Source organism: Chiloscyllium plagiosum, unplaced genomic scaffold (genome assembly GCF_037043375.1).
Source record: "Chiloscyllium plagiosum isolate Xiang-an unplaced genomic scaffold, Cpla_swu_hap1 HiC_scaffold_28, whole genome shotgun sequence".
NCBI classification, from domain to species: Eukaryota; Metazoa; Chordata; class Chondrichthyes; order Orectolobiformes; family Hemiscylliidae; genus Chiloscyllium; species Chiloscyllium plagiosum.
Window position 1 is genome coordinate 43,066,579 of NW_028270166.1, and position 288,358 is coordinate 43,354,936.

Consider the following 288,358-nt stretch of genomic DNA (forward strand, 5'->3'; position numbering starts at 1 on the left):
AAGAGGAAAACACACACACACACACACGCGCACGCACACACGCGCGCGCGCGCACGCACGTGCACACACTCTCACACACACACACACTTGCACGCACACACACACGCTCACACATGCACACACACATTCCTCATGCATTCACACAGTCCTGATTGGCACACATGCACACATTGACACATCCCATATACACAGACACACACACAGGTATACACATCTCTCACACACACGTACACACTTTCTTCATACAGATAAACACACACACACATCCCTCATTATCACGCACACATATACACATCCCCCATACACAAACACACACGTACACGTATCCCTTACACACATACACATAAACATGTACAGAAATAGCGAGCAGTATTAAGGAGAATCCCAAAGCCTTTTATTCTTATATAAGAAGCAAGCAAGTAATTAGAGAAAGGATTGGTCCACTAAAGGATAAGGAAGGAAGGCTATGTGTCTAACCTGAGAGAATGGGTGAGATTCTGAATGATTACTTTGCATCAGTGTTCACTGAGGAGAGGAACATGATGAATCTTGAGATTAGAGATAGAAGTTTGATTGGTCTGGATCATGTTGATATAAATGGGAAAGATGTGTTGGGTAGGCTAGAGGTTATTAAGGTGGACAAATCCCCAGGACCGGATGTGATCTATCCCAGGTTGCTGAGGGAGGCGAGAGAGGAAATAGCTGGGGCCCTGACAGATATCTTTGTGGCATCCTTAAATACAGGTGAGGTGCCGGAGGACTGGAAGGTTGCTCATGTTGTCCCCCTGTACAAGAAGGGTAGTAGGGATATTCTGGATAACTACAGACCAGTTAACCCAACGTCGGTGGTGGGGAAGTTGCTGGAGAAGGTACTGAGGGATAAAATCTATTTATATTTGGAAAAGAATAGGCTTATCAGTGACAGGCAACATGGTTTTGTGTGGGGAAGATTGTGCCTTACCAACTTAGTAGAGTTCTTTGAGGAAGTGACCAAGTTGATAGATGAAGGAAGGACTGTAGATGTCATATGCATGGACTTTAGTAAGGTGTTTGATAAGGTTTGGAGAAAGTGAAGTCTCATGTTGTGCAGGATGTTCTAGCTAGGTGGGTAAGGAACTGGTTGAGCAACAGGAGACAGAGAGTAGTAGTTGAAGGGAGTTTCTCGAAATGGAGAAATGTGACCAGTGGTGTTCCACAGGGCTCAGTGCTGGGGCCACTGTTGTTTGTAATATACATAAATGATCTGGAAGAGGGCACTGTTGGTATGATCAACAAGTTTGCAGATGACACGAAGATTGGTGGAGTGGTGGAAAGCACAGGGGACTGTCAAAGAATACAGGAGAACATAGATAGACTGGAGAGCTGGGCGGAGAAGTGGCAGATGGAGTTCAATCCAGACAAATGTGAGGTGATGCATTTTGAGAAGTCTAATTCTAGAGCATATTATACAGTTCAAAGTTATACAAACAAAGTTATACAAACAAAGAACAGCCAGGGAATTCCTAGAAGCATGGCACTCATCCACAAACTCCATCAACAAACACATCGACCTGGACCCAATATACCGGCCACTACAGCGGACAGCTGAAACTGACAACCGGAAGTGGCAGGGACAGGCCGGAGGAAACACCACAGAAGCGCTTCAGAGGAGGCTCCCAAGCACTGAGGATGTCACCTAGACAGGGGATGAAACGTTTGCAACAAAAACTTCCAGCTCGGTGAACAGAACCACAGCATATTATACAGTAAATGGAGGAGCCTTGGGTAAAGTTGATGAGCAGCGAGATCTGAGAGTTCAGGTCCATTGTACCTTGAGGGTTGCTGCGCAGGTGGATAGAGTGGTCAAGTAGGTATGCTTGCCTTCATCGGACGGGTTATTGAGTATAAGGGCTGGCAGATCCTGGTAAAATTGTGTAAGACATTGGTTCGGCTGCGTTTAGAATACTGTGTACAGTTCTGGTTGCTACATTACCAGAAGGATGTGGACGTTTTGGAGAGGGTGCAGAGAAGGTTTATGAGGATGTTGCCTGGTATGGAAGGTGCTAGCTATGAAGAGAGGTTGAGTAGGTTATGATTGTTTTCATTAGAAAAAAGGAGATTGGTGGGGGGGGTGGGGAAACCTGATTAAGGTCTACAAGATCATGAAGGGTATAGACAGGGTAGATAGATAGATAGAGATAAGCTTTTTCCCAGGGTGAAGGATTCAATAATGAGAGGTCACGTTTTCAAGGTGAGAGGTAAAAAGTTTAAGGCGGTTACACACAGCAAGTACTTTACACAGAAAGTGGTAGGTGCCTAGAATGGGTTGCCAGCAGGAGTGGTAGAGGCAGGCACAGTAGATTCATTTAAGATATAACTGGACAGATGCATGAGTAAGTGGGAGCAGAGGGATGCAGATGCTTAGGAATTGGGCGACAGGTTTAGACAGTGGATTTGGATCAGCTCAGGCTTGGAGGGCTGAAGGGCCTGTTCCTAGGCTGTAAATTTTCTTTGTTCTTTGTTCTCTTTGAAATCCCTCATTCACGCACCCGTACACACATCCTTCATACACAGATGCACAAACACACATACACGTCTCTCATACATGAATACACATGTACAAACATCCCTCATATACACACACACACACAAACATAAACACATCCCTCAGGCACATACACATGTACACACATCTCTCATACACACCATGCATGTATACAAATCCCTCATGCATGCACACATGTACACACATCCCTCATACACGCATGCACACATACAAGTACACTAATCCCTGATACACACGTACAAATGTCCCTCATATAAACACATACAAGTACACATATTCCTCCTACACACACATACTCATATCCCTCATACGCACACATGCACCCGCACACATACTCACATCGTTCATTCACACAATGCATATACACACATCCATCGTGCACACACACATATACATATTCCTCATACACACACATCCCGCACACACACATGCACGTACACACATCCTTCATACGCACACAGGTGTACACACATCCCTCATACACATCCAGACACAGGTGTACACACAGTCCTCACACACAAACACATCTACACATGCATGCATATCCTTCATACACTTCCAGACACAGGTGTACACACAATCCTCACACACAAACACATCTACACACACACACATCCCTCATACATGCAGTTACACACATTCCTCACACACACATACACACGTCTCTCATACAAAAACACACAAATACATACACATATCTTTCCTACATGCACACACCAGCATACATCACTCATACAATATACACACATACTCACATCTGTCATGCACACACATACGTACAAACATCCCTCGTACATACCACGAATGTTCACACATCCCTCATGCACACGTTCCTTATACACACACATGAATACATCCCTCACACACATGTACACGCGTACACACTCCCCTCATACACATACACTCACTTGTATACACATCCCTTATACACATATACATACCCGTCATACACACTCAGACACACACACGTCATAATCATAGGGTCAAAGAGATGTACAGCACAGAAACAGATCCTCCGGTCCAACACATCCATGCCGACCAGATAGTCTAACCTAACGTAGTCCCACCTGCCAGCACTTGGCCCATATCGCTCCAAACACTTCCTATTCATATACCCATCCAGATGCCTTTTAAATGCTGTAATTGTACCAGCCTCCACCACTTCCTCTGGCAGGTCATTCCATACTCACACCACCCTCTAAGTTGCCCCTTAGGTCTCTTTTATATCTTTCCCCTCTCACCCTAAACCTATGCCCTCTAGTTCTGGACTCCCCGACCCCAGGGAAAAGACTTTGTCTATTTATCCTATCCATGCCCCTCATAATTTTGTAAACCTCTATAAGGTCATCCCTCAGCCCCCAACGCTCCAGGGAAAACAGCCCTAGCCTGTTCAGCCTCTCCCTGTAGCTCAAATCCTCCAACCCTGGCAACATCCTTGTAAATCTTTTCTGAACCATTTCAAGTTTCATAACATCTTTCCTACAGGAAGGAGACCAGAATTGCACGCAATATTCCAACAGTGGCCTAACCAACATCCTGTACAACCATAACGTGACCTCCCAACTCCTGTACTCAATACTCTGACCAATAAAGGAAAGCATACCAAATGCCTTCTTCACTACCCTATCTACCTGTGACTCCACTTTCAAGGAGCTATGAACCTGCACTCCAAGGTCTCTTTGTTCAGCAATACTCCTAGGACCTTACCAGTAAGTGTATAAGTCCTGCTAAGATTTGCTTTCCCAAAATGCAGCACCTCGCATTTATCTGAATTAAACTCCATCTGCCACTTCTCAGCCCATTGGCCCATCTGGTCAAGATCCTGTTGTAATCTGAGGTAACCCTCTTCACTGTCCACTACACCTCCAATTTTAGTGTCATCTGCAAACTTACTAACTGTACCTCTTATGCTCGCATCCAAATCATTTATGCAAATATACAAAAAGTAGAGGACCCAGCACCGATCCTTGTGGCACTCCACTGGTCACAGGCCTCCAGTCTGAAAAACAACCCTCCACCACCACCCTCTGTCTTCTACCTTTGAGCCAGTTCTGTATCCAAATGGCTAGTTCTCCCTGTATTCCGTGAGATCTAACCTTGCTAATCAGTCTCACATGGGGAACCTTGTCGAACGCCTTACTGAAGTCCATATAGATCACATCTACCGCTCTGCCCTCATCAATCCTCTTTGTTACTTCTTCAAAAAACTTAATCAAGTTTGTGAGACACGATTTCCCATGCAAAAAGCCATGGTGACTATCCCTAATCAGTCCTTACCTTTCCAAATACAAGCACATCCTGTCCCTCAGGATTCCCTCCAACAGCTTGCCCACCCTGGCTTGTCCTTACCACCTTTCTTAAACAGTGGCAGCACGTTTGCCAATCTCCAGTCTTCCAGCACCTCACCTGTGACTATCGATGATACAAATATCTCAGCAAGAGGCCCAGCAATCACTTCTCTAGCTTCCCACAGAGTTCTCATGTACACCTGATCAGGTCCTGGGGATTTATCCATCTTTACCCATTTCAAGACATCCAGCACTTCCTCCTCTGTAATCTGGACATTTTGCAAGATGTCACCATCTATTTCCGTACAGTCTATATTTTCCATATCCTTCTCCACAGTAAATACTGATGCAAAATACTCATTTAATATCTCCCCCATTTTCTGCGGCTCCACACAAAGGCCGCCTTGCTGATCTTTGAGGGGCCCTATTTCCTCCCTAGTTACCCTTTTGTCCTTAATGTACTTTCTCCTCTGTAATATGGACATTTTCAAGATGTTACCATCTATTTTCCTACATTCTATATCTTCCATGTCCTTTCCCACAGCAAACACTGATGCAAAATACTTGTTTATTATCTCCCCAATCTCCTGCGGCTTCACACAAAGGCCACCTTGCTGATCTCTGAGGGGCCCTGTTCTCTCCATAGTTACCCTTTTGTCCTTAATGTATTTGTAAAAGCCTGTAGGATTCTCCTTAACTCTATTTGCCAAAGCTATCTCTTGTCCCCGTTTTGCTTTCCTGATTTCCCTCTTAAGTATACTCCTACTTCCTTCATACTCTTCTCAGGATTCACTCGATCTATCCTGTCTACACCTGACATATGTCTTCTTCTTTTTCTTAATCAAACCCTCAATTTCTTTAGTCATCCAGCATTCCCTTTACCTACCAGCCTTTCCTTTCACCCGAACAGGAATATACTTTCTCTGGATTCTTGTTATCTCATTTCTGAAGGCTTCCCATTTTCCAGCCGTCCCCTTTCCTGCGAACAACTGCCTCCCCAATCAGCTTTCGAACGTTCAAATGCACTAATCCTGGGGAATCTTTATGCAAGCGATTTCCTGACTCCGTGATCCCTCAAGACAATGTAGGTGTGATATGTCTTAACTCTGGGGCAGTCCTGTAAAAGAGTTCGGGCTCTGCTACTTCCCCACACAATGTAGGTGTGAAATACTTCAGTATTGGGGGATGATTACAAAAATGAACATGATTGGCTGGGGATGGCTGTGAAAGCATTTCTGAATGGAAGGGACTGAATGAGAGTTTAATCTGATAATAGCAGGAGAGTAGTAGTAAATGGCTGTCCGAATGAAGTGTGAATTACAATGGAGAGTCATCCACATTCCTGCATGCTGTCTGTGAGACAGAATGTTGGCTCCCCCCCCCGCCAAGCCACTTCCAGGGTTTTCACCTTCTGGAGAAAGACAGTACAGTTTAACCCTTTAACATTATATTAATGTCCAGAGAAAGAGTATAATTTAATCTTTTAACATTACATTCTGCCCTTTTATCATTCCATGGTAACTCCCGTGGATGGGGGCTGAATAGGTCCTCAGCAGCTTATTCATAAGGATCCCACAGCCAGTGTTTCATTGAGATGCAGCATACAGCAAGTAGAACAGCAAAAATTACCAGCCCGTGAAGCAGATAGGATCCCCAGGATCCCCCAAATACCACCCGAGCCAATCCTGTACATTCTGAGAGCCCTGTCTGAAATCCTCTAACTGGTGCTGAGTGGACTAAATGGCATGTATTATGTTGTATGATTCACCTGTAATGTGGGTAATGCATTTATTTTCCCATAATTGTACAGACACCTCCTTGCTGGGCCAGTAAATAGCAAACAGCATATCTGCTCTGTTGTGCGTACAGCCTTAGTTCTGTCAATTCGCGATCAACTACATTTCGTCCCCTTGGGGTACTGTTTCCAAGAATGGTCAACTCACAAGTGAGGTAATTTCCATTTTTTGCTGTGATCATCCCCTGGATCCCCTCAGGATAGCGTCCCCAGGAACTCCTAGGCCATGGATGATCCCAGATTTACTGGGTCCCTCCAGTCCACACAGAATCTCTCATTAACCAATTGGTTGCTATCCTGCAGCGGGTAAGGGCCTGCTGTGGGCATGGGACAGTGAGTGGTCATACTGTCCCTACAGTGAATAGGATGAGGAAAGCCAGAGTGGCCGTTGTGAAGGTCTCGTTGAGAAGGAATACAAACCCTCTGTTAGCCCAGTAGAACTGAATTGTTTTGTGGCTGTCAGCCATGAACTGCATGTACCACCCACTGCTGTCCTGGCTGGAGGTTCCCCCAATCCGATCAGCTGGTAATCAGAAAGAGGGTATGACCAAAAGGCCAAGCTGACATGGGTACCGTTGTGATGCCCGCAAAGGAACTGCCTTCCTGCAGTAACATTTCAGCAGCTCCGTTCATCATAGGTGCAGGTGAACATTCTATGGCTAACCTGGCAAAGCCTGCGGGTACATTGCTTCTGGGCACAAAAGGCATTCATGGGGACCAAGGCATAGGCACAACCAATTCCCACCCCCATCCCCACCCCGAGAAGCAAAGCGGATAACTTGTGGGCTCGGGGGAAGCCATACCTTCTCATCCCTGGGCTCCCATATGATTGGGGGACTGAGTGTTACCTGAATTTATCAGCTCTACACACCGACCTGAAGCCATCCTTCTAAACCTCCCACTCTGGCCTAGACAGGGGTGTCTGAGATATCTAGCATGTATAGGTTAAGGGGATGCCACCTGGAAATGGCAACAAACAATGCATCTACTGACTGGGGAGTGGGTAACATACAGTCCGATTACCGTGCAAACCCATGTGAGCCTTATAAAACAAACGGTCCTTTAGGGCCGAATGCCGCAATGGCGGCTATGGTGCCATGGACTGCGAATACAGTTGTCAGGCTGTTTGAGGGGGGCCATCATTCACAGTCACTTAAATGGACCCCTCTGCTTTGTCCTGGGACTTTGACTGCACTCGGGTACGGTCCTTTCCACCTCAGTCTGACCTTGAGGGCGGTGCCAGTTTTTGGTCAGCATGAGTTCTCCTGCCTGCCGGTTGGGAAGATCATTCGGGTCATTCGAGTCCTGGGTCACTGTTTGGGGTGGTGATCCGAAGGCATTCCTGACCTGTAAGTGAAGGAACATTAGAGACCAGGTTAGCTGCCGAAAGTACGCCTGCATTTCCTCTCCCAAAATATTCAGGTCTTATGTTGGTGGGTGGGTTTGAGTCTACATCCCAAAGGGTCCTACTAGGTCAGCCGTAGATTATCTCTGCTGCCGACAGCCCGGTGGTTGAGTGTGGGGTAATCTTCATGTGATACAGGTCCAAAGGCAAGACCTTCAACCAGTTCAGGCCCGTTTCACATGTCTGCTTAGTCCATTTGGTTTTAAGGGTCCGTTTGCCCTCTCCGCTATGCCCGCCTGGGGGTTGTAGGTGCAATGGAATTGCTGCTGAATATGTAGCACTTCACACAGCTCAGTGTTAACTTTCCCGACAAAGTGCGGGCCATTGTCTGAACTAAGCTGTCGGGGCACCCCAAACCTCGATGTGATCTCTGTTAGGAGTAATCGTTCCACTGTTGAGGCCGTGTTATTATCGTGGGAAAAGTCTCAATCCATCTACTAAATACCAATAACAACAACGCAATACTTACAGCAATGTACACTTGGAAGTTCAATAAAATCAAGCTCAATACATTCAAATGTTACACACTGCACCCTCGACCTGCATTATTTTGCTGACATAATGGTAAGGTCCCAGGGAGTGTTGCCTATGGTGACAAGGTCAAGGCGAGTTGAGTGATAGACCACTGGCCTCCTGCGATCTCCGTGGGGCTGAGTTAAAACAGCGGTCACACAGTCCTCTAGGATACTGGCATACAGCTGGAAGGGTCTGTCATACAGTGGTCTCCCAAGGGCTAGGGCACTGGCAAGGGCTGCTTTTAATTCCTTGAAAGCTGATTTCTGGTCTTCCGCTAGGGTGAAAGTCCCTCAGGCCTTATTGGAGATTAAAGGGGTTAGCTGTTTGGTAAGTAACATTACATTGGGGGAGCCACTGTCACCAGGAGTTGACCAAGCCTAAAATGGCATGCTCCTGCTTAGCGCGCATGGGCAGAGGGGTTGCCAGGATGGCCGTGATGCGGTTCGGGGTTAACTGCTGGTCTGAAGCGCTGAGCAATGTCCCCAGGAATGTAACTTGGCGCTGGGTGCGCTGAACCTTGTTGGATGGCATCGCGTAGCACCAAAAGTGGAGGGCGTTTAGGAGACATTTGGTCTCTGCAATGTGAGCAGATTCCAAGGGGCTAGCTAGGAGTAGGTCATCCACATACCGGACAACTGTAGAGCTGTCCGAGAGGTGAAGCTCAGAGTACTGCGGTGTAATAGATTGGGCATATGGACACATCCCTGCGGGAGCCATGTTCAAATGCACCACTGACCCTTAAAGGTGAAAGCAAACAAATATCGAGACCCCAATGCCAGGGGGAGAGCAGAGAAAGCATTCTGTAGGTCAATGATGGTGAAAACCCAGGCGCTGGCAGCGATGTTACTGAGAACACGACCAGGTGTAGTGACTGCTGTACTCTGTTGATCTGTCGGAGATCCTGTACTAACCTCCACTCTGGCTGTCCTGGCTTCAGGACTAGTGGAATGGGGGTGTTAAAGGGTGATTGGCAGGGAACTAGAACTCCCTGTTGGAGGAACGAGTCTATCAAAGCTGATATCCCCTCTTTGGCTTCTGGGAGTATTGAGGTATCGAAGGCAGTTATATTCCTGGTGTAATTTGGATCTTGATGGGCTCCATGGGCGTGCACCCCACTTCATGGTTAGAGGCCAACCAGAGGTCAGGAAAAGGTTTTTGCTGAGGGGTCATGTTGGAGCTGATAGTGGTGAAGTAAACCTGCAACAGTGAAAGGGCTAGAGGAATAAGTTAGCTTCCCATTGGTCAGCAGTTGGATCTTGTCGGTGATACCGGGGTCTGACTGGTGTGATAAAAATCCCAGGGCCTTTACTTTGTATCCCTTGTTCATAGACAAGGTAATGTGGGGAGAAACTAACCCTGGTTGGTTCCACAGGTGGACAGGAATGTCCACCAAGAGGGCAGATCCCTGTTTACCGTCAGTGTGCCCCGTTACAGTAGCAGCGACAGTGGGCTCGAGGAAAGGGGAAAGGTGGCTGCCAGCTCAGTGGAGGCTCAGGGGGATCCGTAACAAAGGATTAGGTAACGTGACAGCCCACCATTGGCGGGGGGGGGGGGGACAAAATAGATCCAGGATTATTTCTAATTGTAATGGTCTCATCAAGTCAGAAACTCCAAACCTGAAGGCCACACAACAAATCCCTCTCTGCGAGGTTAATGCCTAAATTAGGGGTTTCAATGAATTGGACAGTACAGGTTTGGGGGCCAAACTGAACTGTGAGTGGTTCTGTTAGGGGATACTGCCTTTCCTACCCAGTTAGACCAATCAGGTGTACAGTATAGAGCTGGGTGAGAGTCCAAATCCATGTTGGCACACAGGAGGGCGCAAGTGTTGAGGCAGTGGCACTGGTATCAATCATGAAGGGGGTTTCTTTACCCAGAGCTGTCAAACAGACTACCAGTTCATTCTCAGGGTCTTTAGTCAGGACAGGGTGAAGTGGACAGGAGGTTAGTCAGGCTGGGAAGGGGTCTCCAGTGTAGCGAGCATCGCCACCCACCCCCCTGCCTGGGGCTCTGTATCACAGGTGCAACAGTGGGCAATCCCACTGCCAATGACCATCCACAGCAGAGAGAAATAGGTCTGCATTGGCCGTGCCATTGTCCATGGGGGTGCGGACCACCATGAGGCCGAGGGCGACTGGGTGGAGGGGTGTGAGGGGAGTGATGAAAAGGTGCACTGAGGCCATTCGGGTGAGTGGCGTATCCATGGTCACATCCATTGACCCACCCCTGGGGACAATGCTGGGTTCCATTGGGTGGTTCCTGAGGGCATCCGGGCCTGCAACAGGGACATCAGAATCTTTGTGAGGGGGCGACCAGGGGAAGGGGGGATGCTGTATCATTTCATGCTTGACCGTAGCCTGTTTAGGGTCCCTAATACTACGCCAGTATTAAGTGTGTGCTGTCCTCATTTGTGAACGGGTGTTATCCGGCCAATCTGTATGCAGTAGCTAACCCTGGGATACATTGTAATAGGAGGGCATTAACCAGGGGCGAGGGATTCCCTGCATTATAAGTGGTGTCTCCTGCATGGGTGGGGTATGTGGAGCAATAGCGATCCCAGTAGTCTGAACCAGCCCCCTCCTTCTTTGAGTGGCACTCCAAGACCCTGGTTATACCTACCTGCTGCTGTACGGTTCCCTGGAGAGCATCCTCTAATCACCTGGATTTGGTCCCCGGGCTGGGGAACGGCTCTGGAAAAGGCCTCCCGATCAATATAACCCCCAACTGGGTTTTCCACCTAGAAACCTCGCTTGGGGTCAAAGCACAGACCGAACAGGTCCTGAGGTGTGGCCGGATCCATTTGGATTGTGCCTATAACATAATCAGTGAAATCCTCTGGACTCATCTTTCGGTTGGGGGCGAGGGACATGATCAAGCACATCTCTTGGGGTTTCCAGTGGGTGTAAACATGTATAGTGGACTCTCCGCTACCCCAAGGTTTGGGTTAGGGACTGTCCGGGTAGGGAACAAACTGTCTCTGTTCGTGTTTTGCCTTTTCTATTTTGGTGAGAAGGGCCGGGGTTAACTGAATCATTTGCTACCTCTCTGGGCCAGTCCTTGCTCCTGAGGGCATAATAGTGAGACCCGTCACGCTTGCTACCACTACCTGTGGTGGAGTTATAGGACAATGTGCCCTGTTCTCTGTGCATCTCAAAAGGGGCCTGTCTCTTTGTCTTTCTGAGAATTTGATCGCATCCTGAAAGCAACTGGGTCAGCGAAGATTTCAGAGGCCTGGTTCTGGGCAGGACACGGGATCGGTACTTCCCTGGGGCTGAGGGATAGAGCGCGGGTGGACAGGCAGCAGTGAAGGGTACGGTAGGGGTGGTAGCAGCGGGCTGGTGGAGTGAAGTTGGGGTGTCACAGGGGAGTAGGGTGTAGCAGCCGATATGGGGGCGGCCGGCAAGGGCACTAGCCGGGATTTGCCAATCCTCCTCCTACTCAAGACTGCCATCAACTTGCAACATTGGCAGATCAGACATGTCCAGAGGTAGCTCTGTTTTGCTCTCAGCCGGTGGCTGGGTTTGGTTCGTTATTAATCCTGGTTAATCCTGGTTCGTTATTCTGTCTGCTGCCTCTCAGCTTTCCTTGGTCTCTCTCATTTTGATCATAGTCCTCGCACTGACTCTTCTTCGCTGCCCAAGGCTTCGGGTTTCTCCCTTTATCACACAATCGAATCCCTCTCTGGTACGCACTGCTCTCCCAGCTGCTCTGCTTAGATTTGTCTTTCAATTCCTCAGCCTCTTTTAGCGATGTGGTTATTAAAGTTTTCCACTGAGTGCCCGCATTGCGCTTCCAGAATGCCTCTTTGGCCTTTACAAATTTCTCCTTGTCCCACGTCCCTCCTAGTGGCCAGATTTCATTGCCCAATTTAAACATCCTGAGAGACGCCTGAGCATTACCTCGTTTTGGGGGTCATCCCACCATAATCGATACAAAGGGGTTCCAGCCCCTGACACATTTAATGTTTGCCCCATGTTATTATTATATCTATTTTCTCTTCCTCTAACTGATTTCTATCAATCCATACTGGCAGTGTCTGCACCCACTTCAGAGTCCTGACATTCGTGTGGGGGATTTCCCCTCTTAACAACCGGTCGAACGCAGGCTTCTGAGACAGACACAATGACTCCATTTCACTTGGTATACTGTATCGCTGGGCTCCAACCTCCCAGCTTCCTTGGGGATTCTAACCCCGATCAAAACCCTGGGGACTCTAACCCCGGTCAAATCCCTGGGGACTCTATATCCCCAATTAAAACCCTGGGGACTGTAACCCCAATTAAAACTCTGGGGACTCTAACCCCAATTAAAACCCTGGTTCATGGAGAGCAAATCATTGGTGTGCAAGTGTGTGAGTTACCTCAAAGATTCCATCAACGCCGAGTCCCAGGAGGTGAGACGAGGGGTCAACTGAGTTTAGAGAGAGAGAGAGATATCAAGGTGAAGCTTACCTTGTGGGCCCATCCATCTCGTGCGGCCAACACTCAGACGATCACTCATTTAGTCCATCTGGAAGCTCCATGTACGTTGAAATCCCACTGTTGCCACTATATATTAGGCTATTTTCCTGAGGTTTCACACACTCGCGATGCAACTAGCACACACCAACTTCTGCAAATAGTTCAAGTTTATTAAAGCTTGTATAAGCTCGATGACCCCCATTGACCCTCCTCACAGGTATGCGAAGTCGGGTCAGAGGCCCCGAACAAAGGAAACACAACCCCTTTTTACAGGTCAGTTGGTAATGCTCACAGGTACTCTGGCCACAACCCCCCAATAACCACATGTTACCCCGGTACAATGGTAGGATGAGGTCATCCTCGGAGATAATGTAAATATAAATGACCTAATCCTGGGGAAATGTTATGCAAATGATTGCCTGACTCCATGGTTCCCCACACAATGAAGGTGTGATATACTTCAGTACTGGGGGATGATCACGAAAATGAACTTGATTGGCTGGGGATGGCTATGAAAGCATTTCTGAATGGAAGGCACTGGATGAGAGTTTAATTTGATAGTAGCAGGAGAGTAGGAGTGAATGAAGTGTGGATTACAATGGAGAGTCATCCACATTCCTGCATGCTGTCTGTGAGACAAAATGTCCCCCACCCACCTCCAGAATGTTCAGCTTCTTGGAGAAAGACAGTACAGTTTAACCCTTTAACATTATATTAATGCCCAGAGAGAGAATACAATTTAACCTTTTAACATTACACAAGAACACCCAAGTCCCTCTGCATAGCAGCATGCTGCAACTTTTTACAATAAGGTAATAATCCTTTTTACTGTTACTCTGACCAAAATGGATGATTTCACATTTATTAACATTGTATTCCATTTGCCAGACCTTTGCCCGCTCAAAGTATGCATATCCCTCTGCAAAGTTTCACAGTCTCTGCACACTTTGCTCTTATACTCATCGTAATGTCATCTGCAAACTTTGACACACTACACGTGGTCCCCAACTCCAAATCATCTATGTAAATTGTGAATAATTGCAGTTCCAATACCGATCCCTGAGATACACCATGAGTCACTGATTGCCAACCAGAATACCGCTCATTTATCCCCACTCTTTGCTTCCTGTTAGTCAACCAATCCTCTATCCATGCTATTACTTTACCTATAATGCCATGCAACCTTATCTTATGCAACAGCCTCTTGTCGAAAGGCTTTTGGAAATCTGGGTACACCACATCATCCACTGGGTCCCCGTGTCCACTGTGCTCGTAATATCTTCATAGAATTCCAAAAGATTTGTTAAGCATGACCTGCTTTTCATGAATCCGTGCTGCACCTGCCCAACAGGGCAATTTCTATCTAACATGAAGTGAAAAACCAACACTCCTGGCTTAGGACGCCCCCAAGCTTTTCATAAAACATTACAACATGCATGTTACAATTATTAGGAGCAAGTGAGGACTGCAGATGCTGGAGATCAGTGTTAAAAAGTGTGGTGCTGGAAAAGCATCCAAGGAGCAGGAGAATCGACGTTTTAGGCATAAGCCCTTCATCAGGAATGTTACTGATTGTTTTAACAGGCATGGTCTGCATTTCATCCAAGGCCAATGGTATCCAGCTGATAGTGCAGCTTCTACACCTTCTAGCCTTTGTACATCTCTGACCCCCATTTGCTTTTGCAATATGACTGCACATTTATCCTTTAACTCACTGAACTGAAACTGATTCAATCCCTTCAGCACCATAGGTCAGGAAATGTCTTCCAGCCCAAATAAAGCAGGACACCCAACATTTCAGCATGAAAGAAAGTTGTTGTACTCGCACCAAAATTAATAATCAGCCCACATTTCAACACGCTCATTTCCACTTTAATAGTAAACTGCAGCACTTTGTAGAATGAGGGAAAAACAAAATTGTGAAGCTGTCAGATTGTCATAAAAATCCATCTGGCGTCCTTCAAGGAAGGAAATTTGACATCTTTACTTGCTAGGGTCAACACTTGATTGAGTCCCACAAAACAAGAGTTCAACTTCTCCGCAAGTGGCCCAAAAGCCTCTTGCTTTAAGAAGAAGGCTTACACAACCTTCTCAGGCCAATGAGGCAGAGACAATAAATATTTGTTCATTAGTTAAAATAAATACACTCCCTTTCTGAATGTTGTGCTGTTTGGTTTCTTACAGATAAAGATTTTCATGGCGAGTTGTCACTCAAATTATTTTTGCGCTGCTCCGAATTGATCTCACTTTCACAAAACTGTAACAAATAAGCCACAGTAGATTTAGGGAAGCACTCAATGTGCTCTCCTGAGGGGAGTATTTAAACACTGCTTCCCTACCCATTGAATTGGATAATTTATATAGTGAACAGGTTAGGTACAGCCCAACTCTGATGCCACCGCAGTTGATGAGATCTTGCCACACAGTTAAAGCCGAATCACGGGAGAAGCAAAAGGGTTTGGGTTTGGTGGCGGGTTCTTGCCTGGACCTTGGGACCTTCCCGAAGCTGCAGCATTGAGGCGAATCCGGGATCAAGTTCCGGCCGGCGCCGCTGATAGGGTGCAATGCCAGCAGCAGCCACCGGGTGGCAGTGGGTAGTTCAGGGATGGAACAATATCGGCGGCTGTTACAATGTTACTGTTTAATGAAACATCAGGCGCCGCGATCCCACTCCCAGTGAATGAGACAAAACATCTATCACGTACAAATCTGCTTTCGTTAAAAATACTTGCGATGGCCGGGAATCGAACCCGGGTCAACTGCTTGGAAGGCAGCTATGCTCACCACTATACCACCATCGCAACGCTGAATGAAGCGGTAAGTATAGTCGTCATATCGATACGTTTACATCTGTTTTCATTCATGGTGTAAATTGAATGTTGTCATAGTGGTTTGCTTATGATTATTTCAATTTTGTAAAGATGGCACGTGGGTAAGGGAACCCAAAATGTGAACTGCATCGAATAATTCCCTCCAATCTCTATCACACCCCCTCTCCCAATATTCTCTTTTTCTCACTCTTTCATCTTTCTCTTTTGCCCTCCATTGAACCTCTTTATCTGCCACTCCAGCTCTCACTCCACTGTCTCCAAATTGCATCCCATTTCTCTTTCCATCTTATTGACATCCGTCTTTTATTCCATCTCTCACTTCTTCCCAACATGCCCCATCTCTCCTTTCCCAAGTTCACTCACTCACTCTTACTCCATTCCTTTCCTTACACTCCATCCCTCCCAAACTCTATCTCTCCCCTGACCATTTTTCAGTTAACTCTCTCATAGTCTGCCTAAGGCTCCTCACTTCACCACCCCCTCATCCAGCCACCCCACCAAGTCTAACAACATTTATTTTTACCACTCCCAATATTTTTTACAATCAATAGGAAGACAGCTTGTTTTGTTGGTTCCTGGGATTTTACAGTGAAGGAACCATGACTTGGTTTCAAATCAGTGTGGTGTGAGAGGAGAATTTGCAGATGGTGGTGTTCCAATATGTCTGCGTTTTTTCTTTGTTCTTCTAAATGTGTGGTCAACAACCTTTAACTCCTTCCTTCAGGGTATTGAGGGTGTACCTACACCATATCAACAATTGAGAAGGTGGGTGTGTCTGGACGATATCAAGTTTCTTGAGTATTGTTGGAGCTGCACCCATCCAGGCAGTGGGGAGTATTCCATCACACTCCTGACTTGTCCCTTGTAGATGATGATAAAACATTGGGGAGGCGGGAGATGAGTTACTTGCTCTTACAGCCACATTTTTAATCCTGCACTCGTCATATTGCTTCACCTTGTAGTTCACGATTTCACTCTGCCACTGTTCCAATTCAGTTTTTGGTCCCTCCCTCCCCAACCAAAGTGCAGATGTTTTTATTGTTGCATGTCAAGGTAACATGATTAGATTCTCTCTTATCAGCGGTAGGTATTGCCTGACATTTCTGTGGCGTGACTGTTACTTGCCACTTGCCAGCCCAACCTGGATATTGACCAGGTCTTGTTATATTTGAACACGGACTGTTTTCAGTATTTGAGGAGTTGCTGAACACTGTTCAATCATCGGCCACTTATGGTGGAAGGAAGGTCATTAATGAGGCTGCTGAAGGTGGTTGGGCCCAGGACACATCCCTGAGGATTGAAATCGTCCATCACTCCTTTTATTTCACCATTCTGTCTCCCATACACATCCATGACTTCCCTTTGCAAATCGATGCTCGTGTAGCTAATAACAGAATTGGTGCTTTTGATTTTATAGCGTTATAATTTTTTTTTTCTTTATTATATCAATTCTGAGACATTGGAGTAACATTGAGTTCATCCCACTGCAGTTAGTGAATCATTGAATGGTTACAGCATTCAAGATGGCAGTTCAGCCCGTCAGCTCCAAATGCTGTCTGCAAGAACAGTTTAGATAGTGCAAATCTCTGCCCTAACCCTGTAACCCTGCAGTTTCTTTATATCTTCAATTTACTTTTGAAAAACGTCAATGGTATCTGTGCCCACTCGACTCGTGGGCAGTTCATTCTGGCCACATTCTACTTCAAAAGAATTCTGGCTTTGGTTCTTCGGACAGTGACCAAACTATTATCCTCCTGTTCTTGATCCAGCTGCCAATCGGAATAGTTTCTCTCTGTTGTATCTGTGTAGACTCCTCACAATCTTGAACAGCTTTATCCAATCTCCTCTGAACCTTCTGTTCTCCAAGATGAATAACCCCTGCTTCCCCAATCTGAATTTTCCCATGTCTGGAACCAAAGATTCATGTAGTGTGGAAAAGGCCCATCAAATCGCAATGACATAAATACCACTAAAAGTGTGCTAATCCCAATTTCCCGCACTTGTCCCATATCCTTGAACGTTATGATATTTGAAGTGCACATCCGAATATTTTTTAAAGGCTTCCGGCCTCCAGCATCTTCCCAGGCAGTGTGTTCCAGATTCCCACCACCCATTGAGTGAAAAGGTTTTATCCCAAATCCGCCCTGAATCATTGTGGAACTAGATCTGTAACCAGTCTCAGATCTTTTCTGTAACTTTCATTTCATAAATCCTCTTCACTTCTTCACTTTTATATCTTACACCTTTATTTCTAAAACCCCAAGATTCCATTTGCCTTATTAACCAGATTCTCAAAATTACCCCATTTTCTTTAATGATTTGTTCTCATGCGAGCAAGCCTCTCTGTTCTCCCAATCTCTGTTGAATGTTTGATTTAACTTAGATTTCCTCTCCACCTTCTGAATTAAATTTCATGCTTCAAGGCTCTTGTATAAATGGCATCTGCCACATCTCCACCTATTCAAGCTGCTTTCTTGCAGTCTATTATTATCGTCCTCACAATTCAGTGTAAATACAAATTTTGTGCCAATTGCAAATTCTGAAATAATGCCATATACACCCAAGTCTAAGTTAATAATGCACATGTCAATTAAAGTATCAGGTTAGTACCACACTCTAGGGAACATGACGGTAAAATATAGACCACTAAATTTCAACTTGAATCACGATTTTTGAAACTTTATTATTAATTCATGGGATGTGGATTTTGTTGGTTGGACCAGTATTTATTGCCTAGATCCTCGTTACCCTTGAGCAACTAGGTGGTATTGAGCTGCCTGTTTTGGCATGCGGTAGTGCATTTGGTGTAGTACAGGTGTCCCCCACTATTCGAAAGTAGTGCATTCCTATGAAACCGTTCGTAAGCCAAAGTGGCATAAAGTGAAAAAGCAATTACCATTAATTTATATGAGGAAAATATTTGATCGTTCCCAGACCCAAAACATAACCTCCCAAATCAAACCAAATAACACACAAAGCCTAAACTAACACTAACATATAGTAAAGGCTGTCAGATGTTGGGGTGGTGGGAGGTACAGAATACCTTAGGGTATATCTTGCTAACAGATGCACAAAAAATCGAGATAAAGCACAGCTGCTCACAGACACAGTTCAAAACTATGGCAGCTTGATGCTAAGATGCTGAGTGTAGTTCCTGGGGAAGACACTTGGTGCCGCCACTCTCACTGCGTGCACTTTTTCGTAAAAGCAAAAATCCTCTTTCAGTCAGTGAAAACAGGTACTAAAGTAAGTCTTTCATAAAAGCGAGTTGGCGTAAAGCGACCATGTAAAAAGCAGGGGATACCTGTAAACCCACAATGCTCTGAAACAGGAAGTTCCAGGACTTTGACCCAGTGACACAAGAAGGAACAGTGATATATTTCCAATTCAGAATGTTGAGTGGTTTGAAGGAGAACTTAGAGTTTTTGAAATAACTGAAACCTTTAAGGACTAAGGCTGTTTTAAAAAGGAAGCAATATGGATCTCAGTTTGTTCAGTTGCACTGATTGAACCATGAAAGGTTGCCCACAACTATCCAGCTTGAAAAGACAATGAAGCCAGATTCACAAATGCACAAATGAATCATATTTTAGTAGCTGCTTGGCAGAAGAGCAGACAGATAAAAATCAAATAGATTGGTGACATTAAGGACTAAGAGACTCGCAAATTCCTTCTCATCATCTCAAAAACCAGTAATGATTAAACAAATCAGAGAAACATCCATTCACCAAGAACTCAAGGGCTGGATATAATTTGCTAGTTCCAAGAATGAAAGACATTGCTAAATAGCCATTGTCTCAGGTTCAGATTATACCAACACAAGAAGCTGAATGTTTACTAGAAATCGACTGTCAATTTTGGTGAGTTTCATGGAGGGTTTCTCTCTTGGTGAACCCTGGAGGGATTTTTCACGTTATACACCGAAACCCGCCTCATAATTATGCACCTTTTTTTTTGTTTTTCTCTGTCATCAAGATGATGGCCCAAAAAGATATCCCCTCCTCCCCCTGTGAGGACAGGAGGTTGGACCACTCAGACAATGCCCCTTGACAAAGCTGCCTTATGCAACGGCCACCAGCTTGGGTACTGAGACCTCAGTGGGTATTTTATCTGGATTAGAGTCGGGAACACTTACTGGTGAGAACATCACTGCCACGTCTCTGCAGCCGGCACTCAGACTCCCACAGATCAGGCACTTGCTCAGTGCCAGGCAGGAGAGGACCCTGCGGTGTCAGCTTTGAGCAATGTCATTGAAATACACAAGCAGACACGTGAACATTGAACAGTACAGTGCAATAACATTCCCTACCGCCCACTATGTCCGCACCAACCATGATGTGATTCTAAACTAATCTCATGTACTTGCATATGGTCCTCTATCCTCTGCCTGTTCATGCGCCTGATTAAGTGCCTCTTAAATGTTGCTATTGTATCTGCTTCTCCCATCTTGCCTGGCAGTGTGTTCCAGGTACCTACCTCGCTGTGTTAAAAAAAAACTTCTCCTCCTTCACCTTAAACCTATACCCCTTAGTATTTGACGATTCCACCCTGGGAAAAACACTCTTGATTATACACCCGAGCAATGCCTCAATTTTACGTACCTCTGTCTGGTTGCCCCCTTCAGCCTCTCCATGCTCTTGCGAAAACAGTGCAAGTTTGTCCAGCCTCTCCTTGTAACTAATACGCTCCAATCCAGGCAACATTGTGGTGAACCTCTTTTGCATCCACTCCAAAGCCTCTACATCCTTCCTATAGTGTGGCAACCAGAACTGCACACAGTTCTCCAAAAGTGGCCTTAGTAAAGCTTTATACAGCTGCCATATGACTTGCCAACTTTTATACTCAGTGCCCCAATTGAGGAAGGCAAACACATTGTACACCTTCTTTACCACCTCATCCACTTGCGTTGCCACTTTAAGGAAACTGTGGAGTTTCACCTCAAAATCCCTCTGTATATCAATGTTCCGAAGGGTCCTGCCATTTACTGTATACTCATCTTGTGCATTTGACCTCCCAAAATGCAGCACCTCCCATTTGTGGGCAGCACAGTGGCACAGTGGTTAGCACGGCTGCCTCACAGCACCAGAGACCTGGGTTCAATTCCTGCCTCAGGTGACTGACTATGTGGAGTTTGCACATTCTCCCAGTGTCTGTGTGGGTTTTCTCCGGGTGCTCTGGTTTCCTCCCACAGTCCAAAGATATGCAGGTCAGGTGAATTGGCAGGTCAGTGTGTGGACTTGTTGGGCTGAAGGGCCTGTTTCCACACTGTAAGCAATCTAATCTAAACCTCTCATTTGTCCAGATTAAAGTCCACCTGCCATTTGTCTTCCCAACTGATCTATATCCTGATGTATCGTTTGACAATCTTCCTCAGCATCCACAACTCCACCACGTTGCCTACAGTCTTACTAATCAGAATCACAAACAATCAATGTCTCAGCACTGATCCTTGCAAAAACACCATTGGTCACAGACCTCAGGTCAGGAAAAACATCCCTCCACAACTACTTTCCATCTTATATGACTAATAGTTCTGTATCCAACTTACCAACTCACTGTGGATCCCATGTGACTTAATCTTCTGGACCAGCCTACCATGCAGGATCATGTGAAATGCTTTTGTAAAGTCAGTGTAGACAATATCTTCTGCCCTACCCTGGAATATTGCGTGCAATTCTGATCTCCTTCCTATTGCAAGGATGTTGTGAAACTTGAAAGGGTTCAGAAAAAATTTACCAGGATGCTGCCGGGGTTGAGGATTTGAGCTATAGGGATAGGCTGAATAGGCTGGAGCTGCTTTCCCTGGAGCGTTGGAGGCTGAAGGGTGATCTTATAGGGGTTTATAAAATCATGAAGGACATGGAGAGGGTAAATAAAGAAAGTCTTTTCCCTGGGGTGGGTGAGTCCAGAACTAGAGGGCATAGGTTTAGGGTGAGAGGGCAAGATATAAAAAGGACCCAAGGGGCAACTTTTTCACACGGAGGGTGGTACATGTATGGAATGAGCTGCCAGGGGAAGTGGTGGAGGCTGGAACAATTACAGCATTTAAAAGGCAGCTGAATAGGTATATGAATAGGAAGGATTTAAGAGCAATGTAGGCTATGTGCTGGCAAAAGGGAGTATATTAGGTTAGAGTATCTGGTTGGCATGGATGAGTTGGACTGAAGGGTCTATTTCCATGCTGTGCATCTTTATGATTCCACCCTCATGAATACTTTAGTACTTTCTCAAAAAGCTCAATAAAATTTGAGGGACAGGACCTCCACATACAAACCCATGCTACCGATCCCTAATTAGTCATTTTTTTTCCCCAAATGCGAATAAATTCTGTCCCAAAGTCTCTTTTCTAATAATTTCGCTATCACTCAGGTAAGGCTCCAGCAACCTATAATTTCCTGTTGCCCTTCTTAAACAAAGGAGCAACTCTGGACTTTCTCCAGTCCTCTGGGACCTCACTTGTAGCTAAAGAGGATACAAAGATCTCTGTCAAGGTCCCAGGAATCTTCTTCCTTGCTGCCTCCCTCAGTATCCTGGGATAGATCCCATCAGGCCCCAGGGGGGGCTGATCGATGTTAGTGTTTTTCAAGACAAAGCAGCAGGCAGGTTTGTGGGACACACTAGACAAAGTGACTTGAAAGCTGGAAGACTTCACCAATGCTATTGGTAGCTAGTTGCCTGTGCCACGTGTCATCTGCTTTCATGGACAGTTGGCAGCTGCCACGGACAGCAAGGTACTGCAGTCTCAGTCTGTTGGATATATACACAAACCTGTCCTTCCATCGCTCAAGCCATTGGTACTCATCACCAACAGTAACAGTGGAATAAGGAATACTTTCTTCATGAGGAGACAGGGAAGTGCTTGGAGCTACCTATCCAGAATCACAAACAGCCTCTTCTCCCAACACCAGCAGGACATTCCAGAGGTGGTCGTGCCCTCCACCTCCACCCTACCTGTCACCCTCAAACTGAAAGAGTGTACACCGCCCTCTGGGTTGGCCACCTGCAGCTCTGAGACACAAACATCCCTGGGTCACATGAGCAAAAGACCTAGGCCAATAGGTTCCACTGTACAGCAGGCCTTATGGAAGACAAAAGCAGCATACCAGAACTTCAAGAGAGTCAGGGGCAGAGGGGATTGCTGGGCCATCACTAAGGTGCTGGAGAAGCTGAAAGGTCTGAAGGTGGATAAGTCACCTGGACCAGATGGGCCACATCCAGGGTTGTGAAGGAGATTGTCGAGGCATTAATGGCAATCTCTCAGGAATCACTAGTCAGGGAGGGTCCCAGAGATCTGTAAAATGGCTAATGTAACCCCACCCACCTCTGAGAAGGGAGGGAGGCAGAAAGCAGGAAACTATAGTCTGGTTAGCCTGACCTTAGTCGTTGTTAAGATTTGAGGGCCCATTATTAAGGATGAGATTATGGAGTACAGTATTTGGAAGTGCACAGTAAAATAGGATGAGGTCAGCATAGCTTAGTCAAGGGAAGTCATGCCTGACAAATGTGTTTGCGGAGGTAGAGGAGGCATGGTGGCTCATCCCATTTTTACTGTGCACTTCCAAGTACGCCAATATCTCATCTTTAATAATGGACTCTCAAATCTTACCAATGACTGAGGTCAGGTTAACCATTTTTGCAGGGGTTCATGTTGGGACTCACAACTATTCATATTATACATTAACTATCTGGATGAAGGAATTGGAGGCAATGTTGCTAAATTTGCAGATGATACAAAGATAGGTGGAGGGATGGCTCGTGTTCAGGAAGCAGGGAGACTGCAGAGAGTGGGCAAAGAAATGGCAGATGGAACATAATGTGTGAAAGTGTGAGGTTATGCATTTTGGTACAAAGAGGCCTAGACTATTTTCTAAATGGGAAAAAGGTTCAGAAATCTGAAGCCTAAAGAGATTTAGGAGTCCTAATTCAAGATTCTCTTAAGGTTGACACACCGGTTCAGTTGGCAATTAGAAAGGCAAATGCAATGTTAACATTCACATCGAGAGGCCAAGAGTATAAGAGCAGGGATGTAAGTACTGACACGATATAAGGCTCTGGTCAAATTGCATTTGTAATAGAGTAGTTTGGGGCCCATATCTAAGGAAGGGTGTGCTGGCCTTGTAGAGGGTGCAGAGGAGAGTCACAAGGATGGTCTCAAGAACATAGGGCTTGTTGTATAAGCAGCAGTTAATGACTCTGGGTCTGCACCCAATGGAGTTTGGAAGGACGACGAGGGGATCTGATTGAAACTTAAAGAATATGGAGAAGCCTGGTTAGAGTGGACATGGAGAAGATGTTCCCACTAGTAGGAGAGGCTAGGACCTGAGGGCACAGCCTCAGGGTGAAGGAACAACCCTTTAGAAGAGAGAGAAGGAGTTTCTTCAACCAGAGGGTGGTCAATCTGTGGAACTCATTGCCTCAGAGGGGGGTGAAGGCCGAGTCATTGAGTGGATTTAAGACAAAGGTAGATAGGAGCTTAATTTTTAAGCAGATCAAAGGTTATGGGGAAAATGCAGGAGAATGGGTTTGAGAAACATATCCGTCAAACTGCTTAATTCTTCTCCTACATCTTATGGTCTATAGGGTGGACCAGAAGAACGCACAAAGACATAATGAGGGAAAGAAAGACAATCGTGAGGACCCATATATGGTACAGGCAATACGCCACAAATACATTCCCAAATTTGTTCACCTCTTCAGTGAATGCTATTCTAACTGCAACCACAGAAATGAAGGTAGAAAGCCGAACCATCCTTAACACATGATGTTTTATGGCCCAGGGGGTGAAGGGAGCAGCTCCTAAAACCATAAGCAGACTGTGGGACCTTCGAAGATGTTTGTTATTTTGCCAACTAGATGAATCTTTCCACGTCAATACATTGCTTGTGGGTCACAGCATTATTGGCATGGGTTCCTCAATGGCCAGAGTTTGTATTCCACACAGTAAGTCAATGCTGAACAGAATATTTTGTGATCATCGGTCTTTCACCTGCACCATGTGGGGGCCTGTTTAATGTTATCCCCTTTTGAAAGGCATTACTTCACATGAAAATGGAGCCATTCTTTTAGATGACAAAAGATGTAGCAGCCTCCTCCATCTCCATTGCATACTTGCTACCTGGATGAGGATCGAAGGGAACACTTCAGAGCAAATGAGATACCACTTGTCTGACTCAGTGAACCACCCCCTTCTCCCCTACTCTTCCCTCCTTGGCTTCCCTCCCCATTAATCCTATCAGCTTTGATCTTCCCAATACTCCTATTTATTTAACTACTCATCACCCCATTTTACCCGACGCTCAAGGCATGTCACATCACCAAGCCAGACATCAGACTGCACTGACCCCTATTGAAGCCAGGCTGCTGCTGAGTCAATGGCCCCACCTCCTGCATTACCTGTTCTCCTCCCATTCTCTATTATCTCTCCCATTTATAGAATAAGTTGGCCATTTTACAAAGATCGATCCCCCCCGCAGCACCCTGTTCCAATTCCCTAATTGAGTTCCCAGCTTTCATAGTGCAGCAGTAGCTTCTGATATTCATCCACAACCACAACTGGTTAGCTCAGTTCACTGGACAACTGGTTTGTCATACAGACTGATAGTAACAGTGTGGGTTCAATTCCTGCACTGGCTGAGGTTCAGTGAAGGATTCTCTGCGACCTCTCACCTTTCCTGAGGCATGATGGTCCTCACCCATCATCTCTCTTGTCTGAGACAGCAACTCTATGGTCTGGCAGAACAACTTTACCTTTATACATCCAATAAAGGAAAAAGAACATTTTATTTTAAAAGGTTTATTATAAATGTTAAATGTCCAAGTATCAAACAGATCTTAATGATCACCTTCAACGTGGTTATAAAATGTCAATATTTCTCAGATAATAACATATTAGTGAATGAAGACAGGTAACTGCTCTGTAATGAAGACAATCAAAAAGCAAGAAAAACATACATGGGAAAATATCTTTAATACATGCACCTTATATATAAAGGTGTGGTAGCACAGTAAACATTCACAAAATGTGCAGGCAAATTGGAGCTGAATCACAGCGATGTTCAGTTCAAAACTAAATACCTTATAAAATCAAGCTGGACCCCAAACCATCATGTACTTGTTCATGCACCACTCCCACCACCAGAGAAAACAGTTGGCATCTTTCATTTATTGTACAGTATTAATGAGTGCTCGATGTGTTTAAATCTGAAATACTTATTAAAAATAATTGCTCCTACAGAACTTGGGTTCCTTTTTCAACAGTATGCTGGTGAATTTCACTAATTTATTTTCTTTCATGGGATGCGGTTTCATTAGCAAAACTATTGTTGCCCAAATTTCCCTTGAACTGCACAGCCAGTTAAAAAGGGTAGTTCAGAGTAAACTACAGCACTGCAGATCTAGAGTCACATGTAGGACAGACCAGGTGGGGCCAATTGATTTTTATTAATTGGATTTAAACACTTTGATGATTTGCCTGTCTCCCATCACGGGGACAACACACACACTTATGAAGCATTAATAAGAAGCTTATTTCTAAGTTGAGCAAATGGAACTCACTACCACATGGAGAGGTTCAGGCAGATGTGATAGATGGCCAGATGAAGTACATGAGGGAGAAATAAATACAGGGTACACTGACAGAATTAGATAAAGTTGGGATGCGGCTTGTGTTGTATAAACAGAGATCCAATAGGTCAAACAACTTGTTTCAATGTTGATAAATACCACTGAATTAAATAAATGCCTGTTACTTTGTTAACAAAATTACATTGAACTTGGTTACTATTTTTCCAAATAAAAATTATCCAAAATAAGCTTGTGCAATCATTTAAGCAATCAATACAATTCAAATATTAAATCTGATTGTTTTCATAAAACAAAGATATGAACATCGACTGAGGTTGTTTAGCCCAGATTTTACAGGTAATGGGGGAGTCACAGGGAGAAGCCAAACAGTGGAAGAACAGACTGTGTTAAGTTTAGTCGTTAACAGAAATTTACGCAGTGGCCTTCACTGCCTGAAGTGAACCCTGTGGTAAATGACAGTCATAGCAGTGTTCAGGGTCTGTTTACTGACAGCAAGGAAATGCTAATTCAGTTCCTTACAATAAAACATTAGCTTAGTTATCGAGTTCTGTGGAAAGCCATCACAATCTTTGCAAGTGGAGTCTGATCACTCATCTAGTAAAGAGAAAATCAGCACTCCCTGAATATACATTTTTAGCTGGGGTAGGAGAAGTCTTCTAAATGAAGCTCAGGCCAATTACATAGAGGGACAAACATTGGGTTCTCAGCCAGTCACATTGTAGTTACATCCTGAAGAGCCAGTGGTGGCCTTACTTATCTCCCGCTGCTTTTGCCAACTTCTGGCAAGATTTCAAGGAATAGGTCCAGCTCCAATTGAACCCAACATGTCACTTCATCGATGGAGAATTACAAGAGCTGAAGTTCAAAAATTTATTGGGGCTTCTGTCTGACCCACTGAAGATCTGAGCTATCAGGAACAGATGATTTAACTGAGTTAAACTTATCTAGCGGGCTTAAAATCAAAAAGTAATTACAGGAAACCATTGCAGGTCTTTCATAGGAGATATTGAATCAGATTTAGTAATTTGTAAACTGTTCATTAAAGAGATAAATGTTTCATTCTCAAATGGAGGTACCCATTCTATTCTGATGTGTGTTTGAGATACTATGGCGAGGGCCGGTTTCCGAAAGCACAATATCACATACATTTGTGCCAATTCTGTCATATGTAACTGCTACTAGTATAACAGGAGTTGGATTTGCAATTCTTATCTGATATTTGATTATATTTCAGATCCACTAACTACACTTTCAGTTTTAACAGCTGATAAGGTGGAGTTTGTATTTAAAAATTTATTGGTGAAATTTCATTATTTTTCACAACTCCGTAAATAGAATATTCTCTTAACTATTCAATAACAAATTTGCTTTAAGTGAGAGGAACATATTTAGTTACTCTTCAACCCCGATTTTTTTCATCTTCAGTACCCCCTCGGGATTGAAGGTGACTGTAGGTTGTTAGGGATGGAGATATTTAAAGTTTAATGTGTGCTCCCAGGGTCTGACAGACACACCAGGGAGTGCCTGAAGATTGGGTAAATGGGATTTAGTAGATTGTTGCACTCCCTCTCGCACTTCAACTTTGCCTCTGCAGACTTCCTGACAAAGTTACATGATCTATCTGCTTGCTTCCAAATGAACCTTCTCCTTTGGTCAGCCAAAGATCAGGGTTTCCTATGAACCAATAGGAATCCCAATGGATAAATGATAAGGTGAAAGAGGTGCTAGTGAATGTGAGGGATGGGAGCTGTCCAGAGTATAGCAACTGACTACCCCCTCCTCTCCATCCACCTGTTCCCAAATACTGAGGTGCCCACATTAAGTGTGGCTATGTCCCCTGGAATCACAGTGGTCTCCAATGAATGGGAATAAGCAAAGCTCACCAGAGAAACACAACAGTAGCAGGGACAAGGCCAACAGCAGCATGCAGAGCTTGTGGTATCGATGAGCCTTTGGAAGAACTATGTTTGTGTGATGTTTTCAGACTGGAATGTCATTGAGATTTGGCAATGAGCCCAAACTTAAATATGGGACTGGAACAAAACAAAGTTGGCTCCAAAGACTGATGTTCATGACAATAACTGAAGTAGTTCTGAAGCTATCTTGTTCAATTTGGCTGGCTTCAAATGGATGAACTGGTTTGTAGGCGATTTCTTAGAATTAAGAAAATTGTTAGCTAACGCATTCCTCCAAGATGACCATCATCACCAACCCCTCCTTGCATTCGCTCCTGTTCAACAGACATCAGGAGTTCCTCAACCCACTTCAGTTCTGCAGCCAGTGCATCATAGCGGTTTTCCAGCTTCGTGTACTTCCGTTTCAGGATGTTGGTGGACAGCATCGTCGATTTGACGTCATCTTGTGCCTGTTTCCTCATTGTTTCTGTTTTCCGCATTTCATTCTTAATGTGCCCAAGATCTTGGCTGATGCTGTCATTCTCTTCCTTGTACCAGGATTCCTTCTCATCATAAATGGAAACAAGTGCATCAATGTCCTCTTTGAAAGACTTTTTGTTTTTCACCAGCTCCTGAATGCTTTCATCTACTGCATTGATTTCTTCCAGAACTTTTGAGAATCTCTCAAAGTTGACATAGGTATTATTTGGAGGCATGCTCGAGTGGGACTTAATTGTGTATTCCTTGAGGCGGGTTGTCTTCAGTCTACGACGCTCTGGCTTCTTGCCATTATCCTCACGTCTCACATTTCTTCGCTTAATAACCTATAGAGGGTGAAGATAAAACAAATAGACTGTATTAAGTTCACTTCTGAACCAAAAACGACTGAAGGAAATGTACTGAACCGCACTCAACCGATACATGATACATGCCACAAACTGTTGACTACTTCAATACAAGATTTACAAGGATGTTGCCAGGGTTTCTGCTTTGGGAGAGGGTGAACAGGCTGGGGCTATTTTCCCTGGAGCATTGGAGGCTGAAGGGATACATTACAAAGGTTGATAAAATCATGAGGATGGACAGGGTGAATAGCCAAGGTCTGTTCTCCAGGGTCGGGGAGTCCAAAACTAGAGGACATTGGTTTCAGGTGAGGGGGAGGATTTAATAGGGACCCAAGGAGCACCTTTTTCATGCAGAGGGTGGTGCGTGTATGGAATGACCTGCCAGAGGAAGTGATGGAGGCTTATACCATTTACAACATTTTGATCCAGTTTGGTATATAAATAGGAAAGGTTTAAAGTGACATGGGCAAAATGCTGGCAAATGGGATTACACCTGTTTAGGCTATCTGGTTGGCATGGACGAGTTGGACCAAAGAGTCTACTTCCATGCTGCACATCTGACTGTCCTGGCCGGTCTACAGTCTTCTACCCTACACAAACCTAAGCTGCCAATTCCAATTTATCCGTTAGCCTACATTTAAGTTCATCCTCACCCCTCCTCAACTCTGTCTATCCCTTGTGTACAGGGAACATTTCAAAATTAGCAGACGACAAACTTGGAAGCATAAGGAGCTGTGAGGAAGATAGTATTGCAATTCAAGAGGACTTAGATAGGCTGGGAAACAAATGTCAGCTGACATTTAATGCAGAGGAGTGTGAAGTAATTTATTTGAGTAGGATGAACAAGGAGAGGCATTATAAAATAAAGATAGTTTAAAAGGAACTGCCAAAAGCTGCGGGACCTGCGAGTATATTTGCACAAATCACTGAAGTTGGCAGGATAGGTCGTGAAAAGTGAGGAAAGCAGCACAGGAATTCAGGGTTTTTATACATTGGGATGTAGGGTACAAAAGGTGAAGACATGATGATAAACTGGGATAAAACACCAGTTTGGCCTCACCTGGAGTCTGCGTCCAGTTTTGGACACTGCATGTTAGGATGGATGTAAAAGGCATAAGGGGGGCTGCAGAAAAGGTGCAACAGAATGGTTCCAAGAGTGAAAGACTCAGTTATCTGAATAGATTAGAGAACATTCTCAGAGACCTCATGGAAGTGTTCAAAGTCAGGAGGGACTGAGCAGAGAAAATAGGGACAAACTGTTCTTCACATTGCAAGGGCACCAATTTACGAGAATTAGTAAAAGAAATAATGGTGACAAGGAATTTTTTTTTTTTTAAAAACAGTGATTGGGATCTAGAAGACTTTGTCTATAAAATAAGGTTACCTTAATCCACGGATGTTCTAGACTGTCACCAATTGTCATTCTCTTCCTAAAAGTGAAAAAATATGAAATTTCAGAGCAAGCATTGGATTGTGATATGCCCACACATTTGTTGATTTTCCTTCACTCAGACCATTTCCATGTCAGGATTTCTCTGTCTGCCAGGTATAAAAATAGCTCCCCCTCTTTTACTAGGCAGAACAATACTTGATACAAATTAAATGCAAGGTCTGTCAAGTTTTGCCAGAACTCTAACTACTGGTGCGATGTGTAACTGTGGTGTAAAATTCCAAGCAGTGGAATGTGGTGAAACGGTTAAAAATTATGTCCCAATACATGTGTGAATCTAACCGGAATGGAGGTGTTGCTTAGTCCCGTGTGAATCTTCTTATCTGTATGTAACCAGAATGGAATGTGTTTTTCTGCTGTTCACATGAATGTTTATATCTGTATGAGTATATCAGCTGAAAAAGTCTCCAGTTCGGTGAGTCTGCTCCGGGGTTACGTTTAACCGCCGAGCGTGGGTTGTTGGCAACCGCTCTACGAGAACTGACGGCTCCCAGTTTTGGTAACATGTAGAGTGAGTATAAGCCAGACCCGTTGTTTGGACCTGGTTGTGGCGACGATGCGGGGAATAAAATGCCCATATTCTAGCAGACTCGCCTCTTGGTCGTTTGTTCTGTGTCAGACTACTCTCCTACGAACCTGACCTTGAGAATTTTTTTTTAAAACATTTGGCGTAGTCGAGCAGGGTCAATCGCAATTGAGGAGAGATTTTGATACAGAACAATGTTTTGGAAAAAGACTAAGAAACCAGAAGAACAAACTGTGGAGGTCCCGACCGTCCCGGGATGGCATGGATGTGGGCATGTACGTGGCAGTTTGTTTGAGAAAGGATCCCAGTCCTGCCGAAGAACCCCTTGCCTGGGGTACAGCGGAGGATGTGGGCATGTCCAAAAAGCTGAAGCGGAGTTAACAGAATTGAATGGGATTGAACTGAACTGAACTGAGTGGAACTGAAGTGAATCAAATTGAACGGAACAAAATGGAACTGAGCTAAATTGAATTGAAATGGACGGAACTGAATTGAATTACACTGAATTGACTGAACTGAAATTAACTGAAACGAATTGAACTGAATTAAGCATAATGTAACACATGTATTGGGCCAAGCAGTGGAATGTGGTGTAAAATTCCAAGCAGTGGAATGTGGTGAAACGGTTAAAAATTATGTCCCAATACATGTGTGAATCTAACCGGAATGGAGGTGTTGCTTAGTCCCGTGTGAATCTTCTTATCTGTATGTAACCAGAATGGAATGTGTTTTTCTGCTGTTCACATGAATGTTTATATCTGTATGAGTATATCAGCTGAAAAAGTCTCCAGTTCGGTGAGTCTGCTCCGGGGTTACGTTTAACCGCCGAGCGTGGGTTGTTGGCAACCGCTCTACGAGAACTGACGGCTCCCAGTTTTGGTAACATGTAGAGTGAGTATAAGCCAGACCCGTTGTTTGGACCTGGTTGTGGCGACGATGCGGGGAATAAAATGCCCATATTCTAGCAGACTCGCCTCTTGGTCGTTTGTTCTGTGTCAGACTACTCTCCTACGAACCTGACCTTGAGAATTTTTTTTTAAAACAGTAACCAACCAGAGTCATGCAATGGAGATGACCTTAAGCAACCAGCATCTCTGGATTGAAATTAAGCTAATTGTTCAACTGCAAGAGCACAATACATAGAATGCAGAACAGATCAAGTTTGGAAGGTGGAAACAAGGTAACAATACTACAAATAGAATATAGCCAATTGGGAATAATCTTTTTAGAGTTTAAGGATTTACTTACTTAAGTAACATTTGAATGTTAAAAATAGTTCCTTGTAACTCTATACATTTAATGCTTAGGCCATCCTACTGCTATTACTTTAACAGAAGTAATTCTTACTTGGGGTCTTTCACCAGAAGCCTGCGAATGAAGTCCTTTGCCAATTCACTGGTGTTACTGAAGTACTCCTCATCAAAGTCATAATTCACAGCAGAAATGTTTGTTAAGGTTTCTTGTTTCGTTTCACCAAGGAATGGGGAAGCACCGCTTAAACTGATAGTGGGAAGAAAAGATAGCAACATACATGATTCAACAGGCTAGTTGTTCAGCTCAAAATGAAGGTTAACTTTGGACCACAATGAACAATGTTCTGTTACAAATACAGCAATCAATAATTACATCAGTTGAAACTTTAGCAATGGTGGAATCACCCATATGTAGGTCACAATTATAGTCAGAAATGTTCACCTAGAAACAGATCATTTGGTCCAACTCACCCATGCTGACCAGACATCTGCCCAGTATTTGGCCCATATCCCTCCAAACCTTTCCTATTCATATGCTCATCCAGATGCCTTTTAAATACTGCAATTGTACCAGCCTCCACTACTTCCTCTGGCATTCATACCATAAACACACCACCCTCTGTGCAAACATTTTGTCCCTTGGATGCCTTTTAAATCATTCCCCTCTCAACTTAAACTTATTCTCTCCAGTTTTGGACTCCACTACCCTGGGGAAAAGACCTTGACTGTTCACCTTATCCATGTCCCTTATGATTTTATAAACTCCTAGAAGGTCACCCTTCAGCCTCCAATGCTCCAGCGAAAATGGCCCCAGCCTATTCACCCTCTCCCTATCGCTCAAACCCTTGAACTCTGGCAACATCCTTGTCAATCTTTTCTGTACCCTTTCATGTTTAACAACATCTTTCTTATAATAGGGAGACCAGAATTGTACTCAGTATTCCAAAAGTGGCTTAACCGATGACCTGTACGACTGCAACAAGACCCTCAAATTCTTATAATCAATGCACTGAGCAATAAAGGAAAGTGTACCAAACATATTCTTCACTATTCTGTCTACCTAAAACTCCACTTTCAAGGAACTATGAACCTGCATTCCCAGGTCTCTTTGCTTGGCAACACTCCCCAGGATTTTACCATTAAATGTATAAGTCCTGTCCTGATTTGCCTTTCCAAAACGTAGTACCTTAGTTCAAGAAACAAATAATGAAGTACAGCAAAGAATGAGTATTTAACAACAAGCTCACCTCAGACATCAAGGACTGAAGAAAACAACAAGATACATCACTATTTTATTCTACACAGGCAAACATAATACAGTTGATAATTGATCATCACATGCAGTCTGTTAAACCATTGTCAATACTGTTAAACCATTGTCTGTATTCATCCTGTTATGGCATAGATTCAGAATTGCATCTTTATTTTTATTTAGCATACCCCACAGTCCATATCTGGTGCTCAGATTTGAGAATTATAGGACATAGGTTAGCAAATGCAAATCAACAAGTAGCACCATGGCCCTTCCTTTAAGTACATCCTTAAAGAGTGAAAGCCTTCCAGGTTCAACAATCAAGTTCAACTCCTTCAGAGAATCAAAACAGAAATTGCCAGAGAAACTCAACAGGTCTGGCACCAACTGTAGAGGGAAAAATAGAGTTAATATTTCCAATACAATGACCTTTGGAAGAACAGCTACTGTCAGAGAAACTATACTGTAATCCAATCAGTGCCTTCTTCCCTTTGTTATTTCTTGCTCAGACCCATATAGATTCTGCATCACTTCCTGCTATTATTTCCTTTTATTACTAGAAGTTATGCCATCATACTTCTCTTCCCAGCTATCCTTTCCAAAATCACATTCCCAAATATTTAGTTCAGCTTTAATCCCCTTGTAACAATGGCTTCATAATGATGATAGCCATTGACCGTATTTTGCCATTAATTCATTTACCATATATACTCATGTAAAAGTCAAACCTTTTAGATATTTTTAAAAGTTCAATTTATAGGGTCGACTAATAGTTTTATGGGGCTGAAATTATGCTGCAGTTCAAAATACTGTATTACATTACTGGCAAAAATCGATTTGAACGCACAACTAATCCCGGCTGAAGGAGGAAAACACAATGAACTATGGTAAAAGTAATTACTGGATAAAAGAAAGAGAATTAAGAATAAACTACTGGTAGGAAATTTTATTTATACATACCAGTACAAAAATTTAACATGTCAACGATTCATTGAAATTCAGTAAAATCACACTGTTCAACATTGTCATGGCCTGGTATAATGGCACACTTAAAATAAACCATTTCCTAAATTTTGAATGTGTAAGCGTCTTGAAGTTTCCTGCCAAATTCTTCCATTTCTCTCCCATTTTCTCTCATGTTGTGAATCTCAGCAACATTCATAAACTACTTAAAGAATTAAAGATATATGTAGCTGACATATCTCACTTTCATTCAGAAGCGATGGCACATTTAAAATGATTAAGTTTTTAATGATATTAATGACGTATACTGAACATAGTCTATCGAGACTTACTGCTCTGAGGCCCCGGTCTGAATGAATGAATCAAAACATGCCATAGTAAACTACGTGGAAAGGGAGGAAAGAAAGGAAGGGGGGGGGAAAGAGGGCGAAGGAAGGGGGGTGGGGGGGCGCAAAGGAAGGGGGGTGGGGGGGCGCAAAGGAAGGGTGGTGGGCGCAAAGGAAGGGGGGTGGGCGCAAAGGAAGGGGGGTGGGCGCAAAGGAAGGGGGGGGCGCAAAGGAAGGGGGGGGCGCAAAGGAAGGGGGGGGGCGCAAAGGAGGGGGGGGCGCAAAGGAAGGGGGGGGCGCAAAGGAAGGGGGGGGCGCAAAGGAAGGGGGGGCGCAAAGGAAGGGGGGGGCGCAAAGGAAGGGGGGGGCGCAAAGGAAGGGGGGGGCGCAAAGGAAGGGGGGGCGCAAAGGAAGGGGGGGGCGCAAAGGAAGGGGGGGGCGCAAAGGAAGGGGGGGGCGCAAAGGAAGGGGGGGGCGCAAAGGAAGGGGGGGGCGCAAAGGAAGGGGGGGGCGCAAAGGAAGGGGGGGGCGCAAAGGAAGGGGGGGGCGCAAAGGAAGGGGGGGGCGCAAAGGAAGGGGGGGGCGCAAAGGAAGGGGGGGGCGCAAAGGAAGGGGGGGGCGCAAAGGAAGGGGGGGGCGCAAAGGAAGGGGGGGGCGCAAAGGAAGGGGGGGCGCAAAGGAAGGGGGGGACGCAAAGGAAGGGGGGCGCAAAGGAAGGGGGGGGCGCAAAGGATGGGGGGGCGCAAAGGATGGGGGGGCGCAAAGGATGGGGGGGCGCAAAGGAAGGGGGGGCGCAAAGGAAGGGGGGGCGCAAAGGAAGGGGGGGCGCAAAGGAAGGGGGGGCGCAAAGGAAGGGGGGGCGCAAAGGAAGGGGGGCGCAAAGGAAGGGGGGCGCAAAGGAAGGGGGGCGCAAAGGAAGGGGGGGCGCAAAGGAAGGGGGGGCGCAAAGGAAGGGGGGTCAAAAGGAAGGGGGGTCAAAAGGAAGGGGGGTCAAAAGGAAGGGGGGTCAAAAGGAAGGGGGGTCAAAAGGAAGGGGGGTCAAAAGGAAGGGGGGTCAAAGGAAGGGGGGGCAAAGGAAGGGGGGGCAAAGGAAGGGGGGGCAAAGGAAGGGGGGGCAAAGGAAGGGGGGGCAAAGGAAGGGGGGGGCAAAGGAAGGGGGGGCAAAGGAAGGGGGGGGCAAAGGAAGGGGGGGGCAAAGGAAGGGGGGGCAAAGGAAGGGGGGGGGCAAAGGAAGGGGGGGGCAAAGGAAGGGGGGGGCAAAGGAAGGGGGGGGGCAAAGGAAGGGGGGGGCAAAGGAAGGGGGGGGGGGGCAAAGGAAGGGGGGGGGGCAAAGGAAGGGAAAGAGAGAGTGAAGAACCATTAACTTTACAATGTCTCCCTCTCCGAACCTAGCAGCTGCTTTCTTAAAAATAAAAGTTTGTGCACTCTGTCCCTTCCTGCTTTGCTCTGGGTATCAACAAAACAATTGCCCTGCAATGTGTCATATCCTTTTGTTTGTAAGCCTACATAACCCCCATCAAACTCTCCCCCTTCCAATTTGTTTAAAGCCCTCAGTCACAATCTATAGCTCCTAAAACACTGAATTCAGCTATGAATATAAAATCATTTCAATTGCCAATGAAGAATGTGCTTTGACAAGCTCCAACTAGATCACCTGAACTATGGATTCAATTAGGCAATACAGTTTAGGAGTTCAGACATGAAAAAGCATCACCAGCATACTTACAGAATATAGGTGATGACACCAATACTCCTGTAATTGAAAGAAAAATAAATTGTTTAGTCTGGAACATTTTGCAAACCATAACACTCAATAGTCTGGCAAATTCAGCACGAGGTTAGTGTGGAACTCAAAGTTAAATCAATAAAAACATGAACTTGAACGAAAGTTAAAGATCTTACAAAAAGCAATAAAATAAAATGACTGTACACACCTCTTTCCAAACAGAGCAGAAAAATTGGAGCATTAGGTAAATCAATTTACTTTATTTTAACCAAGAAAAGCAATATTGAGATTACAGACAGACTTCCAGAAATCATGGACTAAACATACATTCTGGATACAGTTGAACCCATTTCCAAAAGTCTTATACCTATTGTAAGGTTTGTAAGCTCAGGTTGAGGTTTAGGGTGTAGGTTTGCTCGCTGAGCTGTAGGTTTGATATCCAGACGTTTCATTACCTGGCTAGGTAACATCATCAGTGGCGACCTCCAAGTGAAGCGAAGTTGTTGTCTCCTGCTTTCTATTTATATCTTTCTCCTGGATGGGGTTCCTGGGGTTTGTGGTGATGTCATTTCCTGTTCATTTTCTGAGGGGTTGATAGATGGTATCTAGATCTATGTATTTATGGCGTGCCAGGCCTCTAGGAATTCTCTGGCATGTCTTTGCTTAGCCAGTCCCAGGATAGATGTGTTGCCCCAGTCGAAATGGTGGTTTTTCTCATCCATGTGTAGGGCTACGAGGGAGAGAGGGTTGTGTCTTTTTGTGGCTAGCTGGTGTTCGTGTATCCTGGTGGCTAACTTTTTTCCTGTTTGTCCTACGTAGTGTTTGTGGCAGTCCTTGCATGGAATTTTGTAGATGACGTTAGTTTTGTCCATGGGTTGTACTGGGTCTTTTAAGTTTGTTAGTTTTTGTTTGAGTGTGTTGGTGGGTTTGTGTGCTACTAGGATTCCGAGGGGTCTTGGTAGTCTAGCTGTCATTTCTGAAACTTCTTTGATGTATGGTAAAGTGGTTAGGGTTTCTGGCTGTGTTTGGTCTGCTTGTCGTGGTTTGTTCTTGAGGAATCTGCGGATTGTATTTTTTGAGTATGCGTTCTTTTTGAATACATTGTACAGGTGGTTCCCCTCTGTTTTCCGAAGTTCGTCTGTGCTGCAGTGTGAGGTGGCTCGTTGGAATAATGTTCTGATACAGCTTCATTTGCGTGTGTTGGGATGGTTGCTGGTGTAGTTAAGTATTTGGTCAGTGTTTGTCGGTTTTTTTGTATACGGAGGTTTGTAGTTCTCTGTTGTCCTTTCTTTCGACAGTGACGTCCAGGAATGCGAGTTTGTTGTCGGTTTCTTCCTCCTTGGTGAACTTTATGCTTGTGAGGGTGTTGTTGATGTTAAATGTCTCTTCCATCTTGTTTCGTTTTGTGATGACAAAGGTGTCATCTACGTAGTGGACCCAGATTTTTGGTCTGATGATTGATAAGGCTGTTTGTTCTAGACTTTGCATTACCACTTCTGCTATGAATCCTGATAGCGGAGATTCCATGGGTGTGCTGTTGGTTTGTTTGCAGATTGTGTTGTTGAAGGTGAAGTGGGTGGTGAGGCACAGATTCCTCAAGAACAAACCACGACAAGCAGACCAAACACAGCCAGAAACCCTAACCACTTTACCATACATCAAAGAAGTTTCAGAAATGACAGCTAGACTACCAAGACCCCTCGGAATCCTAGTAGCACACAAACCCACCAACACACACAAACAAAAACTAACAAACTTTAAAAGACCCAGTACAACCCATGGACAAAACCAATGTCATCTATAAAATTCCATGCAAGGACTGCCACAAACACTATGTAGGACAAACAGGAAGAAAGTTAGCCACCAGGATACACGAACACCAACTAGCCACAAATAAGACAACCCTCTCTCCCTCGTAGCCCTACACACCAATGAAAAAAAACACCATTTCGACTGGGACAGGTTAACCAAAGACATGCCAGAGAATTCCTAGAGGCCTGGCACTCCAACCACAATGCCACAAACAAACACAGAGATCTACATACCATCTATCAACCCCTCAGAAAATGAACAGGAAATGACATCACCACAAACTCCAGGAACACCTTCCAGGAGAAAGATATAAATAGAAAGCAGGAGACAACAGCTTCGCTTCACTTGGAGGTCGCCACTGATGATGTTACCTAGCCAGGTAATGAAATGTCTGGATATCAAACCTACAGCTCAGCGAGCAAACCTACACCCCACCCCTCTTACACCTATTCAAAAACAAATTAGTGCAGTGTAATATGGAATGTACTCCTTATCTTAATGCTAATCTGCAATTAGGCCGCAAGGTCAAGTAAGTGAGCAGCTTCAGTTGTTAAAGCCCTTGTTTAGCCTGCTGAGATACATGCTCAATCATTAATTGTTAACAATCATCCCGTTTCTTTTGCAAACAAGAACTGTACTGTAAAGCCAAATTACTATCTCCAAGAGGTGAGAAAGTCAAGGAAAGGGAAGAAAGTGAAAAAGCAGGTATCCTTTAAGATAGAGTGAGTTGAACGTACCACATGTCTGCTTCTAAAGCCAAAGGCTCATAATTTACTATTTCAGGAGCTGAAAAACAAAGAGGAGAAAGGTTTTTAGTGTGCGACTATCACGAAGAACAACCCACAATAACTCTGTCCTAAGCCTGTACAGAGAGATAAGAAAGAAAGGAGAGCAAATAATAATGATTGATAACTGCAGTTCTTTTTCCTAAGACAACTATCTTGGATAGAGTCATTGGGATCCGTGTAAAGTACGGTTTTATTTCTCACGCCTCCTGACAAGCAGCAAGCAAAAATGCTTTAATTAATCAGTGAAATGTTGAAATGCCCCAGTAATTTTAGTCAGTTCAATGGGAGTTGAGAGCCACAGTCATTTACAGCACAGGAGTGGCCATTCAGTCCGGAGTCTGTGCTGGCTGGTCCACAGAGCGACCTATCCATTCAAATCTCCATAGCCCTGTACATTTAATTCCTTCAAGAGCGCATCTAATTTTCTTTTGAAATGGTGATTGTTTGTGCTTTCAGAAAGCTCATGGGCAGAGAATTTGGTTATTACCACGCAGTATCATTTTTCTTCATATTCCCCTGGCTTCTCTTGCTTGAGGCTTCAATGTCACCCAGTCCTTGCACTGTCAGCTAATGGGAGCAGCTTTTTCCAGTGGCTACTTTTATTTCAACAACACCATCTCATTTAATCTAATCTTGTAACTGAAATCTCCCAGACCTGGGAGCATTCTGGCAAATCTCCCTTGCACTATCAAGAACCTGCACATTCTTCTGAAACTGTTCGAACTGAAAACAATACCCTAGTTGGGGCCTAACCAATCTTTTAGCATAATCACAACTCTGATCAGCAAATGAAGGCAGGAAGACTACATTGAGGGTTAAGAGATAGAGAAGGAAAGAAATTGAAACTATTGTGCCTTGATGTTTAGTTTGATTTCAAAAGCAGCAAAGCGATGCAGGTTCAAGGATAAGATCAAAGCTGCTCATAGACATTCTGCCCACTTAACTGTGATCAAAATCTAAAACTCTTACCAAGGGGTTGGCGTGAATGCGCATAGGGCAAAATATAATATACGGAAGGAGAACTTAAAGGCTATAAGAGAGAGTAGTGAACTCAGGACAGACATCATACAGTCAGTCAGTCATAAAAAAAATGGAAACAGGCCCTTTGGCCCAACTTGCCCATGCTGACTAGATTTCCTAAATTGTGGAATATTTTATTTTGCTCAAAAAATGCATGACCTACAGTCAATCCATCCAAGATTCTATAAACCCCACTTTAGAATCAGTCTGACTCAAGATGGGGACACAGACAGACTTTAACCTCACGCCTTTAATGCATTGTCTGAGCTGAGATGACACATTTGGTGAGAAAACCTGAAGTTATCTTGAGAATATGACTTAAAAAGAGTTCTGGGATTTACATAGTTACTAACCGAAACTGGCAAAACCATTCTAAAAGGATTAAAGACTAGTTGTTTAATGTATTTCAACCACATCACCTTTTGATATAAATTCTGTCATATGGTCCTGCTCCATAACCAACTGATGAAGGAGCAGCGCTCCGAAAGCTAGTGCCTCCAAATAAACCTGATGTTGAGAGATTTTTTAAAAACTTTGTCCACCCCAGTCCAACACGGGCTCCTCCAAATCATGTTTGTGCAGAAGTCAGTTTCAGAATTTGCAGAGATCACAAAACTTTGAAGTGCTGCAAACTGAAGATGATAGAGTCAAACTTCAAAAGAACACAGATTGGTGGAATGGATGAATAAATGTACCGCAGTGTGAAGTAATTAATTTTAGGAGGAAAAATACAAAGATTAGATTAGATTTTCTGCAGTATGAAAACAGACCCTTCAGCCCATAATTTCACACTGACCCTCCAAAGTGTAACCCACCCAGACCCATTCCCATACTCTATATTTACCCCTGACTAATGCACCTAACATAATGAGCAATTTAGCATGATCAATTCACCTGGCCTGCACATAGAGTCATAGAGATGTGTAGCACAGAAACAGACCCTTCGATCCAACTTGTCCATGCCGACCAGATATCCCAATCCAATTTAGTCCCACTTGCCAGCATCCGGCCCATATCCCTCCAAACCCTTCCTATTCATATACCCATTAACATCATATGCCTCTTAAAATGTTGCAACTGTACCAGCCTCTACCAATCCTCTGCAGCTCATTCCATACACGTACCACCCTCTGCGTGAAAAAGTTGCCCTTTAGGTCTCTCTTATATCTTTCCCACCCTAGACTTTGTCTATTCGTCCTATCCATGCCCTTCATGATTTTATAAACCTCTATAAAGGTCACCCCTTAGCCTCGGACACTCCAGGGAAAACAGTCCTAGCCTATTCAACCTCTCCCTATAGCTCAAATCTTCCAAATCTAACACCATCCGTGTAAATTTTTTCTGAACCCTTTCAAGTTTCACAACATCCTTCCAAGAGGAAGGAGACTAGAACTGCATGAAATATTCCAACAGTTGCCCAACCAATGTCCTGTAGAGCCGCAATATGACCTCCCAACTCCTGTACTCAAAAATCTGACCAATAAAGGAAAGCATAACAAATGCCTTCTTCACTATCCTATCGACTTGCGACTCCACTTTCAAGGAGCTATGAACCTGCACTCCAAGGTCTCTTTGTTCAGCAACACTCCCTAGGACCTTACCATTAAGTGTATAAGTCCTGCTAAGATTTGCTTTCCCAAAATGCAGCACCTCGCATTTATCTGAATTAATCTCCATCTGCCACTTCTCAGCCCATTAGCCCATCTGGTCAAGATCCTGTTGTAATCTGAAGTAACCTTCTTCACTGTCCACTGTATCTCCAATTTTGGTGTCATCTGCAAACTTACTAACTATACCTTTTATGCTCGCATCCAAATCATTGTGGGATGAAACCAGAGCACCCGGAGGAAACCCACGCAGACACGGGGAGAATGTACAAACTCCACACAGACAATCGCCTGAGGCAGGAATCGAACCTGGGTCCCTGGTGCTGTGAGCCACCATGCCGACCGGATAAATTAAAGGATACAATTCTAAATGAGATGCAGGAGCACAGGGAGTTGGGACATATGTGCACAACTCATTGAAGATAGATTGAGAAATGGTTAATAAAGCAAACCAGATACCAAACTTTACAAAAGGAGTACAAGAACAAGAAAGTTACAATAAAACCGATACAGAATGCTGGTTTTGCTTCAACTGGAGTGTCGGGTTCAGTTTTGGTTATCAACTTTAGGGAGGATGCAAAAACACTGGAGAGGGTGCAGAAAAGATTGATAAGAATAGCTCCAAAGAAGAATTTCTGTTATGTAGATAAATTGCTTAAACTGGGAGTGCCCTCCCTGGAGAAATTCAAGAGGAGATTTGATTGATATATTAACCTAGTCCTACTACATGGAGACAGGCCATTTAGCCCAAACTAGTTCATGCCAAACAAATGTTCATCCATGCTAAACCTGAAGTAGTCATGAAGAGTCTGGACAAAGTAGATAGGGAGAAACTGCTTCCGTTGGTGGAAGAGTTGAACCACAGGTCACAGACTTAAAGATGATTGGTAAAAGAAGCATTTATAAGGAAAAACATATAGTGATTTGTTAAGATCCAGAATGCACTGCCCGAGTGTGGTGTAGTGGCTTTCATAAGAGAATTAGATTATCTAAAGAAGCAAAAACTATAAGGCTAAGGGAAGGGTAGCAGAGGAGGACAAGATAAGTGGGCACAGATACAAAAGGCTAAATTACCTTCTCCTCTTCGGTAACCATTCTATGATTGTATATACACTGATAACATCCAACTTCACTTCACCAACAACATTCTCAACTGACATTTGTCAAATGGCTTGCCTGACAGCCACAGTTGACAAATTGAAATATTCTGCTACAAAATATTGCCAATGGCTCTGCTTTGTCTTTCAGTTTCCTCACCACCTGCCCCTTCCCTGGCAACTAACTTTTAGCCAGATGGCTCACAAACCTGACATCATATTTCACCTGAGGTAAACTGCCAACCACACATCCCTGCCATTATTATGACTGCCCCAGCTCATCTGTTGTGGAGACCCTCATCCATGCCAAAGTTACTCCACAATTGACCAGTCCAGTCCAACAATCCAACTACCATTTTGTTGCCCATATCCTAATTCACGTCTAGTCTCAATTATCCATCAGCCCTCTGCTTTACTGACCTCTGCTGGTTTCCAATGAACAATACCTTGGATTTTTAAATTAATTTTAAAGCCCTCTTCACCTCAATGCCCATAATATCTAAATTCCTCCAGTCCTAAAATCCACCGAGATATCTGTTCCTCCAATTCTAACCTCTTGCACACCTCAAATATGAATCACTTGGTAGCCGTGGCTCCAGCTGTTGAAGCCCTAAGCTCTGGAATTCTCTTCCTAAACTCTCAGCTTCATTTCCTCATTTACCTCCTTTTAGATTCTCCGTAAAACTAAGATTATAATCAGATTCCCGAATACCTTCTTTTGTAGGTCAGTGTCAAACATAACTTTATCATATTTTGAAGCATCTGAACACATTTTATTACATTAAAGACACTATCTAATTATATTTTTGTTGTGTTATTGAACAGGACATGTAGAAATTAAGGAGCAGTAGTTCATTCTGCGCTTGGAGCCTATTTCCCCATTCGTTTAAATTAGGAATGAAATATATCTTACGAAACAAATTCCCCGTCTGAGAACAAGGATTGCTGAATTACGTAACAGCTTTCATAATAAAACAAAATTAAAACAATTTACTGACAGCTAAAAAAATTAGAAAGAATGCAGAGTAGTGTGCTCACCAACAAATTCAGGAGTTCCAAAGATGTTTTTGAACTCGTTACCATCCTCAATCTTGTGTGCAATACCAAAATCAATCAGCTTGATGCGAGGATTGGGGACATTTTTATCCAGAAGCATAATATTTTCAGGCTAAATAAAAGGAAGATTAAAGGCATTAGAAAAATTAATGTGGTGTGTAAAACATGGAAGCAAGTTCCTGCACAATAACACTAGTTAACTTCAGCTCAACCTTCTATAAAAGATAGGTAAGATGAAGACATTCAAACAACATTGCTTTCCTTCATTTATCTGAAACTCTTCTTGAAGTACTGATGCTTTAGATGATTGCCAAACCTCAAAAATCATTAAATCAGGGTCTGGATGTAAGGCATAGTAAAACACTGGCTAATTAAACTTTTTAAAATAAAAATGAAACATTTCCATATAACTCAGACGTGATATGAATATCATGAACACAGTATTAAAACATCTGAGAGAGGCAAATATATCTAGAAATGGATTGTTGTAGTATGTTTTTGGAGGGGTGGAAGGGGTTGTAAACATTTGCTTGCAGTTTGGTTTCTCTTGAGGGAGAGGAAAAGAGAGATATACACAAGGTAAAGGGCATATTTTTAAGATTTAGATGGGGGCTAAGGGGCAACATTTTCACACAAACTGTGGTTTGTATGTGGAGTGAACTGCCAGAGGAAGTGGTAGATGCAAGTTATAATATTTAAAAGGCATCTGGACAGCTTTATGAATAGGAAAGGTTTACAGGGATATGGGCAGACAAATGGGACTAATTTAGTTTGGGAAACTTGATCGGCATGGAAAAGTTGGACCGAAGGGTCTGTTTCCATGCTGTATGACAGTACACTATTTATATTATAAAGCCAGAAAGCAGAATCCTCACATCTTCTATTAATACAGCTAATCATGTGAGTTTACATATTCATAATAGATGTGTATCGATTCAAAGAGAGCAAAAAGGACAATCGAGAGCATGAGATTACCCTTGAGCATTAAAAAAAATGTAAATGATACAAGAGATCCAATAGTCAGATATCTGTTAAAGAGTATGTTTTTCATTTAAACTTGTACAAAAGTTTAGTTGAGATAGTTTGTATATTGAGGGGTACTGAAATCACATCTGGGCCAGTGGGTCTTATGGAAGCAGATTTTGGATTGACCAGATGTACATTACATTCTGGTAAGGCAGGTGTAAATGGCAGTTTTCAATTGCAACATTTTGTCAAACAAAGATGGCAACTGATTGGAATTTTTTTAAACTGTTGCTCACAAGGGATGGGTAATATTAGCTAGGCCAGCATTTATGGCAATTCCTAGTTTTTCTGAAGGTTTTGGTGAGTTATGTTCTTGAACTGCTTCAGTTTACATGGTGTACACAAAGCGGTTAAGGAGGAAGTTCCAGAATTTAGATTCAGCAGAGAAGTAAAAGTGATATCGCTCCAAGTCATGGTACAGCATGGTTTGGAGAAGAATTTGCATGTGGTAGAGTTGCCCTTATTCTTCGAGAAGGTAGAGACCTCTAGTTTAAATGGGGTTGTCCAAGGTACCTTGGAGTGCTGCTGCAGTGCATCTTGTAGAGAATATACATTGTTACCAATTATGATATGATGTAAAATGTCATATCTTCAAATGTCAAGATCTTAAAGATGATAAATAATGGACCAAGGTACTCAAATGAGCCAATATAGCTTTATACTGTAACTGAAAGATAGAATGGATGCATAGATAAATGACACTGAGATTAAGAAGGTGGTTGATGGTCAGTCAGTTCTGCTATAATGCAGTAGTTCTGTTCTCATGCAATCCTATGTTATAAGAAAACTGCGTAATAGCAGCACCATTTAAACTAATGGGGCTAGAATCATGTTATAGCCAATACGTGTTTTAAAACTTCACGCTTTAGAAAGTGTCCCCAGTTCAATGTTATAATGAATTTGTGTTAACGAAACACACGTAGCAGAACGATCTGTACAGGAAACCTTTCTAGTGAGGCAGTGAGATCTCCACACATTATAAACATATCGGAAAGCAGGCCCTCTCTGATGTAATTCACTGTTAACCCTGTTTCTTTACTTACTTTTTGCGTTGTAGCCAGAGACAGCATAAAGAGAAAAGTCAAAACAAACTATATTCTCTACTATATTTTCCAGTTTAAAGCCTGTTCGTTTAAAAATGGACAACCTAGCTGGACTCAATCTGACCACATGACTATATCTGCATTGTATAGACATTGCAGCCAAAATCGAGAGAGGACTTGGAAATTAGTCAGAGTTATACAGCACAGAAACAGACCCTTCAGTCCAACTAATCCATCCCAACCATAATTCCAAACTAAACTAACCCTACTTGCCTGCATTTGGCCCATATCCCTCCAAACGTTTCTTATTCACGTAATAATCTAAATGTCTTAAATGTTGTAACTATACCTGCAACCACCACTTTCTCTGGAAGTTCATTCAACACAAATTACTGTGTTAAAAAAATGCTGCACGTGTCTTTTTAAACACTCTCATCTCGCCTCAAAGTTGCCCTTAGTACTGAAATCCCCCACCCTCAGGAAAATACATTTGCTATTCACCTTATCGATGCCCCTCATGATCTCATAAACCCAGATAGGATCACCTCTCAACCTCTTATGCACTTGTGAAAACATCCCAGCCAATTCAACCTCTCCTTATAAATCAAACATTCTATTCCCAGTAACATGCTGGACAGTCTCTTCTGAACTCCCTCCAGCTTAATAATATCCTTCCTACAGCAGGGAGACCAGAACTAGTCAAAGTACTCCAGAAGAGACCTCATCAACATCTTGCACAAGCTCAACATAACATCCCAACTGCTATACTCAAAGATTTGAGCAATGAAGGCAAGTGTGCTAAACACCTGCTTCCATCCAGCTCTGGATAGAGACCTTTGATGATAAAAAGGATGTTAATGCTTTTACAGTTACCACCACCTCCCAATGGAAACTGATGGGACAGGTATAGCTACATTATTAGGTGAAAGACAAGACGCCAATTAGCTCACTGAAATACACCCCAGCACCTGAAATGCATGTGCTTGTCACATGACAAAAAACTGAGCTTGTTGAATAGCTTAAATCCACAATTCTGGGATTTAGGTCAGTTGCTGTTTGACTTCCAGTGGGAAAGCAGAACTTCAGGCTGAGTTGCCACCCTGTCTTAGACACTCCATGGTCTCTAAGTTGCTGGTTGTAAAGCCTACGCTTTGCTTGGAAAAAAAAGAACAAGTACTGGGGCAAACTTACCAAGGAAACTTATTTTACACTGTATTCCAGGAATCCACAAACTGATTTATTTTTCAGTATTTATGGATTTACACAATCCCAATTATATCAGATTTCCTCTCCTTCCTGTCTTGCTTAATTTGAGTCCTTTAGAGTATGGATAGAGTAGTGAAGTAGTTCCTCTATGTTTTGAAGACTTTGTTTATATATCTTATTTTTGGTTTCATTTTAAAGGATTTTGCTGTGGGTTTATTTCAAAAATTGGAATTCAAAGACCAGAGTTTGGGGAAACACCTATTGGCCTACCTCACAATGATGGGGAGGAAAAGTAATCAGAATTTAAATTGAAATAAAAGCAAAATATTGTGGATTCTGGAGATCTGAAAAAAAACACACCCCACAAAAAACTTTTTAAATTCACACAGGGGACATGGTCATCATGGCTGGCCAACATTTAGTGCCAGTTTTGGTTTCTCTTGAGAAGGTGGTGGTGAGCTGCCTCCTTAAACTGCTGCAGTCCACCTGCTGAAGGTTGACCCACAATGACCTTTGGGAGGGAACTTCAGGGCAGAGATGGTTCTTGGAGATGCTAATTGCCTGGCATTGTATGGCACGAATGTTACTTGCCACTCATTAGCCTAAGCTGACAAACACTTACAAATTGGAGTTTCCCCAGACTTATTTTTATTTCAAAATAAATTCACCTCATTCCATGGATATCAATGACATTCCCTATTTTCCTCTGTTACAATTGTAATGAAAATAGACTATAAATATTCAGCTTTCATCATTTGACTTTAATAGCCAAGACTTCCATGTCCGAAAGAGTTTCTAAAAGGATAATACTGACTTAAAACAACAGCTGTGATAATCTGACAGGCCAGGCAACCACGTGGAAAATACAAAAACCTGCTGCAGCACAATGACTATTTTAATCAAGGGGCACTAAAACTCAATAGGGTGTCAGAAAACTCACCTCTTGTTCAATTCCCACTTGCATGATAAATTTATATACAAAGATGCAATTTCCGACTTGAAATTAGATAATAACAGACACCAGAATCCACAAAGGAGTGGCACTGCAACATCAGCCTTTGAACACACACAGAGAGAGAGAAAAGCAACTGAGACTAACACCAATGATACCTTCTCTCTGTCTCTGGGATCAGTGCCTTGAAAAAGTAACTTGACAAAACTACGTGCAAAGAGAAATCAAGGTTACCTGCATGCCTCGTCAACCCGAGGAAACAGAACAGCAGCTACACAGTTGGGACTCTGGTTTAATTTTTGTAACTCCAGGACTAGAAACTTTAAACAGCAACTAGCTGTACCTTCCTGTCTCCATAGCCACATTACTTTCTCAGTGTGGCTCAGGTTTAATACATCTCTTTCACTCAAGAAAAATCACAGAATTGGCTCTGATTCATTTTTGATCTGGTTAACGAAGTTTGGTTGAGTGTGATATCTATGTGTAAATGAGAATTTATTATTAATCCATTTAACAAGGTAATGATTAAGCTGTGAGTGCCTTTTAAGAAACCCGATTAGAGAAAATGTGTTAAAGACAGAGGAAGTCTTTTGTGTAGAGTCACCAGGGAAGATGATAAAGATGGAAGAGTATAGTTTGCAGGATAATTGAGACATTGGGACTATTTTTACTATAGCAGAGAAACTATGATTTTTGATTAATAGAGGTCTTTAATATTATGAAGCTTTGATGGTGAATATGGGAATACTGTTTCATCTGGGTGGCGGTGATTGCAAGTGAAGAGACTAATTCAGGTAAATAGGTGAAAACAATGACTGCAGATGCTGGAAATCAGATTCTGGATCAGTGGTGCTGGAAGAGCACAGCAGTTAAGGCAGCATCCGAGGAGCAGTAAAATCGACGTTTCAGGCAACATCGATTTTACTGCTCCTCGGACGCTGCCTGAACTGCTGTGCTCTTCCAGCACCACTGATCCAGAATAATTCAGGTAAATACCTATACATAAGTGAGTAGTGAATGGAGTATTTTTCTACATAGTAGCTAAGACAGGCACTGCTGTATCTTTTAAAGGGATAAGTAAATATTTAAAAGGGGAAATAAATTCATGGGTGAGGAAAAATCAGTCTGCAACTGTTTTAGTGAAGATTTAATATGCATACATTGGGTTAAGTGGAATGCTTTTATGCTGTAAACTTCAGGGGTTTACTGGACTGCACATCCTAGAAGTTAACATTTGTTATTCCTCAGAACTGTTAAAAATTCAAATACTTCTACAGCCTCAGGTACCTCAGCATTACTTATGAAAGCTGGGCTGCAAATCTCTTCCCTCAGTTAGTGATTACTGTGTAATATAATAGCACCTGAGAGGACTTTCAACCATGTCAATGCTTCATAAACCTTTTCTTTAAGGCTTGAAAACTGTCATGATCCCTCATCAGCAGTTTGAGCAGCAGCACTGCTGTTCAAACTTGATTGGAACTCCAATGAGCCAATACTAACTTGGATCTCATGACCCCAGAAGTTTTAGCTCGTGACTCCAATTGGAGTTCCAAGCCCCTCTTTTGGGGAGCCCTGAACTACATATTGGACAATGCAGAGCAAAGTATGAAGTAAATGTGGAGCCAATTTGACACGAGACAAAATACAACGCAACACTTCAAACAGTGTTACCAGAGAGTTGTGGGAAGGAACCCATCCGGAACAGAGTCACATGATCCTCAATCCATTCACAGGAAGTTATTGGCAGAGATTCTCCTCACATTCCTCGGAATTAAATCACAAAGGACTAAACATGACAGAAAATAAAACGTACCATCCTTAAGATAGCCACTGACAGACTTTAATCTTCAGTCTCAAACTCGTCACAACACCACCCTGCAACAAAAGATGTCTGCACACCTACTTAATATGACAGAGAGTGAGCCTCAGGTTGTGTCTGGGGATGTCTTTCCCCATGTGTGTTACTCTCATGGCTCAGAATTTGTCTAGAAGACAGCCATACCTGAGGCCACAAAAGGTCACAATTCAAAAGACATCTGGGCAATTTGCTATCTTAGCCAGGATGGGAATAACAGCATAACTAGCCTGCTAATAGGACAGAAAATCCCTTTTGTGGCCTGGCACACTTTAGGGTGAAAAGGCAAATGCCTCAAGAGGAAAGAGATGGAGTGAATGAGCTGCAAAATTTCCATTGCCCGTTGCAATGATGCACTTTCCAGACCAATAATTGCAAATACCAGGTGGAGCTTAGGGGCCAGTCCAAAATAAACTAAAAATATAAAAAATATTCAGATCTGGCAGCATCTACAGAGGCAGAAACAGAGTTAACATTTTAGATCAATGACCTTTCTGAATACATGGAATGTTAACTCTTTCGCCCTTCACAGAGTCATGCTGACCTTAGGGGAATTTCAACATGTTTTTATTCCAACACATTTCTTTTATACTGTAAGGTACAGAACTTGATTAACTGCACATCGACTGGGTTAATTATTATTAGAAAGCAGTGCTTGGCTAAATGGAAATAAATCTATCCAGAAGGACAGAAACTGCAGATGAGGTCAAGGAACAATCAATACCTGCTTGTATATTTGAACACTTTATGAAATTTCCTCAGCTAAGCTTTAGCGTGATGCCCAAAATAACTAAATACCAACTATTTAATGCAAAGATATCTATATGAAGAACCAAGGTCAGTATGCAGGTCACAACTGACTGTCTTTATAGATTTGATTAAGAAGTAGTGAATAGTGATTGCAACTTTGATTTTAAAAGTATATTGATTATATGGTTAAATTATTGTGTTTTCTTTCAAAAGTGCTGAGGCAATGAAACAATACCTTGAGGTCAAAATGAGCAATCTTCTTCGAATGCAAGTAGTGTACACCATCCAAAATCTGTTTGAGAAATTCAGTCGCCTCCTCCTCTGTCAACGATTCTTTCTCTGCAAGAAAATCAAAAAGCTCCCCGCCCGACACCAGCTCGAGGATGAGAATAACATCAGTCTTATTTTCAAAGATATCGTGCAAAGTAATGATGTTCGGATGCTGGATCTCCCTCAAAATGTTCACCTCCCGTTCAATCTCCTCAAGGCTCACCCCTCGACGGCTGGAAGACAAGCGCCGCTTCTTGATGAACTTCGCTGCATACTCAACGTTGGTGCTTTTCTCACGGCATTTCCTCACAATAGCAAACTGGCCACTGGGGGAACAAACAGGGCGAGGCTGATACGTAACTGAAATGAACATAGGAGGGTAGCAATTCATCACAGCACCATCAGTTTCTGGTAGCCAGCAGAAAACATGAGAAACACACACAGCATGTTAGTCTGTATTTGATAACAAAGAACAGTTTACTTATTCAAATTGGAATCAGCAAGCAAAGATTAGTAGAAACCTAAAATTCTATCCCCTAAAATCTATTTGAGATTAAGTCAATTCAAAATTTCAAAAGGGTTCGATAACATACCTAACAAATGTCTTAGGCTTATGGAGCCAAGGGATATGGATCTAAATGAGTAGCAAAAACGGCACAAGGGACAGAATGATCTCTTAGCCTTTGGCTACTACACTTGAATCTCAACCTGAAATATTAATTTGTCTGCTCTGTTTTCCATTAAAATGGCACCTCCACCTTCCAATGAGAAACATTTACACACCCATCCAAGTTCAATCACACTTGTATAGTTTGCATCTTCTATACTAATAAAAAACACCTTGTATTTACAAATTGACTAAACAATCATGGTTGAATTCAACTTACTTTATTTGTCCATATCTCTCAAATACACAAAATGGCCCGGGACCATTCAACCCTAATAACTTTAATCACCAAAAAGGTACCTGTGGTATTATTTATTGGTCGACTAAGGCACCAGACCATACTTTTGTGAAATTCTTCTGAGTGCAACATTGCATAGGAGCACGGGGACCAGAGACAGCCATTTCATTCCTATGAGCTTTCACACCTATTTTAACAGCAATCTATTCATCTCAGTTAAAATTAACAAATAACCCATCAACAGTCCTTAAAATAACCAAAATTTTGAATTACTTTTAACTTTGAAAGTGTTTTCTTAATTCACTCCTTCAAGGCCTGCCTCTAATTTGTAGACTATATTCTAGATTCTCCAGTTGACAGAAATAGTTGCAAAAGCAAAGTTTTTGGAGAAACTCAGTAGGTGTGCCAGCATCTGTAGAGGAAGAAACAGAGGTAATGTTTTGAGATCAGTGACTCATCAGATTAAGCACTTCCTCAGCTGTGTTTTGGTTTCAAATCCACACCCTCTACAGTTCTTTGTTTTATTTTACGATAGAAATAGTTGCTCTGTATCTATCCCGTGCATCTCCTAATAGCTTGAAAAACATCTAGTTAAGTTCTAGGAAATGGAACATTAGTTCATGTAATCTCCTTGTAATTTAACCCTTGAAGACCAGAATTTGTTCCAATAAACCTATGCTGTATTACCTGCATGACCAATGTATCCTTCCTGTGACAAAGTGCCTCGACATAAAACAGCATCACAAGTTGGTTTAACCAAGGTTTTGCATTAATATACTGACTTCTAACCCTTTATTATGTGGCCCTCTAGATAAAGGCTAATATTCTAATGATCCCTTTTGATATTTTATTTTACCCATCCATGACATTTAAGTGACCTACGTATCTAGACTGCCCCAAATATCGTTCAGTCTCATCTATTTATAGCCTTACACCATTGAGAAAGTGTGTTGTATTATCCTTTTTAGAGCCAAGTGAATGACCTTACAATTGTCTGTATTGAAATCCATTTGCCACAGTCTTTCCCCATTCACTTAATCTATTAACATATTTTCTCTTTCCAATTTTATGTGCACATCTACTGTTTCTAAATACCTATTCAAAGAATAAACAGTTAAAACGACTCATTAGGCTTCACACTATTATTTAAAATGCAGCAGCAGAGAATCTTAAACTTTCCACATCACTCAGCAACAACCATAGCATCCCTACAGAGTGGAAACAGGCCCTTTGGCCCAACAAGTCCATATCGATCCTCCAAAGAGTAACCCACTCGAATCCATTCACCTGACCTATTATCCTACATTTAGCCTACTAATGCACCTAACTTACACATCCCTGAACATTGTGGTCATATTAGCATGGCCAATTCATCTAAACCAGTGTTTCTCAACCTTTCTGTATTCAACGCCCCCTTCTTACACTTGAAATCATGCAACACCCCCAAATCACCAAAGTCTGTTTTTGCACATATAACTGAGATACACTGCAGTGCTGAAAATGGAAAACTTTTGTGAAATAACAGATTTTATATACAACAAAAAAAAAATCACTTATTACAGTTCTTACTGTCCACCTACTTTTGGCTCACTGTATAAAATTTAGTCTGTGACAGCAACATAGTCAATGCGATCCTTGTGGTTCATGTTATCTTGCTAAATCATATACATCTGGTTCAATTTTTGTCAAAAGCAATCTCAGGTCACCACGCTGAACAACATCCATGTGATTGCGGGTCTTATCTTGTATTCTGGCGATGGCACCGAATCCTTTCTAACCAAATAAGAGGTAGGAAATGGTCGTGCAAACCGCTTTGCCTCTTCACTTAATAGTGGGAAACGACATTGGGTGGCATCTTGAATCTAAAAAAAGGGGCTCCCCATTTGCGAAAACCAAATTTTCATTGTAGTGTCATTTTGGAGCTCTATCATTTCTTCCTGAAGGCGAATGTCCATTTCTTCTGCACATGAGAAAAAGGGGTCAGCCAGCCATGTAGGGATCTCCATCTCGATAAGGTCAGCAAATCGTATTTTCATATCATCCTGCAGTGCACGAATGTGAGCTGAGTAGATAAGTAATTGATCATCAGTAACATCCTCCACGATATTGTTTAAACTCGGAAACTGGTAAAACTCGCGACAACTGATATTCCGAAGAAAGAGATCAAGTTTCTCAATAAAAGATGTAACAGCATTCCTTGCTTTTATGAAACTCACATTATCTCCTTGTATCTGCATGATCAGCGAATTGCACTTGTCAAATATATCCACAAGATATGCACATTCATACAAAAGGTTTTCATTATTTCTTTGTAGGAATTAGATGATAGAATCGAACATTTCACGGAAACGATTGAGGCGTTTTCCTTTCTCGAGCCATCTCACTTCTGTATGTAGCAGCAATTGCAGAAATTCATCTTATCTTTACAGAGTTGGCGGAGAAGTCGTTCATTCAGAGCATGTCTCTTTATATAATTTTCCACATCTATCACCACTTGTAGATAATGGTTGAGGATTTCACGAAGTTTCTTTGCAGCCAGATGCTGCCGATGATTAATGCAGTGTACTGTGAAAACATGTGGCACTTCTCTCTTTAATAATGCGACAAATCCCTGATGTCGGCCAGCTATAGCACACGCGCCATCCGTAGCACTAGCAACAATGTTTTTGAGGGGAACAGACTTTTTATCAAAATAATCCTTGACGCAGTTGAAGATAGTCTTACCTTTGGTATCTGTTGGTAGATCCAGAGCAAAAAGTAGTTCTTCTCGTATTTCATTTTTGTCAATGAAACGTACGTACCCCAAAAAGTAAAGCTTGATTTCCGCATATAGTACTTTCATCAATTTGTAAGGCGATTTCTTTTGATAACAAAAGGGAACATAATTTATCCTCAACATTTGAGGCCATTTCATCGATTTGCCTTCTCACAGAATCGTTGCTAAGAGGAATACACTTGATAGTCATTGATGGTTTCTGATGTAGCATGGTTGATAATACTCTGGCAATAGCTGGAAGCACCAACGATTCACCACGGAATTGAAGTTTTCCACAGTTTGCAATTAGCTTCGCTATATTGTATGATGCCACAAGGCCATCCACATTTGTGGCTCCCATCTTTGAAAAAGCAGTGGAAATCGTTGGTTGCTGATTGAATTTATTCTTTAATGTTTGAAAATATGCCAAATCTTTGTCCTTTTTGTCACTGTGTTTCTTTTCCAAATGTTTAATAGGACAGGAAGGCTTCATGGCCTCGTTGGAAAAACTTTGTTCACAGAGCAAGCACAGTGGTAAATGCTTTAGATGGAGATTGAATAAAGCCATATCACAAATAGTCCATGCTATACCGCTTGCACTTTTTCTTACTCAATGAGGCCACTTTTACACTGTCGCTCGAATACCCTGATAGAATCATGGGTATTACTATATCACGATAATTTTAAGATGCTCAGTGGCAAAATTTGATTGGCTAATTAGCTTTAACGTGCATTCATTCTGCCACCCAATAGAACAGTTGAAAAGCTGCATTTCATCTTCCTAGAAGCGACATAAGTTAGTTGATATTGATCTCGGCAGTAGAATCAGTGCCAACTGCGAACGAGTTCAATTGGTTTGCCATTCGCAGAGAAGACCATCAATAATAGCGCAGCAACCAGAGCCCACGTCTCCATGGGTGCAGGGAAAATAACACACTTGTGTTATGCGACTATCCATCTGCACACAGCAATGTCCTTCAAGGACACGGCAATCTTCCAAGTGATTGGTAAGCTCTCTACAAAGTCGTTCAGTGCCCCCTTGCCGCCCCTTTTGACTTCAACGCCCACTGAAGGTGGGCAAACGCCCCTCAGGGGGCGCTTCCACCCCTGTTGAGAAACACCGATCTAAACTACACATCTTTGGATTGCGGACGGAAACCGGAGCACCCAGAGGAAACCCACGTAGACTTGGGGAGAATGTGCAAACTCCACACAGGCAGGCACCCGAGGCTGGAATCAAACCAGAGTCTCTGGTGCTGTGAGGCAGCAATGCTAACTGCTGAGTCACTGTGCCACCAGGGCAATGAGATCGGTGATCTGAGTTTGATAGGAACCATAATTGGCCATCATTGGAACCAACTCCATTCTCCATAGTGTTACCCAATATTCCAAATGATATCAATCCTTCTGACTTGGCAGTACACTTATTACTCAAGAGTTATGGGAAGTGGAGAATAAAATAAAATATTTCACTTTAGAGGGAGAAATCAGATATCCTTTATTTACAGCAGCTCACTTGATCTACAAGTCCCAAGGACTTTTTAAAAAAAAGTCAAGAAAAAAAAATCAAAATTGAAAGTCTGTGTCACAGACTCTGCAGCTACTTGACAGAACACAAAACGAGACTATGTAGCTAAAAAGTAAATTAGAGGGACACAAGGCTTAAAATCAAACTTTCAATTCTTCTAATCACAGAACAAAAAAAAAGTGTGAAAAGATACACAGCAACCTCTGTTGACACGTTAACATGCTATGCTACAAAGTGATCAATTTAATGGATAGGTTTGAATTAGAGGAGCAGGGCAACCTGAAGTAAAAAAATCTGCAGTATTGGTTTGTGGTTCAAAAATGTTACAATCTTTCAGAAAATTCATCTCATACAAAAGATTTGAGATATTGGTCTGCAATGCAAATACTGAAGTGATGAGCTAATTGTAACAAATAGTGCTACATGACATACTTATCCTTATAAAGACACTGGTCTGCCATTCTGTCTATAGGACAATAATGAGTCACTGACTAAGAATGATTCAAACCCTTCAATTATCTGGTCTGCATAAGAGTAAGCCAGATGTTGGTGATTGGGCTCTGGTTGTGCTTAAAGGCTAAATACCAGAATTGAACTGATATAAATTTCTTAGATAAAACTCAGGGATTCTACTTAAAGTCACAGCCTTCTTAAAAGATCTTTGAACACTAGTCTTTAACTTATTGCTAATTCACAGCCGATGTATTAGGATATACAGTAATCCGGTTGCTATCTACACTCTAGATATTTATTCCCAATATCTGGGGCATACTGTTCTAATGAGTGGGAAGATAATATCTCTCATCAGATAAGTGTTATGTAGTCAGATGAACAGAACAATACCAACCAAAATGAAACATAGCAGTACTGCACAAGTGGGGGTGGTGGTGAAATGGAGAGAGTGACAGCGAGAGAGCGAGCACAGGACAAGTAAATTCCCACATTTGTGAAATACAAACTGAAACTTCAAAAGTGCACACTTGAAGAAAATGTTTTCCAACAGAACTTCTCATCTGGAAGACAGCACTTCCTCAGTACAATATTGATTTGTCAGCTGGGATTATGTACTCATGTCAATGCAGCATATGTGGAAGAAAAACAGTTAGTATCTAGAATCCAATACAGAGTCAGAGTCAGAGAAATGTACTACATAGAAACAGACCCTTCTGTCCAACTCGTGCATGCCGACCAGATATTCTAACCTAATCTAGTCCCATTTGCCAGCACTTGGCCCATATCCCTCTAAACCCTATTTATTCATGAACCCATCCAGATGCTTTTTAAATGTTGTAATTGTACCAGCCTCTACCACTTCCTCTGGAAGCACATTCCATACACGCAACACCCTCTGTGTGAAAAAGTTACCACTTAGGTTCATTGCAAATCTTTCTCTCGCACCCATGTCTACACCAGCTCATTCTGGACTCCCCCACCCCAGGGAAAATAGCTTGTCTATTTACCCCTCATCATTTTATAAACCTCTAAGTACACCACTTCAACTACGACAACATGCCCTAGGACAAGCCAAACAGAGACACGCACGAGAATTCCTAGAAGCATGGCATTCCAACCGGAACTTTATCAACAAACGCGTCGATTTGGATCCCCCATTTACTGCCCCCTGAGAAAGAACTGGAAATGACATCACCAGCCCAAGGAAACTTAAAAATATAGTAGAAAGCGGGCTACACCACAGGCTCACTAAAGGTGTTTCCTAGTATGGTGACAAAACGTCCAAAAACAAACGTTCCAGCTCAGTGAGCAAACCTACATCCAGAACATCAACCTGAGCTACAAATCTTTTCAAAACTCGCCACTCTACTGATGTTGGGTGAAGGAAAACTGCTCACCTGTTCTTCAAATACTTTTTAAAAAATTCACTGAATGAGAGAGCTACTGGCTAGGCCAACATTTATTGCTGGAGAAAGTGAGGTCTGCAGATGCTGGAGATCAAAGTTGAAACTTTATTGCTGGAACAGCACAGCAGGTCAGGCAGCATCCAGGGAACATTTATTGCTCCCCACTAATTGCCCAGAGGGCAGTTAAGAGTCAACCACATTGCTGCAGTTCTGGAATCACATGTAGACCAGACCAGGTAAGGATGGCAGTTTCCTTCCCTAAAAAGAGTAGATGGGATTTTTCCGACAATCAACAATGGGTTCATGGTCACTAATAGAATCATATTTCCAGATATTTATTGAATTCAAATTCCACCATCTGCCATAGTGGGATTGGAACCTGAGTCTCCAGAACATTATCTGGGTTTCTGGATTAACAGTCCTGTGGTAATGCCACTAGGCTACTGCCTCCCCTGTCATCGCTCTTTTGACTCCATCTGACAGATGTGGACCAGCCTTAAAGCTTTATCTGAAAAGCAGCAGCACTCCCAATATCATCCTGGATTGACAATCCAGATCATATGCTCAAATTTCATGGAAGAGGATTTGAACAGACTTTCTCTTACTCAGATTAAAGCTACCACCAAGCTGACACCTTTTGGTAGAGTCAAAACATTAGTATACAAATAATGACAAGTCATAACTCATGTCCTAAACATTTAAGCAATAAAATACAAAAAGACAAGCAAATCAAAGCAGGAGAACACCAGTCAAATGCCAATGACCATTCACCAAACTTAGTTATGCTTAAATATCCTACTTAGGAACCATTTAATGTTATTTTGAGCTTCAATTGAGTACAACTGAAGTATTTTTGGGATTACACATCCACACTCATTACATAGAGGCTGATGTAGAATTCTGACAGGAAGAACAAGAATATCAGCTGAAATGGATCCTAGTGGATGTTTCTGATTTCATGAATTGCACACAATTTCTTCCAATTTTATTCAGCACATGACTTTTCTAAACTTAAGAGTCAGAGTCATAGAGATATACAGCATGGAAACAGACCCTTCGGTCCAACCCGTCCATGCCGACCAGATATCCCAACCCAATCTCGTCCCACCTGCCAGCACCCGGCCCATATCCCTTCAAACCCTTCCTATTCATATACCCATCCAAATGCCTCTTAAATGTTGCAATTGTACCAGCCTCCACCACATCCTCTGGCAGCTCATTCCATACACGTACTACCCTCTGCGTGAAAAAGTTGCCCCTTAGGTCTCCTTTATATCTTTCCCCTCTCACCCTAAACCTATGCCCTCTAGTTCTGGACTCCCCAACCCCAGGGAAAAGACTTTGCCTATTTATCCTACCCACGCCCCTCATAATTTTGTAAATCTCTGTAAGGTCACCCCTCAGCCTCAGACGCTCCAGGGAAAACAGCCCCAGCCTGTTCAGCCTCTCCCTGTAGCTCAGATCCTCCAACCCTGGCGACATCCTTGTAAATCTTTTCTGAATCCTTTCAAGTTTCACAACATCTTTCCAATAGGAAGGAGACCAGAATTGCACGCAATAATATTCCAACTTGAGTACTAAAAAGGAATACAATACTTCAGGAAGAAATCAAACCACAGATTCTAAGCTTGTAAAAATAACAAAGTGCTCATAAATCAGACAGCCTGTTAACTCACCTCCCCAACTCTTCTCCCATCTCATAGTACTTCTCCACATTATCTTGCTTGAAAACTGCCATCGTGCAGGTCAGATCCAATGTCATTATCTACTTCAAGTATTAATTGGAGATGCTGGAATTCAGGAAAATTTCTTCAATTTCAACAGCAGGTCTAGAACATAGACATACCATTATTTAAACTGAATATTTCAAGAAACATTCAAAACAGCCTAATTTTTATTTATTAGGAATTTTAAAAATTACATTTCTCACACACAAAACACTAACATTTTAGGGATTAATCATTCATCAGAGAAGCCAATGTTAGCTTGAAGCACTTCCACTGAAATGCAAGTCTGAGAGGAGGACATTAAACTAACTTTTCACAGCAATGTTCATGTTTCTAAACAAAAAACAGGAATGAATGAGACAGAGTTAATGTTTTGGAGTCCAATATGACTCTTAAGTTCTGTTTTTATTTCAGATTTCCAATAACTGCTTTTATTTTCACATCCTGAACAGAGAAATAGGACAAGCATGATTGTGTTCTGCTACTTGTCCTCTAATCGCTTCCACAACATATGGTCATGTCCAGAGCAAGTGGCTCCACTTAAACAGAGTGCTTTCTTTATCTTTAACACACTTTCACTATGACGTAAAGTAAAAATACACAGTCTTATCTCAAACTTTCACTGTCAATCTTCCAGCCATTTTATAAATGCAAGTATTTAAAATCATTTACATCATAAGTAGCTGTTAAAATTGTATTGTTTTGATGAAGAATTATCTAGTTTTAAGAAAAGTCAGTAAAAGGGTTTGCACAGTATATGGGTACGGTAAAAGTAAAGTTGCCATAATCTCAGGATTATACACTGCTCTCTCATTACAAAGAGACAACTGATGGTGATTTCAACATTATGGTCACCACACTGCAGGTGAGGTATGAGGTTGAGAAGGTGGGATCTTCATGGTGGCCTCAGCTGGTTTGCAGTTAGTGTGAAACCATTCAACTGAAACAATATACAGTACTTCCCAAGCATACGACTGGAGTTAAAGTCATAGCATCTGGTCCCTATTGAAAATAAGATACTACAGATATAGTTCTGATTTATAGGCACTGGTACACTGTATTTCTATTACTCCAATTTAGGCTGAGATTAATGAACAATCTTACAAATACAAAACACAAAGAGGTCATGAGAACAGTGTACAATGTCACTCCTGCACTGCACAAATAAACATCATACAGTTGTTATGGTCTAGACCAGACTCCCTTAAAAAGGTAGTAAGAGAGACTAAACCCTATTGTTTTCTTGTTTTAAAGTGGGTGCTGCGTTCCAGACACAATTTGATTGGTCAAATTACCAGATTTGAAGTAAAACACCCTAGTTAAAATACAAGACCAAAAAAAGAAAATAATCGGTTTAGCTGTAACTCTACATTGGAAAACTGAACAGAATAACAGCTTAGTGAGCTACTAAACAGTAACTGTACCAATATAGTAACAATATAGGAAAAAAAAACTAAAACTAAAAATTCTGGTTCTGAGAGAGCTTAACCACACCCCTTCAGGCCGCTTTTACTGGTTCAACTTTTAAAAAAACCCCAAGATCTCACTAGCTGTTTGTTTAATTGGCTTTCCAAAGAGACAGCTCATCACCTCTGCCTTAAAGTCTTTCAAAGAAAACAAAAGGATAAAATAACCACTTAAAGCTATCGTATTGCCATACAGTTAAAAGATCGCATGCCAGGAGCACATCACTGCAAAACTTGTAGAATAGATCCATCGGAAGATTAGGTCATCCAGCCCCTTGTTAACTGTCTTGTCATTGAATTAAATCACGGCTGGATTGCATCTGAAAACTTACCCATATTAGTTGCATATTCCTTTTTACCTTTATCCAACAACAATCCATTAATCACAATTTACAATAGATTGATAATCTATTGCTTTTTGTACAGAAAAGTTCCAAATCCTGACTACTCTACATGAAGTAGTATTTTCTAACTACCCTCATCATTTACCTTGTTCTGATTTTAAGGGAACATTTCCAAGTAGGAGACTTCTATAACTGTAGAAATAGTTTTTATCTACCCTACAATGATTTTAAAACCCAAAAACCTCAGTTAAAACCCATCTTAACCTGCTTAAACCCAAGACATGAACCTAATCTGTGTAATCTTCCCCCAAAATTTAACCATTGGATCTCTGATAACATTCTGATGAATCTGTGCTCTGCTTCTTTCAAGGTAAAACAATACTTCTTATGGCACGGTGCCCAGAAGTGAACACAGTATACCAGGTGGGGCTTTATCCTTAATTATGCAGGTTTATAGAAACCTAGAAGATGGGAACAGGTGGTCGTCATTTGGCCTTTCAAATCTGCTCCACCACTCATCACGATTATGGCTGATTGTCCAACTCAATAGCCTAATCCTGCTTTCTCCCTCATAACCTTTGATCTCATTCGCCCCAAGTGATGTAACTAGCCACCTCTTGAGTACATTCAATGTTTTGGTAGTGAATTCCACAGGCCCACCACTCTTTGGTTGAAGAAATGTTTCCTCATCTCCATCCTAAATGGCCCACCCTGAATCTCCAGAATGTGACCCCTGGTTCTGGATGCACCCACCACTGGGAAAGTCCTTCCTGGATCTACCCTGTCTGATCCTGTTAGAGTTTTATAAAGTGTCTATGTGCTCCCCCAATCACTTGTCTGGATTCCAGCAAAAACAATCCTAATCTAGTCAGTCAATCTCTTCTCATAAATCAGTCCCACCATTCCCGGAATCAGCCTGGTAAACCTTCACTGTACTCCCTCGAGAGCAAGAGCATGAGCATCCTTCTTCAGAAAAGGAGACCAAAACTACACACAATATTCTAGGTGTGGCCTCACCAAAGTCCTGTACAAATGCAAGAACACATCACTGCTCCTGTACTTGAAACCTCTCATAATGAAGGCCAACATGCCAACTGCCTTCTCTACCGCCTGCTGCACCTGCATGCTTACCTTCAGCAACTGGTGCACAAGGGCACCCAGGGCCTGCTGCACACTCCCCTCTCCCAATATACAGCTATTCAGGTAGTAATCTGCCTTGTTGTTTTTGCTTCCAAAGTGAATAACCTTACACTTATCTAAATTATACTCCATATGCCATTGATTTACCCGCTCACCCAACCTGTCCATATCATGCTCAAGCATTTCTGCATCCTCATCACATTTCACCCTCCCATCCTATTTTGTATCATCTGCAAACATTTTGGTCCCTCACCCAAATCACGACTATATATTGTGAATAGCACAGGTGCTAGCACCGATCCCTGTGGCACCCCACAAGTTACTGCCTGCCAGTTTGAAAAGGACCCATTAGTTCCTACTCTTTGTTTCCTCTCTATGAAACAAAGTTTTCTATCCATTTCAATACACTTGCCCCAATCCCATGTGCTTTAATCTTGCACAATAATCTCTTATGCGGACCACTGTCAAACGCTTTCTTAAAGCCCAAATATACCATATCGACTAGCTCCCCCTGGTCAACTCTACAAGTTACATCTTCATAGAATTCGAACAGATTTGTCAAGCATGAATCCGCTTTCATAAATCCACACTGACACTGCTTTCTAAGTGCACCGCTATAAAGTCCATGATAATGGAATTGAGAATTTTCCACATACTGATGTTTATATTTATGTTCTTATTTAGGTCCAGTGTACAGAAAAAGCCATAAGGCCCAGAACATTCGAGAAATGCTTCCTGTCCTAAGTCATCTTCCAGGTTAGCAATTACTCAAATTTAGAACGGTGTCCAATGACTTCACCCACTCACATCTGTAAACTCCTCTAGCCCTACAATGCTCTCTACGTTAATGGCAGCCTCTCATGTGCATCCCTGTTTTTCTTTGACATTCACATATTTAGTCATCCAGGACCCAAAATCTAGAATACTCCCATCTACATTTTTGACTAAGCTGCTGATCACCTCTTAAGTGCTTTATATGATACAATATCAACCATTTTCCAATTATGCTGTTAGGTACCTTAACACCCTGTACCACATTAAAAGCTGTAAAACAGAATCATATTAGTTACAGCATAGGTGGTGACTATTTGGCCCATCATATCCAATCTGGTTCCCAACTGAGCCAGTCTGAATCTCATACCTTTTACCCATAGCCCTGCAAATGTTATTTCTTCAGGTTTTTATTCAATTCTGTTTTGAAAGCTATGATTAATTCTGCTTCCACTGCACTTTCAGGCAGTGAATTCTACAAATTAACTGCTTATTGTGGAGTGAAAAAGGTTTTCCTCATGTTTCCTCTCAATCTTGATACTAGTAATCAATGAGAACAGTTATTCCCTATCAGCTCTGTGTATTCTCCTGGAGGTTTTCAACACTTCGATCTAATCATCCCTCCAAGAACAGGAGCATCAACTTCAACACATATTGAAGTCTCTCATACCTGGAACCATGCTCTTAAATCTTTTCCATACCCTCTTCAATCATCATCCTTATTAAAGTGTGGTGCCCAGAAATAGGCAGCACTCTGGAATGGTATCCTTTATCTACAACTATACGAATCGTCTAACCTCTGGAGATGGTCTTCATGATGAATCTTGAAAATTAGATTTAAATTCTGAATAAATTTGTTTTCTGAAAAGTTGCAAATGAGCGCTGTTCCTTGGGTTTGATCTGAGCAGCAACACATTTGGTAAAGAGTACAGCTATAACAGGAATCCAGCAGAGCAGGCTTATCAGATGTAAATTCACAGGCAACTGGACTCTTTTGTAAACAACTAAAAGCTTCAGCAGGCTTTTGGATTAAAGTATGAATTATGATGTAATTCAGAAAACTGGGGACACATTGAAATTACAGGGAAATAACAATAGATTTACACTTGGAAGTACATAGACACATGATGCAATGAAAGCAAAACATTAGGGCTATTCTAAATGCAGTTGCATGCTATGAGAGTAATAGGCTTCATAGGCCTAACTGCTGCTTTCTCACATTCTGAAGCAAAGTCTTTCCATCACATCTCATTGTTACACACTGAGTGATTCAAGTATTGACTGTTGTTACTGCAATTTGAATGCTTACAATAGTCAGGGAAACTCACAACATGATGTTATCAGAAAATCTACTCGTCTACTGCTCTCAAGTTGCAAGGAACTGTAATTTACTTCAAACTAGAACAGTAAGACATTTCAGTCACTCTCTGTACTAACTGGCACCCAAATATGCCCCATTAACACAAGAATCGTTATATACTCTCAATCACAAACCTCCTAACAGTCTTGGAACAGAGTTTAAAATCTGTGTGTTATTTGCTCAAAACTTACAGAAAAAGATTCTAACTATTGTAGATTCTATGAACTAAACAATTTTCCAGTGCCAATGTTATTACCTACCTCTAAGTTAGAGTGATGTCTTACAGCTGTTCTCACTCAGTCTATCGCTCTGCATTCATGTTTACCAGCAACCTAATCTTCAACACCACACAGTGAACAACACTCATACCTGTGCCATCTACAGCAAATATATTCATTAGACATTCCCCATAATTCGCAATACTGACACCACATTATCATCACATTCCAACCTCAGTCCAGGAATTATTTTTTCCTTTGATAACTCCTTTGCAGAGAATGTTCAAACATTCCAAAGCAAGATCACACATTACCACATCACAGTCACAAGTCAAGCCATAAATGAACACCACGCACCCTTAAAAACTAACATTCCTTTTTCATTTAACCCAAACAACTTAACTAATTAACTGCATTTCATAACCTCTTCAAGCTCTGACAGTGGCAAATATGTGAATACCAGTTGTGTCTCTGTTCAGTAAAGCTGTGACAACATTGGTGTCATATTGGAGTTTCCATTCACATATTCGGTCTATCACTAACACTTCTATCTCTGATTTAGAGAAGCCGACGTTGGACTGGGATGGACAAAGTTTTTTAAAAAATCACAACACCAGATTCTCGTCCAACAGGTTTATTTGGAGGCACTAGCTTTCGGAGCGTTGTTTCTTGCTCCTGCTCCTGCTCCACAACCACCTGACGAAGAAACAGTGCTTCAAAAGCTAGTGCCTCCAAATAAACCTGCTGGACTATAAACTGGCATTGTGCAATTTTTAACTTATGTCTCCACCTCTGTAACATTGCCAGACTTCAACTTCAACTTCAGCTCTGAGGAGAAAGTGAGGTCTGCAGATGCTGGAGATCAGAGCTGAAAATGTGTTGCTGGAAAAGCGCAGCAGGTCAGGCAGCATCCAAGGAACAGGAGAGTCAACGTTTTGGGCATAAGCCCGATTCCTGAAGAAGGGCTTATGCCCGAAACGTCGATTCTCCTGTTCCCTGGATGCTGCCTGACCTGCTGCGCTTTTCCAGCAACACATTTTCAGCTTCAACTTCAGCTCATTTGGCACTGAAACCCCTCATCCATGTCTTTGTTAGCTTTAGAATTAACTGTTCCGATGCACTCCTGGTCAGCCTTTCAGTCTATCTCCTGTAAACTAGGGGCCACCCAACACTCTGCAGGCTGGGACCTAACTCCCATTCACCTATGTACATTCATACTGTCCTCACTAACCTACATGGATCTCCACATGACATCGTGGTTTTAAAATCCTCATCTTGCTTCTTTTCACTTTTGTATCCTGTCAGTACAATACAATGTCTGCTCTCATCTAATTCTGGCCTCTCAAGCATCTCAATTACATCACTGTTGGTGGCTGTGACCTCAGCTGCCCAAGCTCAAAGTTTCAGAGATCCAATCCTAAACCTCTCTGTCCCTCGAACTCCCTGTTCTCCTGTAAGATTTTCCCTAAAAACTTATCCCTTTGATGAGAGAAGCAATGGCCTAGTTGTATTATCACTGGACAGTTAATCCAGAGACTCAAGTAATGCTCTGGAGAATCAGAGTTCAAATCCTGCTACAGCAGATGGTAGAATTTAAATTCAGTTTAAAAATCTGGAATTTAGAGTCTAATATTGATCATGAATCCATTGTTGATTGTCAGAAAACCCCCTCTGGTTCACTCAAGTCCTTTTGGAAGGGAAACTATCATCCTCGTCAGGCCTACGTGTGACTCCAGGTCCACAGCAGTGTGGTCGAGTTGTAACTGCTCTCTGGACAATTAAGGATAGGCAATAAATCCTGGTCGAGCCAGCAATGCCCACATGCCATTACTAAATTAAAAGTAAAAAGTTTTAGGTCGTCTGCCATCTACAGCTCAGTATCAAACTTCTGCTTTCTAACACTTCTGTGACACGGCTTATGATGTTTCGTTCCATATTTAAGTTGCATCTTTATCAATTTTTTGTTCAAGTGCATAATGCCACTGGTTCTGCATGTGTTTTTGTTATATATTCACATACAACCTATTGTTAAAACTGTAGCGTGGGATCTTAACATCAACCCAAAGCAAAACAGGTAGGTTTGCAATTTCTGTTTTTTATGTTTTGAGGCAGAATAATGCTGGGTTTAATCAGCTCACAGTGTCTGGCTAACAAATATTTTGAGGATTGAGATACTTCCTCTAATTATGAAATAAGTATTTTCGCTTTTCATCAACCTACACAGATCCAGCTCACAACAGTAGTACTGCAAGGTCAGAGCTGAATTAAACTGTCATTGCATTCCTAGAATATGTTCATTGAAAAAGTATTACCTGTAATTGTTCAACATTATCTTATTGTTGAAAGGAAAGGTAATTGTATATGTACATGTTCAGAAGATAAATGTAGGAGAAAGTGAGGACTGGAGATGCTGGAGACCAGAGTTGAAAAACGTGGTGCTGGAAAAACACAGCAGGCCACGCAGCATCCGAGGAGCAGGAGAATCGACGTTTCGGGCATAAGCCCTTCTTCAGGAATTCCTGAAGGGCTTATGCCCGAAACGTCGATTCTCCTGCTCATCGGATGCTGCCTGGCCTGTTGTTTTTCTAGCACCACATTTTTCAACAGAAGATAAATGTACACTTACTGGTGCCTTTTAGGCATATCAAACTGAGAATTACAGCCATTTTAGGCTAAAGGTAGAGACCACTATTGCAAGTTCCATCACTCTCAGCATCTTCACTGCTTCTGAATTGTTCGACTACTTCTCTCACATCCTGTACTGTCTGGGCAGAGACTTCAACTCAAACACTAGGCAAACCAATGTAATTGTATCATTGGTCATTGATTATAATTCTGCTCCCGGATATCTGATCCCTAAAGTGAGAATCCAAACATGCATGCAACTCCTGACCAAACCCTTCTACCTCCACTTAAGTATTGTATACCATTTCTCTTCTGCTTCAGAAATCCTCATCCATATCTTTGTTACCTCAGGACTTGACCAGTTCAGTGCACCCCTAGTCAACCTGGCCTTTTCCCAAAAGATGAATTTGTGTAAACCTCTGAGCCTGTCTTTTAACTCACACCAAGTACTGGTCACCTGTCACTCCCATATGCACTGTATTCACTGATTTACACTGGCTCCCAGTTGAGCACACCCAGTTCCAAAGTTCTCACCATTACTGTTGAATTCCTCCATAACTTTGCTCTTTGCTATCTCAGTAACCTGCTCTAAGTCTATGACCTACAAGTTTGTCATATTTCTTTAATTCTGGTATCTAATACCTCCCCCCCCACCACCCCCCACTGGCATGGCACCACTAACAAAACATGGCCTCAGCTATATGGCTTTAAGTTCTGAACTCCTTCCCAAAACTTTGGTCTTTTTACTTCTTTAACAAACCTTTTGCCCTGATCTTTGAATTAAATGAATACCACAAATGTTTTGCTCAAGAGGTGGTTTTTTAAGAACCAATTTAGAAGGATAGTGGGGTGTTGGGTAGGAGTTCCAGAAAAAGCAGAAATATTGAGCCTAGCGATTATAGAAGCCAAAGACTGTGGGAAACTTGACTGTGTTGCCCTCAGACTGAACACAACTATGCCAAACTCCAGTTTGGTTTCAGAATTGGAAGAAGATTGACAACTGACATGATGATCTCAGTCTAGAAACTGCAAGAGAAATACTGTGAATAGAGGTATCCACCTTAAAGCAACAATCACAGCAAAGCATGCAAAGATATGAACAGAGCTGAAAATGTGTTGCTGAAAAAGCACAGCAGGTCAGGCAGCATCCAAGGAACAGGAGAGTCGACGTTTCGGGCATGAGCCATGCCCAAAACGTCGATTCTCCTGCTCCTTGGATGCTGCCTGACCTGCTGTGCTTTTTCAGCAACACATTTTCAGCTCTGATCTCCAGCATCTGCAGTCCTCACTTTCTCCTCAAAGATGTGAACAGAAGTGGTATATTCAAAATGCTCACTGAAGCTGCTGAATACAATCTTTCCACAATGACAGGATAGGCATGGACAGGGCAATATCAGAAATCTTTGGAATCAAACAATATTGCATTCTGAAACCAACACTTTTTGGGATATTTCTCATTTTGCTGCTCTCAAATGACTTCATCATTGATATTTTTGGTGTGTATGTGGACAAAAGTATTTATCTTGCTCACCTGAGATCCTGAGACAATGTGGCACTAAGTGCTCAGAAGGTTGCTCTACATCGATGATGCTGCATACTGAGGAATACGCGGATAAACTCTCACATCTGAAAAGTATTCAGTTTATCCATTAGCATCACAAAGGCAAATGTCTTGGTCCACAATGTTGCCATATTGTCATCTATCAGCACTGACCAATATGAGGTATTGGCAGCTTTGCCATCACCAATCTGACACTTGGTGCTAAAGACAACACTCATCACAGAAGGTTCCATTGTTCTGTCCAAGGTCAGCAGTCAGATGACACACAGGTTATAGTCCAATGTGTTTATTTGAAATCATAAGCTTTCAAAGCATTGCCCCTCCCTCAGGTGAAGTGATAGAGAAGCACACAGGCACAGAATGTATAGGCAGATTAATCAAAAGATCATACAATTGGTGTGGTGAATGGAGTGTTGACAGGCCAAATAATAGGTCTCTGCAGGTGATCAAGAGTGTCAGACAGTGTGAATAAAATGTTATCAGCTGAATAACAAGCGAAGAGATACCTTGCCTCCAGCACCTCACTGTTTACTGCAACTTCTTATCTGATCCAAGTCATGCTAGCTGAGCCTTTGTCTGACACAACCCAAAACTTAACTCTTACCCTTCCTGCTCATACCGTATACACTTTCTCATTAGCTCAGAGAAAAGGCTGAACAATTTCCACATTCACTGTCTCAGAAGCATCCTTGACATTTCTTGAAAGGACAGGGTAGCCAACTCTTCAGCTTCAACTCAGTGCTAATTTAATGACATCTGTGCTGATTTGGCCAATCCATTGAATTTATCTGTCGAAAATGTGTCAGACAGTACAATCTCCAGAGCCCCATCAGGCAAGGTTAGCATAGTTCACCATAACAATCACACAAATCAGTATCTCTCATGATAGATGTCTGCCATTACCTTGTGTCCTAATCTGTCTTAGCATCAGTTCAAGTCGTTTTGTCTCAAATGTTGTTTGGTAGCATTTAGAGTCGGAGGCACAGAAATATACAGCACAGAAACTGACCCTTCAGTTCCATTTTCTGGCATTTAACCCACATCCCTTGAAACCCTTCCTAATTATGTACCATCCAGATGCCTTTAAAATGTTGTAATTGTACCAGCCTCCACCACTTCCTCTGGCAATTCATTCCATACATGCACCAGCCGGCTTGCAAAAGTCACCCCTTAGGTGCTTTTTAAATCTTTTCCCTCACACCCTAAATCTATACTTTTTAAGCTTTGGACTTCCCACCCCAGAGTAAAGACCTTAGCTATTTACCCTATCCATATCTCTTATGATTTTATAAACTTCTATGAGGTCATCGCTCAGCTTCTAATGCTCCAGTGAAAAATGCCCCAGTCTTTTCAGTCTTTCCCCATAGCTCAAACACTCCAACCCCTGGTAAATCCTTGAAAATCTTTTCTGAACCTTTTCAAGTTTAACATCTTTCCTAATGCAAGGAGATCAGAATTGAAGGATATATTCCAAATGTGGCTAACCAATGTCCTGTATGATCACAACATGACCTTCCAACTATAGTCAATGCACCACCCAATAAAGGCAAGTGTACCAAACACCTTCACTATCCTATCAATCTGTGACACCACGTTCACGGAATTATGAACCTGCACTTGAAGGTCTCTTTTCAACAATACTCCCCAGGATCCTCCCCATTAAGTAGGTAACTTCTGCCCTGATTTGTCCGACAAAAATGTAGCACCTCACATTTAGCTAGATTAAACTTCACCTGCTACTCATTGCCCCATCTGATCATGGTCCTCTTTGAAATGAGTTGCTTGCAGTACAGAATCTGAACATTGCCAATGTTTCAACTGAATAACTATTGCAATTGGTATACCCCATTATCTTCCCCACATTGCAATCACATAAAAGCTAACAGTATTTTTGCAGTACTCGCAGATGAAATCAATTAGTTGTGCCTGCAAATTTCAACCCGGGTGCAATTCCAGTTTCAGATGCATCAGCAATTCACTATTTGGGAGCTAAATGTTTAAACAGATTTTTCAATAATGGCTGTGATGAGAGGTGATTCATATTATATCCTTGAATAATGTCCACTTCTGTGCACTCTCTAGGAAAAGTCACCAGATAAACAGCAGAAACCCCGTGTAATTTTCTCTTATTAGTCTGGGGACAGTGCAGTCCAATAGTAGCAAACCCTACCACAATGTTTCAAACGATGAATTGACTGACTTCGATAACAGTAAACATAATATCCAGTCACAAGAGGATGTACACCATACAATATAACATACAGGCAAAGTTCATGAGAACAATTTTTACCCATTAAGTAGTATCTTCACAAGTATTAATAAATTTTGAAATTAAAAATGAATCAGTAAACAAAACCTAATCAGTTACAACAACAACAAAAGGGTATAGCTGCATTTTTGCCATGAGTTTGCAATAGTCATTCACAATAAGTCATTTCATGAAAAGCTTATTTTGATCTATTTTGACAATGGTAGCTAAGATCTCTAAAGACAAGCAGGAGGCTGGAAGAATACAGCAAAACAGGAGGTGGAGAAGCCAACGTTTCTAGTGAAAGGAGGGTTATACTCGAAAGGTCGATTTCTCCAGCTCCTGATGCTGCCTGGCTTGCTTTGATCTTCCAGCCTCCTGCCGGTCTACCTTGGACTCCAGCATCTGCAGGGGGTTTTTTTTTGTCTCTTAACTACAAAATATCCAGAATTTGAACACCCTGCACCATTTCGCGAATCATGCCCAGCCTGAGTGCGCAACACATCACCAAATCCGCGAGTATTTTGGATCCTCAAACAAGACAAGGCACAAATTCGTGTGGTCATTAAAACCATACTCTCCAGCCTTTTGTCTCCCCTTTCACTTCAAATGAAGCAAGCCCAGGTTGGGACTGCCCACATCCCAGTTCTGGGCAGAGTCCAGAAGGTGGCATGATTCAAGTTTTAAATGAACAATAACCAAGAGTGAAGTTATATTGGTGAAGCCGGTAGAGTTGTGCTGGTTCAGGAGGTCGGAGTGCCCAGGCTCCTCCTCACACCACCCTCTCTCTGATCCACACTCATTGTTCCGCCGAAGAAGGACGCAAACCATTAATTTACCAAAGATGGCCCGAGTCACTCAGACTTTCCCAGAGACATGATTCACGGCCTTACCCGCCGCCGCCGACGGATCGACTGGACTCTCCCTCACCACAGTCCCCCGCTCTCTCCGGCCCCGCCACGGCAACCGGGCCAGAACTGACGTCACAGCCCGCCCATCCGCCACTCCGATTGGCTGCGAAAGCTGTCATTCACCCACCAGAACATCCGGTGACGTGCCATAAGGTGATGAGCGATATCCCGCCTTTCCATCACTCTGGTTGGCCAGTTCGCCTGTCCATCACCATCCCTACCGGTGGCATGGCGTGAGGCGGTTTGAAGGGCCACTTCCTGCCCTCTGTTCTTGATTAAACAATTGTCCTGTCCATCATTGAGTGTTGGGCATTAACCGTTTCCTCTTCGTTCTCATTGGCCGCAGCTGGGAGACAGCTCTGTGATTGGCCGGGTGCGCCGTTATGGTGTGGTAGATGCAGCGGCCTCGCTGCTCAATTGTTAACAGTGCATCAGACGGTGAGAGCCGTAGGCGGCCAGGCAGAGGTGGGGGCGGGGAATATATCCTCAACACTAATTTTGTTCCAAATCGTTACTTTTACTCTTTTATTTGTTATGTCGCTTAAGCAACTTATCAGATTGAAGATAATGTTATTACAACGTCTTTGGAGGTTGCCTACCGAACACCTCCTGAGGTAACCCTGCTCAATCTTCACGTATTTTCTGAAGTCCTTCCCTGCATTGATTTGGGAAGAATATTCTAGATTTGGCATGCAGGCGAATATTTTAGAGTCAGGAACAAAAAGAAATTGCTAAAGAAACTCAGCAGGTGTGGCTGCATTTATTAGATGAAAGTGGAGTTAAATGTCTGTTCAGGGGCATCTTACAGTAAGGCACAGCCAGCACCGGTCTATCTTATTCTATCACTGGCTGAGCGGGCATCTGTAACTTATTTCACGGCTCCCATTTGAGTCAAGATTTTTAAAAACCTAGATGTTTTACCTCACGTTTCTCCTGCGGCAACAAATATGATAGGGTATCCCATAGCACCATATAGTACCTTGGCTTCTACTTGTGAAGCCATATCGTTGAAGTTATCATTTCATAGAAGTGCACTTTTTCTAAGTGTCCACGTATTTCATTACTATAGTAAATTATCCCTTGTGGAATTTTATGTTACCAAACTTTGGTAACATCTGCAAATTTCAAGTTGGTAACAACAATACGCAAGTCTGGGTCAAAAAACCTGAAGAAGGGCTTATGCCCGAAACGTCGATTCTCCTGTTCCCTGGATGCTGCCTGACCTGCTGTGCTTTTCCAGCAACACATTTCCAGCTCTGATCTCCAGCATCTGCAGACCTCACTTTCTCCTCCTGGGTCAAAAAACCACCTAGGGGAAACACTGAATATTATCTCCATTCTAATACTGTCTTCTAGTGCACTTGGTTTTGAAAACACTGGATACTGCAAAGCTTATGGTATTTAACAACATACTAGCAATACGCTTGAAGACTCAACAGGCACGCCACTAATCAAAGCTCCAGTACAGCTCCAAACACCTTACAGAGTGCCCAGGAATGTCTTGGCAAACTAAACAAGACACACCCAGTGCACTGTTAAGTAGGACTTGCGAAGTAATGCACAGTGGCAGTAGTATACTGTAGACCATAAAGAATCACTGCAGTTGACTTCCCATGTGTCCTTCAACAGCACCTTCTTAATCCCATAACTTCTACCATCTAGAAACAAAGGCAGGAGATCCATAGGTACACACCAACTGCAGGTTCTCCAAGCTACATCTTCAGTGGCACTGGGTCAAAATCTTAGAACTCCATCTTAACACTGAATATCCCCCCCAACCAAGGTCTGCAGGGGAGTCCAAGATGACAGCTGACCACCACCTTCAAGAACAACTAGGGATGGGCAATAAATTGTAACCCAGTCAGCAACCCCACATCCCATTATTTTGTTTAAAATTAAAGTTTTGCTCAGTCACCTGTTGCATGCATTTTAAATCCTGTTCAGACATGACAAATCTGTGGGACTCGTGGGGCATTAACTTTCAAGCTAACACTCACTGGGCTACTAAATAACAATCATTTAAACATTGACATGATCTCTGCTTCAACTACAGACATTAAGACCACATTCACAGCTCAATGGGAAAGCTGTTCCCTTGCATGGTCCTGTTTTTAAGTCCAGAATTTATTTTGTCACATCACTGAGCTACCCATATGTAAAGGATTGCATTTAATTCTTTTAATAAATTGCTTTGAACAATATGTACATATCACTCCAGCAGTAATCCCGAACAATTTCCTTTGGTTGATAAATAATGTAAATAGAGTACCCATGGTACTCCCTTCATCCAAAAAGGTATTTGGTTGCAAAAAAACACCAGTCTTGAGATTCTATTACCACTTAAACACTGAAAAACTCTATACTGCTTTCTTTCTAAAGATTGAAAGCATTTCCTTTTCTTTCCCAAAATCCACAACCCTCAAAAGTACGTCACTGTGCCCTTCAAGCCTGCTCTACCAAATCAATCAATAATTTTAGCCTCAACTCCACACTACTGAATGTTTCAAATAAACCATATTTCGTAATCCAGCTATCTTCCTCAGGTCTTCAAAATATTTTAGATCCACTGCTTTGATGTAGTGAATTCATTGGAGAACCCTCAAAATGTTTCCTATATTAACAAGGTAAGCCTCATTCTTAAACTGACACAGTTCTAATAGTCTCCAAGTTTCCTCCATCTTTCAGAATTTCAAAACAGATCAACCATTCTTTTCACCTATAATATTCAGAGCTTCTTCCTATTGAAGTTAGAGCATAAAACTACACCTGTGTAAACTCGCCTGAAAATATGGGAATGCGAAATTCCACATTTCACCTGCAGTTTAACTACATTTGGTACAGGATAGAGCAAAATTCATAACCACCTAAAAGCAACATGAAATACAGAGGAACCCCCATTACCCAAAAGGAGGCAGGCAGGGAGTAGTTCATTCAGTTAATCGAATGCCAGATTACAGTTTAGCCAAGCATTGATACTGTGCGATCTTGCCAGATAATCCGAAATTTGGATTTCTAGAGGTTCCCCTGCAGATGCATTTTATTACTCAAAGTGTATTATTTTTCAACCCAAGGTTTTGTAATTCCCAACTGCTTTTATAAGAATACTACATTCAGACATTAAACACTTCCTTCTGCAACTGTTCTCAAGTTGATAGAAGGATCAAAGACAGAATGCACAGCTAAAGACAACAGGGAATGCATTTGCAGGATGCTGAGCTGAGAATTTCTGTCAACAAGTACATGGTGCAGGTGGTAAGATTAGACAAGATAGTTAACTCAAAACAAGAGGGCTGGGAGAAGAAAAAAGCAAAATTTTCCAAGACCAATGTTTCCCAAACTAAACCACAAATTTGGAGCTAGGAAGAGGAGGACAGAGGGCCATTATTTGTAGTTTTGTAAACACAAATGTTGCAGAACTAAAAATTAATCCTAATACCAGATTTCTGAAAATTCTGAACAATCTACTAACAAATGAGCTTTGTTCTAACACATTGAAAGAATCTTTGGGCACATCAGTCAGATGTTTTTGAATTATTCCATAATCCCAAACAGCAAATCATAACAATCACCGCCAAAGCAGACAAGAAGGTGCAGGCAAAACCAACAAGGAGCACAACTGCAATTATATCAAAGTTTATTGTTTATATACCACCAATACAATCTATTGCATTTTCATCGTTCACAATGTTAAATGACGATCAAACTCATTTCCAAGGTGCTCAAACTCCCATTAGCCTCCAGTCTGTAGACTGGAGGTAATTCTCACCAACTTTCTGCAAAGTCCACTGCTGTACAACTTGCTGTGCATCAAGTTTTGTTTTCAGAAATGAAAACCCAGAATTGGAAAACCCCAACTTCAAAAGCACAATATGCCTAATCTTTTAAGTACTGGCAATGGCAATAAATATCAGGCCAGGCGACAAGAGTTACTAATTAAAAGTAAGTGAATGAATGTGTATAAAGCTAGCATGGCACAAGATGGTTTCTGACGCAGCAACGCAATAAAGAAGAATCCAAATAAGAGGTAAACATTCTTTTTAATTTATGCCACTACGATGTCCATTCTTTTTGCAGTGAACCTCATTGCAAGAATACAATACAATACACCACCATGTCTAATCTGGCAATGTTATAATTCACTAATTAGTTCGAAGAGCCAGCCAATGGTGTGTTGATCAGATTTCCAATGATGTGCTGTTAAACATTACAACTTGTCCAGGAAGTTGTCCAGAGCTGGGATGCCCTCTTTCAGGCCCTTGCGCTTACGGGTTTCAGCCACAATTTGAAACGGGCGGGAGGCTGAATCCATCGGGTCACCAGGTAGGATCTGCCAGTGGTCAAAAACACATTGTGGGAAAGCCTGGCCACCTGTATTAGACCTCAGGTCAGCTGTGAAACCTGTTTAGAAAAAAAAAGCACAATGCTTGATAACCTGTCCTGTCTTTCATAAGACCATAAAATATAGAAATAGAACTAGACCAGACCATTCAGCCCGCTGAGTCTTCTCTGCCATTTAATTATGGCCAATAGTTCCACAAATTAACTACCCTCTGGCTGAAGAAATTCCTCAATTCCAGACAGGACACCCCATCTGAAGCAGTGCTCAGGTCTCGAATTTCCTATTAGTGGAAACATCTTTTCCACATCCACTCCATTCAGGCATCTCAGTTTTCTGTAACTTCCGCCCCACCCATCTAAAGTGAGTTCTGACCCAGAGTCCTCAACCACCACTCCTACTACAAGCCTTCATGCCCAGGATCCTTATAAGCCTCCTTTGGACTTTTCCAATACCAGTTTATCCTTCCTTAGATAAGGGCTCAAAACCACTTAGAATATTCCAAATGTGGTCTGACTAGAGCTTAATACAGTGGTAGAAGTACATCTCTACTCTTGCATTCTAGCCTCATCAAAAATGACTGCTAAAAATGCATAGATTGCCTAACCACTGATGAAACCTTCATGTTAACCTTAAACGAGCCCTGGTGCAGGACACCCAAGTCCCTTTGTGCTTCAGATTGCCAAAGCCTTTCCCCATTTAGAAAGTTATCTATACCTCCTTTTCCTCCAAAGTGCATAGCCTCTTACTTTGCCACTTCTTTCTGCAGCCTCCCTCCTTCCTCTCCACTACCTGAACCTCCACCTATTTCAAGTCTCATGTATAAATTTAGCAACAATGTCCTCAGTTCCTTCATCCAGATCATTAAGATATAATGTGGTCCTGACACTGATCCCTGTAGAACTTTGTCACTAACTCCCATGCTGAAAAAGATCCCTTTATTCCTACTGTTTGCCTTCTTAGAGGCAGCCAAACCTCTTTACAGGCCAGTACATTGGCCAAGTGGCCTCAAAGATAACAGCCCATAATGTTAGAGGCAAAGCCCTTTTGGAAACCCAAATAGATCATGTCCACCAACCTTCCTTTGTCTACCTTGCTTGTTACCCCTTCAAATGAATTGGAAATGGATCTGTCAGGAATGACCTCTTGAGGAAGTTGTGCTGCCTCAGTCCTGTTATTGTTAATAATGGACTCTAAAATCTTTCCACATACATAGGTCAGGCTGATCAGCCCATAGTTTCCTGAATTCTGCCTCCCTCTTAAACAGGGGTGTTACGTTAACAATTTTCCATTCCATTGGAAAACTCCCTGACTTGATTCCTGAAAGGATCAGTACCAATGCCTGTACAATGTTCTCAGCTAGCTCTTTCAGAACCCTGGGGTATAGTCCATCTAGTCTAGAGTGATTTACCCACCAAGATCTTCAGTTTTCCAAGCATCTTCTCCTTACTGATGGTCACTACACTTGTGTTCCCTTACTTTCCTGAAGTTCTGTTATGGGGTCTTTCCCCTGAAAACTGATGCAAAATCTCGGTTCACATTTTTGGTCCCGATTACTATTTATCCAGCCTCATTTTCCAACGGTCCAACGTCCATTCTTGCCTGTTTCCTTTAAATATCTAAAAACCTCTTGCAATCTCTGACAAGGACAGCACAGTGGTTAGCACTGTTGCCTCACAGCACCAGGGTTCAACTCCAGCCTTGGCAATGGTGTGTGGAGTTTGCACATTCTCCCGGTGTCTGCGTGGGTTTCCTCCAGGTGCTCCAGTTTCCTCCCACAGGAGAAGATGTGCAAGTTAAGTGAATTGGCCATGGTCAATTGCCCATAGTATTCGGCACATTAAGCAGTGGGAAGTCGGTCTGAGTGGGTTACTCTTCGGAGGGCCAGTGTGGACTTGTTGGCCTGAAGGACCTGTTTCCACACTGTAGAGAATCTAATTAATCTAAATCTTTTATATTACTAGCTTAACTTTTCCCTGCATGTCTTTTTCTAGGTTATCCTCTGGATTTTAAAAAGATCCTAATCTTCACCTACTTTTAATGCTTTCTTTTGCTTTTACATCATCCCTTACTTCCTTTGCCAGCCATGATTACCGCCCCCTTTTAGATCTAATTCTAACTGGCTGATCTAACAACCACCTGATTTTCCAAGTCCAGCTGGAATACTTAAGGCCCCCACACTATTACTGTAATAGAAAAAACATGCAAGGAAGGCACAGATTTATTTTCTTGCCCACATCCTGACTACTAGGAGCCCGCAGATTCTACACCTTCAAACTCTACACTACTTCTTGCTACTGAATAGTTTCTTACTAATAAGATAACCTTTTCCCCTCTGTTCATGTGTTTATCCTCATGATTGGATATATATCCTTGGATTTACCCCTCATTGGTGTCACCATATTATAGTCAAAATTATAAACCAACCTGTGCAATAAAAACAGGGCCTTTAGAAAAGCAGAGCAAGGATCAATGCACCTAAAGCACTGAAGACAAGTTTAGACCAAACCAACTTACCACGTATGCCTGCTTAAAAGCACAAACCAAGCACTCAAGTACTCCCTGATTTTAGACTGTATTAATAGCTTAAAACTGGCAGATCATTAGGACAAAACCCAATTTCCTTTAGCCAGCTTTGGTGTACAGGGCACAGCATAGAAAATGGAACTGAAAAATCATGTAGATAATTACACATGCTTTTTACACCAAACAAAAATCACTTCAAAATTTCACAAGACAACACCAAGCTACTTACCAAATGATTCATTTACAGGTAGGTAAGCCTTGACAACAAACATGGGTGTGCCTGCAACATGGGATTCTTCAAACACGTGACCACGTTTCCTATTCAGTACACCATAGATCCCACCAACCACTTGCTCCGGGCACTGTAATTCAAAGAAACATGACTCCAAATTATTCTGTTCATTGTTAACCCAGTGTTGAAGAAAGTGACAATGACAATAACTTGCACGTCTTGATAATCACATTTTTAGAAATTGAAGTGTGGCTGTTCTATGAAACCATAAAATAGCTGATTTTAAATGGTGTCACAAGAGGAATCAGAAAATCCATCAATAATTCCGTTGCGAAGCCAGCATTCAATATTTGCTTGTGTAGCAGAATGCCACCTGGAGGCCCAGAATTTGATTGTTCCTCAAAAGATGATCAGTTCAGAGGATCCATTTCGAATAGGAAACGAAAAACCAGTGGAAAATATGTAATCCCATAGACTGCCGTTAAAAATCAGGTAACGTGTGAATTTATAAAACCCATTTCAGGAGATTGGGATAATCCAATGGTAAAATTGAAAGCACCCAATACCTGAATCTCAACCAGGTAGACAGGTTCCATAAGTCTCGGCTGGGCAGTCAGCACACAGGCATACAGACATCTTCTTGCAGTGGGAATGATCTGACCACCACCACGGTGAATAGCATCAGCATGCAGGGTTACATCATGAATGTCAAATCGCACCCCACGCATGTTCTCATCACACAGAGCACCCTGAAAAAAAAAAGTGGAAGATATTACCCTTTGTTTGGAGCAAGCAAGTTACACAACAGGATAACTTTGACACATTTTTAAAACATTAAACTTTCCTTTAAAATTAAGTCAGTTTCACAGAAGTTATATCAGCTATTTAAACAGGTCCACATTAATCACTACAAATACCATACTATGTAATTGGCTGGTGTCCAAATGACTACTGGAGATGAAAAATCTAGCAGCACTTATTATACACAGAAAACCTCACCTCTTTGGTTGCCCACTGAAATCCAGCAACGACACTGTCCTTGATTTCGTTGAGATACTGGACTCCTTTAGTCACATCAATCAACATATTGGGGCCTGTGCCATCAGGTCCAAAGCACCATATTTTACGAGCTTCCGTGACGTCCCATTCATACTTTTCAGCAAGATATCTGGCTCGCTGTTTGAGCTCTTGACGGGCAGTAACATCACCCTTGTCAATGTCTTCTGGAAGGCCCTCCGGCATTGGTCTAGCTTTCATGTACAGCCTGTTGTGCTTGTTGGGAGACTTTGACAAGCACGTTACGTTGGATTCCTCACTAACAGTCTCACGGTAAGACACAACTGGGTCAGATTTCTGCACAAAAATAAGAACACCGATTATTTGCAGATTCACATTAGTGGAATCAACCTTCCGCTATCTTCCAAGAGTCTTACCTTAATGGGAATACAAGCATGGTCCTCTTCAAGATCTTTCAGGCAGATTTCCAAATGCAGCTCACCAGCACCAGCAATGATGTGTTCACCAGATTCCTCAATGATACACTAAAATAAAGAGGCAAGGGAGATTTAGCAATGAGGTGATTCATTCTTACCCCACTAACCCAATTTAATAAGCAACAAAACAATCTACCTGCACCATGGGGTCAGACTTAGCGAGACGCTTCAGTCCTTCAACCAATTTTGGCAGATCAGCTGGATTTTTGGCTTCAACAGCAACACGCACAACAGGGCTGACGCTGAACTTCATCACTCTCAGGTTGTGAGCCTGGTCGTAAGTGGTAATGGTACCAGTCTTCACGAGATACTGATCAACACCAACAAGCCCAACGATGTTTCCACAAGGCACATCTTCAATAGGCTCCACATAACGGCCCATCATCAGAATTGTTCTGCAAATTAAAATAAAAATCTGTTCAGTAATAGATAGGAAGAATTCAACAAGTTATAGCTTCAGGAATAACTACACAAAAGAAATTTCAGTATTATTTATTCACTTTTAGCTGCTATGTAATATTTCAAGAGGGCAGGCAGACAGGCATTTAAACATTTAATACACTGTCTGGCAGACACTCAAGACGCTAACTGGATCATTCTGCCACTAAAATAAAAACTGCATTTTAGCCTGGCAAATATTAAAACTGACAATTGTAAATTCTACTGAAATTACAAGGTTTTAAATAAAGGAAGACATCTACACCACAACACCAACCTTTGAATAGGCTTCAGGTAAAGGTCTTCCTTCTTGCCTGGAGTGTAATTTGGTCCCATAATTCGGACCTTAAGACCAGTGGAAACAACACCGGAGAAGACACGGCCAAAGGCGTAGAACCTGCCCTTGTCAGTTGTGGGCACCATCTTGGAGATGTACATCATCAGAGGGCCTTTTGCGTCACAGTTCTTGATGCCTTATAAAACCAAAATTTTAAGTTATTTCTTCACACTAAGCTCCCTAACAACCAAGAAAAAATTCAAGTCCCCCTTGGCCAGATAGTTAGGTGTCTAAATGCAAAAATGCAAACTAAGTTAAGCATGAACAATGTGACAAAAGGTGTGTAGAGGTAGTAGGTGGTCTTTTGAATTCTTAATTGCAAGATAATATACAAGTTGGAGTATATAACAAAACGTTGTTACAATTTATAAAGACAGAGCAAGGGAGTGAGCAATAGAATTGTCAGTTCAGATCATTTAATCAAAGGTATAGCATGTGGGAGCTCTTGAATACCATTGTTTACTGAGCACTTGTTTGCTCTGAATCAAAGTTTGAGGAGCTTTAGCAGAGGTTGAACAGGTTGCTGAACTACTGACATGACACATCTGGGAGGGGACAAGACGTTATCTGGAATTCTTTTCATCAGGACGCAGTCACACCACTTAAAAGTCTCCTTCAGAGCTCCTCAAAGATTAACAAGGCTACCTACATATGGAACCATAGGTGGTGAGTGAGATACTAAACATATTGAGTCAGCATGGATTGTGGAGGTCATAGAAATTTGAGAACTTCAGCAAATAAACAGTGATACCATGAAATGTGTCAATATTTTATAAGAGGAGGTAGGGAACATCTTGAAATGGGACCGGATCGGGTGTACCCCACAGCTTTGTGGAAACTAGAAAAGATTGCTGGATCCTTTGTTGAGATATTTGCATCAATAGTCACGGGTGAGATGCCAGAAGACTGGTGGTTGACTAATGTGGTGCCATTACTTAAGAAAGATGGCGTGCAAAAGTCAGGGAATGACAGGCCAGTGATATTAAGTTGTTGGAGGGGATTTTGAGGAACAGGATTTACACATGTTCAGTACTGCGTCACAAGGATCAGTACTGCGTCCACTTTTTTTTGCCAATTACATAAATGACTTGGTTGTGAATATAGAAATTTCAGTCAAAAAGTGTGGTGCTGAAAAAGCATCAAAGGAGAGTTGACATTTCGAACATAAACTCTTCATCAGGAATGGGAGGAGGGGGCCCCAAGAGAAAAATGGGGGAGGGGAGAAAAGAGAAGAGTGGGGCTGGGGCAAGGTAGCCAGAAATGCAATAGGTAGAAGGTGGGGGTGATGGTGCTACGTTGGAGTGGAGGGTAGAGTGGACAGGTGGGAAGGAAGGAAGGAAGATTGGCAGGTAGGATAGTTCAAGAGGGCAATGTGGAGTTGGAGGGTTAGATCTGTGATAAGGTGGGGGGAGGGGCAATGAGGAAACTGGTGAAATAAACATTGATCCTTTGTTTGGTGTCCCAAGGCAGGAGGTGAAGTGTTCTTTCACCAGACATCAGGTGGCTAGGACAGTGGAGGACGCCCAGGTCTTTCATGTGCTTGGTGGAGTGGGAGCGAGAGTTAGTGTTCAGCCATAGGGCGGTGGGGTTGATTGGTGCGTGTCCCAGAGATATTCTCTGAAATGTTCTGCAAGTTGGCATCCTGTCTCCCCAATACAGAGGGGACCACATCAAGAGCAACAGATGGTGGACGAGATGCAGGAAAATCTGTTGGATGTGGAAGTAGCCTTCGGGGCCTTGGATGGAAGTGAGGGGAAGAGGTGTGGGTACAGGTTTTACACCACAGGTGGTGGCAAGGTAAGGTGCTAGGAGTGAATGGTGGGTTGGTGGTGGGTATGAACCCAACAAGGCAGTCACAGAGGGAATGGTGTCTGCAGAAAGCTGATAGGGGTGGGGAGGGAAATAAAATTCTGGTGGTGAGGTCTGTCTGTAGGTAGCGAAAATGTCAGAATGATTGGTTGTATCCGGAGATTGGTGGGGTAGAAGGTGAGGACCAGGGGTGTTGAGTCCTTGTTGCAGTTTGTGGGGTGGGGTTCAGGAGCAGAGCTGCAGGAAGTCAAGGTGATGTGCTGGAGGACATTTTGACCACCTGAGGGGAAACTATAGTCCTTGAAGTAGGAGTGCCACACTTTCTAACTGACCTTTAGCATCTTCCGTCCTTTCCCCTAATATAGGAAGTATGGTTACTAAGTTGCAGATGTCAAATAGGTGGTGTAATGGACAGTGAAGGAGGTCACCTCAAAAGTACAAGAGGATCTTGATCAGATAGGCAACTGGGCAGAGGAGTGATAGATGGAATTTAAATAAATGTGAAGTTCGCATTTTAGGAAGGCAAACCAAGGCAGGTCATATATATTTAACGGTACAGCCCTGGGGAGAAGTGCCAAACAGAGAGACCTAGGAGTGCAGTTGCATAGTTCCTTTAAACTGGAGTGGTAGAAAGGGTGATGGCAACATTTGGCATGCTTGTCTTCAATAAGCAGTGCATTGAATGGGAGTTGGAACATCATTTCATGGCTGTACAAGACATTGGTTAGGCCACTTCTACAATACTCCATTCAATTCTGGTATCCCTGCTAAAGGGAACATGTTGTTCAATTTGAGGGCTCAGAAAAGATTTAAAGAACATTGTCAGAATTGAAGATTGAGCGGTGACCCTACAGAAGGTTTATAAAAGGCTGAGTAATGGGTACATTAATAAGGCGGCTTTAGAGGAATATGGGTAAAATGCTAGAAAATGGGACTAGATCAGTTTAGGATATCTGTTCAACATGGATGAGTGGGACAAAAAGGATTTGTTTCTGTGCTATACAACAGACTCTAGGTTAAGTGGTCAGTGAGAGAGGGCATTACTGAGAGTGCAAGGTAGGTAAGGATAGAGAAGAGGTTGCATGGATGAATAGGTAAAAACAAATGACTTCAGATGCTGGAAACCAGATTCTGGATTAATGGTGCTGGAAGAGCACAGCAGTTCAGGTAGCATCCGAGGAGCAGTAAAATCGACGTTTCGGGCAAAAGGCCTTCATCAGGAATAAAAGCAGAGAGCCTGAAGCGTGGAGAGATAAGCTAGAGGGGGGTGGGGAGAAAGTAGCATAGAGTACAGTAGGTGAGAGGGGGAGGGGATGAAGATGATAGGTCGGGGGTTGGGGGTGGAGTGGATAGGTGGGAAGAGCTTCAGGGCAGAGGAAATGACCTGGGAGTTTAGCATGGTACGATAGGACAGGAAGTCATTCAACTGGGGGCACAAGAGAGAATATAGTAGTAGGGTATAGTATTGCAAGGGGATTGCAAAGAGATAATATCCCAATCATGCCTGTCCAGTGTCAAATGCTCAGGCTGGAAAGGAGATCAGGGGATGCAATGGTCTGGGCCACAAATGTAGCAACCAGCATTCCCTTTAGTTTTCTTTCCAGCTAGGTGGGCCCCAAAAGGTTGATACAGAATAGAGAAGCTTGGACACAAACATGCAGCTTAAAGGGAACTTGGTACCAAAATCATAGGTGAAGCTAAGAGAGAGGTTTTGCATAGTGCATGAAGAACTAGGCACCAAATTGAATGGTAGGTCCTCAAGAATATTATAATTGAGAATATTACCTCAGCCACATTCAAATTTCCTTGTGAACATCCTTTCATAAAAGGAGAGATGAATGTGTGGCCTAAAAACCAATTTGGGAGAAGTGGATTCCAGAGTATAGGCTACTACCATACTCTAAGATACTGGCAGCGAGCACTGTTAGAATGGTCTACACTTGCTGGCGTCAACCACATAACTCCCAGTATTTGCATCTCTGTTAAGTCAGAGATATGCAGCACATGCCAACCAGATATTCTAACTATATCTAGTCTTGTTTGCCAGCACTTGGCCTATATCCCTCTAAAGCCCCCCTTTTCATATGCCAATCCAGATGCCTTTTAAATGCTGTAATTGTACCCATCCCCATGACTTCCTTTGGCAGCTGATTCCATACATGCACTACCCTCTGCATGAAAATGCTGCCCCTTTTAAATCATTCCCAGCTCACCATGAACCTATACTATCTAGTTCTGGATACCCCCTCATCCCATGGAAAAGACCAGTCTATTTACCCTATCCTTGCCACTCATGATTTTATAAACCTCGATGAAGCTCACCCCTCGGCCTCCAATATTTAGAAAAAATAGCCCCAGTCTATCAGCCTCGCCTTATAGGTCCAAACCTGGCAATATCCTTGAAATGGTTCAGAAAAAAGTTTCACAACATCTTTCATCTCCAACAGGAAGACCAGAATTGCACACAATATTCCAAAAGTAGCCTAACCAATGTCCTATACAGCCACAACATAGCCTTCCAACTCCTATACTCAACCAATAAAGACAGGCATACCAAATGCCTCCTTCACTATCCTAGGTAAAAACAAGGACTGCAGACGCCGGAAACCAGAAGTCTAGATTAGCGTGGTGCTGGAAAAGCACAGGTCAGGCAGCATCCAAAGAGCAGGAAAATTGACGTTTCGGGCAAAAGAGATCCACTCTGCAGGCACCCTGCCTCTATTCCTGATGAAGGACTTTTGCCAGAAACGATTTTCCTGCTCCTCGGATGCTGCCTGACCTGCTGTGCTTTTCCAGCACCACTCTAATCTAGACTTTTTTGCTATCCTGTCTACCCGAGACTCCACTTTCAAGGACATATGAACCTGCACTCCAAGATCTTTATTCAGCAACACTCAGGACCTTACAATCAAGTGTACAAACCCTCTCCTGATGTGCCTTTTCAAAATGCAGCACCTCACGTTTTAAACTAAACTCCACCTGTCACTCCTAGGCCCACCTGACCAAGATTCCATTGTACTGAGGAAACCTTCACAATCCACCGCACCTCTAATTTTGGTGTCATCTGCAAACTTACCAATCATTCCCACATCCACATCCAAATCAGTAATGCAAAGCAGTGGACCTAGCATTAATCCTTGCCGCACACCACTGGTCACAGGTCTCCAGTCTGAAAAGCAACCCTCCACCACTACCCTCCTGGTCTTCTACCTTCGAGCCAGTTCTGTATTCAAGTAGCTAGTTCTCCCTCCATTCTGAGAGATCTAATCTGGATAATAATCCAGGAATAAACCAAATCAAGACTGGAGATTACAATAACAAAACTGAAGATCCTGTATCTGAACATATAGAACTCATCAAGTAATAAACTGATATTTCAATAGCCATGATCTGATAGTCATTATGGAGACATGGTTCCTGAATGTTGAGGGGTGTGAGACATTAAAAAACAAAAACAAGGTACATGTTGATGTAAACTGTTAAATCAAGGATGGCATTTGTTCAATAGTTAAAAGACAATCCATTAACAAAATAGAAAAGCAAAAACATTCAAAAATATTGTGACAAAAGACTTCAGATCTGCATACAAACTGGAAAAACAATTGTTAGCACCCCCATTAGATTCCCTGACATCTATCCTCCAGTGATGATTAATATTAATTTCCTCACCACCTTTCGTCATTTGATTCAGTAATTTTGGAATACTACAAGTGTCTCTTTCAGGACTTCTCTGCTAACTTGATTCATTTCCCTAGCCTCGTTCCAGAAGAACTATGTAGACTCGGTCCTAGACTCAGCTCATTTCCACTGAAGTTTTAAAGACTGAGGGGCAATCAAATTGAAAAAGGTGGCCATGGAAAGGATGCTTCTTCTGTGGCTCAGTCCAGAATTAGACAGCATCTTTAGTTTAGATTAGATTACTTACAGTGTGGAAACAGGCCCTTCGGCCCAACAAGTCCACACCGCCCCGCCGAAACGCAACCTACCCATACCCCTACATTTACCCCTTACCTAACACTACGGGCAATTTAGCATGGCCAATTCACCTGACCTGCACATCTTTGGACTGTGGGAGGAAACCGGAGTACCCAGAGGAAACCCACGCAAACACGGGAAGAATGTGCAAACTCCACACAGTCAGTCGCCTCAGGCAGGAATTGAACCCGGGTCTCTGGCGCTGTGAGGCTGCAGTGCTAACCACTGTGCCACCGTGCCGCCCTTCTGCTCCTATTCTACTTAACTCCAGTGCAGTAATACAAACAGTTCTGAAGTGGAACCTGAAACAAAGTTTGAACACCAACACCAAGTTTACAGGTGACATAAAACAATGCAATAATTAAAAATCAAAAATGCAAGAGGCCAGAAGGATAGAAAGGATAAGCTGGAAGTAGCTTTAACACAAAGATCAATTTGGTTTATCTCAAAAGGTCAGAGAGAGTATAAGTTATCTTCCAACTACAATTAATGCAAGTAGACAACTGTAGTCTCATCAAGATGGAGGACAGCAACAAATGCTGCAGGCTTCAATAATATCAGTCAGCACTGTCAACAGGTGCCTAAAATAATCTGAGTAAAGGAGCAGATTTAGTACAGTGTTGCAAAGATGGACATGTGATTAGGACAATGGTCTTAAAAAGGACAGAGGGGTTTTTCCTGACAAATGTCAGGAATGTGTCTGGCTTGCATTGGAGTGGATTTGGGATAAAGTGGCTCACAGTGAAATGTGTCAGAGGATTCGCATATTAAGGAAGTTGCTACAAGAATAAGAAATGTTGCTTGTTCGGCCACATCTGTTAGGTTGCCAAATGCCACTAGAGAAACAAAACCAGAATATTTTGCTCTTGTAGTGATAATTCATTGTTTGGAGAGTGAAGGGATACATACAAAAGAAATGGTACTCAGCTAATATACGTTGAAGAACGAACTCATGGTAAAGTGGTAGCACCCCTAAATCTGGGCCACGAAGTTCAGCTTCAATTCTCAAAACACCCCAGATGTGTCATGACATGCCTGGCAGATTTGAGTAAAGTATCTTCTGGATAGTTGGTCTAAGTATATTTTTAACATACCCATGGCAGCTTCATCATCAGGAGGTCCCTCATACAGAAGGTCACAACGATATTTCTGAGCAGTGACAGGCGATGGAAGGTGTATGGTGATCATCTGCAACAACGCATCACCAGCAGGCAACCAGCGACGCATAACAGCCTGCATACAAGAAAACATTTTTCAAAAATAAAGATCACAGCCAAGAAGCAGGGGTAAAGTAACAGTCAGCATTGTTTGCAACAGGAGAAATGAGTCAATACTAAGAAATTAAGGCCTGGAGCATTATCCTTGAAATAGGCCAAATAGTCTAACAACTCTTCAATATGGCAGCAAGGAAGAGTGCACACTAGTCCTACTAACTCGTGAGAAAGATGACAAATCAAAATGAATTGAGGGGAGTGTATGTCAACAGAACCATAATCCTGATATGGGCAATAAAGCATGATAATATAGGCAATATTTTTGCTATTGAGAACATAAAGCTACTCACCTTTAGCAAAGGTTTGCCCTCTTTGGATTTATCTTCATTGTCCAGCTTTATATCTAGCTTCTGAATCAATTTTTCTATTTCGTCCTTCTTGAAATTCATAATTGCATCAAAGACCTATGAAGAAAACCAAAAACATTACTCTACAAAGAAATAACTTAAGTCCATATATTGGACTATGTGACAGCATTTACTTTTAGAAGCAATTGTTGTTTAGATCAAACTCTAAGTTAAAATATACAAGTTCTTGAGCTTCAGACATTTGTTTTTCATCACTGAACAGTCAGGTCAAAGTGAAGAAATTACAGAAAGGTCATCACATCAAGCTCAATAACATTTGCTCACGTATTAGTTCATGATCTTACCTTGAAGATGGGATCCAAGACCAGCTGACAGAAAGTTCTGGGCAATTTCTTGCCATCAGCATTGGTAGCAGACTTGCTGAATTTACCAGCAGCCGGATCAAAATACCTGAAATTGTGAGGGACAATTAAGGAGTTTTCAAAAGCCAACGCAGAACAACTAGGAGAAATCAGCAGCCATTTTGAACTAAGGCAATAGTATGTGAAACAAAGAATGTTCAAGTTGTAAATGCAAATTAATTACAAGAATCCTTCTGTTTGCTAGTGTATTTGACGTATTGCTTGTCACAAACAGCAAGTCTCAACCATTTAAAAGCAGGACAAGGTAGAGGCACGTTACATGCAAAGGAATAACTTGGCACTGGCCTGGAGGACAACTGTTGGACAGGAGTCCCCAGTGCTTCAATGGCACAAGAAAATCTGAATGTACAGGTAGACAATGACCCAAACTACTTCCTTTTATCCTATAAAAATGCTTCTCTACATGAACAATGAGCCAAGTACTTCTGCACTTGGACTGGTTTCTAGAACAGGAAAATGAGCCGGGCATCAGCAACTCACCTGTCACCCCAAAGTTTTTTCATCATATCCTCTACTTTCTTGGCACGGTCTTCTGGAGAAAGGGCAGTATCACCCTTAGCAGAAAATTTGGCAACGTACATTTCTGCAAACTGCTTTAGGGTGAAAGCCCAACCATGGAGCCCAGAACCAAAACCAACTGTTCCAAAAACTGGATCAACCTGGAAAGGAGAAAGAAAAATCAGTGGGCCTGGTGGCACTTAGTATAATGAATCAATCCACAGATTAGGTAAGATGCTGGTGCTGTCACTAGTCATGCATCAGAGCCATTCACATCTGAACTAGATAGACAGACCGTGTTCCTTTGAAAGTTTTTTTTTTGGGGTGGGGGGGGAAAGGAGGGGAGGGGTAGTGGTCTATAAATAGACACGCTTAAACAGAAGCTCAAAGAATGGATGGTTTTTGTTTTAAAAATGGCCTGGTTTGCAAATTCCTTAATCCAGCCACGTCCAGCTCCAAAGCCACAAATCGAAATTGGTTAAGCAGCTGTAATTTTTGGAAGATGAAGTGAACTTAAATAGCAGCAAGTAATACATACAAATCAAAGTCTGACACCACTCTGAACAGCAGAGTGGTTTCAGAACCCCTCAGACTCATGTTTCAATTTATTTTCCCCTTACTAGCTGGAAACAGCACATTTGGACAGATTAGAGTCACATCCTTTCACGAACAGCATGTTCAGTAGGAAATGTTCAAATCTGACAGCATGTGGAAAGTCAGAGACATTAACTTGGTTTCTCCCTTCGTGATGTCATTCCTTCACTTCCAAAGTGACCAGCAGAAACATGAAAACAGAAGACAGAGAGTAGAAGACTTAAGGCATGGTTCAACCATACAAGCTATCAAAGATCTGAAATCCAAATACAAACATTAGGCAAATAAAAATGTTCTTCTAGAACAAAATCAGGTAGATGCCAATTACACACAGGTAAACAAGCAGGAGGCTGGAAGAACAGACAACCAAACAGCATCAGGAGGTGGAGAAGTCAATGTTTCAGGTGTAACCCTTCAAGGCTGAAGGAGGGTTACACCCAAAATGTTGACTTTTCCACCTCCTGATGCTGCCTGACTTGTTGTGTTCTTCCAGCCTCCTGCTTGTTGACCTTGGACTCCAGTATCTGCAATCTTTTTGTCTCTAATTACACATGGGAGCACGAACAATCCTCAGAGTTTATACAATTCTGGGAATTGGCTATTAAGTTGGAGAATGAAAAATGTCAGTTAACATTCTGGGGACAACACAAGAAAACAGGGACCAGTACACTGAACTATAGTATCAGATGAAATGAAAAATGAATCACACTTTCATCAGTTTGGAGGCAAGTGTCACTGGACTCAAAATGTTAGCTCTGCTCTGTCTCCACAGATGCTGCTGGAGAAACAGGTCTGCCAATGACTCTTTCAGTTTGTGTTTCAGACCTTCAGTGTCCACAATTCTTTGTACTGAATACTCACTAGTATTAGACATGCACAGCTCATTTTATAATACAGCAAAATGGATTGATTAAAATCTTGTGAAATCCTTTTAATTCCACTTTACCATAATGTTTCCCATGGGACCATTCTCATCTTCACCGTAGGTAGAGATGATGACATTGACATTTTCCACAATGCGCTGGAAGGTCTGGTATAGCTCCTCTACATCAAGCTGCAGTTCAAGCAAGGCACGGTCCATTTTGTTCATCATCAGCACAGGTTTGATACGTTCAGCAATAGCCTGACGCAGCACAGTTTCAGTTTGCACACATACCCCTGCAAATAAGCAACAATTCCAATCATCAGGTTAAACTTATAATTGAAGCAATTTTCACCTAGACACATCAAGAAAGCTAGATCAGAATGGAGGGATTATATGTACAATTCTCAACGGAGTTTCAAAACTGAAGCCAGTATGTCATATCACAATTATAGCAGAAAAATCAAACGCTTGGCCTAAATCCTTATCCACAAATGCACTGCTATACAGTTCTTAAAAATTATTGAAAGAAATTCAGGAACTTTAAGGCTGGTTTCCCTGATATCATGCTTGCATTGAATAGATTAGAATCCAAACAGTGTGGAAGCAGGCCATTCAGCACCGTCTACTAAACCACCCAAACAGCATCCCACTCAGACCCACCTCCCAACCCTCGGTCCATGAATTTTCCATGGCTTTTCACCAAGCCTGCACATCTTTGGACTGGGACAGGAAGTTCACGCAGACATGGGAGAATATACGAACTCCACGCAGTCACTCAAAGGTGATATCGAACCAGAGCCCCTGGCACTGAGGCAGCAGTGCTAACCACCGGGCCACCTTACCGCCCCATATACCTCGATAGAGAGTGACTTCATAACAAAGTCTTTGTGCAAAATGTTGGCCACAGGAATAATTGTCGCTTACCAGAGACGCAGTCTACCACAACAAGGGCGCCATCAGTTACACGCAGAGCAGCTGTTACTTCAGAGGAAAAGTCGACATGCCCAGGTGAGTCGATCAGGTTGATCAGGAAGCCACTGCCATCCTTGCACTGTTTGATGAAAGCCAAATCTTCTTCCTTGAGCTCATAAAACAGGGAGATGGCACTGCACAAAAATTCAAAATTACGACATTATTCCTTAAAGCAATGAGCTAGCACCAAGCTTTATAACAGGAAAGCAGCAATTACACAACACTAGAGTTTTATTAGAATTGGTACTCTAGTACAGCAAGATCACATGAAAAGAAACATACATATAAAAGGATGAGACCATGATCATGTTAAGAGCTATGCACACATCACCAGACCTTTTGGCATGTAGCAGTAGATTCCCTCGATAGACTAGGAAGCGGCTGGAAGAATACAGCAAGTCAGGCAGCATCAGGTGGTGGGGAAGTCCATGTTTGGGATGCAAACCTTCTTAAAGGCTGAAGCCCTGCAGTCTTGAAGAAGGGTTACACCCGAAATGTCAACGTCTCCACCTCCTGATGCTGCCTGACTTGCTGTATTCTTCCAGCCTCCTGCCTGTCTATTTTGGATTCCAGCATCTGCAGTTTTTCGTCTCTAGAATCTCCTTGCAGTATTACAGCAAATATTTACCCTCTAACTTGAACCCAAAACCAGCAAAGTGCAGCTCATTAAAAATGAAAAATATTAAATCACTCACGTTGACTTAATGGTGATGCATCTTTCTTGTTCATCCTTGCGAGTGTCAGTGAACCTGGTTTCACCAGCACGGGAAGAAGCAATAATCCCAGCTTTTGACACCAGAGAGTCAGTAAGAGTGGACTTGCCGTGGTCAACATGCGCAATCACAGACATGTTACGGATGTTGGACTTCTTGTCCATGATGGCACGGATCTGGTCTACTGTGAAGTTCACCTAGAAAGTGATTATATAATATCAGTACAACTGCCAAGTCCCTGACTAAAAATGAAGTCAGGGCAGATCAGTAAACCACTGGTATGCCCTGACAAATTTGGCTCAACCACTGCGTCATATATGAACCCAAGGTAACTGTGTTGGACTCTCTTTCCCATTCCATAAATAGAACCAAAAAAAAACAGGACTAGCCCACTGTTATTCCCTTCGCCACCAGAAAAAAAACACAGGCAGCTACGAGGGAACAGAATGCTCTAAACCACTTATAACGCAGCACAGTTAATCAGTAATGCAAACCGAGGCCACATTGCAAAAAAAAAGTAACATACGCAAAAAAAAAGACTAAAAAATTCAAGCCAAAACATACCATAATTGACCTTAGAAATCAGGGACTATGATCAATACCCTGTATCAGGGGTCGAACTGACACATCACGTGTGTAAAAAAAACACACACACAGAAGCCGCTTTGGAAACCTGATCACGTTAATGCACCGTGTGCCGCAATCAATCCCATTTCTCCAACAGGGCGAGATGAGTCAGGCTGAAGCCGCTGCCAAATAAAATGCAAAGGAAGGAAGGAAGGAGGCCGGCCCCCCCGCCCGGGGGGGTGATGGACAGACAGACAGACAGGGGGGGGGGGGGAAGAAGCCACGTCCCCGGCGACAATCACCCTGAAGCCCAGGGACTCGGGCTCCACGTGGCGGCGGGGGACAGGGGTGCAGCCCCCGGGGGTGGGGGAAGGGGGGGGGTAAAACGGTCTCCGGTTGGTACCGGCCTCGCCGCAGATACCCCATTCCACCCCGCCCAGAGTGACGCACAGCCGCACCCAGAGGGTCCGGAAACCCAGTGACAGCTCCGTCCCGCCCCGGACCCTCACTCCGAAATCTCCCCCCCCCCCCCCCATTACCCGCTTGCCCAGGTTACGGGCAGAAACATTCACCCTCCCGCCCCCCTTCCCCATCATTGTGATTGCGCATCACCGCGGGCGGGCGGCCCGTAGCCCATCCCCCTCCCTCCATTGTCGGGCCCACTAACGGCTCTCCCCCTCCCTTCCCCCTCCATCTGCGAAAAAGCGGCAATATCGGCGCCTGGACGGAGCCATCCAGCCTCAATACTGCGCGGAAATATCGATGGAAGTGCCCGGCGCGCATCCCCCACTCGGTGGAGACGCCGCCGACTCACCATTTTGCCGGATGGCGCTAGATTGCTTGTTTCTCAGGCTCCGGCTTCTATCCGCCTCACAGGACGGGCGGATGAGAAAAGGACCGGCTCCAGCAACTTCCGGGCCTTTTACCAACCGCAGCTGCGTCACGTGGCACCGCCGTAGGCCCGGTCCTCCCGAGCAGGGGGCCCACTGTTGGAAGGGAGGGTGAACTGCAACTCATCACAATCAAGCGTTAAGAGAGTGTTAGTCTGCAAATGACAGATACAAAAGTGTTCAACATTAACTTTCTGATCATAAATCAGAACTTTATGATAGTAACAAACTCCAGCTCATGGAGTCATACAGCACAGAGACAGACCCTACGGTCCAACGAGTCCATGCCGGCCATAATCCTAAACTGAATTTGTCCCACCTGCCCATGTTGCTCCATATCCCTCCGAACATTTCTTATTCATATACATATCCAAGTGTCTTTTAAACATTGTAACTATACCTGCATCCATCACACCCTCTGCTCTTTGTTCTGTAGTGATAAATCTCCCGACGCAGATTAAATTCTAGTCAGAAGCAAAATTTCACTTTATGCACTAATGCGTGTTCATTTACCGCCTCTGCATCTTGTCTCACTCTTTGAACTTTCTGTTAGCCACATAAGTACTTATCATCTCTGGAAGTCAGTTTTTAAACTCCTCCAGCAGAATAATCTCTCTTAGAGCCCAATATGTCATAGAATTATAGAGATGAACAGCATGGAAACAGACCCCTCGGTTCAAATTATCCTGCCAACCAAATATCCCAATCCAATCTAGTCCCACCTGCCAGCACCTGGCCCATATCTCTATTCACCCTTCCTATTCATATAACCATCCAGATGCCTTCTAAATGTTGCAATTGTACTAGCCTCCACCACTTCCTCTGGCAGCTCATTCTATACACATACCACCCTCTGCATGAAAAACTTAGATCTCTTTTATATCTTTCCCCTCTCACCCTAAACTTATTTCCTCTAGTTCTGGACTCCCCCAACCGAGGGGAAAAAAATTGTCCATTCATCCTATTCATGACCCCCACGATTTTACAAACCTCCATGAGGTCACCCCTCAGCCTTGTCTATTTTTTAAGGCCCACACCCATCTATCAAATTTGCTGTGTTTAATTCTTTCAAACTTAACGTCTGACCTGATTCCTCCTTTATGTTTCTGAAACGCTGTATATACACTTCTGGTACCCATTCATAGACACTCAAAATAGCCTGTTTGACATCTCCAGAATCTCTTAACCCTCATCTGACAGCGCTGCAAACACCTCACTGGCCCCACCTACCAGCTTTGCTTGAACTAGCATTACCCACAAGTTCTCTGGCCACTCCATCCACAGAGCCAATTTTTCTAAGAAGTAAAAAATACTTTGATAGCTTTCTCATTGAAATGTTGCTGTGTCTTGACACATTTGTACACGTTTACCTTTTCCCTTCATCACCATCCTGTTAACTTGATTTCCTGCCTAATTCACAACTTCTTCAGTTCAAACTCTGTCTTGCTTCTCCTCTGTCTCTCTCCCTTTCTTCCGCTTTGTTCCGCTAAGAATCTTCTCGTCCTTTGATTCTGCTCTAACTCAAGCTCTTTCATCTGCAATTAAATTTTAGCCATTTCCAAAGATTCTAATGGCTTTTCCAGCACATTTAAATGTTCAGCTATTTCCATAATAATTTCATCTTTTTTCAGAGACACAGGCAATTCCAGCTCCAGTTTGTCTGCCAATTGTAGCAGCTTTGCCTTGCTCACCTTTTGTAAACTCCCAAAGTCACTTCTTCCATATCCAAAAAACATTTAGTAACTGAAAGTGCCATTTCTCTCACACTAATCTAACCAACTACAAGTAGCTGAAATTAAACAGATTTTTCTCACCTAAATTTTATTTAAAGATCTAGGACACTAATTGCTAAACGTGTTTAACTCTGCTGGGACATTTTGTACCCTAAATCCGTTCAAATCTTTCCAAAGCCATCCAGATCTGTCTAAACCTGTCCAAATCCCAGGTGACGAGTCCCCAAACTGTTATAACGTGGAGGTTGAACCCTCTGTTAATTAAAACTAATACTCCAGAAAAGCTCGCCTCACCTCATAAAAGTGTCAGTGAGTGAAAGAGAATCTTTGATTTTCACTATTTAAAGGAAAAATAACAATTTATTCTCCTAACTCTGACAATGAACACCAACAGAAACTAATAACAAATCTGAGCCCCTTTTTTCTTAAAATTAATATCTGACCCCAACTCTATTAAAATGCTGCTCCACTTACACAATTATTAAACATTACAACAACCTAATCGCTTCAATTCCATACAGTCTCTTATGATGTCTTCTTTCCAGTCTTCCGAATCTGTAATTTCCTTCTGATTCTGCTGACTTCTCCCTGGGTCATCATCTTGATGTTTATTACAAGATGGGCAATTAGCTCTCCAGTTTCTTTCTTTATGGCAGTTGATCTCTGACCAATTTTCAAAATGTCCTCATTCTATACTCTCTCACCCTCCCTCCACCAACATCAGATTCTCTTATTGGTTAGATATTGGTAAAACAATAAATTCAAACTTGATTGGGTTTTAGTATCCTGGGGCATAATGTAAACTGATTGGTTAAATTTGAATTGTTGTCAAAACAGCAACCAAAACTCAGGTATCCATTTCACAGCCAAATGTTACGTTTTTCCATTTTTCCTGTTACTCACTTGAGAAAGCCTTAAAACTGGTCTCTTCCAGACGATGACTTGCCAGAGGAGACACTTGACTTATTAAGAATACAAGTTGACTGAATGGACTAATTATACTTGTATGAGCCAAGTAGTTGTCATGAAATGACAAAAGGAGGGAATGAGAAAGTCTATAGCCTTAAAACTTGTCTTTAAACATTTAGACTAACGTGTAATGCTGAATTATAGAACACATTTACTGCACTAGAAAATAGACCAGCAGGAAGGCTTAGAAAAAGGGGGGATCTTAAGGAATGCAGAAGATAGGGACACCCGTGCTCACCAAGTGATAACATGATGCTGTAAGATAATTAAGAGCATCAGTGAATCTGTGTGAACAGGACACCAAGTGATAACATTCACAGCCATTCCCTTGTGAAATTAATGACGGTGTTTGATTCTGACTCTGAAACGAAACTCGGCACTATCAAAAACTTTGTAATTAATAGTTAGATGCTGTCAATTATAATGGATTCTTATTACCTCTTGCAAGCAGGGCAGACACAGAGAGAAAAAAATCTTTGCTGACTTGAGAGTTCAAAAGGACACGAGAGAGAGAGAGAGAGAGACCATTTTAGTGCTGAGGCTGTTGGAGCCAGTAGAAAATTAACTCTTTGTGCTGTTGCTATGGATTGAATTTAATTGCATTTTGAGACTTTTTGATAATTTTGAGCAGCCATTACTGGTTATGAAATGCAAACTCTGTAAAAGGTAATATTGATAAAGCTTTAACTTACTTGCTGTTTTTACAGACCATGATTGCCCCACTGTCAATTCTAACTAGTTAGATCTTATGTGAATTTGAATCACAAACTTGAAAAGAAGGCATGTTTAATTCGAGATTAATTAATCATTTTAAATACAACCTTGCGGTAACATTTCAACCTCAGGTACAGAATGATTCCGTGCTTAAGATAAAAAGCAGGAATCTGTTCCCAGCTAACATTGAAGAGATTTTGACACAATCTGTCAGGAAGCCATTTTATGGTCAAAGGTTTTCCCTCCTTGCTAAGAAGCCATTTTGTAAAACAATGATATCAGACATGCAAGCTACGCAAGATTACCTTATGACATCTTAATTTAGACTGGCACTTTTTTATTGGAACTTATCTAGCCAGCCGAGGCCTAACTTGGCTAGATTTGTTTTTCCAACCTGATGGATAGCTCAAGGCCTGTAGGAGTGATCACTCAAGTGTACACAGACCTGTCAATTAACCTTTCTTCCTTACGAATTCCTGTATTTCATTGTTCTCTATCTAATTAAGAATATGCAGTGTTTTTTTTTAACTTTTGTATAAAGGAAGCCATTTTGTATCAGTACATTGGAGTAGCCTGCTGGGGCACTTGAAGAGCTGGTACCTTACTTTCCTAGGTTATTAGAACCTAGCTAGTTTAGCTTATAGGTATCAGTGTTATGTTGTAACAGTGATGGTATTAGTGAATAAAGGGGATGACTAAAATTAAACTAAACTGTCTGTAAGAGGTTTTTATTCCAGACTTCCAAAGAGTACAACCTCCGGGACGAACCAAGAGAGAGGCTTTACAGGCCTGAGTCCATCTCAAATCTCCACTTTAACAATTTGGCGCTGCAAGCAGGGTTCCAACAAGGGCTATGTTTGAGTGAAACTGGAAAAGCGGAGCTTTACCTAAGAGTCAGAGCCGAGACCAATGGGCCCACAAGGTAAGATTATACCTTGATTGCTCTCAGTCTGTATTGTTGTGTCGCTTCCCCCATTTCACTCTTACAATTCTTTGATGGAACCTTAAATGAGATTGTTTAAATAGGTACTAAAAACACGAAACTGTCAAGTTTTAGAATGTTGAGAATGCTTTGCAGAAATAATTAGTCTTATTGTTTGTTGTGGGGTTGTTATCTTCTAAAATGTTCGTGTGTGTATGTGTGTGTGAGAGAGAGGGAGCGCAAGGAAGCAAGACAGGCACACAGAGACTTAGCGCTAACTCTCTGCAGCTTCCAGAAAGTTTAACCCTTTTTGAGATTTGGTTTGGACGCACATTTGTTTGTTGGTGAGTGATGGTTTGTGTTTTGTGTCTGTGCCCTGTAGTGATTGGGATTGGAGCCCTTGTAGATCAGTAATTTTGTGAAGATTTAAAGTAGGGCATAACTCGAGATAAGATGAAAGACAAATGTCCCCTAACAGAAATAATGTCTGTATCCTAATTATGAGAAACAATTAAGGGAAACATCGGTCGCAGCTGCTCAACAAAATAAGGATTGGCCTCTAAGAGGCACACATGATTTAACTCTAGTGATTAAAATTTGCAAAGGCAAGGACTGATTAGGGATAATCAACATGGCTTTGTGCATGGGAAATCATGTGTCACAAACTTGATTGAGTTTTCTGAAGAAGTACCAAAGAGGATTGATGAGGGCAGAGCAGAAGATGTGATCTATATGGACTTCAGTAAAGCGTTCGACAAGGTTCCCCACGGGAGACTGGTTAGCAAGGTTAGATCTCCTGGAATACAGGGAGAACTAGCCATTTGGATACAGAACTGGCTCAAAGGTAGAAGACAGAGGGTGGTGGTGGAGGGTCGTTTTTCAGGCTGGAGGCCTGTGACCAGTGGAGTGCCACAAGGATCGGTGCTGGGTCCTCTACTTTTTTTGATTTGGATGCGAGCATAAGAGGTATAGTTAGTAAGTTTGCAGATGACATCAAAATTGGAGGTGTAGTGGACAGCAAAGAAGGTTACCTCAGATTACAACAGGATCTTGACCAGATGGGCCAATAGGCTGAGAAGTGGCAGATGGAATTTAATTCAGATAAATGCGAAGTGCTGCATTTTGGGAAAGCAAATCTTAACAGGACTTATACACTTCATGGTAAGGTCCTAGGGAGTGTTAAGAATTCAAGAGATGTGATTCAAAAGTGCAGGTAGATAGGAAAGTGAAGAAGGTGTTTGGTATGCTTTCCTTTATTGGTCAGAGTATTGAGTACAGGAATTGGGAGGTCATGTTGCGGCTGTACAGGACATTGGTTAGGCCACTGTTGGACTATTGCCTCCTTCCTATTGGAAAGGTATTGTGAAACTTGAAAGGGTTCAGAAAAGATTTACAAGGATATTGCCAGGGTTGGAAGATTTGAGCTATAGGGAAAGGCTGAACAGGCTGGGGCTGTTTTCCCTGGAGCATCAGAGGCTGAGGGGTGACCTTATAGAGGTTTACAAAATTGTGAGGGGCATGGATAGGATAAATAGACAAAGTCTTTTCCCTTGGGTCGGGGAGTCCAGAACTAGAGGGCATAGGTTTAGGGTGAGAGGGGAAAGATATAAAGAGACCTGAGGGGCAACCTTTTCACACAGAGGGTGGTACGCGTATGGAATGAGCTGCCAGAAGAAGTGGTGGAGGCTGGTACAATTGTAACATTTAAAAGACATTTTGGATGGGTATACGAATAGGAAGGGTTTGGAGGGATATGGGCCAGGTGCTGGCAGGTGGGACTAGATTGGGTTGGAATATCTGGTCGGCATGGACGGTTGGACCAAAGGGTCTGTTTGCATGCTGTACATCTCTATGACTGTATGAACAATGGATTTGGGAAAAAAGAAAGGGAAGTAAGCGGAAAGAAACCACATCAGCATGGAAAAAGGTAGCTAGGGAAAAATGGGAAAAATCCATGCGATCATCATGGAGACAAAACTGTATTAAATGGGGAATTAGTCCATTAACTGAGGAAGGATCTGAATTAGATTGGACAGAACTAAAACGCAAATATGAAGCATATGATTTAGAAGCAGAATTGGAATTGGCTAGAAATAAAAGGAAAGCAAAGACTTAGAACCTAAACTGAAACGTCAGGAACCCTAATGAAAAGGAAATCCGGTGGATTAGAACAGGCTGCAGCCGCGCAGGACAGGACGAATGACAGAGACTGTTCCTTCTACCCCACCCTCCCCTCTCCCAAAGACCCATAAAGAATACTGATCCATCTGAGGATGAGGAATGGGATTCTGATTTGGAGAAGGAAATATTTTATGCCTCTCCTCCTGTCAACCAACGTCCTCAAAACTCACCCACAGTACGGCTACAGCGAACACGCTTCATAAAACAAAACGTTGCCTGAACCCTTCTCCCTACTCTGTGGACCGACGTGCTGAAACCCATGCCCTTCCCCCAACGAATCATTTGTCACCGTGTGTTAGGAGTGTTACAATTGCACTGATGAGTGAACTTAAGGCCACTGATTTTGATCAAATCTAACTGCTGCTTTTAAAACCAGTTTGTACTCTTTAACCAGACGATGAAAGAAAATGATGCACTGCTGAAAGAACCAAAATCTTGCCAGTTTTTCAAAAAATGTACTTCAGTTCAACTTTAAAACAACCATAAGTGCAAGTCAAATTCAAACTAATACAATTTAAAATTCCGATTAGAAGGATTAGACAATTACAACTTTGCCTCCTAATTAGTATTTACAGCCTGTGGCATTCTACTGGTACCACATTTAATTCATTCAAGATAAAAGTACACGTGGCTTCTACATGATTATTTTAAAACTACACCCAGATTCTCCCAGCCATCCATACAATGGGATTGGTTGCCTCTAATATAACTTTGCATCAAAATGTGCAAGTCTGTACTTCCCATTCTGCAGGATCCTTGCTTATCTCTAAACATACTCCACTTAGAATCCACTTCTCTCCTTAAATATTGCTCTAACTTTAACCCCATTACATTCCTGCAGGAAGAACCTCTTGAACTGCCTGATACTCCCCATGATTGTGTTCTCATAAATTACCTTGTTACTAAACCACGTTCTGATCATATGGATTAGGCTTTTGTTAATTCTGACCTTACACGTTATGTCAGTGATGGTTCTTCTATTTCTCCAGAGGGCAAACGCATGTCAGGATATGTGATTGTCACTTTGTCCCATACACTCGAAGCATATTCTGTCGACCCACTCTGTTCCGCCCAGCAAGCTGAAATCCTTGCTCTCACCCTGTGCAAATGAAAGTCAGCTAATATCTGTACTGATCCCTGCTATGCCTTTGGATGTGCCCATAATTTTGGTCAACTCTGACAGCAGCGTGGTTTCCTTACCTCAGCAGGAACCCCTATCCTGAAAGCTGCTAATCTCCTCAGTGCTATTCAATTTGCCTCTCAATTGGCAATTATCAAATGCTCTGCTCACTTCTCTGGTGCTTCTGATGTCACTAAAGACAACAAAGCAGCTGATACGGCTGCTAAGCAAGCAGCTTTTGACCAAAAAGACGTGGTTACTCAAATGACGAATAGGAAACCAAGAGGAGACTCTCCTATTTCCTCTTCTGATATCCTGACCATGCCTGACCTAGAGCAAATACAGACCCATCAGGGGGACACCTCTGATGAGGAAAAACAAAGATGGTTGAACCATGGTTGTTATGTAAATAGTTTTATTAAGCTTTGGGTTACGCCAGTCAGATCTGACTCGCTTTTGCCTATTCTAGTTGATTATATTCATAAGCAAGGAGGGAATGGTGGAAAGAATTCTCCAAAGTTGGTGGAATCCCCACCTGCAAGAAAAAGCAAAACAAGCAGCTGTAAATTGCCTAATTTGTCAAAAGTATAATCCTGGGAAAGGTGCAAAGTGTCCACCAGGTGAAACTCCCTCGCTAAGTGCAACTTTTGATACTATCCAGTTCGATTTTATAGTGTTACCTAGATGCCATTGTTATAAATATTGCTTAGTGAAAAACGACGTATTTAGTAAATGGCTTGAAGCTTATCCCTGTACTAACTACATAGCAACAACTCGTTGTAAAATTCTGTTAAGGGAAATCATACCCAGATCTGGAATACCAGTAATGGTCTCTGCTGATAATGGCCCCCACTTCTGTGCAAAGCTTAAAAAGGAACTATGTAAAAGCTTGACTATGAATCAAAAATTCCATTGTGCCAACCACCCCCGAGCAGCGGGAATTGTAGAAAGAGCCAATGATACCCTAAATGATCAGCTAAGCAAGTTGGTAGAAAAAACGGGCCTTGATTGGCTGCAAGTACTCCCAATTGCCCTTTTTAATATGAGAACCATGACACAGAAAAAGATGGGATTCTCGGCGGCTGAACTGATATATGGAAAACCCCTGAGGACTCCCTGGTCTGCACCGTTAACTGCCCAACACCCTGTTGATGTGCACGTCATGGCAGAGGAGATGCACAGGTACCTGATTAAGCTAACCAGAGCATTGCAGTCTTATCATCAACAGGTCAAAGAAGCCCACCGAGTACCAGGAAAGGAAGAAGAAAGAGCTCCAACGTTTAAAGACATTAACCCTGGTGACTACGTACTATTGAAAGACTTTAATCATGAAAAACTGGGCTCCTAGTTATCAAATTCTTCTGACAACTGAAACTGCAGTAAAGGTAGAAGGACATTCAACATGGGTTTACAAAGGACACTGCAAGCTTGTAGTGCCCTCAGTCCTAGTGTTAGTACTGATACAGGCATCCAATGAAAGTCCAACCCAAGTACATGCGCCCAAATATAACCAACCCGTCTGTGATAAGTTAGACCGGCTAAAACTCCAATGAGACTGTATAAATTAAAACTGTATTAACACCATTGGAAGTTATGAATGCAACTGCCCAGCCAAAAACCATTTAAACTACTCACATTGTGTATCCAAATATCACTCTTGACCTTACTGTCATCCTCGCAACACTTCTATGCCAGTCATCATAAGATGGCACAATTCCATAACCTCGTCCATTCCGGCAACCAAAAATTGCTACCTTGAGATGCTTGTCTGTTCCCCTTTCAAAATGAACCATACAGATTGCAATATTGAGCACATAGTAGCGAAATCACCAAACTGTAAGGCACATATTTCCATGAAACTGACCACCTGTACCTTCTCGATAGAATCCCCTCCTATCCAACCCACCGCCATTGACAGAAATACCTTTACATGTTTCCTGTATTCAGTAGCTACAGTAATTAACAAAACAAGCTGGAAAGATGAAGAAAGACCAAAAATACTATGCACTCCTACTCCTCCTTCTGTTAGTAATGGTTTCTTTACTCAAGCTAAACCCCCGATGCATGTGTTATCTGCTCACTCTTCCATCATTCTGATGTCCTTACCACTTTTCACTCTGCACCATGAAATGCCTGAAGTAGGTGATGAATGAAATGCCCACCAACAGGCGAATCAGTACGGAACAAAAAAATAGAGGAGAAACAAAATGGGACTGATACAACTTCTTCCATCAACAAACCTGATGGTCCAGGTTGCTGGGAGGTCTTAATCCTGGCTGGAGTGTTGAGATGTCCCTCGATCAGATAAGTGACCTTGCGTATGTGAAAAACTTGCCAAGTTGATTACCCACGCTTTGAAACTGGTGAACAAAGAGGTACAGGAGACTTCGATGATGACACTTCAGAATCGGCTAATGCTAGCTTTCCTCCTTGCTAAAGGAGGAGGCATTTGTTCAGTTGTTGGCCCGCAGTATTGCACCTACATCAATGATTTCTCGAAAGACATTTTGGATGACACAGATGTTATCGACAAAATGGGTCAAGATGCAGGGAAGATACTTGCCCCACTGTCGTCCGATTCATGTGGATGGAGTTTTACTTGCTGGCTATGGTCGCTGTGTGGACGGATCGTGTGGGATGTACTGATAATCCATGGTCTCATCCTAGGACTATACACTGACATTCTTTTATGCATGAAATGGACCGTACATTGCTTTTCACCTAAGCCAAAGAAGAATCTGATTAACTGACCCACGTCTCCCCCTCTACCTCTGTGCCTGAACTCCATGCTGAAATCCAGTATTTTCCAGATTCTGCTCCTCCAGATGATGACTTGCCAGAGGAGACACTTGACTTAGTAAGAATACAAATCAACTGAATGAACTAATTATATTTGTAAAAGCCAAGTAGTTGTCATTAAATGACAAAAGGAGGAAATGAGAAAGTCTATAGCCTTAAACCTTGTCTTCAAACATTTAGACTAACATGTAATGCTAAATTATAGAACATATCTACTGCACTCGAAAAGGCAGGCAGGAAATCTCAGAAGTGGGAGGGAACGTATGGAATGCAGAAGATAGGGGCACCTGTGCTTACCAAGTGATAAGACAATTAAGAACATTTGCCTTAGCATCAGTGAATCTGTGTGAACAGGACACCAAGTGATAACATTCACAGCCATTCCCTTGTGAAATTAATGACAGTACCGAATTTCAGGGTCAGAATCAAACACTATCAAAATTTTGTAATTAACAGTCATTATAATGGATTCTTATCACCCCTTGCACAGCAGGGCAGACACAGAGAGAAAAAAATCTTTGCTGACTTGAGAGCTCAAAAGGACACGAGAGAGAGAGACAGACTATTTTAGTGCTGAGGCTGTTGGAGCCAGTAGAAAATTAACTCTTTGTGCTTACTTGCTATGGATTGAATTTAATTGCATTTTGAGACTTTTTGATGATTTTGAGCAGCCATTACTGGTTATGAAATGCAAACTCTGTAAAAGGTAATATTGATAAAGCTTTAACTTACTTGCTGTTTTTACAGACCATGATTGCCCCACTGTCAATTCTAACTAGTTAGATCTTATGTGAATTTGAATCACAAACTTGAAAAGAAGGCATGTTTAATTCGAGACTAATTAATCATTTTAAATACAACCTTGCAGTAACATTTCAACCTCAAGTACAGAATGATTCCGTACTTACGACAAAAGCAGGAATCTGCTCCCAGCTTAAAATTATTCTAAACCTAACATTGAAGAGATTTTGACACAATCTGTCAGGAAGCCATTTTATGGTCAAAGGTTTTCCCTCTTTGCTAAGAAGCCATTTCGTAAAACAGTGATATTAGACAGCAAGCTGTGCAAGGTTACCTTATAACATCTCCCACTTAATTTAGACTGGCACTTCTTTATAGGAACTTATCTCACCAGCAGACGCCTAACTTGGCTGGATTTCTTTTTCCCACCTGATTGATAGCTCAAGGTCTGTAGGACTGATCAGTCAAGCACACATAGACAGGTCAATTAACTTTTCTTCCTTACGAATTTTTGTCTTTCACTGTTATCTAATTAGGATGCAGTGTTTTTTAAAAAAACTTTTGTGAAAAGGAAGCCACTTTGTATCAGTACATTGGAGTAGCCTGCTGGGACACATGAAGAGCTGGTACCCTACTCTCCTAGGTTAGAGAGTCATAGAGGTGTACAGCACGGAAACAGATCCTTCGGTCCAACTCATCCATGCCGACCAGATATCCCAACCCAATCTAGTCCCACCTGCCAGCACCCGGCCCATATTCCTCCAAACCCTTCCTATTCATTTACCCATCCAGGTGCCTTTTAAATGTTGCAATTGTACGAGCCTCCACCACTTCCTCTGGCAGCTCATTCCATAAACGTACCACTCTCTGAGTGAAAAAAGTGCCTCTTAGGTCTCTTATATATTTTTCCCCTCTCACCATAAACCTATACTCTCTATTTCTGGACTCCCCCACGCCAGTGAAAAGACGTTATCTATTTACCCTATCCATACCCCTCATGATTTTATAAACCTCTGTAAGGTCATCCCTCAGCCTCCGACGCTCCAGGGAAAACAGCCTCAGCCTGTTCAACCTCTCCCTATAACTCAAATCCTCCAACCCTGGCAACGTCCTTGTAAATCTTTTCTGAACCCTGTCAAGTTTCACAACATCTTTGCAATAGGACAGAGACCCCAACTGCACACAATATTCCAACTGTGGCCTAACCAATGTCCTGTACAGCCGCAACATGACCTCCCAACTCCTGTACTCAATACTCTGACCAATAAGGGAAAGCATACCAAATGCCTTCTTCACCATCCTATCTACCTGAACTTTTAAGTCACATCTCTTGAATTCTTTAAAAAAAAAGTTTATCCTGTTTTTGCATGGTAGAAAAGTGCCAAAGCTATGTCTTGTCACCTCTTTGATGAAATAATGTAGATCCACATGCTTGTATCATTCTGCCATTTAGAAAATCGGAGTGGGCAATGATACCATAATATCTTAAGATTTTAATTCAATTATCCGAGGTTTTTTACCTCCAAATCACCTTTTGTTAGAATTAGCTTTGTTCTTAAATCTGAGTTACAAAAAATCGTTAACCAACCTCTGCCATTACCATTACGTGCCAGAGTTATATACAGTAGCGCCTCGACACACGAATGACCCCATTCATGAACAAATCGGTTTACGAACAGGATTGTAAGTAAAATTTTGCTTCAACGTACGTACGAAATTCAAGGTACGAACAAAGGTACGAATGCAAAAAGCCCGTGGTTTCATTGTCATTGTTCTGCTTTCTACGCGCACTTTGAATGCAAAAGTTCTTGGGCCTCGCCTGATCTCATTCAGTTGGTCTTTGGCACGCGTGCTGTGAACATCCAATGTCCAAGCATTCTTATGCTTTTTTTTGTTTTTTGCATTAAATTAGCCCTCATTATGGCTCCCAAGAAAGTGAAAAGTGGTACTGATAATGGTGTGAAGAAGCCTAAACGTATTACTGTAGAAACGAAGAAGGAAATAATAGCTAATCACGAGAATGATGCTCACGTATCTGATCTCGCTATGCAGTACGACATGGCGAAATTGACTATCTGTACTATTCTAAAGAACAAAGAGGCACTATAGGCAGCTGACGTGGCTAAAGGAGTGACTATTTTAACGAAGCAAAGGCCTAAATTGTTAGACGGGGTTGAAAAATTATTATTAGTTTGGATAAATCAAAAAGAGCTTGCTGGAGATAGTGTTAATGAGACTATAATCTGCGAGAAGGCTCTACACACACCGTGATTTGTTGGCGACACCGCCGAGTACAAGTACTGCTGGCGTTGAAGAATTTAAAGCCAGCAGAGGCTGGTTTGATAAATTTCATCGACGAACTGGAATCCTGAATGTAATAAAGCATGGAGAAGCTGCTAGTTCAGACAAAAAGGCAGCAGAGGACTTTGTGAAGGAATTCAATAAGTTTGTCGAAGATGAAGGTTATGTCTCTGTGATGAAACTGGACTTTTCTGGAAAAAAAAATACCCAAAAGGACCTACATAACCCAATAGGAGAAGGCACTACCGGGCCACAAACCAAGGAAGGACAGGTTAACTCTTTTATTGTGCGCGAATGCAAGTGGGGATTGCAAGATTAGGCCTCTATTAGTCTACCACTCTGAAAATCCTCGCGTTTTTAAACGCAATAATGTGTTGAAGGCTAAACTCCCAATAATGTGGAGGGCGAATAGCATGGCTTGGGTCACCTGAATGATTTTTATGGAATGGTTGACGGAAGTTTTTGCACCTGCTGTCAAGGAATATCTTGACACAAATAATATGCCACTTAAGTGTCTTCTAGTAATGGACAATGCTCCTGCCCATCCTCCAAATTTGGAAGACGACTTGGGACATCAAATACGACTTCATAAAAGCAAAGTTCCTTCCTCCCAACACCACTCCTCTCATCCAACCCATGGCCCAGAATGTCATTGCAAATTCAAAAAATTATATACGAAGGCTCTGTTCGCCAGGTGTTTCCAGGTCACCAAGACACATATTTGACCCTTGGTCAGTACTGGAAGGACCACTTCAATATCCTCCACTGTATAAGCCTTATTGATAAGGCATAGAACGAGGTCTCTTTCCGTATGTTGCAGTCGGCCTGGAGGAAACTTTGGCCAGATTGTGTACCTGAGAGAGACTTCGAAGGTTTTGAGGAGGAGACATCAGTAAATGTAGTGAACGAGATTGTGACCCTGGGCCAAAATATGAGCTTGGAGGTCGATGAGGATGATGTAGCGGAGCTGGTGGAGGACCACAGACAAGAACTCAGCACAGAAGATCTTGATGAATTGCAACAGGAGCAGGTGAAGGTTATGCAGCAGGAGCATTCTGGAGAGGAGGAAGAAGAGAGGGAAGATGTATCAAGTGTTCAAATCAAAGACATTTGTAGCAAATGGAGTGAAGTGCAGGCTTTTGTTGAGAGGCATCACCCTAACAAAACTGTGACCAACAGAGCAGTGAACATTTTAAATGACAATGTGACGTGCCATTTTTGGAAAATTCTGCAACAAAGAAAAAAATAAGTTTCTCTGGATCGTTTTCTTGTGGCATCACCAACCTCCAAGAGACAAAAAAGAGAAAAGACTCCGGAAATATCTGAACAATGGGAAAATTGATTCAGTTCACGAACTTTTCGGTTCGCAAAGCAGGTCCCGGAATGGATTAAGTTTGTAAGTCGAGGCGCTATTGTATTAGAACTCAAGCCTATGTTATAATTGGAAAATTGGGTTTGTAGGCCAGGAATGCTACTTTAAAAAAAAGTACTTTATGAAAAGTTAAAATATCATTTACAATAAATGAACATTCCTTTGCAGTGCAAAAAGAATCACAGGAAAGGATATCCAAACACAGCTAACAAGAAAAGTTGAAGATTATTTCGATCAAAGTTGCCAAACACAGTAAGCCTGAGGGGTAGGAGCAGTTTGGAATTCAGCAAAAGGAGGATCAAGAAACTAAGGCAGAGAAAATAGAACACAATAGCAAGCTAGCAAAAAACTACAGACTGTAACAGCTTTCGCAGGCATATAAGAGAGATGTAATCAGATGAGCAAAGACATATGTGGGGCCATTACAGGCAGAGACAGGGGTGATAAGGGGAAAATATGTCACAGACTGAAGATCACCCACAATCTAATTAGATAGAAGAGGAGACTTAAGGGGGTTGAATGGGCTGGTCCGGCTCCTATTCCCTATGTTCCTAATGTGCAGGAAATTAACACACAGGTGAACTATAAAATCACTGAAACATCTGACCTCAATTCACTCCCTTGCATTACTGGACTTGGAAGTGACCCAACCCTGAGATCCACAATCTGAAAACAATCACTATTTAGCAGCAATGTTGGGGCACACAAAGTCAAAAACCCTGATCATATGTAGGAGTGTGTGCAATAGCAATGGTACAGTCACAATTCAGAAGCTTGGACCAATGCGAAGAAGACACAAGTTCAAAACACACCATGAAGCCAAAGACACCTACATTTTATTCCAGATTTTAGTGAACCAAACATTTAATAATGATGAAACTAAACACTACACAGTGAATCATAGGGAGGACACCCACAAATCCCACATTTCAGTGCAGGAGAACTTTGAGAAGTTCAGGAGGCTCCTCTATAATCCTATCTCTACCTTCAAACAGACAATTGGCCAAAAAAGTAGTGACAATAAAAGGAGGAGAAAATATTGTCTCTTCAATTTGTTTGGATCTTACAATAGCCTAACCTTTTTCTGTAAAAAGTACTGAAAAATGTTAGGATTTAGCACTGGAAAATCTCATTAATCTTATACTTACAACACTGCTCCTGGATGCACATGTGATACAGTCTGCCATGTTATCAATGCAATTAAAAACATGATTTCTGGATGTCAATGGCTTTTGTGGCTTCAGCTGGGGAAAACAGGTGAGAGAGGGAGCTTGTATAGGAAAGTTAATCAATTTCGCTTCCAATTTCCACCGAGCCCTCACTTTCACCTGGTCTATATCTCTAACTCCTCCCTTCCTCAACATCTGTTTCCATTAGTGGGGATAGACTAGCAACTAAAATCCACTTATAAGTCCACCAAGTTCCACAGCTATCTGGACTATATATCCTTGCACCTGTAAAGAATCCATTCCATTCTCCCAACTCCTACGTCTCAGTAGCATTTGTTCCAATGAGATGGAAATGTGTTGCTGGAAAAGCGCAGCAGGTCAGGCAGCATCCAGGGAACAGGAGAATCGACGTTTCGGGCATTAGCCCTTCTTCAGGAATGCCCGAAACGTCGATTCTCCTGTTCCCTGGATGCTGCCTGACCTGCTGCGCTTTTCCAGCAACACATTTCCATCTCTGATCTCCAGACCTCACTTTCTCTTCAAAGATTTGCTCCAATGAGGCCAACTTCGATGAGAGAGCCTCCAAAATGTCTTCTTCCTCAACTGAGGATTCCCCAGCATGTTTGTTGACAGGGCCCTCAGGTCCAACCATCTCCCACACTTCCGCCCTCACTTCCTCTCTTCCATCCCACAATAGTGATAAAGTTGCCCTTGTCCTTACTTACCAGGTTATTAGAACGTAGTTAGTTTAGCTTATAGGTATCAGTGTTCTGTTGTAACAGTGATGCTATTAGTGAATAAAGGGGATGACTAAAATTAAACAAAACTATATGTAGGAGGTTTTTATTCCAGACTTCCAAAGAATACAATCTCTAGGACGAACCAAGAGAGAGGCTTTTACAGGTCTGAGTCCACAAGGGATTCCCTGCGCTGTCTCAAATCTCCACTTTAACACACTGGGATTGCCATCTAGTCATATACACAAGTGATTGTAATCTCTCAGTTCAGAACAGCATTCTCTTTCTCTTAAGGGTACAATACATGCCTTCAACGTCATAACAATGGTATGCACCATCCAATTTGATTTGTTTACAAACATTTAGTGCAATAACCATTTAGTTAAGTTATTGTTGAAATCGCAACTCAGGGCTCCAATGCTAAATCATCTGAAAACTTTACCAACCACCAGTTCCACTCTGATGCTTCCTAATGTAATACACTTAATGCTGATCACCTCTAGCTATGCAAGAATTCATTTAGCATGTTATCTTTCCCACATAACCAAAACTTGAGTTCTGTGCAACGTCTAGATAGATAATGTCACAGGTAGTATTTAGAAAGACAAAAAGACAGGAGACTGAAAGGACAAAGGATAACATATCATAGTTACATAGAATTTCTCTGACTGCTTTCTTGAACTATGTAAATAAATTGTATATTAGAACACACAAATATTTAAAATTTGCCAATGGCACTGTTGAATTCCAAGGAGGACCAGGAGGACAAAATGTTTAACAGCAGTAACTTTATTGACAATCGAATGCCCAGTTCCAACTTTACTGGTTTATCATTCAGTAGTGACCCAGTATCAGTTGATATTGCAAGTAATGGTCAGTATGTTTAATAACAGTTCCTCTTTGGCCTGAGAGTTTGGGATTCTCATGCCTTTTTGTACTGTGTTGATTTTCTTCCTCCCCCTCAGTTTCAATAATTTTGCTGCATATTTTTAGCTCTCTTCCTCAAACACACCCATTCAATGCACTCCATTTTTTTGCATACAACTTTTTTATTCCAGGAGTTTGTTGCAACGTGACCTGTTTTTCCACCCCCAGTGGTGCTTTTGAGTCTGCATTGCAGTTCAGATCTGAGCCATTTTGTGAAGACTCTGATGCCAATTTGGGAACTCCTGTTTGAGTTTAGTTGTGGAGCTTCCTTGGCTGCTAGTACTACAAATACTATTATTTCCAGTTCTTCCTTTAAATCTAGGTACCTTCTGGTTTGCTTCACACTAGTCTGTAACCTTATTAATTGTATAAGTTGTCTTCGAATTAGCTAACTTGTTTAAAATTACTACAAACTGGGAGATAGATTCACCATCCTGCTGGTTCCACTTGTGGAAATTGAACCTTTCAGTAATCAATGGTTATGGCAAAAAAAAAGAGGTTCTGTAGGATTTGTATTATTCCTTCATTTATTTGGAAGCTGGCTTCTTTAGCTGCATCAGCTTTCTCAGATTAGAAGTATTCTGCCCCCTCCATTGTAATCAGGAATCACTATATCTGCTTCGATTTTGTTAGGTTGAACAAAATAATGGAATTTGTCTGTGTAGGATCTCCAGTCATCTAAGATTTTTATTTAGCCTACATAGCACAACGTGCCACAAGAATTTTAGCACTACCTCACTTCTTCCCATTTAAAACAAGGCATTTCTGACAGTTCTGTGCTAAGACTGAGGAACATTTGGAGGGGACTGGGTAAAGTATGCATAGATCTTTGAAGGTGGTAGGACTTTGAGAGAGTTGTTTGTTATAGAGTCATAGAGATGTACAGCACGGAAACAGATCCTTTGGTGATTAGGTTATTATAGAGCTCAGTTTAGGCTCCAAATAGAGCAATGCACTCAAACTTTGGCCAGAACTTAAAACATTGGAAAGGGTGCAGAGATTTACCAGAATGATTCCAGTGATGAGGAATTTTAATTACAGGTTACGAGGTTAATGTGAAGATCCTAGAATTATTCTTCACAATGTAATCTAATAGATAAGGTCAAGAAAAATAAAATGTTCCCATTAGCTGATAATGTAAAGTCTCAGGAACCCAGATTTAATGTTTTGGTAACATATAAGAGAGGATAAGAAGGAAGACTTTGAACACAGTGATCATGATCTGGAACTCAATGCTTAAAAGACTGTTGGAAGCAGAGATTATCCAAAAGGAAACTGGATAAGTGCTTGAGAAAATAATTGAATTTAGGACTGTCTGCATTCCTCTGCACAGGTAACATGGATTTGATATATCAAATGGCTTAATTGGTGCTTTATAACAAGACCCAATTTGTGACAGTTTGATACAATATAGAGCAGAGAAATAATGAGTGTGCAAGCAATGCATCTCATTATGAAGACCTTCTTCAAACAGGCCTGTTAATCTTCCAGCATTTTATTTGTCTCGTTTATTTAGGTTATATAAATGGAACTAAAGTCAAATGTGTTAGCACTATAATGGATCTTATTAATAAAATCAAGATATTTCACTTTTTTATTTCTCCAATTTAAAAATGCAATCAAATATTTACTTTTTTATTTCATTAAATACTAGTTATGATTAGTAAATGTGAAGGTAAAATACTGATGTGAATTTACAATTGGCAGGTAAATGTGCTGATTGCTGTCATACGCATGATGTAGCCAGTAATCCAGAGATAATTCAGGATTCTTTTTGCAAACCTTTAAAAAGGAATGTATAAACTATGATGGTCACAATGCCAGTCAAAAACCATTTCAGATATACTAGTTCCAGAGCACTTTCTGTTGTAGGTCCCCCAATAACCTGCTAAGACCACTATTCATTCATAGAAATTTTCATAAAAAAGATAACTACTTACACCACTTTAAATTAACCCTAACTAATCAGATAGTTACAAGCATTCATCGTGAAAGGACATATGATGAGTCAACTTGCTCCCTGTAGTCATCTATAGTTTTCTGTGTAACCTTCAGAAAGGGAAACTCATTTTCCTTCTCATTATTCTCCTCTACAGAAGCAGAGAATCCAAGATGACTTCCTTTCAATTCTTCAGTTAGGACACCAGTCTTTTATCAAATAACACAGAAGGTGTCTTTGTGCTGACCACCATTAATATTAGGGCCACACCATAACATTCTTATCACCTGTAATTTCTTTTCATTCAACACAAGCACAAAATAATGGTTTAACAAGACTAGCTGAGGAGCAGCAAATCTCATGCAGGTTCCAAATTCACATTCAAACCTTCTTCTTACCCAAGAATGAATGCTTTTATGCCCAGGGGAGGTCATCCTGTGTCAGTTGTGATTTAATAATCTGAAGGCTAATCTTTTTTGCAGTGAATAGGGTGATTACACTGCAGCTCTAACTTCTGTTTGGTATGCAGTTTGTCAGTGAAGTTATGCAGTTAGAGATGGCAGGATTCAGTTCCTGTATCTAAGACACGGCAACACTGTCTAAACCACATGCTTATATAAATTACTAGTTGCAAAACCAGTTCCAAATGGTTGATAGGTGACCATTTGCAAACCATAAGTTGTTTCAAAATATTAACTTATAAATGAAAAAAAATCTTAAGGAATATGAACTCCAGTCTAAAATACAAAAATGACGAGATGGTGGTCAAATTTGTGCTGCTCAAAAATTAGAGCTAAAGACATAGGCAAATACATGAGATAAGGAGAGAAAATAAGAAAAAGACCAGGAGTGGAGGGTGTTCACCACCTAGATAGACCATACATTTTATTTTGGAATACTGGTCTTTGTGTTGCTCATGCCCAATGGCTTGACTACAATTCTTTTAACAAATGCTGAAATAATGAGATCATTTGTAGTCATAGTTAAGATTTAAATTTTAAAGCAACTAAAAAGTAACCTGTAAAAAAAGTTTTCTACAATCATGTCACAATTAAAAAAGCACAAACTATTTTCCAAACAGGGGACATCTTAAACTTATTGTCTCTACCATCCACAAAAATAGGAACGCTTAATTGTAAAGTGACTAAATGCATCCCTTTCACAAATCAAGATTAATTAAATTAGATTTTATAAACAGAAGTGGGGCATTACAATGGACAGTAATACCACTGGCAAAAGTGAGGACTGCAGATGCTGGAAATCAGAGTCTAGATTAGAGTGGTGCTGGAAAAGCGCAGCAGGTCAGGCAGCATCCGAGGAGCAGGAAAAGTAGATGTTTTGGGCAAAAGCCCTTCCGGAGAAAAACATTTTAAATCCTTAATCACCTATCCAGTGAAACTTGCTAAATATTTCACATATGTAGATATCAAGTGAGGACATGTTTGGGTTTGGCTGCAATAACCCACAATGCCATATTACTACTAAACATGCTGTCCAGGATCTCACAAAGGAACAAAATCTAGTTGTACCCAAAAGAACACTATTCCTATTTGGGATATCAAAAGAAATGTGGAAAATTATGAACAGCAAGAACTGAAAGAAAGAGTGAAGTTAGCAGTTTAGTTGAAACTAGGTTCAGGTTTGAAGGAAAGAGAATGACAGCAACATTTTCACTTCAAGGAATAGTGAGAGGCAAGTTTAAAAAGTTTATTAAATATTAATATAACCTAATATTTATCTACATTAAACAAGAGCATCTTTGAAAGCTGCTTAACCAATAACAAACAGGAAGAGGAAACATGCTTAACAAGATGGTTTTTTAAAAAAGATAAATAGTACTCAAATTTATGTTAATAACCTTTTGCTCAAGTTAAACTATTGTGTGAATAAAGGGACACTTAAAGTAGAAGCCAGTATCTACTCTATTTGATCTCGTTTCAAGTTTAGACAGACATTCATATAAGAAGTATTTATAAAAGAAAACTAAATTTGTAAAGCAAAAGCTGCATCTAGTCACTAGAAGCTACAATTCATTTAAATATTCAAAGGTGCAAAACATTCTTTCAAGGGCAATCTAGTACCTTTTCTGGGCAAATGGTTGAACAGAGTATTAATATGTCCACAGACAATTTGCAAACCTTATTCCAAAGATTTGGGTCTTAAAATCCAGCTTATGGAATTTCCTATAGATATGGCTATGCTGCTTGGTTTTACAGATTCAACACTGCATTTTGTATTTTTTTTAAAAATTGCAAGTGCTCTTTCTAAACCATGAAGATGTGATTTTTTTTAAAAAAATTTAAGTATAATGACTACTTCGGAAAATGAACAGGAGTTTGATTTACTATCGTGTGTCAAAAACTTTCACATGACTTTATTTAATTTAGATTACTTTTTACCCAACAAATGTTTAGGAGAAGCATAAAATACAGCCAATGTTACTGATCCAAATCCTTACTTTAATGTCAGAGTCTAGAGCATAAACATTAATATTGATTTGGAAATCATGGTGTAAAAACATCACAATTGGACAATATTTTCATTCCAGGTATAGTGAAAATGTGAAAGCAATAAATACATCACAAATCTATTTGTGCTTTCAACACAGAAAATTGACATTAGAATCAGGAGTATCAGACTGCAGCACGATGAAGGAACTGGAGCAGACAAAAGTTGACATTAACCCACGTCATTTTCCTTCAAAATCTTTATACAACAAATCTGATATTAGTGCCAGAAACAATATGTCGCATATAATCGGGGAAATTTTGAATTGTTAAAAAATGTACAATATTTTCTCATCACATTACTTACTAAATATTAGAAATTGGTGGCAGGGCTGTAAAGTAAAAACAAAATTCTACATATCTGCCCAGTGCTTTAACTTATTTGGTTTACATAATTTGAGATTTCAACACCATGACCAACTTAAGTGTTAAAACAAACTAAACTAAATAAACTATATGCAGATATGTACAACTTTTTACAACAATAACTTTAAAAGAAAGCAGAGAAATAACAAGTGGCATCTCAGTAGCTACAGCATCACAGTACTAGGCTCAACAAGGTTGAATCCCATTCTTCACTACAAATTTCATTTGAATTTCCAATCAAATATTTCAGTCTCAGTGAGGATAAGAAAACTGGGAAATTTCCCTGCATAGTTCTAGAGTGCCTCTTGGTTTAAAAAAGGTAAAGAAACTGCAGTGGCAAAATCCAATTACTAGACTTTCTTGACTTCAAAATGTTTACAGCAGACACTGGTAGATATGGAAAGAAAACTGAAACAAAAATAAATATGGCCACAGTACAGTTGTCAAAAAAGACCTACTCTGTAAACCAACTGAGCCTAAAGATCCATACCTTATTTTAAAAAAACCCTAAATGAATTAAATAGTTATTCTTTAGATACAGACATGTTTGTAGCTTTGCTTTTCACTGGCATCCTCCTACAATGACCCAAGGGAGAAGAAAAACATATTACAAAGGTTTTCTGTTGAGCTGGCTACTCCTGTTGAGAAAGCACTTTAAACATTACTATATACTTCTCATTACTCCTATTAGTAAAGGGGTAGCGAAAGATTGGGTAGAAATTAAAGTAAATATGCAAGCTATAACAAAAGTTGATAGAACAGAATTGATCACCACTGCTTCTTTGCATTTAATTCAACTGCTTCCACAAATATTAACAATATATTTGTTGAGGATTTAAAAAAAAAAACAAGCAGTGAGATGGAGATGGGCATACATCTAATCTATAACATTGTTATAGCTCTTATAAATCAGCATACAGCCTTCTTTGACATATTTGTACTGGAAACTTTGGGAGATCAAAAAGATATCAGTCAAACAGACCATGAACTTCTCCTCACCCTCCCCCCCCCCATACTTCCTGTGCGTCACTATGAGAATATGGGACTTTACTAGGGACCAATGCTTAATTAGCAGTCAACAAAGCAGAATTTATGAACAATTGTCTACAACTTAGTGCTGTCTTTATTTCTCCAAATATTTCAAGAACTATACACTGGTCCTTCACATCCATAAGAACTGCTCAGGAGTGTCACTTCTCCAACCCTCTATTGTACCACTTCTTTCAGGAGGTAGACGTGGTCGGAAGGGCTCAAAGTAACTAAAACCTGCAATGCTAGAGGTAGACTTCTTCAACATGTTTTTCCATATTGTGTCCTGCACGGTTGGTAGTGAATTTTCTCCAGCATTCACAGTTACATTCAATTTTGAGCATTTGACCGTTGAAATCAACAATCTATAGTCAGGTCAATGACATCCATGTCACTCTTCCTGTTTGCAGGATCAGTGAACTGATTGTTGCCAGTGTCTGTAAAATTCAAAATTGAAATCAGTCAGCTAAATTCAAAAAAGTCTGTTTAAAAAAAATCATTTGCGCAATACCTTTCTCAACCACAAGCCATCCCGAAACACTACAGAAATTAGTCACATTTTGTAGCTGGAGAAAATGTATCAGCAAAGATCCCAAAAACAGCAGTGTAAAAATGCAGCTGGTGATTGTTTGAAGTAAAGTCATGGTCAGGCTTTCAGGAGAGTTCTTCGGCTTTTCTTTTGAGTGCGCCACAGAATCTTTAAAAGGCCACATAAGAGGTTCAGCCTCAGTTTAACTTCCCGAGACGTTATGGCACACAAGGCTCCCAACCACAACACTAAAGTTTCAGCCCAGATTCATTTCGAAGATATCTGTTGTGTCTTTAATCCACAACTTTCTGACACAAAGTGTAAATGCTACCATTGTATACTGTGTGAAAGGCAAATTACAATACTCAATGATGTCAAGTGCAGTACAAAACAAATTACTGGAAATGCTGAAGATCTGAAATGTAAATAGAAAATGCTGTGAATATGCAGGCCAGGTAGCAGTGGTGGGGACAGAAACAGACATTTCAGGTTGGTAACATTTCATTCCAAACTCGTATGAACAATAATTTTAAAGTATTTCTGTCCCTCCATTAAAACAACCAATGTGGCTGCAGGGAAAATATACAAAAAAGGGAAACTCTTCCTCGAAAATCATGGCAGGCTTGCTAATTTCCACTAACTACCAATAAAAATTCAAGAAATAGGAGTAGGCCATTTGACGGCCTTGAGCCTGTTCTTGCACTAAATAAGATCATAAGTGATTTTCTAACTTCTGCTATACCTTCCCACCTTAGTATCCAAAAGTCTGCAGATCTCTCATTTAAATGTACTTAAACAATTTTCACAGCTCTCGGGTAAATAATTCCACAAATTCTCAACCCTTCAAGTGGACAAGTTACGCCTCATCTCAGTCATAAACGACTGACCCCTTATTCCAAGGCTGTGACCGCTAATTCCAAGATTTTCAGCCTCTGGAAAGATTCATCCAGTCTTGAGCCTGTCATGCTCTTTAACTACTGGCAAAGATACAATGACCAAGTGGGCTTTTTCTGGTGTTGTAAACTTTCTATGGTTTCTAAAATTGTAAAATTTCCATGCATTCTAATAGGATTACATCTCATTTAAATATAAGGAATATAAACCTAGTCTAGTCACTCTCACCCATAGGAAAATCCCTTCATTCCAAAAACAGTCTAGCAAACCTCAGTTGCAGCCCTCTAAAGTACATCTTTCCTTAGATAAGGAGACCAAAACAGCACTTCAGATAATTTCAGCAGTGTTTTGCATAAATTCCGCTAAGATTACATTTTACAATTTTGTATTCCAATCTCTTCATAATAAAGTAGTAGGTCCCATTTACTTTGCTAATTGTAGCTGCGCATGTTAACTTTGTGATACGTGGAGGAAGTAAGGACTGCAAATGCTGGAGATCAGATTCGAGTGTGATGCTTGAAAAAGCTCAGGTCAGGCAGCATCTGATATGGAGAATCGACGTTTCTAGCATAAGCCCTTAAGCACCACAATCTCGATTTGTGATGTGTACAGTTACACAATTGCAATTGAACAAAAAATTTCCTGTCTCCCACCACTTTAAAAATATCCTGCTTTTCAATTTTCTCAACCAAATGGATATGCTTTCTGCAACAGAAGTACAGCTTTATACTCTGGAAAGACACTAAATTGTTTCTCTTTACCTTGTCCCATTTATCTAAAGCTAGGGTCTAATCAGACTGTTGTGATGGGTCAGTTTATTTAGTGGGTGTAGATGAAGCATGTGGGATGCATGAAAGCCTGGAATGTATGCTCCATGCAGCTGCCACAGTTGGTTACATAGGTGATTTGGTAGAGAACAAGATTGCAGAAGCTAAGCCAATTACAAAAACAAAGTTAGTCTGGATTGAGAGATTGTTTCAAGCAGGATGGAATGGTAGGGAGCAGTGAATGGGATAATGGAATTGGTTAAATGCAACAAAATGGCATGCACAATTACTTGATTGAACTTATTTGCCAAAAACTATTCTGTATGTTAAATATAATGGTAGCTGCGAGGATAAGTTAGATTTGAATGAAACAAGGTTTAGAAAAAGTGTCAGGTGAATTAAAAATAACTATTAGTGTTGCTGTTGTAGGTGAGGAAAGTGATAAATAACAGTCAAACTTCAAATAGGCAAGCCACTCAAACTTAGACTCAAGTAGCAGTTATAATATTCTACAAATCTTGAATCATAAACAGGGACTTTGTCTTGTATCCAATCAAACTCTTTCAACACTTAGTCATAGCTCTGCAAATTCTCTGCAAATATGCACTCTGTACATATAAAACATTACATTCCCCCTTTCATGTCACCTTTGATATTAAGGTGAATGGCAAAATAAGCAATTTCCTTTGGTTCTCCTCTTTCTGCCCCATGATTTGTTTCTCCCCATCTGCTCTATTTAGACCCGTTCATGGTTTTGAGCACCTTGATCAAATCTCTTTTCTTTTCTCCCAGAATAGCTTCTCCAATTTTTCCAGGTAACTGAATTATCTAGAATCACAGAATCCCTACAGTGCAGAAACAGGCCATTTAGCCAATTGAGTTCACATTTGCCCTCTGAAGAGCATCCTACCCAGATCCACCTCCCCCAACGGTATCCCCGCAATCCTGCATCATCCATCCACCTAACTTACACATCTTTGCACTGTGGGAGGAAACCAGAGCACCTGAAGGACATAGAGAATGTGCAAACTCAGAGGGTGAAATCAGGTCCTGGTGCTGAGAGGCAGCAGTGCTAAACACTGAGCCACTGTGCCACTTCTGCTGGAATGAATCTCAAATCGTTTCTCCACCTTTTTGGATATCTTCATATCGGTCTTAAAATAAGGTGCCCAGAACTGATTTCACATCCAGCACTATGTGAGAAATCCTAGACATTCCTGGCAGTCTGAATGACCATAAGTGCTAAAGGTGCCTCTGGTTGAAGCAACTAAACTTTCATGTTTTGGAACTGGAGTGGCAACCGGAGGCACTGTGATGCATTTGTAAGGCTATGGGGTTCATGGATAGTGAATTACAGGATATGATCACTCAGCAGCATAAGGAATTGCAGGCAGAGGGAATAGGTGATTGCCAGACAAAACAATAGCCTAAATAGGCATTAAGTGCACCTCATTCCCAAACTGATTTGTTCTAGGCCTTAGAAAAATCAAGACAGTGACAGTTCTCCTGTCAAAGCCAAGGTCATGCCACTCTAGATGGTTCAGCTACTCAGGTGGTTGTAGGAGGGGAAGCAATCAAATGGCAATGACATTAGGGGATTCAGACGTTATTTGGGTGCATCCGAGAAATAGGAAAGGAGGATCACCTCTTGGGATTTTACTATAGACCCACCTCCCTTTTATCTTTTGTTTCACAACTTTGTTATTCCATTTCTTCCATTCTCAAATTAGCCCAGATCTTACCTTTTGTTTTGTCACATTTCTACTTTCATTCAATTCTGAAGTCATTCACCTTGAAATTTTAACCGTTGTTCTCCCCAAATACTGCCAGGTCTGCTGAGATTTTTCAGCATTGTTTCTAATATCAGATTTCCAGCACCTGCAGTATTTTATTTCTGTTTGGTTATGACCCTCCTTAAGCCAAAATGAAGAGAAACATGTTCCTTAAAAACAGCACAGCAATCCAAATTTCTTGAAACTCTAGCTTGTCCACTTGGAGCTGTACAGTTGAAACCATTAAAGTGCACTGCCTCTAATCTTCCAAGTGGCTTTCTTACAAAGCCATAATTCATGCAACTACTTTTTCTTTTCTGTATCTATGATTTGTACCTAGGTACGTTATACCTAAGATGGCACCGTTTCAGAAATACTAGCTCATTTGTCAGGAGCAAAATGAAAACAGCTTACAATGGCAGGGGAAGAGGAGCAGAAGAAAAGAGAAGTATTTATAACTTTGGCCTTAATATAAAGAGTTATACCAAGGTGCTGGAGAACAGTGAAAATTTCTTCCAAATCTAGAAATTAAAAATGCATTTTCATGAAATAGCTAACAAAGTTTCACAAGAGACTTCTAGATCCAGAGACATTAAAAATTGCCCAGGCAAATCAACAGTGAAATTCAGAGGTGGGTCTTATTCAGGAATAGTGGCTCATTGACTTTAACAGCATATATTCAGGGTAAATCTTTTCACACTTTATAAACTAAGGGATAAGCAATACAAAATTGATTGATGCAACCAGTTGGTTTACTTAACACTGCTTTGCCCTGGATATTGGAGTGCACTCAGCTGGCAAGTGAAGAGGACTCTATCACACCTTGTAAATGGTGGATAGGCTTATTGGGGTGAGGTGGTGAGTTATTCACTCAAGGTTTGTAGCCTCTAATTTTGCTCATGTAACCACAGTATTTATATAGCTACACCAAGTTTCTGGTCAATGGCAGAAGAGGATTCCAATATATCAGTAATGACATTGATCGTCAAGGGGCAGTGCTTAGATTTTCTTTTATTGAATATAGTTTGCATTTATTCAGTATCTGTAATGCATTAAAGCACTCCAAGATGGTCCATAAAAGTGTTAACAAAATTTGACATTAAATCACGTAAGGGCAAGTTTTTGGTTGTTTGCCCTAAGTCATGATTTTCGTTTTCTTCCAGGAAGAGATATGAAGCTCATGAATCCAGAGTTTAAGACCAATCCTCCAGTGATGAAAATTTTGGAATGTACAAGACAGATAGTAGTAAAGCTCAAGATTAAAACAATAGAGAATTCCAAAGCTACACTGTGAACTGATAAGATGAGGATTTTGAAATAAAGGCAGTGTTAAAACAGCAGCCAACTGACCAGCAGCAAAATCAACCAAAGAAGATTCTTCTACAAATCCAACATTGTTACTCTGTTTTATTTGTCTATTTAGATTAAATTCCCTCCAGTATGGAAACAGACCATTTGGCTCAACAAATCTACACTGACCCTCCGAAAAGCAACCCATCCAGACCCATTTCCCTCTGACTAATGCAACTAACACTGTGGGCAGTTTAGCATGGCCAATTCACCTGACCTGCACATCTTTTGACTGTGGGAGGAAACCAGAGCATCCACAAGAAACTCACGCAGACACAGGGAGAACATGCAAACTCCACACAGGCAGAAAATTGCCCGAGGCTGGAATCGAACCCAGGTCCCTGCTGCTGTGAGGCAACAGTGCTAACCACTGAGCCGCCCCAATATCTTGGATAACCCGATATTCAACAGTTTACTAGGAAATTTGAAAAGCAAGAGAATAATCTTTAGAAAATATTGTAAAGATCAACAAAACAGGACTTCATTTTTTAGTTTAAAAAAAAAAATCGCACAACACCAGGTTATAGTCAAACAGGTTTATTTTGAACTACAAGCAAGTACTCCGAAAGCTTGTACTTCCAAATAGACCTTTTGGACTATAGCCTGGTGTTGAGAGATTTTTAATTTGGTCCACTCCAGTCTAACACCAGCACCCTCACTTCATTTTTTAGGTCATTTACTTCTGACATCTGGATAGAAATTAACAATCAAAGCTGTTCTGTCAGTTCAAATGCCAAATAGAGTTCGAGCATTCAATCCAATTCCCCAGAGGTATGGGACTACAGCACAAATTCCCCCAACTTCTTTTGGATACAACAACATTGTTGCTCTGGAGAACCCGAGTGCAGAGTGCTTTGATACTGAAGCCATGATACTGATTAAGGCATAAAGGATATTATTCATCATGAAGCAGTCTCAGACAAAGGGAATCAAAAGTGTTTCCGGTTTTAAAATTACATTTAGAAGCATCAACAGTGGAAAGAGAGTCCCAAAGCATGCTTAAAGCTTAAATTTATCTGTAAGTGGTAAATTACGGGTCATCACCCAAGATGATCTATGGCACTGAAATCAAATAAACAAACCTTCCAATTCCACAATTGAATATTGAGGACCAGAATTCTTTTGAGGCTGCTTATCTGGTTTTATTGGAATCCAGCTGCCATCATCCTTAAACTGAACCTCAGTAGCATCTTCACACTCCTTTAGAATATCTAAAAACAGCCTAAGTAAAATAAAAACAAACGTGTTTATTTTTCAGTTGTCCATTTTTCTTGGTTATCATGATCAAGTTAAATCTACTTTGAAAAGATAACAAAGCTTTGAGGATTGCTGAAGGCAATATGGATACAGACAATGTCATGATGTGTAGAATTCTCTTAATGTAAGGATTCTCCCATATTCAGGACTTCAATCAGAACAAAAGCAGGCACAAAGACATTTCTTCACTTGGGAGATCTTTGTGCATGATGGGCAGATAATAAAAAAAAAATCAAACTAGGAGATTGTTACACACACCACCAAAATTTGTAATTCTAAAGATTTCAAGAAACGTTGCCTCAAACAATTTAAAGTCTTCTGCACACAAAACATCTCTTCCTCAGTTCGGTGGAAATCACTTACTGAATTGTGCAGTATATTGATCTATATCCTTCAAAACAGTCAGTTCTGTTATTTACTGAAACTAGATGAATCATTGTCATGATAAATAATTAATATAACAAGCACGCACATAACCAATAACTAAAAGAAAGAAATTGCTGGAAAAGCTCAGGTTTGGCAGCATCTGTGAAAATAAATCAAATTAGCATTTTGGTTTGGTGACCCTTCAGAGCATACACACAAATCTGATTGGCCAATAAAACATTCACATTACAAGACAAGATTGTAGGGGTAGAAGTAAGCCATTCAATCCATCGAGTCTGCTCCACTATTGAATGAGATAATGGCTGAACTGATAAGCCTCAATTCCACGTTTCTGCCTTTTCCCCATCATGCTCGATTCCTCCACCGATTAAGAACTTGTCAATGTCAGCCTTGACTATACTTAATGACCCTGCCTCAACAGCCCTGTGCAGCAAAAAATACTCCACAGATGCATTACTCTGAAAAAAGACATTCCACCTCACCTTTGTTATAAATGTATGATCTTTATTCTGAGATTATACCCTCTGGCCCTACACTATTCTATAAAGGGAAACAACAACTCCACTCCCACAGTCCAAAAACGTGCAGGTTAGGTGAATTGGCCATGCTAAACTGCCCGTAGTGTTAGGTGAAGGGGTAAATGTCAGGGTCTGGGTCTGGGTGGGTTGCGCTTCGGTGTGGACTTGTTGGGCCAAAGGGCCTGTTTCCACACTAAGTAAGTAATCTAAAAAAAACCTACTCTGTCAAATCCACTAATAATCTTGTAAGGTTACAAGAATATTGCCTCACATTCTTTTAAATTTGGAGTACAGGCCCAAACTACTTGACCTTCCCATCATAAGACACCCCTCGATAGCCAGTAGCAGCCTAATGAACCTTGTTGGACTGTCACCAATGTCAGTTATCTTTTCTTGGACAAGGGACTCAAAACGGTTTATGGACGAGAGGCAGATGCAAGGGGGTGAGGGGGGCGTGCAAAAAAAGGGGGAGCACGAGTGGATGGGAGGCATGTGAGCAGAGGGATAGCGAGGGAGGGATGCATGCCTGCATGTGAGAATGACCACTTGAGGGGGCACGTGTGGGAGACCGCGAGCAGAAACGAAACGAGAGGACGTGACAGTGATCTGTAAAACAATTTGCTCTTGGGTTGTGGGCGTCACTGGCAAGGCCAGCATTTATTGCCATAAATAGTGCTGCTGAAGCTGCTTTATTGAATGCTATATTTCATATTGAAACATGAATCAGGATGGTGGGTTGGGGGAACAAGGAGAAGAAGCAAGAGTCTACGAAAGTAGGCATGGTGAGATATGAGTGGCCGGAAAAAGGGAGAGGTATAAAGGGAGGGGGTGCAAAGGCGAAGAGTAGAATAGGCCAAAGGGAGTGATCAGTTTTAAGCCTGTCAATAAAGAAATATTCAAAAATAGGGAGCAAGGAAAATAGGATATCACTGAGGCAAACGAATCCTTTCCGAACTAATCTGCCTTTATTGAAATGTATGTCAGTTACTCTGAAAAAGAGCTTTGCTCCTTAGTCTGTGGTTTAATGCCAATTTATAAACTGTGGTGACCAGGAAATCAAAAATTACCTTGTGTGGTGTGGTTTTAAAGTTAATGAAGGTTGACAATTCTTGAAGACATTGATAAATTCTTCTAATTCTGCTTCTGTATGAATTTAAATACCTCACGTTCAAACAAATACAGAAGGTCTAGTTACAGTATGATTGCATCTCACCTAATGGAATTACTGAATGAGAAAGTAAACTCCAAGTATCAAAATGCAGCCCTCGAGAAATCTGAAGATCTTAGGGAAGAAAACTGCCCACTACCACGAGCCAAATTTACACTTCGTATCATAAAGGGGAAAATTAGGGGTAACAAGATGGAGGCTCAAGGTGATAAAAGGATGTAACTGTGTTAGAGTAATGTCTTCTTTCAACGCAAGTCAGTTTGTGAGGACCAGATCTTACATTAATGCAACACTAGACAAGGTTAGATGCCTTGAGGCGAAAAGTAGCAGACCCCTGCAAGTTAGGTATCTGTTTGTGCAACAGGTCATGATTTAGATAATTTCTTCATTCACACAAAAGTTGCCCAGTTCAAAGGTCAGCTATACGCTTGAATTAATCTCCAACTTTATTCAAAGATGTTGGGAATACTTACTTTGGCCTCTGGGATACTGAATGGCTGGGCACTGTGAATACTGGGGGAAAAAAAACGAGCATCTCACTGAGCATGCCCATTAAATAAATTGTCTGATTTGTCCATTATTGACAATCTGTTCTTTTCTAAGATTAATGGCCTTTGCAGTGATAAGTACTTCTTGTCAGATGTGGGAGTTTAAAGAGAGTTTAAGGGTTACTGTGGATTGTAACTGCCATAAATGCTGTTGGAGGTGAATCTTATCAGATCGAGTGGATCGGTTGGAGACAGATAGAAGTGATGAGGAATTTGCAACAGCAACAGTATGTGATGGATGGCAGTTATGGGGGATGGGGGGGGGGGGGGGGGGGGAAGTCTCAGATACAGTCACACAAATGGATTAACTCCAGGAAGGGAGAGAGAGGTCGGCACCTAGGGCAAGAGTCTTTTGTGGATATACCCATTTCAAACAGGTATGCGGTTTTGGAAAATGTAGGGGGTGATGGATTCTCAGGGGAACGTAGCACGAACAGCCAAGTTTCTGGTATGAGACTAGCTCTAATGCAACGAGGGGTACGTCGGCTTCCAAGAGATCAACTGTGTTAGGGGATTCTGTAGTCAGAGGTACAGACAGACGTTTCTGTGGCCAGCAGAGAAAAAAAAACAGAATGGTGTGTTGTTTCCCTGGTGCCAGGATCAAGGATGTCTCAGAGAGGGTGCAGAATGCTCTCACGAGGGAGGAGGGGCCAGCAGGAGGTCATTGTCCACATCGGAACCAACGACATTGGAAGGGAAAAAGCTGAGATTCTGAAGGGAGATTACAGAGAGTTAGGCAGAAATTTAAAAAGGAGGTCCTCAAGGGTAGTAATATCTGGATTACTCCCACTGCTACAAGCTAGTGAGGGCAGGAATAGGAGGATAGAGCAGATGAATGCATGGCTGAGGAGCTGGTGTATGGGAGAAGGATTCACATTTTTGGATCATTGGAATCTCTTTTGGGGTAGAAGTGACCTGTACAAGAAAGACAGATTGCATCTAAATTGAAAGAGGACTAATATACTGGCAAGGAAATTTGCAAGAACTGCTTGGGAGGATTTAAACTTCAAAGTTTGGGAGAAGAGTTGTAGCTCGGGTGCTCGTTGTTGTGGTTCTGTTTGCCGAGCTGGGAATTTGTCTTGCAAAAGTTTCGTCCCCTGTCTAGGTGACATCCTCAGTGCTTGGGAGCTTCCTGTGAAGCGCTTCTGTGATGTTTCCTCCGGCATTTATATGGAAGGACTCCCATGCAAGGATTGCACAAAACACTACATAGGACAAACAGGAAGACAGCTAACGATCCGTATCCGTGAACACCAACTTGCCACGAAACGACACGACCAGCTATCCTTAGTAGCCACACGCGCAGATGATAAGCAACATGAATTCAACTGGGACACAACTACCATTCTCGGGCAAGCCAAACAGAGGACAGCCAGGGAATTCCTAGAGGCATGGCACTCATCCACAGACTATCAACAAACACATCGACCTGGACCCAATATACCGGCCACTACAGCGGACAGCTGGAACTGAGAACTGGAAGCGGCAGAGACAGGCCACTATAAATGCCGGAGGAAACATCACAGAAGCGCTTCACAGGAGGCTCCCAAGCACTGAGGATGTCACCTAGACAAGGGACGAAACTTTTGCAAGACAAATTCCCAGCTTGACGAACAGAACCACAACAGGATTTAAACTAGTAAGGTGGGGGGTGGTACCCAGGGCGATAGCGAGGAAAGAAATCCTCCGTGGGCGGCATGGTGGTACAGTGGTTAGCACTGCTGCCTCACAGCGCCAGAGACCCGGGTTCAATTCCCGATTCAGGCGACTGTGTGGAGTTTGCACATTCTCCCAGTGTCTGCGTGGGTTTCCTCCGGGTGCTCTGGTTTCCTCCCACAGTCCAAAGATGTGCAGGTCAGGTGAATTGGCCATGCTAAATCGCCCGTAGTGTTAGATAGGGGGGTAAATGTAGGGGAATGGGTGGGTTGCGCTTCAGCGGGTCAGTGTGGACTTGTTGGGCCGAAGGGCCTGTTTCCACACTAAGTAATCTAATCTAATCTAATCTAAAAATTGGTCTGAGACGGATACAGCTGAGAACAGAAGTGAGTCAGTCAGGGTAGGCAGGGACAAGGTAGGACTAATAAATTAAACTGCATTTATTTCAATGCAAGGGGCCTAGCAGGGAAGGCAGATGAACTCAGGGCATGGTTAGGAACATGGGACTGGGATATCATAGCAATTACGGAAACATGGCTCAGGGATGGGCAGGACTGGCAGCTTAATGTTCCAGGATACAAATGCGACAGGAAGGACAGAAAGGGAGGCAAGAGAGGAGAGGGAGTGCCATTTTTGATAAGGGATAGCATTACAGCTGTGCTGAGGTAGGATATTCCTGGAAATACATCCAGGGAAGTTATTTGAGTGGAACTGAGAAATAAGTAAGGGATGATCACATTATTGGGATTGTATTATAGACCCCCCAGTAGTCAGAGGGAAATTGAGAAACAAACTTGGAAGGAGATCTCAGCTATCTGTAGGAATAATAGGGTAGTTATGGTAGGAGATTTTAACTTTACAAACATCGACTGGGACTGCCATAATGTTAAAAGTTTAGACTGATTTGGGATAGTCAACATGGCTTTGTGCATGGGAAACCAAGTCTCACAAACTTGATTGAGTTTTTTGAAGAAGTAACAAAGAAGATGGATGAGGGCAGAGCAGTAGATGTGATGTATATGGACTTCAGTAAGGCTTTCGACAAGGTTCCCCATAGGAGACTGATTAGCAAGGTTAGATCTCATGGAATAAAGGGAGAGCTAGCCATTTGGATACAGAACTGGCTCAAAAGATAGAAGACAGAGGGTGGTGGTGGAGGCCTGTGACCAGTGGAGTGCCACAAAGATTGGTGCTGGGCCCTCTACTTTTTGTCATTTACATAAATGATTTGGATGCGAGCATAAGAGGTACAGTTAGTAAGTTTGCAGATGACACCAAAATTGGAGGTGTAGTGGACAGCGAAGTGGGTTACCTCAGATTACAACAGGATCTTGACCAGATGGGCCAATGGGCTGAGAAGTGGCAGATGGAGTTTAATTCAGATCAATGTGAGGTGCTGCATTTTGGGAAAGCAAATCTAAGCAGGACTTATACACTTCATGGAAAGGTCGTAGGGAGTGTTGCTGAACAAAGACATTGGTTAGGCCACCGTTGGAATATTGCGTGCAATTCTGGTCTCCTTCCTATTAGAAAGAGGTTGTGAAATTTGAAAGGGTTCAGAAAAGATTTACAAAGATGTTGCCAGGGTTAGAGGATCTGAGCTACAGGGAGAGGCTGAACAGGCCGAGGCTGTTTTCCCTGGAGTGGAGGCTGAGGGGTGACCTTATAGAGTTTAAAAAAAAGTATGAGGGGCATGGATAGGATAAATAGACAAAGTATTTTCCTTGGGGTCAGGGAGTCCAGAATTAGAGGGCATAGGTTTAGGGTGAGAGGGGAAAGATATAAAAGAGATCTAAGGGGCAACCTTTTTACGCAGAGGATGGTACGTGTTTGGAATGAGCTGCCAGAGGATGTGGAGGAGACTAGTACAATTGCAACATTTAAGTGGCATTTGGATGGGTATATGAATAGGAAGGGTTTGGAGGGATATGGGCAGGGTGCTGGCAGGTGCGAATAGATTGGGTTTGGATATCTGGTCGGCATGGAGAGGTTGGACCGCAGGGTCTGTTTCCATGCTGTACATCTCTATGACTCTATGACATTGAATGATCTTACGAAGAGGGTTGCACTCAGAAGCCTCACTTCAAACGAGCCATACCTAACCCAGATGGAGTATCTTCACAGCTTTCCCTATTCCTTCACTTTCAAAATCAATGCTTTTGAAAAGTAAAGCACAAAAGTTGATCTGGTGCTGCTGGATGATATGCTTTTTTCAACTACCATCTAACCTGAAGCTGGTTATCTAAAAGTGGTACGATCTGTTTTGACTATCAGAAGATATGAATGCAGTGTGAACACATTTTCAGAGTCATGGGGGCAGTTAGGAGGAGGAACTGGATTTGCTTATTTCATCAGACTGCCCAAGATAAATATCTGCTGTAAATATATAAACTCATTAAGAATGGCATTATAAAAAGTATAACATCTGCAGAACAATACTTACTGGTCTACAAATAACAGTTCATAAGGAGCTGGCTTGTCACACACAGGACACATCCATGTCGGCTTTTTCTCATTCATCTGAATATAAAGGGCTGCATCAAAACACTGTAAATGCGTGCAAGTAATACCACGACAGGGCACTGAAAGCCGCATCTTACCAAGCTGTTGAGTACCAATATTGGAAAATTATATTAGAAACATTTGTCAAATAGAATAATAAAAGTTCAAAAGAAGCATTTGAAATTATGAAGAACATGACATCATTTTGAATTTTCTGTTCTGCTGCAGTGTTATCTTCTATCTGAAACTTGAACAGATGTTCATGTGGCAAATAAAGATGGTACAGCTCAACCACCTTAAAAAGGTAGGTGTTCACAATATCAACTAGGAGAAAGTGAGGACTCCAGATGCTGGAGATCAGAGCTGGAAAATGTGCTGCTGGAAAAGCGCAGGTCAGGCAGCATCAAAGGAGTACAAGCCTGAAATGTCGATTCTCCTGCTCCTTTGATGCTGCCTGACCTGCTGCGCTTTTCCAGCAACACATTTTTCAGTTCACAATATCAAGACAGACTGGTAAAGAGCAAGACCACTGGTCTCAAGTGTACAGTGCTCTGCAATTTATTTTAGGTTATGCTAATTTCTTTTCTTTTCACCCACTGCAAATTCTTTCTAGAAGAAAACCAGTATTTTGATAATATCGCTGTTTTAAAATTTTTTTAAAAAAATGAATGGACCTGATAAAATAGATGAGAGAAATGGATTTCATTGGTATGGGATAGTACCTGGAGGTGACAGCCTTGATGCAAGTGTTAAGAAAAAAACAGGGGCTTCAAGTGATGATGATCTGGAATCTGTAGTCTGACAGGGTACTGGCAGCAGTTTCAAAAGTTAGACAAGAAATTGTCTACTTTGAGACGCAGGATCAGAATAAGACCATTCAGACCATCGTTTCAATGAGATCATAGCTAATCTGATAATTCTCAATTCCACTTTTCTGCCTTTTCTCATAATCCACAATTCTCTCGCTGATTAAAAATCTGTCAAGCTCAGCATGAAAAGTGTTGTTACAGCCAAAGCTCCATTACTGGAGAACCTGAAAGTATTCTAACTGTCTGCTGTCAACTAGTTCTATACATTTAGAAGCCAAGGACAGTGAAGTTGATGACAGCAGTTTCTAAAGATCCAAGAAAAATTTGGATTATTGATACGACAAGTAAATTTCCCTCCTCTAGTGCCCCCTCACTTTATCCCAATTTATCAACCCTAGATAAGGCTATCTTTGATCACATTTGTGTTACTTTCCACCTACATGCCTCTCTAGCCCCACACATCCAAACTCTACCTTGTAGATTCCTTCTCAGAAGAAAAGCCATGCTCCGATTTACTTACAATGGCATGCTTTTTTTGGGCCCGCTGTTTTTCAGATTTCTGCAGTTACTAACTTACCCAAACATACTCTCAACTTATTTTTATTAATATGTTGGTTAAGCACAGAAACACATTCACACGAGGCAGAAAACATGCTCTTTAAACATAGGACATGTTCATTTTATTACACAATAAACAAAATTATATACACTAGTTCGAACAATCTTTACACAAACATCAAAACAAAGTTTTCAAGTTTCAATGTGTCTCCTCAACACAATCCATTAAAAAGATTCAGTTCCAAAGAAATATCACTTATATTTCAGCTTTTTAAATCTTTACTTAAACTGACCATTCAGCTTCATTTTCTTGAACTGTTGAGAAAATTAATTGATTCCTTTCCATGTCCAACAGCATGAACCTTTCACAATTCCAATGGCCTAAATTCTCTCAGTTCTAACAACTTGGAAGATTTCTATCCAAACTCTCATGGCTTGGAAGTTTCAGAAACCAGAGAGCACTTGTACTGAAGTGACTGTTTACTTTGACCAGAAGAAAGAGTTTCCCTTCCGAAAAGAAATATTCTACCTTCTACACTAAAATCTGCATTTTTCTGAACTAAAAGCTTTGAACCATTGTTCCCAAGTCAGTTTAAACTAATTTGCTGGTGATAATATATTCAAAATAATATTTTCAACAATGCAACATTACTACCCACTGCACTGACCCATCAGGTCAGAAAGTAGAAACATTTTAGCAATTAACACCACAGGGGTTTGTCAAGTCACTTGTCAGCAACCATGTCTGTTCCTAGAACAGAATCATTTTTGTGACTATTCCAGTGAGTTTGGCTTTTTTTCAGAAAACACAATGCATTGACCAAATTTCTTCTGTCAAAATGTTAAGAAAAATCCAACTTCCAAAAATGCCAATAATATATACTATACTCCTTACAAGCCATTCCATCCAGTGTGGTCCTCATCTCTACTCACTGAAATCCAAGGAACGCAGGCTTGAACATATATCGTGGAAAACGTGTTTCAGCATTCACTGTAAACGCCGATTGGACCATCAGGTCTTCTTTTTGTGCCAAGTTGCTCACTGTTTTGGAAACATTCTGGAATGCAAAGATAACCCACAGCTTCTTTCCTCTACCACAAGCCCTTTCTTAAGCCCTTTCCTTCATCATCTTCTACGAGATGAAGTGCAAAGAGTTCAAAGACTACTTTATTTACTGACATACAGACCATCTGCATCAAATTTCGTTTTAAATGCCCAGTGATAATTCTGTTGCATTAAAGGTGTTTCATGTTATTTAAAGTAAGTACAGTAGGGGACATAATATGAAACTTCCATTTTTTTGACAATAAAACAAAAATGTAATAATAATGTCAAGAACAAAGATGAAAATTGTTTCTCTCCAGTTGGATTCAAACCACATAACATGGGTTACTGCAGCAGGTAGTAATGTTGCAATGTGGATCTCAGGATGCGGCCCTATATACAAATTATTTCCAGAACATAAATTATTTTAAAATGTTTAAAAAGGAAGGCATCTAATTTTGTTTTTACAAAGGAAAGCTTTTACAAAAAGCTGTCATTTAAGTAAAAAAAAACTAATAAAATAAACTGTCTTTGCAAAAGAAACAAACATTCAAAATTATTTTTTAAAGCTAGATCTGGTTAATACTAAGAGAACTTTAGACTTACTTTTGTTTTATTGTCTTTCAGAAAAGATGTCGTATCAATAGAGGAATACTTACACTACACATAAGGGAAACACGGAGGCCAGTGGTGGTAACATCATTGTCAGGTTCCAGTCGAAGCTTTTTTCGAACTTGAATGTAAGAAAGGATAACTTCTATTACCAAAATTGTACCAATCAAAACAGCATGTCAACATAAAACAGCAGTAACAATAATTTTTAATATCGTGTTGGAAAGATAAACAGCTTGGAGGAGGAAGAATGAACTTGCAACATAGAGAAGTACAGCTCAGGAACAGACCCTTTGGTCTAACTCGATGTCGACCAGGTCTCCCATCCCAATCTCGTCCCACCTGCCAGCACCCAGCCCATATCCCTCCAAGCCCTTACTATTCATATGCACATTCAGATGCCTTTTAAATGTTGCAATTGTACTGGCCTCCACCACTTCCTCTAGCAGCTCATTCCATACACTTACCATCGTCTGTGTGAAAAAGCTGCCCTTTAGGTCTTTTATATCTTTCCCCTCTCATCCTAAACCTATGCGCTCTGGTTCTGGACTCCCCCACCCCAGGGAAAAGACTTTGTCTATTCATCCTATCCATGCCTCTCATGATTTTATAAACCTCCATAAAGTCACCCCTCAGCCTCCGAAGCACCAGGGAAAACAGCCCTAGCCTGTTCAGCCTCTCCCTGTAGTTCAAATCCTCCAATCCTGGTAACACCCTTGTAAATCTTCTCTGAACCCTTTCAAGTTTCATAATATCTTTCCGACAGGAAGGAGACCAGAACTGCATGCAATATTACAAAAGTGGCTGAACCAATGTCCTGTACAGCTGCAACATGACCTCCCAACCCCTGTACTCAATACTCTGACCAATAAAGTAATCATACTAAACGCATTCTTCACTATCCTATCTACCTGTGACTCCACTTTCAAGGAGCTATGAACCTGCACTCCAAGGTCTCTTTGTTCAGCAATACTCCCTAGGACCTTACCATGAAGTGTATAAGTCCTGCTAAGATTTGTTTTCCCAAAATGCAGCACCTCACATTTATCTAAATTAAACTCCATCTGCCACTTCTCAGCCCATTGGCCCAAGTGGTCAAGATCCTGTTGTAATTGGAGGTAACCTTTTTCGCTGTCCACTACATCTCCAATTTTGGTGTCATCTGCAAACTTATTAACTATACCACTTATGCTCATATCCAAATCATTTATAGAAATGACAAAAGGTAGTGGGCCCAGCACAGATCCTTGTGGCACTCTACTGGTCACAGGCCTCCAGTCCGAAAAACAACCCTCCACCAGCACCCTCTGTCTTCTATCTTTGAGCCAGTCTGTATCCAAATCGCTAGTTCTTCCTATATTCCAAGAGACCTAACCTTGCTAACCAGTCTCCCCATGGCGAACGTTGTCAAACGCCTTACTGAAGTCCATATAGATCACATTAACCGCTCTGCCCTCATCAATCCTCTTTGTTATTTCTTCAAAAAACTCAATCAAGTTTATGAGACATGATTTCTCACACACAAAGCTATGTTGATTATCCCTAATCAGTCCTTGTCTTTCCAAGTACATGTACTTCCTGTCCCTCAGAATCCCTCCAACAACTTGCCCACCATTGAAGTCAGGCTCACTGGTCTACAGTTCCCTGGCTTTTCCTTACCATCTTTGTTAAACAGTGGCACCACTTTAGCCAACCTCCAGTCTTCTGGCACCTCATCTGTGACTATCGATGATACAAATATCTCAGTAAGAGGACCAGCAATCACTTCCCGAGCTTCCCACAGAGTTTGAGGGTATACCTTATCAAGTCCTGGGGATTTAGCCACTTTTAGGCATTTCAAGACATCCAGCACTTCCTCTTATGTAAAGAAACATTTTTCAAAATAGCACCATCTATTTCCCTACATTCTATTTCTGCCATGCCTTTTTCCACAGTAAACACTGATCACCCATCTCCTGCAGTTCCACACAAAGGCCGCATTGCTGATCTTTGAGGAGCCCTTTTCTCTCCAGAGTTACCCTTTTGTCCTTAAATGTATTTATAAAAAAAAAACCTTTGAATTCTTCTTAACCCTATTTACCAAAGCTTTCTCGTGTCCCCTTTTTGCCCTCCTGATTTCCCTCCTACTGCCTTTATACTCTAAGGGTTAATTCGATCTATTCTATCTATACCAAACATATGCTTCCTTCTTTTTCTTAGCCAAACTCAATTTCTTTAGTCTTCCAGCATTCCTTCCCCAACCAGCCTTTCCTTTCACCCTAACAGGAACATACGGTGTCTGCACTCTCATGATCCAATTTCTGAAGGCTTCCCATTTTCCAGCCGTCCCTTGACCTGCGAACATCTGTCCCCAGTCAGCATTTGAAAGTTCTTGCTGAATAACTTCAAAATTAGCCTTTCTCCAATTTAGATATTCAACTTTTAGATCCGGTCTATTGTTTTCCATCACTAAAACTAATAGATTTATGGTCGCTGCCCCAAAGTGCTCCCCCACTGACACCTCAGTCACCTGCCCGGTCTTATTTCCCAAGAGTAGGTCAAATTTTGCACCTTCTCTAGTAGGTACATCCACATACTGAAATCAGAAAAATTTCTTGTACACACTTAAATTCCTCTTCATCTAAACCCTTAACACTATGGCAGTCCCAGTCAATGTTTGGAAAGTTAAAATCTCCTACCATAACCACCCCATTATTCTTACAAATAGCAGAGATCTCCTTACAAGTTTGTTTCTCAATTTCCCTCTGACTATTAGAGAGTTTATAATACAATCGCAATAAGGTGATCATCCCTTTCTTATTTCTCAGTTCCACCCAAATAACTTCCCTGGATGTATTTCTGGGAACATCTTCCCTAAGTACAGCTGTAATGCTATCCCTCATCAAAAACGCCACTCCCCATCCTCTCTTGCCTCCCTTTCTGTCCTTCCTATACATTTGTATCCTGGAACATTAAGCTGCCAGTCCTGTGCATCCCTGAGCCATTTTTCTGTAATTGCTATGATATCCCAGTGCCATGTTCCTAACCATGCCCCGAGTTCACCGGTCTTCCCCGTTAGACCTCTGCTTTTGCCCGAAACGTCGATTTCAAAGCTCCTTAGATACTGCCTGAACTACTGTGCTCTTCTAGCACCACTAATCCAGAATCTGGTTTCCAGCATCTGCAGTCACTGTTTTTACCTAGTTGAAATAAATTCAGTTTAATTTGTCAGTCCTAATATGTTCTCTGCTTTGCTCTGCCTGCTCTGCCTGTTTGAGTCGCTTCTTTTCTCAACTGGACCAGTCTCAGATTGACCTCTTTCCTCACTACCTCTTTCATCTGCTCATCCTCCTATTCCTACCCTCATTAGCTCGCAGCACCAGGAGTAATCTAGATATTATTACTTCAAGATCTACATTTTAAATTCCTGCCTAACTCTCTATATTCTCCCTTCAGAATCTCAACCTTTTCCCTTCCCATGTTATTGTACACATGGGAACCAATGACCTCCTGCTGGCCCCTCTCCCTCTTGTGAACATACTGCACCCAATCAGAGGCATTATTGATCCTGGCACCAAGGAAGCAACACACCATTCTGATTTTTTCACTGCTGGCCACAAAAAACCTCTCTCTGTACCTTGGACTAGAGTGTCCCCTAACACAATTGATCTCTTGGAACCCGACATACCCCTCAATGCATTACAGCCAGACTCGATAGCAGAAATTTGACTGTTCTTGCTACATTCCCCTGAGAATCCATCACCCCCTTCATTTTCCAAAACAGCATACTTGTTTGAAATGGAGATAGCCACAGAAGACTCCTGCACTACCTGCCTATCTCTCTTACCGTTCCTGGAGTTAACCCATCTATGTGACTGTATCTGCAACTTTTTTTCCCTTCCTATAACTGCCATCCATCACATGCCCTTGCTCTTATAAATTCCTTATTATGTCTAACTGTCTCTCCAACCAATCCATTTGATCTGATAGGATTCACAACCAACAGCATTTATTGCAGATATAATCCTCAGTAACCCATAAACTCTTCCTAAACTCGCTCATCCGACAAGAAGAGCTTATCACTCTACTAAGGGCCATTTTTGCTTCTTCCAGTCTACAGACCCAGAAAATAGAACTGTCGTATTCCTCAACAAAACACTGCTCCAGGCTAATTTAATATTTATGGCTTATATTTTTAAGCTTAATGAAGAAACATTTCAATAAAACATATAAATCAAGACATAAACCACTCTACTCAATACTGCTGACTTACTGTAAGGCCACACTTAAAAATATTCACTTAGTGTTTCTGTGCTGTGACCTCTCCCAAACAGGATCCTCCATGATTAGTTGTGAATTTCACCGTTTGGAGTGCATCTGGGAAAATTAACAATGTCCAGCAATACATGAATTCAAACAGCAAAGGCAGTAACTGCGCACTGACCTCATGTGCTGCCTTTGTCTGCTCCTCTCCCTTTTAAAAGTGTTGTTTTGACTTTTACTCCAAAGTTCCAAAACAATGAACAGCATATAAAACAGTAATTGCTGCTCCTGAAATTCAAGGAAACCATCTCCAACACCAAAATACCTCAAAAAGGAGCAACCTGTTACAACCAGAAGTTTTTCCTGTCATCCATCTTGGATTATCCAAAATCCTTCTTGACTCTATCACACAGAAATCATACAGGACGGAACAGGTCATTCAGTTCTTTTTGCCTGTGTCAGCTCTTTGAAAGAGCCATTTTTCAGTCCCACTGTCCTGTTTTTACCACACAGCCCTGTAATGGTTTCCTTCAAGTTTATTTAAAAATCCCTTTTGGAAGTTATTACTGAATCTTTTTCAGATGGTGCATCCCAAGCACAAAGGATAAATAAGACATCTCGACAAAGGTGACTCGTTTATAATTTGTTGATGATTAAGCAATCTGCAACTTCTGGTATGAGACACCAACGTCAACCATTCAATTTAATAGATAAATTTAATGCGGTTTTGATACCTCAGCTTAAGGTACTGAAGATTCACACTTAGAATAGAATGAGGAATATAGATGTACTTGATTTGCAATTGTGAAACTTTAGTTAGGAAGCTCCAACATGTGAAATTGTACATTGGAACATAGAAGCTTAAGCTTCAAAATTTTTTGACATTGAAACTGGTCAACTAAGTTCTTTAGAAAATAATTGTCTTACCATCACAAATTGAAAAATAAGAGCCAATGACTTGCACATGCATTAAATCAGAGAAACCGCGAGACACTAAGTAAAATATTATCCCATCTCTGGGCAGGTTTTGGAAAAGTGCAACCAAGCTTCCTATATTACAGAAGCAAAGAGTATGTTCTTCCTGCCAATTAATAGTTTACTCCAGCAGTGATTCTGGTATATAATAACTCCCATCAGAAAGATTTCTTTGATTGCATCATAATTCAAATATATTTGAAAAGTTACAATATTTACTAAGAACTTCCAACTATTTGGTGGTACAGAATTGGAATATAGTTGAAAATAAAAGCAACAAGTTCCTGAAGTTTTCATCTTGCACACATCAGCACAAAAGGCAAGAAAGCCAAATTTCAAAACAATTAATCTGAACAATGGATACTTCAGAAGAAAAAGGGTGTTAGCAAATCAAGTTTGATCAGCTGAAGCCTTGCAATGGGAAAGCGGAGCTTCACAACTTCCATGGATTTCAAAAAAGGATTCAAAACGTGAATATATTCCTTTTGCTTGCAGAGATCAAGTTCTAGGACACTTCTGGTGGCCTTAAATAAAAGCAACCGATTCCTTAAAATTGGTTAACATAGCTATTAACCCCCTCAAGTTTATTAGATTAGATAGATTACATTACAGTGTGGAAACAGGCCCTTCGGCCCAACAAGTCAACACCGACCCACCACCCACCCATACCCCTACATTTACCCCTTACCTAACACTACAGGCAATTTAGCATGGCCAATTCACCTGACCTGCACATCTTTGGACTGTGGGAGGAAACCGGAGCACCCGGAGGAAACCCACACAGACACGGGGAGAACGTGCAAACTCCACACAGACAGTCGCCCGAGGCAGGAATTGAACCCGGGTCTCAGGTGCTGTGAGGCAGCAGTGCTAACCACTGTGCCACCGTGCCGCCCACTATTATTCAGCAAGTTCCTATCAATCACAGAATCACATTTCACATAAGATGTTGTTTTAGGATTTTCTGGTTGATTATGGTCTGTACTATGAGAAAGTGAGGACTGCAGATGCTGGAGATCAGAGCTGAAAATGTGTTGCTGGAAAAGCGCAGCAGGTCAGGCAGCATCCAAGGAGCAGGAGAATCGACGTTTCGGGCATGAGCCCTTCTTCAGGAATCCTGAAGAAGGGCTCATGCCCGAAACGTCGATTCTCCTGCTCCTTGGATGCTGCCTGACCTGCTGCGCTTTTCCAGCAACACATTTTCAGCTATGGTCTGTCCTATGCATATTTTACATAATGAAGTTTGATTCAATCAGCAAATTATTAAGTCATCTGCTTAGCTAACATTGCACTAGCACTGAAATTAATTCATAATGTTGCTCAATTATGAGGTAGGCAGGTCTTTTTAGACCAGTCAGTGGAAGGTACCCTTGAAACAACTTGCTTAACCAGTTCAATTTTGTTTTGGAATTCTGTGATGATTCAAGTATCTATTGGGTAAATGCCAACAACTGGCAAACAGTAGTGAAAAACCCATTAACCAATTCCTCAACAAAAATATCAAAGGAAGCACATTAGACTTGCTCCATATGAGAAGTGAACAACCTCAGAATGTAATATTTAATGGCATACAAATAAATCCTTATACGTGGTTACATATTCAAAGATTGTAAGTGTATTATCTGCAAATCAGAAATATGAATGGAATTATAGAATTATAGAGTCATAGAGATGTACAACATAGAAACAGATCCTTCGGTCCAACCCGTCCATGCCGACCAGATATCCCAACCCAATCTGGTCCCATCTGTCAGCACCTGGCCCATATCCCTCCAAACCCTTCCTATTCATATACCCATCCAGATGCCTCTTAAAATGCTGCAATTGTACCAGCCTCCCTCCTCCTACGGCAGCTCATTCCATACACATACCACCCTCTGCGTGAAAAAGCTGCCCCTCAGGTCTCTTGTACATCTTTCCCCTCTCATCCTAAACCTATGCCCTCTAGTTCTGGACTCCCCAACTCCAGGGAAAAGACTTTGTCTATTTACCATATCCATGCCCCTCAATTTTGTAAACCTCTATAAGGTCACCCCTCAGCCTCCGACGCTCCAGGGAAAACAGCCCCAGCCTCTTCAACCTCTCCCTGTAGCTCAAATCCTCCAACCCTGGCAACATCCTTGTAAATCTTTTCTGAACCCTTTCTAGTTTCACAACATCTTTCCGACAGGAAGGAGACCAGAACTGCACGCAATATTCCAACAGTGGCCTAACCAATGTCCTGTACAGTGGTGCTGGAAGAGCACAGCAATTCAGGCAGCATCCGAGGACAGGCAAAATCGACGTTTCGGGCAAAAGCCCTTCATCAGGAATAAAGGCAGAGAGCCTGAAGCATGGAGAGATAAGCTAGAGGAGGGTGGGGGTGGGAGAGAGTGGCATAGAGTACAATAGGTCAGTGGGGAAGGAGATGAAGGTGATAGGTCAGGGAGGAGAGGGTGGAGTGGATAGGTGGAAAAGGAGCTGGGCAGGTCGGACAAGTCCGGACAGGTCAGGGGATCGAGTTTCTGGAGGTTAGAAGCTAGGATGAGGTGGGGGAAGGGGAAATGAGGAAACTGTTAAAATCCACATTGATGCCCTGGGGTTGAAGTGTTCCGAGGCGGAAGATGAGGCGTTCTTCCTCCAGGCGTCTGGTGGTGAGGGAGCGGCGGTGGAGGAGGCCCAGCACCTCCATATCCTCGGCAGAGTGGGAGGGGGAGTTGAAATGTTGAGCCACTGGGCGATGTGGTTGATTGGTGCGGGTGTCTCGGAGATGTTCCCTAAAGCGCTCTGCTAGGAGGCGTCCAGTCTCCCCAATATAGAGGAGACCGCATCGGGAGCAACGGATACAATAGATGATATTAGTGGATGTGCAGGTAAAACTTTGATGGATGTGGAAAGCTCCTTTGGGGCCTTGGATGGAGGTGAGGGAGGAGGTGTGGGCGCAGGTTTTACAGTTCCTGCGGTGGCAGGGGAAAGTGCCAGGATGGGAGGGTGGGTCGTAGGGGGGCGTGGACCTGACCAGGTAGTCACGGAGGGAACGGTCTTTGCGGAAGGCGGAGAGGGGTGGGGAGGGAAATATATCCCTGGTGGTGGGGTCTGTTTGGAGGTGGCGGAAATGTCGGCGGATGATTTGGTTTATGCGAAGGTTGGTAGGGTGGAAGGTGAGCACCAGGGGCGTTCTGTCCTTGTTGCGGTTGGAGGGGTTGGGTCTGAGGGCGGAGGTGCGGGATGTGGATGAGATGCGTTGGAGGGCATCTTTAACCACGTGGGAAGGGAAATTGCGGTCTCTAAAGAAGGAGGCCATCTGGTGTGTTCTATGGTGGAACCGCTCCTCCTGGGAGCAGATACGGCGGAGGCGGAGGAATTGGGTGCTCACCTTCCACCCTGGTGGAAGCTCACCTTCCCCTGGTGCTCACCTTCCACCCTACCAACCTTCGCATAAACCAAATCATCCGCCGACATTTCCGCCACCTCCAAACAGACCCCACCACCAGGGATATATTTCCCTCCCCACCCCTCTCCGCCTTCCGCAAAGACCGTTCCCTCCGTGACTACCTGGTCAGGTCCACGCCCCCCTACGACCCACCCTCCCATCCTGGCACTTTCCCCTGCCACCGCAGGAACTGTAAAACCTGCGCCCACACCTCCTCCCTCACCTCCATCCAAGGCCCCAAAGGAGCTTTCCACATCCATCAAAGTTTTACCTGCACATCCACTAATATCATCTATTGTATCCGTTGCTCCCGCTGCGGTCTCCTCTATATTGGGGAGACTGGACGCCTCCTAGCAGAGCGCTTTAGGGAACATCTCAGAGACACCCGCACCAATCAACCACATCGCCCAGTGGCTCAACATTTCAACTCCCCCTCCCACTCTGCCGAGGATATGGAGGTGCTGGGCCTCCTCCACCGCCGCTCCCTCACCACCAGACGCCTGGAGGAAGAACGCCTCATCTTCCGCCTCGGAACACTTCAACCCCAGGGCATCAATGTGGATTTTAACAGTTTCCTCATTTCCCCTTCCCCCACCTCATCCTAGCTTCTAACCTCCAGAAACTCGATCCCCTGACCTGTCCGGACTTGTCCGACCTGCCCAGCTCCTTTTCCACCTATCCACTCCACCCTCTCCTCCCTGACCTATCACCTTCATCTCCTTCCCCACTGACCTATTGTACTCTATGCCACTCTCTCCCACCCCCACCCTCCTCTAGCTTATCTCTCCATGCTTCAGGCTCTCTGCCTTTATTCCTGATGAAGGGCTTTTGCCCGAAACGTCGATTTTGCCTGTCCTCGGATGCTGCCTGAATTGCTGTGCTCTTCCAGCACCACTGATCCAGAATCTGGTTTCCAGCATCTGCAGTCATTGTTTTTACCTCAATGTCCTGTACAGTCGCAACATGACCTCCCAACTTCTGTACTCAATACTCTGACCAATAAAGGAAAGCACACCAACTGCATTCTTCACCATCCTATCTACCCCTGCGACTCCACTTTCAAGGAGCTACGAACCTGCACTCCAAAGACTCTTTGTTCAGCAACACTCCCTTGGACTTTACCATTAAGGTGTATAAGTCCTGCCAAGATTTGCTTTCCCAAAACGCAGCACCTTGCATTTATCTAAATTAAACTCCATTTGCCACTTCTCAACCCATTGGCCTATCTGGTTCCAGATCCTGTTGTAATCTGAGGTAACCCTCTTCGCTGTTCACTACACCTCCAATTTTGGTGTCGTCTGCAAACTTACTAACTGTACCTCTTATGTCCGCATCCAAATCATTTATGAAAATGATAAAAAGTCGAGAACCCAGCACTGATCCTTGTGGCACTCCACTGGTCACAGGCCTCCAGTCTGAAAAACAACCCTCCACCACCACCCTCTGTCTTCTACCTTTGAGCCAGTTCTGTATCCAAATGGCTAGTTCTCCCTTTATTCCATGAGATCTCACCTTGCTAATCAATCAGTCTCCCAAATACATGTACATCCTGTCCCTCAGGATTCCCTCCAACAACTTGCCCACCACCGACGTCAGGCTCACTGGTCTTTATTTCCCTGGCTGGTCCTTACCACCCTTCTTATACAGTGGCACCACGTTAGCCAACCTCTAGTCTTCCAGCACCTCACCTTTGACTATTGATGATACAAATGTCTCAGCAAGAGACCCAGCAATCACTTCTCTCGCTTCCCACAGAGTTCTAGGGTACACCTGATCAGGTCATGGGGATTTATCCACCTTTACCCATTTCAAGATATCTAGCACTTCCTCCTCTGTAATATGGACATTTTGCAAGATGTCACCATTTATTCCCCTACAGTCTATATCTTCCATATCCTTTTCCACAGTAAATATTGATGCAAAATACTCATTTAGTATCTACCCCATTTTCTGCGACTCCACACAAAGGCCGCCTTGCCGATCTTTGAGGGGCCCTATTCTCTCCCTAGTTATCCTTTTGTCCTTAATGGATTTATAAAAACTCTTTGGATTCTCCTTAATTCTATTTGCCAAAACTCTCATGTCCCCTTTTTACCCTCCTGATTTCCCTTTTACGTATTCTTCTACCATCTTTATACTCTAAGGATTCACTCGATCTACCCTGTCTATACCTTACATATATGCTTCCTTCTTTTTCTTAACCAAACCCTCAATTTCTTTAGTCATCCAGCATTCCCTACCTACCAGCCTTTCCTTTCACCCTAACAGGAATATAGTTTCACTGGATTCTCATTATCTCATTTCTGAAGGCTTCCCATTTTCCAGCCGACCGTTTACCTGCGAACATCTGCCCCCAATCAGCTTTTGAAAGTTCTTGCCTAATACCATCAAAATTGGCCTCTCTCCAATTTTGAATTTCAACTTTTAGATCTGGTCTATCCTTTTCCATCATTATTTTAAATCTAATAGAATTATGGTCGCTGGCCCCAAAGTGCTCCCCCACTGACACCTCAGTCACCTGCCCTGCCTTATTTCCCAAGAGCAGGTCAAGTTTTGCACCTTCTCTAGTCGGTACATCCACATACTGAATCAGAAAATTGTCTTGTACACACTTAACAGATTCCTCTTCATCTAAACCCTTAACACTATGGCAGTCCCAGTCGATGTTTGGAAAGTTAAAATCCCATACCATATCCACCCTATTATTCTTACAGATAGCTGAGATCTCCTTCCAAGTTTGTTTCTCAATTTCCCTCTGACTATTAGAGAGTTTATAATACAATCGCAATAAGGTGATCATCCCTTTCTTATTTCTCAGTTCCACCCAAATAACTTCCCTGGATGTATTTCTGCGAATATCCTCCCTCAGCACAGCTGTAATTCTATCCCTTATCAAAAATGCCCCCCCCACCACCACCACTCCTCTCTTGCCTCCCTTTCTATCCTTCCTGTAGGATTTGTAACCTGGAACAAATTGAAGGCTAGGGCTCCTGATGATTGCAAGACAAAAAGCTTTAACAACAAGCATTTTTCTTTTCAGCCAAAAAAACTACTCACTCAATTCTCTGGAAATTTCAGAAGCTCTAGTTTCATTTGCTTGAAGTTTATGTAGCAATTCTGCTACTATATGTTGTTTTACTAGGTACAAGACCACAGAATATCGCTAGAATAAATAATCAAAAGAGAAACAGTTACATTCATGAAGTCAAATCTCCTTCACATCAGATGTTAGTGTCCATACCTACATTAATTCACTTACAATATCAAACTGAATTGCAGAATAGGCAATAAAATTCAAAGTTCGTGCGAAGATTTGTAGCTCGGGTGCTTGTTGCTGTGGTTCTGTTGGCCGAGCTGGAAGATTTTGTTGCAAACGTTTCGTCCCCTGGCTAGGCGACATCATCAGTGCTTGGGAGCCTCCTGTGAAGGGCTTCTTTGATGTTTCCTCCGGTGTTTATAGTGGTCTGTCCCTGCCGCTTCCGGTTGTCAGTTTCAGCTGTCCGCTGTAGTGGTTGGTATATTGGGTTCAGGTCGATGTGTTTGTGGAAGAATGCCATGCCTCTAGGAATTCCCTGGCTGTTCTCTGTCTGGCTTGCCCTATGATAGTAGTGTTGTCCCAGTCGAATTCATGTTGCTTGTTGTCTGCGTGTGTGGCTACCAAGGATAGCTGGTCGTGTTGTTTCGTGGCTAGTTGATGTTCATGTATGCGGATTGCTAGCTGTCTTCCTGTTTGTCCTATATAGTGTTTAGTGCAGTCCTTGCATGGTATTTTGTACACTACATTCGTCTTGCTCATGTTGGGTATCGGGTCCTTCGTTCTGGTGTGTGAGTTGTCGTCTGAGCGTGGCTGTTGGTTTATGTGCCGTTATGAGTCCTAGGGGTCGCAGTAGTCTGGCTGTCAGTTCAGAGATGCTCCTGATGTATGGTAGTGTGGCTAGTCCTTTTGGTTGTGGTATGTCCTCGTTCCGTGGTCTTTCTCTTAGGCATCTGTTGATGAAGTTGTACCATCACGTCTAGGAATGGGAGTTGGCTATCCTTTTCTTCTTCTCTCGTGAATCGGATTCCTGTGAGTGTGGCATTGATGATCCGGTGTGTTTTTTCTATTTCCGTGTTTTTAATGATTACAAACGTGTCATCGACATATCTGACCCAGAGTTTGGGTTGAACTTGTGGTAAGACTGTTTGTTCTAACTTTTGCATAACTGCCTCTGCTATGAGTCCCGAGATTGGTGATCCCATGGATGTTCCGTTGATTTGTTCGTATATCTGGTTGTTGAATGTGAAGTGTGTTGTGAGGCACAAGTCCAGTAGTTTAAGTATGCCGTCTTTGTTGATAGGTTCAGCGTCCTGTTTTCTGTTCTGTATGTCCAGTAGGTTGGCTATTGTTTCTCTGGATAGGGTTTTGTCAATCGAAGTGAACAGTGCCGTCACGTCGAATGGTATCATGGTTTCTTCTTTGTCTATGTGTATATTTCTGATGATGTCCAAGAATTCCTGTGTTGATTGCATAGATTGTTTGGATCCGCTGACCAGGTATTTCAGTTTCTGTTGTAGTTCTTTGGCCAGTTTGTGTGATGGTGTCCCTAGCAGTGATACTATGGGTCACGAGAGAAGAAGAAAAGGATAGCCAACTCCCATTCCTAGACGTGATGGTACAGAGAACACCGAACGGAGAATTCACTACAAGGGTATACAGGAAAGCCACACACACAGACCAAGTCCTAAACCATGAAAGTAACCACCCCAACACACACAAACGAAGCTGCATCAGGATACTATTCAAAAAAGGGCCACAACACACTGCAGTACACCAGAACTGCAAAAAAGAAGAAGAGGAACACCTATACAAGGTATTCGCCAAAAACGGATACCCGCGCAACGGTAGCCACACACGCAGACAACAAGCAACATGAATTCGACTGGGACAACACTACTATCATAGGGCAAGCCAGACAGAGAACAGCCAGGGAATTCCTAGAGGCATGGCATTCTTCCACAAACTCCATCAACAAACACATTGACCTGGACCCAATATACCAACCACTACAGCGGACAGCTGAAATGGACAACTGGAAACGGCAGGGACAGACCACTATAAACACCGGAGGAAACATCAAAGAAGCGCTTCGCAGGAGGCTCCCAAGCACTGATGATGTCACCTAGCCAGGGGACGAAACGTTTGCAACAAAAACTTCCAGCTCAGCGAACAGAACCACAGCAGGCAATAAAATATTGCAGTGCACACAAAAGGTAATGATACTATAGTCTTCCCAGACTACTGGACTGCTCTCTCATTAGAGACAGGAGATTACTGTTGGTTTCATCTGAAGGTCACAACACCTCAGGCAAGGGGAGAGGTTGAGAAGAAGAGTCCTTCATGGTAACCTCAGCAAATGCAAAGTGAACCAGCACTGTTGGCGTCACTCACAAACTAGCCAGCCAACTCGGCTAACCGGTCAATACGCATTACACTTCATATTTGGCCATTTAGAACCAATGAGGGTTTTACCTTGGCAAAATGTCCCCAAAATATATTTAAATAGTTAGCTCCACGAGATGTCAAATTTAATAGTGGTGTGATATCAATGGGTCGACAAGGCCTTTTTGGCTCTACTCCAGGTTTATTTGATGAAAAGTAACTCTATAATAAAGAAAAAACAGAAGTATAAAAAGGTATTGGTCATAAATTTCATTCATTATTGCAAGTTAAAATCACAGAAGATGATTCTAGTTTTAGATTCAGTACTTTGAAGGCCAAGTCTCTTTCACACATCATACTCCCAATAGATCTCAAGTTGCCGATAAACACCAGACTTCAGAGTTTGCTCAGAGGAAGATTCTCCTCCTATACGGAGGGAAGCAAAAGGGACAGGAAATTAAAAGCAGGAACATGTTATTGTTCTAATTCTGGTTCAGAACCATGAAAATCATCCTAAAAACCTCATCTATAGCATAGAAACAAGGGAATGACAAAACAACCAGTCTATGATGGTATTCAAGCATCTGACCACCTCTCTTCACCTAACCCTATCAGTGCATCCTTCTCACTAGTACACAACAGCAGTGAAACAGGAGAGGGAAAATAATGGACTGACATAGCAAAATTATTCCATTCCCTTCAAAGTAGGACAGCTCAAACCTTTTCACTTCAAGTCCTCTATAACACTGTTGTCGCTTCAATTTGTCAAATCCAGTTGGTCCAATGTAGCTAGCACATTTTCCAAAAAAAAAATCTATCATAGTCTGCCCTAATTTGGGAAAATATTCCATGTATAACCCTCTCTTATTTCAGCCAACTTCAGCAACTTACCTATAAGCATGAGAGTGTGTGTCCAGGTAGCTATAATTTTACATCATGACTAATGTTGTACTGCCCTAGGAAGTCAGAATTTCATTCACTAAATATTAGCAAGACCAAACCACCTTTTGAATAAGACATTAAACTGAGACACTTTATCTTTGAGTGGATTTAAGAGATTGCAAGACACTATTTTGAACAACAGCATGGATTTTTCCTGGTGTCTCTTCCACCATTTAGTACTCAAACAAAAATAAAATTATATGGCCAATACCATATTTATATTTGTGGGACCCTGCTGTAAGCAAATTAGCAGCCATGTTTCCTATGTTGCAAACTTATAACACTTAAAATATATTAACTAAAAATGTTTTATTGGTATCTGAATAAAAAAAAACTTCATTCATTTATACTTTTAATTAATGGTCAGCGCCTCAATTGTGAGGTCTAGTGTGCGACAGATTTGCACTTCTTCAATAGCAAAATACTTGCATATCATTACTGTACAAACTGCTGTTATTCGAAGACCTAAAATACATGTGAAATGTGATCAATTTTTCAAACAAACAAAAAAATCAAAACAATGGTGCATATTACTCTAGATATTAAGGAAAGTGATAAAATTAATGTATTTTTTAATGATATGAAAAGAATTCTTTAAAATGTATCATTTTGGGAAGAGGACGATGTGGTAGGTTAAAGACTAGCATTTCCAATTCTATCAGCTTAAGCAGAATTTATGTATCAATGTGTACCAAAATCCTATGTGAAATGATTGGACAGTCTATTTCAAGTTTTTCATGTGTAATGAGCTAAATGATACTATCCTAAATGTGACACTAATGATTAATCTCACTCAGAGCCCAAAGAATAGATAGTATGGGAGTGGAAAAGCTGTCTAATTGCTGCAAAGATTAGGTTTAATGCCAGAGTGCAGTATAATGGACAAATACTTAACTGGTCAATTGAAGTAGGAACAAAAACAGAAATTGCTGGAAAAACTCAGCTGGTCTGGCAGCAGTTGTGGAGGTAGAGCAGAGTTAACATTTTGGGTTCAGTGGCCCTGTTTCAGAACTGATTATAGCTAGAAGGTTGGTATACATGTTAAAGAAGGGGCGGAGTTTGAGGAGGAGGAGTAACAATAGGTGGAGATGGAGCCTAGAGAAAGGAGGAAACAGAAAGAGCGCGCGGTGAGGGAGTGGAGGCGACCCAGGACCTGGATGTGCTTGGCAGAGTGGGGGGGGGGGAAAAGAGTCAAAATGTTCGGCCACAGGGCGGTGGGGTTGATTGGTGCAGGTGTCCCGGAGATGCTCCCTAAAGCGCTCTGCAAGGCGGCATCCAGTCTCCCTAATGTAAAGGAGACCACAACGGATACAATAAATGACACTTGTGGAAGTGCAAGTGAAACTTGGATGGATGTGGAAGGCTTCTTTGGGGCCTTGGATGGAGGTGAGGGGGGAGGTTTGGGCACAGGTTTTGCAATTCTTGCAGTGGGAGGGGAAGGGGAAGGTGCCAGGAGGGTAGGGTGGGTTGTTGGGGAGTGTGGACCTGACCAGGTAGTCATGGGGGGGGGGGGGGGGAAATGGCTTTTGCAGAAAGCGGATAGGGGTAGGGAGGAAAATATATCCCTGATGGTGGGGTCTGTTTGTGGGCGGTGGATGATGCGGTTTATGCAGAGGTGAGTGGGGTGGAAGTTGAGGACCGGGGGGGGTTTCTGTCCTTGTTGCAGGGTGGGGTTTGAGAAATGAAAGAGGTTATTGGTTAGCCCCAAAAGAGACTAATAATTTTAATTCAAAAAACCCTCAGAAAAAAACTGGAAGCTCACGAGGTTTCACAGATCATTGAAATCTGGCTTACAGTTCAATAGTGGTTTCATCAGTAACTCACCAACTAAATCTATGAAGCATTGCTCAAATTATTTTAGGCGGATGGCAAATATATTATTTGGTGGAATGCATGAGGGCCGAGCAGATGCTGCCACCATCATAACTGCAGGCAATTAGATAATCCACTGTACCATTACAATTGGTATAATAATGGGGAATGATTGAGAGATTTTAAAAACTACATAATAATTTGTATCATTGAAAGTCACAGGTGAGGTGCCAGAAGACTGGAGGCTGACTAATGTGGTGCCACTATTTAAAAAGGGTGGCAAGGACAAGCCAGGGAACTGTAGACCAGTGAGCCTGACGTCGGTGGTGAGTGAGTTGTTGGAGGGAATCGTGAGGGACAGGATGTATTTGGAAAGGCAAGGACGGATTAGGGATAGTAAACATTGCTTTGTGCGTCAGAAATCATGTCTCACAATCTTGATTGAGTTTTTTGAAGAAGGAGCAAAGAGGATTGATGAGGACAGAGCGGTAGATGTGATCAATATGGACTTCAGTAAGGCATTTGACAAGGTTCTCTATGGGAGACTGGTTAGTAAGGTTAGATCTCTCGGACTACAGGGTCAACTAGCCATTTGGATACGGAACTGGCTCAAAAAAGGTAGAAGACAGAGGGTGGTAGTGGAGGGTTGTTTTTCAGACTGGAGGCCTGTGACCAGTGGAGTGCCACAAGGATCAGTACTGGGTCCACTACTTTTCACCATTTATATAAATGATTTGGATGTGAGCATAAGAGGTATAGTTAGTAAGTTTGCAGACGACACCAAAATTGAAGGTGTAGTGGACAGCGAAGAAGGTTACCTCAGATTACAACAGGATCTTGATCAGATGGGCTGAGAAGTGGCAGATGGAGTTTAATTTAGATAAATGCAAGGTGCTGCATTTTGGGAAAGCAAATCTTAGCAGGGCTTATACACTTAATAGTAAGGTCCTAGGAAGTGTAGCTGAATCTTGGATTGCAGGTTCATAGCTCCTTGAAAGTAGAGTCGCAGGTAGATACGATAGTGAAGGTGGCGTTTGGTATGCTTTCCTTTATTGGTCAGAGTATTGAGTACAGGAGTTGGGAGATCATGTTGCAGCTGTACAGGACATTGGTTCGGCCACTGTTGGAATATTGTGTGCAATTCTGGTCTCCTTCCTATCGGAAAAGTGTTGTGAAACTTGAAAGGGTTTAGAAAAGATTTACAAGGATGTTGCCAGGGTTGGAGGATTTGAGCTATAAAGACAGGATGAATAGGCTACGGTTGTTTTCCCTGGAGTGTCGGAGGCTGAGGGGTGACCTTATAGAGGTTTATAAAATTATGAGAGGCATGGATAGGATAAACAGACAAAGTCTTTTACCTGGGGTGGGTGAGTCCAGAACTGGACGGCATAGGTTTCAGGTGAGAGGGGAAAGATATAAAAGAGATCTAAGAGGCAACCTTTTCAAAAAAAAAAAGAGGGTGGTGTATGGAATAAGCTGCCTGACAAAGTGGTTGAGGCTTGTACAATTGCAGCATTTAAAAGACATCTGGATGGGTATATGAATAGAAAAGAGTTTGGAGGGATATGGGCCAGGTTGGGATATCTAATCAGCGTTGACGAGTTGGACCAAAGGGTCTATTTCCATGCAGTACATCTCTATAACTCTAAATATATTTAATGACTCAAAATTCAGATTCGTAGTGCAAATTGTTTAAGCACTGAAAAAAAAAATTATACTCAAAATGGTTTCTACAATGCAAGTGCTCACAATGACAGCTAGAACCATGTAGAGCAAGCAGTTCATAATATTAAAAAAGTGGAACGCTGATGTGAAGCCACTTTAGTGCTAGGACTCCAGCTGATGTCCTCCCAAAAGTTCACTCCTGAATATGCATTTAGCCAATTTCCCGTCACCTCCCAATTCAGTGCTACATAAAAGGGAATAACTATTACCCATAGGTTAGTTGTTGGTTGAGCTCTAGACTTTGCTGTTTAAAGTTGCTAAAGTCAACCCAAATGGATTGGTAGTGACCTTAATGCTTCTGTACAAACCAGCTGTTCCCACATATGGGTGTATGAGTACACATGTCCCTTGAATGACAGCATGACTTGGAAAATGAACGAGAGGGCACACAGGACAAACTAATGAAGCAGGACGGGAAAGCAAGCTGCCAGAGGAAGCATAGAGACTGGTACAATTCCAACATTTAAAAAACATTGGGACAGGTACATGGACAGGAAGGATTTAGAAGGATATGGGCCAAACACAGGCAAATGGAACTAGTTTAATTTTAAAAAAATCTGGTTGGCATGGACAGGTTGGGCTGAATGATCTGTTTCCATGTTGTAGGATTCCAGTGCTTAGTCTTCTTTTTTTTTTGCTGTTCCTTCTTGACCAGGTTACACTACTTGGGAATTTGTACGGAGAAAGTATCAAGGATAGGTTGTGGGGCAGAGAGGATGGGATAGTGAGAGTTGCATGCTTACACCAAGTGCAGCTTGTATATGAAGACAAAGGGGACTTGGGATGAAAACAGGAGGATTAGGTATGAGGAGAGTGCAATCTTCCATGTTTTAGCACTTCTGTTTCTTCAGCCTAAGCAATGCAAGTCTTTGGCCAGTAACATCACCCCCTTTTGGGTCAAGAGGGTATGTATGCATTCACATCTCCCTCCAGTTTGATCCTGCTACCTTCAGGTGTGTGTAACCTTATCTAACAAGTGAGAACCAAGCAACCCAATACTTATTTAGCACTTTGCTGGTATCACTGTGAAATTAAGAAATTGGCAGTGCACACAAGTTGCAGGAATGAGGCTTCAAGCAGTGCTAAGTATTTGAGTAGTAAGCATGTACATGTCAGATGGAGCCCTGATTTATAGGAATTATTAATAAGTAGGTGATGGAACTCAGGTAAATGAAGCAAAGCCCAGGGCTAGTGAATTTGATAAGATGGCATTTGAAGATGCAATCACCAATCTTGACCAAACATTTTGCAATGCTACATTCTCCATAATCTTCAAGTACCATCTAAGGATTTAGCATTCAGATGAAGAGAAATTTCTTCACTAGAGTGGTGAGCCTGTGGAATTCTCTGCTACAGAAAGTAGTAGAGGTCAAACATTGAATATTTTCAAGGAGTCAGATATCATTCTTTGGGCTAACAGGTATGGGAAGAAAGCAGGAACAGGTAACTGAATAGGCAAAACAGGCTTGAAGGGCCACTTGGTCTACTGCTGCTCCTATTTTCTACATTTCAATCAGATCCACTATTTGACACAATTTCAGATGAGGTACTATAGCCAAAGGATTGATTTCTCCAAGCCATCTTTGAGATTCTCTGAACAAGATCCAAAGTCATGAGCAGAACTTAAACAGAAGCTTTTCATAATTAGTTCACATAGGATCCTTCCAGCTGCATGATGATCTCATTTGTTTGGACCAAAATCAAATTTGGTCTCAGCAGTAAAATAAGTCTCAAATTCATCAGTTCCCTTTACTTTTGGTGCTACAAACACAGTTAATTACAAACTTCCAAGTGCTAGGCAATGCTCAGTTTAAAAAACCCATTGAACTGGCATTTATTACAACACTTGCTGTTACCTAATTTTTCAATGAGCAAACTGCCTACTCTGATCAATGCATGTTCTTCATAATTCTGATTGCAAAGAGAAAGCAAGAGGGAATGTGTGAAAGAAAGAGAGATTGAACGGCGAATTAGAGAATAAATGCGAATTTTGAAAATTGATTTATGGCCTGGTAGCAACTATGAAAGTTGCTTTAAAAAGACAATGATTTTACATCAGAAACCTTTTCTTTAAATTCTACTAATAGTAAGCACATTACTACACTACTTCAGTTAAATACTTTAATATTTAATTACTAAGATGTAATCAAATTTTGCATATGAAAAGATTTTTTTAGTCTTCCAGTTTCATATCAGGTTTTAAAATTCTCTTGTCTAGTCCTCATACGCAATGAGACAGCAAAGGCTTACCGTAAAAGGACACACTCTGGAATTTACTTTTATTGACAGGTAGGGAGGATACTGGTCGTCTTGAATAAATTCTGTATCTGAGTGGCAAATCCTTTAAAAAAGAAAAATATTAATTTTGTTGAAAAATAAATTCCGTATCACTACTTCTATCACCATTTCTCTCATCTTTACTGAAGGCCAAACGAGAGATTGTAGTTCTTTTGGTTGCTTTGGTTGGATTGTAGAAGCACTGTTCCAACACTAATCTTACATTTGCAAAAATCAGAATATGCCACTGCTTTAACGTTCTGACTGCAGTCGCACAGCCAAAAACTTGAGAAATTAGTCCATTAGGAGCTCCACTGAAATTTTGCTTGAAATGTCAGCATTCTACCATTAGTTATCAAGGAAAAGCAGAATATTTACCTGTATTGTTTTATAATGAACTACAAACGTGGTTTCACTTTTGTTTGAGATACAAGGAAGGGAGAAATAAGAGAAAATAAATTGAGTCTCAAAATTAGAAATCGGTCCATTACAAGATTTAGTAATTTGCATGTCTAGGCTAGTGTTCAACATACCACCTGAAATTTAAATAATTATCCCAGTCTCATTTACAATGAGAGGATCAACTAGGATCGAGCTGAACATTGACAATAAGTGAAGCCAATAGCCATTTCATAACAGAATAGCCCCTTGCTTGGATGGGTTCAACTCCAAAAACGCAAGAAGGTGGTCACAATCCAAAATGAAGCAGCCTGCTGGATTGGCACTGCATCTACAAGTATCCACTTCCCTACACCACCAACACTCAGTAGCAGCAGCGTGTACTACCTACAAAACGCACTGTAGAAATTCACCAAAAGATCCATAGACTGCACCTTTCACGCCATGAGCACTTGCAATTAGAAGGACAAGGGCTGCAGATACTTGGGAACACCACCACCTTCAAGTTCTCCTCCAAGCCACTCACCATCCTGAGTTGGAAATATAATCACTGTACCTTCACGGTCACTGGGTCAAAATCCTGGAATTCCTTCCTTAAGGGCTTTGTGGGTCTACGTACCAAATGTGACCTGCAGCAGCTCAAAAAGGTAGTTCACCACCATCTTCTCAAGAGTAACTAAGGAAGGGCAATAAATTCTGGCCAGTTAGCGATACCCACATCTGATTAATGAATAAAAATCGGTTAGACTAGTATCAGTCACTCTAATCCCAAGATCATATTGGCTCAAATTGTTTGCTTAAAGACAGCTATCTCCACTCTACTTGCAATTCGAGGCTCCCAATGTAGGGATCGGGGGACAGTAACAGTGAGAGCTAGAGCGTGCGCACGAGAGAGAGACAGAGACAGCCATCTGATTCACGTATGTCCTTCAGGGAAGGAAACGGTCATCCTTACTTGCACATCCATTAATATCATTTATTGTATCCGTTGCTCCTGATGCGGTCTCCTCTACATTGGGGAGACTGGGCGCCTCCTAGCAGAGCGCTTTAGGGAACATCTCCTGGGCACCCGCACCAATCAACCACACCGCCCCGTGGCCCAACATTTCAACTCCCCCTCCCACTCTGCCGAGGACATGGAGGTCCTGGGCCTCCTTCACCACCGCTCCCTCACCACCAGTCGCCTGGAGGAAGAATGCCTCATCTTCCACCTCGGAACACTTCAACTCCAGGGCATCAATGTGGACTTCAACAGTTTCCTCATTTCCCCTTCCCCCACCTCACCCTAGTTCTAAACTTGCAGCTCAGCAATGTCCCAGTGGCTTGTCCGAACTTGTCCTACCTGCCCATCTCCTTTTCCACCTATCCACTCCACCCTCTCCTCCCTGACCTATCACCTTCATCCCCTATCCCACTCACCCATTGTACTCTATGCTACTTTCTCCCCACCCCCACCAGCTTATCTCTCCACGCTTCAGGCTCACTGCCTTTATTCCTTTCGCCTGAAACGTCGATTTCCAAGCTCCTTGGATGCTGCCTGAACTGCTGTGCTCTTCCAGCACCACTAATCCAGAATCTGGTTTCCAGCATCTGCAGTCATTGTTTTTACCTTTTTACATCCTTACCTGGTCAGGCCTACATGTGACTCCAAACCCAAAACAATATGGTTGATCCTTAACTATCCTGTGGACAATTAATACTAACCTAGCCAAGAATGTCTTCATCCCATGAACAAATTTTAGAAAAAAGTGTTTGCGTGCTCAGAAAAACACATTTGCTCTACTCAGGGACTGCTCTCCCATCATCAAATCGGGTAACCCTTGAAATTGCTCAAGTTTCAGTTTCTCAAGATGCAAAAAGATAGCAGTGCTGCAAGTGCCTCATTACATGAAATGTTTTAGAGTAACTATTCCCAATATTTGTACCAGGTAAGAAAGATGAAGTCTATGACATATAGCCTTGCTGTGACTATATTTTACACACCTCTCATCCCCACTGAAGACAGTGCAATGAAAACATGGAATATCAGCAAAATCACTTCTCACCCACATAAAACCACTGGCTAAAAACTGAAAGAAGCCATTTTTTCCTTGCTCAAATTTTCATTGTATGGATAGGGTTGATAGACAAGGTCTTTTCCCTGGATGGTATAGGTTTAGGATGAGAGGCGAAAGATTTAAAAGGGACCCAAGAGGCAATATTGTCCAGGCAGAGGGTGGTGTGTATGGAATTAGCTGCCAGAGGAAGTGGAGGAGGCCAATACAATTACAACATTTAAAAGACATTTGATTGGTTTATGAATTGAAAGGGTTTACAGGGATATGGGCCAAGAGCTGGCAAATGGGACTAGATTAGTTTAGGATATCTGGTTGGAGAGTTGGACCGAAGGGTCTATTTTTGTGCTGTACATCTGATTACATATTTAGAACAATACTGACTTGAGTGTCTTCTCAGGTGGCATGGCTATGGGACAGCAAATTTAAAACATTTTAAAAAGCTTAGTTGTAATATCTACCATAATTCATGACAAACTAAATTGGACTGAAGACAGAATCACTTGTGCAAATTTCAATTTTTCTAAATTAAACTTGAACAATGAAAAGATACTGCAGGCAAAAAGACATTGATCTTTGGATTTATGAAGAACAGGCCTTGGAACTGTACAATTTAGATAAGATGGAGTAGTGTTCCACAAACAAAGCATAGACATCTTTTTCTAGAAGACTGAACACAAGAGGCTTCAAGCAAGGGAAAAATGAAAGAAATGAAAAAAAAAGGGTTCTTTCTGGGTAGGTTAAAATCCTTTAATAGTGAGCAGAATATAATTAAGTCCTGAGCTTTAAGGGCAGATTTAAAGAACAGTATCAATATACTATTCTTAGAAGGGATATAAAATATAGTGAACAAATCAGAGATCTTTACTGGGGTTAAAGAAGTTGCCCCAAGTGGATCGTCAGAAGGAGATCTCAGACAGACTTGGCTGATCATCAGGAGAACTGACCGTCATCAAGAGCCAACCACTTCACATTACTGAATAACTAATAGCAACACATCTTAGAATACTGATGAAGAATTTACTTCCTTGGAGTAGAGTAATTTGAGACACTGGTGAAGCATTGAAGAAAATGACAAATTTTAAAAATCCCTTCATGTTTCATAAACAGGCATTTGACCCATCGGAATTGCTTATTGCGACAGACTGAGCCTCATCTACTTTGCCTTCACCCATCCTAGTTGCCGCAAGCACAGCTAACAGGGTTGTTGATCCCACATAGCAATGATATTTGTTTAATCATCTCTCATTTCTGTGTTTGTTGAAGAAATTGCCGCTGGTGAATAGATGCAGGAACCAAAAGATTCAAAGCCTCCTCGAGTGCCTGATGACATGCGGTGTCTCAAATTTCTAATAACCCAAAAGTGTTTTGGGTTTGAATGAATCATTACTAACTGCTATCAGTTTCATCCTTGATGTCCTATTGGTCACTCTCTAATTGAAATTATACTTCCGCAGGTTCATTTTGCTCAGTTTCAAATTGCTCAGTTTGTACTATTTTAGACAAAGTGGAACAGCTACATATTCTACATGATGGTTCTATCTCTCCACCCTTCAGGCACTCTGCCTGTATTCCTAATGAAGGGCTTTTGCCCAAAATGTCGATTTTCCTGCTCCTCGGATGCTGCCTGAACTGCTGTGCTTTTCCAGCACCATTCTACTCCAGAATCCAATACATACTCTACATGAGTCAGTACTTTAGAACCCAAAATGCAACAATCAAATCACCTCTCTTTTCCAATGAGAAAATACCCAATTTACAACACTAATCATCATAATCAAGTCTCCTGGCCCCTTTAATCATTCTGGCATAGATTCTATAATTAATAAATATTTACTGAAGTACTTCAATAATTTCCAAATCACTCAGATCAATGACACAGTCATTGCTTTCTTGGAAGTTCAAAATTTACATGAAATATATTTTCTCATTTTAAAATTTAAAGTTATTCAAGTTGTACCAAAAGCTGAAATGTACCATAAAATATTTAAAAAACAAAATAAATTATATTAGTAAGTTAAAAATCTGAAGATTGAAATAATCTACAGAGATTGGTATGCTGTCACAAAGCAACCTTTGATATACACGTGCATAGTCTGACATTGGTCTGGCTTCCTCAGTGCCAGCTCAGATTGAAAAGAACCCCTCACGCTCCTGTTTATATCCATCAGCCAGGGCTCTGACTGACCCAAGTTAACAGCCCTAATTAGAGACCTAATTCTGTGATGTCCATGTGACTGATCTCATTACAATTACTACATCCCTCCCACTCGGAATCTGACAACAGAGGCCTGTTCTTTTTCTTGTAGCCTCTCCTGAGGAGTTTATGCACCAGGTCCAGTTCTTCCGATTCAGCCTTGGATACCGGCAACGTGTAGCAGACTGTAACCCAATTCTTGTGCCCAGAGCATCCCGAAAGAAATTCATCCTCTTCTTTAGGCAGTAAAAGTTCAAAACTCACATGACACCAGGTTATAGTCTAAAAGTGTTTATTTGAAAACACTAGCTTTCAGAGCGCTGCTCCTTCATCAGGTGCTAATGAGAGAGGAAGTCCTTAGACACAGAATTTATAAGGAAAGAACAAAGTGTCATACAACTCATGAGAACGAATTCAGTTGCAAGAGTTGAATGACACTTTGATCTTTTCCTTATAAATTCTGTGTCTAATGTCTTCCTTTCTCACTAGCACCTGATGAAGGAGCAGCACTCCAAAAGCTAATGTTTTCAAATATACCCATTGGACTATAACCTGATGCCATGTGATTTTTGATCCTGTTCAACACCAGCACCTCCAAATCAGGCAGTAAAAGCCTTGAGGCCGTGATATCTGTCGTGCCCACCTCACACTCCAAGGTTTCATCAATGCTAGACAGAGGGAGAACCCACAGGTTCTGCCAGCCTTTCTGGCTGTTCTGAGGGGGTAGGGTATGTTTTGCTCCTGCATTGTTTTTAAGTTAGCAGTTTCAGTTTCATGTGCTTGTTCAGGATCGCCTCACCTACCCAAACTTTGCGTATCGTGGGACCTGACCTCATGTCGACCATGCCTGTTAATGATGCACAGCCATTGCTGTGGATACTACACCAAATTTCGTCCTTGTAAATAAACTCATTTAGAGGAGACTTGTGTCTAGCACCGGTGTTCCTAATGTCGTTTCACCTCCTCCCCATGTCCAGGAAGATCATATTTAATCTAGTGCAAAGTCTTCTCTTCATTAGCAACTCTGCTGGAGCTATCCCTGTAGTTCCATGAAGGGTGATCAGATATCCCCTGGACCATTGGATGCTGACACCGAATGCCATTTAACTTGAGGAAATATTCAAATTCCCTGCTGGTAAATAATGGCTTGTTGTCTGTGACCAAACACTTTGGGGAGTCCATGTATTGCGAAAGATGCTTGCAGCTTTTCTATTGTCATCCATGTTTCACAAATGAACTCTATGCTCTCCAGCCACTGAATGAGCATCCACAATGATGAAGAATCTTGACTCCCATGAAATAGTTATACATTGAATATGCCAACCAAGTCCAGGGTTTACCTGGCCATTCCCATGAATGTGCTGGAACAGCTAGTGGTAATTTTTTGTCCTTGTGGCACTCTATGCACCGTCCATCAACAGGTCTGTCAGTAAAGGAGCATAACCCCAACCAGGGACAAAGATGCAGGAGACAGGCTGGATTCAGGCAAATGGAAGACGTTTATTTAAGCAAAAACCAGTTAATGCAGGGAGAGGACCAAAGGAATATCCCTGCATCTGGTCTCCATGTATGAACTCAATTATTCTCTTAATCTTTCACTCAAATCAGAAGAGAGGTCAATGACACACACTGATTTTACAGTAAAGAACATTTTTCTTATACATGGAGTTACAATGATCACAGAAAATGTGGTCACTATGTCCTTGCCTCTTACTCTGTTTACGCAATCCTATAGATACCTAGTTAATAATGGATAGCCCCAAAATCCCATATCTTATGGCGTTTAACAGACACTACAATTTCTAGGCCCTGGGATCTTCCTATGCCTCCTATACATTCACATTCCAAAATTACTATCTATACTCCTTCAGATCTGTTTCCAGCTGTCTTATCTCTAAGGACAGCTTGAATTCAATTATTCAATGTATTCCATGTGCTACCTTTATCAAATTTAGTTCCTCCTTCTTTGTTTCCCACTGATATAATGATAAATGTAAAAATACAAAAAACAGTTTTAACTTACTTGCTCTAAGATTTGTAACACTGAATGGTTATAAAATATTAAGTTATACAGCTACTTCTACTGTCAGCACTTTGTGATTAATGGTCTGTGAACAATCTATTTTGTTCAGGGCGTAAGAGAATTTGCTTCCTAAAGCTAGTTAACTTCACATTTATGTCAATACTTTTTCTTTAATAATGTTTATTATGCTTGTTTTTTTTTCCCCCATTTTATATATATATATATCTAACTTTATGCTGAAAAGTACCCCATGATTCTCTGAAGAATCTTTAACAGGAACTTTTTAAAAAAAAAATTCTGAAGTATTCCTAAAATTTAATTATTAGAAAGTAACTTTAGCTGTTGTTCTGGTAGCTGCTTAGGGAATTAACAGGCTGCATCTCACACCAGCTATTAATTTACTGGGACAATTATTATTTTAGCGCTGGGACAGGCTGCCTCACCTTGGGCCCAAGCTTTTTCATACCATCAGCGGTATCTGAACCAGATGCTTCTCATAAGAGACTGGAACCAAAGTTGCACCCTTAATTAGATTAGATTACTTACAGTGTGGAAACAGGCCCTTCGGCCCAACAAGTCCACACCGACCCGCCGAAGCGCAACCCACCCATACCCCTACCTTTACCCCTTTAACCTAACACTACGGGCAATTTAGCATGGCCAATTCACCTGACCCGCACATCTTTGGACTGTGGGAGGAAACCGGAGCACCCGGAGGAAACCCACGCAGACACGGGGAGAATGTGCAAACTCCACACAGTCAGTCGCCTGAGTCGGGAATTGAACCCGGGTCTACAGGCGCTGTGAGGCAGCAGTGCTAACCACTGTGCCACCGTGCCGCAGGTAATCTGTAAAGGTTCCCCGGAAAAGGATCTTAGACTAACCAAGGTCTTGTGCAAACCTAAGGGTTGGGGTCTAAAGCGACTTTTATTAAAGACTGGTTCTGCAATCACTGAAATGGCCATAAGAGTACTGACCTTCATTAGGACCAGGTCACCATTTAACCAGATGTTTATTTTCATTGGTTCCGATTTGGATATTGCTAAGCAATTTAACTGTTCCAAGCTAGATGTAGGTAGACCTTCTAGGGTGTGCACTCTCCTCGATACCAGCCCGAGTTCTCTTACTCAATTCAGGCTTGCTGGGACTACATTGCTGTCTATAATGGCTTGTTGACCTGGATCCTGAAGAAAATGTTAACCACTTGGCCGAAGCTTGGCTTCATTTTGGGGTTTTGCTGTGGGCTGGCCTAAAGTCCCTCTGTTCAGGATATGTCCTGCGAGGCTATACAATTGCCTTTATTCAAGTTGTGCTCCCCCTAACTCAGAGCCTGGAAAGGGTGTCCACTTCCATTGACACACCCTGGAACTCATATGCTCCATTTGCCATATTTTCTAATGACAAAGCGAGCTGGAGTGTTTATTTGAAATCCAATTGGGCTTCAGGGAATAGATGCTGCTGTATTGTTACATAATTAATCCCATATACAAAATGGTCTCGCAGCATCTCATTAAGGGTTAAACCAAAGTCAAAAAGTCTCTATCAGTCATCTTAACTTCATCAAAATCCCAACAGAGATTCCCTTGGTTCTTGAACTGCTGAGTAAAACTGATAGCGTTTTAGAATTGGAGGTGGTTTGCGGTGGTAATATTCCTTAACTAAATCTGCCAAGTATTTAAAGAGTTCAAAGTTTGTGCAAAGATTTGTAGCTCGCCAAAAACGGATACCCGCGCAACTTCATCAACAGATGCCTAAGAGAAAGGCCACGGAACGAGGACATACCACAACCAAAAGGACCAGCCACACTACCATACATCAGGAGCATCTCGGAACTGACAGCCAGACTACTGCAATCCCTAGGACTCATAACGGCACACAAAGCAACAGCCACGCTCAGACAACAACTCACCAGAACGAAGGACCAGATACCCAACATGAGCAAGACGAATGTAGTGTACAAAATACCATGCAAGGACTGCACTAAACACTATATAGGACAAACAGGAAGACAGCTAACAATCCGCATACATGAACATCAACTAGCCACGAAACGACATGACCAGCTATCCTTGGTAGCCACACACGCAGACAACAAGCAACATGAATTCGACTGGGACAACACTACTATCATAGGGCAAGCCAGACAGAGAACAGCCAGGGAATTCCTAGAGGCATGGCATTCTTCCACAAACTCCATCAACAAACACATCGACCTGGACCCAATATGCCAACCACTACAGCGGACAGCTGAAACTGACAACCGGAAGCGGCAGGGACAGACCACTATAAACACCGGAGGAAAAATCAAAGAAGCGCTTCGCAGGAGGCTCCCAAGCACTGATGATGTCGCCTAGCCAGGGGACGAAACGTTTGCAACAAAAACTTCCAGCTCGGCGAACAGAACCACAGCAAGTATTTAAAGATTTTAGTATCAGGTGCCTCAGGAAACATTGGGCTCCTAATAACTGAGAAAGCTGCAGGTCAATTAGATAGCAAGAGAATTACTCGTTGCTTTTCATCAGTACCAATTTCATTTGTCAGAAAAAAAAACATTCTTTCTACGTACTGCACCCAGTCTTCAATGACAGGATCGAATGAGTCAAGCTTCCCAAGTAACTGCATGATGCCAGAGACATTTTTACCAACGCAAAAGATAAAAACTTTGTCCACCCCAAACCAATGCCAGCACCTCATCACAACTCAAAGAAGACTGTTGAGAGCAAATTTCTTCAGGACCTTATTTTTTTTCTCATAGCCACTGAAGTAACTCCACAGAGGCAGGTATCTCACCACTACATCACCCTTTATTTACATGTACAATGTCTTTACAGTGGTCAGGCTTCCTCAGAATGAATAGAACCTCTGACACTCCGGTTTATTGTTTTCTTCCTGGAATGAGGAGACTCAGATTCCTGTCCCCACCTTGCGCACCCCCCCGCCCCCTCCCCAACATTGACACTGTACCCTGAGGCTCCACCAGTTGTACTTATCTTATCCCCACATCACCCATGGCTTTGTGTCAATATGTACTAACTCAGTAATGTACTGACACCATAATGCAAGAACTTTATATTTTCCAGAACTCCTGTTTATACTTGTCAGGCAAGGCTCCCTGAATGGGGCAACTGACCTGGTCCAATCAGGGAACTCATTTTATGGAGGTCCGCCTGGCTAACCTTGCCACAATCACTGCAAAGATATATTAATACTTCCAATTTTGAAACAGCATTAGAGCAAAAAGATCATTTTAGTATCTCTACAGTAGGAATTTGACAAATCACTCTGGCTTGAATTAAATTGGAAATATTTAACATTTCATTACAATTCCAGGTAATGCACTTGTGTAAATCATTGCATTGCTTACCTTAACTGCACTTGAATTGACTGCACGCCATTCTTTGAACATCTTGAAGAAAGCATATAAAAACTAAGCTTAATATGTTTTATAATAATTTGTGTAAAGAAATTACACATGCCTCTAATACACAGCCCATTCTAAAAGAAATAAATACACATAGTATGGAGTTGTGGGAAGTCGGCTCAACCTTCCCCATAATCTGTGGTAAATAAGTTGAAACACTACCTTTTGCCTCTACCAGGCCAAGCAGACATATGGGAAAACAACAGATTATAGCCTTGAAGAAAATTGACAAAAATCCTGTGCAAAATCAATATATTGCAGGTGCCCTAACTGATCTTCAAGTTTTCTCAATTGTGAGCTTTGAAAATTGAGATAATTCCCTTGAATGTACAAAAATTCTGAAGGGGTTCGACAGAATAGTCAATGAGAGTTGACCGTTTAGGACTGAGACAACGATGTATTCGTTAACCTTGTCCTTCCAGATGGTAGGGGTGTGTGTTTTGAATAAAGTCAGAAAATCAAATGCAAGAAGTTAGAAGTCATGCTGCAAGTATACAATGGTCTGGATAGAGCAAACCTTGTGCACTCTGCTCAGTTCTTGGAAAGTGGCAGTGTAGATTTACAAAATGTTGCATATTTTCTGAAATTTAGAAGATTTCGGAGTAATTTGATTGAAGGTTTCAATATTTAGTGGACATGTTGACAGAAATCATACATTCTGGTTGGGAAATTTAGGAAGAGGAGACAGACCCTAAAATATCGAATCTTATGGAAGTGAAGTTAATAAATACTTCTACATACAAAGGTTAGTAAAATTCTGAAACCTTTCCTCAAATGTAAGTTGATGCTGGATGAAATATTAAAATTAATAGATTGCTGGAGTTATCACGAGCAAAAGGGTCAGGTCACAGATGAGTCAGTCATTCTCACCAAATGCCAGAGAGAAAAGTCTTAGACATTGATTGTTCAATGTTCCTATATCGGCTGATTTGTGTGTGTTTCCTCCTTTCTTTCTTATCAAAAAGCTATCCTACAACATAAATCATAATGTTGGCTGAAGAATTGCTGTTGTTTTCAAGGAATTAGATTTATAGGAAGAAATTATTGCAGAAGCTGTAATCTGTGCTGAAAACAACAAATGCTGAAGATCACAGTGGGTCAGATAGCACCTAAGGAGAGAGCAAGCCAACATTTAGAGTCTAGATGACTCTTCAACAGAGCTTAAGTGAAATGTAGAGGTGGCACCATTTGTGCAACAGTTTAGGGGTTTACGGGTGTAGGGCGCTGATGGAGAAAAGATGCTGATAGCTCAGATTAAGTGCTCCAGTGAATCACAGTGCAAAAAGTGGAGGAACAACATCTCATTATCAGAGTAGGCACTTTGCAGCCTTCGAGACTTAATATTGAGTTGAACATGTTTAATTTGTGAATCAGCTCCCATTTCTTCCCTTTCTTTTAGCTTGTTATCATGTCCACCCCTCCCCCATTTCCATTATTGTCCTTTCAAATCTGACAGGAGACACCTTTATTCTACCATTCTCACATGCCAATCACTTAATCTGAATTATCAGAATCTTTTCATTATCAGCACTCTACACCCATTAAAACACCAACCACCGTACCAACTTTAGCATAAATACAGCCCCCTCCACATTTCACTTCGCTCTGAAGAGTCATCTAGACTCAAAACATTAGCTTGCGCTCTCTCAATGGATGCTGTCTGAACCGCTGTGATCTCCAGCATTTGTTTTGTTGTTTTCAGGCAGATATATACTTCAGTTTAGAGACTCAGGACATTTGTGGAACCTCATTCTAAGAAATCATAGGCTAACTCTTCACAAATGAATAACCTCTACTGGAGCATATACTTTTATTAAAAAAAAACTTCAATTGGAAGTCATGAAAACACTGAATGTGTTCTACTATTTAAATCGAAAAAGTAACAATATTTTCTACTCACCCAGAGATAATCTGTTCTCTCTGTTTATCAGTTAATGTAAAACTGAATTGATTCTCTTGAATCCTTTCACTAGTAGTTGGAACTAAAAGAAAAGTCAGTGATTAAGATTATTTTGAACTGCAGCGAATCATAAATGCAGCATTAGACAAATTTATATTCCTTATTTTTATACTAAGGTAGATATAGAATGAATTGCAATAGTTCATAAATGTGTCACAAAAGTACCAAACATTTATCCAGAAAATATCAAGATCATGGAAGGAGGAATATTAAACTGACAAAGAAATGCTTTACATTTAACATATTAGACTGTTCAAACCGTTAAATTCAATGAGTAATTAACTTAATTACCTAACTTCCTTAAAAAGGTGGAGGAGTAGAACTAATCATTCTGTAATTCATGGTATCATATTTGTACTATACTATTACAAAACCAGATCTATCCATAAGAGACAAAATACTCTGCTCAAAATCTGAATTTATAGTAGGTGACTGTTTTTTAGCAATTCAATCTATTGGTTCTATGATAATTAAGACAGACTGACTGCTGAAAATGTGTTGCACAGGTAAGCCAGAAAGAAGAGCAACATGACAACCAAGGGAAAATAGCGGAAATGCATTCCCCCCCCCAACCACCACACAAGCTACCAGCTTTTGAAATGGCTTTTTTATGGAGTATTTTGAGAGTTGGCAAGAACACAGGTCAGTCTTATCAGAGGCTCAGTGCTTAGTGTGCTGACTGTTTTGCTATTTTTAGGTTTGTTACACTGTGATAATGGCACTTGCCTATTTTCCTCTCATATTACTTTGTTAGGGATGAGTATAGAAGTCAAAGAAATTCAAGGGTAGGCAGCTGAATAGATACGAAGATAGGGAAACAGCAGTGGGCAAGAGTGAACAGATAAGCAACCTGGGCAAATCGCTAACAAATGTTCTCAAAGATCTACTGGATAAGACTGTTAATGATCTAATCACCACCAGAAATCCTTTCATGGACTCCAACCTCAGTTATCAGAATTACAACTGACCCCGAGAATCCAAACAGTTCAGTTGACCAGATAGCTAGAGTATAGTGCAGAATGACAACAACAGTAGGAGGTTCAATCTCATACCACTACTTCCTGGAGGCCTGCCCTTCAAGCTAAATAATCAACTGTCTCTTTCTAATGGAGAGTCACCTCTTTTGGGGACTAAGGCTCATTACCCACCTATTAAAGACTCCAAATGTTTAAAATTAAAAAACAAGATCACATTTTAGGGTAGTGTTTTCTAAAATATAATAGTAAATGGTAATTTAATTGATATTTTCAAAATAGAAATTATTTATTGATTGTCTGGCGTAGAACTAGGAAACAGATTCAAAATAATAAGGAAACCTCATGAGTAAAATTAGTAAATATATTACACACAAGTTTGGATCTTTCTTCTACGAAGAGCATGTAGATGCTGAGTTAACAGTAATTTTAAAACTGAGATGGAAAGATTTATTATTAAAACAGAAATATTAAAAGGAATATAGGGACACACACACGGGTCACAGATCAGCTGAATAACCACCCCCCCCAAAAAAAAAAGGCTGCTGAATAGCCTTATACCTTTTTTAGCCCCACATTCCTGGACAGCACTCTTTTACATACTTTCTATAATCCAAAAATGGACTTTCCCTTGGGGACCTGTTGTTTATACTTTTTGTTGCCTCTAACCATTGGCTTTTTACCAGAGGCACCCAAACTACCTGCACATCGACCCCCTGTCAGCCTGACTGCTCGGTGTCTTCTCAAAAAAAATCCAACCAGTTAACATTCACCACCACCACCTTCTACATAGCAGAATTTGTTTTCATATTGAACAGTGTATTCTCTTACTCCACTCATTTCCTCCAAATAACTGTTGCAATGAAAACCCACATAGGATCCTGGCTAAGCCAATCTTTACATGGCATGTGAAAACTATTCTTTATTTCAGTTCAACACAGGTCTGATACCTCATAGAATCATAGAGTTGTACAGCACAGGAACAGACCCTTTGTTCCAAATTATCCATGCTGACCAGATTTCCTAAATTAATCTAGCCCCATTCATCAACATTTGGACCATATCCCTCTTAATCCTTCTTATTCATACACCTATCCAGATGCCTTTTAAAATGCTGTAATTGTACCAATCTCCATTTCCTCTGATAGCTCGTACTATTCACACACCACTCTGCGTGAAAAGGTAGCCCCTTGGGTCCTTTTTAAATTGTTCCCCTCTCATCTGAAACGTATGCTCTCGAGCTTTAGACTTCCCTACCCTGGGGAAAAAACCTTTTCCATTCCCCTCATGATTTTATATACCTCTATAAAAAAGGTCAGACTCAGCCACTCCAGATCTTTCACCAATATTTTTCTAAACCTATCTGTGCCAGTTTCTGCTCTCACTACAAAATCAAAAACAACTTACTTTGGCTTCTAATATGCCTCTCACTTGAAGACAAGTCCTCTGCACTATTTCCACTTGCGCAAAACCTATTACATTTCTCTTTCTTCAGTTCTGAAGAAGTGTCAGCAGCTTAAATTCAGTTGTCAAGCAGTTTTTGTATTTTATATCTTTATTATTGCTTTTGATAGGTCTGCCCATTTCCTTCAACAAGGATTTTTCCCCATCTTGTCGGTTGATTAGATCCATAACTGCATCCATTCCTACACTTCTGCAATCATTCTGGCCCCACGTCCCATAATCAGTTCCCTTTGTCTTCACTTTAATTCAGAAGTCCAAACTAAAGCTCTGGCGGCGAACTTATTTGCAACCACGGAAGCATGGTAGAACTTAAATATATTAATACAGATGGAACAAAAAAGGAACTTTGGTCATAGTGCCCATGAAAATAGACAACAGCATAGAAAACCCATCTGGTTCACTACTATCCTTCAGAAAGCTGTTCTTAACCAATTTAGCTCAGGTAATGTTTCAAAACCAAAGCAAGTGTTTGGGTCCTGAAGTGGTATTCAGTTGTATAAGAGTCAAAAAAAATGTGGTGCTGGAAAAGCACAGCATGTCAGACAGCATCCAAGGAACAGGAAAGTCAACATTTCAGGCATAAGCCCTTCGTTGGAATGTGGAGGGGGAAAAGGGGACTGAAAGATAAATAGGAGAGGTGGGTGTGGGGCTAGAGGGAGGGAAGGTGGAAGGTGGGCTGGTGATAAGCAGATGCAGGTGGGAGGTAATTCTGACAGGTCAATGAGGAGGGTGGAGCAGATAGGTAGGAAGGAAGGTAGACAGATAAAGGGGGTGGTGCCAAGTTGGAGGGTTGGATCTGGGATAAGGTGGGGGGGGGGGGGATTTGAAAACTGGTGAAGTCAATGTTGATACATGTGGTTGTAGGTGCCAAGGCAGAAGATGAGACGTTCTTCCTCCAGTTGGCGGGTGGCTTTGATTTGGAAGTGGAAGAGGGCCAGAATTTGTAAGACCTTGGGGGAGTTGAAGTGTTTAGCCACAGGGCTTTGGAGTTATTTGGTGTGTGTGGACCAAAGATGTTCCCTGAAACACCCGTGAGTTGGCACCCTGTCTCCCGCATGTAGAGGAAACCAGTTCAATCGCCACATCTCAGGCACTAGAAATGACAACTGCACACCATGCCATGTCAACCCTGTAGAGTCATTCTAATTTCTGGGATCTTGTGCCGAAATGCAACGTCCTGTCCCACAGATCAGTAAAGCAACAGCCTTAGCTAGTCAGTTATACTATAGAATCAGACCTTACAAGTGATGGGAATATTCATCCAACATTGTCCTAACAACAGGGCCGATCCAATTACAGAGAGCAGCAGTGTCAAAAAGTGATCATGGAAATCCTTGGAGAGTCTGGAGTGCACAATGTGTCATGGGATCAGGTTGAACATTGAAAAAGAAATCTCCTGTTCATTCCCATTTGCTACCTTGCTTTAGCTGATGAATTAGCACCACTCTCTGTTAAACACCAACTAGAAGAAACAGAGGGCAGCAAAGGCACAGGATGTAATCTGGACTTTGGGGGGGGGGGGGGGGGGTTCATGTCTACCATATTGAAAAATATACCCGCTAAACTGGAGGTCACAGCAATGTTACAGTATGAGGCCATTCAGCCTGTCAATTCTGCACCAACTCTCAATAAGCAATGCAACTAGTGACATTCTCCTATCTTCTTCCCATAACATTGCACATGCTTTTCTTTTTGGATAACAATCTAATTTTTTCTTAAATGCCTTGATTAAATTTCTCTCATCACACTTCAGGTATTCTGGAATTTATAAACTCACGGCTTCTAAAAGTTTCTCATTCAAAAGTTTTGAACAATCAAATTAGCACCACTACTGCTACTCATGAACCCATTCCATCAGTGGTAAGACAATGGTTGCAAATCTACTTTTGATATTTTTCCATGCTCTTGTCAGTGGAAAAAAAACCTAAATCTATCCTAAAGTTATTCAATAAGCCTGCCTCCATCAATCTGAGGAAAACAGATCCGCAAAATGGTGATCCTTCCAAGAGAAGACGTTGGCCTCATCTCTGCCTTCAATGGGAGACCCCTTAGAGTGTTCCTGGTGCATCCACTGTTTCTTTTGCCATTCATCTTGACCTACACATTGCTGGGAACAGTTTTTCCACCATCAACTCTGTCCAGACCCCTCATTATTTTCACAGCTCCGAGTAAATCAAGGTTTTCTCTTCTTCAAGAGAAGCAGTCCCAATTTTTCCAATATTGGTCTGCAACTGAAACACACCTTCACATCTTTCCCAAAGTGTGGCACCAAGTGTAACGGGAGTAAACAAAATAGACTTGATCTCACCCTCATATGGATTCATCTGTATTGGTAGGAGTGACCACTGCTTGTGGAGAGATATCTTATATTCACACGAGGATCCCTTTATCATATTATACAACATAATTACAATGCTGAATAGAACAGATTCAGAACAAATTTGGAAGCTCAAAACTGCATATGCACGATGAAACATAGGTCAACATCCAATGGTTATGGAGCAAGATGGCAGAACAGCAATGATGTCACTGGATTCCTAATCCATTTGCTACAGCAAATGCCTTGGGACAATTGCACTGTGAAATCTGAATTCTAATAAATCTGGAAAACAAGAGCTAACCATCTGTAAAACTCACTATGGAATGAACGTCAAATATTGTAAAAAGCCATCTGGCTCACTAATGCCCAAGGGGAAAGAAATCTGTCGTATGCTGATTCCAGACACACAACGTGGATGACTCTTGACTGCCCTTTTTTTTTTCAGATTAGATTACATTACATTATAGTGTGGAAACAGGCCCTTCCACCCACCCATACCCCTACATTTACCCCTTACCTAACACTATGGACAATTTAGCATGGCCAATTCACCTGACCTGCACATCTCTGGACTGTGGGAGGAAACCGGAGCACCCGGAGGAAACCCACACAGACACGGGGAGAACGTGCAAACTCCACACAGTCAGTCGCCTGAGGCGGGAATTGAACCCGGGTCTCAGGCGCTGTGAGGCAGCAGTGCTAACCACTGTGCCATCGTGCCGCCCACAAAAATAGCTTTGAAATAGCTTAGCAAAATAGTCAGGTCAAGAGCAATTAGGGATAGACATCAAATGCTTTGCCAGGAGTACCCACAACTAAATAGAGAAGAAAAATAAATTGCATTCAAGTGTAATCTAACCTTGTGGCGCAAATATCCTCTATACCATTCGAGAATAAAACCTGTATACAGAGTAATTAGTGTAGAAAGAGCACACCAGAAGCACATCAAAAAATGAGGCTCCAACCTGAAGTTACAGGACTACATGTACATCAAATAGTGGAAACAGATGATAGATAAAGCTATATGATCACACAACTAATGGATTAGATCAAAGCTCTGCAGTCCTGCCACTTCTGGTAATGCATTGTAGTGGACAATTCAACAACTAACCAGAATGCACTAAAAATATCTTGGCTGCCACAAGACAACTCTTACTTCAATCAACTGGCTAGGTCCCAAGCCTTCCTTTCCCACCAGAGTCCCAAACACTCCTTTAAAGTGAAGCATCGTTAATTTCAATGCTGACTCTGGAAAACCAAGACATTGCAAGATAAGATTCTGTTCAATTTCTGACCATAACTTCTACCATTTTTTTTAAACCGCCAATGAGGATACTTCTGCTTTTCACACTTATAGTCATGTAGATCCATCTTGTTTCTTTACTCGTTTCATTACCAACTCCTTGTCTAGCACCTGCAGCCCTTGTTATTTAAATCGATTGTTTCAACTTTACTGCAGACCACCCTTTTTGTTTTCTCCTCCTCGCTTTTCCCTCCCTGTGCTTGCTTAAAACCTGTTACAGCTTAAAATGATTTTTTTTTAGCTCCAATGAAAAGGTTTATCCATTTGAAACTTCAATAGTTTCTCTCGTCAGATACTATGGGATCAGCTGAATATTTCCAGGATTTTTTGCTTTAACTCAAGGTTCAGGCGATGGATACAAAAGGAAGAAGAATGGTTTCTGAATAAGTAAGCTAGAAACAAAATAAGTTATTTCTCCATGCACATGAAAGAAACAATTTAAAAAAGAGACTAATTGTTTTAACAATCAAATTAGAAAACTGGGAATGGAGACCACACTGAATTAAACAAAAGAAACATTAAATCATTTTTTCCAATTTATTTAACAGTGAAACTGGTGATCTGCAAAGCTTCATGGATGTTTTATTATTTACTAACTAATAAAGTTATTTATATCATTCTGAACTATCAGAATATGTGCACTTGTAGCACCATAAACCTTTGGGTAGCTGGCACTGTATTTTAGAAAATGCCATCAGTTGTGTTCCTGGGGTGATTCAATATTTATAAGGTGAGGATGGCTTTTATATAGGAAACGATGGAGAAAATTCATCAGGACCATTGAGAGGAAAACATGTCTTTCTATTCATACCAGTAAAGTGAAATGTAATGCTATTTGAATACAAGAACTTCAATCTTATTTCTGCAGCCCAAAACCAAAATCAAGTCAGTCGGGAGAAGCCAAGCACAATTCTACTCTGGTCATGACTTTATTTCCAGGATTCGACTTTTGTCTTATGGTGCGTACACTTTATTCCCTTTCCACACCAAAATTTAGGTGTTTAAAAAATACTTTCAAAGTGAAATTAATTGTCTAAAATGGAAATGTGCACTCTACACTGCCAAAGGCACCTTTCTCTTCATAACAAACTGATTGGGAGAGCTGGAAGCCTGAACAAAAATGTTTGCCAGTTTATAATATTAGGATTTGCACATTTAAAACCATTCTAAACAGGTTTTTGGTTATAATACTTATTTGAGCAACATGATTGAATATCCCAAAAGTATTCAGAAGTCAGTCATCATCAGCTGCTGAAAAGTTGCTGTCAATCAGTTTGACTTTCAAAGCATTAATCACAATTAAAGGTCATTTACTTCTTTCTTTAAGGCTAACAGCACATCTAGTTTCTACTTAGGGGCAATGCAATAGATGTCTAGTTAAAATGTGAATGGGTCTGAGAAAACCTCAATTTGAATTTCTGTGGAATTTCAGTCCAGACATGGAGATATTGTACATTTTATTTCCATTGATAAAAATAGTGAGCAGTTACAAATACTGATATATCGTGATAGTTAGAAAAAGGAGAGCAAGAAACAAATACCAGCAAAGGCCAATTAGGTTAGACCAGCTTTTGTTTCACAGTTCAACCAGCATGTCCAGAAAACCCAAGTAAAAGTAGGAATGCTCCAAGCTGGATGCTCCTTTGTGAAGTACTAGATTTAAAACAAATTGAGGGGTTAAGGATGCATGATTGTGCATATGCACAATTGTTCAAACTGATGATCTTTTTCAGTAATGCAGCCAAGAAGCAGCTGGAATTCTTCTGACTATATTTCAAGCATCCACCTGAAGCACTTCAGTGTGATGTGGGAGAAAGAATATTTGCCCTGATGAGAAAAAAAGCTGCCTGACCTGCTCAGTGTATTCAACATTGGTGCTTTTATAGAAAACAATTAATTTAACCGGTTTATATTTATGACAACTTATAAAATTCCATACAATGGAAACAATTGGCTACTGCTTGCCTCTTATGTACACAAAAGATGAGCCAGATGTACCATTATGGCAGTCTTCAAGTTTTACAATGTTGCACAGATTCCAGCTGCAAGGCTGGATATTCATATAATCTAAACGCAGTTCTACACTATATGGAAAGAAAATAAAAATTAGATACATAATTTGTGAGAAGATTTGTAGCTCGGGTGCTCGTTGCTGTGGTTCTGTTCGCCGAGCTGGAAGTTTTTGTTGCAAACGTTTCGTCCCCTGTCTAGGTGACATCCTCAGTGCTTGGGAGCCTCCTGTGAAGCGCTTCTGTGGTGTTTCCTCTGGCATTTATATATACATAATATAGACCAATCTAGAATTCACATTTGTAATCTTTATCTAAAAGGCTTTGCTGCATGTTCACAAATGTAAATGACTTCAGCATTCATTTGGTTATCTTCCGCATACATATGAATTTGAAATTAAGATACTTTGGATTCATAGCCATTCAGGGACATTCTAATTCTGTTACAAATAGTTAATATGTTGCTTGCACTGTAATGTCCTCTCAGACTTTTTGCTGAGTGAACAAAATGAAAAAGAAGCACAAGTGAAACTGTCAACTTTGATGCACATGGGATCAAAGAAATGCATTTCTCAGTAATATGTTTTTGAAATCTGCATTCAAGAAAGATATTCAATTTATCTTCAGTTGCTACCAGAGGTAAGACTAAAAATAAAACAGATGATTTTATGGATTTTGATAAAATAAAAATGCTGGAGAAACTCCAGCTTGACATCATAAATGGAAAGAAGCAGTTTTGATTGCAATATGACTGTTCTGAAGAAAAGTTTTATTGGACTTGAAACACGAGTTAACATTAAGTCCATTATGACTTTTCTTCAGAACAGATGATATTAGAATCAAAACGTTCAACTGTTTCTCTCTACAGATCCCACTCGATCGAAGTTTCTCCAGCATTTTGTTTTTTGTTTCAGATTTTCAGCACCAATACATTGCTTTTAATTAAACATCTGAATCTCTAATAGAAACAGAAATTATTAGAAATGCAGCAAAAGACTGAATTCAGATGTGCTGTGTACAGTTCATGCTTTCAATAGACAGTCATCAGTGACCATGAAGCAATTTTCTTGGCAGCAGAATTTCTCAACTTCTTAAGTGTTATTTATTCTTTCACAGGACACTAGCATCACTGCCAAAGTGTACATTTATCAATTCCTAATTGCCTATCAGAACCTGCTAGTGAACTGCCTTCTCGAACTGCTGAAGCCTCTGAAGAAATTGCTCTCACTATGCCAGTTGACCAGATTCTGGTTCCAGCATTGGGAGAACTGAATATGTTTCCAAGCCAGGACAGTGAGAGATTTAAGAAAATTTAGGAGACACTGGCATTCCCATTAGTTTGCAGTTCTTGTACGTATGAAGTTCAACATCACAGCATTCAGTTGTGCAGGATCATAGCACATTAACTGAAAATATTAAAAACCAGCAGACACTGGGAGTCAAAGATTTAATTGCTCCTTCCAATGTAGACATTGGAAATCGAAAGGTCAGCCCTAAAACAAAAGTTTTGCTCTTGATCAGAAGATAAAATCAAATCAAGAAAAATCAGGACATGCTCTTTTCTCATTAATTAATTGAAGACATGAACTTCCCAAAATTAGAAAGCCTTATTCTTGATGACATATTGGTTTCTAACCAGAATCACTAAGTTAATGATTTAATACACTAAAAATCTACAAAAAGGTCATATCTTCAAGTGCATTTTAGGTCTTCAAATAACATATGCTACAAAATCAAACCTGTACTTTATTCAGACACCAGTCAAGGGGCAATAGTCTGCAAACAACTGACTGAATTGGAGTGGGGGAGGGGGGGGGGGGGGGGGGGGGTGGAAAGAAGAACAGCAGGGTGTTCATTAAAGACTACCATTTGAAGTGACCCAGTATTTGGGATTAGCTATTGATGTGCTCACTATTCGCAACTATTTCTACTCTCACATAAACAGCAAAGCAGTGTAATGATTGCAGAATTCTGACAGGAGCCATAATCTTCAAGAAGGAGGAAAACAAACATATAAAATTGTACAACTATTATAATTTGAAAACTTAAGAATCACTGTTTCAATGAATTCACTGGGAAACAACTCAAAAATATTAAAACGATTCAAATTGAACATGATAAAGCATATATCATTCAAGTGAAAAGAAAATCAAATTTGAATAATGGCATTTCCCTTGCAACTCAAGCAAAGGAAAGTGGGTGCTTTTGCCCCATTCATAAACTAATAAAGGTATTAAACCTACCTAGATCTGTAGGTTTCATCAGATCATCTAGTATTTCGTAGAAAGGCAATTTTGTTAATCTCACTTTGGATTTTGTATCAGCTTTTCCAGTGTGACAATTTGGAACAGACGTTCTGGCATTCAAGGCTGCCTCTGAAGAATGCAGAGGAAATGTTGGAGCAGGCGGAAGTTGCTGACACTGTGCATTTGAGGACCTTGTACTGTAGCGATGAGCATGCAAGTCTTGGATCTTCTTCAGTATCTCTGAGGAACAGTTGTTCCTTACCAGCTGTAATGCACGTGAGACCAATTCATGTTTCAGCCCACTTTTGTTGCGTCCTGCAAACCCCAAGAGTACCTGAAGCTCAGATACTCTAAATCCCAGGATCATATTCTTTTTGGAGGCATTGGGGGTGGGGAGGAAATAAACAAAGACCATTAATACAATTAATTGAGGCATTTCAATTATTGAACTTTACAGTTTACATAAATTAAGTCCTGTAGAAAGAAATATACTAAATCAAATATCACTCAGGAGTTTAAAAATGATACAGATTGACATTTCAGTAAATCACTGGGGGACTGCAGCAGAAATCATACAAATCTACTGCACAGAAAGCAGGCTATTAACAAGGAGCCATTTAACCTAATCTCACTTTGCGGTGCTTGGTCCGCAACCTTGTCAGATAAAATATTTCCAAGGGGATTTAAAAGCATATTTTAAATGTTATGAGAGTTTAATGCCTCCTTTCAGACAGTGAATTCCAGGATCCCCACTGCCCTCCTAAAAAAAAAACTCTCCTGCTTCCCTTTTAAACCTTCCACTCAAATCTATGCCTTCGCTTAGGAACCCCTCAACCAAAGAAAATTGGACCATATTTTCCCATTCTATTAAGGCCTATCCATTTAAACGTTTCAACTAAATTGCCTCCCAGCCTCCTCTATTTAAAAGAAAATAACTCCAGTCTAACCAATTTTGTCTCATGACAAAATACACCAGTCTAGGCAACAATCAGAAATTTCCTCTGTCTATCTCAGAGCACTCTCATTCAATGTTTAGTGGCCAGATTTGTGCCAATTACTCAGCTGCGGCCTAAACAGCTTTGTTTTAAAAGATACAGTTCCAGCATCTCCTCCTCACACCAACATAGTATATCTCAGCTAACAAAGGCAAGAATCAAAAACATCTTCTTGACTCTATACCTGCCCAGTTCTTCTAAAGAATATGAACATTTGTAGCTCAGGTGCCAGTTGTCATTATTGTAGATGTGTTCACACAGCTGTAAAGTTGATTTGTAGACATTTCGTCCCGTCTGGGTGACATCTTCAGTGCTTTGGAGGCTACTGCAAAGTGCTGCTATACCGTGTCTTCTGGAATTTGTGTGGTTCTACTTCCGCTGCTTCAGGTTGTTTGCTGCAGTGGCCAATACAGAGGAACCTCGATTATCCGAATACCAATTATCCAAAAATAAAATTATCCGAAGGAGATCTCGAGGTCCCGACAGAAACATTACATACAAAGAAGTGTCCTCAACACTCATCGCGTCTTTTGTTTACAGTGATTAAAAGTGCTGCTGAGAACAGTCCTGGACTGATGGGAGCACAGACACTTGTCTCCAAGTGACTCACCTTCCATCCCCTCCCTCTCTCCCCACAATTTCCCTGGAGTTCTACACAGGCATGTACCCTAAACCCCCCTTCACCAGATAATCTCTAACACTGTTCTGTACAGGACAAAGGGGGAACCTGTCAAAAAGTTGTGCAATTTGGGACTCACCTCCCCCAAAAGACAGTAGTAGCATCAGTCTCCTTGTTGGTGTCCAGTCTGGCTGCCCAGTAGGAGCGGCAGGGGCGGAGGCAGGCCAGGGGGCGGGCAGTGTTGGATGGGAGAGGGCTCACGCTTGCTGTGCTGCTGCTAGTCTCTTGAACAAGGAGCAGACTTAATAGAAAACTCCTGAGCCTCTGAGGAAAGGCATTGAATCGATTCACCGAATAATCAATTATCCGAACGAAATAGTGCCTTGCCCATCTTGTTTGAATAGTCTAGGATCTTCTGTATATTGGGTCCAGAGCAACGAGCTTGTTAAGAACAGTCCATGGATGAGTGCCATGCTTCTAGGAATTCTCAAGCTGTCCTCTGTTTAGCTGGATCTATGATTGCTGTGTTGTCCCAAGCTAATTTGTAGTCCATGTCATCTGTGTGTATGGCAACTAGGGACATCTGGTTGTGGCGTTTAATGGCAAGTTGGTGTTCATGGATGCGGATGGTTAGCTGTCTGCCTGTTTGCCCAAAATAGTGTTTTGTGCAGTCTTAGCCTGGATTCTTGTAAATTACATTATTCTTACACATGATGGGTATCAAGTTTTTTGTCCTGGTTCATTATTGTCCGAGTGTGGCTGTCAGTTTATGGTCTGTCATGAATCCCAGTGGTCAGAGAAGTCTGGCTGTCAGTTCCAAAAGTTTTTCTATGTAAGGTAGCGCGGCTAGCGAGTTAGGTCGTGGCATGTCCATGTCATGTTGTTTGTCTGCGGATACAATTGCGGGGATATCCATTCTTGGCGAAGACTCTGTAGAAGTGTTCTTCTTTTCTTACTAGGTTGGGAGTACTGTGATGTGTTGTAGCCCTTTTGAACAGGGTCCTAATGCAGTTTCCTGTGTGTGTTTGGGTGGTTGCTATTGTAAAACAACACACTATGGATCCTTTTAAAAAAAACTGATCAATAACCAGGATTGACCTACTAAGGATGAAATCAGAAAGCAACACTACCAAGATTTTACAGATTACCCGAAGTACACAAATCAGACATACCACTCAGATCCATCGTGGCATTGCCAGGAATACCATCGCATAAACTGGCAAAAGAACACCAACAAAAACTAAAACTTCTTATCGGTGGATCCAAACAATTACAAATTCCGAGACAACATCAAGAACATAAACATAAATAAGGACAAAGCAATGGTCTCATTTGATGTAACGGCACTGTTCACTTCAATTGGCAAAATTCTAGCCAGCCAGACAAAAGCCAACCTCCTGGACAGGGAGAACAGACAATACAATGGGAAACTTATCAACAAGAACTGCATACTCAAATAGGAGGTCTGTGCTTGACGACACACTTCACATTCAGCAATCAAATATATGAACTGATCAATGGGACACCTATGAGCTCACCCATCTCTGGGCTCATAGCAGAGGCCGTGATTCAAAGATTGGAACAAACAGCCCGAACACAAATCCAACCCAAATTCTGGATCAGATACGTAGCTGACACTTGCTATCATTAAGAGAACAGAAATCAAGAACACATACTCACAGGGATCAGATTTATGAGAGAAGAGGAAACCAACAATCAACTCCCATTCCTGGACGTGATGGTTCAAAGAACACAGAATGGTGAATGCACCGCAAAAAAAAAAGTGTATAGGAAAGCCACGTACACAGACCAGATCCTGAATTACAACAGCAACCACCCAAACACACAGGAGAAGCTGCATTAGGACCCTGTTCAAAAGGGCTACACCCCAACCTACAAAGGGAAGAACAGTCTTTGCCAGAAATGCATATCCCTGCAATTTCATCTGCAGATGCCTAACAGACAAACATGACGATGACATGCCATGACCTAACTCACTAGCCAGGCTACTTTACATTTAAAAAAAACACACCCTGGAACTGACAACCAGACTTCTCCAACCACTGGGATTCAGGATAACCCATAAACTGACTGCCACGCTCAGACAACAACTCACCAGGACAAAAAAACCTGATACCCATCATCATGTGCAAGACTAACACAATTTACAAGATTCCATGAAAAGACAGCATGAAACACCACATAGGGCTAACAGGCAGACAACTAACAATCTACATCCACGAACACCAACTAGCCACTAAATGCCATGACCAGCTGTGCCTAGTAGCCATACATACAGATGACAGGGACCACAAATTTGACTGGGACAGCACAACGATCTTAGGACAAGCTAAACAGGGGACAGCCAGAAAATTCCTAGAAGCACAGCACTTATCCACAGACTCATATCAAGCAGCATATTGCCCTGGACCCAATATACCAGCCACTATAATGAACAACCAGAACCTGCAACCGGAAGCAGAAAAAACAGAACCAAAGAAATTCCAGAAGATACAGTACAGCAGCACTTCACAGGAAGCTCCAAAGCACTGAAAATGTCACCAAGGCAGGGGACAAAACATCTACAAATCAATTTCCCAGCTCTGCGAACGTGTCCATAACCACAACAAAAACAACAAACTGCAAGACACCCAGCAAATTCTAGAGGAACAGTATGTTGTTCAGTCCCTTGTCTTGTCCGTCATCTTCAGATGTGCAATTCTCTAAATTGTTCAGTCTACTTGACCAGTCCATAGTCTTTTTAGAATCTCTTTATTTATCACTTTCAACTATGTAGCTAATTTTGGGTCATTTTCCAACTTTTTAATCATGCCTCTACATTTAAGTACAAATAATTGCTACACAAGCACAAAAGAACCACAAATATCTGAATACTCAAGAAAGTCTTCCGGTCACAAAAATATACATCAACCTATACCCTTTACTTTTTGTTTCTCTGTTAATTCTGGATCCAATTTGCTACTTTGCTTTGAATCTTACAGGTTTTTACTTTCATGTCCAGTCTGCCATAGAAGATGCTGTTGAAAGACTTGCTAAAATTCATGTAGACTATGAGGAGTTGCACAGTGGCTCAATCATTAGCACTACTGCCTCACAGCATCAGGGATGTGGATTTGATCCCACTCTCAGACGATTGTTGCATGGGATTGCTCTGGTTTCTTCCCACAGTGCAAGTTAGGTGGATTGGCTATGATAAATTGCCCATAGTATCCAGGGATGTGTAGGTTAGGTGGACCAGCCATTAGAAATGCAGGGTTACAGAGATAGGGTGGATCTGGATGGGATGATCTTAGAAGTGTCAGCGTGGACTCGATGGGCCAAATGATCTGCTTCAACACTGTAGGGATTCTATGAAATCCATTACCTTCATTGATGGTCATTAATTCTGCTTCAAAATATTCCACTGTTTTCATCAGACAATATCTCCTCCTAACAAATCATTGCCTTTCCAAACCAAGATTGATTTTGTGCTTTTTTCCAAATAGGTTTCCTGTAATCAATCTTTTTACCTATATTTAACAAACAATTGTACAATGTTAACTGTCCTCCATCTTGACACCACACTTGTAGGTAGAGAGGACTGAAGGATGAGCTGGAGGCCCACTATATAATCTCCTTGCAACCTGAAATATATTTCATTTGAAATCAGTTATTTACTTTCAAAGAAGCTAAGCCTCTCAAATACTTCCATTCAAACTCTCTTTCCTTCAGGTTGTTATTTTCATGTAATATTTCACAATTCTCTTGATTCAAAATGTCCATATTACCCCTCTCTTGTGAGAGCAGACTAAAGTATTTATGAAGACATTCCCTTCTTGAAGAAACAGTAACACCCAAGAGATTCGCTCTTAGTTATTTGGTTATTTATGTATTCATTAAAATAAAGTGAGTACACCTGAATTTTACTTGCCAATAATTTAAACTTTCACTCATACTACTTAGGGATTCTGCAATACTTTTCTCTCTCTCTCTCTCTCTCTCTATGTCTTATTATGCTTTCCCTTTCAGTTTCTTCATCTACGCCTTTTAGCTGCTCATCTTTTAGATGAGACATTAACTCTAAGGGTGGTGTCAAATTTTCAAAGTCAAATTTTCCCAAGACACTCTTAGATGAGCAGGAATTTGTCTGCTCAATATTTACACCCCAACCATTAAATTGCGATGCCTCTTTCTCAACAAACACATATTTTCAGCTCAACCTCAAAAATTGTTAAAGAATTATTTTCATCCTGTAACGATCATAACTCACTAGCCGTTTTAATAACGGAGGTCATTCTGACCCTCAGGATGAAATCAGCCGTTTTCCTTCCCTAGCCTTTGGCGGGAAATTTAAGAAGAAAAACCACCTCCAGGACTGAGCATGCTCAGTCAGTGGGTAAGGGGGGAGCCGGCCCGTCACCCCTACCTGCCCTTCGGTGGAATAATCGTTCAAGAACAAGACCGGGATTCACTGAGAAACCTTGCCGCCCTCCAGATCGGTCGGCTAGCTTTCCCGCACGATCCACTATCTCAATCACCATACTTGAGCCAGTTACCTTAGCCGCGCTTTGTTCCGCCATATTTTGTTTTTCCTCACAGCGGCCCCCTCTCCCCGCGCAGAATCACTCCGCCCAAGGGGCGAGCAGCCAATCACAGAGCGGATCTTTATCAAGTGGGGGAGGGGGCAAAAGCGAGAGGTGGGGGCGGGAGTCCCAACGGTCGTAGCCGTTTAAAAACCCGAACAAGGCGGCGACTAGTCACGGACAATATAGACCGTAGTTTACGGCAGATTGCTGTCACATGACAATCATAATGTTCATACCTAGAACTGAAAGTGATAAAAATAGCTTTCCTCATTTCCCACCATTCAGATTCACTCGATTTTTTTTTCGCATTAATCCCTGACTGGCGGTTTGTCTCAGTAAATCATTTTGGGTGTATGCTGTTTCGTCCCACAGAAGGTAAATCATAGAATGTGGCCTGACACGATTCCTAAAAATTAACCCTATATTTTAAGCACATATTTCCACACACTACTGTTTCTCACGGCCTTAAAGGGGTTTTGGATGTTTTGTTTTCACGTCTGAGAATTCCAGTCACCCTTATGCTAAACGGAAATCGCTGGAGAAACTCAGCAGGTCTGGCAACGTCTATGGAGAGAAAGCAGAATTAAAAGTTTCGGGTCTAGTGACCCTTCTTCAGAACATCCTGATCCTAACTTCTCTTCCTGGTCGTCTGGCCTGAGGCTGCTTCGAAAACTTCAGTAAGAATCTGCAAAAATGTATTTTGTTTGTAAAGTAGCATATTATGATTTAACTTGAAAATTTACTAAGATAATTTTGAATAATTCTTCTGTTTGAGATTTCTAGAAAATTCTAAAGTGTAAAATATCAATTGTTTAAAAAACTTGTAATCTTTGTATAGGCTTTTTATGTTTTAAAAGAACAGTTGAACTTGATTGACTTTTTGCTTTGTCAAAAGACAGCAGGGAGGGCTGAATATGGTAGTGAATTTGAGAGAGTCTCCATGGATCTTGACATGCCTTTTGAAAAGTTCTTCCAAGCAGTCTGTCCAGAAAAGGAGGTGGGACCCAAGGAAAAGGGGCAAGTTCAATTCAAAATGGCTCAGTGGTAGGGAAAAGAAAGGGAATGGTCAACCAATATTTTAGGACAATCTCCTGATGGAGTGTCGCTCCGAAAGCTAGTGCGCTTCCAATTAAACCTGTTGGACTATAACCTGGTGTTGTGTGATTTTTAACTTTGTACACCCCAGTCCAACACCGGCATCTCCAAATCATGAATATTTTAGGACTGCAACAAAAACAAAGTTCTGGAGAGACTCAGCAAGTATAGCAGCATCTGTAAAAAGAAAAACCAAGTTAATATTTTGAGCTGAGCTACCCTTCATCAGAATGCCAAATTGTTAACTGTTTGTTTTTCTGTCTGCAGAGCTGCCAGATATGTTAACTTTTGCCAGCACTTTGTTTTGGTTCAGATCTTCAATTCTTTATCTTATAACTACAAGTTTGCAGTAGCTCAGCAATAGATCGTTTCCTTTTTGTGCCTGTATCAATGGTTTAAGGATCCTGAAAAAGTAAGCTGCGTATTACATGAACGTTCTGTGACAGAAAGTATCATTGTCAGTGCTGGGAAGCTAGTTTTACTTATTAATAATCTGCTCACTGAACCTCAGTTTGGATTTTGTCAGGGAAATTCAGCTACAGTCCTGATGAAGGGTCTAGATCCGAAACGTCGACTTCTCCAGCTCCTGATGCTGCCTGGCTTGCTGTCTTCTTCCAGCCTCATGTTTGTTTACAGACCTCATTACAGCTTGGTCTAAACATGGAAAAGCGATCTGAACTCGAGGGGTGAGATTTTGATGTGAAGGTGATTTGACTGTGTGTGACATTGATGAACTTGAGCAAAACTGAAGTCTGAGGATCAAGGCACAAATTAAGATTGTGATGGAATACTCTCCATTTGCTTGGATGGGTGCAGCTCCATCAGTCATAAAGCTTGACATTATCCAGGTCAAAGCAACCACCCCCTCCACCTCCTTCAGCATTCATTCCTTAACTACTCATGAATAGTGTTATGTCAACTACAAGATGCAATGCAGTAATTCATAAAGGCACCTCCACCAATAACTTTCAAACCTGCAACCTCTATCATCTACAAGCACAATGGCAGCTGATGAATTGGAGCACTCCCACTTGTGACTTTCCCTCCAAGTAACACACCATCCTGAATTGAAACTGTGTGGTTGTTCCTAGACTCATTAGTTCAAACTTCTGAAACTCCCTTCCTAATAGTTTTATGGGTGTCCACAAGGACTGTAGTAGTTCAAGAAGGCAGTTCACCATCACCTTGTCCAGTGCAACTGGGTTGAGTGATAAATGCTGGCCCAGTCAGCAATGTCCACATCCTTGGAATGAATTTAAAATTAAAACCGGAGAAAACTCTCCATTATCTAGAGTCATACTCAGCAGAAATTAAGATGGTTGTGATTGTCGGACGCCAGTCATTTCAGCCTCAAAACCGAAGGAGTCAGTGTAGTAGTATTTTAGGATCGACTGTCTCCATCAATGATTCTCCTTTCTTATTGAGAGAAGTGGAAGAGGTTGCTGATGATTTGTATTGAACGCTGTGTGCTCATGACTTCAGATACTGATACTTATCAAGTTTTGAGAAGATTTATAGCTCAGGTTGAGGTTCTGGATGTAGGTTTGCTCACTGAGCTGAAAGGTTCATTTTCAGACGTTTTGTCAGCATACTAGGTAACCTCTTCAGTGAGCCTCCGAACGAAGCACTGTTGGTGTTTCCTGCTTTCTATTTGATGTTTGGGTTTCCTTGGGTTGGTGATGTCATTTCCTATGGTGATGTCATTTCCTATTCTTTTTCTCGGGTGGTAAATGGAATCCAAGTCAGTGTGTTTGTGTTTCTATCAACAGTGACTCTATCAACAAACACATTGACTGGGGTCCAATTTACCACCCCTGAGAAAAAGAACAGGAAATGACATCACCATAGGAAATGATGTCAACACAGGAAATGACATAACCAACCCAAGGAAACCCAAACATATAAATAGAAAGCATGAAACATCAGCAGTGCTTCGTCTGGAGTCTCACTGAAGATGTTACCTATTATGGAGATGAAATGTCTGAAAATTAACCTTTCAGCTCAGCAAGCAAACGTATATCCAGGCTGATACTTACTTGTAACAATACCTGGACAACATTCAGATAAGATTGGTAAAATGATATTGCCTCCTCCTCGTGTGGCTTAAATGATAATCTCCAATAAGAGAAAATCTAACCATCTACCCTTGACATACAATGGCATTACAATCACTGAATTACTCGCCGTCAGCATCCTCAGAGGTTTCCATGGATGAAAAACTTATAACCAGACATTTAAATTCTGTAGCTACAAATGAAGGCCACAGGCTAAGAATTCTGCAACAAATATCTCATATCTCATCTCCTGACTTCCAAAAGCCTTTGCACTACCTACATTGCAAAAGTCAACAGTGTGATGAGGTAAGAGTGACAGTCCTTGATATCAAGGCATTCAACCAAGTGCGGCATCGACGAGCCCTAGCAAAACTGGAATCAATGTTATCAGCAGGAAACCTCTCCACTAGTTGAAGTCATACCCAGCATATAGGATATGGTTGTGGTTGTTGAAGGTCAGTCCAGGACATCTTTGCAGGGGTTCCTCCGGGTGGTGTGCTAGCCCAACCATTTTCAGCTGCTTCATCAATGATCTTCTCTCAAAGGTCAGAAGTGGGATGTGCAACAGTAATTACACAATGATCAGCACTATTTGCAACACCTCAGATACTGAGGCAATTCATTCACAAATGCAACAAGATCTGGACAATATCCAGATTTGGGGTGAAAAGTGGCAAGTAACATTCATGCCATTCAAATGCCAAACAATGACCATCTGCAAAAAAGGACATTCTAAACACCACCCCTTGACATTCAGCGATGTTATCACCACTGGATCCCCCGCTATCAACATTCTTAAAGTTACCATTGACCAGAAACTCAGCTGGATTTGCCATATAAATACAGTGGCTGCAAGTGCAGGTCAGAAGCTAGAAATCTTGTGGCAAGCAAGTCAGCTCCTGACTCCTCAAAGCCTATCTACCATCTACAAGGAACAGGTCAGAAGTGTTGTGGAATACTCATTTACCTGGATGAGTGCAGCTCTAACACCACTCAAGAAGTTTGATGCCATGCTGGACAAAGCAGCCCACTTGATTGGCATCACGTCCACAAGCATCCACTCCCTCTACCACCAACGCTCAATTGCACAGTGTGTACCATCTACAAGATACATTGCAGAAATTCATCAAGGATCCTGAGATAGCACCTTCCAAACCCATGACTACTTCCATCAGGAGGACAAGAGCAGCAGATACATGGGAACACTACCACCTACAAGTTCTTCTCCAAGCCACTCAACATCCTGACTTGGAAATATATCACCATTCCTTTATTGTGACTGGGTCAAAATCCAGGAAGTCCCTCCAAAGGGTACTGTGGGCCAACCATAACATGGACTACAAGAAGGCAACTCCCCACCACCTTCTCAAGGGCAACTAGGGTGCATCAAAGAGAATTTCTTGAAACAGTACGTGGATATTCCAACTCAGAGGAGCCATACTGGGCCACTGGAGAGGTCCTGAAGGACTGGCAAGTAGCTAATGTTGTTCCTCTGATCAAGAAAATAGGGATAGACCAGTGAGTCACATTGGTGGCTAGGAAGCTATTGGAGAGAATTCGTAGGGATAGGATTTACACACATTTGGCTAATGAGCCTAGCCAGGCGACTGACCTCTCAGTGCGACAGCATTTTAGAAACTGTGATTACAACTTTAAATTTTTAAAATAGGTATGAATAAGGATAAGTCAGGACCTTGTGATAAGGCACTAAATTGGGGGAAGCCAAATCATGATAGTATTGGACAGGAGCTAGGGAGATATAATTGGGAGCAGCTGTCATCAGGTGAGTCCACATTTGATAAGTGAGAATTGTTTAAAAACGTGCTGATCAGAGTTCAGTACTGGCATGCTTCATTGAGGAAGGACAAGGATGACAAGGTAAGGGACCCTTGGGTAATGAGGAAGATTGCGAATTTAGTCAAAAGGGGACAAAGAAAAATCTGTAAGGTTTAAGAAGATAAAATCAGACAGGGCCCGTGAAGAATATAAGGAAAGCAGCAAAGAACTCAAGCAGGGAATTAGGAGAGCAAGGAGAGGCCATAAAACTACCTTGGCAAGTAGGGTTAAAGAGAATCCCCAGGCATTCCATACACATATTAAAAAAAAAGGATAAAGAGGGAGAGGTTAAGACCACTCGAGGACAAAGGAGGGAACTTGTGCTTGGAGGCAGAGGATGTGAGCGAGATCTTAAATGAGCACTTTGTATCTGTATTGACCCAGATTAAGGACATGGAGGACAGTGAGGTTGATGTGGAGCATACTAATATGCTATAGCATTTTGAGATCAGGAAAGAAGTGGAGTTGGATATTATTGAAGGTGTGGAGGTACTGTACCTTTTAAGAGTTTAAAACCTTGCAAGGACAAAGCACACTCAGTCGAGAACAGGGCAACAGTGTAACATTTGGGTGAAACAAATAGTGCAGATGTGTTGCCATGATACAAAAACAAATTCAATTTCGGCTAATCAGTTTAAATTATGCCCCAAGATACCAAACTCCAATCAAATTTGAATTTCGTATTTTGATAATATTAAAACCAATGGAATGGTCCGATGTTTTGAGGTATAAAACCGAACATTTTAAACCGCTAGAGGGAGAACTGCCAAACCACCAACAAGTACAGATGGCCAACAGAACAGCTCTCTGAAACATACAGATCTATGACGAGTTTGCGCAGAGGAAGATACAAAGAGAAGATTAGACAGCTGACTGGTTTTGAAAGTTGAATTTTTTTGTAAATCTTAATTGGAATTTCTATCGGACTAGTATTGTAGAGTGGGAGGTAGAAAATTTCTTTTTAAGAGAAAGGAGTTGTAAGTACTTGGTTTTGATACTTTCTGTTGGACTTAAAATAAAGTTGTTAATTTTTACTTTAAATAGTAACCTCTGGGATAGCACTTTGCCTCTCTCATTTTAACAGATTACAGCATGAGATGAGTCTTTTCTGTGTGGCTGTTTTAAATTAGCAGAGGAGTTTATCCTGTGTCGTAACATTAGGTCTCTTTTTAAGAGCATTAAGGTGGGTATGTTTCCAGAGCTCGATGGTATGTACCCAGGTTATTGAGAGAGGCACGAGAGGAGATTGCTGGTGCCTTAACCAAGATCTTTGCATCCTCGCTAGCCACTGGAGAGGTCCCAGAGGACAGGTGAGTAGCTAATGTTGTTCCTCTGTTCAAGAAGGGAAATAGTGATTATCCAGGAAATAAAGACTAGTGCGTTTTACATCGGTGGTTGGGAAGCTATTGGAAACGGTACTTAGGAATAGGATTTACATGCATTTGGAAAGGTATGGTCAAAATAGGGACAGTCAGCATGGCTTTGTGTAGGGCATGTCATGTCTTTGGAATTTGATTGAATTTTTCGAGGAAGGTGATGAAGGTGATCGATGAGGCCAGAGCCATGGATATTGTCGACATGAATTTTCATAAACTTTTGACAAGATCCCTCGTGGTAGGCTCATCCAGAAGATTAAAATGCAAGGCCTCCACGGTGACTTGGCCACATTGACTACAGCATATCATCCATACTGAAAACAAAAAATGCTGGAGATCACAGTGGGTCAGGGACCATCCACAGAGAGAAAGCAAGCTAATGTTTCAAGTCTAGATAATTCTTCATCAGAGCTGCTGCCTGACCCGCTATGGTATCCAACAATTTTTGTTTTCAGTACAGACTTCAACAGATGCAGTAATTTGCTCCTACAATGTACCATCTATACCTCCCCAATAACTCACCAATCCTTCTTTGACAGCATCTTCCAAACTTGCAGCCACCACCACCTAGAAGAACAGTGGCAGCATCTGCATGCAAATACCATCACCTGTAAGTTCCCTCAATGCCCCCAAATCCAGACCTGGAACCACATCACCATTCTTTCATTGTCACTTGTTGACAGCATTTCTTGTTTTATTTTTAATGTGCACCTTTGACATTCATGTTCAGCATGACTGCATTCATCTTTGGAGGAAATGTTGCTGAGTGACTATGGGTAATCCCTTCCTAACAACACTTTGCATATATTTGTATCATTTGTATTGCAATAGTTCCAAAAGACAGTCAATACCACCATTTATAGGGTAATTAGGTATGGTCAAAAATGCTGGGCTTACCTGTTAATGAATAAAGAATTAAAACAATGCATTGGTCAAATGGGGGATTGGTGGTAAATGGATTTCAATCTGGAGATGTGCAGTAGGGCATTAGGGGAAGACAAACATGGCAAAAGAATATGTGGAGAATTGTATAGAAATAGTGAAATATTAGAGTGCATGTCCCCAAATATTTGATATTGGGGCAGGTTGACGAAGTTGCATTTCAGAAAGGCCTTTGATAAGGTTCCACATGGTAGGCTGCTCTGGAATTGAGGGGGAGCTAGCAAATTGGATACAAAATTGGCTTGATGGTCGGAAGCAGAGGGTAATAGTGAAAGAATGCTTGTCAGACTGGAGGCCTGTGACTAGTAGAGTGTCTTGGGTCAATGCTGAGTCCATTATTGTTTGTTATCTATATCAATGATTTGGATGAGAATGTACAAGGCATGATTAATAAGTTTGTAGATGATACTAAATAGGCAGTATTGTGGACAGTGAGCAAGGTTATCAGAAATTGCAGCAGGACCTTGACCAGCTGGAGAAGTGGGCTGAGAAATTGCAAATGGAGTTAAATATAGATATGCGTGAGTTCTTGCATTTTGGAAAGTCAAAACAAGATAGGAGTTTCATGGTAAATAGTAGGGTCTAAAAGTGTAATGGATCAGAAGGATATTGCAGATCAGGTTCACTGTTCTCTGAAAAGTGGATTCACAAGTGGACAGGGCAGTGAAGAAGGCTTTTGGCACACTGGCTTTCATAGAATTGGGAAGTTATGTTGCAGTTATACAGGACATTAGTGAGGCCGCACTTGGAGTATTGTGTTCAGTTTTGGTACCTTGTTATAGGAAGGATGTTATTAAACTGGGAAGATTGCCAAAGAAATTTACAAGGACGTTGCCTAGACTCAATGGTCTGAGTTATACAGAGAGGTTAGACAAGCTAGGACTATTTTCTTTAGAGCTTAGGAGACTGAGGGTGTCCTTTGTAGAGGTGTATAAGATGATGAGAGGCATGGACAGGGTGAATGCACTCAGTCTTTTTCCTCGGGTTGGGGAATCGAGGACTAGAGGGCATCAATTAAAGGGTAGGAGAAAGTGAGGACTGCAGATGCTGAAAATGTGTTGCTGGAAAAGCGCAGCAGGTCAGGCAGCATCCAAGGAGCAGGAGAATCGACGTTTCGGGCATGAGCCCTTCTTCAGTATAGACTCCAACAGATGCAGTAATTTGCTCCTACAATGTACCATCTATACCTCCCCAATAACTCACCAATCCTTCTTTGACAGCAGGTCAGGCAGCATCCAAGGAACAGGAGAATTGACGTTTTGGGCATAAGCCCTTCTTCAGGAATGAGGAAAGTGTGTCCAGCAGGCTAAGATAAAAGGTAGGGAGGAGGGACTTGGGGGAGGGGCATTGGAAATGCGATAGATGGAAGGAGGTCAAGGTGAGCGTGATAGGCCGGAGTGGGGTGGGGGCGGAGAGGTCAGGAAGAAGATTGCAGGTTAGGAAGGCGGTACTGAGTTCGAGGGATTTGACTGAGACAAGGTGGAGGGAGGGGAAATGAGAAAACTGGAGAAATCTGAGTTCATCCCTCGTGATTGGAGGGTTCCTAGGCGGAAGATGAGGCCCTCTTCCTCCAACCGTCGTGTTGCTATGGTCTGGCGATGGAAGAGTCCAAGGACCTGCATGTCCTTGGTGGAGTGGGAGGGGGAGTTGAAGTGTTGAGCCACTGGGTATTTGGTTGGTTGGTTGGTCCAGAACGTTTCAGAGAACACCTCTGGGACACCCGGACCAACCAACCCAACCACTCCGTGGCTCAACACTTCAACTCCCCCTCCCATTCCACCAAGGACATGCAGATCCTTGGACTCCTCCATCGCCAGACCATAGCAACACGATGGTTGGAGGAAGAGGGCTTCCTCTCAGTCAAATCCCTCGAACTCAGCACCGCCTTCCTAACCTGCAATCTTCTTCCTGACCTCTCCGCCCCCACCCCACTCCGGCCTATCACCCTCACCTTGACCTCCTTCCACCTATCGCATTTCCAACACCCCTCCCCCAAGTCCCTCCTCCCTACCTTTTATCTTAGCCTGCTGGACACACTTTCCTCATTCCTGAAGAAGGGCTTATGCCCGAAACGTCAATTTTCCTGTTCCTTGGATGCTGCCTGACCTGCTGCGTTTTTCCAGCAACACATTTTCAGCTCTGATCTCCAGCATCTGCAGTCCTCACTTTCTCCTTGTAGATTAGCATAACCCCATTGTTGGTAGGATTGTAAAGTGACACCACACAAACTAATAATCTTCATTATTGTATGCACTTTGTGTACATATTAACTGTACCGTGTCATGATATTACTGCATTTTGAAAACTTATAAATATTGACTTAATGTTTTGTTGTCATATGCCATTTATGATTCGATGTAAAATATCAATTCATAATTTTAAAAGGCATTAACAAACCAAAACAAAGTAAATTTGCTTGGAAACTTCCATTAAGAATGTCTTGATGACCTTTGAAACCAATCAATTCCGAATGAGCAGAAACAACTTGAAAGGTGATAGTGGAATTTGTCACTGGACTACTAATACAGAGACCTACGTAATGTTTTGGGGACCTGGGGTTGAATCCCTTCACAGCAGAATGGCACTTGAATTCAATAAAACATGGAATTAAAAGTCTAATCATCATTCATCATCTTTAAAATAAAACTTGTTCACTAAAGCATGCGAGCTTAAGAGGTACAGTTAGTAAGTTTGCAGATGACACCAAAATTGGAGGTGTAGTGGACAGCGAAGAGGGTTACCTTAGATTACAACAGGATCTGGACTAGATGGGCCAATGGGCTGATACAAATATCTCAGCAAGGGGCCAGCAATCACTTCCCTGGCTTCCCACAGAGTTCTAGGATACATGTGATCAGATCCTGGGGATTTGTCCACTTTTCTGCATTTCAAGACATCCAGCACCACCTCCTCTGTAATATGAACATATTTCAAGATATCACCATCTATTTCCCCACATTCTATATCTTCCATGTCTTTCTCTACTCTAAAAACTGATGCAAAATACTCTTTTAGTATCTCTTGCGGCTTCACACAAAGGCTGCCTTGCTGATTTTTGAAGGGCTCTATTCTCTACCTAGTTACCCTTTTGTCCTTAATGTACTTATAAAATCCCTTTTGATTCTCCTTAACCCTATTTACAAAAGTTATCTCATGTCCCCTTTGTGCCCTCTTGATTTCCCTCTTAAAGATACGCCTGCTGCCTTTAAACTCTTCTAAGGATTCACTTGATCTCTGCTGTCTATACCTGACATGTGCTTCCTTCTTAATCAAAGCCTCAATTTTTCGAGTCATCCAGCATTCTCTACACCTACTAGCCTTTCCTTTCCTAACAAGAATATACTGTCTCTGGATTCTTGTTATCTTATATTTGAAGGCTTCCCATTTTCCAGCCATCCCTTTACCTGTGATTATCTGCCCCAAAATTCTTCCCTAATCCTGTCAAAATTAGCCTTCCTCCAATTTATCCTTTTCCATCACTAATTTAAAACCATGACTCGGAGATGCTGGTGTTGGTCTGGGGTGGACAACATTAAAAATCACACACCAGGTTATAGTCCAACAGGTTTATTTGGAAGAGCTAGCTTTCTGAGCGCCGCTCCTTCATCAGGTGATTGTGGAGGATAAGATCATGATCACAGAATTTATAGACAAAGGAGTCCAGTGTCACAGAGATATATATATTAAATGATTTTATATTAGATCTTTCATCTTGTAAAATTGGATATGCTGATTTCTATTCTTTGATATGTAAATCCCAGAATTTGTTTTAAATTCTCAAGATAGGTCAGCTTTTCTAACAATAGGTGTGAAGTCTGTCTGTGTCCCAATGTTCAGTTAGACTGACAATCCCTCTGCATAGTTTTATCGAGTTTTACGTGGATTCATGCAGTTTTTGAGCAAAATAAAATGCAGTTCTGCAAAAACAAATTCACCCCATAAACTTAAATGTGTGCGCGTGTAGGAGCAACAGAGTGAGTGTGCATGTGGGTGTGAGTGTACATGATAGAGTTTGTGTGTATGTGTGTAAGCTTGGTTAAGTAAGTGAGAGTGTGATGGGGTATGTGTCTGTGAGAGGGTGTGTGTGCATGTGAGGTATCTGTGTGTATGAGAGAGGGCCTGTGTATGTATGTATTATGCAGTGGGGTTAGTTGTAATGTGATATGTTTCCCAGTCAGGGAACAGTTCAGCTGTATAGGACATTCTGCCTCAGACCTTCGGGTGACCATCCTCCAAGGCAGACTTCAGAACAAGCCGCAATATAGAGTGACTGAGCAGAAGCTGATAACAAAGTTCAGGACTCACTGGAATGGCCTCAACCAGGACCTTGGGTTCATGTCACATTACAGGCGACCCCACTGCATGATACACACACCCACCCCTACTTACTCACATCCATGCAGATATATAGTGAGTAGTAAAGTTGGTCAATACTGAAAGTCTGTTTCCAAAATTTTCTTCAACACAAAAACACACTCTTTATCATGAACACTCATACCCTCGTGCACACACTCACACTGTAGCTCCTATACGCATGCACACGTAAGTTTATTGGTTGAATTTGTTTTTGCAGAATTGCATTTTATTTTGCTCAACAACTGCATGAATCCATGTAAAACTATGCAGAGGGCTTGTCAGTCTGACTAAACATTGGGACACAGACAGACTTCACACCTGCTGTTAGAAAAGCTGAACAATCTTGAGAATGTAATTTAAAAGAAGTTCTGGGATTTACATATCAAAGAACAGAAACCAGCATATTCAATTTTAAAAGATGAAAGATTTAACCTAAAATCGTCTAATGTATCACATCTCCGTGATACTGGACTCCTTTGTCTATGAATTCTGTGATCATGATCTTATCCTCCACAATCACCTGATGGAGTGGCGCTCTGAAAGCTAGTGCTTCCAATTAAACCTGTTGGACTATAACCTGTGTTGTGTAATCTTTATTTTAAAACTAATAGAATTATGGTCGCTGGCCCCAAAGTGCTCCCCCACTGACACTTCAGTTACCTGCCCTGCCTTATTTCCCAAGAGTAGGTCAAATTTTGCACCTTCTCCAGTAGGTACATTCATTTCTTGTACACTATTAACAAGTTCCTCTCCATCTGAACCCTTAAAGCCATGGCAGCCCTAGCCTTTTGCCACCTTATTATTCTAAGTGATAATTAAAATGCCCTTACAAATTTGTTCCTTAATTTCCTGCTGACTATTAGGGAGTCTATAATACAATCCCAATAAAGTGATCATCCCTTTCTTATTTCTCAGCTCCACCCAAATAATTTCCCTCGATGTATTCCCAGGAATATCATCCCTAAGTAAAGCTATAATGCTATCCATTATCAAAAACACCACTCCCCCTCCTCTCTTGCTCCGGTTTCTATCCTTCCTATAGAATTTGTATTCTGGAACATTTAAACCGTCAGTCCTGTCCATCCCTGTATTTACTATGACAACCTGGTCCCATGTTCCTAACCCTGCCCAGAATTCATCTGTCTTCCCTGTTCGGCCTCTTGCATTGAAGTAAATACAGTTTAGTTTATCAATTCTATCTTCTTCTCTGCTTTGTTCCTGCCTGTTTCTTTTCTACACTGTACCAGTCCCAATTGATCCCTCTCCTCACTATTTCCCTGGGTCCCACCCACCTTACTAGTTTAAATCCTCTCCAGTAGCTCTAGCAAATCTCTGTGCTAGTGTAATAGCCCCCTTCCAATTCAGGTGCAATCTGTCCTCCTTGTACCCCAGAAGAGATTCCAATGATCCAAAAATGTGAACCCTTCTCCCCTGCACCAGTTCCTCGGCCACTCGTTCATCTGCTCAATCCTCCTATTCCTACCTTCACTAGCTCATAGCACCGGGAGTAATCCAGATATTACTACCCTCGAAGACCTTTTTAAATTCTTGCCTAACTTTATATATTCTCCCTTCCTATGTCATTAGTTCCAAAGTGTACAATGAACTCCTGCTGATCCCTCTTCCCTTTTGAGAACATTCTGCACCCTCTCTGTGATATCCCTGATCCTGTCACCAGGGAGGCAACACACCATTTTGATTTTTTGCTGCTTGTCGCAGAAATGTCTGTACCTCTGACTAAACTGTCCCCTATCACAATCGATCACTTGGAACCCAAATGTACCCCTCATTAGGGCAAGTCTCGATACCAGAAACTTGGCTGTTGGTGTTACATTCTTCTGAGAGCCCATCACCCCCTACATTTTCCAAAACACCATACCTGTTTGAGATGGGGATAGCCGCAGGAGACTCCTGCATTACCTTCCCCCATCTCCTACCTTTCTTGGAGGTAACCCACCTACCTGACTGGATCTGTATTTTTCTCCCTTCCAATAACTGCCATCCATCACACCCCTAGCTCTTGTAAATTCTTCATTGCCTCTAACTGCTGCTCCACCCGATCTATGTGATCTGATAGGTTTTGCCGCCAAAGACACTTCCTGCAGACATAATCATCAGTAACATTGAAATTCTCCCCAAACTCCCACATTCGACAGAAGGAGCACATTACTGTAATAAAGGCTATTTTTGCTCCTACAGGTCCAGAAAATAGCACCGTCTACAGGTCCAGAAAATAGCACCGTCTAACTTTGTATTTATGGTTTATATTTTTAAAATTTAATCAAGAGACAGATCTTAATAAAACACCATCAAGAAAGAACCCATTCTACTCACTACTGTAAACGTACAGCAAGGTTACACATTAAAAGCTATGCACTTATCTATTCATGTGCTGAGCTCTTTCCCCCACAGATTCCTCCAAGGTCAGCTGTGAATTTCGCTGTTTGTTAATTTTTCCTAGACTCACTCCTTTGTTCAGATATACGTGAACTCAAACAGCAAAGGCAGTAACTGTGCACATTCATTGCTGTGTCAGTTGGCAGTGTAGGTTTCTTTCTCTCTCTCCCTCACTGACAATGTGATCACTGTCTTCCTCCTCTTAAAAGTGCCATTGTTTTGATCTTTTTTCCTCTTTGGTTCCAAAACCATGCAACAGCATATAAAACAGTAATTGCTGCTCCTGGAATTTGAAGAAATCACCTCCATAATCTAAAATACCTCAAAAAAGGAGCAGCTCTTACAGCCACAATTATTTCCCATCCTCTGTCTTAGATTAACTGTGTGGCATTATCACCATACTAAATACTTTGACCAGATGTAGCAACTCAAGACTGGCATTCATGAGCACTATAGGCCATCAACAGCAGCAGAATTCTACTCAAACACAATCTTTGTCCTCATGGCACATCCCCACTCTACCATTACATCAACCATGGTTCAACAAAGAATGCAGGAGGGCATGCCAGGATCAACACCAGACACACCTAAAAATGAGATATCAACATGGTGAAGCTAAAAAACAGGACTACTTGTGGGTCAAACAGCAACAATTAATAGATAGAGCTAAGCGATTCCACAGCAATGGATCTGATGCAAGTTCTGCAGTCCTGCCACATTCAGCCATAAGTATTGAGTGGATGATCCATCTCTACCTAATCTGAGGGTCTCCAGCATTACAGATGCCAGTGTTCAGTGAATTTGATTTCCTTCATGAGATCACAAAAATAGTTAAGGGCACTGAATGTGAGCCTTGACAATATTCCTGCAGTGGTACTGAAGGCATGTGCTCCAGAACTTCAGGCCTCTAACCAAGCAGTTCCAGACAGCTACAACACTGGCATCTATCTGACAATGTGGAAAATTATCCAGCTATGTCCTGTCACAAAAATATAGGACAGATCCAACCTATCTACTCATCCAATAAATCGACTCTAAATTATCAGTAAATAAGCAAAAGGGCTCAGCAGCAGTGTTATCAATAAGCATTTGCTTAGCAACAACCTGCAACTGTTGCTCAGTTCAGACCCCAACCTGAACAGGCCACTCAGCTCCTGAACTTATTGCATCAGGACAATAAGATTGCATCTGACTGAAGAGTCCCAGCAAAACTAAAGTCAGTGGGAATGGGGGTTTGCTTGTTTGGTGGTGGTGGTGGGCGGGGGGGGGGGGGCTCCATTGTTTGCAATCACACAATCAAGGGAGATGGTTTAAATTGTTTTTTTTAGATTAGATTTTTTTTAGATTAGATTAGATTAGATTTAGATTAGATTACATTTCAGTGTGGAAACAGGCCCTTCGGCCCAACAAGTCCACACCGACCCGCCGAAGCAAAACCCATCCATACCCCTACATTTACCCCTTACCTAGCACTACGGGCAATTTAGTATGGCCAATTCACCTGACCCTGCACATCTTTGGACTGTGGGAGGAAACCGGAGCACCCGGAGGAAACCCACGCAGACACGGGGAGAACGTGCAAACTCCACACAGTCAGTCGCCTGAGTCGGGAATTGAGCCCGGGTCTCAGGCGCTGTGAGGCAGCAGTGCTAACCACTGTGCCACCGTGCCGCCCGTTTGAGGCGACTCATTTGAACTGCAGGACATTTCTACAAGAGTTCCTCAGGGTGGTATCCTAGACCCACCATCTTAAGTTGCTTCATCAATGACCTTCCCTCCAACATAAGGTCAGAAGTAGGGACGTTCACCAATGCCTCCCCAATACTCAGCACCATCCATAATTCCTCAGGTACTGAAGCAGTCTGTGTCCAATGCAACAAGACCTGGACAGTATTCAGGCTTGGGTTAAAAAGTGGCAAGTAATATTTGTGCCACACAAGTACCAGGCAATGACCATACCAACATCCTGGGAGTTGTCCAGAAACTGAACTTGACCAGCCGTATAAATGCTGTCAAGAAGAATAGGTCAAAAGTAAGAAATCTTGCAGCAAGTAACTAATTTTTTGACTGTCAAAGCCTGTCCGCTGTCTTCAAGGTACAAGTCAGAAGTGGGATGGAATACTCAAAACATTTGACACCATTCAGGACAAAGCAGCCTGCTTGACATCATATCTACAAATTTACTTCCTCCACTACCAATGCTCATTGATAGCAATGATCCTTCTAGTTTTCCTTCACTCTTTGTGGACCTCTGAGATCCATGCATTGGAATGACTTCTGGTATTAGAATCATGCAGCAGCATGACAATCAGTGTGTGTCTGTGAGAGAGAGAGAGAGAGAGAGAGAAAGGTTCCCAGCAGCTGTGCAGTGGTGTGTACCATTTACAAGATATACCCTAGAAATTCACTAAAGCTCCTTAGACAGCATCTTTAAAACTCCCAGCCACTAAGGACAACAGAAGCAGACAGATGGGAACACTACCCCTGCATGTATGCTTCTAAGCCACTCCCTGTTCTTCCTTGGAAATATAACAAAGTTCCTTCGGTGACACTGGGTCAAACCTTTGGAAGTCCAACAGCATAATGGGTCTATCAACTCAAAATTGACGCAGTTGTTCGAGAAGGCAGCTCACCACAACCTTCTCATGGGCAATAAATGCTGGCCTAGCTACCTACCCCCACATCCTATAAATGAATTTTTAAAAACCTTCTAAATTGGATTAATCAAATCAGTACTTTACAATTTTTTTTGTCCACTGCTGAAATTTGAGAGTCTTGAAATAAGGTTTTCTGGAAGATTTTTTAAATAAGTCAATTATATTTAACAATGACCTGACTACATTCATTCACTCAATTATCATTTTTAGTATTTAAACTTCAAAAGTTGAAAATGGTTGTTGTTATTTCAACATGAGTAGGAAGCACAATTTCCTAGTGTACAGCTGTAGAATTTACTCAGACTGATTGAAATAATTTGTTAGAGTTTTTGATGAAGTAACCAGGAAGGGTGACGAGGGCAGAGCGGTAGGTGTAGTCTATATGGATTTCAGTAAGGCCTTTGATAAGGTTCCACATGGTAGGCTGCTCTGGAAGGTTAGATCACATGGAATCAACGGAGAGCTGGCAAACTAGATACACAGTTGGCTTGCTTGTAGGAAGCAAAGAGTAATAGTGGAAGGAAGCTTGTCGGACTGGAGGCCTGTGACCAGTGGAGTGCCTCAGGGGTCGGTGCTGGGTCCATTGCTGTTTGTTATCTATATTAATGATTTGGATAAAAATGTATAAGGCTTGATTAATAAGTTTGCAGATGGCACTAAAATAGGAAATCTCGTGGATAGTGAGGAAAGTTATCAGAAATTGCATAACGTTGATCAACTGGGTAAGTGAGCAAAGAAATGGCAATTGGAGTTTAATTGTGTTGTGTTAGTATTGTGTTCAGTTTTGGTCACCTTGCTATAGGAAGGACGCTATTAAACTGGAAAGAGTACAGAAGAAATTTACAAGGATGTTACCTGAACTCAACGATCTGAGTTATAGGGAGAGGTTGGACAAGCTAGGACTTTTTTCTTTCCAGCATATGAGACTGAGGGGGATTTTATAGAAGTGAATAAGATCATGAGGGGCATGGATAGGGTGAATGCACTCGGTCTTTTTCCCAGGGATGGGGAATCATGGACTGGAGGACATCAGTTTAAGGTTAGAGGGGAAAGAATTAAAGGGAACCTGAGAGGCAACTTTTTTACACAGAGGGTGGTATGCATATGGAATGAGCTGCCGGTGGAAGTGGTTAAGGTGGGTACATTAACAACATTTAAAAGGCATTTGTATAAATACATAGATAGGAAAGGTTTAGAAGAATATGGGCCAAGTGCAGGGAAATGGGGTTAGCATTAATGGACATTTTGGTTGGCTGGACCAGTTTGGGCCAAAGGGCCTGTCTCCATGCTGTAGGACTTGGTGACTCTAATTGTATTAGGTGTTCAACGGTATGTACTTTATTGTTTTTGAAAATAGTTTGTGGAAACCCAAGGCAAACGTTTGAAACATCATTCATGTAAGTTATTTTTAGTAATACATACTACATGTATCCCATATTTGTATGTGATCCCTTATTGATTATATACCTAGTATGGCCTTGTTTTTAAATGATGTACGTTCTAATGTTATTTCTTTTAAGTATTAGCATCAAATTATTTCTGTCCCCAGTAATTAATGTGTTTTCAAAAGTAATCTGAATGCAAACTAGAGTACTTGAATAACGTTTAAGTTACACTTATGTAACATCTTATTATAAACTACAAGAGGTTTACCAAGCTGAGGAATAGTATCTTTCTAAGTAATTTTTTTTAATATGGGTTAAACTTGAAATGCTTCTCAAGCAGCCATCACGTGTATTTGCATATTATTTGACAATTAACCAATCTTTTGTAAACTTACATATGTAGTGACATAGGTTTAAAAGCTGTAGTGGGGTAGAACTGGAGAAGGTGTAATTCAGTTCCTGTAATCAAGTATTATTACATTTATTGATAGTATTTATTCAGTCAATATCACTATAATTTGCTGATCATTGTTACAGTATTGTGTTGGGATCTTGCTGTGTAAAATTGGATGATGGTTTCCTACAACAATTTTGTTGAAAAAAAAATCTTCAGTTGCATTGCACTTTGCGATATCATGAGGCCGTGGAAGGTTCAGTATAAATGGAAATCTTTTCTTTTCCATTTTTATGGCTTTTGCTGGAGCAGTCCAAAACTAAATACATGTTCCCTCTTAATGCCCAGTCTTTTCCTCTGCTCTAAGAGTTTCAACAAAATCTCCAATCTTCCCCTGAAAGATGCAGTGGGCTCTTTATCAATTATCTCTTGTGGCTAAGCATTGCATGCATCAACAACCTTTCACTCAGAAATACTGCTTCTAACGTATACCCTCATTTGGCAACAATTTTAAATTGATGGCCTCCCAGCCAAAATAAATCTTTTGCTATTCATTCTATCAACATCTATTATATGTATTTTTAAAACATAGTGAAAATTCCTTTTAACATTCTTTGCTTCAGTGGAATTGGTTTGAATATCCCAATTGTCTCCCTATTACGATAGTTTCCAACTATGACATCATCCCTCGTACTCCGTGGTTTTAGTGTCCTTTCCATAACGGGTGTTATGTTTATGTGAGTTATCTAGATGGATCACCTCTGAATGTGCAATGCAGTCACAAAATGGAACATGCAGTTTATTTTAAGCACGCAGGAGGGGAGTTGCGAGGAGGAATATCTTCAGAGCACAGCTTTGAATTGTGCTATGCACTCTTTTGTCAATTTTCTCAGGGCAGGTAGTTTCCTGGATTGTCATTGCTTGGAAATCACCATTAGTAATGAAGCTGCAAAGGCTATGCAGGTAACTTAAGGAGCCCTTTCACATTATCTATCAAGGATCTCAAAGAGTGTGATTACATGTAGTGCACAGAATATGACATTTACTTCATCATGCCTTCTCTTTCAAGTAATTAGATTACTTACAGTGTGGAAACAGGCCCTTCGGCCCAACAAGTCCACACCGCCCCACCGAAGCGCAACCCACCCATACCCCTGTATTTACCCCTTACCTAACACTACGGGCAATTTAGCATGGCCAATTTACCTGGCCTGCACATCTTTTGGACTGTGGGAGGAAACCGGAGCACCCGGGGAGAACGTGCAAACTCCACACAGTCAGTCCCTGAGGCGGGAATTGAACCCGGGTCTCTGGCGTTGTGAGGCAGCAGTGCTAACCACTGTGCCACCATGCCGCCCATAAATCTGTGATGCTGTCTGCTTCTGGGGAATAGTCTCCGCATAACATGCTTCCAACAGCACTATAAACAATTTCTCCCTCTAGGTGTATCCCATAGCTTTGTAAATGGAGAGTTAAAACAAAAGTGTTCAAGTGAAATAGGAATAGAGGACAAGAGGTGATTGGACATAAGCACAGAAAGATAGTTCAGCTTCCATTTTAAAGTGACACATTCAATCCTTATTTTAACAAACTTGCACCATGTCTAATCGAAATTGTATATGCATTTATTATGCTTTCCACTGCTGTGTAACTGTCACATAATCTTACAATGGAAATGTTTACAAGAAATGTACTACCTGTTAAAGATTGTCTCATGAAGCTAATTAGGATATGATTTAACCAGCGCAATTGGTCGCTTTGCAATTTAATTTCCTTCTGTCCTGGTTGTAAATATTCCGTTATGAACTCTATATCTCTGTAGTGTCCCAGAGATGTTCCCTAAAGCGCTCTGCTAGGAGGAGTCCAGTCTCCCCAATGTAGAGGAGACCGCATCGGGAGCAACGGATACAATAAATGATATTGGTGGATGTTTTACCTGCACATCCACCAATATCATTTATTGTATCTGTTGCTCCTGATGCGGTCTCCTCTACATTGGCGAGACTGGACGCCTCCTAGCAGGGCACTTTAGGGAACATCTCTGGGACACCCGCACCAATCAACCACACCGCCCTGTAGCCCAACATTTCAACTCCCCTTCCCACTCAACTGAGGACATGGAGGTCCTGGGCCTCCTTCACCACTGCTCCCTCACCACCTGGCGCCTGGAGGAAGAATGCCTCGGAACACTTCAACCCCAGGGCATCAATGTGGACTTCACCAGTTTCCTCATTTCCCCTTCCCCCACCTCACCCCAGTTCCAAACTTCCAGCTCAGGACTGTCCCCATGACTTGTCCTACCTGCCTATCTTCCTTTCCATGATCCACTCCACCCTCCTCTCTGACCTATCACCTTCATCCCCATCCCCATTCATCCATTGTACTCTTTGCTACCCTCCTCCCTGACCTATTGCCTCCATCCCCACCCCCATTCACCTATTGTACTCTATGCTACTTTCTCCCCACCCCCACCCTCCTCTCATTTATCTCTCCACCCTGCAGGCACTCTGCCTCTATTCCTGATGAAGGGCTTTTGCCTGAAACGTCGATTTTCCTGCTCCTCGGATGCTGCCTGAACTGCTGTGCTTTTCTTGCACCACTCTAATCTAGAATCCCTTCAAACCATCCCTCCCACAATATCAAAATGGTTCTTATCAGTCACAAATGACATCCTACATGACCGTAATAAAAGGAAGCTATCCGCCCTTTCCTTCCTGACCTGTCTGAAGCCTTTGATACAACTGATTACATAGAATCCCCACAGTGTAGAAACAGGCCCTTCGGCCCATAAGTCCACACCGACCCTCTGAAGAGTAACCTACCCAGACTTATTCTCCTACCTTATTACTCTACATTTGCCCTTGACAAATGCAGCTTACCTACACATCCCTGAACACAATGGGCTTTCTAGCTTGGCCACTTCACTTAACCTGCACACCTTTGGACTGTACGAGGAAACCAGAGCACCCGGAGGAAACCCAAGCAGACACAGGTAGAATCCCCCTCCAATACCTCCATTGTCTTCCAGTTTGTTGGTACTGCATTTCTCTGGTTCCACTCTTATCTATGCAATAGTAGTCACAGAATCACCTTCAAAGGCTTCTTTTCTTACTCCCATGGTAACATCTAGTACCCCCAAGCCTTTATCCTTGTACCCTTCCTTATTTCTTAGCGACATGCTGCCCCTCAGTAACATCTTCCAAAAACACATTAATTTCCATACATATGCTAACAACACACCATTCTCCCTCATTACCATTACCATACTATTACTTCTGGCACCATCTCTAACTTGTCAAGCTGCTTATCTGACATTAAAGACTGTGTGAGCAGAACTTTTCTCCAATTAAATCTTTGGACCCACTGCAAATATTGCTCCCTTCTGACCAATTCCATCCTTCGCCCTAGTAACTGATGTGCAACTAGATTGTTCACACCCTTGGTATCATATTTAATTCTGGGATGAACTTTCAACCACTGACCATCTATTTCTACTTCCATAACTCTGCATATCACTATTGCTGCTTCAGTACACTTTTGTAGAATCCTGCATCTGTGCTTTTGTTACTTCCAGACTTGACAATTTTAATGCACTCTTGGTCAGCCTCCCTCTTCTATCAACGTCATCAAAAATGTTGCTGCCTGTGTCCTAATTTATACCAGTTACCATTTACCCATCTTCCCTGTGATCAATTCACATTCTCATTGGCCTGGCCCCTTCCCATCTCTCTCATCTCCCCCAGTCTTACAACCCTCTTTGATGTATACTTTAATTCTGGCCTGTTGGGCACCTTGATTTCAATTCCTCCAGTATTGATGGCTGTGCATTCAGCTGCCTAGATCCTAACCTCAAAGTCCCTTCTCACATCTCAACCAATTTTCTTCTTTATGTCACTCTTTAAAACTTAACCCTTTGACTAAGCTTTTAGTCATCTGAGCTAATATCCCCTTATGCAGCTCAGTATTTTTTAAATAAAGCCTCTGAAATTCCTTGAGCTTTTGTTACATTTAAAATACAATTTGGTATTGTTGACAGTCAGCAGTTCCTAAAATCATCAGGCTTCCAAAACTGACAGCACTGATGCTGGAAAACAAGGGTTAACCCTCTGCACATGGAGGACAGAAAAGAGGATAATCTGCAGCACATAACTCAGAGGATCTCCATGATTGTGATAGCATGTTGTCTCCTCCACAACCTTGGAATTACCAGGATCTACCCAATGGACACTGCAAATGACTCTGCACCCTTGCTTTAGACACATTAGAATGGCAGCAGCAGTCTTGGTAGGTTGCCAAGAAGTAATAGCAGGGTCATCTGGAGAGAAGCACTGATGGAAGCACTAATACCGTTATCCTCAAAAAGGACAGCAGGTTTGTGCTTCATAATGCCATTATCTCTCTCGTAGGGGAGCACCTCAGCAATTCTTGTAATCTACTCCAGCACAAATTGCTGGACTACTGTGAAGGCTTAAATGTCCTATTGAACACAGATCCACATGGATCTCATGGCCTTTGAATTTCCACTGTGACACTGATTCATTGAGAGGTTTCCTCAGTAAAATGGAAATTGATACGGTGACCAACACGTGCACTTATCCTGGCTCTAATAGGCAGTATTAATATGGCGTGCCCACCACTCCCACTGTAGGAAGAGCGAGTCTAGATTTTGTGCAATACTCTTGGCCACAATGAAGTCAGAATGGTTTTGTAGTTCTAGCCACAGACTGTGCTTATCTGGCAACCCTATCAATATACCAACCAACTCTATGTTTTTGTACATTAGTGTTTGCCTTATTTAACTAAATCTCCAGAAGAAAACCTGATGCATGATCTGTTTGTATACAAGGTGATCTTTCCCTTATGGCCTGACTGTGACCCACTTATGCCCCTGACTCACCACATGTTACCCAGGCTCAAAGCTGGCCTTTAATATTCTAATGCTAGTATCTGAGTTGGTGACCTCAAGTGTTAAATTAAGTGATTGTGCTTCTTCCTGTGAACTCTCACATCTTACCACCTGAGGCTGCAGAGGTTGACAGTTCGGCAGTCACTGACATTATGAAAACACAAAAACTTAGGTGAAGGGTGGGAGCAAAGTAAAGTAAGAGGTTTGGGAAGAAAGGAAAAGGCCTACAGTTACTCCATCTGCAGCTTTCATTTTGTAGCATCTTTCAGGGTGAGGAATAAGACAATGCTCTATCATACTGTCATCCACAATGATCTTGGTAATATCTAGTACTACTAGCAATACAACACTGGTATCCATAGACCCGAGGATGCTGAGGCAATAGATTCATGCTGTTCTTCTGCTTGTTTTACCTGCTGTATGTAACCTCCTTTGCCATCAGAAACCAGTTGACAGTGGTGGGAAATCATTAGTAATTTACAATTTTCCAGAGACAGTATAATTTTACCAGTTTCATCTATGTTGTCTTTAACAGCATCACATGGACCCATGCTGTGGCAGCTGCACTTTCACTCACTAGAGGTGGCGAATGCACCATAGGTAGTCAATGTGGCACAAAAGTTCAATGCATTCTGAGTGTTAGTGGTGCAAATCAGAGAGTCTGAGGCCAGGCAGAGGCTATCAATTGTCTGATTACTTCCTAATGTCTGATGTCTCAGTGAAGATGTGGCTACTGATTCGTTCGGACTTAATTGCACCTCTGTTTTGTCCTCCCTCTGCTGTTCCATTCACCTCAGCAGCACTCTCACTGTAGACATAGCAATGGCCTCTGACCAGCCTTGACATCATGCCCAATGACTGTATATTCAGTGCACATTCTTCCCACCTCTTCAACCTTCTCATTGTCCTTAATTGGCCGACAATTCCAGAGGTGTCTTCCTACTTAGATGCCTTTTAGAAGATTGAATCAGCAGTCTTGCTACAATCAAGTTCATGTCCAAACATGGTTCCACTGGACAGAAATAAAATATTGGGAAATTCAGCTAAGTATATCAAGAGTGGTAGAAGCTCTCCTCTTTCCCTGGCATACCAGTTTGTCACTGAATACTCAAAAACATTTGTAGTGCATTGCTACAGCTTCCCTTTTGGGTATGCTGTACCTTTGAAAAGGGTAGATTACTAGGAGCACGTATAATGCTAGCTGACCCTAAAGCATGCAAGAGTGAAATACACAAAAATGAGTATGGGGCTGCTCAGGAGCCATTTGCAGTTACACTATAATCATGCAAATGAAGTGGATAAAGGAACCTAGCTTGTTTTCAAAGTCCAAATAGGCCACCAATTAAAGCCCCTGTACCCAAAAATTTGCATAACTGAATTTTATGGTCTTTAAGTTTCAAGTGTTAAGTTTCTTGGGATAGATTGGGTGTTTGAATAAAAACTTTAATGAGGTCATTAGAACACACATTGAACAGCCAAATCAATGAATACATTTAATCATGTTATAATTAAATACATAACTGAGTTTTTAATATTTTTGAACCCTTATTTCATATGGTATAAATTGAAAAAAAATTTGAGAAAGCATTTTGAAAGAACTGAAATCTGGTAGGTGTCCTGCACAACCAAATTATGCTGTTTGAATGATGAGATTGCAAGGCAACTCCATAATAAATGCTGACTGATTAATTTATGATGAGAAAAAGTTGACATAAAAGTGCATCATAAAACCTGACTAGAAATTAAGGGGCTAATTTTGAGTGATAATATAAAACAGTGGCTCATAATTACTCCTGGTTTTGAAAATTGAGAGAGATGTATACTGCATGGCTGAATTAATATTTTCTGGTTGAACTTGTTGACCAAAGTCAAAACTAGCCTGACGTTGTGCACACTGTGGAAAGATTCTAATTGTATTACAGATTTTATCCATACATCTCGATCTCCCACTGCAGTACACAAAATAATGAAGACCTTTTACAGTTTTAAGATTTTCATATTGATGTTCATACAATGATTCACTCACTCGACACCTTGCAAGTGGATCAGGAGATTCCTCAAGACTTCGACTCATGTTACGAAGACGCTCTCTTCGTCTTTGCTGGCTCAATCTTATAGTCTCTCTACGTCTTAGGATTCGCTCAAACTCATTTAATTTAGCAGCTTCTCTATTTCTTGCAAGTTGTTCATCAGAATCCTCATTCGCAGAAGATTCTGCAGTTTGACCATTAGGAAGATTTTCCTGTTGCTCTTCTTGGCTTAACTGTGAAACCTCTGCATGATTTTCTGGTTGCTCAGTTTCACTCCCAGTAGTCTGTACTGGACATGCTACTTGTAGTCGCTCTGCCCTCTCAGCCCCAGCTCTAGCAGCACGAAGACGTTGCCGTCGCCTTCGCTGCCGTAATCGATTACCCAATCTAATTCGTATGATTGCATCTTCAGGCTCCTCCCTCTCTATCTGGAAAACAGACACTTCAACTTCAACATGTTCTTCTGGCCCAGAGTGGACTTCATGATCAGAAGACATTGGTGCATCCATTCTGGAAAAGAACTGTTTGGTAGAAAAGAGATTAGGAGTACGAAGAGAGACTAGTAACTATCACATAGGACACCCACTAAGCTGAAACTCAAATTCCAAGGGAAAATAATGACAATTAAACATATTGAAAAACTCAAAATTAAATACAGTAGCACAAACTAATGTTGACATTTTAGGGAAAGGCATGCATTAAAGCAAGGGAATGAGTAACCTAACATTATGACCATTTAGATACGATCTAGTACAAGACTATCCTTCATGAGAGTAAAGGACAGCAAATTAGAGAGAAAACTAGGAATGTAGTAAGAACAATGTAAGTCGTAAAGGTAATGCTTTGGTCTACTTCAATGGAAGTAAGAAAGCAAATTTTGAGACAAGATAACAATTCTTTGACAAAATTTAAAGGACTAATGAGGGTGTTATTACCTGTAGTACATTAATAATTTATATTCCACCAAGGATTTCAAAGATTTGTAGCTCGGGTGCTCGTTGCTGTGATTCTGTTCGCCGAGCTGGAAGTTTTTGTTGCAAACGTTTCGTCCCCTGTCTAAGTGACATCCTCAGTGCTTGGGAGCCTCCTGTGAAGCGCTTCTGTGGTGTCCCTGCCGCTTCCGGTTGTCGACAGGCCACTATAAATGCCGGAGGAAACACCACAGAAGCGCTTCACAGGAGGCTCCCAAGCACTGAGGATGTCACCTAGACAGGGGATGAAACGTTTGCAACAAAAACTTCCAGCTCGGCGAACAGAACTCCACCAAGGATGGATTAGTAACCTCAGTTCATGTAGAAAAATTGGCTAGTCACATGATACACTTTTGTCCCAAGCAGCCAAATGTTAATCTATATTAATTCGGCCATACTTCCCATAAAATAAAGTTGACGTGTTGGTTGCAGAGATACTATGTTCAGTTTTGTCTAGCAGATTCTTTCAATGCAAATTGAGTTCTGTTAGAATTCAGTTACTGCAAATATGTCATCTGAGGGACAAACATACACAAAGAAAAGCTAACTATGTAATTATGGACAATATCATTGTTTGTAATGTAAATGCATTTATCTATTACAACATAAAAAGAAATGTAATTTAATTGTTACAAGTCACTAATTATCCTAAATTTTCCCTTCACTCCTAACAGTTTTGTTTTACTGCTATAGAATGCCTTAGGTCACTTTTATATTAAATTAATTAAATATGATAAAATGTTGTTCTTGAGGACATATCTACTGCACAAAATATAGCACTTTGCGTGGAATTACTGATCATTTAAGTAAATTGCCTGTTGCTTTGCAGCTTGAGCTTCATTTTGCAAATTCAGTTCATCCACAGAAGACAAAGGAATCACTTGATGGTTTTTTAATTCACTCTTGGGAATGTTGGCATCACTACTTAGAATAGCATTTGTTACCCATCATTAGTTACTGATCAGGAAACTGTGGTTTATTCTTTAATTGCTCCATTTGGGTGGCAACGTTATTCCCAAAATACAGTACTTAGATAAGGAGTTCTAAGATTTTAACAAGCAGTGATGTTCAAGTGATGATGGTGTGGGACTAGGAGGAAACTGAAGGTGATGGTGGTCCCATGGATATGCTACTCTTGTGATTCTTTGCTGAGGTTAACAGTTTTAGGAGGTGTTGTTGATGAACCCTTAGTCAGTTGCTGCAGTGCATATTTTAGACAATACATACTGTAGCCACAGTATTCAGGTAGTTCATGCTGAGTTCGAAGGAAAGAGGAAAATATAGATTGAACAGCTCGAATGTGGGAGTAAGATCTTGAATTGAGACTTTTTTTTCATCAATTTCTCACATTTACCCGAGTTGTAATTTTTCCCTCCATTCTCCGTTATTACTAGCACCCTCTAGCCACACTCAATCCCTGCTCTTTTTATTATTTTTATTTCATTCTGTTTATTCCAGCTCAAAGACATTGCTTTACTATAATCTCTTTGTTGTACCTCTTCCTTGTGTTTCCATTTTTATCCCCTTCTTTTTCATGGTCATTTGCCTCCCCACCTTCTTTTACTAACACTCATATTTCCCTTGGAATGGCTTCTGTTACCTTTTCTCATCATACTTTGTGTTCCATCTATTTAAGGTGCATTTTCCCTCACTGTTAAATCTGTGTTCTATATTGTGTTTAGATGACCTGAATGCCCTCCCATACCCCAATATTAGTTTGTACTTTATGATGATAACTACATTTCAGAAACATTTAATTGGCTGTTAAGTGATTTGAGAATTTTTTCTCTGTGCACTATTGGTTGAAATTTGTATCCTGTCTTCACATTCCATCGACAAAATGCAGATGTAACATTAAGAATCACTAGTGCCAGAAATTAAATGCAAGAAATGTTGGACAGAGCATTTGTACACAGGTTTGAGACTGGGAATTGTATTAATGAGCTAGTAATTAAAGCAGAGACCATGTTAACATTTAAAAAAATTAGGTTAGAGATTGAAGGATAGGGTGATAAAAGTGATAAAGATAGTGGAACAAGATAGATGTGAGATCAGGATAAACATCCCTTGCAAACTCAGTCAAATGACTTAATGGGTTGCACTTTTAATACAAAGATATTATATTGTAAAGTGTCTGCTACTCATTTCTGCTTAACCTCTTTATAGTGAGTAATTCAACACTTATTCCATTAATTGTTCATGTGAAATTTCTCTTAAGAATGGTTTCGCGCATTCTAAATTCTCCTTTATTGTTGAGATTCAGCTGGAATTCATGCCTTATTTGAAACTTTGATCATTAAGCAAAGCAAACAGCTTGCTTTATGCAGAGGCTACTCACTGGCTGAATAAATCTCAATCATAAATGTGCATGCAAAATTAGGTGAGGTATCTAATCATATAATTCATTCAGATGCATTGCTTTTTAATAATCTCACTAAACAAGACGAATTTACAAAGCAGTATGCTAACATTTACAGCACACCTGCTCTGTGGATTCTGTTACAACTCCTCCTCCTTTTCTTTTGCCAGGTGTTATGAATAGGTCATAGAGACATAGTGGGTGGCACGGTGGCACAGTGGTTAGCACTGCTGCCTCACAGCGCCAGAGACCCGGGTTCAATTCCCGCCTCAGGCGACTTACTGTGTGGAGTTTGCACGTTCTCCCCGTGTCTGCGTGGGTTTCCTCTGGGTGCTCCGGTTTCCTCCCACAGTCCAAAGATGTGCAGGTCAGGTGAATTGGCCATACTAAATTGCCTGTAGTGTTAGGGAAGGGGTAAATGTAAATGTAGGGGTTGGGGTATGGGTCGGTGTGGACTTGTTGGGCCGAAGGGCCTGTTTCCACACTGTAATGTAATCTAAAAAAAAATCTAATCTACATGTAGCATGGAAACAGACCCTTCGGTTCAACTTGTCCATGCCGACCAGGTATCCAAAATGAATCTAAAATAATTGGATGAGAAACCATTTGGAGCAGTTAATGAACTCTCCTCGCCTGTTAGTTTTTGTTACTGTTCCTGGGATCTGGTGTCACTGGTTAGGCCAGCATTTATCACCCATGCTTGGTTGTCCTTGTGACAGTGGTGGTAGATTAAAACAGTTTAAGAAGGCAGTTTATGTTGTGAAAGACCTTTCTCTGTGCTGATAGGAAGTGAGTTCTCGGATTTTGAGCTCACAATGAGAAAGGAAGGATAATGCATCTCCAAGTTAGGATGATGTGTGACTTTAGGGGAGGTGGACTACTAGTAATGTCACTGGATTAACAATCCAGAGCCAGTGCTATGGCAACATTAGTTTGAAGTGCACCATGACAGAAGGTGAAATCTGAATTCAATAAAATCTGAAACAGAGAACTGGTTTAATGGTGATCATGTTGATTGTCATAAAAGAAAAAAATTCACTCATTTCTTTTAGGGAGGACGTCTGCCTTCCTTACCTTGATTGATCACCATGTAACTCCAGATTCACAGCAATGTGGATGACTCTTAAGTGCCCTCTGGACAAGGAGGGATAGGCAGTAAGTATTAGCAGCAAATTTGTTAGCCAGCAATGCCTACATCCTGTGAATGCATTGGGGAAAAAAAACATTGGATGGGAATTTGCAGATGTGGTGTTCCAATGGCCCTGCTGCCCTTGTTCTAGGTGGTGGCAGTCTTGGGTTTAAGAGGCAGTGCCAAAACAAAGTGGCAAATTGCTGCAGTGCACATTGTAACAAGGAGGAGTTAATAACCTTGCTGTGAGAAATCCTTCAAGAAGCGCCCAAATCATGGCTCTCAAAAGAAATTAAGGATAGTATTCAATCCAAAGAGGAATTGAGTAAAATTATTAGAAATAATAGCAAGCCTGAGGATTGGGAGCAGTTCAGAATTCAGGAGAGGAGGACCAAGAGATTGATTAGAGGAGAAACATAGAATCATAGAGGTGTACAACATAGGAACAGACCCTTCGGTCTAACTTGTCCATGCCGACCAGATATCCCAACCCAATCTCGTCCCACCTGGCAGCACCCAGTCCATATCCCTCTAAACCTTTCCTATTCATATACCCATCCAAATGCCTTTTAAATGCAATTCTACTAGCCTCCACCACTTCCTCTGGCAGCTCATTCCATACATGTACCAACCTCTGTGTGGAAAAGGTTGCCCCTTAGGTCTCTTTTATATCTTTCTCCTCTCACCCTAAACCTATGCCCTCTAGTTCTGGACTCCCTTACCCCAGGGAAAAGACTTTGTCTATTTATCCTATCCATGCCCTTCATGATTTTGTAAACCTCTATAAGGTCACCCCTCAGCCTCCGACACTCTAGGGGAAACAGCCCCAGCCTGTTCAGCCTCTCCCTTTAGCTCAAATCCTCCAACCCTGGCAATATCCTTGTAAATCTTTTCTGAACCCTTCCAAGTTTCACAACATCTTTCCGATAGGAAGGAGACCAGAACTGCACGCAATATTCCAACAGTGGCCTAACCAATGTCCTGTTCAGCCACAACATGACCTCCCATCTCCTGTACTCAATACTCTGACCAATAAAGGAAAGCATACCAAACGCCTTCTTCACTATCCTATCTACCTGCGACTCCACTTTCAAGGAGCTATGAACCTGCACTCCAAGGTCTCTTTGTTCAGGAACACTCCCTAGGACCTTACCATTAAGTGTATAAGTCCTGCTAAGATTTTCTTTCCCAAAATGCAGCACCTCTCATTTATCAGAATTAAACTCCATCTGCCACTTCTCAGCCCATTGGTCCATCTGATCAAGATCCCATTGTAATTTGAGGTAACCTTCTTCGCTGTTCACTTCCAATTTTGGTGTCATCTGCAAATTTACTAACTACACCTCTTGTGCTCACATCCAAATCATTTACATAAAAGACGAAAAGTAGTGGACCCACCACTGATTCTTGTAGCACTCCAGTGGTCACAGGCCTCCACTCTGAAAAACAACCGTCCACCACATCCCTCTGTCTTCTACCTTTAAGCCAGTTTTGTATCCAAATGGCTAGTTGTCCCTGTATTCCGTGAGATCTAACCTTGCTAACCAGCCTCCCACGGGAAGCTTGTCAAACGCCTTACTGAGGTCCATATAGATCACATCTACCATTCTGCACTCATCAATCCTCTTTGTTACTTCTTCAAAAACCTCAAGTTTGTGAGACATGATTTCCCACACACAAAGCCATGTTGACTATTCCTAATCAGTCCTTGCCTTTCCAAATACATGTACATCCTGTCCCTCAGGATTCCCTCCAACAACTTGCTCACCACCAATGTCAGGCTCACTGGTCTATAGTTCCCTGGCTCATCCTTACCACCTTTCTTAAACAGTGGCACCACGTTAGCCAACCTCCAGTCTTCCGGCACTTCACCTGTGATTAACGATGATACAAATATTTCAGTAAGAGGCCTAGCAATTACTTCTGAAGCTTCCCTCAGAGGTCAAGGGTACACCTGAGCAGGTCCTAGGGATTTATCCACTTTTATGCGTTTCAAGACATCCAGCACTTCCTCCTCTGTAATATGGACACTTTTCAAGATGTCATCATCCATTTCCCTACATTCTATATCTTCCACAGTAAATACTGATGCAAAATACTCGTTTAGTATCTCCCCCCATTTTCTGCGGCTCCACACAAAGGCTGCCTTACTAATCTTTGAGGGGCCCTATTCTCTCCCCAGTTAGCCTTTTGTCCTTAATATATTTATAAAACCCTTTGGATTCTCCTTAATTCTATTTGCCAAAGCTATCTCATGTCCCCTTTTTGCACTCCTGATTTCCCTCTTTATGTATACTCCTACTACCTTTATACTTTTCTAAGGATTCACTCGATTTATCCTGTCTATACCTGACATATGCTTCCTTCTTTTTCTTAAATAAACCCTCGTTAACCCTTTGGTTAACCAAAACCAAATTTGCAAGGAACATAAAAGCCAACTGTAAGAGTTTGCATAAGTTTGTAAAAAGGAACAGATTAGCAAAAACACATATAGGTCCCTATCCGATTAAAATCGGAAAAGTGATCATATACAAAGAAATGGCAAAGCAATTAATTTAATCAATAAATAAATTAAATTCATGCAAGAAGACACAAATACGGTTTCAGAAATACTAGGGAAACAAGCATCTCCTGGGAACAAGGAATTGAAGGATATTGGTGTTGGTAAAACAAAAGTGCTGGAGCAGTTAATGGGACTAGTAGCTGAGAATCCCTGGGACCTAATCTGCATCCCAGAGTACTGAAGGAGTTGACCATGAAATAATGGCTCTTTTGGTTGTCACCTTTCAAAATTATGTTGATCTTAGAAGAGTATTAGCAAAATGGAGTGTGGCAAATGTTAAAAAAGGAGCAGGAAAACCGTACATTACAGACTGGTTAGCTGAACTATTATAAAGCATTTGATAATAGGACACTTCTAAAAATACTTACAGGATTACTCTGATCCAAAAGGCTAAGAGCATTGTGGAAGACCCCACACACCCCTCAATCAAACTCTTCTCCCTGCTGCCGTCTGGCAGAAGATACTGGAGCATTGGTCTCTCGCAACCAGACTGTACAACAGTTTCTTCCCCCAAGCCATCAGGCTTCTTAACACAGTATGATCTGACTCTTTCCCATCTGAAATTCTTTGCACGACTTTGAATTGCTGCTAGAAACATGTCTATTATTTATCATTCTTCAATTACACTGTATATTGTGTGTTTTACACTTCTTATGCACTTTATGCCGTGTACGATTGTGCTGTCCTGAAGGAACACTGTCTCGTTTTTTTTTTTAAAACTTTGTGGTATATGGTAGAAATGACAAATAAAAAGCTACTCTCTTTCTCTCTACTCAATGTCAACATGAATTTATAAAAGGGAAGTTTTGTTGACAAACCTACCAAAGTGTTTTTTGAGGATTGTGCTGGTAGAATAGATGAGGGAACATCAGTGAATGTAGTGCATTTAGAATTTCAGAAACCTTTTGATGAAGTCCTACATAAAAGGTTAATGTGCCAAATAAACGTACATAGTATTGATGGTAATATACTGGCATGGATTGAGATTTCATTACCTGACGGAAAACTAAGATTAGGAATAGATGAGAGTTCTTCAGAATGGATGAGTGTGTCAAGAAGGGTACAGAAGTGCTTGGATCGCAACTATCTAAAGTATATATCAACAATTTGGAAAAGGGAATCAAAAGTAATAGTTCCAAGTTTGCAGAGACAGTACAAAACTATGTAAGATTATGAGTGGTGAAACGTATTCAAACAGCCATCAAGGCGATTTAAACAGCTTTAGTGAGTGGCAGGTGTCGTATAATGTGCATAAGTGTGAAGATGTTTGCTTTAGGAAGAAAGTCAGAGCAGCACAGTAATATTTAAATGGTGATAGATTGAGGAAATGTTGATGTACAAAAGGACCTGAGAGCTACAGCAAGTGTGCAGGAGCATTTAGGAAGACAAATGGTTTGATGGCCTTCATTACAAGAAGGTTTCAAGTACCGGGCGAAGGAAATTTTACTCTAAAGATTCCATGGAGGTTCATCTTGAAGCTCCACTAGATTGATTCCTTGGATAGCAGGGTTGTTCTATTAGGAGACATTAGGACAATTGGACCTGTTTTCACTAGAGTTTAGAAGAATGAAAGGCGATCTCATTGTAAAATACAAAATTCGGACAGGGCTGTAAAGTCTGGATGAAGGGATGATGTTTTCAGTGGACTAGAAATTCAAAAACAAGAGGTTATTCTCTACCACAGAAAGCTATTGGAGACTATGTTACTGAATATATTTAAGAAAGAAATTGATAGCTTTCTAGAGGCAAAGGGTGTCAAGAGGTATGGAGACAGAGCAAAAGTAAGACATGAAGGACCAGCCATGGTTTTGCTGAATGCCAGCATGGGCTTGATGGGCTGAATGGACTGCTTTTGGTTTCATTTTTTACTTTCCTAAAGTTAAGTAAGTGATTGGAGTAAATGTTTAAGGTGGTGAATGAGCTATCAACCAGGCAGCCTGCTTTTAGCCAGATGGGGTGTCAAGTTTTGAGTGTTATTGAAACTACTCTATTACACTCCTACCCTATGTCTAGTTAGATGGTTTAAGACAGTGCTTCCCAAACCATTTTGCATTATGATGACCCCATTTTGAGGCTTGAAAGTTGCTGTGACAGAGAGGTGGAGGTAGGGGAGTGGTGGTCGCAGTTTACATTGCAGGGTTGTTAAAAAGCTCATCTTTCTCCCTCCCACCTCTCTTGGACCCTCCTTCTTACAAACCTTCAATCTATGTAAATTATTTTGAAAAGAAAATTTATAACTACTGAAAAAATACATTTTGTGAAAGTCTTTGTCTTGGGCTCACAATTATAAAAGGAAAACAATATGATTACTATGTGGAGAGGAAAGTGCTGATTCATTAGCAAATATATTCTGATAGAGATATTGCCATGGATAATGCAGCAGTTAGATGATGCTTGATAGTTAACTGCCAAGCCAACATAAAGATAGCCCCCAAAATGGTCATCTCAGCAGTAAAGTAGACCCACGAATGTCAGTTCTGAGGAACGGTCACTGGATCCAATACATTAAGTCTGATTTATCTTCACAGAAGCTGTCAGACCTCCTGAGCTATTCCAGCAACTTCAGTTTTTGCCACTAATGTCAGTTACTGTCAACAAACATTCTAAGCCAGAATGTATCTCATATACATGCATGGCTTATTTCTTGATGGTCCATACTTAATAACTTTTGTCCTACTGAGGATGAGGTTCCACATGTTTGGGGGGGCCATGACTTAAGAATCCAGGAGAGGTGTTGCAGAAGTGAGGAGCACAAGCAAAGGCTAGTATGCCTGGACAATCTCCGCTATTGCACACTGCCCTCAAAGTGGCTGTGGGAGGAAAAGAGACTAGCACATATCTTCTTCTGGAATAGGCCCTGACAAAGAACATCTGGAAAGCAATGCAGTGACTTTTGTTGAGATTCATCCCAAGCAGGCTGTTCCCTGGGATGCACACTGTGGCAAACATCAATTGTGCTTGCAAGACCATCAGCTTGGTAAGAAATGCTCTTTGGTCTTACTGAGACTTATTGGTCTTCTGGTGTAGAGTTGCTCTCAACCAAATATTGCAGACTGGCACAGTCCAAGGTCCAGGACTTCATGCCGAGTGATGCATTTAAGCTTGGGCCAGCTGCCACCAAAGTGCACTGGGGAAAGACCATTGTCTAAGGTATTTCTGCCAAAGTATAACAGGGATCCACAATTCTCAGACCCTCTGTTGCCTTAAAGTGCATGTAAATAGTTTCCTGCATGAGTAGAAAATGCCTTTGTTTTTGCACTGCAGGGAAGCTCTGAGGAATGTCAAATTACAATGTGTCATTTATATTTTTTCTCTCTCTGCAAATATTGGAGAGAATTGTTTTAGAGGCTCTTGTGGCACAGTGGTAGCATCCTACCTCCTGATCCAGGAGACCCAGGTTCAAGTCCCACCTGTTTCAGAGGTGTGTAATAACATCTCTGAATGGGTAGATTAGAAAACAGATTTTTAGAACTGTTTTAGGACTTGTGCATTTACATAATTTTTATGAATAAAGTATATTTTTGTAATTAAAAAAACAGGCCAATAAATAGCCAGTCATTGAGCAGTACAGCTGGAGGGCTTCTCATGGTAGATGAAGAAGAGAGCTGGCAATTCTGGGCTAAAGTTGAATTTGTGGGCTCACTAACAGCACAGATGTTTTCACCTTTTTCCTGCATCCCCCACCCCCCAGTATTACAACACTACTCAATGCACCAAGGTTGGTCCTTGGCTTGATGGTAATAATAGTGATGGATATTGTCAAACCATGCGATTACAGATTGTAGTGGTACACTGATGATGGCCTGCTGCACCTCATAGATGCCCAGTTTTGAGCTGCTAGATTTGTTCAGAATCTGTTCCATTTAATCTGTGGTATCACCCAATAGAACTTAAGTATATCTCATTCTAGCCTGTTCCACTGAATTATTTGGCACTGTCATTTAATTTGATTTTTTACTTCATTAAATGTCTGTTTCACACAATCAAATTAGTTGGATGACTTTTTATGTAGTTAAATTGAGAAGTCTGTGATCCTGAGAATCATGTCACTGCCACTGAATGAGAAGCTTTGGATTCAAATTCCTTCCCAGGAAGATATGTTATGGTAAAATGAATTGAGTATCAACTTACATATCCACCCAACGCAGTAAGAGCAGGAAAGATTCCAGGTCAGCCATGTAAGCAGGAACACTGAAGTCTTTCCCTTCACTATCAATAGCTCCACATTACAACATGCATGTAAAAATGCATTTTGCTGCAGAAACTCTTAAGTGAATACACTACCAGAGGTAAAATAATATTTCAGTGCAGTACTACATTGTCGATTGAGACATAAAATTGAGATAATGATTGACTAATTGGAAGAAGCAAAGGCAGTTCTCTTGATGCTCTGACCAACAAAGATTGCTTCCTCAACTTTGCCGGAAATTAACTACCATTCACCTGCTTGTTCTTGATGGGACCTTGCTATGCAACCTGCCAATCTTTACACTAGGCAGACTATATCCTGAATGCAGAAAAGGTAATGGAAATGTGATCCTGCATGTAAAAAGGGTGCCTGGAGGGTAGGAAAATGCATCAATCATGTCAAAAATCAAATTTCCTTTTAGAACCAACCTCAAAACATATTTTTCTATAATTATTCTATAGTAATTATTATATTTTAAGTGGTCTTATTTTTGTAGTTGAACCAAGCAATTTTAAAACACAGGTCTGAGAAAATAGCATCAAAATGGACAATCAGTTCAACTGTTTATGTTGAGGCTGATTAAAGTATATTAGCAAAGACAAAAGGAACATTTCCATGAGTTTATTCTGAGATAATGCTGAGATTTTTTTAATCGAATTTTTCATAATCTGAACGATCAATAGTACTTTGACAGTGCAGCATTCACTCAGTGTTGTGAGCTGCCTAGTTGTGTACGAATTGTAGGTCAAACACATGACCTTCTGACTCCGAGGCGATTGTTATCTTTATGATAATGCTGACAATTTCGTGATGGAATAATGCATTGTTGGCAGTACACGAAAGGCCCTCAGTATGCAGGGGAGAGAAGAAGTGACTGCATTTCAAAAGTAATTAATTGGCTGAAAAATTCTTTAGGATATCAAGATATGAAATACGTATTCTAAAACTTCAGCTCTTCCTTCAAAAATATCTAAAGCCACTGCTGAAAAAAAGTCTGAATTTTATATTTAAACGAATAACTGCTGGAATTCTATGCATTGACCGATCATGAACCTGACACATTCTACATAGTCTTTCCCCAGATGCTGCTACTTGGTCTTTCCAACATTTTTGTTCATTAACGTAGCTATTAAATCAGTTAAGGTATTTTAATTGTACAATAGTTTTCAGTTGTGCAGCCTTACAAGTTGAGCTGGTTGAGCTGGTCGGTGGCAATATAATTGCAACCTGCCCTTTAAAGTCTCATTTGCGGAACTAGATTGCACTGATCAGACACCCCAACAACTGCTAGCATCAAACACTAACAGCTGACATAGGCGCAAATGAATATCGTTCTTCAAACCCTTCAAGAAAGAGCACATAAAGAAAAAAAAAGGTGCAGAGGAAGGTATAATAAACATCAAGGGAGGGGTACTTAGGAAGTGCTTTTTTTCGAAGGCGGTGAATCGGCCGGGTGATCTTTTGTTTAGTCGCTGCCGGCAATAGGTCGGGCGGGTGACCTTTTTAGTTCTTCTCTGGAAACCGAAGAGCCGGCTGGCGGAAGCGGAGTTGCTGGGTTGGGCCCTATTCCAGGAAGGTAGCTGATAACCTGCAGGACGGCTTGATCTCTGCACTGGGACGGGCTGCAGAATGCATTGGTCGGAGCAGCGAATGGCCGCACTCGATCTCAGCGGTAGTAACAGGAATCACTGCTCCGGGGTAGGATCTTGTTATTTCCGGGCGGGGTCGCTTTGATCTTTAGGAAGTTTGTGGACGAACAAGAAAGAAATGGATTTATAATATAAATAGTTTCTTACGGTTTTTTTTCCCCGTGCAGGTTTCCAGGCCGGTGCTGTGTCCAGGGAAAAGGTTGGAAGCCCTTTCGCAGCCGAGGAGCCCAACAACAACTCCCATTAACTGGGCCTAGCCCGATGGCGCCGCCACTGTCCGGAGGCCTGCAATTACAACGTGTCAGGCAGCTGTTGACATAGGGGTTGAGGATTTTCACTGTGTCCTCGCCATGCCGCGATCTTTCCCCATTAAAGCAAATGTGGTAAACAGAAAAAAAGGTTCCTGCTGTGAATTAATATTGGTGCAAGAATGGAATGACCGGCAAAGCAAGTATGCCACTTGCTTGGGACTGTTAGCAGAGCAGGCAAGGAAAGAATTGGAGATTAGGTAGAAAGTGCAGGTATTAATGTTATGCACAATAAACAGCAAGCCAAAAGGTACCAGTGGTGCACATTCATGTGGAGAGATTAGGTGGCCAGGGGACAGATGAGAATAATGCAGGTAATCTTTGGTTTTCACAAGACTAGAGGCTTGCCTTGGAACCCTCCAACTACATGGCATCAACATTGATTTCACCAGTTTCCTCATCTCCCCTCCCCAACCTCATCCCAGATCCAACCTTCCAGCTCAGCACACCATCTTGAACTGTCCTACTTATCCATCTTCCGTCCCACGTATCTGGTCCACCCTCCCCTCCAACCTATCACAGTCACCTCCACCTGCATCTATCTATCCCCTTCCCAGCTACCAGGCCCACCCCCTCCCCACCCTCCTATTTATCTCTCAGCCCCACCCTCCTATTTACCTCTCAGCCCCTTTGCACTCCCCCCTCCCACCTTCATGATGAAGGGCTTATGGCCAAATGTCGATTCTCGAGCTCCTCAGATGTTGTCTGATGTTTCCAGCGCCATGCTTTTTGACTCTGATCGCCAACATCTGTAGTCCACACTTTCTCCTTGAGGTTTGAGAACTTTTACATCAAGGTTGCAGTTGGTTTTATTATGGTTGACACAGAATAAACAAAAGACGACTGCGCTGTAAACAAAATGTAAACATTGTGATTGAGCAAGTAGGAGTTTGGTCCAGAGGGAGGTGGTGGTACTGGCTTTCATTTCTTTAGTTATTTTAGTAATTCATGTAAGCATCAACTAATACGTAAAATGTAAGCAATCTAGATAAAGATGTCAGATTGTGTCTGAGCTAAAGTATTTTGCAGTTAGTATATGCTGTCCAGAGTGTGCATGAACACTTCTCCAATAGTTGTATTCATCTTAAATCTTTCTGGCACAGACTCATTGAGTTGAAGTGTGAATTGAAACACTCTAATACATTGGGAAGAGAGAATTGGATCTAAGGGGCAGCTTCTGCACGTAGAGGGTGGTGTGTGTATGGAACGAGCTGCCAGAAAAAGTGGTGGAGGCTGGTACAATTACAACATTTAAAAGGCATCTGGATGGGTATATGAATAGGAAAGGTTTGGAGGGATATGGGCCAAGTGCTGGCAAATGGGACTAGATTAGATTAGGATATCTGCTCAGCATGGACGAGTTAGACCAAACAGTCTGTTTTCATGCTGTAAATTCTATGATTCTATAACCATATTTGGCTAGTTTGTTCCAGACTTTCAATATATTGAATTGGTTCTGTTTCAGAATGAAATTGGTGTAACCGTGTATACAGTGTAAGGGTAATCCCCATGTCAGATAAAGAACAGAATAATAAGGATTAGAATGACTGACTGGAGTATTAGCGAAAACAAGCAAAAACTGGGGGAAAAAAACATTAGGGAGGTGAACACTTATCCACAAATATTGAATCAGGAATAGGGAACTTGCCAAAATTAATGCAAGAAAAATAAGAATAATAAATAAAATAACGGCACCTAGCGTTCATGGCAAGCATCATGTGAACAAGTATTTGAACAAGCAGTAATTGAAGTTCATCTTGCAGATTATTTGGAGCCAAGGGTACAGCTACAACATTCGCTGACAACAAAAAGTTGATGGTGTATGGTCTGTGACCATTTATCCATGCGAAAAACCTTTTGCCTGCTAACAACTGTGAGATTGATTTGCAGGTAATTGAACAGCTTGGCGCTGGGAGTGAATTGAGAGAGAAAGATGTTCTTCCTCAGCTCAGAGTAGTCTCTGTTCTGTGCAGACAAAACTAATTTTAAAATTGAAGAAAACCAGTTTATCTTTCCTATCAGCAGTTCTAAGCTGTGACTTTTAACTATTAGTCATCAACCTATTAATAAATAAAAATGAATTGGCCACTCTTAACAACCAGTAGAAGTATCCAGAGAAAGAGACTAAAGCAACATGCTGGCCAATAGAAGAGTCCCAAGGATCATCTTACCGAGAAAACCTGAGAACAAAGACTACTGAATGGTCATTCTAGTTTTTCCCATCTGCCCATAATCCATTTTACCCTGTTTGTCTTGCAGTGTGGTGTGGGATGGGGTGGTGGGTGTGTGTAATGGGGAGTTTATAAGGGGATTAGAGATTTAATTAGCAGTACTGTATCTTGATGATTTATAATTGTTTATCTGTAGCTAGAGTATAATTGTAATAAGTAATCATTCTTGTTCAGCATGGAAATCTGGACTGTGCTTTCTATCAGGAGGAGAAAGTGAGGACTGCACGTGCTGGAGATCAGAGCTGAAAAACGTGTTGCTGGAAAAGCGCAGCAGGTCAGGCAGCATCCAAGGAGCAGGAGAATCGACGTTTCGGGCATAAGCCCGAAATGTCGATTCTCCTGCTCCTTGGATGCTGCCTGACCTGCTGCGCTTTTCCAGCAACATGTTTTTCAGCTGTGCTTTCGATTAAGTTGGGTCTAAAGGTTATGTGAATTGAGGTACTGTAGGTACTTTATAAAATCATTAACCTTTGTGATGACTCTGGGAGTAGTAGAGCTCAGTTTCCATTGTGCTACCTTAGCTTGTGGGAGATTAAAACTGTTTACTAGGACAGCATGAAAGGTAGAATAGCTTAATGATTAAAATTTAGTAACATAAAAGACAAAATAGTTTAAGGATTAAAATATATTATTACTAACAATAAAGGTACTTGGCTAAAAGCATAAAGCAGTAACCATTTTAAATCAGTCAATTTGTTTCTGAAGCAGACATTTTATGGTTATAATCCATTAGCCTTAACAAGTATAGGTCTTTTTGGCTAGACTCCCTGGGAAAGAAAACACAGCTTCTGTGACATGAACAAGTTGTGACCTATACTATACAACTGCGAAACTGTAAAACTGTACCTCCATTCATTTGTTATCAGCATGGCATTTTATCATAATTGCACTTATTCCTAAAATTAATAAGTCATGTATAGTATGACTATGACTTTCCCATAATTTTCTCTCAAAGACTGTAATTCAAATTACCCTTTGGAGATGCTTCCTATATGTCTATAGGATCACTCCCCATACATGACTAATAAAAAAAAAAATGGTTTTGTACAAAGAAGTCATTTGTTTGGGTCTTGTCTGTAAAAAAAAAAACTCAAGTTATTTTGGAGGTTCCACCGAGATCACTTGTTGTTTGCAGAGACAGCAGAGAGGAGTGCTGTCACCTTTTGAGGTGGAACCCTGAGCCAGCAAGTGGCAACACTTGATCGTCATGTGGGTTCTCTCCTTGGATAGTGTGGCATTGTTGCCTGTCTGCCTCTGAAGGTACTGTGATCAACAAAGCTCATTTCTGTGCTTGGTTTACTATTTCTCCCTCGACGGGTCTCATGGATCCAGTCTGGTGAGATTTTGTTTCGGAAACAAACCAGGTACAGTTGACATTGATAAAGAATGAGTTTCATTAAGTTTTGAAAAATTGATAATTTGTGTGCACCAGAAGGGTCCGCAGCTGTTTAAAAGATATGAAGAGTTAATGGTATTTTGAATAATTATGAAGAATAACTGATGTTTTGAGAGATTTTTTTTATTAGTTGAGGCGGCAGCTGTCAAACACAACAAACCAACCAATGTTAATTGTTTAAGTGTGATTTTTTGAGCCAAGTCGATGGCTGTCAAACATACAGAACTGCTGTTAAGTGTCTATATTATAATTATCTGTTTTTGTTTTTAAAGTGTGACCTTGTTATGCTGGCAATTTTAAATACTAAATCTCAGAGTAGTCTTGATTAGCCCAGCCAGTGGTAAAACCAATACTAAGACTGTTGTTTGTCTGATCTGTTTATTTTATGTTAATTAAGACCTTTTAGCAATGTTAGGGACTCAGACTGTAGTGGGGAACAACACAGTCTGAGAATTGATTGGATTTATTAGACTAAAGGATTTGTCTTAATATTGTTTAATTGTATGTGTGATTTTTGTGAGATTTAGGAAGCTAACTTGGGGAAAAAAAGAACAGGGGGTGTTGGGACATTGAGCACACTTAAATTGGTTGAGTTAAAACTTAAGAACTCAGTCACTCAGAAAACAAGCTGGTCATTTCCCAACAAAGTTCTCACGTGATGGCCAGGAGAAGTGGGAGTAGAGACCACCAATTGGAGTGGAAAAAAAACTGAGTGACCAAGAAAATTTTAAAACTAATCGGCCAAGGATGTATAGTACAAAAATAGGATGGGTGCCAGAGCTAGCACAATCTCAACTAAAGATACCCCAGCCTATTTCATGTTACAAAACTGCAGCCAGACATCACTTGACCATTAAGACAATACGATAAAGTGGACTAAAGTTAGCCACCAGCCATTTCCACTTGATGGCTCTTTTAATTTGGAAAGAGTATTCTGTTTAGAGTGCCTATTAGAAGAAGACCTATTTAGAAGAGATAAGAAAAAGGTAAACTTTGGAGATTGGAAAAGGGAAGCTGAGAGGAGTAGGGAGAAAAGTTATGCAGAGAAGAAAAAGAAAGAAAAGCCACAGAAAGTTTGTAGATGGTAAACAACAAGTGGAAAGCCATAGACAAATGATAGTTAAACAGCCTCAGCAAGCCCAGGCTCCCACTAGACCTCAGGCCAATTTCACAGTCCAAAATCCTTGGGAAATTAAAATGAACACCCTGACCAATCTAAACAGCAGTTCTGACTGTCAGAATCACGCACAGCCACCTCCCTGTCCCGGCAGCGTGTTGTGTAAACCAGTGCAATACAAGAGCCCACCATAATTCTCTATTTAGACAATAAAGACAGTCAGTCTGTTTTTAATGGACACTGGAGCAACTTACTCCCTCCTAACTAAGGAGCATGCTAAGGAAATCCCTCCCCCAACTATTCATGCTACAGTCACGGGTACTGTACAGATGACATCGTTTTCAGAACCTCTGCATATGGCCACAACTGGCATAATAACTGTCACTCGTTCCTTCAGTCCGATGAGTCTCCTTTGAACCTGTGTGGGAGAGACTTGTGTAAAATGAACGCAGTCATTAAATGCCCAGAAAATGGAATCGCGGTCCATATCCTGGAGGAGAAATATGGTATGTGTCCTCTACAACAAATTCAGTTCCAGTCCTTTATGTATGGTTCAGCTACTCCCACGAACTAGGCAATACCCTTGTGAATACAATTGTACCTGTCCTGAAAGTGGTCCCCTATTATTGTGACTCCTCATATTTAGGACCCTGGTGCTTTAAACATCATCGTGTCACTTTTTATGACCAGGATGCCAAGAACCAAGCCGAACAAGTCTTTTACGAACTCTTTTTACACTAAGTCTTTTTTAAAAATTACAAAGATCCTTATCGGACCTGAGGGTATAGCTGCTACTTTCCTTCCCCCTGCTCAAGCATATAATCTCTTCCAGCTACAGGATAATGAGCCCCACTGTGCATTAGTGGTCTTGCATGGATATGAGCAGCGTGATTTGGGAACCATGGTAAAACTCATGAAGGATTTAGATGTAGAACGGGAATGGCAAATGCATGAAGGTAATTTGAAGTTGAGCAGGGATATGGCCTTTCCGTGAATACTCCACTTAGCTTTGATGGTGAATTTGAGAAGCACCTACCGGATGCATCGGTCTTCCCCACCATTAGGAGGTGGAAGAATTTCTGAGCCAAGCCACACCTCAAATTTGGTCTAGTCACCCCAACGAAATCGGGAAAATGTTGACCACCCAGCCTTACAAAGTCACGCTTAACCCAGTGGTGCCCCTTCCACAAAAGTCTCAGTATCCTCTTTCTCAAACTGCAGAACAAGGAATTACTCCCACCATAAAGTGTCTCCTCGATCAGTGTATTGTTGTGCCTACCAGAAGACCCTGCAGTACACCTGTCAGTTCTAAGGCTGGGTAGTGACAATTGGCACTTGTTCTGCACGTCCAGGCGATTAATGAATCTGTCTTTCCCACTTATCAATTGGTTCCAAATCTTGCTATAATTCTTGCTAGTATTCCTGCAGGGTCTCTATAATTACACTGTCATTGATTTATGTTCAGTCTTTTTCTCAATCCTGATACACCCGGATTCAGAATTTCTCTTGCTTTTAACTATTGGGGAACTCTGTACACGTGGACTAGGCTCCCGCAATGGTACACAAAGCCCTACAAGTTTCTCCCTGTGTTTGAAGAAAGAATTGGAAGGTGTAATTTTTCAAGCAGGTTCTACTTTAATGCAGTACATACTAGGCATCCCCTAGTAAACAGGCTTGAAAGACCGATCCATTATTTCGATATGGTCTCTAGCAGAAAAGGGCCATAAAGTCTCTAAAGCTAAGCTGCAATTTGTGTCAGAAAGGGTTCATTATTTGGTTCATGAACTATACAGGGATATCAGTCAGCTATACAGGAATAGGATTGAGGCTCTCTGCTCTGCCCCACAAGCCAGCTACCAAGAGGGAGATGAAACATTTGTTAGGCATGACCAGATATTGTAGGCAATGGATTCCTAATTATGCCAAGCTGGCCCAACTGGTTCTAGACATTTCCATGCCTTCGCAGTCTGATATTCTGGTTTGAAATGAGGAAGCGAGGAATGCTTTTAATTATTTAAACCAATCTCTCATTTTGCTCCTGCTTTGGGACTCACTGATTATGCAAAACTCTAACTTATTCGTCAATCATAAGTCTGGTTTTGCGCAGTCTGTCCTGACACAAACTATTGGAGGTAGCCAGCACCCTGTGACATATTTCAGTTCTCAGTTGGACCCCATTGCTAGGGGTCTATCTGGCTGTCTAGCTACCCTTTCTGCCACTTCCTATGCTGTTCAACAAGCTCAGTTGTCACCCTGATTCATTGTACTATACTGAGATTCTATTAACTAAATATGCCACTCAACGTGTGAACTCCACTCGTACCACTAAGTATGAAGTTAAAATTTCTAATCTGAACTTAATCATCAAATGCTGCTGAACCTTGAATCCGGCAATATTTCTGCTGACTCCTGAAGATGGTACTCTGCGTTGCTGTGAAACAATTGCAGTACTCTATTAGTTTCAAAACCTCAGGTTGACATCAGTGACAGCTCCCTGGGAAATCTGGACTTGGTCTATTTCGTTGATGGATCTGTCTTGAGAAACGAGAATGGACAATGCTGTGCAAATGATGTAACTACAAATTACTCTACTGTTGAGGCAGCAGCTGTCCCCAGCAATTTCCCTGCACAACAAACTGAACCTTTTGCCCTAACACTAGCATGTATATTGGCTACAGGCAATACTGTTGATACTTACACTGACTCATGTTATGTGTTTGGCATTGCTCATGACTGGACTGGTCTGGAAGCTTAGGGGTTATTTCACCTCTTCAGACTCAACTACCAAAAATGCTGAACAAGTTGACAACGTTTTGCATGCTATTCAGTGTCCTCAGCGAGTAGCAATTATTAAGTGTCAAACACATACAGCCAAGTGGGATGAGATTGCACTGGGCAGTGACAGGGCTGATAAGACAGCTTGTAAAACTGCCTTGTCCGATACTAGTTTGCAGGTCACAGCCTTTGTTTCGAAAAATCTGCACCTACTGATTTACTGACCACAATTAATGACATGTTGGCCTTTCAGTCTCAGGCCGTTGCTGAGGAGGTGTTAGCCAGGGCACAAAATCAATGTAACAAGACATCAGAGGGGGTCTGGGTTCATCACCATGACTGTGTGGTAGTGCCCAGAGCTCTGCTTCTGTAGATTACCCACTGTGTTCACTCATTCCCACATGCAGGCAAAGGGAGAATGGCAGACTACGTTTTGAAAACACAGTATGCACTGGTAATTTCATCAGCTGTGAAACAAATTAGTGAAAGGTGCATTACCTGTCAAACTATGAATCTGGAGAAAACTGAGAAAGTGCAGGCTATCCCCCACCGGAATCCCACAGGGCCTTTTGAACATTTACAAATGGATTTTATTGAACTACCCCCATTTAAGGGATTTAGGCATGTACTTGTTATCATTGATATGTTTTCTAAATGGATCAAAGCCTTTCCTTGTAGAAAAAAAAGCGCAACTATAGTTGCTAAGCATTTGTTAAATTGTACCAAGGTTCAGTACACCTGTGCAACTATCAAGTGACAGTGGATCACATTTTACTTGCAGATCAATCAGCATTTTTTCTGCAGCTAGCATCAACAGGAAATAGGACTAGTAGAACAATACAACTGAGTATTAAAAAATAAACTTGCAAAACTATGTTAGGAAACGGGATTGAAATAGATTAACATTTTGCCCTCGGCCCTAATGTGTATGCAGTCTGCTTCTAATAGAACAACAGGAATATCACTACACTAGATCATCATGAACCCCACCCCCATTTTCTGTACCTCTAACTGTCAAACAATGGATATCCATAAATTGGAGGAGAGTAGAGTCATTGAGATGTACACCACGGAAACAGACCCTTCAGTCCAACTCGTCCATGCCGACAGATATCCTAAATTAATCTAGTTCCATTTGTCGTCAATTGACCCATATCCCTCTAAACCCTTCCTATTCATATACTCATCCAGATGTCTTTTAAAATGTTGTAATTGTACCAGTCTCCACCACTTCCTCTGGCAGCTCATTCCGTACACACACCACCCTTTACATGAAAAAGTTGTCCCTTTTGAACCTTTCCCCTGTCACCCTAAACCTATGCCCTCTAGTTCTGGATTCCAGTAGCCCAAGGAAAAGACCTTGTCTATTTACCCTATCCATGCCCCACAAGATCACCCCTCAGCCTCCAACCCTCCAGGGAAAACAGCCCCAGTTTACTCAGCCTCTCCCTGTAGCTCAAACCCTCCAACCTTGGCAACATTCTTGTAAATCTTTTCTGAACCATCTCATAAGACATAGGAGCAGAAATTAGGCTATTAAGCCCATTGAGTCTGTTCCTCCATTCAATCATGGCTAAGTTTCTCAATCCTATTCTCTCACTTTCTCCCCACAACTCTTGATCCCCTTGATACTGAAGAACTCTGTCTTAAATATACTCAATGGTGTGGTCTCCACAGCCTTCTGTGGCAATGAATTCCATAGATCCACCACTCTCTAGCTGAAGATGTTGCTCCTCATATTCGTTCTAAAAGGTCTTCCCTTTACTTTCAGCTGTGCCCTCGGATCCTAGTGTTTCTTACCAATGGAAACATTTTCCCCAACATCTACTCTATATGTTTCAGTTAGATTTCTTCCCCCCCCCCAACACACACACACATCCTTTTAAACTCCATTGAGGATAGACCCAGAGTCCTCAAATGTTCCTCATTTGTTAAACATTTCATTCCTGGAACTATTCTTGTGAACCTCCTCTGAACATGTTCCAAGGCCAGTACATCTTTCCTGAGATATGGGAATTAAAATTGTGCACAATACTTCAAATATAGTCTGAGTAGAGCCTTATAGAGCCTCAGAAGTACATCCCTGCCTTTATATTCAAGTCCTCTCAAAATAAATGCCATCATTGCATTTGCCTCCAAAACTACTGACACAACCTGCAAACTTACCTTGAGAGAATTCTGGACCAGTTTCTTTCAGTTCAGACTTCTGGATTTACAAAATAGTCCATGCCTCCATCCTTCCTACCAAAGTGCATGACCTCACACTTTCACACATAATACTCGATCTGCCACTTCTTTGCCCACTCTCCTAACCTGTCCAAATCCTTCTGCAGCCTCCCCACCTCCTCAATGCTACGTGTCCCTCTGCCTATCTTTGTATTGTCTGCAACCTAGCCAGAATGCCCTCAGTTCCTTCATCTAGATCATTAGTGTATAAAGTGAAAAGTTGTGGTCCCAACACAGGCTTGCGGAACACCACTTGTCATCGGCTGCCATCCTGAGAAGGGCCCTTTTATCCCTACTCTGTGCTTTCTGCCAGACAGCCAGGCTTCTATCCATGCTAGCACCATGCATCTAACACATGGACCCTTATCTTACTCAGTAGCCTCCTGTGTGGCACCTTGTCAAAGGCTTTCTTGATGTCCAGGTAGATAACATCCATTGACTATCCTTGGTCTCACATGCTTGTTACTTCCTCAAAGAGTTCTAGAAGACTTGTCAGGCCTGACCTCCCCTTGATGAAACCATGCTAACTTTGCCCTATTTTACCATACATTTCCAAGTAGTCAGAAATCTCATTCCTCACAATCGATTCCAGGATTTTACCCACAACCAAGGTTAGGCTAATTGGTCTGTAATTTTCCATCTTTTGCATTATTCCCTTTCTAATAGGGGTATTACATTAGCGATTTTCCACTGCTCTGGGACCCTCCCTGACTCTAGCAATTCCTGAAAGATCACCATTAACACCTCCACTATCTCTTTAGCTATGTCCCTTAGAACTCTAGGGTGTAGTCTATCTGGTCCAGGTGATTTATCCACCAGCCCATTCGGTTTTTGTAGCACCTTTTTCTTGGTGATGGCCACCATACTCAGTTTTGCCCCCTTACTCTCTTGAAATTTTGGGATATTACTTGTATCTTCCACTGTGAAGACTGACATGAAGTAATTACTAAGTTCCTCAGCCATTTCCTTGTTCCCCACTACTATCTTTCCAGCATCATTTTTGAGGGGCACAATGTCCACTTTTGCCTCTCTTTGCCTTTTATATTTCTAAAGAAAGTCTTCCTTTACATTACTGGCTAGCTTACCCTCATATTTAATCTTTTCCCTTCTTATTTCTTTTCTTTTTGTTTCCCTCTGTTGGTCTTTGTAAGCTTCCCAATGTTCTGGTGTCCCAATGCCCTTTGCTACATTATATGCTTTCTCTTTTGCCTTTTTGCGATCCCTGACTTCCCTGGTCAGCCAGGGTTGCCTCATCCTCCCTGTACCATGGTTCTTTTTCCTCGGGATGAATTTTTGTTGTGTCTCCTAAATTACTCCCAGAAACTCCTGTCATTGTTGTTCCACTGTCTTTTCTGCTAGGCTCCTGACCAAGTCAATTCTACACAACTCCTCCCTCATGCCTCTGTTGTTGACTTTATTCAGCTGTAATACCGGTACCTCTGATTCTATCTTCTCTCTTTCAAATTGCAGAGTAAATTCAATCATATTATGATCACTGCCTCCTAAGGATCCCTTCTCCTTAAGCTCCCTTATCAAGTTTGCTTCCTTGCACAACCCTAAATCCAGTATTGCCTGTTTCCCAGTTGCCTCCACCACAAGCTGCTCCGAAAGCTATCTTGTAGACATTCCACAAAGTCCTTTTCTTGCAATCCACAACTAAGCTGATTTTCCCAGTCCACCTGCATATTGAAATCCCCCTTGATCACTGCTAACTTTGCCTTTCCTACATATCTTTTCTATCTCCTGGTGTATCTTGCACCCCAACTCCTGAATGTTGTCTGGAGGCCTGTACATAACTTCAACAATGGGTTGTTTTTCGCCTTTGCTATTCCTCAATTCTACCCACACAGATTCTACACCATTTGACCGTAGTCATTTCTTACTAATAAGGCAACCCCACCCCCTCTGCCCACCTGCCTATCTTTTCGGTAGGATGTATATCTTTGAATATTCAGCCCCCAATCTTGATCCCCTTGCAGCCACATCTTCGTGACGCCCAGCATGTCATACCTGCCAATTTCAACCTGTGTCACAAGCTCATTTACCTTCTTCCTTATACTGCATGCATTCAGATCTAACAGCTTCAGTCCTGTATTAACTATTCCTCTTCTCATTCATTTGTCCAGTGAAGTTTGATAGCTAATCCTTTCCATACTCTATCCTATTTGTGTCTGTGCTGGAGATTTTAATAACTTCTGAGTTCTGGACTCTTACCTCATCCTTTAATTCCTGTTTTCTAAATTTCCCTCTCACTGAATTCCCCCCCCCCACCCCACCCCATTTAGTTTAAAGCCCTGTCTACAGCCCTAGTTATGCAATTCACTTGGACTCTTGTCCCAGTACGATTCAGATGAAGATCGTCCCATTGGAGCAGGTCCCTTCTTCCCGAGTACTGGTACCAATGTCCCATGAATTCAAACACATTTCTCCTACACCAATGTTTGAGCCATGCATTTGCTTGCTTAATCTTATTGACCCTATGCCAATTAGCTTGTGGTATAGGTAGTAATCCAGAGATTATTACCTTTTTGGTTCTGTTTTGTAATTTAGCTCCAAGCTGTTCATACCCCCTTTTGCAGAACCTCTGCCCTAGTTTTATCTATGATCTTGATACTTACATGGACCACAACCACTGGATCTTTACTCACCGACTCCAAATTCCTCTGCAGCCCAGATGAGTTAGAGTCATAGAGATGTACAGCATGGAAACAGACCCTTCAGTCTAACCCGACCAGATATCCCAATCCAATCTAGTCCCACCTGCCAGCACCTGGCCCATATCCCTCCAAGCTCTTCCTAATCATATACCCATCCAAATGTCTCTTAAATGTTGCAATTGTACCAGCCTTCACCACATCCTCTGGCAGCTCATTCCATACACATACCACTGTCTGTGTGAAAAAGTTGCCCCTTAGGTCTTCTATATCTTTTATATCTTTCCCCTCTCACCCTAAACCTATGCCCTCTAGTTCTGGACTTCCTGACCCCAGGGAAAAGACTTTGTCTATTTACCCTATCCATGCCCCTCATAATTTTGTAAATCTCTATAAGGTCACCCCTCAGCCTCCGACGCCCCAGAGAAAACAGCCCCAGTCTGTTCAGCCTCTCCCTATAGCTCAAATTCTCCAACCCTGGCAACGTCCTTGTAAATCTTTTCTGAACCCTTTCAAATTTCACAACATCTTTCCGATAGGTAGGAGACCAGAATTACACGCAATATTCCAACAGTGGCCTAACCAAAGTCCTGTACAGCCGCAACATGACCTCCCAACTCCTGTACTCAATACTCTGACCAATAAGAGAAAGCATACCAAATGCCTTCTTCACTATCCTATCTACCTGCGACTCCACTTTCAAGGAGCTATGAACCTGCACTCCAAGGTCTCTTTGTTCAGCAACACTCCTGAGGACATTACCATTAAGTTTATAAGACCTGCTAAGATTTGCTTTCCCAAAATGCAGCACCTCGCATTTACCTGAATTAAACTCTATCTGCCACTTCTCAGCCCACTGGCCCATCTGGTCAAGATCCTGTTGTAATCTTAGGTAATCCTCTTCGCTGTCCACGACACCTCCAATTTTGGTGTCATCTGCAAACTTACTAACTGTACCTCTTATGCTCGCATCCAAATCATTTATGTAAATGACAAAAAATAGAGGACCTAGCACCAATCTTCGTGGCACTCCACTGGTCACAGGCCTCCAGTCTGAAAAACAACCCTCCACCACCACCCTCTGTCTTCTACCTTTGAGCCAGTTCTGTATCCAAATGGCTAGTTCTCCCTGTATTCCATGAGATCCAACCTTGCTAACCAGTCTCCCATGGGGAACCTTGTCGAATGCCTTACTGAAGTCCATATAGATCACATCTACTGCTCTGCCCTCATCAATCCTTCTTCCGAACTGAAGCACCACAGGCAATACAACATTTGGGAGTCTTGATCCTGGTCACAGAGAACAGTGTCTCTAACTATACTACTTTCACAATATCCTACCTAAAGGAGAGAGACCAGAATTGCACAAGTTATTCCAAAAGTGCCCTAAACAATGTCCTGTACAGTCGCAACATGACCTCCCAACTCCTATATCTGATCCTTGGAACAATAAAGGAAATCAGACCAAATGCCTCCTCCTGTATCCTATCCAGCTGCGACTCCACATCCAAGGAACTGTGAACCTGCACTTAAAGATTTCTTTGTACAGCAACAGCCTCCAGTACCTTACCATTAAGCGTATAAGTTCTGCCGTGACTTGCCTTTCCAAAATACAGCACCTCACATTTATCTCAATTAAATTCCATCTGCCACTCCTTGTCCCACTGGCCCATCTGATCAAGATCCCTTTGTAGTCTGAGGTAACCTTCATTGTCCACAACATCTCCAATTTTGGTATCATCTGCAAATGTGCTAACTGTACCTCCTATATTCACATCCAAACCATTTATATAAATGGTGAAAAGCAATGGACCTAGCAGTGATCTTTATGGCAGACCAGTGGTCAGAGGCCTCCAGTCTGAAAAGCAACCCTTCACTTTCACCTTCTGTCTTCTACCTTTGAGCTAGTTCTGTATTCAAATGGCTAGTTCTCCCAATATTCCATGTTATCTAACCTTGCTAACCAGTCTATTAAGAGGAATCTTGTTAAACACCTTACTGAAGTCCATATATATCACATCCACCGCTTTACCCAAATGTTTGTTACTTCTTCAAAAAAACAATCACCTTAACGAAACATGATTTCCCACACACAAAGCCATGTTGACTATTCCTAATTAGACCTTGCCTTTCCAAATATGTGTAAATCCTGTCCCTTAGGATTCCTTCAACAACCTGCCCATCACCGATGTCAGGCTCACTGGTCTACAGCTCCCTGGCATTTCTTTATCACCTTTCTTAAATAGTTGCACCATGTTAGGCAACCTGCACCTACCTGTGACTATTGATGATACAAATATCTCAGCAAGGGGCCCAGCAATCACTTCCCTAACTTCCCACAGAGTTCTAGGTTAAATCTGATCAGGTCCTAGAGATTTATCCACTGTTTTAAAACATCCAGCACCTCCTCCTCTGTTATATGGACATTTTTCAACATGTCACTATTTATTTCCCCACTTTCTATATCTTCCATATCCTTCTCCACTGTAAACACTGATGCAAAATCCTTATTTAGTATCTCCCCATCTCCTGCTGTTCTACACATTTGGCTGCCTTGCTGAACTTCTAGGGACCCTATTCTCTCTGTAGTTACCCTTTTGTCCTTAAGGTATTTATAAATCCCTTTGAATTCTCCTTAACCCTATTTGCCAAAGCTATCTCATGTCCCCTTTTTGCCCTCCTGTTTTCTCTCTTAAGTAAACTCCTACTGCCTTTATACTCCTATAGGCATTCACTTGATCTATGCCGTCTATACCTGACATATACCTCATTTTTTTTCATCAAAATCTCAATGTCTCCAGTCATTCAGCATTCCCTACACCTACCAAACTTGCCTTTCACCCTAACATGAACATACTGTCTCTGGACTAAAGTTATTTCATTTTGATGGCTTCCCATTTTCCTGCTATCCCTTTACCTGCAAACATTCGCCCCTCATCAACTTTTGAAAGTTCTTGCTTAATACTGCCAAAATTAGCCTTAGAACTTTAACATTTCGATCCCAATCTATCCTTTTCCATGATCAAAACTAATAGAATTACAGTCGCTGGCCCCACAGTGCTCCCCCACTGACACCTCAATCACCTGCCAAAAGTAGATCAAACTTTGTACCTTCTCTAATAGGTACATTCATATACTGAATCAGAACATTTTCTTGTATACACTTAACAAATTCCTCTCCATCTAAACCCTTAACACTATGGCAATACTAGTGTATTTTTGGAAAGTTAAAATCCCCTACCATGACCACCACATTATTATTACAGATAATTAAAATGTCCTTACAAATTTGTTTCTCAATTTCCCTCTGAGTATTGGGGTGTCTATTGTACAATCCCAATAAGGTGATCATTCCTTTCTTATTTCTCAGTTCCACCCAAATAACTTCGCTGGACATACTCCTGGGAATATCCCTCCTACATAAAGATGTAATATTATACTGTATCAAAAATGCCACTGCCCCTCCTCTCTAGCTCCCCTTTATATCCTTCCTATAGTATTTGTATCCTGGAACATTAGGCTGCCAGTTCTGTCCATCCCTGAGCTACATCTCTGTAATTGCTATAATGTCCCAGTCCCATGCCCTGAGTTTATCTGCCTTCCCTGTTAGGCCTCTTGCATTGAAATAAATACTGTTTATCAGTCCAACCTCGTTCTCTGCTTTGTTCCTGCCTACCCTGACTGTTTTACTTGCTCCTTTTCCCAAGTGTACCAGTCTCAGACTGATCTCTTTCCTCACTAACTCCCTGGGTCCCACCCCACCCTGCCATTCTTGCCTAACTTCCAATATTCTACCTTCAGAATTGAATATTTTTCCCTTCCTATGTTGTTAGTTCCAATGTGTAAATGACCTTCTGCTGGTCCCTCTCCTCTTTGAGAATATTCTGCACTCTCTCCGAGATATTCTTCATCCTGGAACCAGGGAGACAACACGCCATTCTGATTTTTTGCTTTCGGCCGCAGAATCGTCTGTGCCTCTGACTAGACAGTCCCCTATCAAAATTGATCACTTGGGAATCTGACGTATCCCTCCTTACATTAAAGCCATTCTCAGTACCAGAAACTTGGCTGTTTGTGCTACATTCTCCTGAGAGTCCGTCACCCCCTACATTTTCCAAAACAATATACTTGTTTGAGATGGGGATCGTGACAGGAGACCCCTGCACTACCTGCCCCTCTCTCCTACCCTTTTTTGGAGGTAACCCATCTGCATGACTGGATATGCATTTTTTCTCCCTTCCTATAACTGCCATCCATCACAACCCCTTGCTCCTGTAAGTTCTTCACTGCCTCGAAATGCGACTCCAACCAATCCATGCAATCTGACAGGATATGCAAACACACTTAATGCAGACGTAATCATCAGTGACATGGAAATCCTCCCTTATCCCAGATCCGACAGGAAGAGCACATCACTCTACTAAAGGCCACCTTTGCACCTTAACAATTTACAGACCCAATAAATAGCACTGTCTTCCTGCTTTAAAAAACGCTTTTCCAGACTAATGTAGTAGCTATGGTTTAAATTTTTAAAATTTAATCAAGAAACAGATCTCAGTAAAATATATCATCAAAAAAGAAGCCACTCTACTAACTTTACTGATTTACAAAAAACAACAAGCTTACACTGAAAAACTATGCACTTAGCTGCTCCTACTCTGTGAACTCTCCTCACACAGGTTCCTCCAAGATCAGCTGTGAATTTCACTGTTTGTTCATTTCTCTTAGACGCACTGCAATTTTTAATTACTGTCTCACCCTAACTAAACATATTTCCAGATTTTATTCACAAGTGTGGGAAGCACTGAGCAAACCTGCTGAGAAATCATGCCAGAACTTAGAGCCAGGAGATTTCGTGTTTGTGGAAGTGTTCAAGAAAAGGAACAGCTTGCAATTGAGATTCGAGGATCCATTTCAGGTTTTACTTATCACCAGTACTGCTGTAAAGATCGAGAGCCACTCTGGATGGATTTATGCTTCTTACTGCAAGAGGGCTCCCAATAGGTAAGCCGTAACCTCTGGAAATGGACATTAGGACTTTCTTTCTACAGTGACTTTTACTGAACCAATAAGGACTAATTCCCATTTTAACACCTACTTGCAGCTAAGCTTAGAATATGCATTGTGGTTAATCCCTGTGGTATTTCATTAGTTATAGCTTGCCATCCTGAAAATGCCCCCTTTATCCCAAATGTCTATTCAAATGGCTAGCTAATCATCTAAACATGCTAATATATTACTACCTACAGGTTCATAAGATCTTATTAAGTAGTCTTATATAAAACCAAATATTTAACATGTACTTTTATCCTTTTATCTGTCCTATTTGTTCTGTCCTCAATACCTGTAATAAACTTGTCAAGCACGATTGTATCCTTTATACTCAACACTAACATTTTTTTTCAGTGACACACGGCCTGTAGTTACCTATGAGTTTTTTTTCCTCCCACTCTTTTTGAATAACATTATTACTCTGGCAATGGTCCAGTCTAAGGGGCCTGTATTCACTTGAATTCTTTTCCTTCTCATATATTTAAAAAAGCTCTTACTATCTATTTTATGCCAACTGGAGATAAACCTCCCTGCATAGTTTATTTTCGCCCATGATTTTTATTAACTTTAAAACTTTCCCAATCCTCTGGTTTACCACTAATTTTGTCAAAATGTGTTTTTACTCTTTCAATTTGATATTATTCTTCACTTCCTCAGTTAACCACAATCAATTTATTCTCTTCCTCGAGTCCTTCTTCCTCAACAAAGTACATCTTTGCTGAGAGTCATAAACTGTTTTCTTAAATGTCTGCCATTGTTGGTCATCTAGCTTTTCTGCCAAACTCTTTTCCAAGGCTATTCCAGGCAGCTGAGCCCTGGTCTTTATATAATTACCCTTACTTATGTGTTATGAGGTTTGAGGCATGTACTGTACTTTTAAGAGAGAGTTAAAGCTGGGAAACACCTGAAATGCCATAGAGTGTACTGGACAATTTGAAGATGTAACATTTGAGCTGTAACTTAGATATAAAGCTGTTTTCACAGCAGTTTGAATTTAACCAATCAGTTTAAATTATGCCCCAAGATACTAAAAACCAATCAAATTAGAATTTTACTGTTTTGGCAACATTGAACCAATGACACAATCTGATGTTTTAAGGTGTAAAATGTAGGTATTTTGGACAGTTAGCCAGAGAAAGAGCACCTTTGGTCATTGACAGACTGTCCGCAAACCCTCTCTCTAAACGTTAACCTTTTTCATATGAAACATCTTTGCAGCAGAAGACCGAAGATGACCCAGGGAGATCTACAAGCAGAGAAGAATCGACACCCGAAGATGACAACCGTGGTCAGCCTTTAAAAATTGATTTGATGTAAATTTAATAGGGGCTTTATCGGATCAGTTTATTGTTATAGGGTGGAAGGTAGATAACAAATCTTTAAGAGAAAGGGGGCTTAGAGTTGTAACTAGTTATTGTTTAAAGTTCACCTTTGAAGTCAAAGAATAATTTTTTTTTTTCTTTAAACAGTGGAATTTGAGTAACTCTCTGTCACTCATCCTTTCTCAGATCATGAAGCAAGGTGAGCTTTTCTGTGTGTTTGGTTTAATTAGCAGAAGGGTTTACCCTGTGTCGTTACAGTTTAGGAGTTCAGGTCCGTGATTTGGACAGATCTAGACAGATCCATTCTTGAGATTTGGACAAATTTACTCAGATTTGGGGTATGAAAGATCCCAGCAGATTTAAACACTTGCCAATTAGTGTCTTACATCTTTAAATAAAATGTAGGTGAGACAGTTTGTTTAATTTCAGTTACTTGTGGTTGGTTAAATTAAAAGTGAGAGAAATGGATCCTAAAATTGCTAAAGAAATCCTAGGGTTTGAAGATCATTCCTAAATTTGCCAAGAAAATTTAGAAAGAAAAGAAAAGACCATATTTTTAGAATTAGCAAAGAGGTTAGAATTAGGTTTAACCAAGGACAAAAGTAAAGCTGAAATTGTAAGGGGGTTACTCAAACACTTAGGTATATCAGAGAAGCAGACCAGTGCAGTAGAGTTAGAAAAACTTAAATTACATTTGAGGAAAATGGAGTTTGAAGATAAACAAAGAGAGAGAGAGAGAGGAAAAAGAAAGGGAGTGAGAAAGACAGAGAGAAAGAAGAAGAAGAAAGAGAGGAAAAAGAAAGAGAAAGGAAAAGAAAGAGAAGATTCTTAGCTGAGCAAAGAGAGAAGAAAGGGAAAGAGAAAAAGGGAGAAAAGAGAGAGTTTGAACTTCAGAAGTTGTGACTTAGGAAAGTCAAGTTAACAGGATGGAGATGATGAGAAAAGGTAGTTATATATACAAATATGTTAAAATACTGCCACATTTTGATAAGTAAGGTGTCAAAGTCTTTATTTCATTTGAAAATTTGGCTAGGCAGATGGAGTAGTCAGAGGGCTTGTGGGTAATGCTAGTTCAGACTAAACTGGTAGGCAGAGCTAGTGAGGTATTTGTAGTGCTGTCAGATGAGGGGTCAAGAGATTAAGAGGTCAAACAGGCTAATTTAAGCGCTTATGAATTGGTACCAGAAGCATATAGACAGCGATTCAGAGAAGTAAAGAAGGAACCAGGTCAGACTTATGTTGAGTTCGAAAGAATTACACTAGTAATTTTGATAGATGGGTGCAGGCCTTAAAAATAGATAAGACCTATGAGGCTCCAAGAGAGATTATTCTGCTGGAGGTGTTTAAAAACTCACTTCCGGGGGGATCCAAGATGGCGGCGACCCAGCAAGACTGAGTCTATAGTGCTCCTCCCAAGACTTGGGTACAGTAGGTCACCCACCCCCTACCACGCTCACCAAATCATTTATAATACATGTGTAATTTAATTAGTTGTGTAATATTACATTTAAACAATTTAATCCTGAGTAAAAATGACTAAAGGGAAGGGAGCCCGCAGCTCTCAGCAAGCAGGAACCCCTCCCCCACCCTCTCCAGCTGCAGCAGAGGCGTCCACAGCCGCCCCGGGGGACTTACTTACAGTAACAAGCCTTGCAGAAATGATTTCCAAGCTGGATTCGAAGATCGATGCCTTTATTGCAGAATCCAGAAATCGTTGGGACTCACTCTCGGCCGCGCTGCAGAAGCACGACCGAGAAATCCAAGAAATTGAACGCCGAGTCGGAGGGGTGGAGTTAAAGGCTGCGACCTCCGAAAATACCGCTCAATCGGCCGTGGATCTGGTCCGAACTCTCGAGCAGCGAGTCCGGACCTTGGAAAATCATATTGACGACCTCGATTGTCGAGGTCGTCAAAAAAATATTCGTTTGCTGGGCCTTCCCGAACGGGAAGAGGAAGGCCAGCTTACAGCATTCCTGGAGCAGTGGCTGCCACAGCTTTTAAATCTGCAAGCTGGATCAGGCCAGGTAAGGTTGGAATGGGCCTACCGGGTCCCAATACGCGGGCCCGACTCGAACCAGCGCCCGCGCCCGGTCCTGTTCCAGCTGCAGAGCTACAAGGAGAGGCACATACTCCTAGAAGCCTCTAGAAATCTCGGAAAAGACCCCCAAGCTATGATCTACAAAGGATCCAAGATCATGCTATTTCAGGACTTTTCCCTGGCTCTGGTTCGAAAGAGGAAGGCATTCGACGAGGCGAAGAAGCGTTTAAGGGACTTAAATATTCAGTACTCCTTACGCTACCCAGCGACGTTACGCTTTAACCATGAAGGATCCGTATATAACTTTGGATCACCAGAAAATGCTAAGGAATTCTTGGACTCTCTTAGATAAACTGTAAGACATAATGGATGTTGGTCTGCCTTTCCCCCCGCTTTGGTTTATATCCCCCCTTTTTTTCTCTTACTTTACTGTTTAATATTATCATGGGGGTGGGGAGAGGGATTTGATTTTCTCCCCCCCCTTGGGGTTGTTTTCTGTTAATATTTTATGTATATATGAGGGATGTATGTATATGTGTGTGTATATATATATAAAAGCTGGGGGATTTGGTTAATGTTGGTGGGGGGAGGTGGTTACCTTATTCAATTTTACCTCTGTCTCTAGGAGCGGGGTTGTTTTCCCCTTGTTATTTTGTATTATTATATTTAATTATTATTTGTTGAGGTGGTAATTTTATAGTTATATGTTTATATATGGTATTAACATTACCAAATATACCCAGGTGTTGGTATGGGTGGGGGTAGGGTGCTCACTGTTAACTCTAGCTTTGTATTATATTTGAATTCTCCTCATTTTATTGAGGAGTGCCTGGGTCAAGGGTGGGGCATTGGTTGGGAGAGGATATGATGGACGTTTGGAGAGGAAGTGACACCCCCTGGGAACAAGGGGGAAAGTCTCCACTTAGATATGTTTTATATTTTTTTTATTTAGAAATAGTTTTTTACTGTATTGTTGTGGGTGTATTAAAGAGGTTTTATTTTTGTAAATTTTATATGTTCTACGCTCAGGATGTTCTGGATAGGGTTCCTACTCCCGAGGGGTCTCGGATTGGCCCAGAGGATTATGGTTGATCAGTCGGTTAAGTGGTGCACCTGGAATGTCAAGGGGAGTAATTCGCCAGTCAAAAGGAAGAAAATATTATCAAATCTTAAGAAGGAAAGAGTTGATATAGCTCTCCTACAGGAGACACACCTGTCAGATAAAGAACACTTGAAATTACGACAGGGCGGATTTGATCAGTCCTTTTTTTCTTCTTTTAGCTCAAAAAGCAGGGGAGTTGTTATTCTTGTTCGGAAGAATTTCCCTTTCAAAATCCTAAAGCAGATAAAAGACGAATCTGGATGATATATCTTGATTAAAGCCCTCATAAATGGAGAGGAATATGGGATTTTAAATTTGTACTGCCTCCCGGCACACCCCTTTAAATTTATAATGGAAGCCTTTTCAAAATTGATGGCTTTTGATGCCGTCATATAATTATAGGGGGAGACTTTAATTGTATTATGGATCCGGAAATAAATAGGATTCCCAAGAGTACTGCAGGAGTATCTCCCAGATCTAGACAATTGATGGATCTGAACAAAGAATTAGGATTAGTAGATGTATGGAGATGTCTTCATCCACAGGGCAGAGATTTTTCTTTCTACTCTAATCCACATAAACGTCATACCAGAATTGATATGTTTTTTGCCCCCTCGATTTTTTTAAATTCCATATCATCCTGTAAAATAGGTAGTATAGCAATTTCCGACCACGCTGCTGTATATATGGAAACTAAGGCAAGGAACAATGGGACATCCCCTCGGCACTGGCGTATGGACCCCTTCCTAATGAAAGATAGTAAATTTGTAAAGTACTTCTCTCAAGAATTTAAAACTTTTTTAGAAATTAATTCAGGTACAGCTAGCAACCCGTCAATGATGTGGGAGACCATCAAAGCTTATACGCAAGGCTTGATCATCTCCTACTCAGCGACCCAGAAGAAATTAAAGGGAGAACAACAGCGTCTGCTTGAAGCCCGCTTAAAAGCGGCTGAAACAGCATACACTGATAGACCTTCTATTATTAAATTGCAAAGGATTACAGCTCTTAGGACAGCTCTAAACACTACGCTTACTCAAACGGCTAAGAGGGAAATATTATTTGCAAAACAAAGGTTATATGAATATGGCGATAAACCGGGTAGATACTTAGCATTTCTTGCAAAGAAAAAAAAGGCCCCTCAGACTATTACATCTATCAAGGAAAGTACGGGTATTTTGACTCATGATCACAAAAAGATTAATGCGATCTTTAGAGAATTTTATTCTGAGTTATATAAATCACAGGATTGTGAAGATAGGACGAAGAGGATGCAGTCATTTTTTAAAAATTTGACTTTTCCAGGCCTAACTCCGGAACAAGTATCGGTCCTAAATGCTCCTCTTACACTCCAAGAAATACTTGATGCAATTAGGCAACTTCAGAATGGTAAGGCGCCGGGCCCAGATGGTTTTCAAGCTGAATTCTATAAAGAATTTACAGAAATACTGGCTGGTCCACTTATGTATAACTATGCATATAGTCAGGGCTGTCTCCTGCCTTCGCTGAAAGAGGCAAATATCTCTCTTATCCTTAAAAAAGGAAAGGACCCAGAAGATTGTACATCATACAGACCAATATCCTTGCTAAATGTAGATTTTAAAATCCTCTCTTAAACGTTAGCACTGAGACTAGAAAGGATACTGCCACATATTATAAAGGAGGATCAGACGGGGTTTATTAAGGGCCGTAGATCATCCAATAATGTTAGAAGGGCTCTGAATATGATTCAAGCCTGTCATCAGGGAAAGATACCAGGAGTAGTGATTTCATTAGACGCGGAAAAGGCATTTGATAGGGTCGAATGGTCATATTTGTTTTACACATTGGAGAGGTTTGGCGTTGGACAGGTGTTTATCAAATGGGTCTCAACATTGTATAGTGATCCCAAAGCAGTTGTGGTTACCAATGGATTAGGTTCGGATAGCTTCAGTGTGGGTAGGGGCTGCCATCAGGGTTGTCCCCTCTCGCCATTGTTATTTACGCTAATAATTGAACCACTAGCAGAAGCTATACGAGCTGATCCTAATATAGTGGCCCCAAGGATTGGTACAGGTAAACATAAAATTACCCTTTATGCAGATGATGTTCTTCTATTCCTCAGTAACCCTCTGATCTCCATACCTCGCCTAATCCAAATTATCAATACATTTAGTGCATTCTCAGGCTATAAAATTAATTTTTCAAAATCGGAGGCTATGCCAATGGGTGGCCTTCCTATGATACCCCGCTTAGCGGATGGATCCCTTTTTCCCTTTCGCTGGTCCCTGGAGGGCTTCTTATATTTAGGCATTTTTATTACTCCAGTATTTGGTCAGTTGTATAAGGCTAATTTTGTGTATTTATTGGAAAGGATAAGGCAGGACCTCCAGCGATGGGGAGACCTACCAATTTCCTGGTTGGGTAGAATAGCACTAATCAAAACAAATGTCCTGCCCCGTCTCCTATATCCTATGAGAATGCTTCCGGTGATGCTGCCGAGGACGGCTTTATGTAAATTATATGGCTGGCTGGGTTCCTTTATCTGGAATCATAGGCAGCCCCTCATTAAGCTGAAGAAGCTACAGCTTTCACAGGCAAGGGGTGGATTGGACTTCCCAGACTTTAGGAAACATCAGTTAAGTTCCCTATTAAGTTACATAGCTGATTGGGTCTTGTCTGATCCACAATCAATCTAGTTCGACATCGAGGCCTCTGAAGTAAAATACCCACTTATTAACCTTTTATTCTTAGACAAGAGGAAAATCATTACAGATCACTGTAAAAACCCTATAATACTAAATACAATCAAGGCTTGGAATATAATGCGGCAAAATGAGGGCAATTCACATAAAACATCCCCCTATGCACCGATAGTGGGAGCATGGGGATTCTAACCGGGGTTAACAGATGCCACTTTTAAACTCTGGAGATCCAGGGGTATCTCATGTCTAGGGGATCTATTTAAAGACGGGGTCCTGATGTCTTTCGAACAGCTGCATCAGAAATTCGGATTACCCAATGGAGACCTCTTTCGATACTTCCAAATTCGAGATTATATACAGAAGAAGACTACGTTATTAGATAGTCTTTATAAATCCAATAGAGAATGTAGTGTCCTATGACCAGTGGGGGTATCTTCCGTCAGTACTATTTATCATTTATTACATGATGAAGTATCGGGAGATATGGATAATCTGCTTAAAACATGGGATCAGGATTTGGGACTAGAAATCTCTACAGAAACGTGGAATGATATTTGGGAAAATGCTAGAAGAATTACTATTTGTAACAGAACCCAGGCTATCCAGCTGAAGATACTTCATAGGGCCCATATAGCACCGGTTCGATTGGCAAAATTTAAGGCAGGAGCATCTCCAATGTGTCCTAAATGCAAAATAGAGGTGGGCACTCTTGTACATTGCTTATGGACCTGTCATAAGATCCGTGTATATTGGACTAAAGTAGCAAGTACCCTGACAGAAATTTTAGGAACGGAAATTAAAGTGGACCCTGTATCTCTCCTCTTGGGCTTTTCAAACTTTCCCTCCCTGGACACGTACGGGAAGAGACTATTTTCTATTCTTTCTTTCTGTGCAAGGAAAAATATTTTGGTGAACTGGGCGGCTGAGGGCCCCCCTGGACTTTCAAATTGGCACAGACTAATTATGGAATGTATTCCCCTTGACTTCCTTACAAATATGGTGCACCGAAAGACTGAATTATTTTATAAAATATGGCAGCCCTTCTTGAATTACATAAATACAGATATTTCGGCTATCCTAACAAGGGCTTTTATTTAATTGAGATTACAAACCTGGCAGGTCCGGGGCCCCTCGGGGGAGGAATCCCGCACAAATACAGGTTTTATTACATCTGATGCTAACACATTCCGAGCATGTAAGAGACTTAAATATACACTCTGGTTAGTTGTAGGTTAGATTAATAGATAGTTGAGTTTTGTTTGTTTTTTTCTTTTTTAGGTTTTATTTTTGTTTTTTTTGTTAAATTTTGGCTATTGTATATTTGAGCTAATTGTATATCAATGTTTATATCTGAGAGTTTTGTTTATTTTTGTAAACTTGTAAAAATGTTAAATTTCTAATAAAAATATCTATAAAAAAAAAACTCACTTCCAGAGATGATAAGAATTCACATGGATGAACAGAAAGTTCAACAAGTGAGAAAAACTGCAGGGATGGCTGATGAATATACATTGGTGCATGAGGCAAAGTTTAGCTTCCGTCAAGAATTTCATCCTGTGAGGAATAGCAATTGGGAGAAGGGGAGATCCTACACTACGAAACAAAGAGTAGAGAACACTGGTAAATGTTTACCACAGGTTAAAAAAGAAGCTCAAGAGGGTGGAAAGGAAATGTAAGACCTCAGGTGGTAAAGTGGGATGTGTAAAGTTACAGTGCTGGTCGTTAAAGAAAGGCACTGTGGGAAAAGGTGTGGTAAAAGAAGCTAAGCCAGTGGCATTGGTGAAAGTAGTAAAGGAGACCCTAGGAAAAGTTGGTTAACTTACCATATGTGTCATACATGCCAAATGGTAGGTAAGCCACAGGCAGTAATAAAACCAGCACCTTTGTTGCCAATTCCCGCATTCAAAGAATCTTCCTCGCAGGTTATGATTGATTGTGTAGGTCCCCTCCTGAGAAACAAAAGCGGGAACCATTAATTGCTAAACATAATGAATGTGTCTACCAAATTTCCAGAGGCAATTCCATTATAGACCATTATGGCAAAAAGGGTGTTAAAGGAGTTAGTACCTTTCTTCATGAGATATGGGCTACCCAGAGAGATTCAGTCAGATCAATGGTCTAATTTTACTTCTAAGCTGTTTAGGGAAGCCATGGATAGGTATACAGCACATTAAATCAAGTGTATGTAATCTTGAATCCCAAAGAGCTTCGGAAAGGTGGCATCAGACCCTGAAAACCATGTACAGAGCATACTGTAAGGATTACCCAAATGATTGGGGGTAAAGGTATCCCATTTGTGTTGTTTGCCATTAGAGATGTCCCAAAGGAATCAACTCAGTTTACTCCGTTTGAGTTGATATTCGGACATGAACTGAGAGGCCTTTAAAATTAATTAAAGAGAAATTGACAGGACAAACATCGGAGATTTCACACTTGTATTATATATATCGAAGGTGAGGGAGAGATTAAACCGGGTAGGTGAGTTAGCTGAACAGCATTTGAAGAGGGCACAGCATAGAATGAAGCAGGCGGCAGATAAAAACTTTGAAATTTGAACATTTTCCCATGGGGATGATGTATTAGTATTGTCACCTGTGATAGGAGATCACTTCAAAACCAGGTTTAATGGTCCCTATCAAATTGAGAAAAAGTTGAGTCAGGTGAACTATCTGGTAAAGATGCCAGATAGGAAAGAACTGTATTGAGTATGTCATGTTAATATGTTGTAACATTATTATAATAGAGAGAGAGAACTAGAGAAGCAGGTATTAGTTACTGCCCCGCAGAGTGAGGAGTCAAATCCAGATGTTTTGGAGTTTGATGTGCCTCAAAATACATTAAACAATGAGGAAGTCATTGATGAGTGGGATAGGTCAGTAAACTATCTGTCTCAGGAACAAAGAACACAGTTGAAAGATTTGTTACAGCAGTATGAGGACATATGCAGGAATAAGCTGTGGAGGACTAATGCTATTGTGCATGAGGTAGATGTAGTGAATGCTGTTCCAATAAAACAACACCCCTACAGGCTTAATCCTTTCAAAGCCAGACAGGTCCAGAAGAAAGTGGAGGCCATGCTCAATGAAGATATCACTGAGCCGAGTCAAAGCCAGTAGAGTACACTGATCATCTTAGTTCCCAAACCTGACGGGATTCAATGATTTTGCGTGGACTACCGGAAGGTCAACGCCATAACAAAATTGGACTCATACTCAATTTTGAGATTGGAGGACTGTATAGACAAAGTTGGACAAGCCAGTTACGTCACAAGGTTGGACTTACTGAGCAGTTATTGGCAGGTACCTTTATCAGAGAAAGCAAAGAAATTTCTGCGTTTGTAACCCCAAATGGGCTATTATCAATTCAGAGTGATGCTGTTTGGAATAAAGAATGCACCTGCCACATTCCAAAGACTCATGAACAGAGTTGTGGTTGGATTAACAAATTGTGCAGCCTATCTCGATGATATAGTGATTTTTAGTGAGTCTTGGAAAGATCACATGGTACATTGGTGGAGCTCTTTGAATGATTAAAAGAAGCAAACAGGGAATAAACTTACAGAAAACAGAATTCACAAAAGCAGAGGTGACGTTCTTAGGACATAACATTGGTCATAGAAGGTTGACCCCAAGGAATACAAAGACAAAGACCATCGAGGAATTTCCACGATCAACCTTGAAGAAACAGGTACTTCGATTTTTGGAACTAAGCGGATTCTACTGGAAGTTTGTTCCAAATGTCAGCAGTGGAGTGGCACCGTTAACAGATTTGCTGAAGAAGAACACAAATTTTCGGTGGACCAAACAATGCCAGGAAGCATTTCACAATTTAAAAGCAGTATTAACCATTATGCCAGTTTTAGCTATGCCAAACCTTTTGAAACCCTTCAAAGTTGCAATCAATGCTAGCAACATAGGAGTTGGAGCTGTACTGCTACAGGAAAATGTTGATGGAGTTGAACTGCCAGTTTAAAAATGTGTTGCTGGAAAAGCGCAGCAGGTCAGGCAGCATCAAAGGAACAGGAGAATTGACGTTTCAGGCATAAGCCCTTCTTCGGGGTTTACCCCATGTTGTAACATAAGTTTAGCACAGTTGTGTCTGGCCAATATTTCTCATTCACACTGATGCTACATTCTGCTATGTTGTGGTCACTTTTCCATAGGGTTCTCTTACTCTGAGATCATTTATTAATCTTGCCTCATTACCAGATCTAAAAGAACCTAATCTCTGGTAGAATTGTTCGAGGAAACTATTCTGATTGTACTCTATGAATTTTTCTTCATGGTTACATTTGCCAGTTTGATTTTCCTAATCTACATGAAGATTCAAGACCCCAAATTGTGTACAGAAAGTCCCCGGGCTACGAACGCCCGACTTACAAATGTCCCGTGCTTACGAACTGATCTCTGGCTTCTCATTTTTAAAAATTATTTTTAAAAATCCGAGTTATGTGCAATGTACTGCGTTTTTTGCATGGTCCCCTTATTCATTTTTTTTTTTCACTCTTGGGCCACAATCATCATGGGCAGGCCATTTATTTATTATTCTCCCTAGTTGATGGTGGTGAGCTTCATTTTATACCACTTCAGCAATGTTCTATAGGTTGACTCAGAATGCCCTTGGTGATGGAATTCCAGGATTTCAACCCAGTAACAGTTAGGGAATTGGCAATATATTTCCAAGTCAGGATGGTGAGTGAATTGGAGGGATACGCGGGTGTTCCCATGTATTTGCAGCCCTTTTCCTTCAAGATCAAAGTGATCGTAGGTTTGAAAGGTGCTGTCTAAGTACCTTCTGCAGTACATCCTGTGGATAGTAAACACTGCAGCTACTGAGGTGGAGGTAATGGATGCTTATGGATATGGTGTCAGTTAAGCAGGCTGCTTTGTTCTGGGTGGTGTCAAGCTTCTTGTGTGTTGTTGGAGCTGCACTCAATTAGGGTTATTCCATCACAATCCTGACATGTGCCTTATAAATGGTGAACAGGCTTTGGGGAGTCAAGAGGTGAGTTACTTGCTGCAGCATTCCTAACCTCTGACCTGCTCTTGTATTTATGTGCCAAGTCCAGTTAAGTTTCTGGTCAATGGTAACCCCCAGGCTGTTGATAGCAGGGGATTCAGTGATGGTAACACCATTGAATGTTAAGGGGCAGTGGTTAGACTGTCTCTTGTTGGAGATGGTCATAGCCTGACATTTTGTAGGCCGAATGTTATTACCACTTATCTGCCTAAGCCTCCATATTGTCCAGATCTTGTTGCATTTGAACATGGATTGCTTCAGTATTTTGAGGATTTGTGTATGGTACTAAACATTGTGCAATCATCAGCAAACATCACTTCAGACCTTATAATGCAGAGACAGTTATCGATGAAGCGGGTGAAGATGGTTGGACTCGGACACAACCCTGAGGAACTCTTGCAAAGATGTCCTGGATCTGAGGCAACTGACCTCCAACAACAACAACCATCTTCTTATTGGTCAGGTAAGATTCTAATCAGTGGAGAGTTTGTCCACTGATACCCATTGATTTCAGTTTTGCTAGGGATTCTTGATACCATACTCAGTCAAATGCTGCCTTTATGTCAAGGGCTGTTACTGTCACCTTACTTCCAAAATTCAGCAACTTTTGTCCACATTTGAACCAAGGCTGTAAAGAGGTCAGGAGCTGAGTGACCGTGGCAGAACCCAAGCTGGGTGTCAGTGAGCAGGTGCTGCTTGATGTCATCAGTAGTGCTATCTTCCATCACCCTACTGATGTCTTGTGTCGACTAATGGGGTAGTAATTGGCTATATTGGATTTGTCCTGATCTTTGTGTACAGGATACACCTGAGCAATTTTTCACATGGTTGGGAAAGTGCCAGTGTTGTAACAGTACTGGAAGACCTTGGCCAAGGGAGCAGCAAATCTTCAGTACTGTTAACAGAATGTTGTCAGGGATTTATTGTCTTTTCTCTGTCCTATAGCTACTATATGGGAGCAATGGACCTGTTCCATCAGTGACTTCAGCCCCTTGTAGAATTCATATGGAAGAAAAATAACTTCATCCGTACTGAGATAATTTGTTGCTATCATGCCATTCTACCTCATCTTAAAAAATGTAACCCCACCACCCTTCTTTACTGCCTGTCCTTTCAAAAAGTCACATACTGTGAATACTCAGTATCCAATTTTTGGCATAGTTGCATTGTAATGCTGCTAAATTGTTTCGCTTTGTAAGCCTACATGACCTCAGTCCTGAGTCCAGTTAGCCAATATCTGGTACCAGGAATTTGCAAGAGTCTATAATTAAAGATAGGGTGCTTGAAAACTTTAAATTCTCGGCTGATCACAAGAGCTAGCTTTTTTGTTTTATATATATATTTGTGCCTAACAAACCCAATTGAATTTTTTGAAGAGCTGACTAAACTAGCAGACAATAGATGTTTACGTGCGTTTCCAGAAAGCATTGATAAAGCCATTCATTGACAATGTGTGACAGGTGGTATCTTTTAAGATGATTGGATAGAAAACTGCATTTGCAAATTTGTGATGCAAAATGCCAGTAGCATTGTTGATGGAAGCATAAATGTACAGAGATATAGTAGATTATTGAAGGAGCAAAACATTGATAAATCGATTTCAAAGGAGGAAAATGTGACATTATCCAGTTTGGACTGGAAAAAGAAGTTGAAAACAAGGTACTTTCTTAATGGAGAGAAAAGCTGAAAATGTGTTGCTGGAAAAGCGCAGCAGGTCAGGCAGCATCCAAGGAGAATGGAGAGAAAAACCAAGTGCAACAGAGGTCCAAAGAGACCTTGATTATAGATTGTTAAAGCACCATGAGCAGATACAAACATGATCAGAACGTTTAATAGAATGGTTCTGTTGTATCTAAAGGATCAGAATACAACTAAATAGAAGCTCTCCTAAAGGTATTAAAAAACCCTGGTTAGACCATACCTTGAGTACTGTGAACAGTATGGAGTACCACATGTTATGAAAGATACATTGATCTTTGAGCAGGTGCAACAGACTATGATATGTGGACACTGAGGAGAAATTACAATATTTAAACTTGTGTTTACTATAACTTAGATGGTTAGGAATGATTTGATTTAAGATTAATTTATCAAAGAGAAAAAACTTGGATAAAATTACTTCTGGTAGGAGAGTCTAATCCTAGTCAATAAAATCCAAAATTACAGCCAGCTCTTTCAGGATTGAAATTAGAAAACATTTCTATACACAGGCAGTTAGGAGTTTGAAACTCATTTTTTTTACAAATAGAAATTGATGCTAGATTAATTGTAAGTCTTCATATTGCAATAGACTTTTACTATCGTTGGAATAAAGTGATAGGGAAGAGTGGAAATATGGTGTTAGATTACAGAGCACCAATCTCATGGAGCAGCGGAACATGCTAAAAGTGTTCTCAAATTGGCAAAGATAATCAGCACACAAAGGAGCAAATTTGATACATTGTGTGGGGTACCAGTAAATCATAGGGCATGCAGAGATAGGTAGTTGCAGCCAGAGGGACAAAGTCTTTCTGTGATTAAAGTATTAAAATATTCTGCGGGAATTTTAAAAGAAACTTAATGTCAGCATTCACCTTTCCTCAGAAGATAAACTCCCAATACCGGGAATCAGTTAACTTAACATAGTCTGAACTGCTTCAAATATAATTTATATCATTTCTTAAATAAGGATACCAAAACTATACACAGTCCTCAAAATGTGCCACTAATTCGTTGAATGGAGATATACTGTTTATATGCTGTTCCCCTTGCGATAACTGAAATCATTCCATTTGCCTTCTTAATCACTTGCTGTACAGTACTTGGATACTAACTTGTGTGATTCATGTCCCAGGATACCCAAAGCCCTTTGTACCTCAAAATTCTGCACACAAATACACTTCTTTCCCTATTCTCACCACCTAGCTATTCACTGGGGGTGTATTTGCCCCACTCCCTCTGTTTTTAGGGTCTGACTTTGCAAGGATTGCAACAACACGTGGCAAAGCTAAACAATAGAGGTAAGCTTTATTTCTCACACTCATAGATGTGGGGTGGGTGGGGGAGAATGCTTCACAACACACAGGCACATTTACAAACCCAAACTGATCTACATCTTGATATGTAGCAATAAGGTAATCTTCATCTATTGTATCAATATCATCTGTAATTAACAGAGCTACCCATTTACCTTATTCTAGCTTTGTTCTTCCTAAGTGCCACATACCATTAAATATTCAAGTGCAGGCTTTAATTATCTTGCATCCATGTTTGTATAATGGCTATCAAATTGTACATGTTTAATTTTGTTTATGATGTCAATTCATGTATTTGGTTACAAATGCTATATGCATTCAGATACAAAGTTCTGTCTTTTTATGTTTTTTGTGACCTCTGGGCTTATCTGCTGATGACTCTTAGCTTTGTACAATCAGTCAGAGCGTGGAGGGAAGGGACATCATTTCAGTTAATACTTGCTTATCTCATCTTGATTTAATTTACCACATTTTCTCAGCCCTACAATTTAATTTAAACCCTTGCTACTGTTTCTAGGACAAGGATTGCCCAGCCACATTGACCAGTATTTCTCCTCCTCAAGAAAATTACAATTGATTCCTTTATAATTTAAACAAACACTGAAAAGTCGATTATTTCAAAAATTCTTAAGATTAATTACAGATTTTGCAGTCATCATAAAGTACTGATTCTAGGTCAAATGTTATCACCATTTTAAAAAGTGAAATCTTAATCTTATCCAGTGATTTTCTTTCCATTAAAGTTGTGGAGAATATTTTTCTTTGTTGAAGGTCATCAGTCTTTCACGTACACTATTCTATCAGAAATTTCACATTCAGTAAGCAATATTTTGTTCAGATTCAATGAAGGGGAGAATTTTGCATTTGTATGCATGTTCTCAAACTTTCCAAAGTGCAATGAATTGCTTTTGTAGCCTTACCATTATTTTGTGGAGAAATGTAATATATAATTTTCAACTGCAGGCCTTTAAAAGTGAGAAAGCCAGAGGTCACGGTCAATATGCTCTTGTGAGGGTGAAGGGCAAAGTTTACAGGAATAGGGAACCCTGGATGACAAGAGATATTGAGACTTTGACCAGAAAAAGGAGGAGGCATGGCTCAGGTATAGGCAGCTGTGATCAAGGGAATCCCAATACAGGGAATACAGGAGTTTACTGAAGGAAATCAGGACGGCTAAAAGGGGGTATGACATAGCCTTGGCTGAGAAGATTAGGTGAATCCAAAGAGGTTCTTTAAGTATATTAAAGGAAAAAAATAACTAGAGAGAGAATAGGACCCCTCAAGGGCCAAAGTGGACATGTATGTGCAGAACCATAGGATATGGGTGAGGCCCTCAATAAATATCTCTCCTCTGTGTTTCCCGTGGAGAAAATCATAGAGAGTTGGGACCTTGGGGAAGTTAGTGGTGATATCTTGAAGACAGTCCATATCACAGTAGAGAAGGTATCAGAGGACCAGATATGTCCAAAAACATTGCTGGAGGCAAGAGAAGAAATTGGGGGGGGAGCTCTGGCTGATATTTTTGCATTATCGTTAGCCACGGTAAGGTCCCAGAAGACTGGAAGATAGCAAATGTTTTGCCCCTATTCAAGAAGGGCTGCAATGAAAACCTGGGAACTATAGACCAGTAAGCCTAACATCTGTGGTGAGTTAGTTACATGAGAAGATTCTGAGAGATAAGATATACATGCATTTGGAAAGGCAGGGTTTGATTAGGAGCAATCAGCACGGCTTTGTGCATGGGAGATCATGGATCAGGAAGAATGATGAGGGCAGGGCAGTAGATGTAGTCTATATGGATTTCAGTAAGGCCTTTGATAAGGTTGCACATGGTGGGCTGCTCTGGAAGGTTAGATCGCATGGAATCCAGGGGAACTAGCAAACTGGATACACAATTGGCTTGATGGTAGGAAGCAGAGAGTATAGTGGAAGAATGCTTGTCAGAATGGAGGCCTGTGACTCGTGGAGTGCTTCAGAGGTCGGTGCTGAGCTAATTGCTGTTTGTTATCTGCATCAATGATTTGGTTGAGAAGGTACAAGGCATGATTAGTATGCTTGCAGATGGCACTAACATAGGCAGTGCCATGAACAGTGAGGAAGGTTATCAGAAATTGTAGCAGGACCTTGATCAGCTGGGGAAGTGGGCCGCCAAATGGCAAATGGAGTTTAATATAAATAAGTGTGAGGTCTTGCATTTTGGAAAGTCAAATCAAGGTAGGAGTTTCTTGTAAGTGGTAGGACCTTAAGGAGTGTAGTGGAACAGAGGGACTTTTGAATTCAGGTGCATGATTCTCTGAAAGCAGAGTCACAGGTAAACAGGGCAATGAAGAAGGCTTTTGGCACACTGGCCTTCATGAGTCAGGGCATTGGGTATCAAAGTTGGGAAGTTATGTTGTAGTTGTACATGACATTGGTGAGGTTGAGCTTGGAGTATTGTATTCAATTTTGGTCACCTTGCTATAGGAAGGATGTTATTAAACTGGAAAGAGTGCAGAAGAAATTTACAAGGATGTTGCCAGGACTCAAGGGTCTGAGCTATAGGGAAAGGCTGGACAAACTAGGACTTTTTTCTTTAGAGCTTAGGAGACTGGGGGGGGATATTATATAAGTGTATAAGATTATGAGAGACATGGATAGGGTGAATGCACTCAGTCTTAGAGATGGGGAATCGCAGACAAGAGCACATTAGTTTAAGGTTAGAGGGGAAAGAATAAAAGGGAACCTGAGGGGGCAACTTTTTTACATAGAGTGGTTGCATATGGAATGGGCTGCCAGCGGAAGTGGTTGAAGTGGGTACATTTAATAATATTTGGACAAATACATGGATAGGAAAGGTTTAGAAGGATATGGGCCAAATGCAGGGAAATAGGTTTAGCGGTGGTGGGCATGAACCAGTTTGGGCCAAAAGGGCCTGTTTCCATGCTGTTGGATTGTATGACTCAATGACTCTATAACTGCAACAGCATGGAAATAGCAAGAAGGTAAATGAGACCAGATCATCTTTTTTGTGGCATTTGTTGAGGAATAGTTATTGAATCTGATACTGGGAAAGTTTCGTTGCTGTTTCTTCAAAGAATACTGCAGAATCTTTTAGATCCATTCGAGCAGGTAAATAGAGCGCAAATTAACTTTTGAAATCAGCACCTTCAATGTTGCAGCACGTTGTCAGTACTGCACTGACTTATCATTAAATAGAATATTTACCAAATCAAGCAAGTAGAAAATGTTTCGTGGAAATTAGTGCTGAACTTGACAAAATAAGGAAGTACAAACCATCAGCAATTCATTTTTGGTACTTTTAAATTGTGTTTCATATTAACTGTTGTAACATTTTAGTGTGGTTTATTGTAGAGTATAGTAAGAACATAGTAAAAATGATGACAGAACTCACTTTGTATTCCCTGTAGAGTAGATAAGCAACAGGACAGCATCAACATTCCAATCATTCTTTGAATGTCTCGAGTGATTCTAAGACTGGGGTAACATGTGCAACTTACAAAACCCAAAGGGGGCTTCTAAAAAGATGTGCCTATGTAATACAAAATTACACAACAACAGAAGTGGCTATCTTGACAGGATCACAAGGTATCAGTTGAGGAAGGTCATTCAGCCCACTTTTAATTACTAATTCAGGGAGTTATATAGTCATCTCTACATAGAAACAAGCCATTATAGAGATGCGTCCAGTATGATACATGAAAATTTATGATATGTATTATTTACTATATAACATAAAGAAAAACCTTCCAACATCAGTCTTAAATCATCAGTATAACCCTCTGTCTTTTTGGTACAATGAAAATAGATTCCTACTTTGGAATTAGAACCAGTCTGACTCAAGATTGGAATACAGACACATTCTAACCTTACACCTTTAATGCATTGTTTGACCTGAGATGTCACTTTCTTTTATAAAATCTTGGGAATGTGACTTGAAACAAGTTTTGGGATTTGTATATTAATGAATCAAAACCTGCAACTCATTCTAAAAGATGAAAGATTTAGCAGCAATCAATATATCATCTCATTTGCATGACACTATGATCTTGTGCTATAAATTCTGTAGGCGAAAGTGAGGACTGCAAATGCTGGAAATTAGAGTCAAGATTAGAGTGGTGCTGGAAAAGCACAGCAGGTCAGGCAGCATCCGAGGAGCAGGGGAATCAACGTTTCAGGCAGGAGTCCTTCAAGGAGGGCTCCTGCCCGAAACATCGATTTCCCTGGTCCTCAGATGCTGCCTGACCTGCTGTGCTTTTCCAGTACCACTCTAACCTTCACTATACATTCTGTGTCTTCTGTGACAAAGCTGCTTCTTTAGCAAGGTTATACTGTCCTTGGCTTTCTTTTCGGAGTGGTCGTAAATGACACAGACTCCAAAATGTCTGGGTTTGAAGGGTTTAATGGACAATTTGATAACAGCTAACAGATACTGCCTCAGCCAGAAGGCTTTCAAGTTTTTTTAAAAACTTGTATAATGAAAAGGGGAGTGGTCATTCTTCCAGCTCAGCTATTCTCTTTTGGTCTGTGTTTTTTAGCAGTAGTGTGGAAAAAGCTGCTGGACCCACAGAAGCAGGTCCAAGCTGGTACTCTCTCTCTGATTTCTATCCTGTAAGAACCTGTATTTGGTTTTACCTTTTGCGCCTAGAGGTGTTTATGGGGATTGTTGCAAGAACTTGGAACAGCATCATTAGGTTGGGATAATATGTTGGGCTTTTGGTTGGGTTACGTTATTCTGTATTCTCTTCTCTTTTGTTTGTGTTTCATTCAGTAATCTTGTAAATAAATCCTTTTTTTTAAACTAAGTGTTTGATATACAGTATTTCTCCTGGAATATCCACTTTACACCTGATTAAAACAACTCTCAAAGTTAAGGTCTGGGCTACCTTCTTTAAGTGTTTTGAGTGGTCTGGCCTGGTCCATAACACTTATGATCCTGGCCCAATAGCTACTTGATGAAGGAGCAGCATTCCAAAAGCTAGTACTTCCAATAAACCTGCTGGACTATAACCTAGTGTCGTATGCTTTTTAACATAGTCCACCCCAGTTCAACACCAACACCTCCTCATCATGAACACCTGTGGAGAGAGAATTTACTTTTCAGGTTAATGATGTTTTGTGGGAACCAGAAAAAGTTGAGATCTGAAACATTTTAACTAAATACAGGCGTTGGAGGATGAACAAAATGGAATGAAATGAAAGGGGCTGGAATGCAGCAGAAATGTAATGACAAAAGGGATTATGCTGTAACGTAACAGAAAGTGGTAGGAGAATTTTAAAAAAGAACAACAGATGGTTCAGGCAGGTGGGAGGAAACACAAATATATATTCAATAGGCTTAAGCTCATGGTGAAGAATATATCTCAGGCAGGATTTGTCTTCATAAACTGAAACTCCTACTGCCAACTGCAAAGATGTCAGGGTTATCTCAGCATGCACTCTTGGTTGCAATGCAGGTCAAGTGCACATATACAGTTGTTCAGATGCTATTACACCTTTCAAGTTGGCAGCAGGAGTTAGAGAGAGAAAACAATCATTGCTAACAACTGTTGTCTCACAAAAAATGTAATTTTGTCAAATTTGATGTTGAGTCTGTAAAACTTTAAACTTCAAAGTGTGTCTATGAAAAATAAGGGACTGTTCTTTAAGATTGTATTGAGTTTCATTGGAACATAGTAGAAAGCTGACAACAAGTAGTATCAAAGTGAGAATGAACTGAGAATTAGAGTGATAAATAGTTCTAAATTTGAGGTTACACTGATGTGCAATGCAAATATCTAATCGATATTTGATCTCCCCAGAGTAGCAGAATCCTTTTGGTGAGCAATGAATAAACTGGAACAAGAACAACTGAATTACTGTTACACCTGGAAGCAGTATTTAAGGCCGAAGAGAATGTAAATAGATTTGAAAAGAAGGACGGGTATTACATCTTGTGCATGAATTAGTGTTGTGGATCCTGAAAGTGATTTTGGCAAGGTTAAACTAAGGTGTGTAGAGAACAGTCCCTTTGGAATATCGAATCGAAAAAGGAGGGGGAAGATCAATTTGATAGTACCATGATGGTGGAGGTGGTGGAAATGGTGAGGTATCATCTGTTGAATGTGGAGGCTAGTGGGATGGAAGGCTAGGATAATGCTACTGTGCTTCTCGAATAACAGCATCATTACAGGAAATGGAATGGACATGGTTGTGGCCCTGTCAATCGTAATTTGAGAAAATATTCGGGAAAATATCTAACTCCAGAGCTTTGGAGAGACTTGTAGTCCATGGAACATGTTCTTATAATATTTTAAAACAGAAATCAAACTTTCTTTTGATTCAGGCAAAACATACTTTGTTCTTTCTCTAAGATGATGCACATTTTTAAAAGTTACTTGACAACTCATTCTGGATATTTGATATATCTCTATGTAAATTTGTCCAAATTCAAAATTCTGTTTACTCCCTCAAAATCAATGAAAATCTTTTATGCATTGAAACTATTGAGACTGTGTGCATGGCACTTATCATTTTCCAGAATCATTTAAAATTTTATGTTACCTATGTCCTTTAAATGTTTTAGAATACTAGCACGATTGAGTACGTGTACCCAGGCTTAGAGGTTTTAGGATTCCTGATACTCAGTACATGAATAATACAGTACAGTACAGGCCCGTCAGCCCTCGATATTGTGCCAGCCTTTTATTCTACTCTAAGATCGAACTAACCTACATAACCTTCATTTTACTATCATCCATGTGCCTATCCAAGAATCATTTAAATGCCCCTAAATGCATCTGACTCTACTACCACTGCTGGCAGTGCATTTCACGCACCCACTACTCTCTGTATAAGGAACCTACCTCTGACATCTCCCCTAAACCTTCCTCCAATCACCTGAAAATTATCACCTGGCTATCCATTCTATCTATGTCTCTCATCATCTTGTACACCTCCATCAAGTCACCTCTCATCCTTCTTCGCTCCAATGAGAAAAGCCCTAGCTCTCTTAACCTTACTTCATAAGACGTGCTCTCCAGTCCAGGCAGCATCCTGTTAAATCTCCTCTGCACCCTCTCTGAAGCTTCCACATCCTTCGTATAATGAGGCAACCAGAACTGAACACAATATTCCAAGTGTGGTCTAACCAGGGCTTTATAGAGCTGCAGCATAACCTCACGGCTCTTAAATCCCTTGCTAATGAAAGCCAGCACACCATACGCCTTTTAACAATCCTATCAACTTGGGTGGCAACTTTGAGGGATCTATAGATGTGGACCCCAAGATTCCTCTGTCCCCCCACACTGCCAAGAATCCTGCCTTTAATCCTGTGATTTGCATTCAAATTTAACCTTCCAAAATAAATCACTTCACACTTTTCCAGGTTGAACTCTATCTGCCACTTATCAGTCCAGCTCTGCATCCTATCAATGTCCCTTTGTGACCTACAACAGCCCTCCACACTATTCACAACTTCACCAACCTTCGTGTCTTTGGCAAACTTACCAACCCACCCTTCCACTTCCTGATCCAAGTCATTTATGAAAATCACAAAAAGCAGAGGTCCCAGAACAGATGCCTGTGGAACACCCTTGGTTGCCGAGCCCCACACTGAATAGCTTCCATCTTCTACTACCCTCTATCTTCTCTGGGTCAGCCAATTCTGTATCCAGACAGCCAAATTTCCCTGTATCCCATGCCTCCTTACTTTCTGAATGAGCCTACCATGGGGAACCTTATGAAACGCCTTGCTAAAATCCATATACACCATATCCAATGCTCTACCTTCACTAACGTGTTTTGTCATATTCGCAAAGAATTCAATAATGCTTGTGAGGCATGACCTCCTCACAAAGCCATGCTGGCTATCTCTAACTAGCATTTTCAAAAATAATCATAAATCTGTCTCTCAGAATCCTGTCCAATAATTTGCCCTGCACCGATGTAAGACTGACTGGTCTGTAATTCTCCTGGTTATCCCTATTCCTTTTCTTGAACAAGGGGATAACATTTGCCACCCTCCACTCATCTGGCACTATTCCAGTGACAATGAGGACACAAACATCATCTCCAAAGGCACAGCAATCCCTTCCCTCACTTCCCATAGTAACCTATGGGTATATTCCATCTGGCCTGGGGACTTATCTATTCTTATGTTTTTTTAAAATTTCCAACACATCCTCCTTCTCAACATCAGCCTATTCGAGCGTATCAGCCTGTTTCACACTGTCATCCCAAATGACAAGGTCCCTTTCACTAATGAATACATTTAATGTTTTCACAGTAGTTCTCCAATTACTGAGATGTGTTGCTAACGAATGGCTTGATGGGTTGAGGATGCCTTATCCATCACTGTATTGTGATGCTGAAAGCATGCAGACAGGTTCAGAAGTTCGTACTATTGGTGAAAGCACATGGTATCTTCAGTTCTCTGAAAAGCAAAACAGCATCCATCCATTCCATTTCAAGCAGAATGGATTGATTAGCAGTGGTTTACTGCTAGTTTAAAGGGGTGGGGTGAAAACTCCTGGACGTAATTACATAAACAGCCTCTCTTCCTCCTGTAAGGAAATAAGTATGTTATAATTAACCAAGGAAAAGCCTACCTCCTTTGTTAGATTGTACTCTCCTTTTCAATTCCTCGATATCCGTTTTTTCAGATTTTAGAACATATCATAATTTTGTTCAAAGAGAATTGTATTTCCAAACTTCTCATTTCTCTATTAGATACTTACACACCAAAGTATATTTACAATGAGCGAATCTTTACATCCAGAATTAAAGAATATTTGGAAGTTCATTCTGGCCAGAAAATGAAATTCCAAACGTGACAATTTAAGCATAAAGTTTCTGAAATTAAAATTTACCCAAGCCTCTTTCCTCAATCCAAACACAACACAGATAGCACAGATAGTATTGATGATAGGTAAAGGGCACCCTCCAAAGATAGTACCCCTTTCTATCATTTTAAAAACTTCAGAAACCTGCCTACTCTTACCCCCTGCCCATACTGACTTTATTATGGAATGGGCAGGATTATATATAGGTTATGTAAGGTTTTATCTAGTTGCTGAATTTGGTGCCTCCTGACCACCTTCCACCTGACCTCAAGTTCACCTGGACCATCTTGGACACCTCCCTCCCCTTCCTGGACCTCTCCATCTCCATTTCTGGCAACTCAACACAGACATCTACTTCAAACCCATCAACTCCCACCCTCCTCCTGTAACCCTTACTCCCAATTTCTCTCCTCTGCTACATCTGCTCCAAGGAGGAGCAATTCCACTGCACAACATGCCAGATGGCCTCCCATTTCAAGGACTGCAATTTCCCCTCCCACATGGTCAACAATGGCCTCCAATGCATCTTCCCCACTTCCTCCACCTCCACCCTTGAACCCCACCCCTCCAACCTCAACAAGGATAGAAATCCCCTGGTCCTCACCTTCTACCCCATCAATCTCTGGATACAACGGATCATCCTCCACCATTTCCACTACATACAGTCAGACCCCACAACCAGAGATATATTTCCCTCCCTACCCCTATCAGCATTCTGCAGAGACCATTCCCTCTGCAACTCCCTGATTAAGTCCACACCTCCCACCAACTCACCCTCCAGTCTCGGCACCTTCTCTTGCCACCGCAAGAGATGTAAAACCTGTGCCCACACCAACTCCCCCTCACCTCCATCCAAGACCCCAAAGGATTCTTCCAAATCCAGCAGAGATTTTCCTGCACATCCAAACACCTCATCTACTGTGTCCGTTGCTCCCAATGTGATCTCCTCTACATTAGGGAGACAGGATATCAACTTGCAGAACATTTCAGAGAACATGTCTTGGACACATACACCAGTCAACCCCATCACCCTGTGGCTGACCACTTCAACTGCCCCTCCCACTCCACCAAGGACGTGCAAGTCCTGGGCCTTTTTCACCACCAAATTCAAGCCACCTGATGCCTGAAGGAAAACTCCTCATCTTCTACCTTGGGACTCTCCAACCACACAGGATCAATGTTGATTTCCCCAGTTTCTTCATTTTCCCTCCTGCCCACCTCATCCCAGATCCAACCCTCCAACTTGGCACTGCCTTCTTGAACTGTCCTACCTGTCCATCTTCCTTCCCACCTGAGTGCTCCACCTTTCGCTTCAATCTATCACCATCACCCACATCTTCATCTACCTATCGTCTTCCAAAAGACCTTCCCAGCAGCCCCACGCCCCCCCTCCTATTTATCTCTCAGCCCCTTTGGCCCCCCCACATTCCTGACGAAGGGCTTATGCCAGAAACATCACCTCTCCTGCTCCTCAGATACTGCCTGACCTGCTTTGCTTTTCCAGGGCGACACTTTTTGACTCCATATTGCAAGGATGAACTTAGGCGTGAGTGAAAGATGGCAAGCTGGCCACCAAACCTATTTTATAAAACTTTCCTGAAAACAGACCCAGTGGAGACATGCAATATCCAGCCCCAAATGTGTCTGCATGCCATTTGACCGAAACCTATAATGCCACAGACAACTTTTGTCTTCTCAGTAATCACAGACACAGTTACAGCAGAGCTCACTCCTGTTTCTTTTCCTTAGCACAGGTACATTGTAATACCTCGAAGTAAAACTACTTAAATCAGTAGAAAGCAGGATCAAAGATAATGCTACATTTTCTGTACACATGCATCATGGGTTTGGTATCAGGCTCGTTCACTCAGTTATCTGAAAATACTTGAATGGATCTATATGGACTTCAGTAAGGTGTTCGACAAGGTTCCCCAGGGATGACTGGTTAGCAAGGTTGGATCTCATGCAATACAGAGAGAACTAGCCATTTGGATACAGAACTGGCACAAAGATAGATGACAGAGAGTGATGGTGGAGAGTTGTTTTTCAGATTGGAGGCCTGTGACCAGTGGAGTGTCACAAGGATTGGTGCTTTCCATCATTTATATAAATGATTTGGATATGAGCTTAAGAGGTATAGTTAGTAAGTTTGCAGATGACACCAAAATTGGAGATGTAGTGGACAGGTTCCCTCGGATTACAACAGGATCTTAATCAGATGGGCCAATGGGCTAAGAAGTGGCAGATGGAGTTTAATTTAGATAAATGCGAGGTGCTGCATTTTGGTAAAGCAAATCTTAGCAGGACTTATACACTTAATGGTAAGGTCCTAGGGAGTGTTGCTGAACAAAGAGACCTTGGAGTGCAGGTTCATAGCTCCTTGAAAGTAAAGTCGCAGGTAGATAGGATAGTGAAGAAGGCATTTGGTATGCTTTCCTTTATAGGTCAGAATAGTGAGTACAGGAGTTGGGAGGTCATGTTGCGGCTGTACAGGACTTTGGTTAGGCCACTGTTGGAATATTGTGTGCAATTCTGGATGTTGTGAAACTTAAAAGGGTTCAGAAAAGATTTACAAGGATGTTGGCCAGGGTTGGAGGATTTGAGCTACAGGGAGATGTTGAATAGGATAGGACTGTTTTCCCTGTAGTGTCGGAGACTGAGGGGTGACCTTATAGAGATTTATAAAATCATGAGGGGCATGAATGGGATAAATAGACAAGGTCTTTTCCCTGGGGTGGGAGAGTCCAAAACTCGAGGGCATTGGTTTAATGTGAGAGGGGAAAGATTTAAAAAAGACCTAAGGGGCAACCTTTTCACGCAGGGGGTGGTGAGTGTGTGGAATGGGCTGCCAGAGGATGTGGTGGAGGCTGGTACAATTGCAACATTTAAAAGGCATCTGGATGGGTATATGAATAGGAAGGGTTTGGGGGGATATGGGCTGGGTGCTGGCAGGTGGGACTAGATTGGGTTGGGATATCTAGTTGGCATGGATGAGTTGGACCGAAGGGTCTGTTTCCATGCTGTACATCTCTATGACTCTCTGATTTCCAGCAGAAAGGCACACGCTAGTGATTGTTTGGTTTTCAATTTTCATAACAAACTTTGTTCTTGGACAGGACCTCCATAGTCACTAACACTCTGGTTGGTGATAACTCTAAAGCATTTATTTTCTTCTACGTGGCATAACAACCCTCATCTATGTCTGACTTCCTCAGAGTTGCAAGGAGCAAGAACTGCACTTTCTTCCTTTGTGTACAGGTTTTAAAGCTTGCACCTGACTTTTGATAGGGCTTGACAATGGGTCACCTATCCTCATACCAACTAAGTTGCATAGACCTATTACTAGGCAACTTCATACCATCCCCCATGTTAGGCTTTTCTCATTTTCCTTTAAACATAGCATTTAAAATGTAACTGTTTTTAAAATTCTAGCAGTCATAACAACTCTCCCTTAAAATAATGAAATGTTATTAACATAATTTTCTATAACACTATCAAAATAAAAAATGCAAATATCTATAATAGTACAGAGTAACAGTCATGTTGAATGTTGGGGTCCCTAATAACTGAATTTTTCTCATATGTAATGTATAGCATGAAATTTTATTTAACAGCCAGTAACATACAAAAACAGTACTTTGTTTTCACATGCTAGAATTTTGGAAAATTAAGGATAGAATTACTAAATGATCAGAAGTCACGATACACAAGACTGGCATCAACAACTTATCTGATACCAAACACAGCCAGAATTCATTCTGAGATCTCACTTTTTGGTTAGTAGCAACAGCTTAGATCATAACATTTGCTATTTTATATTCACATTGTCTTTCTTTCTTCATCAGCTTCTTGGCCCTCCTTTCCTGAAATATGAATTTCTCCCAATCCTCAGACTCTCAACGTTTCTTGGCAAGTTTATGTTCCTCCTTCTTTGATCTAATGCTACCTTTAATTTATCTTGTTAGCCATGGCACTCTCAGTTTTTCTTTTGGGTACTTATTCCTTACAGGAATGGTTTTCCTTTTGCAAACCAAGCATTGATTCTTTAAATCAAGCCATGGCCTATCTGCCATCGAACCTTTTACTGTATTTTTCTAATCTATATTAGCCAACTTTCTCCAAGCTCATACCTTCATCAGTGCCTTTGTTTAGATTTAATTCCCTGCTTTTGGATTGAACTACATCTTTACTGAACTTAAGGGAAACCTCTATCATGCCAAGGTCACTGTTTCCTAAAGGTTCTTTTACAACAAGATTATCAATTAACCATTTCTCATTTTGCAATATTAGATCTAAAATAGCCTGTGTTTGGCTCCTCAGCTTATTGCTGCAGAAAACTCTCAAACACATTCCAGAATTCTTCCTGCATGGCATTGGTGTTCATTACATTTATTCAGACTGTGTAGATTGAAGTCACCTGTGATTACTGCAAACCTCTTGCTAAATGCAGTTGTAATTTTCTGATTACTATCATGCCCTACATTATCACTACTATTTCTGATGTTTAAACAGAAATGCTTGCTGCCAGTTGTTGCTTCTTATATCCACTGAGACTCTGCACCCTGTTCTCCTGTTTTGGAGATCTTGTATCAATGATATATTCATCCTGTCTGTTATTACTGGCACCTCCTTTTTCTTGTTTCCTTTTCCTTCGAAATGTCAAATAATCTGTCTGTTTCATGCACCCTTCAGCCACATATCTGCAATGGAAATTAATTCTAATCATTTTACTTCTACAGCCCTCAAATCACCTACCTCATTACAAATGCTTCATGCATTCAAAGTGTTTTCAATTATGTCTTTTTTAAAATTATTCTATAATTTGACCTTAGTTGATTATAGAATTTATTTCTGCTGCTTTCCATGTTGATTTACAGATATTCTACTTCTCATAACTAGCTTTGTTTTATTCGATCTGAATTTTAAGTTCCAATCCTCCTAATAAGCTTCCTAAATTCTCCCCAACAGCACTCGCAAATCTCCCCACAAGAATGTAAATCTATGCTAAGGTGTAACCCATTCTCCATGTACAAGTCCCATCAACTGCTCCCAGAGTCCAGCAATCTAAAGCCTCCTGCAACATTTTTCCAGGCAAAAGTCCCATTTATGGGCATAGAAATAACCTGTCCTAAGCTATTGAATCATCTGCTTCTCATCTGAGAAGGTCTTATAAGGAAAGGCTGAGAGACTTAGGTCTGTTCTCATTGGGAAGAAGAAGGCTAAGAGGGATTTGATAGAGACATACAAGATGATCAGAGGATTAGATATGGTAGACAGTGAGAAGTCTTTTTCCTAGGATGATGATGTCAGCTTGTACGAGGGGGCATAACTACAAATTGAGGGGTGATAGATTTAAGACAGATGTCAGAGGTAAGTTCTTTATGCAGAGAGTAGTAAGGGTGTGGAATGCCCTAACTGCTAATGTAGTTAACTCGACCACATTAGGGAGATTTAAACCATCCTTGGACAAGCACATGGATGATGATGGGATAGTGTAGGGGGCTGAGCTGAGAATAGTTCACAGATCGGTGCAACATCGAGGGCCGAAGGGCCTGTTCTGCACTGTATTGTTCTATGTTCTACAATTGTCCTTATAATCTTCTCCACCGCCTCTGCACCCACCTCCTACCCCAACCTTTACCTGAATCACTGACAGTTTCGCAAACTTGGCCCTTGCTACGTTCCTCTGATAAACCATTATCCTGACCAGTATTCAAAATGGGACACTGATTAGTAAGAGACAGAGACTGTCTCGAAGGATTCTTGATCAACAAGCCTGAATTTACTGCACTGTCTTAAACATTATTCCTTCTGTGCTTACCTGGAATTTAAACAGAATAATCTGGAATGCAGCATTTCGTAGAAGGTTCTAAGGAAAAGTCACTTGACCCAAAATATTAACTCTAATTTCTCTCCACAGATGCTGCCAGACTTGTTGAGCTTTACTCGCAATTTCTGTTTTTATTTCATTAAAGGAGGTCTCCATGTACTTTTCAATTTGGCAGATGCACCATAGTGACTCCGGGTTAAATTCAAAACCTGAAGTTCAAGTTTTTGCAGCTGAAGATACTTCTCACAAGTGATTTTCTGGGCCACACAAAGAACTCCCAACTCCCCATGTGTCACAGGATGATTATTCCATGCAGTTGAGCTGTCCTGCAATACCTTAAGCATTCTTTCAGACTATTTACGTTGAACTGGAGAAGAGAAAACAGGGTAAAATCACTCACTAATCAGTCCTAATGGATCTAACTCTGTTTCTGACTACCTTCCTTGAGGTCCTTTTCATGCCTGCTCTTTTAGGAGTTACTGACTGTCTTAAGGTTCTCCTTTTGCCTGTTTCTCTAGGTGTTGCTAACACCTGTCTCCATATCCACTCACTTGCTCATCTCAATAACAGCTTGTAGTTACATCCAACTACATATGACGATTTAAGAATTAAAATTCAGTTTGGGTGAGTTCTTAAAGGTCCAACGTTCTTGCAGACGAGAGACTGGTTCTGCTATCTGGTATACTGGTTCTGCTATCTACCTATTGTAGAAGATCTCCTTTCTAATTTTGTAAATATTTTACAGGTTTTCTGCATCATTGAAAATTGTATCTTTGGTTTGATCTGGTTAACTTTGTCAGGTACAATAATTTAATCCCAGTGTTAAACTTTTAACAATTTTTGAATCAACCTTACATCTGGTTAGAAATAAAGGTTTTATTGAGATATAAGCAAAACTATTTAGATAAGATGCATGTAGATATTAAAAACATTTAAAGATAAAAAAATGTTATTTATTATTATAAAAATTAAATGAAGAGTCCAGTTGAGTTTCTAGTCAATGGTATAACTAGGATGCTGATAATGGGGATTCAGTGATGGTAACACCATTTAATGTCTAGGGGCAGATTGTCTCTAATTGGGGATGGTCATTGCCTGGCATTTTTGTGACATGAATGTTTCTTGCTGTGAAAATGCCATTTAATCCTTTATCTGAAAAATTCTGAAACCCGAAAGACAGCTGATCCCAAGGGTTTCGGATAAAGGATTGTCTACCTCTGCTAGATTTTTGTATATTTCCTATATCCTTAAAATATTAATTTGCTTGCTTGCTTTATTGGACACAAATGCAAACATTTCATCCTGAAACACACAACTTTTATAATCTATGCTTTGATCTACTCCAACAGTAAGTACTTTAGAAACTACTGATTTGTCACATGCTCCACCTTTCTTAAGAATTACCATGTAACCCCACAAATACTACAGTTTTGCTTTTAAATTTCCAGCAATTTTATCACAAAAATGGCATGTTTGTATCCTTGAATGAAACTTATTTTCTGCATTGTCTTTTTTTAGCTTGGGGGCTATCCTTTTACTTTTGCTATCTTCCTCATGGTAACTGAAATTCTGCTCTGTTTCAAATCTCTTATCTCTCCAATTTCTGTATTGGTTTGCAAAAATATGGATTAGTGCTAATATGCTTATGAGTCTATTTATAACCTGCTCCAACCTTATAAACTTTATAGCGTTCCAGGTGAACCCTCATTCACAAAGGGACACTATATTAAAGGACACTATATTAAAGTTAACATTTACCTCTTTTCAAAATCTTGCGAATCTTCATAGATGGATACCAGACATCAAATATAATTTCCTTTTATCCTGCAAATTCTGCAAAGTTCAATCCTGTTTCTTTCTTAAATTTCTAAACTAGTATCTCTAGCCTGGGACTCATGCATTGAGAATAACAGTTTTCACTAGATTGTGTAGCTGAAAGAATCAAGAACACCTCCTTTGCCGTTCCCATGAATATATTCTGAAAGAAAAGTGTCAGACTTTCAGTTGTTGCAGTTGTGTAGAATTTCTTTTCCCCAAATGACACAAAAGTACATTTCAATTCCTTCTCACTCAAATATGTATTCTTTTTCAAATCAAAACCAGAAGTTAAATCTGAGACACCATCAAGATTATCAGCCAACATCTGTTTGCGTAATCAAAGTCGAGCTGTGTTGAGGTCAAAATTCCTTTCTAATTAGTCTCATTCTTGATCCTCTTTGTCTCTCACACACTTTCTCTTTGACATTCAAGGTTCTCCAGTTTTTTTGCCCTTTTGAAAATGAATTTAAGTGCTTGCATTCTTTATTTTTCAAATCCAAATTCTTGTCTTTATCTCTGTCTAATCCATGTTTATTTTTATTTCTGACTCCAACTTGTGTTATTTCTACTGTAATACAATTCTAGCTAATTCAACCGGAGCGCCATCAGGATCATCCCTTGCACGGATTCACAGAATTCTTAAGGAAGCCATTCAGCATCTGTTCTTCAAATGAACAGCATTATCTACTGCCAGTTTCCTGCATTTCCCCCATACCTTTGCACATCATTTCTATCCAAATAATCACCTAATACCCTCAAGAATGTTGAAATTTAACGTGCCTCCACTACAATTCCAGGCAGTGAATTCCATACCTTAACTACTCACTGGGTGAAAACGTTTTTGACACATACACTTGCTCCTTTTGTAAATCATCTTAAATCTATTTTATCTGGATTCTTGATCCTTTAACAAGCAGGAACAGCTTCTCTTTATCTATTCTATTCAACTTGCTAATGATTTTAAAAACCTCTGTCAGATCCCAGCTTGGCCTTCGTCTCCCTGAAAGAAAGTCTCAAATTCTGCAATCTATAGAACATAGAACATAGAACAATACAGCACAGAACAGGCCCTTCAGCCCACGATGTTGTGCTGAACATTTGTCCTAGCTTAAGCACCCATCCATGTACCTATCCAATTGCCGCTTAAAGGTCGCCAATGATTCTGACTCTGCCACTCCCACAGGCAGCGCATTCCATGCCCCCACCACTATCTGGGTAAAGAACCTACCCCTGACATCCCCCCTATACCTTCCACCCTTCACCTTAAATTTATGTCCCCTTGTAACATTCTGTTGTACCCGGGGAAAAAGTTTCTGACTGTCTACTCTATCTATTCCTCTGATCATCTTATAAACCTCTATCAAGTCACCCCTCATCCTTCGCCGTTCCAATGAGAAAAGACCTAGCACTCTCAACCTATCCTCGTACAACCTATTCTCCATTCCATGCAACATCCTGGTAAATCTTCTCTGCACCCTCTCCAAAGCTTCCACATCTTTCCTAAAGTGAGGCGACCAGAACTGCACACAGTACTCCAAATGTGGCCTAACCAAGGTCCTGTACAGCTGCAACATCACTTCACGACTCTTGAATTCAATCCCTCTGCTAATGAATGCTAATATACCATAGGCCTTCTGACAAGCTCTATCCACCTGAGTGGCAACTTTCAAAGATCTATGAACATAGACCCCAAGATCCCTCTGCTCCTCCACCTTATTAAGAACCCTACCATTAACCCTGTATTCCGCATTCTTATTTGTCCTTCCAAAGTGGACAACCTCACACTTGACAGGATTGAACTCCATCTGCCACTCCTCAGCCCAGCTCTGCATCATATCTAAGTCTCTTTGCAGCTGACAACAGCTCTCCTCACTATCTACAACTCCACCAATCCTCGTATCATCTGCAAATTTACTGATCCACCCTTCGACTCCCTCTTCCAAGTCATTAATAAAAATTACAAACAGCAGAGGACCCAGAACTGATCCCTGCGGAACTCCACTTGTAACTGGGCTCCAGGCTGAATATTTACCATCTACCACCACTCTCTGACTTCGACCGGTTAGCCATTTTTCTATCCAACTGGCCAAATCTCCCTCTATCCCATGCCTCCTGACATTCCGCAAAAGCCCACCATGGGGAACCTTATCAATTTTTATCATTGAAATTTCTCATCCCTGGAACCATTCTTCTTCCTCAAGTTTCATGTACAGAGCCAATACTCCAAACATTTCTACCTTCTTAGCCCCTACTTTTAAATCAACTCCTACTTTCTCTGCTATAGACTTAAAATTAAACTGTTAACTATTCGAAGGCATGAACAGCGGGATTGTTTTTCTCCAGAAATGCTTGAGCACTGAACTTGGCCATGTTGACTTTTTATTGAATGCAGAAAAAGTAACTGAAATCTTGTTCATGTAACCTCTGGCAAATTTCAATGTACCGATTGTAGTGATTGTACTAAGGTCAGCCAGGTGGACCTTAGAGAATAGGGGTTCCCTCATTGGGACTGTTAACCTGGTCTAATCACCGAGCCCTGGCTGACAGATATAAACAGGAGTTCAGACATCCTGTTCACTTTGAGAGAGTTGAATCAGTTGTCAAGAACTCTCCATTTGTGTCGGAGAGGGGACTGACTCTGAGCTGGCTGCCCACATCCATTGTGTACTCCTCTGTTGGTTTCTGTTTTTTAGGGGAAATCTGGTTCCAAAACTGGCTGATTTATAAAGTCAGTTTTGTTAACTAGTATTCCTTTTTATTGAGGATTGATTCCTGAACTGCCTTATCTTCACAATCAATGTTTCAGGCATTTTTCAGTTCTCATTAGGAAATTGTTTCACTGGCTGGTAACAGCCTGGGTGTTACTCTGTCCTTTTCTTAAAATAGAAGAGAAAAATATGTTGATTTTGTGACAGTGCTTTGCCCTTGCATTCTTTTTTTGAATGTGTTTTCACCTTTTTGGTGTTTGGACTGAGCCCTTGTGAGATCCTGTGGGTAGGCCAGGCTCTTTGTCAGTAGACTAGGCCTCTGTAAAGACTCTGTAAAGACTGTGTGCTGGGAGGTGAGCATTTGCTACATCCTGGAGTTCGGACATGGACACTCCCTTTGGGCTGGACCAAACCCCTGTGAGTTAACTGCAGCTTCACAAGGTACTGTGTTCCTGTGAGTGGGTCTGGTTCTCTCTGGATGGGCTAGGCCTCTATGGAGACTGAACACCTGTGCGTGTGCTGCGGGGTGTGCATTTGCTGCATCCTGGAGGGGACTCTGCCCTTGTGCATAGACTCTGTCTTGGTACTGGAAACTGTATATTGTGAGCATTTTGTGAATTCTGTTAATATATGTGGGTTTCGTAATTAATTGTGTTTGTGTTGGGTCAGCGTGGGCTACTCAGTACGTGGGGTGGCCGGAAGCTGGATAGTTGATGACCGGCCTGGGAGACAGCAGGCTGGTGGGGGTGTGTGTGTGTGTGTGTGCTGTGGGGTGTGCATTTGCGGCCTTCAGGAATAGATTCTGCCCTCTGTTGTGGACTCTGTTTTAGGCAATGGACTCTGCAGTTTGGAGTGGACTCTATTTCTGACAATGCACTTAGTATACTGGAGTGGACTCTTATAGGAATGGACTCAACATTCTGAAGAGAAATTGTTTATGGTAATGGATTCTATATACCAGAATGGACTCTGTTCGTAATTGACTCTGTCTTGTTGGGTTTATCACCTGCACTGTCTTATTTGTCCCTGGATCTGAGAGGCCTCTCTGTGAGCTGGGAAGCTCCTAGATTAGCCCAAAAGCTGTCGCCTTGAGAGTTGGAGGGTGGGTAGGTTGTCCTGTGCAACAAAAGGTGGGTAGGCTGCCCCAAAAGCTGGAAGGTGGATAGACCACCACAATGCCAGTTGCCTCGAGAGCTGGAAGGTGGGCAAGCCATTCTGACCACTGTCATCCTGAGAAGGGATAATCGGGACATGCTGTCCTAGAAAGTGTGTCAGTCCACAAGCCAGATGGCGGATAGGGGTGGGTGAGAGCCAGATAGTACGGAGGGCCAGACTGAGATCCGAAGGCAGGTAGGCTGTGCTCAATGTAGTAACCGTGGGTGAGCTGTCCTAGAGGTGGCCGGAACGTGCAAAGGGCGGTAAGGGAAGCCGAAGGATGGGTGGGCCGTCCTGATCGCTGTAGTCCTGGGGTGGGTAGGGGAGGCAGGACAGGCTGTCCTAGGCATGGCCAGAAGGTGTCAGAGCAGACCAAGAGCCGGAACGGGCATAGGGTGGGCTGTCTTAGAGTAGCTGAAAGATGGGAGTGACAGATGGCTTGCGGGCGGGGGGGGGGAGAGCGTCTATTATATGCACTGATTTTTATCTAATGGGACTGTCTTGAATGCTTTTTTTTACTGTTACTGTTTTGTGATGACTGAAAGTGGGATTTGAGGTTTGTCCTCATTTAGAGTCATAGAGATGTACAGCATGGAAACAGAACTGGTTGAACGGTGGGGTTTGGGGCCTAGCTTTGCCATTCCTCTCTCTTGTAAATTGCTGTTTCTCTGTGTACAGCTGTTAATGTTAGTTGTTTTGTCAACTGTATTGTTTAATATAATTTTTAAAAAGTATCTGACACCCTGTTCACTCTGAGAGAACTGAATCAGTGTCAAGGATTCTCCACTTATGTCAGGGAGGGGATGACTCTGAGCTGGCTGCCCACATCCATTGTGTATTGCTATTGTTGGTTTCTGTTTTTGGGGGAAACCTGATTCCTAAACTGGCTGATTTACAAAGCCAGTTTTGTTAACTGGTATTCCTTTTTAAGGATTGATTCCTGAACTGCCTGATCTTCACAGTCAATGTGTTTCAGGTGTATTTCAGTTCTCATTAGGGAACTGTTGTTTCACTGGCTGTTACTCTGTCCTTTTCTCAAAATAAAAGAGAAAAATAATGTTGCTTTTGTGACAGTGCTTAGCCCTTGCATTCAGGTTTTCACTTTTTTGGTGTTTGGACTGAGCCCTTGTGAGAAAATACATTCGTATGGATGGGTCTGGCTCTTTGTAGGTGTCTAGGCTTCAGTAAAAACTGAACAACTATGTGTCTGCTGGGAGGTGAGCAAGTGCTACATCCTGGAGTGGACCAAACCCCTGTGAATTAACGGCACCTTTATAATGTACTGTGTTCTTGTGAGTGGGACTGGTCCTTTAGATAGACCAGGCCTCAGTGGAGACTGAGCGTGTGTGCTGTGGATTCTGTCTTCGGGCGTGGATCAACTGCACCTTCATAATGTACGGTGTTCCTGTGAGTGGGCCTGCTTTTCTATGGATGGGCCAGGCCTGAATGGAGACTAAACACCTGTGGGATGTGCATTTGCTGCCTGTTGGAGTGGACTCTGCCTTGGTACTGGTAAAACTGTATCGTGAGAATTTTATGAATTCTGTTGATGTATGTGGGTTTTGTAATTAATTGTTTGGGTACGTGCCAGACTGGGCTAGTCAGTATGTGGGGCGGCCAGGAGCTGGAGAGTCGATGACCTGGGGGAAAGCACACTGGGTGGTGTTTGTTAGTATGCAGGGTGGCTGGGGGTTAGGCAGCAGATAACGTGCCTGTTGGAAAGCTGGTCAGGGGAGGGGCAGCCAGTACACAGACCGGCTGGGGGTCTGGAGGGTCGATGACCCGCTGGAGGAAAGCGGGCCGAGAGGAACCTGTCAGTACACTGGGCGGGCAGTTCCAGGCAACTGATAGGGTCTTTGCAGGAAAGCTGGTATAGGGCAGGCCGGTCAGTATGTGAGGAGGCTGACCCAGGCGGCCGACAGCAACCCGTAAGAAGGCTGACCGGGGCGGACTAGTCAGTACACAGGGAGGCTGGGAGCTGGACAGCCGTTGGCCAGTCCGTAGGAACGCTGGCCAGGAGAAAGGGTCAGTCAGTACACGGGGTGGCCGGGTGCGGGAAGGCCGACAGCCCGACTGTAGGAAAGCAGGTCGGGGGTGGTTTGATTAGTATATGGGGTGACCAGGAGCCGGTGGCTGACAACTATGCTGGAGGAAAGTGGGCTGGGGAGGATCAGTCAGTACGCAGGGTGGCTGGAGACCAGAAGGCCAATAGCCAGCTCGTAGGAAAGTGGCCCAGGGTAGTCTGGTCAGTATGCGGGGCGACTGGGAGCTGGGTGGTTGACGACCAGCCTGGAGGAAAGCTGGCCTGGGGAGGGTCGGTCAGTACGCAGGGTGGCCTGAGACTGGAAGGTCGAGACTGTCCTGCAGGAAGACTAGCCATGGACAGTCTGATCTGTATGTGGGGGGACTGGTGTCAGGTAGTTATGTCGGGTCTGTGTTCTATGCACTGTTTCTCATTTGATTGCACTTGTCTGTGTTTCTTACTGTTATCTTTATGATGACTGAAAGTGGGATTTGAGGTTTGTCCTCATCTCCCAGGAGTATCAGACATCCTGTTCACTCTGGCAGCTGGCTCTGAGGGAGCTGCACCAGTGTCAAGGACTCTCCATTTGTGTCCGGGAAAGGACTGACTCCGATCTGGCTGCCCACATCCAGTGTGTGCTGCTGCTTTTGGTTTTTTTTGGTGGGAAAACCTGATTCTTAAACTGGCTGAATTATATAGCCAGTTTCTTAACTGACTTTCCTTTTTGTTTTTTTTTGTATTAAAAGTAGTAGTTTAAAAAAAAGAGAACCAGAATGCAAGGGCTAAGCCCTGCCAGAAAATCAACATTGTCCTTTTCTCAAAAAAAGAGTAACACAAACTGCTGTAACCAGCCAGTGAAACAACAATTCTCTAATGAGAACTAAGTTAGACCTGAAACACACTGACTGTATAGATCAGGCAGTTCTCAATAACTGCGTACTGACTAGTTTGCAAACTTGCTATATAATTCAGCCAGTTCAGGAATCTGGTTTCCACCAAAGAAAAAAGCAGAAACCAACAGCTGCAGTGGCACGCTGACTGTGGCCTAGCCAGTGGAGTCCGTCCCCTAATCTAAGGAGATTTTTTTTCTTTTCTCTTTAATGCCCTTCTAATCAAAGGGCAATGCTTTGCCCAGTTTATATATTTTTTTCTTTTTTATTCCCCTATCACCTGTGTGCAGGTGTAGGACACAGTGAAAACAGGTATACAAATCTTTATTCATTTTCCACCACCAGGAAGAAAAGAAACACCCAAGTGGCCAGTGAGGCATTCCTTTTTATTCAGGACTGATTTCTAAACTGGCTGATTTATACAGTGTATCAGGTGTAATTCAGTTCTCATGAGGTAACTTGTTTCATTGGCTGGTAACAACCTGTGTGTTACTCCTTTTTTATTTTACTTTGAGAAAAGGACTATGTTGATTTTTGTGGCAGGGCTTAGCCTTTGCATTCTGGTTTTCTTTTTGCATGTGTTTTCACTTTTTTGTGTCTGGACTGAGCCCTTGTGAGAAAATAAATCTTTCTAGATGAGCTGTTCCTGTGGGTAGGCCTCTGTAAATACTGATCACCTGTGTATGTGCTGGGAGGTGAACATCTGCTGTGCCATGGCCTTCGGGAGTGAACCAAACCCCTGTGAGTTAACTACACCTTCACAATGTACTGTGTTCCTGTGAGTGGCCTGGTTCTCTGTGGAGACTGAACACCTGTGTGTATGCTATGGGGTATGTATCTGCTGCCTGCAGGAGCAGACTTTCCCTGGGAGTGGAATCTGCATTTTGATTATGGTAATTGATTCTATATACCAGAATGGACTTTGTTCGTTGGTGATTGACTCTGTATTGTTGCTTTTTGGATTTATCACCTGCACTGTCTTGTGTGCACCTGGGTCTGGTAGGCCTTACTATGAGCTGGGAGACTTGCAGGTTGTCTTGAAAGCGGTCACCCAAAGAGCCGGAAGGTGGGTAGGCCGCCCCAATGCCACTTGCTCCCAGAGCCAGAAGATGGATAGGCTGTTCTGAATGCTGCCCTTCTGAGAAGGGGTCATTGGGTCGGCTGTGCTAGAGGTGGCCAGAAGGTGTCTGAGCGGCTGAGAGCCAGAAGGTACGTAGGGGCAGGCTGAGATCTGGAAGGCTTGGGGCTGCCCTGTATGTTGTTGTCCCAGGGAAGGGGAGAGGACTGTGCTAGAGGTGGCTGGAAAGTGTGTCATAGCAGTCCACAGGCTGAATGGCGCATCTGAATGGGTGAGAACCAAATGGTACGTCGGGGCAGACTGAAAGCTGGAAGGCAGGTAGGCCGTCATCAACACTGTCACCCTGGCCAGGTACCAGGGCAGGCTGCCCTAGAGATGGGGGGAGGGGGAGGGGGAGGGGGGGGGGGGGGAAGAGAAGGTGTAAGAGGGCAGTTAGGAAAGCTGGAAGGTGGATAGGATGTCCTGATTGCTGTCATCCTGGGTGGGTGTGGGGAAACAGGATGGGTGTCCAAGAGGTGACCAGAAAGCGTGTCAGGGCGGACAAAGAGCCGTGTGGGGTGGGCTGCCTTTTGTTGGCTGGAAGGTGGGAGGGCCGTTTGGTTTGCTGGCTTGCCAGGGTGTCTATGATATATGCACTGTTTTATTGCTTGGTTTATCAGACTGCCTGTATGTGATTGCGTTTACTGTTTCCTCCTTAATTGATGTAAGGTGGGATTCGAGGTTCAGCCTAGTTTCCCTGTGAACTGGTTGTACCGTGGGGTTTGGGGGTCTGGCTTAGCTGCCCCTTTCCCCTATAAATTGCTGTTTCTTGTATACAGCTGTTAACATTAACTGTTTGTAATTTTATTCCTGTTTTTTAAAAATGTTTTTATTAACCAATATCAGACATCCTGTTCAGTCTGGCAGCTGGCTCTGAGGGAGCTGGATCAGTGAATAGGAAGGGTTTAAAGGGATATGGACAAGGAACTGGCAAACAGAACTAGATTAGTCATAGAGATGTACAGCATGGAAACACACCCTTCAGTCCAACTCGTCCATGCCGACCAGATATCCCAACCCAATCTACTCCCACTTGCCAGCACCTGGCCCATATCCCTCCAAACCCTTTCTATTCATATACCCATCCAAATGCCTTTTAAATGTTGCAATTGCACCAGCCTCCACCATTTCCTCTGGCAGCTCATTCCATAAAAGTACCACCTTCTGTGTGGAAAAGGTTGCCCCTTCGGTCTCTTTTATATCTTTCCCCTCTCACCCTAAACCTATGCGCTCTCATTCTGGACTCCCTGACACCATGGAAAAGACTTTGTCTATTTATCCTATCCATGCCCCTCATTATTTTAAACACCTCCTATAAGGTCACCCCTCAGCCTCCAATGCTCCAGGGAAAACAGCCCCAGCCTGTTCAGCCTCTCCCTATAGCTCAAATCCTCCAACCCTGGCAACATCCTTGTAAATCTTTTCTGGATCCTTTCAAGTTTCACAACCTCTTTCCGATAGGAAGGAGACAAGAATTGCACACAATATTCCAACAGTAGCCTAACCAACGTCCTGTACAGCCGCAACATGATGTCCCAACTCCTGTACCCAATTCTCTGACCAATACAAGAAAGTATACCAAACGCTTTCTTCACTATCCGATCTACCTGTGACTCCACTTTCAAGGAGCTATGAACCTGCACTCCAAGGTCTTTGTTCAGCAACACTCCTGAGGACCTTACCATTAAGTGTATAAGTCCTGCTAAGATTTGCTTTCCCAAAATGCAGTCCTCTCATTTATCTGAATTAAACTCCATCTACCACTTCTCAGCCCCTTGGCCCATCTGATCAAGATCCTGTTGTAATCTGAGGTAACCTTCTTTGCTATCCACTACACCTCCAATTTTGGTGTCATCTGCAAACTTACTAACTGTACCTCCTTATGCTCGCATCCAAATCATTTATGAAAATGACAAAAAGTAGAGAACCCAGCACCGATCCTTGTGGCACGCCACTGGTCACAGGCCTCTAGTCCGAAAAACAATCCTCCACCACCAGCCTCTGCCTTCTACCTTTTGAGCCAGTTCTGTATCCAAATGGCTAGATCTCCCTGTATTCCATGAGACCTAACCTTGCTAATCAGTCTCCCGTGGGGAACCTTGTCGAATGCCTTACTGAAGTCCATATAGATCTCATCCACCGCTATGCCCTCATCAATCCCCTTTGTTACTTCTTCAAGAAACTCAATCAAGTTTGTGAGACGTGGTTTCCTATGCACAAAGCCATGTTGACTATCCCATATCAATCCTTGCCTTTCCAAATACATGTACATTGTGTCCCTCAGGATTCCCTCCAACAACTTACCCACCACCGATGTCAGGCTTACTGGTCTATAGTTCCCTGGCTTGTCCTTACCAGCTTTCTTAAATAGTGGCACCACGTTAGCCAACCTCCAGTCTTCCGGCACCCCACCTGTAACGATTGATACAAATATCTCAGCAAGAGGCCCAGCAATCACTTCTCTAGCTTCCCACAGAGTTCTAAGGTACTCCTGATCAGGTCATGGGGATTTATCTACCTTTTATGCGTTTCAAGACATCCAGCACTTCCTCCTCTGTAATATGGACATTTTGCAAGGTGTCACCATCTATTTCACTACTTTCTAGATCTTCCATATCCTTTTCCACAGTAAATACTGATGGAAAATACTAGTTTAGTATCTCTCCCATTTTCTGCGGCTCCACACAAAGGCCGCCTTGTTGATCTTTGAGGGGCCCTATTCTCTCCTTAGTTATCATTTTGTCCTTAGTGTATTTGTAAAAACCCTTTGGATTCTCCTTAATTCTGTTTGCCAAAGCTATCTCATGTCCCCTTTTTGCCTTCCTGATTTCCCTCCTACTACCTTATACTCTAAGGATTCACTCGATCTATCCTGTCTATACCTTTATATATGCTTCCTTCTTTTTATTAACCAAACCCTCAATTTCTTTCGTCATCCAGCATTCCCTATACCTGCCAGCCTTTCCTTTCACCCGAACAGGAATATGCTTTCTCTGGATTCTTGTTATCTTATTTCTAAAGGCTTCGAATTTTCCAGCTGTCCCTTTACCTGTGAACATCTGCGCCCAAACAGCTTTTGAAAGTTCTTGCCTAATACCGTCAAAATTGGCCTCTCTCCAACATAGAACTTCAACTTTTAGATCTGGTCTATCCTGTTCCATAATTATTTTAAATCTAGTAGAATTATGGTCGCTGGTCCTAAAGTGCTCCCTCACTGACACCTCAGTCACCTGCCCTGCCTTATTTCCCAAGAGTAGGTCAAGTTTTGCACCTTCTCTAGTAGGTATATCCATATACTGAATCAGAAAATGTTCTCGTACACACTTAACAAATTCCTCTTCATCTAAACCCTTAACACTGGCAGTCCCAGTCTATATTTGGAAAGTTAAAATCCCCTATCATAACCACCCTATTATTCTTACAGATAGCTGAGATCTCCTTCCAAGTTTGTTTCTCAATTTCCCTCGAACAATTAGGGGGTCTATAGTACAATCCCAATAAGGTGATCATCCCTTTCTTATTTCTCAGTTCCTGGATGTATTTCCAGGAATATCCTTCCTCAGCACAGCTGTAATGCTCTCCCTCATCAAAAACACCACTCCCCCTCCTCTCTTGCCTCCCTTTCTATCCTTCCTGTAGCATTTGTATCCTGAAACATTAAGCTGCCAGTCCTGCCCATACTTGGGCCATGTTTCTGTAATTGCTATGATGGCCCAGTCCCATGTTCCTAACCATGCCCTGAGTTCATCTGCCTTCCCTGTTAGGCCCCTTGCATCGAAATCAATGCAGTTTAATTTATTAGTCCTACCTTGTCCCTGCCTGTCCTGACTGTTTGACTTGCCCTTGTTCTCAACTGTACCAGCCTCAGATTGATCTCTTTCCTCACTATCTCCCTGGATTCCACCCCCCCACCATACTAATTTAAATCTTCCCGAACAGTTCTAGCAAATCTCCGTACCAGTATGTTCATCCCCTTCCAATTTAGGTGCAAACTGCCCTTCTTGTACAGGTCACTTCTACCCCAGAAGAGATTCCAAGGGTCCAAAAATGTGAATCCTTCTCCCATACACCAGCTCCTCAGCCATGCTTTCATCTGCTCTATCCTCCTATTCCTGCCCTCACTAGCTTGTAGCACTGGGAATAATCTCCTTTTAAAATTCCTGCCTAACTCTCTCTGTAATCTCCCTTCAGAATCTTAACCTTTCCCCTTGCTATGTCATTGGTTCCAATGTGGACAATGACCTCTTGCTGGCCCCTCTTTCCCCCGTGAGAACATTCTGCACCCTCTCTGAGACCTCCTTGATCCTGGCACCAGGGAAGCAACACACCATTCTGATTCTTTGCTGCTGGCCACAGAAACATCTATCTGTACCTTGGACTAGAGAATCCCTAGCAAAACCCTGAAACAAAGCCAAGCTTTGACTAAATGGTTAAATTTTTTTTCAGGATCTGGGCCAGTAAGCCCCTGTAGTTGCTGCCGGTATAAGGACTTGAGACAGCAACAGAGTCCCACTAGACCCAAATGAAGTGAGAACTCTTAAGCCAGTATCCAGGAAAGTGGACACCCAGGAAAGTCCACCTACATTTCATTTAGAACAGTTAAATTGCTTAGCAATGGCCAAATCAGTACAATCAAAATAAACACCTAGTTCTAAAGGAGGTAGATACTGGCACTGCCGTGTCGGTGATCGCAGACCCAGTCTTCAACAAAATTTACTCTGGACTCTAACCCTTAAGTTTGCATTAGACCTTGGTTAGACTGAGAACCTTTACTGGGGAGCCTTTACAGATTAAGGGAACAACTTTGATTCTGGTCTCTTATGAGAAGCAGCTGCTTCAGTACCACTGATTATAGTAACCGGCTTGTGCCCAAGCTGGATGGGACAAAATTGGTTAAGAAAGAGTTTAAAAAACTGAAAATGTGTTGCTGGAAAAGCGCAGCAGGTCAGGCAGCATCCAAGGAGCAGGAGAATCGATGTTTTGGGCATGAGCCCTTCTTCAGGAATGAGGAAAGTGTGCCAAGCAGGCTAAGATAAAAGGTAGGGAGGAGGGACTTGGGGGAGGGGTGTTGGAAATGCAATAGGTGGAAGGGGGTTAAGGTGAGGGTGATAGGCCGGAGTGGGGGTGGGGGTGGGGGCGGGGGCGGAGAAGTCAGGAAGAAGATTGCAGGTTAGGAAGCTGGTGCTGAGTTCGAGGGTTAGGACTGAGACAAGGTGGAGGGAGGGGAAATGAGGAAACTGGAGAAATCTGAGTTACCTTGATTGGCTCAACATTTTTCAAATAGCAAATGGCTGCCTAAGTGGAGTCCTAACTAAATACTCAGAAGTTTTTCAGGAAGGTCCAGAGACTAACAAAGGAGTCAAGGCTATCTTGCATGCTGACCAGGAAGAAATTCCATGATTCTGCAAAGCCTTCCCAGTGCCAATTGTCTTATGGGCAAAGGTAGAGGCAGAAATCAGGAGGTTGGTGAGTGAAGGAATCATTAGAGCAGTCCAGTTTGTGGAATGGGTGGCATCTATCGTACTGATTTGTAAAGCCCAAAGAATCGGTTCACCTTTATGGAAATTTTTAACAAGTGGGACACTGCTTTTCACATTTGGATACAAGCCCAATCCCTCCTAGAGGCTATATACACAAAGCTGGTGGGGCAGTGGGTGGACATGAGGCATGCGTACTTATAATTCCTGTTAGATGATGATTCCCAGAAATATGTTACAATTGATACCCATGAAGGTTTGTACCAATATACGATACTGCGATTTGGGGAATTGTCAACCTGTGCAATTTTTCAGTGGATGATGGAAAACATTTTACAAGGTCTACCCCAGGTCGCCGTTTATCTAAATGATGTGCTAATAAAAGGGAAGACCAATAATTGAATTGAATTTATTGTCACGTGTACTGAGGCACAGTGAAAAGCTTTGTCTTGCGAGCAATACAGTGCAATAAAGAGCACTTGGAGAACTTAAACATAGTTCTTAGATGTTTCTCCCAGGTGGGCATACACCTTAGAAGGGCAAAACATGTGTTCCATGCACCCCAAGTGATCTATCTGGGCAACAGAGTCAACAAGACCGGGTTATGTCTGTTGGAAGATAGAGTAAGAGTGATCAATGGTGCCCCAGCTCTGAAGTCTGTACCAGAGTTTAGGTCTTTCCTTTGGCTGGTAAATTATTACAGAAAGTTCATATATAACCTGGCCTCCATCCTGGCACCTTTGCATCAAGTCTTAAAGGCTTTGGAAATGGTCACGTAGCTAAGCCATAAATTTCAGGAAAGTGAAGAAACAGCAATCATCATCTAAGTTGTTGGTACACTATGATCCCAAGTAAGATCTGGTATTGGCAAGCAATGCCTTCCTGTAGGGCATCAGGGGTAGCATTATCTCATTGGCTGTCCAAGTGAGAGGAACGCCCAATAGTGTATGCATCCAACTAATGCCAAGTGTATTTACACCCAGATAGAGAAGGAATGTTTGGTGGTCATATTTGGAGTCAGGAAGTTCCACCAATACTTTTTTATAAATGTAAATATGTAATAATGAACCACAAACCCCTGCTAAGTCTACTTAGGGGACAATACCCATGCCACCTATAGCTTCAGGCTGAATTTAGTGGTAGGTTCTAATATTAAGTGCATATAATTACAGATGAAATATATTCAGGAAGCCAAGTAGCGACAGTGGGTGCATTGAACCATCTCCCACTGGCAGGTACACCACTAGTGGTACTGCCACTGGAAGTGTCAGTTTTCTGGACACTCTTCCAATCGCATCTGACAATATCAGACTTTGGACACAGAAAGATGTGGTCTTGGCAAAACTGAGACAGCTGGTGGTGCTGGGGGAAACCAAAGGGACGTCACAACAAGAATTGAAATCTTTTGGACTCAGACCAGATCACAGTAGAGGACGGCATATTATTATGGGAAGCAAGAGTGGTTGTCCCGAGCAAAAGGTGCTACCAAATACTGGCTAAACTCCTTCAGGGTCATCCAGGAATTTTCAAAATGAAGATGTTGGCAAGAAGTTATGTCTAGTGGCCAGGATTGGATGAGGACATAGCTGCATTGATGAGGCAGTGCCCAGAGTATCCGAGGACATAAATCAGCAGCTCCTGCACATTCATGGGGAATGGCTGGATAAACTGTGGACTCAGTTTTACAGGCCTTTTCATGGACTCAATATTCTTAGTCATTGTAGATGCCACTCAATGTGGCTGGATGTGCATAGAGTTCATTCTTCCAAAATGGGGACGATGATAGAAAAACTGTGCATGTCTTTTGCAATACATGGGCTCCCGGAAGTGTTGGGCACAGATAACAACGGGTCATCGTTAACTAGCAGGGAATTTGAGTATTTCCTAAATTTCACCCATTACAGTCTCTGGATGCAATCCTGCAAGAGTTTCCAATTTATTATGATCCCCATAGAGGCTGATTATAAAAAAAGTAAAGTAGAATTGAATTTTGTATCCACCAATGTAATGGAATTTCACATCAAGATTTGACATCTTAAGACTACTGATGTGAGAAACAAATTAAAATTAACACTACTCACATTACAACAATGCAGCCAATAGATTACACTATATTAAAATTTAGAGATGGTGACAAAGGACTAGTAATCCAATTGCCCAGGCAATCGTTCTCAGAGCATGTGTTCAAATTCTTACCATAGTAGCTACTGGAATTTAAATTGTTAAAATTGAAAGCTAATTTCAGTGACGTAACTATGAAAAACCCACCTTTTTAAGGAAGGAAATCAATCATCCTTGCATGGTCTGTTCTACATGTGGCTCTGGAACTACAGCAATTTCATTGACTCTTGACTGCTTCCACAGGCAGTTAGGGCTGGTCAATAAATGGGTTTTTACAACAACCCATGATAGCTTTGATGGTCACAACTACATAAACTAGTTTTAAATTAGATTTATTACTTGAATTCATTTTGAACCCATGCCCTCAAAACATCAGTCTTAGCCTCTACATTAAGAGTTTAACAACATGACAGCATTATTCAGGTTCACTAATGCCCTTTAGGGAGGGAAATTGCCATCCTTACTTGGTCTGGCCTACATGCGATTTCAGACCCACATCAGTGTGGTTGACTCTTAACTGTTCTAAAATGGCTAGTCAGTTCAAGGACAACTAGAAATGGGCAATAAATGCTGGCCTCTCTGGTGAAACTTCCACAAAATAATTTTTTTAAAACTCAAGTTTGTGGTTAACTCAAAAGCAGACCTTTTCTTCTGCCTGGGATAACGGCACCAGTTTTTAGGTCTCACTCCCTCTGAGCATCTGAGTCCGCAAGCAGCAAAAACAGCTTTGTGTCCAAACATTAAAGCTTGCACTTGACTTTCATAGAGTTTGATAAGATCCACTTATCTCCAAGGCAACCAAATCACATGAGTCTGTAGCTGTGCAGATTTAGTACAACTTCATATCATTCCTCAACCCACAGTATTCTATTTAACCACAAGCCAATGCAGAGTGTAAATACGCCCAGATAGAGAAGGAAGGTTTGGCGGTCATATTTGGAGTTAGGAAGTTCCACTAATATCTTTACGGATGTAAATTTGTAATTATAATGGACTACAAACCCCTGCTAGGTCTACTTAGGGAACAAGACTGTGCCGCTGATCGCTTCAGGCCACATTCATCGGTGGGCTCTAATACTAAGTGCATATAATT

The 288,358-nt window shown here is 41.6% G+C and overlaps 3 protein-coding genes, 2 long non-coding RNA genes and 1 other non-coding gene across 17 annotated transcripts in view; 2 read left to right on the forward strand and 4 right to left on the reverse strand.

Moving 5' to 3' along the window:
- Nucleotides 1–15,738: 15,738 nt before the first annotated feature.
- trnag-ucc (transfer RNA glycine (anticodon UCC)) lies at nt 15,739–15,810 on the reverse strand. The gene has a single exon. It is a non-coding gene; the product is annotated as a tRNA-Gly (tRNA).
- A 9,808-nt stretch (nt 15,811–25,618) lies between these two features.
- dapk3 (death-associated protein kinase 3) lies at nt 25,619–72,629 on the reverse strand. Of its 4 annotated transcripts, none has more exons than XM_043720886.2 (10): nt 72,543–72,591; nt 69,372–69,466; nt 59,866–60,018; nt 51,108–51,468; nt 44,023–44,152; nt 39,210–39,258; nt 36,661–36,687; nt 32,488–32,640; nt 30,549–30,594; nt 25,619–29,143 (listed from the first exon to the last, which is right to left on the reverse strand). In XM_043720886.2, exons 3-10 carry the CDS (start codon nt 59,949–59,951, stop codon nt 28,601–28,603), a joined length of 1,395 nt encoding a protein of 464 aa, XP_043576821.2. In that variant the 5' UTR covers nt 59,952–60,018; nt 69,372–69,466; nt 72,543–72,591; the 3' UTR covers nt 25,619–28,600. The 4 variants fall into 4 exon arrangements, with proteins under 4 accessions (XP_043576821.2, XP_043576822.2, XP_043576820.2 ...); XM_043720887.2 differs by lacking the exon at nt 72,543–72,591 and adding an exon at nt 72,489–72,507; XM_043720885.2 differs by lacking the exon at nt 69,372–69,466 and having other exon boundaries at nt 72,543–72,629.
- Nucleotides 72,630–76,578: 3,949 nt separating this feature from the next.
- LOC122565177 (elongation factor 2) lies at nt 76,579–94,862 on the reverse strand. Its single transcript, XM_043720880.2, has 15 exons — nt 94,734–94,862; nt 93,335–93,549; nt 92,592–92,773; nt 91,749–91,960; nt 90,191–90,369; nt 89,633–89,738; nt 89,271–89,384; nt 88,801–88,939; nt 81,863–82,058; nt 81,284–81,542; nt 81,088–81,195; nt 80,654–81,007; nt 80,221–80,403; nt 79,652–79,784; nt 76,579–76,958 (listed from the first exon to the last, which is right to left on the reverse strand). The coding sequence occupies exons 1-15, from the start codon at nt 94,734–94,736 to the stop codon at nt 76,765–76,767; spliced, it is 2,577 nt and encodes an 858-aa protein (XP_043576815.2). The 5' UTR covers nt 94,737–94,862; the 3' UTR covers nt 76,579–76,764.
- Nucleotides 94,828–222,623, reverse strand: LOC122565178 (E3 SUMO-protein ligase PIAS4-like). 9 transcript variants are annotated; one of them, XM_087976161.1, is made up of 13 exons: nt 222,517–222,578; nt 210,879–210,995; nt 209,506–210,030; nt 177,879–178,251; nt 167,506–167,587; nt 165,549–165,590; nt 155,485–155,575; nt 148,846–148,977; nt 146,394–146,499; nt 134,755–134,828; nt 131,625–131,785; nt 124,730–124,869; nt 116,127–118,772 (listed from the first exon to the last, which is right to left on the reverse strand). In XM_087976161.1, the coding sequence occupies exons 3-13, from the start codon at nt 210,016–210,018 to the stop codon at nt 118,693–118,695; spliced, it is 1,794 nt and encodes a 597-aa protein (XP_087832287.1). In that variant the 5' UTR covers nt 210,019–210,030; nt 210,879–210,995; nt 222,517–222,578; the 3' UTR covers nt 116,127–118,692. The 9 variants fall into 9 exon arrangements, with proteins under 9 accessions (XP_087832291.1, XP_087832287.1, XP_087832288.1 ...); XM_087976162.1 differs by lacking the exon at nt 222,517–222,578 and adding an exon at nt 222,135–222,258; XM_087976165.1 differs by lacking the exons at nt 116,127–118,772; nt 210,879–210,995 and adding an exon at nt 94,828–94,964 and having other exon boundaries at nt 222,517–222,623.
- On the forward strand, nt 222,256–223,433 carry LOC122565179 (uncharacterized). The gene is made up of 2 exons (XR_006316104.2): nt 222,256–222,418; nt 222,537–223,433. It is a non-coding gene; the product is annotated as an uncharacterized LOC122565179 (long non-coding RNA).
- Nucleotides 223,434–277,590: 54,157 nt separating this feature from the next.
- LOC148142534 (uncharacterized) overlaps nt 277,591–288,358 on the forward strand; it is a 93,924-nt gene continuing 83,156 nt past the window's right edge. Inside the window, exon 1 of the long non-coding RNA XR_015751875.1 lies at nt 277,591–277,662. This is a non-coding gene — a long non-coding RNA (uncharacterized LOC148142534). The remainder of the gene's footprint in view (nt 277,663–288,358) is intronic.

Excerpts from the sequence above, each read along its gene's own strand:
- LOC122565178 (XM_043720882.2), bottom strand. The coding sequence starts at position 210,018 with ATGGATGCACCAATGTCTTCTGATCATGAAGTCCACTCTGGGCCAGAA. Across the intron at positions 167,588-177,878 it reads GATGAAACCTACAGATCTAG|TTCCAACTACTAGTGAAAGG; the intron begins GTAGGTTTAATA and ends CTTTTCTTTTAG. Across the intron at positions 131,786-134,754 it reads GTGTTTCCCTTATGTGTAGT|CTTGGTAAGATGCGGCTTTC; the intron begins GTAAGTATTCCT and ends GGTACTCAACAG.
- dapk3 (XM_043720885.2), bottom strand. The coding sequence starts at position 59,951 with ATGACATTGGATCTGACCTGCACGATGGCAGTTTTCAAGCAAGATAAT. Across the intron at positions 44,153-51,107 it reads TTGCTCATTTTGACCTCAAG|CCTGAAAATATTATGCTTCT; the intron begins GTATTGTTTCAT and ends CCTTTTATTTAG. Across the intron at positions 30,595-32,487 it reads CTTCTGGTGAAAGACCCCAA|GAAGAGAATGACAATTGGTG; the intron begins GTAAGAATTACT and ends TTTCACTTTTAG.
- LOC122565177 (XM_043720880.2), bottom strand. Across the intron at positions 89,739-90,190 it reads AAAAAACTTTGGGGTGACAG|GTATTTTGATCCGGCTGCTG; the intron begins GTGAGTTGCTGA and ends TCACAATTTCAG. Across the intron at positions 89,385-89,632 it reads TCTTGGATCCCATCTTCAAG|GTCTTTGATGCAATTATGAA; the intron begins GTAAGATCATGA and ends TTTTCTTCATAG.